The sequence below is a fragment of the Rhinolophus sinicus genome, linkage group LG01, assembly GCF_036562045.2.
Source record: "Rhinolophus sinicus isolate RSC01 linkage group LG01, ASM3656204v1, whole genome shotgun sequence".
Lineage (NCBI taxonomy): Eukaryota > Metazoa > Chordata > Mammalia > Chiroptera > Rhinolophidae > Rhinolophus > Rhinolophus sinicus.
Window position 1 is genome coordinate 80314333 of NC_133751.1, and position 288358 is coordinate 80602690.

Sequence of the window (288358 nt, forward strand, 5' to 3'; positions counted from 1 at the left end):
GTTTGTTCATTTGTTTTGTTTTGCTTTTTTGGATTACACATATAAGTGAAAGCATATGGTATTTGTCTTTCTCTGTCTGACTTATTTCACTTGGGATAATAACCTTTAGATCCACTCATGTTGTCACAAAATGCAAGATTGCATTCTTTTCAAGGCTAAGTAATATTCCATTTTCCACATATATAGATATATACATAGATATATAAAGATATACCTCTTCTTAATTTATTTATCTATTAATAGACACCTAGGTTGCTTCCATATCTTAACTATTATAAATTATGCTGCAATGAACATAGGGGTGCATGTATCTTTCCAAATTAGTGTTTTCGTTTTCTTTACACAAATACCTAGAAGTAAAATTACTGGGGCATATGATAGTTCTATTTTTCATTTTTTGAGAAAACTCCATACTGTTTTTCATAGTGGCTGTACCGATTTGCAATCCCACAGTACACAGCCTTAACTTTTCTCCACATCCTGGCCACACTTGTTATTTGTTGTCTTTTTGATTACAGCCATTCTGACAAGTGTGAGGAGATAATTCATTGTTGTTTTGATTTGCATTTCCCTGATGATTAGTGATGTTGAGTACCTTTTCATAAGCCTGTTGGCCATCTTTGGAGAAATGTCTTTTCAAACCCAAGACAGCTCACTTACTTAGTTAGCAGCTGATAATGTCCATCTACCAAAGCACCTACAGGTGTCTTCCCCAGCAATGTAGACTCGGGGGAGTCAGATTTCCTACCTCTTAGCTGGTTTCCTCCTGAGCAAGCACGCCAGAAGCACCAGGCAGAAACCATATGGCCTTTTCTGACCTAGCTTAGGTCTTCAGCCAGTTGTTAAAAACTAACAAGAACACCACAGACTTAGCTCTTGCTGCTTCGCTTTCTTTGTGTACTACTGAAAAGTGCTTTTAAAAAACTGTGAAGTGTTTCACAAAAGTAAGAAAATTTGAAAAATAATTATTATAGAAAAAATAGGTCTTATCTCTATGACAGGATAACTTACTGAGATCTCAATTTGCATTTTGAGTTGTATTTTTCCTCTCCTTTTCCATGAAGGTAGCTAGTGTTCTTGCCTTTGATTCAGGGACATTCCGGGGCCAAAGCAATAATTCCTAAAAATTTCCCTTTTGTCTTCTATTTTCAAAAGACTTGACTTATTGAGAAAATTATGCTATAGGGTAATGAGATAAACCAAATGTCTTTTGAGGAGCAATTAGAACAGAGGACTGAGAGATGTATGTGGTAAGGTCCTCTTTCTCATTCTCTTGTAGCTTTCCAAGGGGGATTATTGACAGGCTACCGTGCTGTGTGTCAGGAGTTGTTAAACAACAATCTATGGGCCAGTGCATGTTTTTGTAAATAGAATTTGGGGTGACACAGCCATGTCTACTCATTAATTTACTGCCTATAGCTGCAAATATAGTTGCAATTATAGAATTGAGTAGTTATTGCAGAAACCTATGGCCTGTGGCATATTTACTGTCAGAACAACTTTATTCCTGATCTATGTAAATGGCACCCTCTAGAGTTGAGTAGTACAAACCCTGTACAGCAACGCGCAGCCCTGAAAACACAGATCCCTGACAAACATTATCTTCTCTACTGAGGCAGGAAACCACTTCAAATGACATGTAAGTTTCCATGGGATCATATTCATAGGACTGTAACAGAGTACATTTTGAAAGAGGATAAAATCATGACTCATACAAATATAAAATGAACACATCAAGCATTTTATTTAACCCAATAATTAATGGAGGAGTCAGAAAGATATATAAAAACCAGTTCAAATGGAAATTTGAACTTCCAGAGATTTATATTCTCTGACAAAATTAATTTGCATTGCCATTGTACAGGAAACATTTGCATAATTATTAGTGTTCAAATTAGCTTCTAGTTCTGTAAGATAACCTAGTCACAGACAACCAAAAGCAGAAACAACCACATGGGTGAACTAGCCAGGATTCCTACTAAATTACAAAGTATTGCACAATTTTCCCCTACAGGACAAAAGACCACAGAGAAGCCCCATAAATATTTTGCCTTGGACATTCATATCACCCCAGGGAAGCTGTATGATGACTGAGATTAAATTATTTGCCAAGCAGGTGTCTGGGTCTCAGAATTAGAATAAATTTGCTTTACAGAAAATAAAGTATGTTGATATTTATTATACCTTGGAGGTTCTGGAATAAAATTCATATGTGTTGTAGTCAAGTTACTTGAGAACAGAGCCCTTGTCTGATCTACTTCTGTTTTCTTAGACCTGACACCGGATAAGTAGGTGATTGGAAAATATTTGCTAAATGAATAGAACGAATATTAAGGAACAAGAGAAAATTGGATATTTGACACAGTTAAATAAAACTTTAAGGGTGGGGTGGGGAGAATACCTCTAAATATGGACTAAATCACATGTGTACTATGCAAATTCTGCCCTGGTTCACTATGGCCTGTGTGAGAGAAATATCAAGAAGAATCTGATATGGAAACCCAGAAGTTGTAGAGTGAGCCTTGGATCTACCTGTTTTCTAAGAAAACTGATAGAAAAGAGAGCCTCAAGCAGAAAATTGTTTTCTTTTGTAAGAAAAAAATCTGTGCTTCACTGGAAAACTATGCATTGTCTGGGCTCTGGAGAACACTTAAGATTATCTAATTCTAGTAACAATGCAAAATAATTCTTGACTATTGACATGCAAATTGTGTTCTGCCCGGTAGAGTTTCACTTGATTTCCCTTCCCCTCCTGTGGAAAAACAAATTTTACTTCTATTTGCACATTAATTTCAATATTGTTGGTTTATAAATGTGTCTCTTCAGATTCTCTTTTGAGTGTTATAACATCTGCCTGGTATCCTGATTAGTTAATGAGTAGAATAAAATCTTTACACCTGTTCATTTTTATCTCTATGAGAGTCATGATTGTAACTTTTTTTGAAAATTGTCTTTTAACACGCTCCAAAATAGTATTCGTTTTAAGAGAAAGTGAATATTCAGTGCAAATCACAGAAAGGGGGAGGAAAAAAAAAACAGAGTGGAAAGGGGTTACCAAGCTGTCAAAATTAATTGGGAATTGAGTTTGGAATAATTATTAGTGTGCTATAAGGCGCATTTAAACATTTATGCACATAATACATGATGCAAGCCCACTGGGATAGCAGCATTATTCGGGTGCACTCTGAAAACTGCCTATAGATACGTTTTTTTAAATTATTTACCCTATTGTCTTCATCAAAATGTCAAGATAAATGTGGAAAGGAGTCTAATCCAAATGTCAAATTTCTTTTTTTCTCCCTCTATTTACATTTCCTACTTCCTATGTATGTTAAATGTCAGTGCAAAAATCACACTAGTGTTAAAAGGTGTAGATGTTATAGGGCTCAGTTATTCAATTTGAATCTAGTAAGTCATTGCCTCTGGGCTTGAGTCATTAGAACAGCCAACTTCCACCAGTGTCTGACTTAACTTTCCTTAGAAGACAGAAATCAATGGGATAGCCTCAAATTTAGGTCATAAGGATCACAGAGTTTGATACAAGATATCTGTCATTTCTCAACTCTGGAATGCTATTGCACTGTTAATTCTCCAGAGAGACTACGTCTCCAGGGATAAACATTGAAAGGCCTTCCTTCTAAATAATAATTAGTTGGGCTCTGTAGAAAATAAATTCATGCTGGGAGAGAAATGCTCACTTGGTAAATAAATGCAGTCTTTCCCCAGATGCTAGAGCATTGTTTGGGGAAGAAAATTTCAGAATTCAATGTGAGAAATAAAAGAAGTTAACACGTGATTTCCTTGGAGGTTTTGTCAGGCTCTAAAAGCAACACGTTATGTGCAAGAAAACACCAAATGTTCCCGTAGCATACAGAAATAATAATCCTCATTGACTACTCCTTTGGAAAGCTCCATTGTGGGGGGGCGAGGGGGGAGTTACAGGCTTTCACCAGCAGAGGGGAACACTATCCCAGGAAAAAACATGCAATCTCCTTATGCCCGTTTTTTTCACCACAATTTTTCTATGATGTAAGAGACAAATTTTTTTCCTTGTTTTTCTCATTTATAGAATATTTAACAGCAGGGAATTTTGCTGTCTATGCCTAGAGCATACCTGTTTTGCGGGAGGAGGAAGGAGAATGTGGGAAGCTGTGAGAGGAGACGAGTCATCTGGGAGCTGTCAGTGATTTGGAAAGATGAGCTTTCTTTATCGATTCACCACTCACTCCTTCCTCAAATCCCTCACTCCAGCATTTATTCTGGAATCTCCATGGTTCCTCATTGGTCCGCCTCCCCACACCCATGGGAGACTATCAGCTGTGCTCAATCAATAGAAACTTCTGATGGATAGGCATTCATAATTTGTCCTTCGGGAACTATGGATTTTAAAATGTCTAGCTGTTTTTCACTTAATATCACCATAACCCAATGGCTTTTTCCTCCATTTGTTCTAACACTGCAAAAGATTAAGAAACTGACTGCCTAAAGGGAAGATGTATTCTGCAGTGGAATTATACAGAAAGTGTCATGGTGCTACGTGAATGGGAGGGTCCATTTTCTTGTGAGACACCAGACCCGAAAAAGCTCCCTGCCAAACCAGATTTAAAGCTTCTCCCAGTCACCAGCGAGGTTACTGTTAATCATGGGGGGGAAGGCGGAGTCTCTTCAGCAGAATACCAGGATAACACCTCAGTGAGTGAGAGAGAAAGAAGTGACACATTATCCCACTATCTTCAGAGCTGACAGAAAAAAAGAAAAAGAAGAATGGAGGAAGGGAGGGAGGAAAAAAGAGGGAAGAAGAAGGAAAAGAAAAAACAACAAAGGGCTATCCAGTTAAAAACTCTTAAAGAGGAGGAAGGGGTCTGACACCAGAACCCATTGTATATTCCTGATATTTTGTTGCATATAGATATCATGTAGCAATTCAGGTCCAGTCAAGACACAGAAACCACATAGTAATTTAAACAGAGAAAGTTTAATATAAAGGATTATTAAACTATGACCAAAGAGTAGTGGTAAGATATTTTAAAAACTATATATGGAACCTTAGGGCTGAGAGAGAGTACCTAAGGAAGGCCAAATTTGGAAGGGAGACATCTTCTCCAAAACTGAGTTCAGACCTCATTGGAGAAAATGAGATTGCAGCACACTGAATGGCGGAGAAGTTTGCAGCAGTCAGGGGCCAGCATGCTGTCATGCAGAGATAGCCCTCCAGGCACAGGCAGAGAACAGGTGAGGCTCAGCTAGTGGCCTGGGACTTGAGAGTGCTGAGGGAATGGAGGTGCCTCTGTGGGCAGGAGGCCTGGAGTGCACAGTGACTATGTCAAAAAAGATGCAGGAAAATGATCTCCAAGGCTGGCTGGAGCTGCAAAGGTGTGGAGAGGTCACACATCGAGGCTCTTGGCTGGGGCAGAGCTCAGCCCTGTGTTCTCACACGGACACCTCTCACTGACTCCGCAAAAGCTGAAAACAGGAGATCCCCTTCTTCCTATTAGGTCCCTCTAAAGGCCCCTACTCAGAAAGCTGAACATCATGCCCACTATAAAGAAGGGATGTTTCCAGGAAGTTCATCCTTTATAGAGCAGAGCAAATATTGGAGGGTAAATTTGGAGCTGAGAGGCCATACAGTGATAAGTGGTACATATGAATAAGAAGCTGAATGTAATTAAATACAGAATGTAAGGAAGATGCTCCCCCACCACCACAAAAATGCTGTATTCCTAATGCAAATAATTTTTTTTTTATTCCTGAAGTTCTAAAATCAAGGACCCCTCCAGGTATTGATAAATAGATTCTTGGACTGCGTGGACCCTGACTGACCACTAAAACTAAGATTCTGGAATCCAGCGTGCCAAGTAAAACATCCCATCACAGCGATCTACATGAGGGAGCTCTGTTGTGCTTTTATAATAACCCTCTGGTACAGTTATCAAAATCCCTATATTGCACGTAAGGAAGGCTCTTGGGGCTGAGGGAAAGTTAATTCTATGGTGACAGGGCTAGAAAATGTCTCACTGAGGAAAAGTTAAAAAGGCTTCAAAATACTTTTAGCATTTATTTCCGCTTTGGTATAACAATTAAAGACTTTCTAAATATGAGAGGATAACACAATCCCGGTTCAAGTCACAAAGAAAAATAACCGACAGAAGGAAAGCGATAGTGGGTAAGAGTGGGTAAGAGCCCGGTTTTAGAACTAGACTGCTGAGGTTGAAATGAGGTTCCTGCCATTTATCAAGGGTGCGAACTTGAGCAAGGTGCTTAACCGCTCTCTAACTCAGTTTCCTCCCTAAGCTGGGGATTATAATCATGATCCCTCTCTCAGAGAGATGCTGGGAGGCTAAATGAGTGATGTATGTGAAGTGCTGAGAACAGTGCCTGGCAGAGTCTGTGCTATATAAATGTGGCTATTCTTATGATTAATTGTGTTCAGCAGAAGTAGCAGGCAAAATTGAGAGAAGGATTTTGAAGAGTGAAATTAAGACCATCTTAAGAAATTGGAAAGTGGAAGATAGACAAGAATGAAAACATATATTTAGAAAGTCCACATCTCTAGACGGTGTGTAGCATGCGGCCCCTCCCATAACAGGTTTAGTACAGGATTTTGAATGAAGTCACAGCATCCCACACTTCCCACAAAGTAAGAAAGCGCTTCAGCAGATACGAGGATCCTTTTGTTTTCTCAGGAACAGCAGAGGTGGCTAATGGACGCCTACTCAAGGGCACAGCCACATGAAATGGGATGCAGTCAAGTCTGGATAAAAACCTTTACAACGCAGATTATTTATATTTATGGGGGTTTTATGTGTTTGTTTGTTTGGTTGATTGGTTGGTTAGTTGGTAGGTTAGTTTTACTTTCTTGTCTCCTAGTGACTTTTGAAAGCCTCTAGCATTATTGAAGATAAGTGAAGGCCAGGAGGGAGCAGTCCCAGAAAATGGCCAACTGGAGCCTCTAAAGTTTGAGGAATGAAGGGTGAAATTTAACGGGCGTCTAGTAGAGGCAGAGTCTCCTGCTGCACTGGATCGTGGGCATTTCGTAATAAAATGTTATATTTTATGAGGCCTATTAGGCATTTTGTAAAGCCCATCTTTTATTGTTAATATCATTTCCAAGGCTTCTTACTGGGGCTTATATTGTTGGTTTAGAATGTGCAAGTCCTCTGAACTTCTCTCATGTAGGAAAAGACGTCATTTGCAATCTTATCAAATAAGTCAACTCCTTTCTTGGTCTCAATGAGCATATTATTTGTGTTCGTTTCTGCTTATTAAATGAATGACTTATGTTCAAACACTTTGCATCTAGCATTTAGATATTTTTAGGTAAACATACTCATTTCTAAATATTTCCACTCACTTTAACAATCCAGCTGTTTAAATTGGAAATTTCCTGGTGTGTCCCCAGTTATAAGATACTTTCCTACTTAGAACTTCTACTGAATGACAACACAATTGCACATGCTGCTTGTGAAAAATAATTGGAGTGGGTCATGCTTTATTTCTTAGGCAGCCTCATTTTGTAGGAAGCAAATGAATGGAATATAGGTCCTGCCCTTAATTTTCTCAATTCAGTATGCTTGAAATGATTGCATAGTCTTGCATTCTACCAGAACAATTCCATCAGTTGTCTCATTCCTTATTCTGTAAGGATATCAAAAACCAATATATTTTTTCTGGTGCATGTCTGTGCATTTACTTTTGTTCATTTCTGTTTTTCATTTTCCACTAAAATTCCATCCTTTTAAACTTTTTAAAGTTCTGCCCACTTATTTTATATCCTAATAAGATTATATATTAAGAACAATGCATATTATACATATTAAAATAATCTTTTTTCTTTCTGCATTATGAGGAAAATATAAACATATACTTACATTTAATTTTGTGTATTAAAACAGCTCTCCTCAGGGATCATTCTATTAAGTCATTAAAGGATATTACATGTATATAAAACCCCTGATAAATATGTTACAGATCCTAATAGCAAGTCCAGACCCAAACCTATACTATTCATGGATTCAACTGCCCTTTGTTCACCAGAATGATATATTTCAATAAATGGTACCCATTATTATTCCATAGACTCAAAGTGCAGCCAAATACAGGGCTAGGGTGGGTGGTCACACAGGAGGACAGTCACTCTCCCTGAGCACATGCCGCAATGTGAGCACATTTGTAAAGAAAGTATATTGGCATGACAGTTGTTGACATCATAATGAAAAGACATCAGAAGAAAGTGTCTGAACGCAAATAAGTAGAAGAGGAAGTCCAATTGTAGGGGTTTTGTTGTTGTTTTGTTGTTGCTTTTAGAAGCTTGTGACCCATTTAACCACCAATCAATAAAGACTTCAGTTTCCCACTTATCTGTCCTCTCCCCTAGCCTAGGCTGCTTTTTCTGAAGTGAGAACGACACTGTACCTCTGTGTCCAATTTGTCTTGCCTACAATCTCACAACTAATATGTGTCAAAACAGGATGTGAACCCAGTTCCCCTTGGTCTCAATGTTTTCCAACTGGCCTTTACGTCTATCACATAAATGCCCAATATGTGGCTGGCTGGAAAAGAGAACACAAATACCACCTCAACCCCCTACCTGGAATTCCAAAATCCAAAAAACTCTAAAAACCCAAAGTTTTGCATAAATTGATGGTAAATTTATTTCATGGTAAATCTGACCTGAATTGATATCTATAGTCTTGATTTATTCCACTTGCTGTGAATGTTCCTAGTTTTCACTAGAGAAATGTTAATGTGTCTCCGTACTGCTCTCAGGCCCTTGCTGTGGGTGTATATTCATATATTGTGTAAGCAGAGCAGTCACACACCTAGAAAGGTCCTGCCCTTGGCTTAAAGCTCTGCTGTCGCCATCTTGAAATCTTTAATAGTTTTTGAACGACGTCCTACATTTTTTATTATGCATAGATCCCTGCACGTTATATAGCTAGTCCTAGTATAAGTACTGTAGCACCTTTCTAAATTCTGAAAAGTTATGAATTTTAAAACACGTCTGACCCTAAGGGCTTTGGTTAAGGGACCTGGGCTACTTACTGCACTATCAGTATTATTGCTATTAATACTAACACCACGTACTGAATGCCTTCTGTAGACGAGTGATGTTCTATGCACTTTAAACATGTGAAATATAACCCTGTGAGGCCCATATTACTTTCTACATTTTAAAAATTTGGATAAAATAAGGTTCAGAAAGTTACCCTAAAGTTTTTAAGGTCACTGAGCTGGTTAATTACAGAGCTAGAAGTCAAACTCAAGTTTGCCTGATTCTGGAACTCATGAAAGAATATTTACTATTCTTGGAGGCAGGAGCTTTAAAAGTATTAGTATGAACTATAAGAGTGGGCCAATAGTTAATCATTTTGACATAGAAAAACAGCAATTTTATCTGGCCAAACCTGGTAGGTATGTAGGGCTACTTATAAAAGATACGCTCCCTTTATTGCATTTATCTGTTTGTTTTTGTTTTTTTAGTTTAAAAGGAAGGCCAAACTAGTCCTTCTGCTAAAATAAATAAAAAGCTGTAGTGAAGTCAGAAGAAAACTTACAATAAGTTGCATGTCTCATCCAGTCTCACCAGAGATGACATCACTGCTCCTAAATGGGGAGGACCTGTCACATGGGAGACCCTGTTTTTATTGTGATCAGCTGCAGATGATCGGCAAGGATGACTTCATCTGCAGCTGAGGAGGTTTGACCTTTGCCCCGTTAGGCATGTGAAGCAGCAAGAAATGCTTCAGAGGCTGAGGAATGTAAAACAGACAAGCATCCTTCAGCCTGGCAGAGTTTATCAAGCATGTGTTGAGTGCAAACGCTCAGACTTGGACGTGATGTAAAAGTCATTAACAGAAAAAACAGTGAGTAGCCTGGGATTTGGGTGGGTCCTTTGGTATTTCTTGGTAATATTAGGAAAAATATATTTTTCATTTTCTAATAATAAAAGATAAGAAATGAGACTTTAAAAAAAATGGTGCATTTACTAAGTTTCCATAAAGTGATGGTAGAATTTAAATTCTTATTGTAATCAGCTTCTGTGAGAATATGTTAGACCTAATCAAATCAATTCATTCTATCAATGGATAGATTAATTGCCAAGTTTTTAAAAAGAAATCATGACATGCTCCTCAGCTAAAATTTTTAACTGTTGCAGTGATGATGAAGATTCCACAATCAGGCCTGCATTATACACTCACACACGCTAAGGAATGTGTGCAAGGTCAATGGGAAGTTGTTTATTCAGTATTTCCCTGTCCTGCTTACTTCCACTGAACTCACAGATGGAAAAGCTACCACTGTTACAGATTTTCTTCTGTTCAAGAACTTCTTAATAACCAGAAATTGCTTAATACGTTAGGGTTTGTGACACGTATCCTTCAATGTAGCACTCATGATTAGAAGCTCTTAAAGTCAGCTTAAAAGAATGGTGAACTAGTAAAATGAAAAAAAAGACTGTTCCCATCTTCCTTCCAATTGTCTTCCTGGCTGACAATTGTTAAGCAGTATCTTCTAAATTAAACAGCCTGTGGGAAGCAGGTTTTCTGTGTTTCACTTGCAACTGACTGGAGAGTTGGAAGCCTTCCAGAAGGATGCTGAAATCTGAAACATGAGAAATATTTCATCCAGGTAAAAAATGCAGTTCATTATTCTAATTTTAAGCTGGGCAGTTACCCAATTTAGCAGGCCAAATTCGTTATGTTTCCTCAGTGATTTTTATCTTACCTACTGCTTCCCACTCTCCAAGTAAAATGAATCTCATTCCTTCAAACTGAGAGCCTGAGACAACCAATTGCTTTAAAAGATGTGAGAATAACCGCTGATTTAGGCAGTTAGTGTATTTAATCCCTCTACTTTTATTGTTTCTGTGGTGCAGTGCTAATGGTGGTTGTTTCAAAATTTGTCCAATATATTTTTATTTGATAAAATCCTGTTGAAAGTGTGACATCAAATTTCAGAAAAGTATTTACATTCCAGTAATATTTTGGGTAAATAGACATTAGAATTTTAGAGTTCTCTTTGGTTATCCCTCAGTATATCAGAAAAAAGTAGTCACTACAATTTACCATCTGGGTCCCAGGGACCGTTTTAATTTACATATTATAAATTCATTTTGAATGCTCACAGAAGTACGCATAAAGAGATACTATAAAACTTTATTACAGAGAAAGAAGTTCAAAAAGGCACTATACCTTAATGTCCTCCCCCTCCACCGCGTAGTTTATTGGGTTTAGACCTGGATGAAGTGAACGGATAAACAAATTGTGGTTTATCTATACAATGTATAGGGACTGAGTGTAAAACAGACTAAACTATTGATACACTCAATAACATGAATATATCTCAAAATAATTACGCTGAGTGAAAGAAACCAGACAAAGAAAGAGAGCACATTCCATATGACTTCCAGTTATATAAAATTCCTAGAAAATGCAAACTAATATGTACTGACAGAAAGCAGATCAGCAGTTGTTTGAGGATAAAGGGAGGAGGCAGGGAGACACAGGAGGGTGATATTACAAAGGGGCAGAGGAAACTCTCCCGGTGAAGGATACGTTCATTTTCTTGGTTGTGGTGAAGATTTCATAAGTGTATACACATGTTAGAACTTACCAAATTGTGCACTTTAAGTACGTGCAGTTTATTGTATGTCAATTATATCTCAATAAAGTTGCTAAATTTATTAATGAAATTAGGCATGGAAAACAAAAGGGCTAGGTCATGGAGGAACAAGGTCTTGCAATCAGGTCTCTGCCACTAAAGTCAGCAGAGAAAAGGATAACTCTGCTACTGATAGGCTTATAGGCTTGCCGTTGGAGTGGACCCCCTGACTAGGGAGGGCTGCCTGTGGATTAGGAATTCAGTCAGGTGCAGGTCAAAGATATTTCAATAGAGAAGCCTTCTAGGAAAGGATTACTAGTTTGGGGAATTTAATGGGCGGGGGGGGGGGGGGGGGGGGGCCTGTCTTACATTTTGACCAGTTTTCTCCGCCGGGACTCCAAAATCATACTTTAATTCATTAGAGAAAAATAAATATGGATGATTTCATCTGGCTTTCCTCAATCAGTTTATGGCAACTTAGCAAGTAAAGTCTTAACAGGATCAGGAAATAAACAAATCCCACAATCTTGGAAAATTATGGGGAAATCTTAACATTCTGTTTTATAAATGGGGAAACTACTGGAAAAAAACAACACACCAGGATGATTGTTTAAACCAGAGTTTCTCAACTTTAGCATTAATGACATTTGAAGTTAGATAATTCTTTGTTGTTGGGGTACCCTCTGCATTGTAAGCATTCCTGTCTTCTAACTACTAAATGCCTGTAACACTTTCCCCCATTTCTGACTACCAAAAATGTCTCCAGAGATTGCCAAATGTCCCTTGGAGTACAAAATCACCTCTGCATCAGATTCTGTCATGTTTGATACAAATTTAGAAATTATAAACAAGAAAACAATGAACTTAGAAAAATTATTTGCTTACTATCAGAGAAAATTGATATCCTTTATACACAAAGAATTTTTTGCATGCAAATCAGTAAAAATGTACAGCTAAAGAAACATAAAAACAATAATAATTTTAAAAGTTCCAAGTCAGCTTACCACTAATAAAAAGTTTTAAAATTTAGATTACTTCCAAGCTTCGTCCTCTTCACTGTTCAAATTATTAGGCAAACATTCTCCAATCTCATTGCCTGCAGTATACAGCTATCAGCCAATGTTATCAGCTGCTCATTTCTCAATCAATCAACATCTGGTGGCGTGGAATCTTTCCTTAGCATTCAAACAACAGTATCTTTTGACAATATTAAAGCCCCTTGTATAAAATCACTTGTAATAAATTTATATTAAATATTAATACAGAAAAATTGTATCACACTTGAAATGATCTTATATTGCCATTAGTCAAGTGAGATTCAAGTAGTCCTTCCTGATTTAGCCTGAACTGCAAAAAACCCAGAACTAAAAGAAAAGCTCAATCATATACCCATGTGAATAGAATGTTGAGGGTTGTAATGATATTATCTTTTTGGTTTGTTAGCTTGTTTGTTTTATCAACTCAAATTTTAGACTCTTCTTTGGAGTAAAACAGGCTTGTTACTGTTTACAATGTTATTTCTGAGTTGCAAAAATTCTCTCCATGTTTTTTCATTTCCCCTCTATTTCACCATTCAATCTTGGCTGCCATAATCAGGCAGTCAGAAAGTGCCAGGACACTTTGTTCTTGCATCTGTAGCAGAAAACTTAGCAGCAGATAGTAACTGTTCCAGGTTTGTCAAATACATGCAGATATTCTCCTTTTGCGATTGTAATTTTCTACTTAAATCTAAAGCTTTATTGTATACATAGGGATATATCAATGCAGTTATATTCAAACATTTGGGGGAGACATAATGAATAAATTAACTAATTCATAAATCTCCTTTTGTTAACAATGACAGTAGTCATTTTTATGACAATATATAGAAGTTCTAATCCTAAGAAAAAGAAGCACTGTACATGTTTGGAGAAGGCCTCTAAATGTGGATTCTTCAAAGCAACATTTGTATTCAGGGCCATGTATAAAAGATATATTGTATATGTGATAATTTCAGGCTCTTCCACAATGCAGAGAAAGGATTTATTTGCATGCTAATGTATGACCAAGGATAAGTAATTCCTCCCCTTCTTCTCCTGCTAAATACTAATCACAAAGCTTAGATTCAATGTCAAATAAATCTCTGAAAGCTGGTACTCCAAGTCACTGCTGGGAAAGAGAAAAGCTTTATGCCTCTAGCTGGGCCCATGGACAAAGCCAAGGTTTCAGTCAAGTACAAGGCTTACATTCCAGCTGTGCAATCATCTCCTTCTGTGATCTCAGACAATGACTATACTTCCACATTCCTATTTCTTCATCTATAAAAAATGACAAGCAAAGTTTGGTGGGTGGAGCAGGATCTCATATTCAAACTATAGATCAAACTGTTATAATTAAAACCACAACATTACCCAGACCCACAAACCTACAGTAGATGCCATAATATTATATCATTTGTCACTAATTATTTGCTTATATCCATCTGGTACAGACGCAAAGGTGATGTGTTCTGTAACAGGCAAAATGAATCCCACTAGTACTGTTGGCATTGTTCTTTCCCTGCATTCTTTTAACTCCTTCAAAACAGAATGATCTTGCTGGAAGCATGAAAAAAATGACTGAATATACAGGATGTGAAACTCTTATTTAAGAGAAAATAGGTTTGATTTTAATCAAAGTCCCAATTATACTTTTAATATTGTCCTTCATCCAAGAATTTGGATCAAAAAACTTACTCGGAGAGTGACGTCATAGGAATGGCGGCAGCGGGGCACAGCTTTTGAGTTCTCCTCTGGATCTTATCACAAACAGGACATCTATAACCCATCAAAGGACTCTCTGCTCATCACGCAGAACAGCTAAGAGACTCGTGCAAGGATTACTTGAAGGTGGGCAAATTGGGTGAGCAGGGGAAGAGGGAAGGGAGCAGAGTGGAGACGTGGCCCGCATCTGCGGCTGTGGGGACGCGGCCCGGATCTGCGGCGGTGGAAACACCACCAGCATCGGCAGCTGCAGAGACACAGGGGATCCCAGGAGGGAACAGAGAACACAAAAGCCAGGAGGTGGACTCTTTCCCTGCATCCCACAGCTGATCTCTCCTGCCGAGGGGGCAACGAGTTGGGCCCTAGGTCGGACAAAGGACACAAACTCCATACCTGGGCCCCTCCCCCCACTCTTCCAATCCTAACCCCACCCTTCCAGAGATTTAAACTGGCCCCTGAACTGAGGAGTAGTGTCAGATTACAGAGGAGCCTTAGTGCTCAGGCTCTGGGAAGACTGGCGTGCAGATCTGACCCAGGGAAGAAGCTGGGAACAGTGTGATTTTTGCTGGGCTAAGAGAGAAGACTCCTGCATCCCCAGCCACCACCTTTTCTGGCCTTCGGGAAGAGAGTGACATGGCAGGGCTGGGAGACAGAAGACCCCTCCATTCCCAGCCCCCACCCTTTCTGGCCTGCCTAGGGCAAGGCAATTACAACAGGGGAGGCACTCCCAGGGATCAGCAGTAGACGGCAGATGTAGCTCTGGGCTTTCAGCAGCTCAGAAATCTCCATCTGCCACACACACACACACACACACACACACACACACACGGAAGAAGTGCCCTAAGACTCAGGAGAACTGGACACAGGGCTGGTGGTGCTACTCTCAGTGCGCATATGTGCAGGCAAGGGCAGAAACTGCACTGACTTTGTAGAAACTACCATCCAAACCCCTCAGCCCCACGCATTTAAATCTGTAGTCCCAACGTCACTCTAGGCACGAGGTGACCGGCTCTGCCTGCACAATACACAGAGGACTCTTTGATATAGCAGAGGACAACCTGGAGATTACTTGGTGGGCTTAAGCCAAGACTGGTGCTGCTTTTTTCTTTTTCTTTTTCTTTTTCTTTGTTTTGTTTTGTCTTTATATCTTTGATATCTTTGCCTGTGTTGAGTGTGGGTTGTCGGTTGTTTTTACATGTGAATGTATTTGATTTTTTTCTTTGTTGTTGTTGTTGTTGTTGTGCTTGGTGATTTGCTTTGTTCTGAAATTGCCCTACCAGGGCCCAGCTTAAGAGGCACAAGATTCAACACACCCAGAGGCCAACTCCAGACCAAACCAGAGTAGTACTAGGTTTGACCTGCAAGTGACACACCCAGAGGGAATTCTCTACAGGCACAAGAGCCCATAGAGGACAAACCACATTTAAGTGGTCAACATTCATGCAGCAGAACACCCTGTGGTGGGCAGAGCCAAGTCTCACAACTAGTCAGCCTGGGAGTTAACCCCACCTACTCACAAGCAAAAAGCAATTTAAGATCTTCTTTAACAGGACAACATACACAACACAAGAGACACCATTGGAGCACACACAGAGGAGAAGAATGAAGTAATGCAAATCAAATATAAAGGACACATATTACATAAGATAACCCATCAAGAACTAAGAACTCTAGGCAATCTACCTAATACATTGAAGCAAACACAGAGAATCAGCCAGAATCAGGAAACAAAGAAACATGTTCCAAATAAAAGAACAGAAGAAACCTCCAGAAATGGAACCAAATAAAACACAGGTAACCAACCTATCAGAGACAGAGTTCAGAACACTGATGATAAGAATGTTTAAGGAGCTTAGAGACGACATAAAGAAGGATAGAGAAATCATAATGAACAACCAGTTAGAAATAAAGAACACAATTACTGAAATAAAGAACTCACTTGAAGGAATTAACAGCAGGTTAGATGAAGCAGAGGATCGAATCAGCGACTTAGAAGACAAGTTAGCAGAGATCACCCAAACAGAACAACAGAAAGAAAAAAGAATAAAAAACAATGAAGATGGTTTAAGAGACCTCTGGGATAACATCAAGCGCAACAACCTGTGCATCATAGGAATACCAGAAGGTGAAGAGAGGAAGCAAGGGATTGAGAACATATTTGAAGTAATAATGTCCGAAAACTTCCCTAACCTGATGAAGGAAACCAACATACAAGCCCAGGAAGTGCAGAGAGTTCCAACCAGGATAAACCCAAACAGGTCCACACCAAGACACATTATAGTTAAAATGGCAAAGGTTAAAGACAAAGAGAGAATCCTAAAAGCAGCAAGAGAAAGACAGAGGGTTACATACAAGGGAACTCCCATAAGACTATCAAATGACTTTTCTACAGAAACATTGAAGGCCAGGAGGGAGTGGCAGGAGATACTCAAAGTGATGGAAAACAAAGGCCTACAACCTAGATTGCTTTATCCAGCAAGGCTATCATTTAAAGTTGATGGAGAGATAAAGAGCTTCCCAGAAAAGAATAAGCTAAAGGAATTTATTACCACCAAGCCAGCATTGCAAGAAACACTAAAAGGACTTCTGTAAATAGAAGAAAGATGAAAACAATCTAACTACAAATTTAAAAATGGCAATAACTATGTACCAATCAATAATCACTTTAAATGTCAATGGATTAAATGCTCCAGTCAAGAGACATAGGGTGGCTGAGTGGATAAGAAAGCAAGATGCTTGTATATGCTGTATACAAGAGACTCACCTCAGATCAAAAGACACACACAGGCTGAAAGTGAAGGGCTGGAGTAAAATATTTCATGCAAATGGAAATGAGAAAAAATCTGGAGTTGCAATACTTATATCTGACAAAATAGACTTTAAAATGAAGAACATATTAGAAGACAAAGATGGGTACTATATAATAATGAAGGGATCGATCTGACAAGAGGACATAACCCTAGTAGACATCTATGCACCCAACATAGGAGCACCTAAATATATAAAAACAGATATTGACTGACATATACAGAGATCAACAGTAATGTTATCATAGTATGGGACTTCAACACACCTCTGACAACAAGGGACAGGTCTTCCAGACAGAAAATCAATATGGAAACAACAGCCTTAAATGACACATTGGACCACTTGAATTTAATTGATATTTTCAGAGCATTTCACCCCAAAGCTGCAGAATACATGTTCTTCCCAAGCTCACTTGGAACATTTTCCAAGATAGACCATATGTTAGGCCACAAAACAAGTCTTAATAAATTTAAGAAAATTGAAATCATACCAATTGTCTTCTCTGACCATAGTGCTATGGAATTAGAAATGAACTACAGGAAAAAAAATTGGAAGACACACCAATTCATGGAGGCTGAATAACATGTTACTAAATAATGAATGGGTCAATCAGGCGATCAAGGAAGAAATCAAAAGATATCTTGAGACAAACGAAAATGAAAACACGATGACACAAAATCTATGGGATGCCACGAAAGCAGTCCTAAGAGGGAAATTCATAGCATTGCAGGCCTACCTAAAGGAACAAGAAAAATCACTAATCAACAGTTTATCATCACACTTAAGGGATCTGGGAAAAAGAACAGCAAAATAAGCCCAAAGGGAGTACAAGGAAGGAGATAATAAAAATCAGAGCGAAATAAATGAAATAGAAACCAGAAAAACGATACAGAAGATCAATGAATCCAAGAGTTGGTTCTTAGAGAAAATAAATAAAATTGACAAACTTTTAGCCAGACTCATTAAAAAAAAGAGAGAGTGGACCCAAATTAATAAAATCAGAAATGAAAGAGGAGAAGTGACAACAGACACTGCAGAAATACAAAAAAAATTAAGAAATTACTATGAGCAACTATACGCCAACAAATTTGACAATCTGGAAGAAATGGACAATTTTCTAGAGGCATACAACCTTCCAAGGCGAACTCGAGAAGAAACAGAAAACCTCAATAGACTGATTACCACCAGGGAAATTTAATCAGTAATCAACAATCTCCCAACAAACAAAAGCCCTGCACCAGATGGCCTTAGAGGTGAATTTTACAAAATGTTCAAAAAAGAATTATCACCTATTCTTCTCAAGCTCTTCCAAAAAATCCAGAAGGAGGGAAGTCTCCCAAACACATTTTACGAAGCCACTATCACCCTGATCCCAAAATCAGACAAAGACACCACAAAAAAAGAAAACTACAGGCCGATATCTCTAATGAACATAGATGCAAAAATCCTCAACAAAATATTAGTGAACAGAATTCAGCAATACATTAAAAAGATCATACACCATGATCAAGTGGGATTCATCCCTGGTATGCAAGGGTGGTTCAACATCCGCAAATCAATTAATGTGATATACCACATTAACAAAATGAAAAATAAAAATCACATGATCATTTCAACAGATGCAGGAAAAGCATTTGATAAAATCCAGCAGCCATTTATGATAAAAAACCCTTAAGAAAATGGGAATAGAGGGATCATATCTCAACATAATAAAGGCCATATATGATAAACCCACAGCTAACATCATACTCAATGGGGAAAAGCTAAAACCATTCCCCTTAAGATCAGGAACAAGGCAAGGTTGCCCACTTTCTCCACTTCTATTCAACATAGTGCTGGAAGTTCTAGCCACAGCAATCAGACAAGAAAAAGAAATAAAAGGCATCCAAATCGGTAAGGAGGAAGTAAAATTGTCATTATATGCAGATGACATGATACTATATATAGAGAACCCTAAAGACTCCACCAAGAAACTATTAGAGCTGATAGATGAATTTAGTAAAGTAGCAGGATACAAAATTAATATTCAGAAATCAGTTGCATTTGTATATACCAATAATAAAACATCAGAAGGAGAAATTAAAAAACAATCCCATTTACAATTGCTTCAAAGACTATAAAATACCTGGGAATAAATTTAACCAAAGAAGTAAAAGATCTGTACTCAGAAAATTATAAGACACTGAAGAAAGAAATGAAAGAAGATACAAATAGATGGAAACACATACCATGTTCATGGATAGGAAGAATTAATATAGTTAAAATATCCATACTGCCTAAGGCAATATACATATTCAATGCAATTCCTATCAAACTACCAATGACGTTTTTCACAGAAATAGAACATATAATCCTAAAATTTATATGGGACCATAAAAGACCCTGGATAGCCTCAGCAATCTTGAGAAATAAGAACAAAGTGGGAGGTATAACAATACCTGACATCAAATTATACTACAAGGCTACAGTAATCAAAACAGCATGGTACTGGCATAAAAACAGACACATAGATCAATGGAACAGAATAGAGAGTCCAGAAATAAATCCATGCCTATATGGCCATTTAATCTATGACAATGGAAGCAAGAATGTACGGTGGGGTAAAGACAGTCTATTCAATAAATGGTGCTGGGAAACCTGGACAGACACATGCAAAAAAATGAAGCTGGACCACCTCCTTACACCATATACAAAAATAAATTCAAAATGGCTTAAAGACTTAAATGTAAGATCTGAAACCATAAAATTCCTAGAAGAAAATATAGGAAGAAACTTCACAGACATTACCCGGAGTAAGATTTTTACTGATATATCCCCTCGCGCAAGGGAAGTAAGAGAAAAAATAAACATGTGGGATTACATCAAACTAAAAAGTTTTTTCACAGCAAAGGAAACCATCAATAAAACAAAAAGGGACCCTACTGAATGGGAAAAGATATTTGCCAATGATATGTCTGATAAGGGGTTAATATCACAAATTTATAAAAAGCTCACTCAACTCCAAAAAAACAAACAACCCAATTAAAAAATGGGCAGAGGACATGAAGAGACATTTTTCTAAAAAGGACATACAGATGGCAAGCAGACATAAGAAAAAATGTTCAAACTCACTAATCATTAGAGAAATGCAAATAAAACCCACAGTGAGATACCACCTCACCCCAGTCAAAACGGCTATCATCAATAAATCAACAAACAACAAGTGTTGGTATGGATGTGGAGAAAAGGGAACCCTTGTGCACTGCTGGTAGGATTGCAGATTGGTGCAGCCACTATGGAAAGCAGTATGGAGGTATCTCAAAAATCTGAAAATGGAACTACCTTATGATCCAGCAATTCCACTCCTAGGTATCTATCCGGAGAAATCCAAAACTCTAATTCAAAAAACTTTAAGCACTCCTATGTTTATTGCAGCACTATACACAATAGCCAAGACATGGAAACAACCAAAATGCCCATCGGTAGATGACTGGATTAAGAAACAGTGGTACATTTATACAATGGAGTATTATGCAGCCATAAAGAAGAAAGAAATCTTACCATTTGCAACAACATGGATGGACCTAGAGAACATTATGTTAAGTGAAATAAGTCAGACAGACAAAGACAAATACCATATGATCTCACTTATTGTGGAATCTAAAGAAAATAAGTGAATGAACTAATCAGAAACAGTTTTGGAGACATAGAGGAAAAACTGAGGGTTGCTAGATGGGAGGCGGGGTGGGGATAAGAGGGGAGGTGAGGGGATTAGAAAACAGTCAGTAACCATAAGATGGCCACGGGGTTTTGAAAATTAATTTGGGGAATGTAATCAATAATGTTATAAAGATTTTGTAGGGTATCCGATGGACACTTGTCTCATTAGGGAGACCACCTCAGGGATGATGTAAATGCCTGATCACTGCATTGTACACCTGAAGCTGAAGCTGAATAATGAATGTCAATTACAAGTTTGTGTATATATGTGTGTGTGTGTATATGTATGTACTTACAAGAAGCGGCGTACAGTATTAGGAATAGAGACAGTGGAAATGTAATGGCTCTGTGCGATGTCAGAGGGATAGTGGATGGGGGGAGGCGGGTTCACACAGTGTGAGGGATATAAAAGATAAACTCTAGTATTACTTTGTCTGGTGCACCTGAAACTAATATAAATAAATAAATAAATAAATAAATAAATAAATAAATAAATAAATAAATAAATAAATAAATGCCTTCTCACTCACACACACACACACATATGCACATGCATACAGTTGCAATGAACCTACCCCACAATGAACAACCAGTTTAGATTTTCACATGCAGAATCTCCCTCCTACTACTGAAAGTGGTCTTTGATGACTTGCTGATTCAATATATCAAGTCTGGCATCAGCAAGATCAAAACATATTAAAAAAAAAAAAAACTTACTTGGATTATGCTCTTTGTTGAATAAGAGAAAATTGTTTGTACTTCCAGTTCTATGAATAACTAGGTACTATATAAATTTGGACAATTATAGCTGATTTATAGGGAAAAACTATATAATCATTTTATATGTATTTGCAAATGATATAGCTGATATAGATATATATGTATGTATATATGTATATATACATATATATATGAGGCTTTATACAATATTGAAAATAATTGTAACATTAAGTTAAAAAATCCTTTGGAAGATAGTTTACATTTTTAATAACTTAGGAAAGTATTCACAGAATACTAAGCAAAAAGGTAAAAAAGGGGTACAAATTGTGTTTCCTATGATCTCAGCCTCCAAGGCTAAAAATGCCAGGTTAGAAGGAAATTCATCAAAATGTTAGCAATTATTGTGTTATTTATTGTGGTAGAATTAATTGTAAATGATGTTTTCTTTTCACTTTTCTCCACATTATAATATTCTCTAATACCCATACATTCTCTTATAATCAGAAAATAAACTATTTTTATTAAAATATAGTTAACATACAATATTATATTATTTTCAGATGTACAACATAGTTATTCTATTTAAATACCTAATGAAGTGATTACCACAATAGTCTAGTAACCATCTGTTAGTGTGCAAACTTACTACAATATTATTGACTGTATTCTCTATGCTGTACATACATCCCACACTTATTTTGTAACTGGAAATTTGTACCTCTTTTTCACCCTTCCCCCCACCCTCTTCTGCTTTGGCAACCATCAGTTTGTTCTCTGTGTCTATGAATCTGTTTCTGTTTGGGGTTTTTTTGTCCATTTGTTTTATTTTTTAGATTCCACATATGATATCTCATTGTGGTTTTGATTTGCATTTCCCTGATGATTAGTGATGCTGAGTTTCTATTCATGTGTCCATTGTCCCTCTTTATATCTTCTTGGGGAAATATCTATTTAAGTCCTCTGTCCATTTTTTAATTAGATTGTTTGCTCTTTTATGTTGATGTACAAGTTCTTTATATATTTTGGACATTTACCCCTTAACAGGTATATCATTTGCATATATATTCACCCTTTTAGAGAGTTGACTTTTATTTGCTGTGCTAAAGCTTTTTAGTTTGAGGTAACCCCATTTGTTTATTTTTGCTTTTGTTGCCCCTGTCTGGGAGACATATCCAAAGATGTATTTCTAAGACCAATATCAAAGACTTACTGCCTATGTTTTCTTACAGGAGTTTATGGTGTCTGGTCTTACATTTCAGTTTTTAATCCATTTTGATTTTATTTTTATATGGTGTAAGAAAGAAGTCCGATTTAATTTTTTTGCATGTAGCTGTCAGTTGTCCCAATGCCATTTATTGAAAAGACTGTCTTTTTGCCAGTGTATTTTTTTCTTCCTTTGTCATAGATCAATTGAGCGTATAGTGCAGGTTAATTTCTGGGCTTTCTATTATGTTCCATTGATGTGTGTGGTATTGTGCCAATACCATACTATTTTGATTACTTTGTAATGTAGTTTGAAGTCAGGGAATCTGATATCACCAGCTTTGTTCCTCTTTCTCAAGATTCCTTTGGCTATATGGGGTTTTTGTGGTTCCATACAAATTGTACGATTATTTATTCTAGTTCTGTGAAAACTGCCATTGGTATTTTGATAGGAATTACAGTGAATCTGTAGATTGGTTTGGGTAGTACGGACATTTTAATGACATTAATCTTGCCAATCTATGAGCACAATATATCCTTCCAATTATTTGTGTCCTATTCAATTTCTTTCTTCGATGTGTTAAAGTTTTCAGGGTATAAGTCTTTCATCTCCTGGGTTAAATTTATTCCTAGGTATTTTATTATTTTGAATGCAATTATAAATGAAACTGTTTCCTGGATTTCTCTTTTAGATAGTTTGTTAATAGTATATAAAAATGCAATCAATTTCTGTATATTAATTTTGTTTCCTGCAACTTTACTAAATTCATTTATTAGTTCTGATAGGTTTTTTGTTTTTTTTTGTAGATTCTTTAAGGTTTTTGATATGTACTATCGTGTCACCTGTAAATGGTGACAGTTTTACATCCTTCTTCAAAATTTGGATGCTTTTTATTTCTTTTCCTTCTGTGATTTCTGTGGCTAGGACTTCTAATACTTTATTGAATAAAAGTGGTGAGAGTGGGCATCCTTGTCTTCTTTGAGATACTAGAAGAAAAGCTTTCAGCTTTTCACCATTGAGTATGATGTTAGCTGTGGGCTTGTCATATTTGTTATTAGTGTAAGAAGATCTTATTGTGTTGAGATATGTTTCCTCTATGCCCACTTTGTTGAGAGGTTTTTTTTTTAATCATAAATGGAAGTTGAATTTTGTAAAAGCTTTTTCTCCACCTGTTGAGATGATCATGTGATTTTTATCCTTCATTTGTTGATGTGGTATTTCAAATTGATCAATTTGCAGATACTGAACTATTTTTTGCAGCCCTAGGATAAATCCCACTGGGTTATATTGCATGTTTCTTAAATTTATTGTTGAGTTCTGTTTGCTAACATTTTGTTGAGAATTTTTGCATCTATGTCCATCAGGTATATTATTAATCTGTAATTTTCTTTTTTTGTAGAGTCTTTGTTTTGGGTATCACATAGTGCTGGCCTTATAGAATATCTAGAAGCATTCCTTCCTCAATTTTTTGGAACAGTTTTAAAATAATAGGTTTTAATTCTTCTTTAAATATTTGGTAGAATTCTCCTGTGAAGCTGTCTCTTCTTGGATTTTGTTTGTTGGAATGTTAGTGATTGGTGATTCAATTTCATTACTAGTAATTGGCGTGTTCAGATTTTGTGTTTTTTTCAGGACTCAGTCTTGGAAGATTGTGTTTCTAGGAATTTATCCATTAATTTCTATGTTGTCCTATTTGTTCATACATATTGTTCATACTATTCTCTTATGATCCTTTGTATTTTTGTGGTGTTGGTTGTAACTTCTCCTCTTTTATTTCTTATTTTACTTATTTGGGCTCTCTTTTCTTTTTCTTGTTTTCCTTGATGAGTCTGTCTAAAGGTTTATCAATTATGTTTATGATTTTTCTACTTTTGTCTTTTAACCTTCATACTAGGTTTATAAGTGGTTGATCGACTTTATTATATTTTTGCCTTTACCAGTGAGATTTTTTTCTCTTTCATATATTTTATTTCTAGTTTTGGTCTTTTCTGCTTAAACACATCCCTTTAACATTTCTTATAATGCTGGTTTATTGGTTATGGACATTTTAGCTTTTGCTTCTCTGGGAAACTCCTTTAATTCTGAATAACCTTCTTGATAGAGTATTCTTGGTTGTAGATTTCCCTTTTATAATTTTGAATATGTCATGCCACTCCCTTCTGGCCTGCCAATTTTCTGCTGAAAAATCAGCTGATAGGCTTACAGGGGTTCCCTAGTTATTTTTCTCTTGTTGCTTTTAAGATTCTGTCTTTGTCTTTAACTTTAGACATTTTAATTAGATGTGTCTTGGTGTAGATATCTTTGGGTTCATCTTGTTTGGGACTCTCTGTGCTTCCTGGACTTCAACATCTGTTTCCTTCACCAGGTTAGGGAAGTTTTCAGCCATTATTTCTTCAAACAGGTTTTTATGTTTCTCTTCTCCCTCTAGGACCCCTATAATATGAATGTTAGTATTCTTGATGCTGCTTAAGAGGTCCTTCATTTAAAATTTTTCTTTTTCTTTTTGATGTTCCATTTAGGTGATTTTTACTACTTTGTCTTCCATGTCACTGATCCATTCTTCTGTATTACCTAATCTGCTGTTGATTTCCTCTAGTGCATTTTTTTTCATTTAATTTATTGTATTCTTCAGTTTTGATTGATTTTGTTTTAATATTTTCTATCTCTTTGTTGAAGTTCTCACCGTGTTTATCTATACTTCTCCTGAGTTCAGTGAGCACTTTATGACAATTACTTTGAACTCTCTATCTGGTAGGCTGATTATCTCCTTTTTGTTTGTTTGTTTCTTTTTCTGTGGTTTTATCTTGTTTTTTTCATTTGGAACACACTTGCAGTCTCCTCATTTTGCCTACGTCTCTGTGTTTGTTTCTATGTATTAGATATTACCTACCTCTCATGGTATTAAAAGAGTGGCTTTATATAGAAGGTGTCCTGTGGGGTACAGTAGTACAATTCCCCTGGTCACCAGGGTCAGGTGCTCTGGGGATAATCTAGTGTGGGCTGCATACACCCTCCTCTTGTGGTTGGGCCATGACTGTTGTGGGTGCATTGATGCGTGGGGCTTCCCCCAGGCCTGAGCACTATTGCTGAAGGTGCACTGGTGAACTGGTCTGGCCTCCAACCTGGCTAGATGTGACACCTGGCCACTACTGCTATGGGCATACTGGTGTATAGGGCAGACCCCTGGCCCAGCTGTCTGTGGCATTCAGCCTCACTGTTGCTGGTGCATTGGTATGGGGGGTAGATGTCCAGGGTGGGTGGCTGCAAGGCCTGGCTTCTACTGTTGAGAGTGCATTTATGTGCAGGTGTGGTCTGGCTTCTTGACCTTGCTTTGGAGGTCTCTGAAGCCCACCAGAGGAAAAAAAAAAAACCAAGATAAAACCCTGGGGTGAGCTGTCACTTTGGAGGGTGCTTGCTGGCCTGGGTGGGAGATTGGGCTGGGTAGGTCTTCAGGGGAATGCTGGGTGGGGCAAACAGTTAACAGGTAATAGGGAGTGCAGACCTGACACCCCCAGCAGGCCAGCTGGGTAGAAGGAGAGTAAAACAAAGCAAACAATGAAAAAGTGGCCGCTGCCTGTGTCCATTCCTGGAGAGATTTCCAACAGATCTCTGCCCCTTCAGCACATGCTCCCAAATTAGTCAGTATATCTCCACATATGGCCCAGGCACTTTTCAAACTGCTATCTCTGCGCTGGGACTCAGAGTGAGTGAGTTTGTGAGGCCCTTTTAGGGAGGAATCTCGGTTTTCTGGAGCCCTTTAGCTCCCCAGGATGTAAGGCTCACTGGTTTCAAAACAAGATGTTATGAGGAGGCTCCTTTTCCCAGTGCAGGTCCCAAGGCTGAAAGACCTGATGTGAGTCTCAGACTCTTTGCTCTTCTAATGGACACTCCACAGTTGTGATAACCCTCCCACCTGTGGGACACTACACCACTATCACGCTTACCCATCTTGATGTGGCATTTTCTTTATATCCTCAGTTGTATAGAATCTGTTCTGCTAGTCTTCAGGCCATTCTCAAAGATAGTTATCTATATGTTGTATTTTTAATGTGTCTGTTGGAGAAGGTGAGCCCAGGATCTTCCTACACCACCATCTTGCCCACCTCCTGAAAATAACAAACTATAAAAGAAAAAGAAAATACATGACTCCCATACAAGGAGAGTATTTTATCTTCCATCTATTAATTCTGCCAACAGTTATTGGCAGACAATTATTCCTGAGGATGCTCAGATCGTCTTACACACTGCCAACATTTCAAGAGCAAAAGATTAGTGATAACCCATGACTTGCAAACATTGATTGCCAGGTATGACTTATTTCTTCTGCTCATTACTAGAGACAAGTGATGCAGAGATCAGGGTTGGCAGTGAGACAATAATTGCCCTTGCTGCAGATCAGGAAGCCATCAACTCCAGTAGAAGAGATGACAGTAGGCAACAGTGACATGCTGGGAAACACTTATTAATGGAGGCACAAAATAGCTTCCTAAGTGACCAGAAGTAGTATCTAGCAAATGTATAAGCAAATCTTCCTATAGGGAACCACCTCCCTCTCCCACAGAAGAGTCGTGAGTGAAGCCTCCACAACTGCACAAATACTCCAGAACAGCTTCCCTGTGTCTTTCTGAAACGTACACACAAAGCTCTTTTCTAGTCCCACTATAACCCATTTCTTCACTTATTCTACATTTATCCAGCACCAAGTATGTGCCATACCCAAGAGACAAAAACATCTCTTCATTTAAAATTTTAAAACAAACAAGATTTGACTCACTCTAGTAGTAGTATCTCAAAGTTATAACTCGAAGTTTGCCTCAAGGGATTATAAAAAGAGGTTGCATTTTAGAGTCAAGGAGACCTGAGCTTGAATCCTGACCAAATATACATATACCTGGTTAATTCATGTAACCTTTCTGAGCTCTATTGTTTATCTACAATGGGGCTAATAAGATTGATAACACTTAAAATCCCTGTGATTTTCAATAAATATTATATGCCTTTCTTGTTAGTAACATTTGTTAATTAACAACTAATCATAATAACAAGACCGTATTCTGAAAAAAAACTATTACTACTTCAAAAGCACACAGAATGATCAATTTATCTGATCAGAGCAGTGTGCCCCTGAGGAAGTTTGATGGAGGATAGCCCATTAGCCCCTCAATTATTTGTAATAAACTGAAAGTATTGTAGACTTTTAAATTTTATCTATTTCTGACAGAAGCACTAATTTTAGCATACAACCCCCCCAAAAAATAAGTTACTGACTCTATAATAAGTTACCGACTCTATAATAAGTTACCCTACCAGAAACACTGCTTTCTGATCAATCTAAACTACTAGAACAAAAGAAACAAAGTCTCACATACTGTTAAATTTTAGCTAAAGCCAGAAATAGTCAACCAGCTCAAACAGTTTGAACCACCCTCATCAAGCAAAAAGGTAAGAAGAGTCTCCTTATATTCACATACATCGTCTTTTAGATCGTAGAAGATAACCTAAGTGTTATCTAAAGCAGAAGGGATACTTTCTGAAATGGAAGAGGTAAATTCCAGGTCAAACATTATTTGATATTGCTAAAGGTGGAGGTGCACAGAGTGATGATGTAGGAATGAGTCTTGGAGAAGGCTCTAGATCCCAAGCTGAAATATTTGTATTTTTACCATCATCCTTTCATTTAACACTTCTAACATATGCATGACCTAAGCATTTTAGAGATGAGAAAAGCAAAGTAGATAACCATTAAGAGACTTGACCGAAGTTACCCTGCAAGAACGGGGAATGCAGGGTTGATACTCAGTTTCCTAATTCATAGGCCAGGGTTGATTCCCACCATCCTATGCAACCTAACAGACTGTTTGCCAATGGATTAAGCTCAATACTTGGCAAATTGGAATAGAGAAGTTTGCTTATATTTGTTGTGTTGTTTTGTTATAGATTCCTGTAGCATGTGAAATGACAAATTTGGGGTTAGTAGGTGTCAACAAAGTTTCCTGAAGAAATATGCAATGAAATTACATGTGGATATTAATTAATGAATCACTTAGATGATAAAGTGAATCACCAAGATCTCCCTTTCTAGGGAAATGAGCAAATAAAGGAAAAACATGGTTTATCATGTCTGACTTTGCTTGGATGGCTTCCCCTCAACCTCAGATGAATTCTTTTACTTTCTACAATTTTTCCCCCATAAAACTTTTTAATATTCAGATTAACTAAAATGTGTAATGTCCACGGTTTGCTGAGAGTAAAGGAGAACGCCAACTCTGTTCACAGTTCTCATCTGCTCTTTTCAAGCTATGACAGGATCTAGAGCAAGGAAATATTTGCTAAGACATTGAAGATGCCATTGATATGCTGCTGAATACACTGGTTCAGTAGAGTCAGGCCCTGACTCTTCCTGACATCTATAGCTTTCTATTCCTCACAGATAGAATTACTTGATCCCCACCTGAAGACTCCACCCCTAGCCCCCAATTTAAGAGACCCATCCTGACATTTAGCAGAGATGACATAAATAACGTCAGTTTTCTATTCTAGGATTCATCATCCGGTAATACTTGCTCCTCGCTAGTTCATAAACTTATGTTCCAGTCTCTAATTGTGAACAATTAGAGGGCAAGGACTCTGTGTTATTTTCTTATGTACCATCAGACCCTAGTATTTTCATGGCACACTGTAACTGTAGTCATTCAATAGTTGTTGACTGAATGAACTAAGTTTATTGGTGAAACCCAGTTACCACTTTTGATGAATCTATCCCTGTTCATTATCTTCCTAGTATTCTAGCTCTTCTAGGACTCAGGACCTTTTCTTACTCCTGGAAATTCACTCACAGGCTTTAATTTCTGCCCTTGAACATCATACTGACACATTTTTTATAATAGTAGAATTTGCCTAGCTTGTTGGCTCTCCAAAAGTCATCTCCTCCTGGCTTCGCCATCACTCTGATCTTCTGGCTTGCCAGGGCATTCCATTCGCCTGCATAGCATCACATAAGGGCTTCCTTTGCCTAGACTATCACTTTGGTGAGTGTAAAGTATACTGCTAGATGTGTTTTGCTTTACCAATTATGCATGATAATTGATAAGCAGAATTACTTGCTTTTTTAAAAGTGACATGATTTACATCTTACCCCAGGTTCGTTTCATTTACTTATAAAACCTTTAACAATCCAAAGTATACAGAGTTCTGTGCAGTAATCTGTCACATACAGAAAAGAAACAGGCAAAATAAATTTTATTTATCAAAACAGAACAATTAAGTCACCTCAAAACTCCTCATTTCCCTTAATAAAGTTGTTTGTGTGTGCATGTGCATGCATGCATGCATGTTAGTGTGTGCGTGCGTGTGTGTGTGTGTGTGTTTGGTTTTTGCCTGAGTGAATTGAACAACTGTCTCTACATTTCTTTCCAGTTTAAGCAACAGGTCAGTCAACATATTACCTCATGTTGAAAATTTAACCTTAAGCTCTTGCTTCATCTCATTTTCCGTTGAGTCAAACAACCTAATGGGCTGAAGCAAATCACAGTTTAAGGAGCTCCTTTATTTTAATTCACCAGTGGCTCAATTCATCAAGGAATCTGTAAATCCAAGTGTCTAGACCATGACCACTAGAAACTCACCTCTAAGACAAACCAATCCAAAAACAACCTCTGCCTGTTCACTGCCTATAAACAATAAGACGAATACATATAAAAGCTCCCTGGAACTTGGAAAAAATCAGAGAAATTTGTTACCTTCACAAAAATAATGGGCAATATTGTCATCAGTTTTTCAAAATTCTTTCTGAATCATTGAGTAATGAGTTTTTTTTAAGATCATTTTCACTTGCTAAGAGGAAGCTGACTCATGGTTTCACAGACAAGTTGGTGCCAAGGTGGGGCAGGGCAGTGCTTCCATTTTATCTACCTCAATGCTTCAGTTGTTTGGAAAATCGGCTTAATCTCCCTCTAAGGTCCACATGAGCAGAAGGATCACGAGGTCATGTTTGTCCATCTGACACCACATCCTGCTGCTAGCAATGGTGAAGTAGACTATTCCTCGGAGGAAAGGGTGTTGTTCATTTTATAGCATTTCTTGTTAACAGTGAGATGAAACTTTCAAGTGAAAATATTTTTGTAACATTTCTTCATCACATGAGAAAATATAAGAGATTAAATGTAATGCTTAAGGATAAAAGAAGATTACAACAATTTTCTTCTCCTCGAGTTCAAAATCTAAATAGGTCACAAAATGTTAGAACTGGATAATTTTGGCTAGGTTCAGCTTTTGCTGTTATCTTGATTTAAAAAGTCCAGGGAAACTAAACTATTGAATTCACATGATATTATGATAAAATATAATAATTACATTTAAATATATCTCCATAGCTGATTAATATAGTAAGTCATAAGAGGAGAAAGGTGGATAGAGTGCAATAGTCATTTGATTGCTTTGAATTGCCATATGCTTCCTTCTGGAGTAGATCATACCTTTGTCTCAGATGTGGAGGAGAGAAAAGCCTCTTTTGCCCTTTTTCCGTAAACGTGAAGTGTCCATCGCTGGGCTGGGCTGAGGGATTATTCTGAAGCATTTAATTGTGGCTGTCCATGACACACAAAGCACAGGAACTAAGCAACCACAGTCTATAATGCCTTGCACAGATTTGCCAATAGTATTATTAATAGTATTACATCATTACATATTTTTAAATGCCTTTATACTGGTCATTCAGAGAGTGTAGCAAAATTTAAAAATTCATCCACTGATTGATCCTGGGTCTTTACCCTTGAAAATTGTGCTAACATGCACAGTAGCTTCCTGGATGGAGTCATGGAGATCAGAAACAACCCCTTAACAAGTAGGTGATAGTTCCCCTCCAAAGAAAATGATTTGAAAAGCTGAACAAACAAATGACACCAGTATCTCTCAACTTCAACAGGAACAGGAGATGGCTGTGTACCTTGTAGGTTCTCTAAGGACAGAGGCAAAAAGGTAAGGTCAGGGACTTGACTTTTTCTGTATCCCACCTTTTCCCTCATTGTTCCAAAAGAAATGCTCATTAGAACTGAAAGAAATAATTAGGACAAGATCAGAGATGCTTAAAAGACTGGACTTAATGTAAAGAATGAACTTGTGAGAAAATAATAAAAGCACTGGTTCCATGAGAGCAGAATAGCCTTATATATTGAATAGTATATATGGAAAAAAGAAAAAAAAAAGTCAAGCATATGAATGGTATAACAAAAAAGGGTGAGATTTATTAATAATAACAATAATTAAATTAGTGTACTCTGCTAAATGCTGTACAGGCACTGTCAATTTGAATCTTCATAACAACCTGGAGAGATGGGTATTACTATTGGCTCCATTTTATAAATGAGGAAATAAAGATATACAGAGGTAATGTACCCACACAGCTGGTAGTTAGTGTAGCTGGAATGCAAACCCAAGCTGTCTGAATACAGAGCCCATACTTTTAAACCATGTTGCTTCACAGTTTCACGTGTTTTTTTTACAAACAAGTTATGTGATGATATCCGTCTGTCTCAATTTTCTTCAAAAAATGCACAGTACTACATCTTTGTGTTTGTTTATGAGCTTGGACAGGGTAGAGCACTATTCTGAAAGGCAGTATGCGTAGTGGTTAGGGTAAATCTAAAGACAGAATGACAGTTTTCAATTCCCAGGTCTGCTCTGCTCCTCGCTATCTGTGTGACTTTGGGCAAGTTACATAACCTCTCTGTGCTGTATCTTCCTCCATGGTAAAATGAATATGTCAGTAATTCCTACATCTTGGGTTTATTATGAGAATTAAGTGAGCTGTTATCAGTAAAGTGGTTAAAAGAGTGGCTGGCACATAATAAGGACTAAAATGTTTTGGTTAAGTAAATTTTAAAAATCTGAATAGGTTACAGCAAAAAGTGTTTAAACTTCAGTACAAATTGGCTACTTGCTGCTTAACAATCAATACTGACTCTCTATATAGCCCATTTTTGCCTTCTGGTAATTTTTGAACCAGAAATTGAACTCAAACAGCCAACTTCATCTTTAAAAAAATCTTCTGTAAAGAAACTCAAATAAGAATATCAGCACTCAGTCCTTTTCGTCCTTTCAACAGCACTTTTTTCTCTGTTGCCTCTATTCTCTGGCTGGTTCTAGCTGTGTGGTGATTCCCCGTACCTATAGGTCTCCATCATCCTACAGTTAAAAATCCCAGTGAATAAAGATTCTTAGTACCAATATGTGCAAGCAAGTCCCAGAACTGACTCTCATTGGCCTGAATTAGGTCACATGATGATCCTAGAACCAAACACTGTGGCCAAGGGCTAGAACGAGCTGATTGGCCAGGCCTGAGTTATTCAGCCAAGGATAGGTAGAGTCAATCTCACCCCTACCACGTAAATGGAGAGTGGGAAAAGGATTATATCGTAAGGAAGACAAAGGTGCTATGGTATTATGAAAAGAAGAGATAACCAATGCTAGAGAGGTGAGACAATAAATCCCTACCGTAATGACCAATAATATTTTTATGCCACAGAAATACTACATTGGAAAATAGAAAACTTACATATTTTTAAAAATAATGACAAACTCTTATGCCAGGTTAAGAAACTCTGATGATTTTGTTCCCGTGGAGTTCTTACCCTGGGGAGAGGACAGATGCCTTTTATAAACAGAAATTTTAAATCTGTTTTTCACTTTTTAACTTGTGAAACATTTGCAAATCTTATTTTGAAACTCCATTAACCTTGTTCCTTTCAGTTCTCTTATAAAGACAAATGAAAGATAAATTCAACTAAAGCATTGAAGACCATCTGACTTGTTGAAAGTGCAATAAGTTTTTGTTTTGTTTTAATTTTTCCATGATGACTCCAGGAAAAGAACCACTGGGATTTATATTCCTTTCCAATCCTTCCCTCCCCAGAGTGAGATCATAGCTTATTCTGTTTTCGTGAATTTTCTTTACATTAATGTCCTTCTTTCCGATTAAATAAACACATGAAATACATCCAGGAAAATTGGCATTAGGATGAATAGACAAAGAAACTTTAATGTGAAAATTCATATCGGAGAAGTGTTGCTATTTTCTTATCTTCTTAAAATCAAAAGGAACAGTGATTAAAAGGCAGTTTTAGCTCTATGTCATGAAATCTTAGTGTAGTTAAACAGAAGCACAAGATAAAAGTGGTGTTTGCAAACTCTTCCATAATGTGGTTAATGTTGTCATACTATCTTATCTAGGAATTTTTCTGTACTCCTCTAAAATGTCAATCATCACATTTTAAAATGTTTATCTTCTACAGTTGTTTATCTCATCCTTTTCATAAGTCACTGGAATGATATTTCAAAAGAGTTACTTTAGATAAAATTTGGCACTGACCATATTTCAAAAAGCATAGGCCATTTTACAAGTCATGGTGAATTCTTCACAGCACGGAATGGACATGTCATGTTGGCTTTGTGCAATGAGACGCTCAGTGTCTGTGAAGTGCAGTAAATATTAATCTGCTCACATTTGCCTGGCTCCCTACTGAGCCTTCCTATTGAGCACACGTTCCTACATGCACACTCTGGAGGTGGTCCTTCCGACCTCCTCCACGTCTTGCTCTCAAGTGAGGTGTAAGAATTGTTGAGCACAGAAGTATGAGTTCCCCTGGCGCTGTGTGTGTGTGTGTGTGTGTGTGTGTGTGTGTTTTATCTCCACTACCACACATCTCTCCACAGGCAGAGCATAACGAATATGTTGATATGTGTCTATGAATACAGAATAACACATATCCAATTTCCCAAACCTCATGCAATTCTGTGGGTGATTTAACCAAGCCCAACCTCAAATTCCAAATTTTGCACATACACAAAAAAGGTCCATTATCCCTCTTTTTGTTAAAGGGCATAATGGCTTAATAGCTTGCTCAGCCATAATTTTTTACCTCTCATATGTCTGGAACCTCTGTTTCTTAACCTTCAGGAAATCTCTCATGTGGAACATCAACCTTAACTTTCTGGGGAGAGGAAAGAACCAGAGTAGGAAGGATGTTTTGTGCGATTCATCAGCATATAATTTAGAGAAAGTAAATTGTTGGAATAATCATTAATTATGTGTCGGAAATCCTGCCTCGCCTCTAAACATTTCTTTTGCAGAAATTGAAGTCCTTAGGTCAGTAGTAAGCTCTTCAACAGAAACAGAGGAATAATGGTGACTTTTTGAAAGTTCATTGCCGTGTACTCAAAGTACGCATTCTTATTTGAGACAGAAGGCTGAAGTGTGATAAGTCATTCTAATATATGTATTCATTTTTTTTTAAATGAAGCATCAATGGAGGTTTGCTTTTAGCACCACACAATGAATGACCTTAGGGTGCTGTGAGAAAAGCAATCTCTTCAGTGTGCCAATAGATATCAGTAACAAGCTGGAAGCAATGTCAACTTAAAAAAAAAAGGAGAGGATGAAGGCTGTGGGAAGTGAAGAGGAAAGCTAAGCGAAGAGGAAAAAGAGAAGAGAACAAAAGGAAAGGCAAAGAGTGAAAAAAAGGAAGAGGTAAAGGATATAAATGTAGCCTACATAAAAGCATCCTTGGCAGCTTAAACAAGCAACTGTTCACAGAGGGAGGGAGAGCCTGACCCAGATGCACAGGAAATAAGACATAGTTCTTGGACTATGTATAGATGTGGGGAAATTGTTCAGTTTAGACTAAGTCTAGAGGTTTGTTTCTATAGTCCAAATCTAAGCATTATAAATTCTTTCCACTGTCACATTACAATTCACAACAGCAACAATACAAAAAAAAAAAAAAAAAATAGAGTCATGCATACTTATCTTCCTTCCTGAATAGGAAGGAATAACTTCCTGAATAACTCAGTTCCAAAACCATTATGTGGGTTCTTAGCAAGCAAGTAGTTAATGTGGGGTGGGTGGAAGGGGCCTCCTTGGCCTGGCAAAGGGTAAAAGCTCCAATCAGTGATGGGAGCATTTCCACAGGGGGTTGTAGTAGCTGGGCATAAGGCCAGGAGATTGATTACATACAGGGAGTTGATTAAATAGGTAAATATGCTGAGCATATATAAGAATAAGAGAAGTCAGCTTTCTCATTGTCATGGAAAGGCCAAAAACTAGAATGAATCCTGTGGTGTTAGATTGAATTTGGAGATATTGGTATAAACACATAGAGACAATAGATAGATGATGGCTTCTAATTTTCTTGTTTCTAGATATTCATACCTTTGTGAAATCCCCACCCATACTGAATAAGGTTCAGCTATGTAAGCAGTAGGACATTGTGGAAATGACAGTGAAAACTTTGAGGCTAGGTCATAAAAGACATTCTGGCTTCCTCACTCTGGGGGAGACCAGCCACCATGTTATGATGACACTTTAGCAGCTCTGCCCATAAGTCAGTGACATGAGGAAATAAGGCTTCCTGCCAACAGTCAGTCCTGGCTTACCAGATGTGTGAGTGAGCCACCTTAAAGATGGAACCTTCAGCCCCAGTCAGGCCTTTAAGATCACAGTCCTGGCCAACATCATGACTGCAACCTCATGAGAGACACTGAGCCAGAATCACCCAGCTGAACCACTTCTGAATTCTGGACTAAACTGTGAGGTAATAAAAGACCATTCTTTTAAGCAACTAACTTTTATGTAACAATAGATAACTAATATACTTGTGAATATGTGTATGTATTCAGAGCACATACTTACATACATGGGTCTGACAATTAAGTTCGCGAACTCATCCTAGAAAAATTGCACATACCTCATTGTTGAATAACACGATGGTCACCTTCGAAGTACTCCCCTTGGGAAGCTATGCACTGATGCCAGTGCCTAGTCAAAGCAATTTTAAAACTCTTTTTCTGGAATGGCCATCAGAGCTGTCGTTGTATTACCCTTGATGTCCAGAATGTCATCAAAATGTCTTCCTTTCAATATTTCCTTTATCTTCGGGTAAAGAAAGAAGTCATTGGGGGCCAGATCAGGTGAGTAGGGAGTGTGTTTCCATTCAGTTATTTGTTTATTGGCTCAAAACTCCCTCACAGATAGTGCCGTGTGAGCTGGTGCATTGTCGTGATGCAAGAACCATGAATTGTGGGCGAAAAGTTGAGGTTGTCTAACTGTTTCATACAGACTTTTCAGCACTTCATAATAGTAAACTTGGTTAACTGTTTGTCCAGTTGGTACAAATTCATAATGACTAATCCCTCTGATATCAAAAAATGGTTAGCAACATGGTTGTAACAAATTTGCGAATTTAATTGTCAGACTGTATTCCCTAGCTCTATCCATTGACAGAGTCTGGTTGCAATGACATTTCAAAACCAATGCGCATACCAAACGCCAAGATCTTGGTTTCCAAATACAATTCTCCACTAAAAGGAACCAGGGCTCCTTGGAGAAATGGCTGACTACAGGGTTAGAGCAGAAAAAGTTAAAGATCAGCCTGATTATTTTATTCAATATAGCAAGGAAATGGTCAGACAATTATGGAAGTTATCTTAAAAGGGCTCCCACTGGTAAATCTGGGACAATCTGACCATCAGAATGAATAATGTCAGTAAAAGATTATAACCCATTAAATAGAACAGGAATTCATAAATCTACATTGATATAAATAAGAGAAGAAATAAATTTGGAGGAATAAATTCCTTACAATAGAAGGTCAACTAATAAATACAGGAGCAATGGTTAAATTAGAAAATAACCATTTGACAACTATCAAATAATTAATAATTATTTCAGCCAAGGAACATCAATAGATGCTAAAATTAGATGCAAGTTTGATGAGGAAAGGAGTGTTTACATAGTCTCAACTATCCACAAAATGCTTATTAATTGCAAAGAAGAAAAGAACAGTTTTTCAGAGGAGAAATTTAGCAGATGCCACTTAAATAAATCATTAAAATTAACATCACCGGTAAGGGGACAAATTGAAAATATGTACCACCTAATAGGAGGCAATAAAAAACCAATGTCATTACTGTGGTATTCCAGCCCCAGAAGCACAACTTGAATCTAATCATAAGGAAATATTAGATAAACCCAAATTTAACCATATTTTATAAACTAATTTGACAAAATTGTCAAAGTATAAAATTGAAAAGAATCTGTTCCTGATTAAAAGGGTACTATAGAGATACGGCAGCTATATGCATCATGCGATCCAGTATTAAATTCTATTTACTATAAGGAACATTATTGGGACAATTGGCAAAACTTGAATGATATCTGTGATTTAGGTGGTAGCAATGTATTAATGTTAATTTTTTGACTTCGGTGGTGTTACTGCAGTTATGTAGAAGATTTTACTTTTTGTAGAAAATACACACTAAAGTATTTGGAGGTTATGGGGCATCTAATCAACCACTTGCTCAAATGGTTCAGAATGAAAAAGATTTTCAAACTATTTTTTTAGGTTTTTAATTATTTCAAAGTGAAAGTAAAAAACATATTATACTACAGATCTGAAAATTGCAGCCCTCATTTGGCAGAGAATATAAAGGCAGTTTAGAGATACTCAATACTAAACAGAAAAAATACACAAAAAGGGCATGCATAGCAGACATCATACACAGGTAAAGTGCCAACAACAACAGCAACATAAAAGAGAAAGTAGAAACATAGAGAGGATATTCAAACAGAGACATCCACTGAATTACTTAGTGTCCTAAGAGGAAACAGATGGTGTGTCAAAATAGAATAATTTTGTGAGGATTTTTATATACAAAGAGACATTTGCAATGATGTGGATTATGGTAACCATACATCCAAAAGTTAGTAATAGCCCAATACCCAAGATATTAGGAGGGGAGAGAATAGTATAGGAACTCAGAGAAAGAGTCATGCCTGCTGCCTTGAGAGAATCAGTGACTGTTAGAGAGACACAGCCAGCTGGAAGAGACCTTGCAGAAAGGGTGCCAGAGCCTCACTTCCTTCCTACTCTCCAATCTATTGCCAGGGCTTTCCCACTGGCAAAACGCAATCAGAAACTAGGGCGCATGGGAATCCATTGATGTGGTCTACATGAGTCAGCCTGTCTGGGCTGAAAGCCAGATATAGAAGAGTCGAGGATAGATCTGCGGGGTTGGGGGGGTCAATGGAAGAGATCTGGCCGATCTACCTTAAATATATGAAATTAAGAACAGTAACGTTTAGCTCTATAAATATAACTATCAATAAGGAGTCTCTAAAATCATTGAAAAATTTCAGAGAGAATGAAAATTATTTTGCAATTGCAAAAAAAAAATCAACGAATCCAGTACCATTAGGTGGGTCATCAATGTCAAGGGATACAGGAGTCACTGGATAGTTCAAAACTGTGCAAAGAAGTACAGTTGAAAGAGAGAAGAATCTGGAAAGCAACAAGAACTGTTAGCCACATTTCCTTTAAGTACAACTGCCTGCAAATTTTACCAATTCCCTATTGACAAGATTTGAAAGCAAATAACAAAATTATTTGTAAATATAATTTTGCTTAATTTATCTGTTAGATAAACTGCATAGAGTTCTCATAACTTTGTGTAGATTCAATCCTTTCCATGTATAGTTATTCCCTTGTATATGCTTTTTAAAAGTTTGAGTTATACCACTTTGCTCTTATGAAAGATGTACACTAGCACTAGTGTTTGCTAACTGAAAGAAATCTAAAGAGTGTTTTCACTTTTACCAAAAAAAAGACAAAAAGAGAAAACAGATTTCAGCATCAGTTTTGCAGCGAGCCATTACAGAGGCAGCACATACTCCAAACAGCAGGCGTGGCGTCGCTGAGCTCCTTCACAGGAACCACACTCAGAATCTCAGCATCAAGCTGCCACCTTTTGAACTGTGTCTGTGAGCATCTGTGCTTTATCTCAATATATTTTGTGCATCACTTAGCAAAATATGCCCTAAGGTATCAGAAAAGCCTAAAGGTGTTATTCTTAGCATTAAAACTGGATATAATTAAGCGTATTTGGTATGATTTTGTAGGTTATTTTGAGGGTCTGGGAAAGCTCAACCTTTTTCTCATATAAATTAATGGTAATTATTTCTTCACTTTATACCATTTTGGCTTACAAAAGATTTCAAAGGAATGCTCTACATTCAGATAGAGGAAACCCATAATCTTTTTGTTGTAGTATAAAGTTCGAAAGCTAAACCAATCTGAGTATATAAATCTGGATTGAGTAAATCCCACATTTAAATTGCAATCAATAGTTTTACCCCAAATTGGCAGTAAAGGGCTGTTATCAAAAATGTTGCCTTACGTCTAAGTTTTGCTTTGTCTTGTGCACCTGAAACTAAAAAAAAAAAAAAAAAAATGTTGCCTTAATAAGGTTTCTTCCTGGCTGATTGTGCCAAACATTCTTTATAGAGAAGACAAGTATAAAGAACCAATGAAGTTTGCAATCAAATGAATCTGTCTTATAGGTTTCCTCAAACTTAACAACATTTAATGCAAATAAGTAAAAGTTATAGAAAAAAATTGTTCTATGATAATCGTAGAACAATTATCATTTGGTCTCTATGGTGATCTTAAGTGAACCTTTACAACCATTATATTTCATCTTTATTATAATATTTTAATTTTTATAACAACACTGGAAGACCCAGAACATAGTAATCCCATTTTATGGATGAAAAAATTAACTAATACCCCACAGCTAGTAAGAAACAGAGACAGGATTCAAATCCAAATTTCCTGAAGCCAAATCTGTATATTCCACTATATAACTCTACCTATATTTAAACCAAAAGTATAATCAAGCCACTGAAAAGTAGGGGAGTCAATGGAAAAGATCAGTATTTTCTAAGAGTACTTTAAGATTCACTACACTTTATCATAATGAAGAGTTTTCCTCCACAAAAATTGAGACAAGACAAAATTGAGGCAAGGAGGGAGGGGGAAAAGAGTGAGAAAGAAAGGAAAGGAATATATAGTTTTGTGTCTGAAGGACATTCTACCAAAATTCACTTGCAGAGAGAAAGTATTGCTTTCAAAACAAGGCTAAGAATAGCCACTGGTTGTTCTTCTCCATATATTTTACTACAGCTCCAGGCTGTGAATGGCCACTGACTTGAATACTGTTCAGGTAACTATTAGAAAATGTGTTTCTACTGCTTGGGAAAGTCATTGCTAATAAGAGATATGGAGACATTCAAGAGAAACAGTAGTAAAACAAGAAGAGGAGTCACTTAAAAATTCCTTCAAAAGGTATTTGTTGGGTTCCTGGCATTACAGAACCAAAGATGAGAAAACATGATACCAGCCAGCATGGAATGAAATGTATTTCAATAATAAACAACCACCCACTTCCCAGCAACTTAAAACTGGGATTTATTTTATGCTCTCACTATATGTCTATTGTGATTTGGCTGGATCTCTGCTTCGAGTCATCTTCACTGTGGGACCCAGGCTAAGGAAGCAAACTCTGTCTGGAACACTGCTGGTCACTGAGGCAGATGACAAGAGAGTAGACAATAAATTGCATACTGATCTTAAAGAGTCCAACTGGAAGAAACACATATTCTTCTCTTCAATTTTATTGCCCAAAGCTTAATGGCCAAAGCACATGACCATTCTAAATCCAGAGAAATAGAGAAATACAAACATGCTGGGAAGGAGAACTGGAAATATTTGTTGATCAAAACTAATGACTCCTAGACATCTGCATATTGCCACAGTAGCTTCCAGGGGCAGAGATGGTTAGGGCTCAGCAACTATTCTACAACGTTATTGTGTTCCTCAGCCTCCCTTGAAATTAGGTTAGAGCTGGGTGGCTAGTTAAGGCAAGTGGGCCATGAATAGAAGTGCTATTTATAACTTCAGGGCCTAAGAAGTTAAGAATCGGTGTCCCATTCCATCCTTCTATTCCTGTGCCAGGGAAACTTCAAAAGTCAGTGTTCCATGTGAAACAGCCACAAGATCAGTGGAACCTCCATTAGCCTGGTTCCCTGAGTGACTATGTGGAAGAGAACTTCCCTCATCCCCTGTTTACCAACTCTTTCTGGACATAAATGTAAATAAGATTAACCTCTGGTTGTATAAGCACTGAGATTTCAGACTGTCTGTTGTGGCAGCTAGCATTAATTATCCCAATAAAGAAACTAATACCTGAATGTGGGGTGTTGGTGTGACAAAAACTTAAAATACGTGCATTTGTTTAGTGGGTAATGAACAGCAAGAAAACTGATATTAGAAGTTGAAAATGATATGTGTTCTGCAGTGATAAAATATTTGGTATAACTATCACATGCAGTGACTTGGAAGCCAGCCCACTTGGGCATTCAGCCAGGAGTTTCAGAGTAAAATGATGGAAAATAGAGTGTTAGTACTATGCATTGGTGGCTTTTTGTTGCATTTAGCAAGGTAGTATCAAAAAGAAATAAAATCAGAAAAAAATAACCATTTGAAAGCAGGCTTGAAGAGAATTAAAGGGACAGTTCAGAAAATCTGGGGCCTTCCGAGTTGGAAAGTCAACTGTTTCTCCACCTCAAAAGTAAGAAACAGGACTAAAACCACTTTGAGTAACAAATACCGAATAAAAACTCTTAGTTGATTAAAGTGTTCCCGGGAAAAGGCAGATTAAAGGTGTAATCTTCCCATTTCAACTCAGTAGCCCTAAGAGAGCTAGAGGAAGCAAGTCATGGATGGGATAGCAGAAGCACAGAAATAAAGCAGATCTGAGGACCAGGTTTCAAAAAGTGTGAAGTTACTTGAAATTTACTGGAAGTAAATAGATCAGAAGCCTACTTTTAAGAGAATGAATTGCCAACAAAACAGGAACTTAGACTAAAAAAGCATTTGGCTTAAAACAAGTCTTGAACCTCCAAGCTTCCTTGATAAGAGTGGGCTGAGAAAGCTATGTGGCCCCCAAGGAGGGAATATACTCCCAATGCTCATTGCAGATGCACTGAAGAATAAAGAGAAAAGGACATGTCCTTCGAAGACCTATAGACAAATTTCCCTCCAGAGGACAGAGTCATAGCCCAATGAATTAAAGCAGCCTTCTATTACTCATGGTGAACTCAATGGGATTTCAGAACTTCCGAAGCTCAGTGACTACTTGTTGGCTCCATTCTCTCCTTACCAAATCAGTGTATGTGCTGCTGTTATCCTGTCCTTTTTCCCCCATTGTTATCTATTGAGGAGTAGGGCGAGAGGGAGAAAAACTGTTTTCTGATTCTTAAGTCTCCAAACAAGAGGAGTCATACCTGGACCTGATGGGCAGACTTCATTCACTATCAAGGCACACCATCTGTAGTGATATGAAGCAACAGCAAAATTCTTCTCCATGTTTTAAATGTTTTAGTGTTTTTAGCTCTTTTGCTGTTAGAATTTACATTTGTGTTTTGATTTTTTAATAATTTTGTTGAACTTTGAAAAAATTTTAAGATGGTAGGGAACCAGTGTGAACTATCCCTACTTCGTGTCCCTGATCAAGAATGAGGAAAATTTTGTGGAACAATAAGAACTGATATTTCAGATCCGAGCCCACTGCTAGACGCACATTCCCTGTATTATTTTACCTTTAGGTAAGGGATAACTCTCTTGGTTAAGATTCTTTTTGTTACATGTGACCACAACCCAATGAAAATTAACTGAAACAAAAAAGAAAAGGAAGTGAGTTGACTCCTCTGGTTAGAAAGCGTACTGAGATAGGTCATGAACTTGGAAGAGAAGCCACAGAAACCAGTTATTCAGAGACTGGATCAGGGGAGTCAGTGCTACCACGATGTTTGTCTCCATCCGGTTGTTATTTCTATTGGTCCCTACTTCTCTTTATGTATTGGCTTCTTTATTTACTATTCTGTGCACAGTCTCTCCGTGCACCAGAGAGGATGGCCACTGACAATCCAGGTCCATATCTTTATAGTTTCCTAAGTAAAAGAAAGCGATTCCTCTTTATCTCCAACTGTAAAGTTCTGGGGAAGAATTCTGATTGGCCTGATTTGGTTAATATGCACACCCCTGTGAATGACTGTCCAGGTGGATGTGGTACTATGAATGGTTCAGCCTGTGTCTTGTTCAAACACGTGCCGTGGAAGGTAGAGGGTAGGAGGGCAGTGATCAATATGTGTACCAGGACCATATAAAGAGAGAAACTCCCCCAAGGAAAGAAAATTCTGTGGCTGTGAAAAAAAAAAAAAAAAAAAAAGACGGATAAAATAAATGAGCAGCAACAAGAGCTACCAGATTCCTCTGTTATGACCTAGATACCAATAGCAATGCCCACCATGGAATATAACAAGAAAGCATACCTGCAAAAAGAGGCACAGACACTTTCATCCAGGGCATGCCCGACTTTGTTTACCCAGACTCTCTGTCCTGATTTCCCATTTTGATCCAGTCCGACTCTTCTGTAGAATACATAGATCCCCTGGGACAAGTAGTGTGATTATAGTGATGTTATGACTCCTGCTCATTACTCTTCCAGGCTTGGGAGTGACCGCAGATTAAGTTCACATGCTCTCTTCAGGGCTAAAAACCACAATATTTATATAGGCCTCATATACATTATGATTAAATGATTAAGTGCTTTGCAATTACCAAATACTTTCTAATACCTCTACCAGATTAATGTTTCTACAGTGCCACTTTGTGTCACCCTTTGATTAAAAAAACACACATTCTAATTCTAGTTTCTCTAAATCCTCCCAAATAAACCACTAACTCCAGGCCTCTAAAACTATAATCTAAGCCCCAAATATCTTTGTAGTCTGGCCTTTTTCTACTCTTTCACTCATGCCTTCCTTTCCATTCAAAGTAGACTATTCCTTGTTTCTAGCACACATATAATTTTTTCATTGCTCCACATTCATTTACTAAAGCTGCATATATTGGTTTGTTTTTTATCACAGTGCCAGGTACTTATCACAGTGCCAGGTACTGTGATAAGTACCAAAGATACAAAGATGAATGAAAAATGAACTCTGGCTTCAAAGAACTTATTCTAACTGTAGAAGAAACATACATTATAAATAATTATAATTCTCTGTGAAGTATGTTATAGGCGAGGTATGAGGAAATTGCTAGACCAACTGACTGTATGGAGAATTAGGAAAAGTTTTCCCTTGAATATGATATTTAAACTGGGACTTCAAAGATAGGTGTGAGTCTGCCAAGTGAAGGAGTAAGAAAGAAAATTCCAGGCATAGAGAAAAATGTGTGCAAAAGTCTAGCTATAGGAAGATATGTAGTTTGTTTGGGAAAATACAAGCAAAAGTTTCCTTAATTAATGTCCATTATAACAACATTGGAGATTAAACAGTGTCCTATATTGCCTGTGTTACTACTAGCTGATGCATAGCTCATGCTAAATGCTTATAAGCTAATAGGTTTGTATTATATGTATAGTCTCCTATTCACCCATGGAATTCTAAAACTGCTGGTTGAGTTTTACATTTAACAGTGGAATACTACTCAGCCTTGAGAAAAGATGAAATATTGCCATTTGCGACATGGATGGAACTTGAGAACATGATGTTAAGAGAAATAAGTCAGATGCAAAAAGTCAAGAACAATAGGATTTCACTCATATGTGGGATATAAAACTGAAAGCAACGAACAAACAAAAACTCACGGACACAAGAGTATGGAGTATGGTGGTTACGAGAGGGGAAGGGGTAGAAAAGGGTAAAAGGTGTCAAATACATGGTGACAGAAGGGTACTTGACTTTGGTGGTGAACACAGAATGCAACATACAGATGATGTACTATAGAATTATATACTTGAAACCTATATAATTTTATTAACCAATGTCACCCCAATAAATTTAATGACATTTTAAAAAAAGAATAAGTGGTCTCTTTTCCCAAATCTGTCGTACTTGCGATTATAATTACACAATTGAATTAAGTGTTATATAAACTAGTGTTTTCAACCTCAACACTATTGACGTTCTGGGCCAGATAATTCTTTGTTGTGGGAAGCTATCTGCTGCTTTGTAGGATATTTAACAACATCCCTGACTTCTACCACCAGGTACTAGGAGCACCCTCCCTTGAACTGTGATGACCAAAAATGTCTCTATATGTTGTTAAATGTCCCCCTAGGAGGCACAAATTGATGACTGGTAGAATTGGGTCAGATTATACAGGGTCTTGTATATGGACTTTATTGTTTAGATATGCAATGAGAAATATTTAATGGTTTTAGTAGTAGAATAGCATCCGTGGCCATGTATTTCAGAGGATAAATTAGGCAAGACTGGAGACAAGGGGACCTGTTAAAGAGGCAGTTGTCATAAGCAAGAAAGAAGGCCACTTTGCGATATTGTTAATTCAATGCATAGATTATGAACTAGATTTTAATTGTAGATTATAGAATTATTAAACGTAGGACCATATTTTCTTCATATTTGCTTTCTACTCAGTGCCCAATACCATACTTTCCATGCAGCAGACAATGAATATTATTTACTGAGTGAATTATGGGACTTGAGTCTAAATCGCTCAATAGATTTATAAGTGTCCCTTGAATTCTCCTAGCTATAAGAATTGGGAGAGTCTGGGCTTAAATTAACCAGTAGTGCATTCTTCATCAATCTGTTTCCCACAGTTCCTATCTACTCACATCACTGCAGGAAGTTCATATTCATTAATCTTATAGCTTTTTTTTTTTAATAAACTGTTCCTTGGAGAGACTCAACAAAATAGCATCCACATGATCCCTTCAAAAAAAAAATGGTAACTAGAGGCTAGATGGTATCAAAGTAGTGAAAAATGATATTGAACTATGTTAAACAAGATATAAATAAGTGTTAAGCAAAAACACCCATTTAGGTTTTTCTCAAGGTGTTTCTTCCTGCCCATATAGGTCACCAAGACTATTATTCACTCTATTCTTTCAACTATATTCTTATTCAGTGCCTCATAGCTATCTTATTAGTTTCCACCAACAAGTGGCAGGAAATATTAATGGTGAACAAAGCTTTAATTACATATGAGGAAATCAGGTGTCTGAGAGATGTAGGTGACAGAGGTTAGGACAGATATATAAACTCAAACTGACCTTCAGCCACTCTATATATTTGAATCATCTTTCTGCATCAATGAAAATGCCCAAATTGTTCAAATCAATGTTTTTTGGAATATATATTTTGAGCTTCATACTCTATTGCCAAAGCAGGAAGTACAAAAGTCAAGGTCTCAGCTAATAAGGATTTTACAGGGGACACAAAGGAAATAGACATAACATACCAATTGGAGGCTTAGGGGTGGGATAGCTTTCCTGGTTAGATATGCTTCAGGCTTTTTTCCTCCTATTTCAACTTACGGACTACTTTGGGATTTTACATATGTTGTCCCTATTCCACACCAGATAACCCAGACATCACATCTATATGATTTTTACAAAGTTAGCCCACTCACACAATGCATTTGTGCATGTTGTAGAATCTACTAATGAGGTAAAGTGATGCCAATGCTAATAATAATTAATAATAATACCTGAATATCAGATACACTAGTGTTTTGAAGTCTCTTGGCATTTCCATCAACTTTGCTTCAGTCTCTGACCTCTAGCCTTCCCTTCAGCCTCTTGCTTAGTTGCTCTGCCTTTCTCTACCTTTACTCCTTCTTTATCAAAGCCAAAAGAAAAAAGAAAAAAAAAGTCAGGTTTATACTGTTACTGTTTTCTTATGCAAGGTATTTCTGCCTTATTTTTATTCTGTCTTTTCTTCTAGGCTCTGCTCAGGAGCCTCTCTTTTCAAACACATACAATTATATTCAGTGAGTGATGTTCTGGTACCAGATATTAAGATGGTTACTGTTTTTTTATCTGGTTACATCTTAATCAGCAGTACTAAGTACCAAACCACTGATAATCTATTGTAAAATTGTAGAACTGAGAGGACAGAAGAATAGATGGCACATTATTCCAGTCTAGAGGACAGAGATCACCTAAAACAAAGCAAAAAAGGAAAAAATGGCTTGGAGGTGGTGAATATACATGAACAGCAAAGTAAGCAAAGTAAAGACACTAAAGAACCTATGGGTTTAAGACGGAATAGAATAAAGTTGAGACTAAAGACTTTGCATATCAATTTGAAATAATAGTGTTTATTTGTGATCAATTAATATTTACATAGTGATATTAATAATATTAACAATAAAAAAAGTAATAATGAAACAAATAGTGACATGTATTATGCAGTAGGCACTGGGCTAGTTTCTACAGTTAGAGATGAAGGAAGTACCATATGGCCTTGTCTTTAGATGCATGTTTTCCCCCAAATTTTAATATTTCTGAAATTAGAATTTATCTTAACTTGTCAGCTATATCTTTTTTCCCTGAACAAATCTTGTTAAATAATGAGCCCTTAGACTTATGGAAGGGGCTTGCTTATACTCTAAAGGATGTATCACGAAAGGCAATTGAGGAAAAAATAACATAATAAGTGAGCTAAGGAAAATGTAATTGAGGAAACTTAAGACGAGTGGTGTTAGTGGTGGAAGGAACAGAGAGTTAGATAGATATTAATTGGGATAAGCCTGGCCCAGGGTTGTGATATAGCAAAAGAAAGGCAGAAGTGGGCATAATGGGTAGGTGTGTGTTGTTTTAAAGAACGAATAAGTAGCTATCATGTAACTTTGGGGTAAGTTAAATCAAAATAGAGAAAATTGGTCCAAGATATTGGCCAAGTCTTCAAATATGGTTGACCAGGAGGATGATAGTTCATTGAAAACTGCAGAGAATTCTGATTCAGCATATGGAGAATTGACTTTTGCTCAGACGTGTTCATTAACCAAATGGAACAACCCAGAAAGGACCTGAAAATATATTTAGGAACAAAGATTAACAAATCAAAAATATAAAGGTCATGGGTGTTTGTCAAAGTTCCTTTTCACTTTGCGTTATCCGAACATTTAAATGAATTTCTAGAAAATCATTGTTTTCCTTTCCTAATATTCAAAATGACGGTGTTTCTGGTATACTTTACAGTTGGAGAAAATGTCTTTTTCCCAAGTAAAGAAAAAATACATGTAACACTTTCCCCCAATAGTGCTGGACAATAATAATAATAATCACTCAACACCTCTAAGTGACAGGCACGGGGTAGGTGTTTGGGATAAAATCAGAGGCCAAGTCTGTCAAAACCACTGACTGAGACTTAGAAAAAGTAAGAGGGTTTTTTTGTTGTTGTTTTGTAGAAGGATATTATATGCCAAAACCAACCAGGCTAACCACGGGCCATTTGGAACCATAGACTCAGGCAGTTCTATCAGCCTGGCAATAGCAAGCTGTCAGAGAGGGGTTTCTCAGAAGTGCATTAAGATGGGATAAAATTAATTCTATTGGTCATTAATTCTATAATGACCAACACGAGCAGTTTCATCAAGAAACTCATCTTGAAGGAGATTGCAGTTTAGCAGATGAGACCAAGCTAACCAAGCTTAATAACTCAAGTCCTACTATGAAAAGTTTTCTGAACGAAGGGAAGCAAACCTATTCCTCCATCATTTGGCACTGCTTCCTAACCTAATTATAACACTTTGGCTTTGAATTTTTCTGGAAGCCTACAGTGTACATATTGATGTACAAATTCTACCACTCCCCAGTATATTCACACACTAGAGTAATCTTGTCAGGAATTATAACAGCAGGATTCCAGTAAGACTGAACTGAATCAGCTCTAAAGAAAAGGCATGAATCACTCTTTTGGGATGAATTCCATAATTCGTCTTGGCCATTATCCTTCTAAGTCTACCTCAGTTTGGGGGTATCAGAGAATGTTCTTTTCCCTGATATTGATTTATCCAAATTACTACTTGACTAGGACACAAACTTTTACATCACTGAGACAAAAGGAATTGCAATATTGGAGATAAGGCATCCTCCAGAATTTAAACAATAAAAATTGATGTTAATTCACAGGGAATATAAAAACCATTACATTTTTCTTCACTGGCGGTCTTTTGATGGTCATTTAAGGAGCAAATCTTTGGATGGTTTGTATTTGAAAACAAAAATGAATGTTTTTATGGTACTTGAAAACCTAATTGTAGGACTTCCAGTTTATTATATGAAAGTGAGAGTGATGTGATTTAGAGGCTAAGTGCTTTCTATGGTAGTTAGTGATTATTACTCTAAAGGTTGAGCTCTGAGAGAAAAACTCTGATATGTGCAGCTCATTGTAATATTTTCATTCTCATTAATAAGTAATTCTGATAATACTTAGGCATTAATTTAAGTACTTTACATGTATATATAGTTAATCCTTTCAAAGAAGCTTCATAGTAGATACATTATAATTATCCCATCTTACAGATGAAGAAACTAAAAGTTTAACTTGTCCAACCAAGGTCATACAGCTAACAAGGGTCAGAGGCAGGTTTGAACCCAGACAGTGTGGGGCCAGACCCCATACATTTACCTGCCATGCTGGGCTGCCTCTTTAGTGATAATTTTGCTGCTGCTGCTGCTACTATTACCTCAATAATTCGTTGTAGCCATGAATTACCACACTGTTGCTTCAACTCAGTCCATTACTCCAATAATATTTAATCAGAGACTGTCAAGTATGCTGCTTCCCATTTGGTCATGATTATCATAAACTGGTCTCAGTGCTGTCCAAACCGGAAGGTGTCTGTGTTAGTCTTCTTGGGCTGCTATAACAAAATTGCACAGACTTGGTGGCTCAAACAACAGAAATTTATTTTCTCCCAGTTCTGAAGGTTAGAAGTCCAAGATCAAGGTGCTATTAGGGTTGGTTTCTGATGTGGCCACTTTTCCTGGCTTGCAGATGATTGCCTTCTTGTTGTGTGCTCATGTGGTCTTTCTTCTATGCAGGCACGGAGAGAAAGAGCTCTGATGTCTCTTCCTTTCCTTATAAGGAGACCAGTCTTATCAGATTAGGGCCCCACCGTTTTGATTTTATTTAACCTTAATTACCTCCTGAAAATCCCTATCTCCAAATACAGTCACATTAGGGGTTGAGGCTTCAACATATGAATTGGTGGGGGGTGGGGGGGCTCAATTAAGTCCATAATAGCCTCCTTCTACCAAATATACTCTTTTGAAATGAATAAAATCCCTCTATTTCAGGTACTCTTCCTGGTCTGCCCTTCAATATCATCTTCATCATTTTCATCATTTATATCCTCCTGATATTACTCCCATCTTCCAAGTTTTTCACCTGTTGGAGAAATACAGTCAAAGAAGTGTACAAAGAGTTTTCACAATGGTTTAGGGTTTCCAAATCTCAATGCACATATGCACACCCATATCATACACATACACAAGCTCACACACGTATATATTCATAATGAGTTTGGAACACAAAATGGGACCCACTCAGTATTCAAATAAAATGATTCTAAGCTCCCATCCCACTTATTGCAAGAATGTTCCTTTCCTCCACTCAGGGTCTCCCTTCTTGTGATAACTCTTCTGCAATTTAAGAAGTCAAATGACTTGGTTACAGTCAGCTAATAGGGAGAAACCAGAAAATATGATCAGACAACTGAGGAGTTTCACTGTTTTCTGTTATTGCTGTTGGAACACATGTAATTTAGAAGTAGATTCTCCAGGTTTGGGGTAGAAGAAGAAGTCTCGCTTGAGTATTATTTACGATCAAGCCAATGCTAATATAGGTTGGGACTCTGAATGTTTCAGCAATTTAGTTCCTAAAGCTTGTTTAAGTAATACCCACAGACACGTCCCTTAATGCTAATCTATAGTGCCAGTGTGTTCAGCTCCAAGGAATCTTCACTGCATAGGCCCAGCACCATCTCTTCTCTCTCCACCTCTGTACCATAACTCCTTTCGAAAGGAGAGATTCCCTCTCTTTTATGTGTTCCAGTACCATTCCCCTTTTTTCCCCCCTCGGGAGCAGTGACATGTATTTCCTGGGAGAATGCTATGTTATTAATATTCAATCCTACATGGGGTAGGGGAAGCATCTGTTATTATTCATACTTAAGAAATAAGAAAACTTAGGAAGTTTTCTTCAAGGAAGTTAAATGACTCATCTGAGGCCACAACGTCAGTAAGCGACAGCCTAGCCTCAAACTTAGGACTTCTGAGACCACTGCTCTCTTTGCAACTTCATGTTCTCTCTTTTCATTGTGGGGTCCTCATGTCAATCAGTCGTTCGGATAAGCCCTACCTTTTCTCAACTACATCTATCTCTGTTTTTTGCCTTGATATTATCTGACTACTCCCAATAATACTGACTAGTTTATGAAATGCTTCTTGGTTATATCTATTGCTTTAACAACAACCCCTCTACAGGCAGTCACTATTAATCTTGTGAATATAAATAAGTAGTCAAATTAGACATTTCAAGTAGAAATAAACAAAATAAAACTAGCAAGCTACTATGACTATTCTAAAAACACTCCACATTTGGTGTTATAGTATATGGAGGTCTTCTGGTAAAACAGCTCTCAAGCTTAAATTTCCCAAAGAACTAGGTCTATATAGCACCATACAGTATCACTTATTCAAGCACCATTACTTTACTTGTGAAGAGAAAAGATTCTGCATGCCACAGTTTTCATCAGGGAAAGAGCCTTTCCAACATTGCATGTTGGCAATATGAAATGCTTCTGCATATTTCTGCAATATGCTGCCTCTGACTCAAAGGGTCTGTTATCAGCCCTAAGGAGACTCTTACATTCTCTGCAATTACAAAGACCTTTTTTTCCAGAGTCTAAACATGAGCTTTTATGATTTCTAAATTTTTAGGTCAAAAAAGTCTTACAAAGATATAAATACTAGGCAACTTTTGACAAGAATCCTAGATAATTTGGCCACAAATTGTTTTTGCCCAAACAATTTAAGTAAAAGTAAGTTGGTAAACATTATGATTTAATCTTAGTAATAACTTATTATAAAAAATAAATGGATATCTTCAGTGTTTGGTATTGTGTTCATTTTAAATTTTGGCTAATTTGGCCTTCTTTACTCATTTTGGTCTGCTTTTCAGAAATTGCCAGGAGTGGGGCATAGTGGAATTCTCATCTTATCGCTTATTAATTTGACTTTCAGCTAATTGACTTTCAGAAAATTAGTCCTTCTTTGAACTGTTTTTAATAATGGTAAGTTGGAACATTAGTGTCCAAAGATCCCCACTGTATAAATGCAATAAACATTTGTTTAATGTAGAGATAATCCAAGCACCCACATGACCGAAGGCATCCACTATGGAAACTTCCAGAATTTTTTCTACTTATTTTAATTTAATTATACAACATAATATAATAGTACACATACTGCTTAGTAAATTTTCACAATTAAAGTAGTCCACTAATTGTTAAAATAAAGTATTTTCATCAGAGGCTCAGAAAACTTTTAGCAGCTTAACTTCTGTAATTTGTTTCCAGGTTTAAAAAGTTAATGCTTTTCCCATACTATCTTTTTACATGACTTGTTTCTTGTCAAAGCCGTGGTATTCGCTGAACTATTCCAATTTTATATCTGTGTTCCCTTTAGGTTCAAGTGTGGTATCAGCTAAAATTAAAACATAATTCAGACTTTGAAACATTTTTCTTCAACTCTATAAGGTCAACTAGTCCGTATAAAAATTAGTATATTGCCTGATTTAATTCAACTGATTTACATTCAACAGGTATTTATTGAATACTTAATATGTACTTAACTCTGTATTAAGTATTGATACTATAAAGTGAGCATTACTACCATGTTTTAAAAACTGACACAACATAACTGATGCTGGGTTGTATAGAAAATTAATATACTTTAGAAAGAATAGCAACAGCATGAGAATATTTTTTCACGTCTCTGTAAAACATCAGATCCCATTAACTCAGAATTGAGAATAGCCAATCCTAAAATTGCCCAATGGTCTATGTGCAACATCTATGAAAACAACTTTGCCAAGCAAATTAACATAAACAAGAAGCCAATATAGAAAAGCAGCAGTCTCTTGAGAAAGTTGTCTTTAAGCATGCACATGGTGGTATCACTTGTAAAAAACAACTCGTTAAGATTTTATTAATAGACTTCTTGTTGTATCTGAGGAATTTTGTGGGATTCTATTTTTAGCCACTTGCTTGCTGAATCTTCATAAAAGAATAGCATTGCATTCATTTCAAAATCATCTCTATCGAAACCTTTTCAATGCCTTCTCCTTTGCTCTCCTCTCTTCTCGCCTCCTCACCTCTTATCCTTTTCTCACTTTCCAATACTACAAAATCAGGACATTTTTACCATATTTGCTTTACAAGCACCTTACTCTCTACCAGGTATACTTGATCTACTCAGCAAATGCATTTTGAGAATCACTCATTCTATGTGGCCATGGGTTTATACTAGGAATAGTGGATAATCACAGAAAGATAATCTTAGCTTTAACATAAGATAAACTTTCTCATTGTCAGAGCAGTCCAAAAATAGAAACGACAGCACCAGTACAGAGAAGTTTTCCCTATGGGAGGTATCCAAGCACAGGAGAATTAAAACTTCAGAAAAGTTTGAACTAAATGATTGAACTAAATGATTGAACTAAATGATTCTTAAAGCCAAGAATGTGTAATGTTGATGAAGATGATGACATGAGTGTGAGGGAGAAAAAGGATGAGAAAGTGAAGAACAATAAATAATGTCATAATTCTTTTTAATAAGTAACTATACTTGGTGCTGGTATCGTTGAGCAATGACACGGCGGCATTGGCCTGGAATCAAACTTTGCTCAGTTTAAATAATTCTATTGAAGAGATTTGTTTGCTTTCAATAAATAAGGAGTTATATGGCTCCAACTTCTGTAACATTGCACGTATGCACATGTTTTGAAGCTAACAAATACAATTACAAATCATTACTATGTGACTTAAGGCAAGTTACGTAGGCATAGTGTCACTGTGATCATTAAATGAGAAGCATTTAGCACAGAGCCTGGTACATAGCATGTGACATGCATAGCACAGTGCATGATACATAGCCAACACTCCGTAAATGATGTGTATTATTAAATTTTCTAAACTAATAAAAAACTCCTTGTCACATCTGGATTTCCCCAGAAAGCTAATCCTTTCTAATCTTCATCTTCTTTCATTTGGGAATTCTAATAATGAAACCATGGCTTCATGTGGGACCATTTTACTAAACTGTCTCCACTGCAGGATAAATTATTTGTATAATGCTCTGTAGATTCACTAAGGGATGCCTCATTCTTTTCTTCTAGATTTAGCTGCTAGTCCCTGGTTAGTTTTCAAAGGATTTATTAACTTTTTATTTAAAAAAAAACACAGAATCATATTTTCTTCTGAGCAATCTCCATATGGCATTAAATCAAAAATAGAATTTCCATAATTTTTGCACTTGTAGACAGTAAAGGATGGTCAATGCAGTGTGGGATTTCCAGAACATTTAAAGTTGTAGCCAAAAGGATTTTAGAAAAATAATCACTGGAGAAAGTGCCATTCGCTCAGTTATACAGAAGTGTTTCAAATTTACCTTTCCTCTTTTTTCTGCTTTTAAGTTGGTGGTATTTGTGTTTCAGGCACCAATTTTTCTCATTTAAGTCATTATAATCGGGTGGATATACACACAAGTTCAAGGATTTGCAACTAGTTACGTGTGAGCACCACTGATATCAACTAATTCAGTCCACCTTATTAGAGATGGGGAAAAAATTATTTTCAGGCTTCATACACTTTCCTCATAGAGGTTTGACTTACATTGGAAGTAACTTTTACTAATTTTACCACGTTTAATAAAGTACAGAGACAAGAAGACCAAATATCCCCAGTTGTGCCTCTCATTCAATGGAAGACACTCCTTTTTATATCCTTTATTTACCACTAATTTTTAGCCTGGGTCATTTTTTCTCATTCCTACAAATCCAAATGGCCCATAGACATTTCCCACTAGAGTTCATTTTGACCAATTATTGCATGTGACTTAGCCCCCAGGAGTCCAACGCAAGCCTGGGTGTGTAGTTAAATTGTTCAATAAATGAGAATTTCTAATGAGAAAACATTGTAGTGGCAAAACCCCCACTATAATTTGCAGCTCTCACTCTGACCAGCAAGGCACACATGTAAAATCAGCCTTGAATGTTTGCAAGACTAGAGGGATAGGCTCCACTTTTGTAGAAATGATTCACATAATTCCGTCATCTTGGGTATGCATATTACTCATCTGACTTTCTTGGAGCCATTTCCTAAATTAGCTAATTCATCACAACAGACACATCCAGAGTGAGATTTTCTTTTTTTTTTTTTTAGAAAATTTCTTACACCAAATTTGCACCTTACTATCTAACTAGTTGGTCAGTGATGTTAGCACAATTTAAATGTGTCACATTGCTTTGCACACTGAGAAGATGATACATAAATTTACTTCCATATTTTTATTATAACAAAACAAAGAATCCTACTATAAATCTATACTATACGAAGACTTATATTAAAAAGTAATGAACATTTGAAGTTACCCAACAGAATCTAAAAAAAGAAACAAAGAGTGACAATAGCATTGAAAGTATAGTTGGCCACCTCCAAAGGAACCACAAGAATCACGTTTTAAACAAGGAATGACAAACTGACATTTACTGCAGTGTGCTCCAAAGCTGTTTAGTATGATGACAGGGTGCACTGGCATGTAACATTCTTTTCACAGTTCATTATATGACTTAAAGTATAATAAGAACAAGATGTGATGTACAGCTATTTTGTGAGCAGAAAATTTATTCTCCAAGGAAAACAAATTGGTTACGATATGCTGATATTGTTTTATTCTTTTCTCATATAGAGAAAAAACACAATTTTTATTTCACATTATGTCTTTGTGATTGATTCTGTAATATAGTTTTAAGAATATTCATCATGCTCAAATTAATGAGAAAATGAGCAGTGAGGAAAATGAGCCAGGAGGTACTCAACTTGCTCAAGAAAAGTTTGTTACAAATTACCCCACTGTCTTTGGCTCAAAATCCTACTTCTCTCAATTATGGTGATAATAAAATAATGATATTATAATTATATTAATTTATAAACAAATACATATATACAAATGAAAAATAATACTCAATAGGTTTATTTGGCCCTGGTGTTACTGTCATTTTTACTCTAGAGATTTGATGAAAAACTTAGCCATATGTAGCTAAAGAAAATATATCCTGATCCTTCATGGATTTTTCTCTCTATTATTATCTTGACTTTTATGGTTGGTTATTTTCTCATGCTAGACTGAAAATCTAACAGCAGAATATCCTTGTCCTTTTCTGTACATGGTCAATGTTCAGATTTAAGGTAAAAACATTTTTTTCTATGATTCCTGAGCATGTTTCCCAATTGGTGCAGGCATCATTTGGCTCTATATGACTTTCTGCAGCCTGTCAGCTATTCTCCCTGACCACAACAGATGAGATTTTACTCTTCAAGTATCTCATGCCTACTTCCATGTGGGATACAACTGTAGAATAGTATTTTTAACTAGTCTAGAATTTTCAGATTGGAATTCTCAAAGACATAATTTAAAACAATTTTTTGGCAATAGATCTAGATATTTTAAAAATATTATCATCTACATCTAAATATCTCAATTTATTTTGTCCATTAATGAATGAGATCACAGCAATATGGTTTATAATAAAGTGCATAGTAGGTTATTCTTATAAATTTTAAAGTTTGTCTATGAGTCCAGTCTTCTGTTATAAAAAGGGGGGGAGGAGATTTAAATACTTAAAATATATAGAAATATTTTTTAAAGAGTTCAAGATGGCAGAGTAGGTAAACTGTGATTGCCTCCTTTTGTGACCACATCAGAATTACAGAACAACCATCACGAGAATTGTCTGAAGTCTAGTTGAACTGTAATCCTACTTCTATGCATATACAGAAGAAGCCACCTCGAGACTGGTAGAAGGGGCAGAGACGCTGAACAGGTGGGTCCTTCACCAGTGGGTGACCATTAAAAAATGGAGGGATATCTTGGCTGTGGTGGTCGCCCATCAGGAGCTAGGGGGCTCAGTCTCACACTAGGCTCCCCAGACCAGGGTTTCAGTATTGGTGAGAGAAGTCTCCATAAGTTCTGACTGTGAAAACTAGTGGAGATTGTGGCTGAGTGAGACAAGGGCAGCTGTAATCCCTGGCATTCCTCTTAAAAGGCCCGCACATGGACTTACTTGTTGATGGAATCACTTGCTCTGAGTTCAAGCACTGGGGCAGCAGCTTAAAAGGCACAAGGGACATATAAGAAGGAACTGAATTGTCTGGTTTCAGAGCAAGGGCTGGAGGGGCACCTTTCTCCCAGAACAAAGTGCTGGCAGAATCCATTATTTCTTTGTTGAGCCTCTCCGCCCCTCATGTGCAGTCCAGGGTGGCTCTCATATCTGAGTCTCCATCAACCTGGCTAACACCTTTTGTCCACCTGACACTGGTGATTACCTGAGATCTCACCCCATCTAACTTTCAGGCACACCCAAGCCACTTCCAGTGGTTTTTTCCTTACAAACAGCCTGTCTTGGCCCATGCTGTGGACTTTTCTAAAATCTCTCAAAAATTCACAAAACCCAAACAAGCAGCACCTGGCTTTGAACGTCTCATACCACTTGTTGAGCAGTCCCAAGACTGGCACTAGTGTCAGCTGGCCTCAGTTTGTGGCTTGAGGCACCTCCAAAGTGGCAGCCAACTGTGGATTGCTTTGTGGCTCATGCCAGGTGGCCCCAGACAAGGCACAAGCTGCGGCTAAACATGGTCCGAGGCAGGGCCTCTCCCGGTAGGCCCTGGAGCTAGCTCACCCAGTGGCCAGCTTCAAAGAAGCCAGAGCATCACCTGGATGCCCCCAAAGATGACAACACAAAGGGCAGACTGGGTAGGGACTAGTGCTCTGCTAAAGCTAATCCTGCTCTGTAGTTCCAAGTCAACCCCAGCACATCAGCTCCTCCACTGTAGTCACAGCCAGTCTTCACAACCAATCAGCCTGATGGTCAATCCCTTCCTTTGACATGCAGACAGTGACCAAGGCTCAGCTACAACAGGAGGGCACACACAATCCATACAAGGGACACACCTGGAGCATCTGGTTCAGGTGACATGGGAGACTGTATCACTGGGCCCCACAGGACACCTACTACATAAGGCCACTTGACTAAGACCAGGAGACATAGCAGCCTTACTTAATACATAGAAACAAAATCAGCAAGGCAGCCAAAATGGTGCGACAAAGAAATATGTTCCAAATAAAGAACAGAACAAAGCTCCAGAAAAAGAACTAAACAAAATGGAGACATGCAATCTGTCAGATGCAGAGTTCAAAACACTGGTTATAAGGATGCTCAGTGATCTCAGGGGAAATTTCAACAAAGAGGTAGGAAACATAAATATGGAGATAGAAAACATAAAAATAACAAGATAGAAATAAAGAATACAATAACTGAAATGAAGAATACATTAGAGGGAATAAAGAGTAGATTAGATGAAGCAGAAGACTGAATCAGTGATTTAGAAGTTAAGGTAGCAGAAAACACCCAATCAGAACAGCAAAAAGAAAAAAAGTATTTTTAAAAATGAGGATAGTTTAAGGGGCCTCTGGGACAACATCAAACATACCAACATTCACTTGAAGGAGGAGCACCAGAAGGAGAAGAGAGAGAGCAAGGAACTGAAAACATATTTGAACAAATAACGATGGTAAACTTCCCTAACTTGGTTAAAGAAGTAGACATAGAAGCCCAGGAAGCTCAAAGAGTCCCAAACAAGATGAAAGAAAAGAGGCCACACTAAGACACACCCTAATTAAAATGCCAAAGGTTAAAGACAAAGAGAGAATCTTAAAAGCAGCAAGAGAAAAGCAGTTAGTTACCTACAAGGGAGCTTCCATAGACTGTCAGCTGATTTTTCAACAGAAACTTTGCAGGCCAGAAGGGATTGGCATGAAATATTCAAAGTGATGAAAAGCACTTGATTACTCAACCAAGGTTACTCTACCCAGCAAAGCTATCATTTAGAATTGAAAAACAGATAAAGAGCTTCCCAGACAAGAAAAAGATAAAGGTGTTCATCACCACCAAACCAATATTCAAGGAATGTGAGAGGGTCTTATTTAATAAAAATTAAAATATTTTAATAAAAATTAAAATAAAATAATATGACTAATAAAATGGCAATAACTACATACCTATCAATAATTACTTTCAATGTAAATGCATTAAATGCTCCAATTAAAAGATAGGGTGGCTGAATGGATAAGAAAACAAAACCCTTACATAGTGCTGCCTACAAAAGACTCACTTCAGATCGAAAGACAAATGCAGACTGAAAGTAAAAGGATGGAAACAGATATTTCATGAAAATGGAAATTTAAAAAAAGCTAGGGAACTATGGTAGCAATACTTATTATACCAGACAAAATAAACTTTAAAACAAAGGCTATAACAAGAGGCAAATAAGGACCCAGTAATCCCACATCTGGATATTTATATGAAGAAACCCAAATGCTACTTCAAGGGGATGTGTGCATCCATATGTTCATTGTAGCATTGTTTACAATGGCCAAGATGTGGAGACAGCCTGGGTGTTTGTTGATGGGTGAACGGATAAAAAGGAGGTAGTACATATATACAATGGAATGTTGCTCAGCTATGAAAGGGAATGGGTCCTTGCCATCTATGGCAGAATGAATGGAACTGGAGGGTATTGTGCTAAGTGGAGTATATCAAACAGAGAAAGACAGATGCAATATGATTTCACTTATATGTGGAATCTAAAGAACTAAATAAACAAATAAAACAGAAACAAACTCATAGATACAGAGAACATTTTGATGGTTGCCAGATGGGAGGGGGGTTGAAGAGTGAGTGAAAAGGGGGAAAAAATAAGTACAAACTGGTTGTTACAAAGTAGTCATGGGGATGTAGGGTATAGCATAAGGAATATAGTCAATAATATTGTAATAACTATGTATATGGTGTCTGATTGGTACTGGATTTATTGGGTGATAGATGGGAAGGTGGTTGGGGGGCAGAGTGAAAAAGGTGAAGGGATTAAGAAATGCAAATTAGTAGTTACAATATTCTCGTGAGGATATAAAGTATAGGAAATATAGTCAATGATATGGTAATAATATGTATAGTGCCAGGTGTCTACTAGACTAGTCAGGGTGATCATTTCTTAAGTTATATAATGTCTAACCACTATGCTGTACATCTGAAATTAATATAAAATAATATTGAGTGTGAACTGTAATTGAAAATTTTTTAAAAGGGTGGAAAACAGTGAAGGGAATAAGAGGTTGAAATTTCCAGGTATAAAACAAATAAGTCATAGGGATATAATGTACAGTATAACGAATATAGTCAATGATATTGTGATAGCATGGTATGGTGTTAGATGGTTGCTGGACTTATGGTGATCAATTCTTTAGGTATATAAATGTTGAATAACTATGCTGTACAACTGAAACCAATATAATATTGTATGTCAGCTATATTTTAATAAAAATCTTTAAAAAATAAACGTTACTTTAAGCAACAAAATAATGAAGGAAAGATAATAGAGATAATAAATATCTCAGTAAATTTAATGAACTATTTTTAAAAAAGAAATGTTCTTGAAGCTATAAAAACACTTTTTAAAAAATAGTGAATGTTATTTTTGAGAATCTAGCTGAGACCTTTGGTAGGGAACTATATAGAATTTCTTTCTGCTATAAGACTATATGATTCTAATTTTAGGTTTTGCTCCATTTTGAAAAATCTTGATTTAGCTCTGCAAGTTTCTTGAATTCATTTTCATCTTGTCATCCTCTCCGAGGTTCAAAATCGTATCATGAAAAACTTATAGTCATCCAAAGTTTTTCAGAGAAAAGCCAATTCCTGGGAAAGCCTCTAGAACCAATCTAGGTTTCCCACGCTCTTGAAAACTGTGGCTGGTCAATGCCCAACAAGACTACTGTCAACTGTGGTAGACTTCCCAATGTTTCAAAAGCCAGAGTGATGTTTGTCTGTCTTCTACTTAGAATGACTTACTGATAGGCCATGGCACCCCTGAAAAGAGCTTTAGAAAACATAGCCTTTTCTACAGGAAAACTACAGTCCTTCTCACATCATTCCCACTTTGCCCCCATACTATCTCCTTACCTCCTGGTTAGATCTTGCCTTTACCAAGCCCCCTTTTTTTAGCTTTATCTCTAGTTCTCAACCCCTTGCTTGCCCCTATACCCTGAAAATAGATTTGGCTTTTTGAATGTTGAGCTCTGGAATGCTTATCTCTTCTGACACAGTTTATTTGGGCTCTATCTTTTCTTACCATTCCAGGGAATAGTGCTGACATCAGTTAGCTTGACTGACATCCCGTTAAGAGACAGAAACAATCCATCCTGTTTCACATCTCCTGCTCCATTCCAGGATTATGCTTCAGCCTCCTAACCATTCTCCTAAATTAAGGTTGTCCCTTTTCAATCCATTACCCATATGTTTGCTATTATAATCCTAAAACCCTTTAACATCTCCTTAAAGCCTCTCATAATTCTGCATTGCTTTGAGATACAGTCCAAACTCCTAAGCCTAAGAGTACCCCTCTACCCACCTAACTGCTCTCTATAGTCCTTTGTTCCAGCCACAGATGTCTCCTCATTGCCTCCAGAACATACCAAGATGATTCAACTTGGTAAACCTGCTTTGCTACTCTCTTAGTCTTATGCAGGTCCTAGCTCAAGTTCACCTTTTTCAGGAAACTTCTCATAAATGGCCCACATTTTTCTACCCCTGCTTAAATACATCTAGCAAAGTGATTATCAGGGTATGTTGTCTCTAGCATTCACTGTGACACTTAACTAAATAGAATTTCCCTATGTTGTTGTATATGGTTATCTAATGTGTAATGTGAATGACCATTTTCCTTACAGAGGTTCCATTAAGGTAAGAACTATATCTTAAAATTATTTAAACTGTTGGTGATACTAATAAGTAAATACTTGTTGAAAAATAACCCAGAAATTCAGATGATGCTCAAGATTATTGTGCTAGTGATCCTTGGTCTAAGACAAAGAAGGGACTAGATTATCTCATAAAATGTTTCTTCTTCCTGTATTTCTGATACTCTCTGGGTTTTGTTTATGGAAGCTATAATTATAGTTCTTGTTTCCAAACAACCATATGGACTGAAATCTCAATAAATCTGCCAAATTTTTCATTTTGCAAGGGTTTTTAATTTCCAGGAGTAATTTGTTTTGATTCACACAAATCATCTTCTTTTTAAATATTTCTAACCCGAGCTCTGATCAAGAGGGAGAAGAGTGGAATGATTAAGATTTGAGCTTAAATTCCAGCTATACCATTATGAATTACATATGTTAATCAAGTAGCTTCAGCTTGATCTGCCTTTATTTCTTATCTATAAAGTGGAAATATTCAGAATAAGTGGAACTACCTTGCTAAGCAGTGCTAAGGATTAAATAACATACATTAAGCAGCAATTATATATAAGAAACACAAAATACTCGTTAGATCTTACTGTTGTCAATCATTTCACTATAGACTAAGAATCAAACATGGAAGCCACATAGACTTTGATGTAATTCTTTTTCTGGAACAGACAATTGCTATCAATATGTTTCATAATTTGATTTGATTCACAATTTGGGGGCAAACTAAAGATCATAAGCTTGTTCCTTCCTTTAGTCGCAGAAAGGGAAAGAGGCAAATTCCCCTCATCCACATGGTTCCAAAGCACGGAGACAAGGGTGCAAAGTCAAAAGACAGGATGAGAGCAGAGAAGATGGTTTTCCAGCATTTTTTGGAGATTTCCCTCTCAGTGATGTGTTCAAGCCTACACATAAAGCATTGAGTAAATATAACATCAGTATTTCATATTGCAACCATCTGATTTGAGTATGCCTTATCTAACTAAACTGGAATGTTGGTTAACTGGATTTAATGAATTTGGCACAACTGAAGGGTTGCTTTTGCTCTGAGTTCATCAGCTATATACTAGTATGGCTACAGAATTTGTCAAGATGAAAACTGGTCATTTAAAGCCAAATTTCATTTGATATTTCCTTTGTTTCAGCAATCTAATTATTCTTTATACTCACCCCCAAAAAGAAGTTAATATTGTAAATGTTTTGAAATCGTATTCATTATTTTCAATTAAAAGAATGTTAAATTGTCATTAAAATGTATTTTCATCAGTGCTAGCATTTATCAATCTGTATCTTAAGCCACAGTAGAAACAATATAGAGTGAAGAAAAATAAATCTGAACAGTAAATGTAGATTTTGAGATACTGACACCTTGTTAAATGTTGAGAAAGTTATTAAAGAAAAAAGTTTATTCCAAACACATTCCAACTAGGCTATATATTAAGTTGGTGCAAAAGTAATTGTGGTTTCAAAGGTTAAAAATAATTGCAAAAATCACAATTACCTTTGCACCAACCTAATATGTTTCCTATAGCTTCTCTTCAGCATCTTCCTCCCTTCATGCAAGGATCTACCTGTACCATTTACTTATACCTCCTCATAACTCAGCAGGAATACATTATTAATGATCAGTTTTACTTGGTGTACATCAAACATTTTAATAAACTGCTTGGAAGAACTTCAGTATCTAAATCCTACAGTACATTTTTTTTTTTCAAAACGTATCTAAATTGTGAGTTTTTTAAAAGCCTCATCAAATAGACCTAGAAAAATTTATTAATTTATAGATCCTATGAAATTCCAGGATTCCATTCATTTCATTTAATATTGACTTTACAATACCCTAGGAGGCTCATTTCTAGAACTGACTCAGTCACTAGCTTGGTTGTGTGAATTTGAACAAGTTGTCCAATCCCTTTGGATCTCAGATTTCTTTTTTTAATCTGCAAAACATAATGGCTAAATAAAACAATTTTCATATGGCCTTCTAAGTTTATTTCCCTAATTTTTTAAATAAGCTATTTAAGATCACCAACTCATATAATAAAATACATCACACCTGTAGATTGCAATTTTGTCTTAGGTTATCTAAGGATTGCAGAGTTTGAGGTAGGAGAATGAAAACTTTCCACTCAGAAATATTTTATTTAATAGAAATTTACTTAATAGAAATGACAAACAGTGTAACAACTTGATAATTTCAAATAACATAGAATGGATAAACACCAAGTTAGATATTAACAATATGCCATGCCTTCTTTAAAGGAAACTGAACTATTATTGAACGTCATCTAAAAATTTGTCCTGTAGTTGAAAACTTATTTTCAGCCACCTACATTCTAATTCAGAGTTAATGCTACATACTGTAAAGGGAAGTATATTGGTGGAGTTGGGAACAACAGTTAAAGCAATTCACATGTAGCTGAAACACAGCCAAGAATGTAAATTCAGTTGCATCATTTAATCTGTAAGGAGATTAGAGGAGGGCATATGGTTCCACTCCCTAATGCTGAAAGGAGAGAATTCTCTGAATACACTGAAATAAAGACTAGGTCTTACATGATGCTTCTACATGGGAGTAAGCAAACATTTAAATTTGACAGAAATCAGTCTGTTTGGTGAAAATCACTCCAAAGGCCTAAAAAAAAAACCTAAGCAATGTCCTTGATGAAGTACAATGAATTCTGCTTCTTGCCATTCCTGTCCCCTTCTAAATCTTTTTCCTGGTCCCTTGAATTGGCAGACTTACCCACAATGTTTTACACCAGAATTGTTCATTCTGCCGTTCTGTTTGTCCAAAGAGAATGTGATCAGCTAATCTGGAGGTGTGGAGCCCAGGAATCTGTGTTTTAAAGAAGCTTTCACGTGATTATAATGTACACGCAAGTTTGAAAACCACCACATGGAGATTTCATGGTTTCTCCATGCTTCCACCCACCCTCCATCCCACAAGAGTAACAAGGCTTAAATTGACTAGAGATATTAGATCTAGTTTCTAATTTCAGTTGAGTTTCTAATTTCAGTTGGTTCTAGTTTAGTAACAGAATCAGAAAAAGATCTGACATACTGTTTTCTTATCATTATTAAAATCCTCTAAAACATCACTACTAAAATCTAAGCATTCATTCCAATCAATTGAATAGAATAGTTCAAGAAGTATCTGTTGATTTTACAATCTTATCTTCCAGACAATCTTTGAATTAAATGGAAAGGTGAAAATGAATGTATTCTTTCATATTAAGAAGAACCCTTGCAATATGCCATCCCAGATGTGAAAGGAAGAAAAAAATCTGCCTCTGTTATCTCCTTTGCATAACTAAAAGTAGCAATAACTCTCCAGAAATTTTAACTTCCAGTCGACAAAAGAGCTATGTATAACAAAAATAAGATATTAATTTTCACCTATGTGATGAAGACTAAAAAGAATGATGTATCAGTAAAAACAAATTCAGCTTTGAATAGATTAAACAAGTTAGAAATGTATTTGCCTCCCATGCAACAGTCTGGAGGCAGGCAGTCTGGATCTCACAGTGCAGCTCCTGGTGTCAGGGATTCAGGCTCTTTCTATCTTGTTGGTACACCTGTGGCTTTCAAACTGTGGAAATCATGATCCAAAATGGCCACTAAACCATCTGCCACATCTGCATTCTGAGCAGCAGGTATGAAGATGGGGAAAGAAGACGTGCGCCTCATTTAGAAAAAAACATTCTGGAAACTACACATACCATTACTTTTAGATCCCATTATTTTTATTTATACATACCATTATTTTTAGATCCCATTTCTAGAACATCTAGCTGCAAGAGATGCTGGAAGAAGAAATTGTTGTTCCAAGCAGCCTTGTGTCCAACTAAAAGGAAGGAAATGCAGGGCAACTCTCTATTGAGACTGAATTGCAAATAACAACAAGTGTTGGCAAACGTGTAGGGAAATAGGCTTTTTTCTTTTTCCTTTTTTTAACATTGCTGGTAAGAGTGTAAATTGGTACACTGTTCCTATGATAAACTTGGCAATATGCATCAAACACTTTAAACATGACCCCAACACTTTAAGGAAGTTGTCCTAAAAAATAAGATACGTGCACTCATTCACAGCTGTGGCCTGCCTCACTGCCCACAAGCCCTGCCACTGCCCCGCAGAAATGCTTCAATTACACAAAGTCCTTAGCCAGATTAGGCCAGTGTCCAGGATACTGGCTCTTCATCTCACTCAAGCTTATGCCAAAGATGTCAAATTTGATGCAGATTCCAAAGCCTTAATGCTTCAAGGTGTAGACCTTTTAGTTGATGCTAGCCATTACTCTGGGGCCAGGGAAGAACAGTGATTATTGAATAGAGTTGGGGAAGTCCCAAAGTTACAAAAGATAGTGTGACCATTGACTTAAAAGATAAATATAAAAATATTGATGCTAAACTTGTTCAAGATGTTGCCAATAATACAAATGAAGAGGCTGGGGATGTGGCACCACCACTGCTCCTGTACTGGCACGCTCTACTGCCAAGGAAGGCTTTGAGAAGATTAGTAAAGATGCTAATCCAGTGGAAATCGGGAGAGGTGTGATGTTAACTGTTGATGCTGTAATTGCTGAACTTAAGATGCAGTCTAAACCGATGACAACCCCTGAAGAAATTGCTGTTTGCTATGATTTGTGCAAATGGAGACAAAGAAATTGGCAACATCATTTCTGATGTAATGCAAAAGGTTGGAAGGAAGGGCGTCATCACAGTAAAGGATGGAAAAACACTAAATGATGAAATAGAAATTATTGAAGGCATGCAGTTTGATCGAGGTTATATTTCTCTATACTTTATTAATACACCAAAAAGTCAGAAATGTGAATTCCAAGATGCCTATGAATAAAAAGAAAATTTCTGGTGTCCAGTCCATTGTACCTGCTCTTGAAATTGCCAATGCTCGCTGTAAGCTCTTGATCATAACTGATGAGGATATTGATGGAAAAGCTCTAAGTGCACTTGTTTTGAATAGGCTAAAAGTTAGTCTTTGGGCTGTGGCAGTCAAAGCTCCAGGTTTTGGTGACAATAGAAAGAACCAGTTTAAAGACATAGCTATTGCTACTGGTGGTGCAGTGTTTGGAGAAGAAGGATTAACTCTAAATATTAAAGATATACAGCTTCATGACTTAGGAAAAGTTGGAGAGGTCATTGTGTCCAAAGATGATGCCACGTTCTTGAAAGGAAAAGGTGACCATGCTCAAATTGAAAATCACTCAGCAGTTAGATATCACAACTAGTGAATACGAAAAGACAAAACTAAATGAATGTTGGCAAAACTCTCAGATGCAGTAGCTGTGCTAAAGGTTGGTGGGACAAGTGATATTGAAGAGAATGAGAAGAAAGACAGAGTAACAGATGCCCTCAATGATACATGAGCTCCTGTTGAAGAAGCATTGTTCTGGGAGGCGGTTGTGCCCTACTTTGGTGCATTCTGGCCTTGGACTCATTAACTCCAGTTAATAAAGATAAAAAATAAATTGGTATAGAATTTATTTTTAAACCCACTCAAAGTTCCTGTAATGACCATTGCTAAGAATGCAAGTGTTGAGGGATCTTTGATAGTTCAAAAAATTATGCAGATTATCTCAGAAGTTGGTTATGGTGCTGTGCTTGGATATTTTGTGAATATGGTGGCTAAAGGAATCATTGACCCAACTACGGGTGTAAGAATTGCTTTATTGGATGCTGCTGGAGTGACCTGACCTCTCTGTTAACTACAGTAGAACCTGTAGTCACAGAAATTCCTAAAGAAGAGAAAGACCCTGGAATTGGCGGAATGGGTAGAATGGGAGGCGGTAAGGGAGGTGGCATGTTCTAGAACAGTGCTTTACCATTATTAATGAAAACTGTGAAAGGAAGCTCAAGGCTATGCTCCTCACCTAAAACTTCAGAAAAGTTAGTTGAAGGAGATGACTGAAGGAAAGCCTGGCTGATGTTTAAGAAAATCACTATAAACATCAGTTACTGGTTTCAGTTGACAACATATAATGGTTTACTGCTGTCATTACCCATGCCTACAGATAATTCATTTTGTGTGTTTTTAATTAAAGTTTATTGGGTTGCAATTGTTAGTAAAGTTACATAGATTTCAGGTGCACAATTCTGTAATACATCATCTATATATCACGTTGTGTGTTCACCACCCAGAGTCAGTTCTCCCTCTATCACCATATATTTGACCCCGTTTACCCCTTTATTTTGTATTTTTTAAGAAAAAGACATTTGAAGATTCCTGATAACTAAGTGCAAGAGCCATGTACCAAAGTGCTGCTTTCCACTTAAATCTCTGAAGCATTTTTACAACTATTCTGTTAAAATCAGGATTTTAGTGCTTGCCATCACCCGATGAGAAGTGAAGAAGCAGCTGTTCTGATGGCTCAGTTGGTTAGATCACGAGCTCTCAACAACAAGGTTGCTGGTTCAATTCCCACATGGGATGGTGGGCTGCACCCCCTGCAACTAAAGATTGAAAAACTTCAACTGGACTTGAAGCTGAGCTGTGCCCTCCACAACTAGATTGAACTATTACCTGGAGCTGATGGGCCATGGAGAAACACACTGTCCCCCAATATTCCCCAATAAAATTTTTTTTTATAAGCAGCTGTTCCGTGGAGAGTAAAAATAATTGTGTACAAAGTAGAGAAATACCCAATTATGTGACAACCTTTGTGTAATAAAAATTTATTTAAAGAGATATGTATTACTAAAATTACTAGATATGTCTTACTATACTTACTATAGTAAATTTTTTTGGTTATGGTAAAAAGCACAAAATTTACCATCTTAACCATTTCTAACTGTGCAGTTTAGTGGTATTAATTCCACACTGTTCTGCAATCAATCTCCAGAAAGCTTTCATTTTACAAAACTAAAACTCTATACCCATTGAAAAACTACTCATTCCCTGCCTCCACCCCACCATCCCCAGGCCCTGGCAACCACCATTCCACTTTCTGTCTCTGAATTTGATTACTTTAGGTACATGATATAAATGGAATTACACAATATTTGTCCTTTTGTGTCTGGCTTATTTCACCTATAATAATGTTCTTAAGGTTTGTACACGTTGTAGTGTGTGTCAGAATTTCCTTTCTAAGACTGAATAATATTCTATTGTATGTATAGAGCACATTTTGTTTATTTATTCATCTGTTGATGGTCACTTGGGTTGCTTCCACCTTTTGGATTCTTTGTTGAAATGTCTGTTCAAATCTTCTGCCCATTTTTAATTGGATGTTTTCTTATTGTTGAGTTTTGAGATTTGTTTACATATTCTCATGTTGGATGTGATTTGCAAATATATTCTCCCACACTGTAGCTTGTTTTTGATTCTCTTTACAGTGTCTTCATAGAGCAAAAATTTTTAATTTTGTGAATTTTAATATTTAATAAAATATTTATCAATACTTTCTTTTAGGGATGCTACATACTTTTAAAGTAATATCTAAGAATTTTTGTCCTAATTCAGTCACGAAGATTTTCTCTTATGTTTTTTTTCTGAAAGTTTTAAAGTTTTTGTTTTTTTTTACTGTATATTGTTTTTAGGATCCATTTTGAGTTAATTTTTATATAAAGTATGAGATTTAAGTCAAAGTTCAATTCTTTGCCTATAGCTGTCCAATTGTTCCAACACAAATTGTTGAAAATATTACACATACTCCATTAAGTTACTCTTGTACCTTTATCGAAAATCAATCAGCCATAAATATGTGGGTCTATTTCTGGACTCTATTGTTCTTCATTGATCTGTGTGCCTATCCCTTTGTTAGTATGACAGTATCTTTATTACTGTAAATTTATCGTTAAGTCTTTAAAGTAGACAGTGTGAGTCTTCCACTTTATTCTTTTTGAAATTGAGATAGTCTACTTTCTTTGCCTTTTCATATAAATTTTAAAATCGCATTTTTGATATCCACAAAAATCCTACTAGAATTTTTGTTGGAATTGTACTAAATCTATAGGTCAATTTGGGGAGAACAGACATCTTAACTATATTGAGTCTACTAATTTACAAACACAGTGCATCTCCATTTATTTAGTTTAAAAAAGAAAATTTTTTATCATCATTTTATAGGTTTCAATACATAGATCATGCACATCTTCTTAGATTTATACATAAGCAGTTCTTATAGAGCTGTCATATATGGTGCTGTTTTTTAATGTTACTTCCAATTAGTCACAGCTAGTATATAGAAATACAATTGATATCTTTATGTTGTCTTTGTAACCTGTAAACTTGTTAAAGTCACTTATTTATCCCAGGAACTTTTTTTGCAATTTTCTTGAAATTTTCTGTATAGGTAACCATGTCATCTATAAATAGAATTTTTTTTAAATTATTTTTTTCAATTACAGTTGACATTCAATATTGTTTTATATTAGTCTCATGTGCATAGCATAACAGCTAGATATTTATGTAATTTATGCAGTGATCTCCTGGATTAGTCTAGTACCCACCTGGCACTATACATAGTTGTTGTAACATTATTGACTCTATTCTCTATGCGGTACTTTACATCCTTGTGACTATTTTGTAACTACCAATTTGTATTTCTTAATTCCTTTACCTTTTTCACCCAGCTCCCCAAACCTCCTTCCCTCTGGAAACCATCAGTTTGTTCTCTGTATCTATGAGTTTGTTTCTATTTTGGTTGTTCACTTATTTTATTCTTTAGATTCCACATGCAAGTGAGATCATGTGGTATTTGTCATTCTCAGTCTGACTTATGTCACTTAGCATAATATAGTCTACATCCATTCATGTTGTTGCAAATGGTAAGATTTCAGTCTTTTTTATGGCTGAGTAATATTCCATTGTACATATGTACCACTTCGTCTTTATCCAAATGTCTATCGATGAGCACTTGGGCTGTTTCCACATCTTGGCTATTGTTAATAGTACTGCAATGAACATAGGGATGCATTTATCTTTGAATTTGTATTTTGGATTTCGTTGGTTAAATACCCAGAAGTGAAATTGCTGGGTCATAACGCAGTTCTATTTTTAATTTTTTGAGGAAACTCCAAATCTTTTCCATAGTGGCTGCACCAATTTGCAATCCCACCAACAGTGCATGAGGATTCCCTTTTCTCTGCATCCTTGCCAACACTCGTTTGTTGATTTATTGATGAAAGCCATCCTGACAGGTGTGAGCTGATATCTCATTGTGTACTTTAATTTGCATTTCTCTGATGATTAGTGACACTGAGCATCTTTCCATATGTCTATTGGCCATCTGTATGTCCTTTTTGGAAAATGTCTATTCAGGTCCTCTGCCCATTTTTAAATTAGATTGTTTGGGGTTTTTTTGGTTTGACTTGTATGAGTTCTTTATAAATTTTGGATAACATCTTATTGGGTATATCACTGACGAATATCTTCTCCCATTTAGTAGGCTGTCTTTTCATTTTGCTGATGCTTTCCTTTGCTGTGCAAAATTTTTTTAGTTAGATGTAGTCCCATTTGTTCATCTTTTCTTTTGTTACTCTTGCCTGAGGAAATAGATCAGAAAACAATATTACTAAGCGCAATGTCAGAGAGTTTACTGACTATGTTTTCTTCTAGGAGTTTTATGGTTTCAGGTCTTACATTTAAGTCTTTAATCCATTTTCAGTTTATTCTTCTGTATGGTGTAAGAAGGTGGTCCAGTTTCATTTTTTTTTTTTTCATGTATCTGTTAAATAAGGTGATTTTTATTTCCTCATTTCCATCTATATGCTTTTTCTGTCTTTTACTTGTCTTACTGTACTGGCTAAAACTTTCAGTACAATGTTGAATAAGAGTTGACAGTACATTTTTGTTTTTGAAAGGACTTAGTCTTTCACCATTAAGTATTGAGTTAGCTATGGCATTTTTATAGAGGTTTTTTTTAACTGGGTAAGAAAGTTCCCTTCTATTCTGAGTTGAAGTGTTTTTATGATAAATTAGTGTTGAATTTATGAAATGCTTTTTCTGCATCAATTGATATGATGGTGTGATTTTCCTTTCATGTATGAATGTAATGGATTACACTGATTGATTTTCAAAACTTGAACCAACATTGCATGCTTCTAATTAATCCCACTTGGTTGTTATGTATTACCGTCTTCTGAATATCATTGGATTTGCTAATACTTTATCAAGTATTTTTGTGTATATGTGCATGAAGGCTATTGGTCAGTAGTTTGTTTTTTTTATTTTATTATTTTTTTTGTTTTTTTAATCTTGTTATCTCTTTGAAGGTTTTTGGTATCAGGTTAGTTACTAACTACATAAAATGACTTGGAAAGTGTTCCCTCTTCTATTTTCTGGAAGAGACTGTGTAGAATTGGCAGTCATTCTTCTTTAACTGGAAGAATTCACCAGTGAAATCATCTGGGCCTGAAGATTTTTGGGGGGGAAGGAGGAAAGGGAAGGGTTTAAATTATAAGTTCAATTTCTTTAACAGTTATAGGATTATTCAAATATCTATTTTATACTGGGTGAGTTATGGTAGTTTGTGCTTTTTGAGGAATTGATTCATTTCAACTAAGCTGTCAAATATATGTGTATAGAGTTGTTTGTAGTATTTCCTTATCCTTTGATATCTGCAGGGTCTGTAATGATAACTCTTGTTTTAAGTAATTTGTCTTTTATCTCTCTCATTTTTAAATACTATTAGTCTTACTAGATGTTTATCAATTTTACTAATCTTTTCAAGGAAGCAATTCTTTGTTTCACGACTTTCTCTATAGCTTTTCTGTTCTCAAGTTCATTTATTTCTGTTTTTATCTTTATTCTTTCCTTCTCCTGCTTGCTTTGGGATTATCTTGCTATTTCTTTTTCTTTCTTAAGATGGGAGGTTAGATTTTGATGAGAAATTTTTCTCCTCTCTAAGGTATTTGGTGCTATAAATTTCCTCTTAATCCTGCTTTAGCTGCATCCACAAATTATCATCTGCTGTATTTTCATTTTCAATGTATTTTTTAAATTTCTTTTGAGATTTAGCAGCATGGCAGATGCTAACTGTCAGGGCTATGTGGTCTACACTTATAATGATTTATATAAGAAATAAAATTATATAAAACATACTGACAATTATTTCTTGGTAATAAGATAATGTTTTCTTTAAAATTTATTCTTCTGTAATTATTTTCATATAAATTATGAAACTAAAAATGGGGATTACAAAATTCATATGATGTTGACCCACATTAAATTGCAATATTTGACTTATTTAACCTACAAAAACTTTAGTTTCATACAATTCAACCTAATAATTCTTATCGTATGATGCATGTACTTCTCCTTTAATCACTGATTCTCAATATCCCATTTTAGGATTTAGGATAAGAAAGGAAGTAAATAAATGTGTGATTCAGAGCAGAGTCAGCAATATGACTCAGGACCAGGTAAGGTCATAAGTCCCCTAAGTTCCTCAGAGAAGAGAATAAATTCTTGAGAGTGAGTTAAAAGAGAAAGATGAAGCCTCACCTGGCCAGTTCAAGTTCTCTAGAATGTTCCGGAAAACTTGGTATCAGAATGGATAAGAAGATAATACCAAAAATCTTCTTCAGGTAAAAGCTACTCACTCCATTTCCAGTTACAGATAATTAGGTATATAAATGGAACTAGCTAGATAGAATCTGTGTCTGTGGCTTACAGTATAACATTAGGCAAATTTGTGTGGTTTTTTTTTTTTTAATCTTATCTGTAAAGTAGAGATAATAATGCCTTACTTGTAGTGTTGTTTCAGAGATCTCAGCAGATAACATATGTTGACAAAATTAGAGGCCCAGTATATTTTGGTTCCTTCTTCCTTAGTCTCTAAGGAAGTCACTGCTTTGGAAAACCCTAGAGTTAGAGGAGGGGTATATGTCTCGGGTTCAAGCATGGACTTTGGAACCACAGTGCCAATGTTCAGACCTCATTAACCATGAGACCTTTGGAAAATTACATAACCTCTCCATGCCTAAGTTTTCTTTCTGTGAAAACGTGTAACAATACTGTGTACAGCCTAGGGTTGGTGAGAAAATTAAATGAGCCAATATATGTAATGTGCTAAGAACACTACCTGGCATATTGTAAGCTCTATATAAGTGCTATTTTATTAGTAGTATGAGAAAATGGGTTGGGATTAGAGAAAATTTTGTTTTGAAGAGAAACGAAGTCCAGAGGCGGATGAGAAAGGAAGAGGAGGGGGAAGAGGAGCAGGAGGGGAATGAGGGGGGGGAGAAGGGGGGGAGAAGGTATAAGGGATGGAGAAGAGAGAAGAAGAGGAGAGAAAGAAAGAGAAGAGAGGGGAAGGGAGGGGAAGGGAAGGGAGGAGAGAAAAATATTTTAAAATATTCCTTTTCTTTTTCTAAGAAGTTGGGAGGAATAATACTAACACTGTGCCCGACAGGAAGCTTGCTACATGACATGTCTCTGGTAATGACATCTTAGAGTATTTTTAATGTTTGTTTTTGAAGGAAAAAAGTAGCTAATGAGGTAAGTCTAGAGAAAAAGGGTTTCACAATCAATGAGTGAGAATATAGGTGAAATGGAGAGCAAAAGGAGAGGGGAAAGCTGCTATGCAGTAATCTCACAGCCATTGTGGATTCTGTTTCAGAGAAGTGAGATTGTGAGCGACAGATAATCACTTCATTTACTTCTTAGGTCTCTGGAGACAGTCTTTGATGTAAGAGTATCTTTGAGGATCTCCTTAGTGATTTTTCCTCTTAATAGATTGATGTATTCATAGTACACATTGAGAAAATTGGTTTTTCTTTGCCTCCCGCATGCATAACCTTTAGGTTTTCTTTTTAATAATTGTTGGCAACTAGCTCAGCATGACAGTATTGAACACAAATACCACTGATGATGATGAATGGATGGAGGAATGTGGGATACTGAAAGGGTAACACATTATGTCTATGTAATTGCTTCATCTCCCTTAGGATAGACAAAGTTCAAAGAAATGTGAACATAGATGACTCACAAGACATGTTCTTTGGAGTTACCCAGAATTCATTTCTCTAATTACGTTAACCTTTTCTCCCTTCCTCACTCATCACAAGTGCAGTCCCTGTTCAGGGTGTCCTGTCAGGGTGTTCAGCCACTTAACTTTCACACTTTTCTTTATTGCAGCATTTTCCCAAAGACAGAGCACTTAGAAACACTAAAGTGGCTGGAAAACATCCGTTTGAAATTGGGCTTTCAACATTTTTTCAAATATATGATAAGCAGTTTCATTTTAAGTATCATTCCTTTTAAGTATCATTACAATTTCATTGTAATATTTCCCATCGTTATGTTACTAATATGAGTTTTGAGAAGCCCACAGTAATTTGATGTTTTCTTTCTAGTTAACAATTGTGTGGGAAACTGTTTTGGCTAAAAACTACCTTTGAAAAGCCAGATTCCTAAAACAGCCTAGTTGGAATGGTATTCTAATTAATATTATTTCCCAACAAATGACATGTTCAACACATGGTTATCCAGAAACTTCCTGAAACTTATATTGCCTGGGAGCTGACTGCATAATGAGGCAGCCCTCACTATTGTAGAGGACTTTGAACATTTAGATGGTTCTTCTTGGTCTTGAGCTGAAGTATTTACCTGGTAACCTCACAGGGTATACTTCTTCCTTGGACTGTCTGGAAACTGCTGTTACATTGCCCCTTTTGACAAGCTTCTATCCCATTTCATAAGAAGTGGTCACTAGACAGACCATCATTTTGGCTAAACATCCTACACATCTTGAGTCTGATAACATTGCTTGTGAACTCTGACACTAGACTTAGATGAAATATGCCAACACAATCTATTGGTCAGAGCAGTTAGATTTCAGCAGCACATTTACCATTTCTCTGCTGAATCCTGTTTTTCTCTGTCAGAAGTCTGAGGTTGTGGTAACCATTTTAGAAGCAGCTTATTTCTGTTCAAATACAGATTATGACTAAAAACCCTTGTCCATGTTCATATAAACTATTATAAAGCCAGTTCTTTCCCTACCTGTTGTTTTCTGTCCCTTGTTTTAAAAAATCTAAAGGATCTATTCTATTGGCTTAACTCTTATACCATGCGGAGGGCATCAAAACATGTACATACTTGGGTTCAAACTTTAACTTGCTCAACTTATGGTACGGCCCTGGGCAAGTGAATTGATGTCCCTATGCCGCAAGTTCCCCATCTATACAATAAGAATTAAATGAGCTAATAATATATGTAAAGCACAGAGAAGAATGAATAGTTTACAGCTATTATTTTATATTTAGCTGTTTCTGTCAGCATTTAGTCACCTGTAGACTAGAACACCATGATTTCTATTCATTCACCCAAGTCATTAATAAAAACGCAAAGAGGATACTAAGACAGACCCACAAAATTTCCCTCAGATTTCACTTTCAGTTTGAGTTCCAAGAATAGAGTGGATATTTGCCTATCTTTCTATCTGGAATGTTGGAAGCAGCAGCTTCATAAAGTCATGAGTGTCGCGTCCAGAGCAACACAGGCAGTGAGCGAACGAGAAGGGGCGGTGAAGGGTTAAGAAAGTTATGAAACAGGGGCCAAGGGTCTCACAGCCTCAAAGGACTGAGAGCCCCAAATCGGGCCACCTTGTGGCTTTTATTGATGCACACACAAGAAAGCAACATTGTTTTCTCCAAGGTCTGTGAATTTCACACATTATACTAAGAAAGTGATTTGAACTAATTACCCCTGCCTACAAGCAGCTGAACCGTCAATTTCAGGATGTACCTCCCCAAGAGACAAAAACTTTATGCTGAAACTTACTGAAATGGATAGATGAAGAACTGATGTTATTACACCATTGAATCTCTTCCCAAGCAGGTGGCGGGAAGGAATGCAGCCACAAAGGCATAAGCTCTCCTTAACGGGGGAAGGTGGGAGTCTATCCCAGCTCTATCAACCCCATGGGTTCTCCTGCTGGTCCCCACTCGACTGTGCCTGGCTTGAGTTGTTTCCCCCCCCCCCCGTGGGGAATCTTACCCGTCATTGGCTAACCAGCCATCCTCGGGGCCAAACAGGGAGACATAAGGTGCAAGCACAAAGGTGAAGCAAAGTCCCTGAAAGGATCCGACTCACAGACTCTCCTTTCTTTAGGGGTAGGCATGAGGGGACAGATGGGTAGGCTGCTGCGTGACAACACATGAGGAGAGCTATAGAGATAGCAGCACAGCAGATCTAGCAATGAGAAGGCCATCGATTTCCTTCCTCAGCCTCCCAAGTCTTCCATCACCTAACGTGGTATAGAGAGCATTTGAAAGTTCCCCTGTGCTCTGAGCAAAATGTGGGGTTTTGGTGAGAGTACTCTAGAGAGAGCAAGATGATGTGCCTATCCAGAATTCTGCAGTCTAGATAAAGGGTGCAAATTGGACAGATGCAGGGTGGATAGTCTACCACTAAAGTTTGGATTAGGACTTAGCTGTGTCTTTGCAGATTGCAAAGGCAGGGGCAGAGCAGAAGCTGGTTTGATGCCTATAAACCATCCAATTGCCAATGAAGTGTCAATACTATAATCACCCATGCCAAGCACCATACCAGAAGAGTTACCTCTGGAGCAAAAGGCTAGCAAGGAGGACTGTAGATCAAAACCTAAAAGCAGTCAACTCCCTCCCAGTGATGCCTTGCGGCAGTTGTATTATGTGATCAGGTATATGAGAAATGTGATCAGAAGGCAGTTGTATAGACCCTTCTGATCACATTTCTCATATACCTGAATTTTTCTGAACTATTGTAATTTCATGAAATTAATATGCTGCATAATTAAAGACTACACACACACACACTCCCTAATGTTCCCACTACTATCTCTTTTTTTATATAATAGTGCTCTTTTATCCCCTTACCATTATAAAAGGGTTCAAGGGCACTCCTACAATTGTATCAGAGTAAAAAGCACATATTACTTAACTATTGTAGATAAGGTACACAAATACACCACTTATACTGAAATGGCTTTATACCAAATACACTAAAACACAAATATACCAAAATTTTAATACTATTTCAGGGGGTTCACAGGGCTTTCTGAAGCATACTTACAGCTTCTCTAGAAGTCAGTAAACCTCAAGGTTACAAATTTCTCATCTAAACATTGATCCATGGGTTGCAGTCGTTCTAACAGTATGCCTTTCATCTTCTCACTCTAGGGCCAGAAATTGTCACAAGCCTTCTTTTGCTCTCCAGAGAATCAAGGGTACCATGTATATGCCAGGATGCTCTTTGGTCTTAATCTGATATATTTAACATGTTCTAAGATGAGGAAGTCACTGTACAAACAGGTTAGTTAGCAAGGAGTTGGGTTTTGAACCCAGATTTTCATTCAACTCTAGATGATATGCTCTTTCCACAGCCCTACCACATCCCTAGACTTGCTATGCTTCCCTAATGCCTTTCTCAATCTCAGTCCTGGCATGACAAAAAAAGGTGCCAGCTTCCCAAAGAAGTCTTTGTTAAATACCTCTTGGCATTTTAATATTTCAGATCTCACATTTATATAAAGTCATGAAAATATTGGCTCATGATGCAGAGCTCACCCTTGAATTCATAATTACTGTATGGGAGGGAGAAATTTCATCCTATTTAGTATTTGATGGTCTCAAAACAGGGAAAATGTTTTACATCAATCACAAAATTTAAATTTTTCTCTTTTCCTCTCCTGTTTCTGGGCAGGTCTTAATTTGACCCAGTAATCTGAACTATTTGGCATGTGACTTTGAAACAATAGTTTTCTACCCTCTTTTTAGTCATAACTCTTTTTTAAATTCTTTAGTTTTTCTATCCTTATTGAGGCAGACCAGTCTTTTTCTCCACATTCCAGTCAGGGGAGTGGATTCCCAGACAGGAACCATTTCTCTACAGTGCTGTGATTGTGAGACAGTGTTCTCTTCTCAAAGCTGCTTGCTTAATCATAAACTGCAGTTCTGTGATGTTGATAATAGAACCAAATACCTTCCTCTCCTTGAAGCAGAAGGAAAATCTTGCTATTTATGATGCATGTAAATGACATCTACAACATTGTATATGACACATATGCATGTAGGGATGAAGTAGAAAGCTGAAACTTGGGTATCCTCACAGTCCTGGAAGTGGACTCTGACAGAATGACAAAGTAAGAGAAAAAGGGACTTTGCTATGAATAGGAGAAGGGCTGGGGTAATATCAAAGGTACTTAGCAGCTGGTATGGCACAGACCTCTATCAGAATGGCACCCTAGAGGCCTCCAGGGTTACGAGTTTAGAGGCTGGAGAGTAGGGAGGTCTGCAGAGTCCTGGGGGCGGGGCCGTGATGGTGAGGACGCATTCAGGGGCCTTATAGACAATGGCTACTTACTTACTGCATGGAAATAGTTCAGACAAAAGTCTTAACCTGCTGCATATCAGCTTGGTGAAAGAGAAGGGTAGGTGATCAGACATCCCAGGGTGCCAGGACAGTTTACACCTGTTACTCCAGTGTCATTATTGACTGCTCCTTCTTAGAGAATCATGTTAGGTCCTTGTGCCCTTGAATTAGGATGACCATATACTACATCTGAAAGTATCCCTGATTGAACAAGATATGATATAGTTACCCTAATAAAAGGACACAAAGACAAAATATGATTCCCTTTGAAGCAAAAAGTCATAGGCAGGGGAAGACCTTGGCCTCCAGAAGGAGGAAAAAAATGGTAACACAGAGAAAACATTCCTATCAATCACCCAACAAAGACTGTGGGTGTGTGAATACCAGTTTTCAGGGTAATCCAGAGTGTCAAGGACATAGCTGAAGACAGCCCAGGATAACAGAGCTGCCCATAGATCCCATTGCCAAGGCTTCAGAAAACGTCAGAGCTAGAGGAAAGGCAGAACACACAGGGAAATTTGGCGAGGACAGCCCTTCAGCCACAATAAGCAAAAGCTAACCCAAAGGGGCTGGCCCGGTGGTTCAGGCAGTTAGAGCTCCATGCTCCTAACTCTGAAGGCTGCCGGTTTGATTCCCACATGGGCTAGTGGGCTCTCAACCACAAGGTTGCCAGTTCAATTCCTCGAGTCCCGCAAGGGATGGTGGGCAGCGCCCCCTGCAACTAGAAACGGCAACTGGACCTGGAGCTGAGCTGCGCCCTCCACAACTAAGACTGAAAGGACAACAAATTGAAGCTGAACGGCACCCTCCACAACTAAGATTGAAAAGACAACAACTTGACTTGGAAAAAAGGCCTGGAAGTACACACTGTTTCCCAATAATAAATAAATAAATAAATAAAATTTTTTTAAAAAAGAGCTCTTCAGATTTTAAAAAAAAAAAAAGAAAGAAAGAAAAAAGCTAACCCAAAGAATTGCCTGGGCGGTGTTATATAGCCTTGGAGGTTGTGCACTACCAAGCTACAAGGGTGTCATTCCATAGACCATGATGTGAATGCCACTCTGTAGGGTGGAACAGTGCATATTCTACAAGTGGCAGTCTCAAAAGTAGCATTATTCCAGCTTCTCTGTGTCCACACATTGACCTAGTTTTTGATATACACACATTTCATTAAATTTCTTTTCTGAAACCCTTACAGACTGCTCAATCATTTGGATGATTTGTTCAGGTTATGTGCAAACAACTCCATGGTATTAAATAGTTGGCAACCTTGAAAAAGGGTAATCTCTTCATCCCACCATGAAGGAACAAAGTATGTCACAGACTGCATTTATAAAATAGGCAGGTAAGGTGACAAAGACTCATTAGGTATTCTCCCACAGTGTGGAACAATTCACAAAGTATACACTCTTACCAGTTCTCAGGCTCTATCACTTCCTTTGTACAATATTCTTTTACTTGACAAGGAGAGCCGTTAAAGAACATCACACATTATACAGTGGGCAAGGACAATCAAGGAGATTGCATTTATTATAATCCTGAAATCGTTAAAATAGGCATCTTTCAAATCATCATAGAAACTAAAGATGTACTAGTATATTTGAAAATCTCTCACAGATGGCAGGTACAAATGAGGAATTCATTTATGTTAATACGCTCAAATTGCAATGTCTTCAAGTCCCTACTTTCATTGCTAGAACTAAACAGAGAAGTAAAATTTTTCTCTAACAAAAGGGTCAAGGGTGACTGAATTAAAATGTAAATGAGGGATCTCAATGATCTAAATGATATTTTGACAGTTGTCAGGACCTGAAAAAAAAATAGAAGAGTTTATATGGTAGCTAGTAACTCTGAAGATCATACTTTGCATGTTCCCACCTTCATGCCTTTGTCTATACCATTCTCTTCTTCGATAGTGTCCTAACCTTTCAACCTACTGAAATCCTGTCTATTCTTCCAGGCCTTCTCTATGAAGATTTCCAGACTCCACCAACGGAATGCAATGACTACCTCTATTACATTGACACCTATTTCATAGGATGCACCAGACTCCACTTCGTATCATACATATTTGTGTGCTTACCCAGGCATCTCGAACAAGTTTCTTGAGCTTATTAGAAAGTGATTGCTAATTTATATTTATATCTTACTATATAGTATTGCGGGCAATATGTTTGACATGTTAGAAATTACTTAATATTTAATCAGATTAGGGAGTAGGGAATAGCAGTCTCACTATAACTCTATACTCAGGATTCATGAAAGGGGCTGTTGTACCAATTTATAACAAAGTCTTTTCAATAGAAAGTCCTCTTAGAATATGTCCAGTGTGAATATATGTTATATTTTGTTTCAGCAGGATTGTGGTACCTCCCTCCTTCATAAATACACATCAGTTAGGATTGCATTTGGCTCCAAATAACAGAAACCTGAGTATGTAGACTTCACTAAGCAGAGGTTTATTTTTTTTATTTTTATTCTGTCACATGGGTTTTAGAATATAAGCTAGTGGCAAAACCTGGAAATAGAAGGGTGATACCTGGAATTTAAACAACAAAGACTCACAATTCTTTCATCTGTACATTATTTATTCATCAAAGCTTTATTGTAAACATAGTATAGTAGTATCTATGGTCAAGGGACATTAAAATTATGTAAAATAATCCATTCTATCCATAAATAATTTAATAACTTAGGATGTAATCGCGTATGTAGGATGACAGTCACAGTTAAAATAAGCCTGGATCTTTTTTTTTTTTTTTTAATTTTATTTTATTAAATTTATTGGGTGACAATTGTTAGTAAAATTACATAGATTTCAGGTGTACAATTCTGTATTACATCATCTATAAACCCCATTGTGTGTTCATCACCCAGAGTCAGTTCTCCTTCCATCACCATATATTCAATCCCCCTTACCCTCATCTCCCACCCCCCACCCCCCTTACCCTCTGGCCACCACTAAACTATTGTCTGTGTCTATGAGTTTCTGTTTCTCATTTGTTTGTCTTGTTCTTTTGTTGTTTTTGGTTTATATACCACATATCAGTGAAATCACATGGTTCTCTGCTTTTTCTCTGACTTGTTTCGCTCAGCATTACTCTCTCAAGATCCATCCATGTTGTCACAAATGTTCCTATATCATCTTTTCTTACTGCCAAATAGTATTCCATTGTGTATATATACCACAACTTCTTTATCCATTCATCTATCGAAGGACATTTTGGTTGTTTCCATGTCTTGGCCACCGTAAACAAAGCTGCAATGAACATTGGAGCACACGTGTCTTTATCTCTAAATGTTTTCAGATTTTTTGGGTAGATACCCAGGAGAGGGATTGCTGGGTCATATGGCAATTCTATTCGTAATTTTTTGAGGAACCTCCACACTGCCTTCCATAACGGCTGCAGAAATAAGCCTGGATCTTAAGATCCCCATGATCTTAAAGGAATAGTCTATGAATCACTTCACAACAAGATTGAAAAAATAATCAAGCTCCTGGAAGGGATTCTCTAAAATCTCATGCATATGCTAAGAGAATCCAACAGTGTAAAGCGATATTTGTGATTTCCAGTCATTCTTCATAGTGTGTACGATGCCATTCGCTCACACTATGGAGGAAGTGTAGGTAGACTTCATGCAGTGGACATAGCAAACCAAGGTGAGGAGGAAAGGGGATGGGGCAAAATAGAGACACAAGCATGACTTTTGATAGAGAAATTGTCCCTTTTGGGGTATTGGTGGTAAAGGGTTATTCTAAGATGTACCAGTAGTTGAGAAGAATTGCCATCAAAACTCAGCTGATTTTGTCACAAAATTCTTGCATATTCATTAGAAAATTTGATGTTTTTATGTTGCCACCTGGCTCAGTAGAAATGAGCATTAGAAATGAGCATGTGTTTATGTTGCCACCTGGCTCCGGTTAGCTGTGCGCCAAGTCAATATATGCTCTTGGCCTTCTAATCAGTAGCTGTTAAAATGCAAACAGGCCTTTGGGATTCCAGGGACATGGGATGAAAGTATCCACTGACCGTCTGGCACACTGTGACCCACAGTAAGCCTAAGATAAAATCTAAGCAGCATGGGAAGTGTGGCATGGCAGAATGTTCCAGAATCCCAGTGAGGTTAAAGAACATTCCATTTATTTTTTAGGTACATGTTGTGACCTGGTCTTTGGAATTGTGAAAGCTGGATGGTAAAAGGGCCTTGGAGTCCTATTGTTCAATACGTAGACATTCACTTATTCGCATCTCCCAACTCCATTTTCAGCTCCAATTCTTAAATTCCAGCCCTTTCGCCTGGTATTCCCTTAATTTCTAAAACCCTAGCCTTTGTCATTATTGGTACATACCTTCTTAATTCTTCTAATGTCATTTTAACATCATTTTCAGAGTGGAATAAATGTTTGCGGTCAATCCACATATTTTTCACTGAAAATTAATCTCTCAGATTCTTCAAACCTTTGTGGGACTCCATTAAGCAAAGATGAGGAATGCCAATACATTCTCTGTACACTGAATTCGATCCTATACAACTCCAAAACCAGGGCCTGTGCACCTTTCAAAATATTCAAGGCTTGCATTTTTGCATGAAATTTCAGAAAAATGTAAGTGATAAAATGGACATTTACTAGCACAGTTTTAAAAGTAGCCATTAGTACCAAATAAAAATTTCATGACAGAAAAAAATAATGTACTTTTATTAGGTACTTGTTGCCTGCTGGTAGCAGGCTTTGGAAAGAATCCAGGTCACTGAGTGATATAAGCAAAATTCCGAGAATAACGTTGAGGCGGTGTAGTCAAGTGAAAAAAACACAAGCTCTCACATTAGACGTGCCTGGAGTCTCAACCCAGCTGGGTCCTGGCCTAATCACTGAACCGGCGTGCCCATATTTGAATAATTATACTTCCCTCACTGAGATGCCATGAGATGTCCACAATATGACGTATAAAATGCCTCACAGAGGTAGATGCTCACTAAATATGAATCCTCTGCCCTTTCTCTTCTGCCCAGGGTCCAGACACATGAGGATTTTAAATGTAAATCTGAAAAAGCCAAAGACACTAATGACCTCTCAGAGCCTGGTCATCAGAATTAAATCTTCTAACTCAATGGTTCTCAATATTTCCGCTTCTACTACTGAGAGGAGGCCACAGGTTTACTTCCATAAGGGGCCTCTCAAAACTTGTAAAGCTCCATCAGGCAATTCTGTTGGTACTTACCATCTCAATACAGTAGCTCATTTTATTCCATAGTCCATAAAATGATGTGTCATAATTTTTATGCAGCTTGTTTTTAAATCAAGTTGGAAACCTAACGGGGAAAAATTAGCATTCACTGGGTAAGATGTAGATCTCTGAGCTTCTTTGCATTTTTCCCTCCAAAGACATTTTAAATTCTCAAGATACCTTCAGTGACAATTCATGTTGTCTTCTCCTAAACATATTTTTTCTTGTCATTTATTAGCTACATCAAGTCCATGAAGACAATTTTTAAAGAAAGCTATTTAGAGACTACTTGCTCTACATTTCATGAATGTTAGCTATCTCTTATATTCATTTGGGTTGGGAAAATAAAGGTCGGGGTTATTTTATATGATAGAATAGAATGCAACTCAAAATTATGAAAATGATTCCAGGACCAGGACAAATTCTTGATAGGTCAAGAAGAACTTAAATTCTCTACAAGCAGAATATGTAGACATAAAAGTTGGGAAATAACTTTCAGAAGCAAGAATATGATTACAGATGGGATTTGAGTGTAATATTTTAACATATCTTCAAACATAGCTTATTTATTTCATTTTGTTTTCCATTAGGGTACAGATGGTGTTAAAAATTTTATTCTGGGCCATGTATAATTCCTCTAAATGAGTGGCTGCCATAAGCATGCATGAATGGCTGTATGAGTTTGTTCACTTGGAGATAATGTCAATTTACTTATACACACTGTTGTAGTTATTTTTAAAACAAAATCTAGGAGCTGATTCAGCATGGCTCTTCTGGTGGGGATATCATTTTGTAGGTAATATAATTAATTGCATGCATATGTAACTATCAGCATCTAGAGTGAGTGGCTATATTTATGTTGTGATAATGAAGGACTTTCTTAATATTAGTTATTTGTCAATATGAGAATAATAGCAAATGATATAAAGACTAAAGTGAACCCTGAATTACCTTATATCTGGTAATTGATTTTTTTGGGGGGCACCACATTTGCTGTTTCAAATCAAACAGCTAAACAAATAGTTAAATTTTGTAACTAGGAGGGACCTCTGGGTGTCTTCCAAATGTGTCCTAAATAAATAGGAAATCCATGAATTTTTTGACTCAATAATTTATGTCTTTTATCAAGGCCTGTTCTTACCCTCCATTTTAGTCAAGTCAGTAGTATCAAATATACCGATTATATTCACAACAAAATGAATGTAATAGCTTCAGATCTACAAATGGGAACTAAGCATTGACTTAAAGGGATCACCAGTAAATAATGCCAGATAAGTGGTGAGAAAATAGCCCTATTTATTCAAAATTCAATGAGCACTAGGCACGTACAGTCCTTCAAGAATAATAATTAAAAAATAGCTAGGTCAGGGAAATTATATTCTTCTTTGTTTTTCTCCTAGGAGTTATTTTGGTCTGCAATCAATCCTTCAGAAAAATCTCTCACATTTTCACTTTTGTGCAGGCTTTTAACTATGAACAAAATGATAGTGTATGTCAGTCAAAGGTAAGTATTATTTTTATTGACATTAAAACCTGATTATTAATGTGGACGCTCATGGAAAGTCAGATTAATCTGAACAATACGTTATTTCCTTTTAGTCCACAATCTGTCATTTCGCAAACCACGATTAATAGAATGCCAAAAATAAAAAGATCTGTTTAAATGAAAATGTATAATATATTCTGCATCTCATTTATGTCTTATTGTGTTAAAAGGCAGGTTAATATTAGCTAGTCTGTGAATGTGATACAAAGAAGATGGTATTCTTTGTTTTAAAAACCTAAGGTATTTCTTTTAAACACTAAATTTCTAAAGGCTCGCTATAATTTAAAATATTAGTTCCTATTTTATTGACTTATTAAATTTAAAGGCTCTAAATTAACATTTAATTAAAGGATTCAAAAGGAATCATTAAAAGAAGTGATCTGCACATTTAAAAAAATCCCAATTTCTATTTCTATTCTCTTGGTTATTAAAAAATAAAAAGAACTATTGTATTATTGTTTGCTTGTTCTGGTGTAACAGAAGGCAGCTGCCTGGACGATTCCAAATCTGGGGATGGAAGCCTAGTTTCTTGTCAAGAGGATGGGAAGTGACAAGTTTACATTTCTCAAAATCTCTGGCTCTAGGAGTTTCCTGCTTTCTCTGAATTTTTGCTCTCCACTTTCATTTCACTTCTGAGGATGCTGGCCTTCCAGGTAGAATCAATTAGTTGAACACTAACCTGAGTGTTCCCCACTCCCCAAGCCCCCTCCCCCACTCCTACTTAGATGCCTGCTCTTCCCCAAAGTTTTACCCGATCAAGTCTGTGACTACAGTAAACTTAATGCAGAATTTGAGAGGAAGGCAGGGGGGAGGTTACAATATAGCCTATACAGCAAACAACTAGAATTTATTTGTTAGCGATATCTACCTATCAAAGCATCTTTGCATTCCAACCACTGGAGAATTTTCACTATTTCTCACCTCTCTTCAACTCCAGCTTCCGACCACAACTCTGGCCTGGTTTATCTCCTCTGACCTCCCCCATCTCCTTCTTGATAAGGTTACCCTCCCGCTCCAGAGCCCTGTTTGCTTCGCTTGCAAAACAGAACTGGGACTCTTCATCTAGTTCCAGTTCAGAAAGGCATTGCTGGGATCATGGGGGAGAAGCACACCCTTTAAGGCACGTGCTGGTTCAGCACAGCCAATGCTCTCCCAGAGAGGAATTCTGTTGTCGTCAGCTTCTGTCTCCTCTTCCTCCATCATTAGGTACGGATTTAGGAATTAAGGACTTAGAATTTGGCTATGAGATGAAAGGGAGCCGCAGATAATGAGAGTTTGGAAGACTTATTAAACTTGAAATCTACAGTGAGAGCCAACCATCGCCTGTTGTGGACAAAGACACTGGTAACTAGAGGTAGGAAACTTGCTGGAGGTTATACAGCACTTTCAAGTGCAAGTTGGATATAAGAGTCTGGTCTAGGGCTGTTTTCCATGATTTCATGAAACAACTCAATTTCTCAGAAGCCAAACAGCATTTGAAGTCTATATATTTAATTCTCGACAACGTTGCCAGCGTAGGTCCCACAGGAAAGAATACAGGCATATAGCAGGAGAGGCATACAGTCATTGCACGCCTAAATAATATTATTTCAGATACTCTGGTATGCTCACTATTCATTTTTTAGTTCTCTGTTAACCATTCATATATAATTAATTCTCTAATGTGTAGGCATGATGATGTCATGGAGGTCACATTTCATATTTTTACTAAAATCCTTTTCAGCCGCCATCAAAGATAAAATACCAAACTGAAGCCTTCTTGTTCTGACCCACAAGTGAGTGAATTAAATTTCTTATGTTCCTAGAAAAACCAAATGGAGGGTGGCAGAGAGCGGTAGGAAGAGAAAAAGAAATAGGATTGGAGGAAGAGACAAATGGAAAATGATCAAAGTTAGTCATGTTGCTGAAATATGCCAAGAAAAGATTTGTAATGTCATTATCCACTAGTAGAAATGAAATAACTTCTGTAATAAATTTAGGTTCCTAACATTTCTTTCTTAAATTTGCTATAACAAATAGCTAAAGAAATAGTTTATAAATGTTAAGAAAATATGAGTAACAAACTTGAGAGCTAGACTTGATGGAAATGACTAACTGAAAGAAGCTCACAAGATAAAGAGAAAAATGTATCTAAACCACTTCTGTTCGCAGAAAGGAAGAAAGTCTCCTCAGCAGATTTCAGACATTTAACAACAAACTTGGCTGTAAACATTTGTCCAAATAGTCAACAGGACAAAGAAAATGCTCCTGTGAGAACAGTAACCAGATCTTAGGGCCCTGGGCTTTGAAGTTTGAAACACTTCCCCAGAACTGCCACATTCTTCTTTCTCTCCCACCCTGTTGGAAGAACACAAAAGTAAATTCTCGTTTGTTCCCTCTTTCTGTTATCCTGCCAAAAATATACACTCACTGATAAAGCCCACCAGTGATTCATTACATACCATCATCCCAAGGTTTCCAGTATAAATGCCATATTAAATGAGCCTCTTCTGTTTTATTAATGCTTAAGAGACATTTAATAGCAATGATGGTGCCAATGATCCTTACTGTATCACCATTAAAACCCAGATGTTTCTGTATGAAGCAAAGGAACCAGCCCCGAGGTTCTTTTCCTCCACTCTCATTTCCTTATTAGTGGCTTAACTGGAATTCATTTGGAAGCAAAAATAGTGGGATGTAACCATTCTTTTCATATTTCTCTACAGGTCAATTCCATTTTCTCTATTCCTCCATTCTTTATCAATTAAGAGAAAAAGAAAGAAAATGAGAAAAAGGAAGAGAGAGAAGAGGGAAAGGGGAGAAAGTTCTGGTGAATTAAATTTAGGCTGAAAATCGATATGTTGAACGTGAACTAAACAAACATAACTATATCAAAGGTACTGGTACACATTTTAATTCCTGATATTTCATATATAATCCCATGTGTTCCTTTCCTGAAGCCCTAGTCTTCACCAGAGCCTTCATCCAAAGCATTAATTCATTTACCAGTCAATGAAGGGAGTCAAACATGGCTGCTACAAGTCCTCGCACACGTCAATGACCTCATGTGCAATGAAGACACTGCTCAGTTTGTGTTGTCTTTGTTAGTCTTGTTCCCAGGGGAACCTCTAAAGCCCATATCTTATTGAGTCTTTGTAGTAAGGAGCTGGGACCTGGGCTTACTTTGTGGAGGCACTTGAGCTTCTGGGGGCCTCTGGCTGCTATGACGATGGCTTTCTCCAGACCTATCCACTTTGGGTCCTGGTTAGAATCCCTAGTTCTGATCCAGCCCAGCCATCTGGCTCATGTGGATAAAACAGTCCTGGACAAACATTGCTCCCACAGCCTCAGAAGAGCTCAGCCTCCAAACACATCAAGTCACAGAGGCAAGAAAGACGATAGAGTTGGCTACAGCAGTGCACAGTAAGAAAGATAATATAAACTAGAATTCCACTCTATCCAGGTATTGTCCTAAAAATGAATGCCTGTTATGTTCCTTTGGTATAAGGTCTCACAAAAGAGATTTTGGGTATCTCAGAGCAGTCTTCTGTCATCGTTTTTGCAACTCAGTAAAGTGACAATGATCAGAGGTGGGGAGAGAATAGGCGCAGAAACAGCATCAACCCTTTCCCACATCTGTGCCATACCTCGTACATCCATCAGAAGGGACTCCACAGATTTCTCTAGCCAGAGTTCCATACTATGTATTTCCAAAGCAAAACCCAGGAAGCTGAAGCGTAAGAATATAGAAATTGTCTGTCGTGCGGGGCGTCCGGCGGGGTCTCTGCTCCCGCTCCCCACAAGAGAACGCAGGATATGGTGAGGCCAAAAAGAAACACCCACGGAGCCATAGGTAGGGGAGTCATACCACTATATTCTCGCTGGTGGCTGAGTTGGAGAAACAGGAAGCAGGAGCCACACTGTTTGCAACCCTCATTGCACCGCTTGCAGGCTCAGCCACCATCTTCTTGCGAGCCCCGATTTTTTGCTAGTGAAGCCACAGCAGTTATATTAATGGCCAATGGCTCACTGGTTACAGCTGACGGCCAACTAACCACAGCTGATGGCCATCCAATCACAGTTGATGGCCATTTGCTACCTGAGCCAGCACCTTTCTATGTGAGGCCGAGAGCCTGGAAACTGCACTTTGGGGCTCTGTCCCCACATTGTCAAATGGTAACCGTCACCAAGACCTTTTGACTTTACCTTTTTAAATATAACTTCAATTTGCCCCTTCTACCCTCATGCCTTTCCTGCCACTGATCTCATTTAGAACCTCTTTACCTCTCTATTATCTACTTTTAACAACCATTTAAAACACAAGACAGTGAGTAAAACAGGGATAAAAGAAAATGTAAGGGCTCCTATTTCTTGCTTTAGGCATATGTAGTCTGGATCTTTTCATGCTGTATTAACAAGAATTAGAGGGGGTGTGGGGACAGAGTCCCAGAGAGCAGTTTCCAGGCTTTAGGCATCACATGGAAAGGTGTTGGCTTGGTTATTAGATGGCCATCAGCTGTCATCGGATGGCCATCCACTGTGTCTGTGTGGCCATCAGCTGTAACCAGTTAGCCAATTAGCCAGTAATATAACTGCCATGGCTACGCTAAGGGGTTGGTTGGTTAGCAGAGAAGCGGACGTTGGATTCCAGCTCCTGCTTCCTGTGTCTCCAACCCAGCGACCAGTGAGAATATAGTGGTATGACTCCCCTATCTATGGCTCCGTGGGTGTTCCTTTTTGGCCTCACCATATCCTGCGTTCCTGTGCGGGGAGCGGGAGCTGAGACCCTGCATTACAGGGGGCTATATCCCAGGTTTTGCCTGTTTCAGAAAGGCTTCCATACCTTTGCTAGTTCACAAGTGAATTCTCTGCCTTGGTGCAGTTCTATGTAGTCAATAGGTGCCAGCCTGAAATTCATAATACCTTGCTGTGGGGACAGAGCCCCAGAAAGTAGTTTACAGGCTCTCGGCCTCACGTGGAGGAGTGCTGGCTCGGGTAGTAGATGGCCGTCAGCTGTGGCTGATTGGCCATCAGCTGTAGCCAGTTAGCCAATTAGCCGCCAATATAACTGCTGCGGCTACGGAGGAGAGGGGAGGAGAGTGAAAGAGAGTCGCCGGTGGGTTGCAGACAAAACGGACAGCAGGTCGCATGTCCAGTGAACCCAGCCTCCAGTGAGACCGTAGTGGTATGACTCCCCTACCTATGGCTCCGTGGGTGTTCCTTTTTGGCCTCACCATAACCTGCGTTCTTGTATGGGGAGCGGGAGCAGAGACCTCGCAGGGTCTCCCTTGTCATGCGGGGAAGCCTGCGGGGTCTCTGCTCCCGCTCCCCATACAAGAACGCAGGATATGGTGAGGCCAAAAAGGAACACCCACGGAGCCATAGGTAGGGGAGTCATACCACTATATTCTCTTTGGCGGCACTATACTCTCACTGGAGGCTGGATCCACACTGTCCGCAAACCGCCATCCACACTTGCCAGCCCAGCCGCCATCTTCTTGCTAGCCCCATTCTTTTCTCTCTCTCTCTTCTCTCTGCTAGCGTAGCCACGGCAGTTATATTGGCGGCTAATTGGCTAACTGGCTACAGCTGACGGCCAATCAGCCACAGCTGACGGCCATCTACTACCCGAGCCAGCACTCCTCCACGTGAGGCCGAGAGCCTGTAAACTACTTTCTGGGGCTCTGCCCCCACACCCTGCATGACAAATGGCGCAGCGAGCAGGGTCTCCCCTCACGACACTTGCTTTGTCACCACTCTGTGACCTCAGGGTCATCACTCAATGCCCTATGAAAAGAGTTGTCCAACGAATGAGTCGGGTTGTCTCAAAAAGACTATTATGAGAAATCACAGTACAGGACTGACTGCTGGCCGCATTAACACGTCATGATTGATATGCCAATATTGAACGCATTATCTTGTCTTCTACTTCCTCACCCAACCAAACCAGTTCCCCTTCTCATATTCCCTTGCTGTGTAAAAGGCACTGCCTTCTACCTAGAAACCTGAACACTTCCCTTAACTCCTCATTCCTCCCCAGATGTAATCAGTTACTACATGCCTAATATTCTTCCAGGTAGTCTTCCCTTTCCAAGCCTACTGCTACTGCAGTTCAGACTCGCCTCACTTTTTTAACTATACAAATCACTGGACCAGTCACCAGACTGCTGTACTGGCTTAGTCTTGCTCTTACTCCAGTCCATGCCTAACTCTCCTCTCTGGTTGAGTTTTCTCAAATAAAAATCTAATAATGTCACTTTTTCTTAGACCCCTTTAGTTGTTTTTCAATGTTACAAAATAAAATCCTGACTCCGAAGCCTGTCTGAGGTCTTGCCCTTACCGACTTTTCCAGACTAGTCTTCAGTTCCTCACATTAGCAATAGTTAACCACATGTAGCTCCATCAACACCAATCACCTGCTAACCAGCCTATTTTGCCTCTGCCCTGAGATAACCTTCCTTACTTTGTCCTCTTATTCAAGACAGCTGGAGTTTCATACCACAATGGGTTTCTTAAAACCCATCCATTATAGTATTGTGGCACCAGTCCATACTTCCAACATGCCACTGATAGCAAAGGATTTCTTTACATGACCACCTCTGACACAGAATGTAGGCCCCTCTGATAAAACTTCCTATATCCACTACCTACATTAGGCCTAAAGCCTAGTAGGGTTTAATAGGCATCCAATAAATACTTACTGAATAAATTTGATAGAAGGTTTTAATGCACGAGGGATCTGCAGGGGAGTTGTAAAAGATGACCTCCAAAGTCCTTTCCAATTCTCAGATTTTCATTTGAGGATATTAATCCCTTCCATGGTTTTGGATATTACATGTATTCATGACTTGCACCCATAACTTCAGGGTACTCCTCAACCTAAACTTTAGATCAAAATGTCTACCTGCCTGTTATATAGCTTCCCATATTAATTGAGTGGACATCTCAAATTCAGTATGTACTAAACTAACTCACTTTCCCACACAACCTGCTCCACCTTTCCAGTTTCCTGTATTTATTAATGACACCAACCTTCTCTTAAGAGCCCATGTGAAAAACATCCAGGATGGCACCTCTCCCCTCTCTAAAACCAATCACCTCCTAGTCTTGCGGATTCCCCTTTCCCAAAGACCAGTTCTTTTTGTCACTCCATCCCCTGACAGTCTCCATCAAATTGCTTGTGACTCTAATTAGCACTTATTTTATTCTGACTTTCATGATGTAGTTCCATCTCTGTCCCAACACTAGATCCTGGAAGATTTCTGGGTTACGGCTACAACTACAACTCATAGCTCGGGGTTTGCAGGTAGATAGCAGGTGCTCAACAACTCTTGGTAGAATGGCTGAATGAATGTTAGGATGTTAGGTTTAAATTGCTTTGGGGGCATGGATCTTGTTATATCCTTTTTGTTTGTTTGTTTCTCCTCTAATATAGTAAATATAGTGAAAGGCATTGAAAACAGGAAATACATATATTTTAACTGATCTGTTATTATAATTCGCAGTAGCTGCAACAATTGGCTGTAGTTTAAATTTGAAGACAACTGCTCTGCTATTAAAGGGGGGGGGAATGTCCTTCAGACTCAGCTCTCAGCTAAAACCATCCAGGATCCAGGTTTCCCACCCCTTCCAGTGGCCTGATGTGCGGCGGGGGAGGAGCAATGAACAAGCAGGGCCTGAGCGGCAGGGAGAGCCGGATGGGGGGAGTCCCGGAAGTCATTGACCAGAGCAAGCGGCCGCCTCAGCGGAATCAGCTTGGGTTGTGGTCCCAACAATAACAAACTCGCGGGCCGGGCGGGAGCCGCCGAGGGCCCAAGCTTGGGGGTGGAACCCGGATTGGGGGAGGCGGGTGGGACGCTTCCCAAGGCCTCAGGGGATTGGAGGAAAGAGATGAGAGGCGGTGGGGCTCGAGGAGTGGGCCGGGGAGCTAACGGGTCGACCGAGGAGAGAGCGTGTTGATTGGATGGCGCGGGGGGAGACGGACCGGAGCCGACCTCGGATTGGCCGGGTTGGCCGAGGAGGCGTGGCCAGAGCGCGCAAGAGGGAGCGCGAGGGAGCGGGAGACCGGCCTGCCTGCCAGCTAGCCGGAGCGGCGGGCGAGCGCGGCGAGCAGGGCTAGGGTTGAAGAACGCCGTGCGGGAGGCGCGTTGCCCAGCTCCGTCGCTGCCGTCTCCCGCGCCTCAAGCCCCCAGTTCCTTCCCTCCCCTCCCCTGCACTCCGCCGTGGGTCTTGGGCGGGGAGCGGAGGGAAGGGACGAAGAGGAGGAGGCGAAAGCGGAGTGAGGAGCGGAGGAGGTCCCGGCGCGGGGCGAGGCGAGGCGCGCGCTGCTTGTCTCTCTCCCGCCTCATCTGCCGCCTGCTCGCTGGGTGCGGCGGCCCCGGGGCGCGCGGGACACCCGGGGCGCCCGCACTATGCAGGCGGACTGCCGGCCGCCGCGATGGCGAGCCGGGCGGTGGTGAGAGCCGGGCGCAGCCCGCACCGTTCGCGAGTCCGGGCCGCGGCCGCCGCCCCCCCCCGGGCCGCGCTCCTCCACTCGCACTCCTGCCTCCTCCCTCCCCGCTCCAACTCCTCCTCCTCCCCTATGCCTCTGTTCCTTCTGCTCCTTCTTATCCTGCTTCTGCTGCTCGAGGACGTCGGAGCCCAGCAAGGTGAGTAGTCGCCTGGGAATGCGCGGCGCGTGGAGCCCCATGGGCGGCCGGGGCGCGAGGAGAGCCTCGGAGGTGCCAGGTCTGCAGGCCATTAGGGGAATAATCTGCAGATGCGCGGGGGAGACGCGGTGCGCTTCGGTGGGTGGGCAGACCTGGCTGGGCGCGCACAACGTGGAGTAGCAAAGGTGGGATCAGCCTGTTGGCGCGGCTTTACCTTTTTGGCAAGACCATTCATTTTTCTGAAAAGAGGGAAGTGAGACCCTGCTATGAAGTCTTCTGTTTTGGTACTGGATTCTTCTGGGGATAGTCTTTGGGAGGAAAAAGAGAAGTTTTGGAGATGTGAACCTTAAAGTTGAGCTAAAGGGATGGATGGACAGAGTAGAAAGGCAAGGTAATTAAATAGCATCTTAAACCTATTAAGGGCAAGTGTTTATGATTATCTTTTGTGAAAGTGCTCAGGTTCAAAAGCGAATGAAATATATTCTGGTTATCTTTGAGTCTTGGATTCAGAACGTGTCATTTACAGTCCCTACCTATTAGGATGGTGGCCGAGATTGCCCAGATCAGACACTGGGTCTGACCCAGTGCAGCTATGTTGCCTAAATGGAGCGTTGCGTGTTAAAAGTGTAAGGCCCTTCCAGGAAGGGGCAAAACTTGTTTTCTATCTGCAGTTCTTGAAAAACCTATACCAGAAGCAAGCGAAACTGTTTATTGACTAATCGCCATGATGGATAGAGAATGTAGAACTGATTTTTTTTCCACCCTTTTAGTACTGTTTTCAGGCAGCGAACCGCAATTTTTGAAGCAGTCTGCGGTTATTGAACACATTTCCCATTGCATTTCCCATTTTATTGCAGTGAAAAGGATAAGGATTGAACTGTTTCTTATTGCTGGGAAGATTTCTTTTTTAACTGATCTCCACGTTTAAGTCCAGCTTAATGTTGCTCTCATGTGGTTTTTCTGTAAAGTATGGCATCGTGGCCATAAGCCTGACGTTATGAAGATGCTGAAACTTTGACAGGCATGTGGAATTATAATCTAACTATAAGGAAAGAATGTATTTGGTAAACTGACCTCTTTTAGATCTAAGCACATTTCTACACATGTAGATGCATTCAGGTCTTAGTTAGATAATCTTAAATGAGTTTTTTAAACATCAGCAGTTAATAATTGAGTGTGAAATCCTTCCCTAGGTTGAAGTTTTAGAGCCTATGCTTATATTTCCCTCCTGGTAGGAAAAAAAAAAAAGGCTTCTGTATGGCTAAGACTTATTGGGGCTTACTTTGTGGCAGGCACAGTACCAAGTAGTTTACAATGTGTTAAAATCAATCCTCACCACAACCATTTGATATAGGTGTTGTTATCCCATTCCAAACATAAGAAACTGAGACCAAAAAAAAAAATAAGGTACCTTGATACAGAAAGAAATATAATTACATAATCACAATAATCTGTTTTGCTTATTTCTAGTGCTGAAAGTGTTTATATCATGTTTTTTTTTTTAATCTTTGAACAATATAGAATCAGTCTCCCCACCATGAGATGATTGCCTTGTTTTTAGAATTTCTCAAGCCTGATCTAATTAAGCATGTAGCATTACCTTTTTTAAAGATATCATTTCAGTTTTCATCAGAACATTTTAACAAATAAGTTTGTCTTACACAGCGTCATCTTATATAAACACCAATGTAGACTAGCACAGATAGTCTTCTTCTTCTAAGGTGATTGGGTAGTAAGTCATTTAATTTCTTCATACCTCAGTTTTCTACATCAGTGATACAAGAATAGATACCTAGTGCATAACTTAAATTATGATGCACAGGAATTTTGCAAAGGGGAAAGCTTAATATAGCTGTCACTGATGATCATTGTTAATCTTGCACTTAACTAAATTATCTGATAAAGTAAGGACCAGTTAGGTGTATATCACAAAACATTCAGGAATTGTGTATGATTTCAACCCCCTGATTTTTTAAAAATTATATTTTCTTACCCAAAGGACCCGAATGCAGTCTGTGGTGGAATTGCTTTTAAGTCAGTCTTCCTAGTAATATGTGCTTCAGGGTCCACCGGTGTTTCCTCACATAACCTGAAAAGAAGTATAATTTCAAAATGAGAAGCACTGCTTTAAAACATCTATAGAATCTTTAATAATGGGAATGTCTAAATGTTGTAAAGTTATAAGCTGGAGTTTTTCCTTTACAGGAAGTATTAGGAAAAAGACTAAAAGGAAATAGTAAAATAATACCAGTTGTCTTTTGCTGGTAGAGTTGTAATTTCTTCTTTATGCTTTTCTAAATTCTCTGCAATTTACATACAGTCAGAATAAATAATAAACTGCAGAAATGTTTTGTGATAGATTTTTTTTTTTCTCAGCCAGCCTGGGTAGAAATAAATCTAATATATATGTTGATTTAGAACAATGCTTCAGATTTTTGTTTTTTTTTAGTTTTTCAAACATCATTTTGAAATAGTAGGAGATATCACCCTCATTTCAATTAATACCATATATAGCTATTCCTCAACAGGTTTTCTGCTGTAGAGTGATTTTTCTTTTTGTTTGGCTCAGAATAAAATTTATCATTGGTCTGAAAACTTGTCAACCTTTCACAGCAGAGATGTATTTTAACCAATCTCTTGTCATTAATATATTTATAAATAGATTCTGTTTATTCACGTCTATTTTACTATTATGGTTTTAGATATGGCTTATATTTGTATATTTTTGAGTTGTAATTTGATATTAAGTTCATCTTTAAAATATTTTTCTTTATTGAAGGCATTTTTTTCCTGTAAAATGTGCATCTTTCTAAAAAACTTAAATAGGTGAAAATTCCGTTGATTGCATATTAGCTACTGTAATAAATTTATTTAATAGGAATTTGAGGGTCTCCAATAAATGAATTTATGTCTCCAGTTTACATTATGACTAGGAATTTGTGTCACCTCATCTTAGGAGACCAGCTTCCTCATTTGTATCATGGAGGGCTTGCTACCTTCTGGGTTAGAATATATTTGAGTGTGGAGTGAATTTTACAATCCATTAGGACTGACATGTTTATGATTATTAATATGAAATGTTTGTGAAGGTATTGATTTTTGTTTGCTAATTTAATAAACCTAAGAAACCAATCAGGTTCTTTTGTAAAAAGAGTTCAGTTTCACAATGATATTTGGAACTAATTGTGGGGGGAAATTATACTCTGTCAAGTAATGCCTTTATTTGCTAGTGATGCAGGGAAATGTTTTTTGAACAATATTTATGAATTATCAGAATTGAAGAGCACATCTCTCTTTTCAAAGAACGTGTAATTACTTCTAGGATTAACATTAGGTTAATTGAGAATTTTCTATTGCCTTTACTGGTGCGATGATAAAACATTAGAAGTCTTACATGGAGTTTTGTTCAGAGGCAAAAATCAAAGCATCCTTTTTCTGTTGTATTTCTGATTAATTTTGCACAACAGAAATTAGAAATATTGCACATATTCCACATATGCTAATGATCAGATTAAAATCCACATTTTTAAAACTTATAAATGAAAAATTAACTATAATTACAGGTTAATGATTTTTAGGTAATTTCCTAATGTCACAAGCAAAGAGGAAACATTATTTCCCTTTAGTTAATAATTCTGTTTGAACATATGAGCTTCATTCTAGAAGATCAACTTAAAAAAAAAAATCTTAAAATAGTAAAATTGGTATAAGTACCAGCATTAGAATTAATTGACAAATGAATTAATTAATTTCTAGAAAAAAGTAATGGGATTATAGTATAAAGAGGAAAAGCTAGATTTACATAGAGGTAGATTTTCAGTTTAGGACTACATATATTTAATAAAATAAACATGGGGTGTGAAAGCTCAGGTGGTAATATTGGGCATTAATTGAATGCATACAGACAGATAATTTCTATTTCCACTTCTTGATTAGTTGGAATGATGACTTAAAGTTAGGATGATTAGGAAAAGCTTAATAGAGATAGTGATATTTGCTAAGTGTGATTGTTGAAGTATAAAGTGACACAACTTGGCAATTTTTCTTGTGTGCCTCATGAATTTGGTTCATTTTAGAACAACCTTATGGCCTTAGCACTTTATTTTTAAAATATTGTACAGATAACAGTGATTGTTACTCAAAACCAAAAATTTAAATGATAATTATCCACAGTTCTAGCCCTAATCTATCAATCTATAATTTCTACGTTCCTTTTGAATCCATATTCACACACCTACATGATCTTACATGGCTGTAATTTTACTACTCTTCTGTTTTATAGGCTAACACATAAGCATACTTATAAAATACAAGAAGACAAACATTTCAAAATGGAAAAGTTCTTCAAAAACGTTCATTATTTATGATTACTATAATGTTCAGAACTGATATAACATTAGGTTCTTTCCATTGGATTAATGTCCTTATTCCATTGGATTACTTTCTTCAGCATAGGAGCAAGTGGTTGTAGGTGGTTGAGCTTTAATGGATTGCTAGATTTCTAGTCCACAGGGATGGCAGACATTTGAAGAGTGAAGATCAGCACAGCAAGGAAAGCATGGGAGTGTAGAAACGTGCCCTGTGGCGTTGAGCTGCAAGCCTCTGGGCGTGGCCCCCTGCTTTCTCCTGGAGCCCCAGCCCTGCGCCCCTGCCCAATAACTGGAGAAATGTTTGTGGGCCATGGTTTTGCACACTGGGGCGCCACTGTCTTGGAGCTAAATTAATACTACCCGTGTGACTAGCAGCCCCTCTCTCACTTGTAAGGTGCAATCCAAACCCCTTTGCATATTATGCATGTAACTGTTTCACAGTCTGGTCCCTCCCTTCCTCTCTGACTTATTAATCTCATGTTAGCACCCCTCATGCTTTATAGTTTAGGTGTAAGACAGAGTGACTTTTCATTCTAACATATCATTTTATGCTTTTTTGTCTTGTTCTGTATACTGAACTCTATAAATGCCATTTTCTCAACTTGGAATGCCCTTACTTTTCTTTCCCTGTCTGCTTTGTAAACTCCTAATCATCCTTCAGAGCCCTTTTGTGGGGGTCTCATCCGCACTGTGAAGAGTTTTCTAACCATCACCACACACTCATCTCCAGACAGTACTTTCCAGTTATTTCTGTTCACTCATTAATCACACTGTATTTTAAATATTTGTTACCGGTGGAAAGTTTTCATTCATTTTCTTATTTTTGATGTTTATCATGATGTCTGTCATTCAAAAAATGTGAGTTGTGAGCCCTTTTCTAGAGTGAATCTGCTGCCCCAAACACGATTGGTGTTAGTCGCCAGGCACCTACCTACGTGTTCTCCACGCTGTTGTCCTTTGTGTAATCTCGACAGTCGTGGGTCCAAAAGCCTGGGCTTCTCAGTCCCATGCTAGTAGAGCCCTCTCTTGAACCTACTTGCTCAGAGCCTGACGTCCTGCTCGGTGTTTCCCAGCCGCTCTCTTCCCAGAAGCTAGACCCCTCTGCTGCACTTGATTCCTCATCAAGTAAAGGAATCCTTCATCTGGAACTCTGAGCATAGCCATGGCCGCTGCTTAGAAAACACTACTGTGCCCACCTGTCGCATGGATCGTCTTTAAAAACACTGACAGCCTAAATCAGTGTCAGCAGGTTGGGTGTACTCCTTTGCGCTCTCTTTCAGATTCTGATTTGAATAGCCATCTCCGCCATTATAAAAGTCTCCTAGTTTTGGTTCTAACGACTGCCTGCCTCCTTTTTAGTCGCCAGCTGAAATTCCTGGAGAGCACTCAGATAACTTCAGTAACCTTGTGACCTAGGGAAATAATGAGAAACAAAGGCTGTAAAAGTCAGTGGGAACATTATTGTGAAGGACTTTCCATCGAGGGGCAGACAGAGGATTTGTCCCTGAGATTAGGCCTGGCATCCACCTTAGCTTTCTCCACCTTTACCCAATCCTTTTATCCATCATCTCAGTGATGCTCTTCCTCTGGTCCTTGGCAGGTGCCACACTTGGGCTCATGCCAAGCCCCGCTGTCTGCTCTGTCTGGTTCTGGATAGTTTAAGATGACGTGCAAGTCCAGTGGCCGCTGTGATTAGGTCTACATAAATGAGGGCTACACATCAAATCTCCAATGGGAATCACTGCTCGGTGGACACGTTGTGACTGTCCCACTTTGTATAACTGCTCTGCTCCTCATCCCTGCACAGTGTAATTTTGCCTCCTGCCTGACCGGAATTTCCTTCCTGAAACTCGCTCTCGCACTCTGTCCAGAGCACTGCTTCGTCAGGGAATATCAGTTGTTTTAGTATCAGCTTCTGTGGTGCTTCTTCCTCTGTGCCTGGAAATATACTCAAAACACCACTGGCTTTTATACATCTCTCTTTTCAGCTGTTTGCTTGCCAGGTACCTTGTATCTCTGCTTTTTCCAGTGAAAACTTTCTAAAAAGTACACTACATTTGTGCTGTACACTTCTTAGTGTTTGGCACACAGATATTTGTTAAGGGATGATTTTCTTTTTAACCCTGCAGTCTAGCTTCTGCTGTACTGAAACTGTCATGTAAACTGTCAGATTTTTGTTTTGTTTTGGCTTGTTTTTGTTTGTTTTACTCTCCAAAACCTGAGACTTAGTCTGTCTTCACTATTTTTTACTCTGGTGGACTTGAATGAAAGTATGGAGACTTTGGAGGCAGACGTACCTGGATTTAAATACTAACCGTGTTGACTTTGGGGTCCGTTTCCCACTCTCACTGTTTTAAAATATATAACTCATCTTTCTAGAATGTATGAGGGCTGGGATCAGATCTGTTTGGATAGCTGGTAAAATTTTGTTCCATGAGTGAATCGATATTGTGTTCCTCTTTTTTCCTAATCTGCTGTTAAAATCGCCATCTTCACATGTTTGCTTTCTACTTAGAGCCAAAGCCTTCCCATCCTTCTGCCCCTATCCCTGTCCCAGTTATTGTTTAGGGAAGTCCCACCTCTAGCTCAGTGAAAGGGGTCAGAGCATGCAGTAGAGAAAGGTGACAGCAAGGTGTGATTGTTCACGTGAGGTGTCTTTACCAGGCCTCCTCCGACCCGCCCAGACTTTAATGCTGGTTTTGCTCCCTCCTTTTGGCCTCCACTTCCTCTCACCAACTTCTGTTGATGTTTCAACTTTCTTTGATCTGCACCCTCTCAGATCATTTTCAGGGTGGTGGTTTATCTCTTTCCTTCTGGCATGCCCTTCTTTCTAGTTAACTCTTTGGATCCTAGAAACTGACTTTATAGGTCTGGATATGAGATAGATATTCTGTGGCAGGGGTGGAGGAAGAGTGTTTTAGTTCAGACCCTTGAGGTCATAGGGAACAGAAGTCCAAGTTTGCTTACAGTAAAAGGGAAATGTATTAAGATTCTGAGATAACTTGTGGAATCTTGGGAGGAGCCGAACCAACCTAAGCCGAGGAGAAAGCAGGAATGCAGCTGGGCTTCAAGCGCCGAGGACTCAGCTTAATTTTTGTCTCTTGATTTAGTTGGACTTTGAGTGGAAGACGGAATCATGGCTGTTGGCAACCCTTAAGGCTGGTAGCTTCAACACGGGAGAGACTCGGGGATTTTCCCAAATGTACAAGGTTCGGAAACTGGAGGGGACGGTGAGTTGGCCTCCCTCTGGCCCAGTGTGAATCAGTACCCACTCTTGGACCTGTCAACTAACAAAGGAGCATGAGGTCATATAAAAATGGTTGGAAAGTGCAGGGCAGTTCCCAGAAGGATAAGGAAGGTACTAGAGAGAGGCATCATCTTCAAGGAGAAAGAGTGTCCATATTTATAGAGTCTCCACTATATTTTACGTAAGTTCTTAACAAACCCCTCACAAGTAGCTAGGGAGATAGGTGATGGTGTCCCCGTGTACAGGTGAGGTTAAGTGCCCAGTGTTTCAAAAGTTAGCATGGCTAGATTAAATCCAAGTCTCTCTGACTCCAGTGCCTGTGGACCTTCTACTAAATCCCCTGCCTAGTGAGTACCTACTGCTGGCTTGATTGGGTTTATCATTTTCTAAATTCAACAGTGTGAGTGAAGAGCCTATTATGCCCTATTTCTATGTGTATGCCTGCCTAACAGAGTTCTGCAGCTTGGTATGGTAACCTTACATGAAAACGAATAATTAAGTATATTGAGTACAGTAAAGAGATTTTGATATGAAAATGGAGAAAAAGGCCAGGACTTTCAGAATGTTTCACAAAGGAGGTAACATTGAGTTGGTGCTTGCTAGGTGGGTAAGAAGAGGAAGGACGTGCAGTGGCTCAGAGGAGAATGGGGAACGCGCGGGGAGTCACCCAGATGCCACCGCTGGAGCAGAGACGTCATGGGAGAACTCAGGAGATGAGACGAGAGGAATCAGGGAGATCATAGCGGACTTTGTATCCTTCCTGAAGAATTTGAGTTTTATTATATCATCAGTGGAAAATAGTGGAAGGCTTTTGGAATAAGGGACCTACATGACCCAGCTGGTGTTTAAGAAACACTTGCCGGAGTGTGAACCACAGGTTTGAGGAAGGAAAGATGAAGTGGGAGACCTGTTAGAGAACTATTGCAAGGACCTACAATTGTTTAGATGGACTGAATTTAGAGATACAGAGGAGACAAAGTATAAAACTTAAGGACTAATTAACTTTGAGAGAGTGAAGGTTAGCTAATGCTTATTTTTCTCCCTTTCTGGAATCCTCTTCTCCCTGCTCTCCACCTCCCTCATCCACCAGGATTTCTGTCTAGTTAACTGCTATTTATCACAAACACACCATAGACTACCATTCCTTCTGCATAGTACTCCTCATCCATGAAATTCCTTGCTATCTCTGCCTTACTATATTGTAAACTGTAAGCACAGTTTGCCTTCTCTGCCATTTTTACTGTTGTCTGTAGCACCTACTACCGTGCCTGGCAGCTGGAAGATGTTCATTGAATATTTGGGACATACTGAGTTTGAAATGCTGTGGAACTTATTAGCAGACGTGCTGAATATGTAAGTAGGTGATGGCTTTAAGGATCAGCAGAAAGGTTGGAGACCTTGGAATTTTCTCCATTTCAGGGGTAGTTGAAATCCTGGGAGTAGATGAGATTGCTCAGGTAGAATCCAAGAGTGGGGAAAGCAGTCTGCAGAACAGCGAGAATGCCAGATAAGTTGCAGTTAGATAGTTAAAAGAAGAGCTAAGATGGGGAAGGAGAGGTTTAAGAAGGAAGGAAGGAAGGTGGGAGGGCAGGAAGAGCCAGTAATGCCAGATACTGTAGAAAGGTCACAAATAAGGATGGAAAAGTATCCACTGGCTTTTGTTTTGGCAGCTCCAAAACTGGCTGCTTCAGTGAATAGTTTGCTTCGAGAGGGGGGTCTTCATTTCCTAGGGCTGATAACAAATAACCATAAACTTACATGGCTTAAAACAGCAATTTATTGTCTCATAGTTCTGGAGGCTCGAATTCTAAACTTCAGCAGGGTAGCGCTCTCGCTCGCTCTTGCTCTCCAAAGACTCGAGGTGAGGGTCCTTTACTCTTCCTAGCTTCTGGTGGCTGTAGTCTTTGGCATTCCTTTGCATCTCTCCACTCTTCCTCTATAGTTGCATGGTATTCTCCCTGCATCTGTATGTGTCCACATTTCCTCTTATAAGAGGAAACCAGTCATGGAATTAGGATCTACCCTAATCCAATATGGCCTCATCTTAACCTGATTACATTTGCAAAGACCTTGTTTCCAAATAAGATTACATTCACAAGTATCAGAAATTAGGACTTGAACATATCTTTGGGAGACATAATTCAACCTGTAACAGTCTGGAAGCTGAATTTCAGTTCGTAGAGGTTAGAGTGGGAAGCAAAGAAGTAAGATATTAAGTATAGAGAACTGAAGAAATCTGTTTGTAAAAGAAAGGAACAGTGAGAAAGAAGATGGCAGGCGTCGGCAGGCGTCGGGACACTGGGTGGAAAGAAGGTTTTGCTTACTGTTATGCTCCGAGTAGAGTATATGCTTGGTGGGGGTTGAAGAGGATTTATACATCTCACCTCCCTTCGTGTAATTCAATTTTTTAAATTATCACACATGCAAAGATGAATTTGGGCTTTATAAAGAGTGAAGCTGGGAGCTATTTCCTTTCCTAAAATACATCCAGTGACCCGCTAGGCTCTCAATGCATATCCATCTCATCCAATATTAAAAAACAAACAAACAAACAAACAAAAATTAAAGTAGTACCTTGAACTGTGTATTTGAGATTTATAGTGAGGCGGCTTTAAAAATTTTATAGTAATATGACTGATAGGGTACTTCTGGACTAAAACTTTGCAGTGCTAAATAATACATTAAAAAAATCTTCATTGTAGCCAAATGAAGTAAGATTATTAGTTAGGACTTGCAGGTTACTTTTTTGAACACTTTTATATTCTCTAAATGCCTTTTCTTTAGTTGACTGTAAGATCTCACAAATGTATTATAAGATGTGACAGACATGACACTTATTTAGAGGAAGTATACTCAGATTCACCGGTTCACAATGGTAAATTATTGAAAGTTCCTTGGAAAAGTATAAACCTTTCATAGCTTATAATGACTGTAATAAATGTTACATTGCTCCACAGTTTGGGCATTTTGTGTTTTCTGTTTTTAAAGAAAATATTTTTAAAAATTGCAGTGTTCATATTAATATAATTCAATGATGAAGGCAATTTATATTATTTATTAGTGGTAATATGACTAAACTACGAGAGTGGCTGAAGGGTCACATGAAATCAGTATCACAAGAACATATTTATAAAAACAAAAAAACTCCACTTGATTTGAAGTTTAGAGCAGCCTAAAATAACATTTGTTCTTGATTGTATTAATTCAGTGTTATTTAAATATGTTTAATGATCCCTCTCTTTTCTCTAGGGATAAGCAGTTAAAAAAAAAATTTCAGTTATTTTCTTGGAGCAATATCAAAATTTGTATCTGGCTTAACACATCTGACCTTACACTCTTCAGAGGAAGTGAACACATGTTCTATGAGTAATCCCCTAGATAAATCTGCAGCCAAACAGCGGAGCAGTAAGATCAAATTCCAGTATTTTTTCTCCACTGAAATAAAATTCGAAAATTACATTATCAGGCTTCTACCCTTTATGGTCGGTTATGGGCTGGTGGGGACCATCTAGGAGAGGAGTAGGAGGAATTGACAGTGATGGTGGTCATGATGGAGTCAGAGAGAGTTGGTGATACTGGAATTGTAGATGAGAGTGTATGGATTGCTCCCTATGATACCCATTTTGAAAATTATGTTTTCAATAGTAGTTATGCGCCTTTTGTCAATTCTGCCTTATGAAAATGAGTAATAGACGGTGATGCAGGCTGGCCACAGATCATTATTCTTTCCAGTGTATGTAACAAGGTTAAGCAGAAAATTTGGGGAATATTATTTCTGACCCTCTTTTTAACTCTTTTTCCCTTAAGAGCTCTTGACCCAGAAAAAGGACTTTTTTTCCTTTAACTTGAAAAATAAAGCATTCTATTTACTTGTTTTAAAATTTTGCAAATGGGAACATAAAACTCTTTTAGTGTAATTGCTGGCCTTTCAGGGAAAACTATTCCCAGGGTTGTACCCGTAGCGAATAGCACAGCGTTAACCGTTTGGGCTGAATGGAACCTAGCCAAGAGCTAACCCAGATCTTCTGTCTGAGGTAGTGTGTAGCCTTTGCCCTCAGTCAGCGCTTCTCAACCTCGGTGCTACTGACATGGAGGATGGATCAGTCCTGTGCTTTGTAAGGTATTTTAATAACATTCCTGGCCTCTACCCACTAGATGCCAGTAGCACCCCACCCCCTCCGGTTGTGATGACCAAAAATGTCTCGAGACATTACCAAGCGGGAGGTAAAATAATTTCTGTGGGAGCCTTCCCACTACCCCAGTTGAGAACCATTGCTCTACGTGTATTAGATTTGTTGATAAAGAATATTTTCCAGATTTTAATTTTACTTTAAAATGTTTTGTCATGTTTTAAGTATTTTGGTGTAGAATAGGCTTTACTTTTAAGAACTGTAATAATGAACTGGGAGCACATGTTCTAATTTGGGGGTAAAAGTGACGACGTGGTCTTTGATATGAAAATTCAACTTTATGACCTTTGGATTCCCAGTACAGTGTTTCTCAGACTGCAGATGGGGAGGGACCTTTTAGTGAGTCAGAAACACACATGCAAGAGTGTATAGGGTCACAGTGTAGAATGTATTTCTTACTTTGGAATAACAAAGCACAATTGAAAACTACCTGCTGGCCTAGTGAATATGCATAAGCCCAGCGATCCCTTTCGAACTGGAATATTCTAAACATAAACTTCATAGCAGTAGGTGTTGGCAAGGCCAGCTAAACTATTTAGTTAGGTTAAACTTATCAAATAATCCTTGAAATGCGAAACATTCAAACTTGTTCATTGCAGTAGATTTGAGACTTTTTAAACTTTGGTTTCTGGTGCGTATCATCTTGTTTTCGAGAGGAGGAAGCTCTGACCTCCATCACATATTTTAGAACATTCTTGGCACGTTACTTTGTGGACTGTTCGTGACCGCCCCCTACACAAGATACTGAAAAAAGACAGTTCCATTTTAATTGTTTTCTTCATCGACATGCACACAGAAGTCCTGTTTTTTTATCAGTTGGTATTTATTGTGTTAAATTTGTAGAAAATTATGCTTTATGGAAGAAAGGGCAAGAAACGTTTTGTGTATTTATTGAGACCTTAACAAATATAAACATAAAGACATCTAAAAACCTGCTTGTACTCTTTCTGTAAGGTTCATTTGAAAATCATAACCTTAAGTTAAATTATAGCTTGTGGGGAATACGTTAAATGCAACAATCTGCCATCACTAAGTTGTGAATTCAGCTGTTAATAGGAAATTCTTGGCTTTCTGAAATCTATCAACACTTCTGATCCCTAAAAATCTGCCTTAGTTTCTATTTACTAAAGAAAATGCATTTGTAGTTTGAGTTATTTTGTTTATTCAGTGGCTACGTTTAAAATATTGAAACACTTCCAGAAACCAGGTTTTTATCTTTTCAATAGCAAGAAAACATTTCAGATTTGAGTCATAATGTTAGAAACTCTGTCTTAGGATAGTTGTTTTTTTCCTCTAAGGAAAATGTTAATGATCAAAAGTTATTTATATAACAATTCATTTATTTTCACAGTGCAGGTTTTTATATCTCTGTGTTTTCTATTTAGATACTATCCAATAGAGATATTCAAGGTATTTTCATGGTAGTTTCAGGGAAAATTTGTGGTTATTCTTTTTTCCTCTGAGTTGTATCACATTCTAAGGTTTATATTTGCAAAAGATCAGTGGGTGTATCACAGAAGAACTCACATGTTCGAAGTGCTCTTACATATTATTATGTTACTGAGCTGCTATGAAAGCAGGTATAGAAGATAGGTAGAGTTTAGCATTGATTCAAAGCTTTAATGAGAGGTTGGTTTAGGGAGCCAGATTGCTAGCTAGTACTGACCTTTAGAAGTCGACTAAGTAACTGCTAGTTTGGATTTGAGAATAAAATTTCTTTATCAGCTAAGGATATGAAGTAGTGTCCTCAGGAACCTAGATACAGAGTTGTTCCTTCATTAAAGTTAGTTTTGAGACTAGTTAGAAATTATTTTTTCATAGATTAATATACAGCTTCCTTATTCATTCCATTAATAAACATTTATTTTGCAACTACTACTTGCTACATACTATGTTCTTATTCATAGGCCTTTAAAAGCTTTATTCTAATCAATGATATCAGCACTACATTGTTCTTTAATAAATTATTCAAGATAATAGAACATTCCATTATAGTCAGCTGTACCCATATTGAGGTGTAAAAACCCAGCAGTGTCACTTTCAATAGTTTTTTTTGTGTGTAAGTACTGAACTATTCCAAAAGGTGATTATTAATAGCTCTTTTGAAGGAGAAAATACTATCATTTTAAAAGGATGTATTCATCTTCCGGTTAGAAAGAGACTTATTTGAATCGCATCATTAAGGAATGCGAAATGGTGCAGTTGCATTAGCATCTGAGACTTCTTCAGCATTACATTCCTCCTGCTCAGTAAAATAACTTTTATTTTTGCAAACAATATTTTAAATTGCCTGAGTTACTAAAGAAATTTCTGGAGCAAATAATGAAGCTACCAAAATACGAAAATCATTTTTCTTAATCTTTAATAAGCCATTCAACTGTTACTTTTTTCTTATTCTATAGAGAAAAAATGAGGCTTTTGGAGAGGGATTACTAAAAAGTCAATTCAGTAGGATATAAAATTAAAGTTCATTAAATATTTATTTAATATTACTTCATTAAATGTATGCCTTAAAAAGAATGCCTTGCAGCGTGTAATATGGTCACTAATTTAGTAAAAAGTAGTTTTAGAAATCATTTCAGCTTCTCAGATTTTAGAAGGGATTTGTAATATTTGTAAATAAATAGATGAAGCTGATCACATGTTTTATAGTTTATGTTTAAACAATTACTGTTAATTGATAACTCTTTTAAAGATGGGATTTATGACATGTATATATATTTATTGCCAAGTTATGTTTACTTCTATTCCAATTCAGATTGGCAAGTTCTTTGAATTTAGAAATTATAAAGGTAATCATTGATGATTTTGACCTATCTTAGCTTCTCTTGGCTCCTGTGTGGAGGTATACTAAGAACTGTGTCATCTGTCTTTTTGTGTGTATGTCCGGAAAAGTGTTGGTGGTATAAAATATCTGGTATCATCTGTATTTTTAAATCATCACAAAAAATCCTGATTACTTATCAGTGAAAGACATAAGAATAATTTATTGTTCTTTGTAACTTTTTTAAAGGTGATGGATGTGGACACACTGTCCTGGGCCCTGAAAGTGGAACCCTTACATCCATAAACTACCCACAGACCTATCCCAACAGCACCGTCTGCGAATGGGAGATCCGTGTGAAACTGGGAGAGAGAGTGCGCATCAAATTTGGTGACTTTGACATTGAAGATTCTGATTCTTGTCATTTTAATTACTTGAGAATTTATAATGGAATTGGAGTTAGCAGAACTGAAATAGGTAGGAAATTTTCTTATAAATTTATATGTAATACATCATTACCTCGAGTTAAAACAAAAGCAATTTTTGATGCTTAACGTTGTTTAACTGCTGCATAGGATGTTATGTGGGAAGTTATTGAAAATGTGGAAATCTCACATTTGAATCTTCTTTGGGAAAGAGAAGATTCTTGTCCGTTTATTTATTTTTCTAATCAGCCTGTGTTTGGTACCTTTGCAACAAGATGCTACTGTGCTACTCTAAGGAAGAGGAAGTTATCTCATTTGTTTGTTTTTCTTTGATCATTTTATTTGCAGTTGAAGAATACAAGTATAATTCAGGTTTAGGAGGCAGTATATCATGGTGATTAGGGCATGGGTTTTGCATCCAAACTTCGTGGTATTAAATCCTAACTCTGCTGTTAGTTGCTGTGTGACTTTGGGCAAGTTACCTGACCTCTCTGTTTCCTCACTTTAAAATAGGAAATGGACTGGTACATGTAAAGTGCTTAGAAAAATACCTGACACATAATCTATGCTTTGTAAATATTAGCTGCTATTGTTGTTATTCTAAGTCCTCAGTTATGGCTGCATATTAGAATCCCCTTGAAAGACTTGCAAATCATACTATATACCTGGTCTCCATCTTAGACCAGTTGAATCAGAATTGATTGGGTGGGACCCATGCCTCAGTATTCTAAATGCTTAAGAGAAAGGTACGGATCTCCAAGCCAAACGTTCTCAACTTGACTGCAAAGTATAATCTACCTTGTAGTCAAGTTGAAAACGTTTGGCTTGGAGATCAGTACCTTTCTCTTAAGAAAGGTGGAAAATTTGTAAGGCTGTTTTGGTGAACTAATGTCATAAAATAAAGAACTTTTGAATTCTCTTTGAGTTTATTTGGAAACATTTATTGATGCACGTGTGTAAAATGTCTTTTAGAGCTCGCATTAGAACCCAGTCTCCTGTTCTTTAAGCATCGTGTTCATCCTCTGGCCTCCTCTCCATCTCTAGTCAAGTCCGTCATCTCTTCTCTACTTTTGGCTTCTTATCTATAAGAGGAACAGTTCCTGACCTGCCTCTCTGGCTGCTGACTGATAACTTTTGTTGTCTCTCAGTCAGTTCTTGATTAACCTAGTTGTTTGATCACCATGAGCGGATCGCCATGAATACGATCTTGGATAAATTTGTAGGAACTCAAATCACCTAAAGATTTAGAAAACACTATTGTTATAACACTAATAGAAGGCAAGTGGATATTAAATGCCTTCTGAGGAGGTGATGTAGGGAGTAAACAGTACCACCCGAGCAATCTTGCAGCAACAGGGAAAGAAGGTGAATCACGATCTGATCAAGGCTTTAGCAGTTCACAGGAAATAAAGGAGCTAGAGAAACACATTATATGTATCAACTGTAAAGACTGTACAAGTATACCTTGTTTTATTGCACTTCACAGATACTGCATTTTTTACAAACTAAAGGCAAGACCCCACACACACACCAGGAAGAAGATTCCAACTCACTTTAGTGTGCTACTCACTTTGTTGCATTGGTTTGTGTATCTCTGAGGTGTGTCTGTGTATAAATGGCATTTTATAAAAAGAAAGGAAGTATAGGAAACTGTCATACATTAAGAGGTCCATCTTCCAAAAGAAATGTGTAGACCGTATTTGGATCTTGATTCAAGCTAACCAAATGCAAAATGTTTTTAAGATAACTAGAGAAATTTTAAGGAATTGACATTCAGTAGTAGTCAAGAATGATTGTTTTGGGTGTAGTAATATTATTATAATTTTTTTAAAGATCTAATTTATTAGAGACATTCTGAGATTCAAACAAAATGTCTTGTATTTGTTTTTAAATATTTCAAAGGGAAAAAGGTAGGAAGGGGGGGTTCGCTGAAACAAGAATGACACATAGGTGGAGCTGAGCCACAGGCACACAGGCGTTACACTCTCCTCTCCCTACTTTTATATGTTTTTGAAATTTTCCATAGTGAAGAGTTTTCTTTTTAATAAAATTAAGAGGGTTATACATTTGGACACTTAAATAGTGTCCTTGTTGCTAGAGGTTGAGTGACATGGGAATAATTTTGAGCACCGGTTTGAAATGGTTCACTGTTATCTCAATGCAGCTCCAGGGCTCATTTGCTCGGCATCCTTTCTACAGGTCGTGGGCCCTGCTCAGGCCTCGGTCATCATCTGTACTCGAGGAAGATTAAATGGAATGACGCTTTGCAGTGCTTGTGGTAGAGTAGGAGTACAGTAAATCTCAGCTATCCCTTATCTCCATTGTTTTACCTTATTTTCTCTTCACCCATGTGAGTGGAAAGCAGCAGAAAGGTCAACAGGAGGAGTGAGGGATGATGGTTCCTGTTGGATTTTAGTTTGGCTCCCCCATCACTACCGATCGTATACCCTTGGTCCTCCATTTGGGGAGCAGTCTGTGCTTAGTGGCAGAAAGGTAACTATCTTGACATCACAGAGAAGTAAAGCTCATTCAAGAATAGTTGTTTTGATATTCTGGTTAAGGTAGAGAAGCAGAGAATTACAAGGTAGAAACAAATAACGTTGTGGGCATCAAGATTCTAGTGATAATGGTAATCCTCTTTTTCCTGTATCATCCTTTCTTAGCACCCCTTCCAAAATGAGGCAGAATCAAGTGAGCTGCATTTCCCTATAAAAATGCTTACTATTTTGGTATAAAACTTAAGTTCTTTTTGTCTGTAACTGTTAATTTTAGGGATTTTTTCCTTGAAAAATGGTATTACGGAATAAGCAAGAAAAGAATGAAAGGGAGAATTGTTTCTCAAGGAATCATTTTTTTAATAGATAAATTCATTAGAATGTGTTTTAATTGATAAGTTACTTTTGGTTTACTTGGCAGTTAGACAGTTTTTTCTGTTCTCTCAGAAAGGGTCATAATGTGTAAAATCATTTAAATACATGAGTTTATTATAATTTTATGTAACTACATTCTAAATTGCTAAACTTTCCAGAAGTCTTTGAGAAATAAACTCAGTGTAATAGTACTCATTTTCACTGACAGACAGGATGTGTTTAGTGAGAGTTAAGAGTGGCTGTCTAGATCTAAATCCTGTCCCTTTTTTAGGCAGATTAAAATGAGAACATTCCATTGTGCCTTGAATTTTACCTTTTTAAAAAAATTAGTTTCAGGTGTATAAAACAATGTAATAGATTATGCTAAGTAAAATAAGTCTTTTTGATTATTCTTTAATTCCTGGTGTTTGAGACATAGTAGTTGCTCTATAAAGGCGGAAATTGAAGTAAAAAATTCATTTGCAATTAATCTTACCTTTTTTTATCCATTTACAAATATATATCTTTAAACTGTTGCGCAACATGTTTTTTTCTCTCTTAATATTTAGACATCTTTTTATATTCGCCCATAGACAACTACTAGCATCATTTCTCCTGTGGATATTATTGACAATTAGTCCAAAGATGAAACTTAAAAACAAATATTAAAAGGGAAAGCCTCTGCTTATTTGTAAACTTTTCCCGATCTGTATATTTCTTCCTGTATTTTGCTTAAAATTTTTTGTTTTAAATGAACTTTTGGGGGAGGAGGAAGATTGTAGGTGGATATCTGAAAGAGAAGCTAAATATTTTAAAGCCTGGTAAGTATTAAAGGAAAATGCATTCTATAGAAGGAGAAATGTAAAAGTACGTGTGTCTGTGTTCAGGTTTATGTTGAAAGATACGCATCCTGTCTTACTTCGTCACCCAAGGTAACTTTTAAAATGATGTCTCTTAAATCCTCAGATGATATTTGCAAAGAGGAAAACTGAGGTCCTGAGGGCTTATTTCATAGAGGATTCTGTATCTCGTGCATTTTTATTATAATTTCTCTTTCTGTATTCTTTGTCTGGTCTCTATGATATGCTTATGTCTTCATATTTGAAGAGAAAAAAATAAGTTGTCTTTCTCTTTACCACCAAACTTCTTGAAAAAGCTGCAGTGATGATAATGTTCCATACTTAATGATGATAATGATTGCTAACAGTTTTTGAATTCTTAATTCTGTAGAGGCTTCAGCTAATAATGAAAATACCTGCCATGCATGCCGTGCTTGCTAAGTGCCAAGTACTCTTCAAATCCCTTTTATCAGTTAACTTTATTTACTCTTTGCAAGAACTATTGAGATAGATGCTGTTATCACCCCCATTTACTGATGGGAAAATGGAGGCACAGAGAGGTTAAATAACTTGTCCAAGGTCACATAGCTAGTAAATTGCTCATAAGCAGGATTCAGCCTACACAGTCTGGCTCTAGAACTGATGTCTCTTAGTGCAAGCTTTTGACATGCTTGATTTTATGGAATTCTACAAGAATCCTATATATTATTCCCATAAAACTTATAAAGAAACAGAAGATCGGAGAAGAAAAGCAACTTGCCCCGCGTCACCTAGGCAGAGTTGGGACTCGAACTGAGGTCTGACTGATAGCAAAGTCCATAATCTCAACCCCTCAGCTCTAGCCTCTTAGAGTAATAGATACCAGCTGTTACTCCTTCATCTTTTACTATGTGACTGTTGAAACTAGCAACTTTTTAGTGAACATTAACTTTTTTCTTTTAGCTATTTATTTTGACATAATTTCAGACTTAATAGAAAAGTTGCAAGAATGGGATAATTTCCGTAACCTTCCACCCAGATTTTCTAAAACCATTTCCCCACATTTTCTTCTTTATCAACTCCCCCCCACACATACATTTTTTTTTTTCTAAACGGTTTAAAAGTATCAGACACGTTGTCCCTTACAACTGTATGTTAAAATGTTTGTTCTCTAGAAGTTTAGGACATTCTCTTTACATGATCACTGAACAGTTATCAAAATAGAGGAAATTAACACTGATGTAGTACTAACCTACAGACCTTACTCAAATTTCTCTCATTGTCCAAATACTGCCCCTTATAATAAAATAAATGATCAGATTATGTATTGCCTTCAGACAGTTTCTCAGTCTCGCCTTGTATTTCATGATGTTGACATTTTTGAAGTGTTTGGGCCAGTTATTTTGTAGGAATTTCCTAATTTGGTTTGTCTGATGTTTCCTCATGATTAGATTCAGGTTATGGACTTTTGGCAGGAAAGCCCTAGAAGTAATGTTCTCAGTGCATCGTACCAGGAGGTGCACAGTATCAGTTTGTCCCATTACTGGTGACATTAAGTTTGATCTCTTGGCTAAGGTGATATCTCCCAGATTTCTACACTAGCTGTTTCTCTTCATAATCGGCATACGTCTGGTGGGGAGACTCTTTGAAATGGTGTAAGTAAACATCCTGTCACTCATCAAAACAGACCCATTAGTTTTGACATCCGTTAATGATTCTTGAATCTGTTATGATAATGGTCAGTGATTTTCTAATTTCATCATTCCTTCTATGTCTATTAGTTTTTTTCCTACTGAAAGGGTGAGCTTTTCCTTCTCTCCCATTTGTTTGTTTACGTCAGTGTGGACTCATGGATTCTTATGTTAGTCCATGGTTTATAATCCTTATGATTTATTTTGATGCTCAGATTGTCCAAATTTCCCGTGGGAGGCTCTTCAAGCCTGCTCCTATGTTCTTCTGTGACATCCTCATCATTCTTTGAGTTACTCCCTTCTTGTCTGGCACAGGGTATTCTAGATTTATGGTGTGCTTGCCCTCCCCCAGCCCTGAAATCAGCCATTTTTCAAGGAACCCTCATTCTTTTTTAGTCGAAATGGTATTAGAAATCAGTAGCTGATCTTTAAGTTTAGAGCAGTGTGCTGCCATGCCCTGTCAGCAGAGATTTAGTAAATAGATGTATGTATATATATACTTACATATACACATGTACACACATTATCTATTTTTATACTTATCTATTGATATTTATTAGAAAGCATGAGTTCATACTGCTACCTTTAATCCTAATCCAACATCACAGGGTTCATCCTAATCCATCCTTTCCTTTTCGTATTGGTAATCGCTTGGACAGTGAGATACCTAGCTAGCTCCTGTTGTTTATAGATACTTATTTTACTTACTTGTTTAGTGCTATAGTACACAGAAAATAGTTTCAGAATTTCTAACCCGTCTCTAAATCAAAATGCCTGCTACCTAGAATCCGTGTTTTTTTAAGTCTTAACCTGAGGACATATAAGCTAAATACTGTGTTCGAATTTGGCTGGGCTAGTTTCCAACCCCACCACCTCCTACCCTCCGCTGTGGTTGTTACCCATTTGTAATAAAGTTTGGTTCATGTATTTCTGTTCATATTCCATTTTAGGCTTTTTTCTCTATTGTTGGTTTTCTTTTTCTTTGTTGGGTATGTGAAACATTAACGTGGTTCTCAAAGATAGAACTACACAAAAAGAGATGGTGACATTCTTCCTCACTGCACTCCATTTCTTCAATCCTTCTCACCTCCTCCCACCCCTGTAGCTAACCAGTTGCATTAATCTTTGTTTTTTTCTCTTTTACATTTCTTTTTTGTACAAATGATACATTTATATTTTCTTATTTCCCCTCCTTATGCAAAGTCTAACTATTTGCCATTCTTGTCTACCTCCTTCTTCCCCATCTCCCAACAGTGTATCTGTTTGGGAATCATTCCACATCAGTTCCTAGAGATATGCAGTCCTCATTCTTTTCACTGCTACATAGGACTCCATAGCGTAGATGTACTGCAGTTGATTGAACCGTTATTTTATATATGGGTGTATAGATTGCTTCCAGTATTTTACCGTTACCAACAATTCTGCAATAGATAACTTTATATATATATATATATATATGTGTTTTTGTATTTTTGGAGGTGTATCTTCAGAGGAAATTCCTGAAGCAATTACTCGTTCAAAAGGTAAATTACGTATAGCTTTGTCAGATATTGCCAAATTTCCCTATACAAGGGTTATGCCAATTTGCATTTCTACCAGTAATGCATTAAAATGCTTGTTTCCCACAGCCTTGTCAAGAGTATGTTGCCATGTTTTGCCAACTGATAGGTGAGAAATGGTATCTCAGTATAGCTGTATTTCTCTTACTATGAGTCAGGTTGAACGTTTTTTGTTTAATATGTTAAAGGTCTTTTTTTTTTTTTTTAATCTTTTTGTCTGTTCATGTCATTTGCCCATTTTTCTGTCAAGTTTTTTTGGCCTTTGTTTCTCTCATGTGATCTATGCTGCAAACAAATTCTCCTAATTTGTTTCCTAGTGTTTTTACTTTGTTTATGGTGCTTTTTTATAGTGGGTTTTTTTTTTTGCCATGCAAACTTTTCAAAATATAGTAAATTTATTAGTCTTTTATTGCATCTGATTCTGAGTCATAAATGGAAATTGGAAAGCTTATTCCTACGTCCTAGTTGAAGATAAATTTACCCATGTTTTTCTCTAGTACATTTGTCATATATTTAGATTTCTGGTCCATTTGGGGATGTTCTTTTGTACGGTATGAAGTGTAGAACTAATTGTATCTTTTCCAGATGACTAATCACGTATCCTAGCATCATGTATTTAAAAGTCTTATCTTCACCCCGACTGTGAAATACTATCTTTATCATATACTCAAGTTTTGTATGTATTTGGGTCTATTTCTGGGCTTCCTATTTTGTTCTACTGGTCTATCCACATATCAGAACCTCACAGTTTTAATTATAGAGGCTTTATAGTGGTCTGATTGGGCTAGTCTTTCTTCATGGATATTCATTTATAGTCCTGTGTCTTCTTTCCTCTTTAGTTATCCATAGAAGTTTAATACGGAGGTAGAAAAGAGTATCAATAGTTAGATTTTGTATAATGGCAACTTCATAAAAAAGTTTGTTGGTATTTTTACTGGGATTATGTTGCTTATAAATTACCTTTATAATATTGAGTCATCCTGTTCAAGAACAGGGGCTACTTTTTTCCTTTTGTTCAAATCTAATTTTGTTATGTTCCAGGAGTGTTTTAAACATTTTCTCATGTAGGTTTTACACATGATTCTATTTTGCAGACATCACTGCAAATACATTTGAAAAACCTAGGCGGAATGGGTAATTTGCCAGGCAAATACAATTTACTAAAATCAAACAGCTTAGAGATAGAAATGTATTTATCTAGGAATTTAGTTTATTTGTATGTATACTTATTTTTATTGATAAATGTGTCTAACAACTATGGATTTTATTTTGATCACATCTTTAAGATTGACGTATCACAGACTGATTTATAGTTTTATCACAGTTTTTTAGGAATTCTGTAATTTTGGTTTGTATTTCCCTTTTACCCCACGATTGTTTATTATAGAGTACATAATAGATTTATTTCAAGTTGGAAATTACTGTTAATAATTTTTGGTTTTGTTAATAATTTTTAGTTGTATTGCATTGTGATCAGAAAATACTGTTAGTAATATTGCTTTATTGTTTGAACTGTATTTATAATACTCTCAAATTGTATATTACTTAAAATTGAGTTTATTGAATTACAATTACAATGGTCTTCTGGATATTGAGTGCGCTTGTTTTTAACTGTAAACAGTCGACTCTAGGTCAGTCATTTCTTCAAGTCAATGTCCAGATCTTAATGGATAACTGAAGATTTCAGATCACATACGCATACTCATAAGCTGAATAATGTGATTGACACAGTCCCTGCTGCTAAAGCCTGGATCAGTGTCAGAGTTAGTCTCATTACGAAATTTGTTAATGCACTGTGGTTCCCTTTTGTTAAGTACTGTCTTTTAAAACAAAAATGCCCCAATCAGCTTATACCAAAATGCCTTTTCTGTTTCAGAAAACAAGCAGTATAAATATTTCATAGCCTTTTAAATGTCTAATCCTTTACATAGTAAACTGTATTAAATTGCAGGACATTGTGCTTTAAGGCTTTAAGGCTTTATTTACAGACTCTACACTGATATCTGAATGTTGGCAGTAATACTCTTTCCTTGCAGTTTCTCAAGGGACTGACCACTAAATATTTCATTTAAAAAGGTAAAACATAAATGAATCTGCATTTTATTAAATATTAGAATCACAAACATAGCTATAGCTGTAGAGCATTATTGATATGCAGTATATATGCTCATACACTACAGCAATCATTTATATATATATTGGTAACCCACTCATCAGTTCTTGAATTTATCACCCTGATGTTTCCCAGGCTCCCCTAGGATCAGAGGAAATACATTTCGAAAAATGGCATGAAGGGGCAAATGTCTTCTTAGAACACAGTTTCATGTTTTGTTTTGTTTTTTTTATTCCCATCCCCCACCCCTCATTCCCTCTGATTTGGCAACCATCAGCTTGTTCTCTGTATCTATGGGTCTATTTCTGGTTTTTTAATTCATTTGTTTTGTCTTGGTTTAGATTCCACATATAAGTGAAATCATACAGTATTTGTCTTTGACTTATTTCATTTAGCATAATGCACTGTACATCTATCATGTTGCAAATGGCAAGATTTCATTCTTTTTATTGGGGAATAATATCCCATTGTGTGTGTATCTCGTGTGTGTGTGTGTGTGTGTGTGTGTATTTTGTGTATGTCTGTATGTGTGTATGTATCTCGCCTAAATCTTTTTTATCCATCAATTGATGGACATCTAGGTTGTTTCCATATCTTATCTATTACTAGTAACGTTGCAATGAACAAAAGGGGTGCATAGGTCTTTTCAAATTAGTGTTTCTTTCTTCACATAAATGCCCAGAAATGGAATTGGTGGAATGTATGGCAGTTCTATTTTTATTTTATTAAAGATTTTATGGGGGAAGGGGAACAGGACTTTATTGGGGAACAGTGTGTACTTCCAGGCCCTTTTTCCAAGTCAAGTTGTTGTCCTTTCAATCTTAGTTGTGGAGGGTGCCGTTCAGCTTCAAGTTGTTGTCCTTTCAGTCTTAGTTGTGGAGGGCACAGCTCAGTTCCAGGTCCAGTTGCCGTTGCTAGTTGCAGGGGGCACAGCCCACCACCCCTTGCGGGAGTCGAACTGGCAACCTTGTGGTTGAGAGGACGCACTCCAACCAACTGAGCCATCAGGGAGCTCAGCGGCAGCTCAGCTCAAGGTGCTGTGTTCAATCTTAGTTGCAGGGGGCGGAGCTCACCATCCTTTGTGGGACTCGAGGACTCGAACTGGCATCCTTGTGGTCGAGAGCCCACTGGCCCATGTGGGAATCGAACCAGCAGCCTTCGGAGTTAGGAGCATGGAGCTCTAACCGTCTGAGCCACCGGGCTGGCCCCTATTTTTAGTTTTTTGAGGCATCTCCATACTATTTTTCATAGTGGCTGCACTCATTTACAATCCCACCATAGTGTATGAGTATTCCTTTTTCTCCACAGCCTCACCATTTATTTGTTGATTTACTGACGATGGCTATTTGACATAGTCCTATGGTAGGTGTTATCTCATTGTGGTTTTAGTTTGCATTTCTCTGATGATTAGTGATGTTGAGCATCTTTTCATTCATCTGTTAGCTATCTATGTCCTCTTTGGAGAAACGTCTAGTCAGGTCCTCTGCCTGTTTTTTAATTGGATTGTTTGTTTTTTTGCTTATTGTGGGGTTTTTTTTTTGTTTGTTTTTTTGTTTTTTTTTGGTGTTAAGTTGTATGAGTTGCTTATATATTTTGGATATTAACCCCTTATCAGATGTTTCATTGGCAAATATCTGCTTTCAGTCATTAGGTTGTCTTTTCAGTTTGTTGATGGTTTCCTTGCTGTGCAAAATCTTTAGTTTGATGTAGTCCCATTTGTTTATTTTTTTCTTTTGTTGCGCTTGCCCAAGGAGACATATCCAAAAAGATATTTCTAAGAGTAATGTCAAAGAATTTACTGTCTGTGTGTTCTTTTATGTCTTTTATGGTTTCTGGTCTTAACATGTAAGTCTTTAATACATTTTGAGCTTATTTTTTATATATGGTGTAAGAAAAGGATCCAATTTAAATTTTTTGCATGTACCACTATTTTCTAACACCACTATTGAAGAGACTCTCTTTACCTCGCTGTATATCCTTGCCTCCTTTGACCATATAAGTGAGGATTTATTTCTGGGCTCTATTCCATTGATCTATACATTTTTTTTAATACAAGCATTATACTGTTTTGATTATTGTAACTTTATTCTATAGTTTGATATCAAGGAGCATGACAGGTTCCACTTTGTTTTTTCTCAAGATTTCAAGATTTCTTTGGCTATTGGGGGACTTCTGTTTGTGTACATTTTAGGATTAGTTCTAATTCTGAGAAGAATGCCATTAGTATTTTACTGGGGATTGCCTTGAATCTTTGTATTGCTTTAGGTAGTGGGGACATTTTAACAATATTAATCCTTCCAATCCATGAGCAAGGTATATTCTTCCATCTGTTTGTATCTTCTCCAATTTCTTCCTTCAGTGTCATAGTTTTCAGAGTACAGGTCTTTTCACCTCTTTAATTAAATTTTTTTCTAGGTATTTTGTGTTTTTTGATGCAATTGTAATTGGGATCGTTTTCTTAATTTCTCTTTCTGATCATTTGTTATTGGTGTATAGAAACTCAACAGATTTCTGTACGTTGGTTCTGTATCCTGAAACTTTATTGAATTCATTTTTAATAGTTTTTTGGTGGCGTCTTCAGGGTTTTGTATATGTAGTAGCTTGTCATTTACAAATAATGAGAGTTTTACTCCTTATTTCTGATTTGGATGCCTTTTCTTTCTTGTCTGATTGCTGTGGCTAGGACTTCCAATGCTATATTAAATAGAAGTGGTGATAGTGGGGATCCTTATCTTGTTCCTGATCTTAGAGGAAAACCTTTCAGCTTTTCTCCATTGACTATGATGTTAACTGTGAGTTTGTCATATATACCTTTTATTATGTTGAGGTATGTTCCTTTTATACCCCCTTTATTGAGAATTTTTATCAGAAAATGATGTGTTTTATCAAATGCTTTTTCTGCATCTACTGATTATTATATGGTTTTATCCTTTATTTTGTTAATGTGATGTATCACATTGATTGATTTATGGATGTTGAACCATCCTTGCATTCCTGTGATGAATCCCCCTTCTTCATGGTGTATAAGCCTTTTAATGTATTATTAAATCCAGTTTGCTAATGTGTGGGGTTTTTTTGTTTGTTTTGAGAATTTTTGCATTCATGTTCAAGGATATTGACCTATAATTTTCTTTTCTTTTCTTTTTTTTTTTTTTTTTGGTAATGTTTTTGTCTGATTTTGGTATCAGTGTAATGTTGGCTTCATAGAATGAGTTAGGACATGTTTCTTTCTGTTCAATTTTTTTGAAATATTTTGACAAGGATATGTATTAATTCTTATTTGAATGTTTGGTAGATTCATCTCTGAAGCTGTTTGGTCCTGGACTTCTATTTATTGGGAAATTTTTCTATATGGCATTTGCTGATATTCTCTTTATAACCTAATGTATAATCATTTTTGTGAATATCCTATGTGTGTGAGAAGGTTTATTCTCTAAGATGTAAAGTTTTATAAGCATTCAGAAGATCTGTCTTACTTATTAATGCTTTTTAGGTTTTCTATAGCCTTACCTTTATTCACTTAATCTCTTATGATTATGTTTCCTTTTCTTTTTCACTTTTGCTTCTCTCTGGGGTTTTGCTTTTATAAAGGGGGTTGGAGTGTTACAGATACTTATCATTTTAGTATTTTTATTTTGAATTGTGACTTATAGCATTAGAAAGTTCCTCCTTTGTCAAGTTTGGTACTTTTTAGTGTGAGTTCTCCTTTGTCTGGCATCAAGATCACACACACACAGATACACACACCCACACACACACACTCTCACTCTTTATTTCTTACTGTTTTCATTTGCCTCGTATACCTGTCATTGCTCATCCCTTTATTTTTAGCTTTTCTGAATCATTTTGGGTGTGTTTCTTTGTATATTTTGGTGTCTTATTTTTATGAACCAAATAGAAAATATATTTTTTAATATAGCTTAGTTCGTTTTATTTGCATTTTATAAAACTGAAACATTTTGTGTGAAGTTTATATTATTTTTATGTTCATGTGTATATATTTGCTGTATTTATTTGTTTACATTGTTTCTGTCTCTGTTTTAGACTTTTTAGCTTTGTTCTGTTACCTTTAAATTTATGTCTTTTTAAATGCTTGCATTCCCTGTTGTCTCAGTTTTTAATGGTGTCCTTTAACTCCTACCAATTGCCTATAACTCCTACCTATTATTCATACGACATTCAGCAAACTATTCTACATTTTTTCTTTTTCTCTTTCCCCATTGTTACTTGTCAGAATATATATTAATAGTATTTTATAACATCTTATTCTTCAACTCACCCCTTAACTTTTCTAAATCTGCAATGAAACATATGAAATGATCACTGTCATTTTTTTGCTCAAGTTCTTCCAGTCATACCTTGAGTGGATGAAGTTCACTTTGAACACATTTTTTGCGGGAAACGAGTAAACTCGTCATATCGCCTCTAGTTGGAACCTGCAAAAATTTTGCAAAGTAAATAAATAGAGACCTCTTTTTAAACTAAAACACTGAAAGTTTCATAGAAAAATATCAAATAGATCGAAAGATATGAATATTTTACGGAATGTCTAATTTTGGCGAGAAAATGTCAAAAAAGCCCCGCGTTACGACGCGATTTGGCGGGAAAATGCCCGCTTACAAAGTGTGAATAGATTGATTCCTTAGGAAGGGCTTATGAGTGAAGAATTTTTGCATGTTTAAAATAGTTTATTTTTAATGTTTTATGACCTTGAAACTTGAGGGACAGCTTGATTTTATATGTAAGTCCTTGATTCACATGTTTTCTTTGAGTTATGAAAAAATACTCTTCCACTATTGCCTTGCCTTTTTTTTTTTTTTTTGAGAAGTCTGATACCAGTTGAATTCTCTTGCCCGTAAAGATATTTGATCTTTGTATTTGAGGTTGTGAGAATTCTTTATTTACCTTAAAGTCTAATAGTTTCACAAGGACATCATGTTGAAGTTGATTATTGTGGGTTAGTTTCCATTGGTATCCAGTGAGCTCTTTCAATATGTAGATTCATATCTTCTTTTATTAATAGAAAGTTTTCTTGGATTATAGTTTTAATGTTATTCCTGTTCCATTATCTTGTGTATCTTTTTTAGACACTTTAATTATTGAAAAATTGAATCTTCTTTGCCATTTCAGCCATGTTCATTTCAACTACATTCTCACTGATCCCTTTTACATTTTTATTTACATTCTATTTGTTTTTTGTTTTTTTAATTCACATGCTATGCTTTATGTCTTCATTTTGAAACCAGATTAGATAAATGTGGACGTATTTGTAAAAGACAGAAGGCAAAGAGCTGGATAAAAGAGGTGGGCTTTAGGAAATGAACCCAGGGAAAGGGAAAACTGAAATTGGAAAATGAGGATTTAAAAAAAAATTTTCTTATTTTTCAATTACAGTTGATATTCAATATTAGTTTCAGGTGTACTGCATAGTGGTTAGACATTTATATAACTTACAAAGTGATCACCCCATTAAGTCTAGTACCCACCTGGCACAATAGATAAGTTATTACAATATTATCGACTGTATGCCCTCGCTGTACTTTGCATCCACGTGACTATTTTTTATCTGCCAGTTTGTACTTCTTAATCCCTTCACCTTTTTCACCCAGCCCCCCAATCTGCCTCCCGTCTGACAACCATCATTTTGCTCTCTGTATCTATGAGTCTGTTTTTGTTTTGTTTGTTTTTTAGATTCCACATATAAGTGAGATCATATGGTATTTGTCTTTCTTAGTCTAACTTATTTCACTTAGCATAATACCCTCTATGTCCATCCCTCTATGTTGTTGCAAAGGTAATATTTCATTCTTTTTTTATGGTCAAGGAATATTTGTTGTATATATGTATCACACCTTTTTCATCCAATCATCTATTCTTCTTTTCTTCAACGTTCATTATCATGTTTTCATTAGAATCTATTCTTTGTGCACCCTGTAATGTAGTCTTTATTTCTGATATAATTTTGTCATTTTTTATTTCTTTTAGAGATCAAGCAATTCTTTGTCCATTTCTGCTCTTTGTTTTCAGTTTCTGTTTCAAGCTATTTTATCATATTCCCAAGTGCTTATTTGAGGACATTTAATTAAGTTTGGAGTATTGTGTTCCCGGTTCCTTCTGTTTTACCTTTCTTTTTATTTTAAGCCTCTATTTCTATGATCAGGGCTGGTGGTTTGGTTTACAACTATAGTTCATGATAGCCCTCTTCTGTCAGTGTTGTAATTTTTAAAAAATTTTATTTTGGAAAAGAGGATATAGTGGGGAAGGAACTATGTATCTTTTTTTTTTTGGTCTTACAGGATCCCAAATTCCCCTCCCTTGCTTTGTTTTTTTCTCCCTTTACTGTGCAATTTCCAAAGTATGTCTCTGTTACTTTTAACCTACTTCTTCCATCAAAGTATTTCCTTTCCAAAATTGCCCTAGTCAGGATTTCTGCATTCTTAAGTTCCTCTGTGAAGTCTGTGCTCTCAGCTACTGGGGAATTTTTTTTAATTTTTTTTAGTATTTTCTGGCTGTGCAATATAATGTCTTAACCATCTTTGTCTCTTCCCAATGAGTCTTTCATTAACCTTTACCACATAAGTTATTATTGGACTCCATGAAATCTGTTGATATACTTCAGGGACCTATGAACCTAATGAAAACAAAATAATTTTTGTTCTTTAGTTTCTCACTGTTTTTTTTTTGAAAGTTGTCTTTGAAAACTATTTTCTGTCCAATTAAAGAATTAAAAGGTTTCACAATATGATCATTATTAACATTTTACATTTAGAGTGCTTTCCCATCCGCAGGAATTAAAGAAGTGATATCTAGTCTCAGCCATTGGTATCTTGCCTGATAGATGTAAGAACCACAGAGTTTCATGTGCGGTAATGTCATAGCCTATGAAAACATGAAGTCCTGAAGGCTAAAGCCTTCTTGTATCTGTTGATCATGAAAATACAATGATTACTGTGGATGTTTTTCATGAGAAGGCTTGATGGAAACTTAAATTTCTCTTGGATTTGTCCCTAATGGAGAAGCGTTGTATGAGGTTGGTTGTTGAATTGCAAAGTACAGAAGCCATATACAATTCAAAAGACCTTAGTGAATCTTTGTGCCCTGAAACGGTCAAGCTGATTTGTGGCCTGGAACAGAGAAAAAAATATTGAAACTTTGTAAATGATGTCATCACTTCAAAATGTTTCCTCTAATGTTATGAGGCAGGTCAATGAGAAATTGACAGCTGTCTTATGTCTCATCAACATTCAACTGGATGAAACTTAATCTACTATGTGATGCTGACCCCATCCAAGAATTCTTATTTATGAGCTCTTATAGGAAATATTTAAAAAGCCTTTGACATCTCTTAAGTGGTGAAAAGTTTATTTTTTCCAGAAAAACTGAAAGAAATTTCTTGGTATGCTACGTATGTCTCACCTGTGATGCTTGGCCACACATCTGGTTTTGCTGAAGTCTACATATTATTATGACTCATTGTTTTTACATTACTATACTTGGCATGAGAAACTCTGCCAGCTACCCTGAAAGAAGCTGTCAACTTAATAAGAGCCAGGGCCTTGAGTCACCAACTTTTCAAGAGTTTTTATTAAAAAATAGAAACAGAATTTGAAGCTCTCTTCTATCCAGAAGTTTGCTGGGTTTTCAGAAGGTAAGTCTTAAAGCCCTCAATTAAAGAAGTTCCACAAGAAAGAAGGAAAGCCCACTCAGAAAATTTCGATGGATAAGATTGCTATTACTTCATGGATATTTTGGTTTACATGAAGGCTGTAAAATTTTCTATCAAAACTCTTTGGTCACCAGCATGAATAGGATTAAAATTGTATGTGCTCTTTTGTTCAAGCTGCCATTCTTCTGAAAGAGCAACTATGCTTATAATCAAAGACACGCAAATTTTTAAAATTAACAATGTTTCCTCCCCCTCTTTTGGATTAGTAAAAAATACAAAAATTTAATATGTTTGGTGTGTGTGTGGTGAAGTTGACCCTTTTTTTATTGAGGATATATTAGTTGGTATAGTTCATTTGAGTAGTGGTCTGGAAGTATATGTTAAGAATCACTCTAAGGAAAGCCTTCAAAAGACGGAAGAGGTTGTATTAGATGTTTACTGCAATATTCACGATACAAAAAAGCTAGAAACAATCTAAATTTCTAACAGTAAGGAAATTGTAAGAAAATTAAGATCTGTCTACCATATAACCAATTTTTGGCTATGACTAATTGTCTGCAATGAACATTCTATTACCTGTGTTTTGGTGAATGTTAAGTGCACATTTCTATACCTATAGGAGGAATTGCTGGGTCATTGGTTGTGCATATATGTTCAGCTTTAGTAGATGTTGCCACATATTCTTGTGGTTGTACCAGATTATACCTCCCACCAGTGTATAAGAGTTCCGGTTACTGCTCTCGACATTTTTTTTCCATTTTAACCATTCTGGTGTGTGTGTACTGATACCACGTTGTAGCTTTGCTTTGCATTTCCCTGATGGCTAATAATATTGTGCTCTTTTCATGTGTTTATTAACCATTTAAATATCTTCTTTTATAAAAAGTTTAAGTTTTTTATTTTTTCTATTAGGTGATTTTTTTCTTATTTTTTCTGTATATATTATGGTTATGAGTTCTTTTCAGTATATTTATTACAAAAACCTCCCTTTTTGTGAATTCCTTTTTACTTCCTTATTGGTATCTTTTGATAAACAGACATTATTAATTTTAACTTAATGTTCACATTTGTTAATTTTTTTTCTTTTATGGTTATCCTTTTTGTGTTCGCTTTTAAAATCTTTGCCTACTCCTAGTTTATGAAGATATTCTCTAAAAGCTTTATTGTTTTCTTTTCTACACAATTTATCCTCCATCCATCCAAAATTGGTTGTTTTTTATGCTGTGTGAAGTATGAGTTAAAGTGTCAAGGTTCATCTTCCCATGTGGACCTTATTCATTTTAAAATGTGCATATGCCAGATCTGTCATTTACTCATGACAGGAATAACACTGAGGGAGCCACCTTCCCAGAAATCAGAATGGACATGACTTTATGATGTTGTAGGAAAAAATACTTTTAAAGTATTCACCACTACGTTGAGCTTTCTGAGGGCAACACTGTGCACATCTAGTTTCATCACTGAATCCCCAGCACATACCTAGCTCAGTGCCTGAATATTCAGGGGCTTGATAAAATATGTTCAATAATTGAACTCCTTTGAGAATTCCATGTTCTGTTTTTGAGATTAGAAGTGTTTCTGAACATAGGCACTAAAAAACTGTCCCTAAATCAGTTTGTTTGTAAATTAAGAGTGAAGTTCTCTAAGCAAGCTGCATTTCCGTCTATTAGAGGAAGGCAGGGTTAGTATGCTTTTATTGCAGCAGATCACTTCCCACCTTCCGCCGTATGTCTAATATGCAAGTTCCTCAGAGGAGCATTGCCCCATGGCACACCTCTCAGTAGGTTAAATGATCTTCCGTTTAGTGGAGAACGTAACCAGATTTCCTGTTTCATGACAATATTAGCTCCACCTGGTAGTCTATCTGAAATCAGAGGATCTCTCCTTTCTTTTGACTATGATATTTCCATTTAACATCTTCCAGAGATAAATATGTTGCTTTTCATCATCTACCAAAAGCGTGGTTGATGTGGACATTGGAAGAGGCATGATAACCTTAAGATCTCTAAGATCTATGCAAGTAGATGCAGACTCACTGCCAAAAGGGGCTAGACAGGTCAAATCAATGAGTGAAATGGACTAGATGTAATAATAGCATTGTAGTAATGATAAATGATCATTGGGCTTCAGGATCAGGGACATTAGATGTGGCGGCTATGGCAAACTGGAGTGTGACTCTCCTTCAAAGAGGACGGCCATTACTTAGGTACAACCATTTGGGAAACTGGCCCAGATCTCCCCCTTTTCTTTTTATTCCAAGAGAAGTCAGAAATTCAGAATTGATAAGAAGTTTCCAGATTTTTTAAATCTTGGCAACTAATTCAAACATGTTGAAGTAGTGCATGGTCCCAAACTGTACTGGCCAAGAGGCCAAGTAAAATACATCTGCTAACTCAGGCCCTGAGCCATAGACTCCAGCATGCACGGTGTACTTCTCTCTGATCTGATCATCCAAAAGCAGTATAGTCTCACTCTACAGCAAAGTAAATTTCTGGTTGTATTAGTTTTCTGTTGTTTCATAACATTACCACAAACTTAGCAGCCTAAAACAACACAGTTTATTATCTCAGTTTCTGTAGATCAGAAGTCTGGACATGGCATGACTGGACTGGATTGTCTGCCTCTCAAGGTCTCGCCTGGCTGAAATCAAGACACCATCTGGAGATGAGGGTTCTCTTCCAAGTTCACTGGTTGTTGGCAGAATTTACATCTTTGCGATTGTAAAACTGGGGTCCCCATTTTTCTGCTACCTCTTGGCCAGGCACTGCTTTCAGTTCCTAGAGGCCTCCTGGAGTGATAGTTTACAGCTCCTTCTGTTTCCAAAAGATCACGTTGTTCTTTCTTTCAGATGTATCATCACCACTTCTCCGTGCCAGTTTATCCTAGGAACACCAGCATGCTGGTTGGTTGGTTGGTTTGCACATTTTAGCTATTATGAATAATGCTGCTGTGAGCTATCATGTACAACTTTGTGTGGACATATGTTTGCGTTTCTCTTGGGTATATGCTTCGGGGTAGAATTGCTGGGTCATCTGGTAACTATGTTTAACCTTTTGAAGAACTGCCAACCTTGTCTCCAAAGTGACTGCATCATTATACAATCCCACCAGCAGTGTATGAGGGTTCCAATTTTTAGCATCCTTGCCAACATTTGTTATCTGCCTTGATTCTAGCCATCCGAGTGGGTGTGGAGTGGTATCTCATTATGGGTTTGATTTGTGTTTCTTTGATGGCTAATTTTTGTGTGTGAGTGTTACGTGTTCCATGGATTTGAACAAATGTATAATGACACATCTTCATTGTGGTATCATACAGACTGTTTTCATTCCCTAAAAGTCATTCGTATTCAACCTATTCGTCTTTCTCCCAAGTCCTGGCACCCACTGGTCTTTTTACTCTCTCCATAGTTTTGCCTTTCCTGGAATCAAATGATATGTAGCCTTTTCAGATTGCCCTATTTTACTCGGTAATATGCATTTAAAGTTCCTTCTTGTTTTTTCATGGCTTGATAGCTCATTTCTTTTTAGTACTGAATAATACTCCATTGTCTGGCTATACCACAGTTTATCCATTCATCTACTAAAGAGCATCTTGGTTGCTTCCAGGTTTTGGCAATTAGGAATAAAGCTGCTGTAGATATCTGTGTGCAGGTTTTTGTGTGGACATAAATTTTCCACTCCTTTGGGTAAATACCCAGAAGTGTCATTGCTGGATTGTACGGAAGGACTCTTTAGTTTTATAAGAAATCCCCAAACTGTCTGTATTTTGCCTTCCCTCCAGCAGTGAATGAGAATTCCTGTTTCTCCACATTTTTGCCAGTATTTGGTGTTGTCAGTGTTTTAGATTGGCCATTCTAATAGGGGTATACTGATATATCGTCGTTCTAATTTGCATCTCCCTGATGACATATGATGTGGAACATCTTTTCATATGTTTATTTGCCATCTGTATGTGTTCTTTGGTGAAGTGTCTGTTAAGGTCTTTGGCCCATTTTTAAATTAGTTTGCTTTCTTATTGTTGCATTTTAAGAGTTCTTTTCTGTAGTTTGGATAAGAGTGCTTTATCAGATGTGTCTTGTGCAAATCTTTTTTCCCAGTCTGTGGCTTGTCTTATTCTCTTGACATTATCTTTTGCAGAGCAGAAAATTGTAATTTTAGTGAAGTACAACTTATCAATTCTTTCTTTCATGGATCGTGCCTTTGGTGTTGTATCTAAAAAGTCATAACCATCCCCAAAGGTCATCCAGATTTTCTCCTATGTTATCTTCTAGAAGTTTTTTAGTTTTTCATTTTACCTTTAAATCTATGATACATTTTGAGTTAATTTTTTGTGAAGGGTATAAAGTGTGTCTAGATTAATTTTTTTGTATGTGGATATCCAGTTCCAACACTATTTGTTAGAAAGACTATCTGGTCCATTGTATTGCCTTTGCTCCCTGTGAAAAATCAGTTAACTGTATTTATGTGGATCTATTTCTGGGCTATCTATTCTGTTCTGTTGATGTATTTGTCAGTTCTTTTGCCAATACCACGCTGTCTTGATTACTGTAAATTTTGAAGATAGGTAGTGTCAGCCCTGCAACCTTGTTCTTTAATACTGTGTTGGCTATTCTGGCTTTTTTGTCTCTCCACATAAACTTTAAGTTTGTCAGTATCCACCAAATAACTTGCTGGGGCTTTGATTTAGATTGCATGAATCTATATTTCAAGTTGGGAAGACATGATAGTATTTAGTCTTCCTATCCATGAACATGGAACATCTCTCTCCATTTATTTAGTCCTTCTTTGATTTTGTTCTTCAGAGTTTTGTCGTTTTCCTCATTTAGATCTTATGCATATGTTGTTAGATTTATACATAATTATTTTATTTTGGGGAATGCTAATGTAAATGGTATTGTGTTTTAAATGTCAAATTTCACTTATTCGTTGTTCATATGTAGGAAGGCAATTGATTTTTGTATATATTAGCCTTGTATTCTTTATCCTTGCTATAATCATTTATTAGTAACAGGTTTTTTTTTCGTTTGTTTTTTGTCGGTTCTTTTAGATTTTCTCCTAGGTTGATGCAAAAGTAATTGCGGTTTTTGCAATTATTTTTAACTTTTAAACCGCAATTACTTTTGCACCAACCTAATATGTAAGCGATCATCTGTGAACAGTTTTATTTCTTCCTTCCCAATCAGTATACCATTTTCTTTCTTTTTTGTGTGTTGTATGTTAGCTAGTACTTCAGGTAATGTTAAAAAAGAATGGTGAAAGTGGACTTTCTTGTTCCTGATTTTAGTGGGGGGAGCTTTGAATTTCTCACTGTTAAGTATGATGTTAGCTGTAGGGTTTTTGTAAATAATTCTTTATCAAGTTGAAGAAGTTCCCCTTTATTCCTAGTTTACCAAGAGGTTTTATTATGAATGGGTGTTGGTTCTGTCAAATGCTTTTTCTGCATCTATTATTTCATCATGTGATTTTTCTTTCTTATCCGGTTAATGTGATGGATTACATTAGTTGATTTTCAAGTGTTGAACCAACCTTATATACATAGGATGAATTACACTTGATCATGGCGTATAGTTTTTACACATTGTTGGATTCAATTTGCTAATATTTTGTTAAGAGTTTTTTCATCTATTTGTATGAGAAACATTGGTCTGCAGTTTTCTTGTAATGTCTTTGGTTTTGGTGTTAGGGTAATGCTGGTCTCATAGAATTAGTTAGGAAGTATTCGCTCTGCTTCTGTCCTCTGAAAGAGATTGTAAAGAATGGTGTACTTTCTTCCTTAAATGTTTGGTAGAATTTACCAATGAACCCAGCTGTGCCTGGTGTTTTTTCTTTTGAAGTATTATTAATTATTGATTTAATTTCTTAAATAGATAACAGGCCTATTCATATTGTCTATTTCTTCTTGTTTGAGTTTTGGCAAATTGTGTATTTCAATGAACCTGTCCATTTCATTGAGGTTATTAAATTTGTGAACGTAGAGTTGTTCATGGTATATCATTAGAATCCTTTTAATGTCTATGGGATCAGTAGTGATGTGTCCCCACTTTCATTTTTTCTTTTTTCAAAGATTTTATTGGGGAAGGGGAACAGGACTTTATTGGGGAACAGTGTGTACTTCCAGGCCTTTTTTCCAAGTCAAGTTGTTGTCCTTTCAATCTCAGTTGTGGAGGGTGCTGTTCAGCTTCAAGTTGTTTTCCTTTCAGTCTTAGTTGTGGAGGGCACAGCTCAGCTCCAAGTCCAGTTGCCGTTGCTAGTTGCAGGGGGCACAGCCCACCATCCCTTGAGGGAGTTGAACCGGCAACCTTGTGGTTGAGAGGATGCGCTCCAACCAACTGAGCCATCTGGGAGCTCAGCGGCAGCTCAGCTGAAGGTGCTGTGTTCAATTTTAGTTGCAGGGGGTGCTGCCCACCATCCCTTGCGGGAGTTGAGGAATTGAACTGGCAACCTTGTGGTTGAGAGCCCACGCTCCAACTAACTGAGGCATCCCCGAGGCAGCTCAGCTCAAGGTGTCGTGTTCAACCTTAGTTGCAGGGGGCGGAGCCCACCATCCTTTGGGGGACTTGAGGAGTTGAACCGGCAACCTGTGGTTGAGAGCCCACTGGCCCATGTGGGAATCGAACCGGCAGCCTTTGGAGTTAGGAGCATGGAGCTCTAACCGCCTGAGCCACCGGGCCAGCCCCCCACTTTCATTTTTGACATTAGTGACTTGTGTCCTCTCTTTTTCTTATTTAGCCTCACTAGAGGCTTATCAATTTTTCAAAGAACCAGCTTTTGGTTTCATTAATTTTCTCTATTGATTTCCTGTTTTCAAATTCATCTCTACTTATTATTTGTTTTTCTTCTATTTACTTGCTTTGGATTTAATTTACATTTCTTTTTCTAGTTTCCTAAGGGGTAATAATTTTTAAACACTGTTATTTGCCTGGAACATGGATTCTTTTAGACTATAAGCCAGTGTTTCATGGGTGTTGTGATTAATACTTAACTTTTATGTTTGTAATTTTCTATATGTACTCATATACTGTTTTTTGAAATTCCTCTCTTATTTATTCATGAGAAAGTAGAGATTTTGGCTGACTTTGAGAGCCATCAGCAGAGCCTGTAATTGTTGGCAATTAAATGCTTTATGTTGATGTAGGAGTATCTCTGAATGGCCAAACTGGAGAAATGGAATTCAAGAACTAAATAGGATATTGCCCAGATGAGGGATGATTTTTCTTCTTCCTTTCCCCAAGTATTTTGCCAAGTGCTTGCACTACTTGTGTAATAGGTAAAACCTGTGATCAGAAGGGACCCCAGTGAGGAAAGGGAGCGTCATCTTGACTGAGAAGAGCAGGTGAAGGCAGGTGTTTATCTGGTATATTTTGAACTCACTTAAGCAACCTACAGGGTCAGTTATGGTGTTTCCCCTAAAATAAGACCCAGCCGGACCATCAGCTCTAATGTGTCTTTTGGAGCAAAAATTAATATAAGACCTGCTCTTATTTTACTATAATATAAGACCAGGCAACATAACATAACATAACACATAACACATAACACAACACATAACACATAACATAACATATAACATAACATAACATAAATATAATACTGGGTCTTATGTTAATTTTTGCTCCAAGAGGCGCATTAGAGTTGATTGTCTGTCTGGGTCTTATTTTCGGGGAAACAGGGTATTGTACTTTTATTTTGATTCCTTCTGTTTTTTTAAATTGAGATTATCCATTCTTTAGAACTGCCTTTCCAGTTTCATAGTACCAGTGTGGTTTAAAAAAATGTTTTATTTCTACCACATTGAATTTATTCACAGTTTGGAGGACAAGATAACTCCAAATAAACAAAAAGTGAAACTGCCATACTAATAAAAATGTTTTTATGGTTCTATTCATATTAAAAAGGGTTAAAAAAGTTTTTTTAAACATTGTTTCACTTCAATATATTTTTTATAAAGTAAAGACATCTTTGTATGGCGTGATAGGTATTCTTTAAATATGATCTTTTTCGTGTGTACTGAAAGTATCTGAAAAGTCAGTATTTGTATGGAGCATCTTAATCAGCCTTGTAAAAAGACATAGATCGTTAAATGGCTAAGAATAGCTCGTACTGATGGGCCCAGATGGAACTAATGTTCACTTTCACAAGAGTTAACTGGCTTATGTAAAGAGTCTAGTGGGTTAAATTTCTCTTACCTTTACCTATTCCCATTAGGCCTTAAGATTTAATGTGGGTGCTAGCTCTACATGTATTTGGCTTTGCTAACAAATTATGTAGCTTTTGATACTAATATTTCAGATAATATTTGGAATAACATGAAATATACATTACTCTGTTTTTAATATTGGGTTATTAATTTTAAATACTTTGTACTCAAAAGTAATACAGTGTTTAATATTTGTCCTATTTACCAGACTATTTCTGAGTTACTTGGTATTAAAAAACAAGTCTGAAGCTTTAATCATCTTTCTTCTTATATATTCAGATGACCATTGTAGGGTTCTTTGTAATGTGTTTTTTTGCTTGAATTAAAAATATTGATATATTAAATTGCAATCCATATTCAGAAATAGAAAGCTTTTTTGTTTGTTTTCGTTTTTGCACAGTAGGTGTTTCCAAAGAAAGGATGAGCAAGACGTATATGTTATATTGAACACCATAGCACCTAAGACAAGTGTGTGTACCTTGGTGTTTGGTATTTATTTATTAAATGCTAAATAAATGGAGAAGTTACAGACTAAATTGAGTTTTGTTTTTTTGTTTTGTTTTGTTTTTAATTTCACTATAAATGATCACCTAAAGGGATTGACCAGAAGTCCAATAATCCTTGGAAGAAAAATTGAGAGGGTTTGAAAAAGATGTGAGATATTTCATGAGGCCAGGAGTCGAGAAGCACCCTATGTCCCGGGAGCATGTTAAGAATATTACTATCTAGTTCATGCAGCCACCTGCCTGTTTGAAATGCTTTTAATTTCTTAAAAATTCCTCTTTATTTTAAAGAGTATACATGTATTTCACAGGAAATTGAATCTTCATAAGGTCACTGATGTTTGTACTATTTTTTCTTTTGAATCATTTGAGCAGTTATTACTTGGCTCTTTTTGATTCCTACAGAGTAATGTGATTTTTAAGCACTAAACATCCTTGTTATCATTTTATACTATTTGATACCCAGTTTGGTATATTATTCTGATTTTGTTATCTACATTGTAAATATTATTGACTTCATGAGAGCCACCACAAATACCTGCTTTTCTTTCTTTCCTAGGCAAATACTGTGGTCTGGGGTTGCAAATGAACCATTCCATTGAATCAAAAAGCAATGAAATTACAGTGCTATTCATGAGTGGAATCCATATTTCTGGACGAGGATTTTTGGCCTCCTACTCTGTTACAGAGAAACAAGGTAATTGTCACTTTATACCATGGCTCCCACATTTTATAGTTTCTAAAACCAAAAATAAAATGTTTCTTCAAGTACCTGTTATCTAAGTTTATAATAGAGTAGAAAGACTGAACAGTTAATAACACATATATAAATTTAACAAATAAAATTAGATCAGTTTCAGAATTTCAAAAATTAAAAATGTATTAACTTTTATGTAAAATCCATATACTTCCCTTTCCTTAGTAGAAGAAATACTGATACTTTTTTTTTTACTTTTATAATATTGGAACACAAATAATGACTTTTAAAAATATGTCAGTTGTTGAAATGTAGTACATCAATTTAAAGCTTTATTATCCACATTTTACCATTTCATGGTACTGTGTTAAAGACTATTACCATTCTTCTCAAAGAATAGAGTTGTACCACCAGGAGTACCCTGAGTGCTTTCTGAGACATTACAAAATAAGCACATTTTCCACATTGTTAATATTTAGAATCTTAGAATCTGAAGGGGAAAAACTACAATCAAGGCTACTAAGCAGACTAGAATACAAAATTTATCTGAATCTCTAAGATAAAAGGCAAGATTTGAATGACATCTCTCAGGTGTTTTGGCTACTTGGCATATATTCCCCTCTGCTGTTAGGGGTATTGTGGTGAGAATGCTTAAGAAGTGTTGCTAATACAAGGATATATCAAAACAATCTTTTAAATTACTTCAATATTTAACAAAGATGTATCTAAGTTGACCATTTAAAATTAAAAATTAAGTTTTTATTGTATAAACGAGACAATTGTCAAGTACCTCCTAGGTGTGGGCCCTGGGCATGACTGAGGGCAATGCAAACTCTTCCTTCTTAGCAGTGATAGGTTTGGATAAACCCTGGATGGACCATTACAAGTTTCATTTAGAATGTGGTAGAGGAGAGAGCTGTTCTTTGTGAGGAAGTCTACTTTCCCTTAGTTTCTAAGCTATAGAACAAGGTATGAAGGCTAATCTCTCAGAAAAAGTGAGAAAGAAAACTCATTTGGGTGGAATAATGGAAAGAAAATAACGAAACATTATGCTAATGAACAATTAATATTTTTGACAGAACCAGGAACTGAGGCAGTGTAGTGTAGAAAGGGCAGTAGGGGCCACTAGGTAGCCCTGGAATTAAAACCAGGTGCCCTCTGGCCAGTCATTTCACCTCTGTGAACCTCATCTGTAAGTGGGTTAGTTGTGAGGACTAAATCTAATTAATACATGTATCGTATCTGTAGGCATACAACATAGTAGGCATAAAACAAATGTTACTTTAGTTTCTCCTCTTTCCCCACTGTACACATACATACTTATTTCCTCCACCCCTACCATCAAAACAATGAGGTAAAAAAGAGTGAGATATTGATAGATGAGAGGATAGAAAATAAACACATAATTTCCTTCTTATTGTTCAGTTTCTTGGTCTTAATATCAGGTTAAACTATTTATTTCTCTTCACATTTTCCACTTTCTCTCTGTTTATTGAGTTGAAGATTTTTGGAAAATATTCTCTCAAAACAAAGTTTCTTACGTTGGATATTTAAATTGTGGAGCTTTTTGATCCATAGAAACCTGATGTCCTACATTAAAGTTTCTTAAGAATTGACAGTGATTTCAGGTAACAGAATCAGTATGTTGTGGACTTAAATATGTCTTTGCCAAATGTTAAATGGCTATGACATTATTTTAGATGAATCTTAGCTTCCAAAGTTTTTTTAAAATTTGCACTATAATCTAGAAGTTCTTTATAGTAACACTTTCCAAAACTCATAATCATCTTGGGGAATCCTCATTTCAGGGATCTCTCCATTGAGCATTTGTTTTATTTGAAATTGAGTGAATTGGCTAAATTCAAGAGAACACTGGTTGAATTTCTTATTCTTCTTGGGTGGCCTTTTAGTCACAATTTCTTAGAATGACTCATTCACTTGAAGGCTGGTTGGCTTTGGTTGAGCACCTCAGTTTGTTTCCATCTAGGAAACTTAGCTGCCACACTGAATTCCGTGAATATTTTCAAGGAACATCATTACATGTCCCCAGCTTAGCAACTTAGTTGAAGATTTAGAGTATTTGGGAATGAAGATTGTGAAAAATCTTGATTCAATAGCTTCAGTTGAAGATTTAGAGTATTTGGGAATGAAGATTGTGAAAAATCTTGATTCAATAGCTTCTTCGTTTGTTAAACTCTCACAAAGACTTGTTAATGTTATAAAATGTGTTATGATCGAGTCCTGATTTTGTGTGACATAGACTAATTTTCATTACTTTGTACAAGAGCCCATTGCAAAATTACATTCCGTTCAATGCCTCATTTCCTGCTGTATGCCTGGCATTGACAGAATAGCAGTAAATAATTCAGACTCAAGCATTCATCGTCTTACAGTACAGGGTTGGAAAAAGATACCAAACACACGCTTACTTACTTGTAGTTATGAGTACAGTGAAGGAAACAACCAATAGGCCAGAGAGGAACAGGGAGTGGAAAGTTAATCAAGAGCAAAGCTCTCCTGAGGAAGTCATTTTTAAGTTGAGAATTGAATGATAAACTGGAGGTTCTAGACAGACAAGAAAGAACATTCTAGGGAAGAGAGCAGATGCAAAAGTCTCAAGGTAGGAAGGAGGGACCAGAAAAGAAACTGGCATAGCTAGGATAAAGAGAGTGCATGGTGAGTAGGTCATGTTATTCAGGGCTTTGTAGAAAATGTAAGGGTTGGAACTTGACTGGATTTATGTCTTTGTTTATTTGTTTTTATGACCTTCCTGGCTCTGTGAGGAGTTGGTTTGAAGAAAGATACGAATAATTGTAGGGAGGCCAGTTAAGAGGCTGTTAGAGGAGACTGGAGCAGAGATGACTGCATTAAGAGTTCTGGTTATACGTGTGGTGTGACTCTAGAATTAGACCAGCTTTTAAAGAATCAGACATATCTTCTACAACAAAACATTTCAAAGAATTAGGATTCATCCTACCTGAGTTGAAGTTGTAGTAAGAGGCTTTGGACACCACATAGCCGTCTTGGATGAAGCCTTGGACTGCCTAATGCCTCGGTTGTACCTGGTGTCCTCTTTACTTTTGTGTCTAGTTTTTGTAACTTTTATGGTTTCATTTTTCCTTACTATTTTTAATGCTCTTTGAGCAGTAGTTTCTGGTCTTTTCCATTACCAGTTATCTTTGTAATTTTCTTCTGTAAACCTCATTTTGAAAGAGTGTAGATACCAGTGAAAGGAAAAGTTTTCTCACTTCCCCATTGGCAAAGTCAGATATAAAGAGTATTAATCGGCACTTTCAGTAATTTTGAGAGGCCTGAAATTTCTACTTAGAGTGTTATAGTTCCATCAGATTCCAACTAGACTTTCTGAAATTGAAAATTGAAGATATATGAGTATATATGGACCTTAGAGATAGTCTGCACATCATATTAGCAACCACTATTTAAAAGTTTTATAGAGAGAAACTCCTAAGTTACTGCCGGTCTTTCTGTGAGAGAGCCAGAACCAACCGCTCAGAGGTCCTAACTCAGCTCTTTTCATCTACTATACTGATAAGTGCTACTGACATTTTTATTAAACTTAAAAACTTAAAAACATAGCCTTTACCACTGGACTTGAAAAGTAAACAGTTTTATAGGCGAGTGATCTAGTTTTTCCTAGTTTTTAATCTGTTCATCATTGGCCAGTTTCTAGGAAAAGCTCAACATTTCTAGGATGATTCTGGACAATGAATTTGAAGTTATTTTAGTTTTAGGACAGTGAGCTTAGAAGACATATCTGCATTTGCACTGAAAGCTTTTAGTCCTTCAAGGCAGCTTCTGTTTTGTGCTCTAACTGGAAAAGTAGTAGTCTGATAGTCATTTTTAAACCTCATTACTTTAGATTTCACCAACCCAGAATTTTGTAGTGGTCAGTGTAAAGTTTGCCTCTATTTTGATGAGGAAAAAATCGTAAATAGTTTAAAATTTCATGTGAAATAAAATAATTCAGTGTAGCTATTAACTTACTTTCTAATTGGAACATGAACACTGGTCCATTCATTGCCTGGTGACCCGTTCAAATCTGACAACAGTGTGCTTAAGACTTGTGAACAGCTGGACCTGGGAAATATTTCCATTTGACAGTGTTATTGTTGTTATACATTAGATTATTTTTAGAATTAACACCAGTAGTATAATAATTTTCTGATTGCCACATTCTTCAACCACATTACTTTTGCAAATATTTTCCATTTCTTCCATCTTTTATCAGATTATATCAACTTATAAATGAAATATAGGGCAGGATGGAGAACTACTGTCTAATAGAGTCCAGATTTCTGTGACTGTTTGTTTTTTCTTCATGGAATGTTTTTGGTTTTGAAAATAGAGCATGAATTCCTTAGATTGTTTGCTACCATAATCGTACAATAATTTTATAGACTCTTTTCTGTTTTGAATACTACACTTAGCGAGGCTTCTATTTTTTTTTTAGCTTTTCAATTGTGTTCCTAATTTTTGTTATTGTTGTATCTGGCAAACATTTTAAAACTTTTAAACTACTAATAAGATTTTATTAACGAAGTCTCCATTTACATGCATATCTTTAGATTTGTCCTTATTTACACACAAGTGAATACGTATCGTGTTTGTGTGCATAGTATACTACACGTGTAGTAATAGAAAAATATCTGTATTGTTGTATCAGTTTGTAGAATGAAGGTGCTGATGAGCAATGTGGTACTGACTTTGCAGAGCATTTATAAACAGACACTGTTATGATGGTGTTAACCCAGAGGCAGTTCGAATTACCGGAAAGAGTTTATTCCAAGCTGACAGATAACCTGAATATCACCTTAATGACTTGAGTGTGTTTTGTGTGTTTCTTTTTTTTTTTAGTACATTAGGAGTGCTGTGAAGGGACTAGATGTGTGTTTGTGCTACCTCGTGGATACATTCATTCACTGCTGCTCTTATTCATGTATTTGTTAGTGTCCTAGATACTGTATAGGACACAAAAGAATTGTGTGATCTTTTAATATGGCCTATAATTCATTTCTTAGTATATAGGAGCTTAGGTGTAAAAACAGTTTGACCTATCCATATGTAGCTTGTAGTCTATCTGACTACACTGTTGATTGCTTTGAACTGAGCCATGCCTACATCATCCATAAGAAAGCATTGAGTATTTTCATCTGAGAAAATTGTCCTGAGCTCCCACTGTGGACTGAACTCCCATAGATAGCACTGTAATATTTCTAAGAGAAACGTAAGATTTAGTCCTATGCTCAGTATGTAAAAGGAGATAAGACGTAAAATACTTCATATGGTATCTGGCACTTGGTAAATGTTAGTTGACTGAGTCACAATCAATTCTATTATGTGTTTAAATTTCTCTTCACAAAATTGCAGATGGTACAAATCACTGCCAGGTTTCTATCATGAAAATAATTAGGCCCAAGGTCACACAGTTATATTGACAAGAGAACTTAGTAGTTATAGCAAGATGAGCCTTGTCCCGCGTCTTCTAGCACTTGAACAAAGCAGCTGTCTGCACACTACAGTGCAAGATTGTTGACGAGGTATGAATTAGGAAGGCAAGACTTCATGTTCCTTTGGGCTCTGGGAAATGGGTTATTTAAAGATTTTTAGAGCAAATAAAGGAGAATTTGTGGGTATGAATCATCTTGCTTCTTCCTGTTTTCTCCTTTCTGGTAAATAAACACGGTAACTTAGTTGTAGTATTTTACGCTTTCTTGAGTTAGAATACAGGCACTCAGACATCCTTTTCTTCAGAAGTAAATGACTTCAGCTGGACAAATAGTATACCCTGCCCCTAATGTATTAGTTGGTGTTATACTCTTGTAAGTGACGGGTGCTGACACTGCTGAGCGTCTTTTTTTCAATTCAGTCAAGCACGCAAAACTAAGAGTATTAATTGGGGGAAATCTAAATCTGTTTCACAATCCTGCAATCTCAGAAATAGCCAGTGCTGTCAATCAAAAAAATTTCTAGGTCACCAATATGCAGATATTTTTCGATTGATTTGTGAACTTACAAAAGATTTATCACATTTTCATGGTATTAGCTATGGTTTAATATTAGATGTCATGTTTAAATAAATATCTCATGAAGCAATTATAAAGTTCCCAGCCTTTGCAGTTATTACATGTTGGAAAACAATTTTAACTGTACTTAATTAAAAAAAATAAAGCCTGTGTATAGGATATCAATTATGGCTGATAGTAATATTGCTGATTAAGTTTGAAACTGTTTTAGAAAATCCGATGTCAATGTCTTCATTAAGAAAACCCTGGAATCTTTATCCTTTTGTTTATTATTGGCTTGCCTTTGTTTTTGTATTTGCTCATGCTCTTCCTCAAGTCACATTATGCTGCCTTCAAAACCCCACCTGTTTTGAGGCCTGCCTCCTCTAGAAAGTCTTGCAGGGTTAAGGAAGGCAGGTACTAGGGAAGGATAAAAGCTCTTTTAATAGGGATGATGATGACCCTCACCTTGGGTTAGACTCTGCTGCTTAGACTTCGTGTAGAATCTACACTGTAGATGTTAACCATCCTTTGAGCTGCACAAGGAAGCGAGAGCAGAATGCCAGTCTGCTTGAGCAGAAGCCCTGAGGGCATCCTGCCTACTGCTGCTGTCTTGTCCAGAGCACCCAAGTGAAATGCACCCCGTGTTTAGTGTTTTGTGTAGTAACATATGGGTTATAAATGTTTTTGTATGTGTTAAGTGTTTGATTTAAATTATTTTTAAAAAATACCACGTTTCCCCAAAAATAAGACCCAGCCGGACCATCGGCTCTAATGCGTCTTTTGGAGCAAAGATTAATATAAGACCCGGTCTTATTTTACTATAATAGAAGACCGGGTCTTATATAATATAATATAGTATAAGATCGGGTCTTGTACTAATTTTTGCTCTAAAATACGTATTAGAGCTGATTGTCCACCCAGGTCTTATTTTCGGGGAACAGGGTACCTCCCATTGCAGAGGCTCTTAGTTAAGGATAAATTATATGCTGCACTTGGAACGTATCACTGATTTTCTGGTATTGTAGGACATGTTAAAGTGGCTCCAGCATGAAAATTGAGTTGACGAATAAGAGCAATATTGGTATTTGTTGCAATCACGCCCTAAGCACTTTTATGGTCATCTTTTTTTTTAAGGTGCTCCGTCCAGATCCTTTGGAGTTACCTTTGACTCTTTTCTTTCTCTCAAACTTCATACCTATCAGCCTCTTCCTGGAGTACACATGTGTACGTCTGTCAGAATCTGACTACCTCTTAGCACCTCCATGACCACCATTTGTTCAAGTTACCATCAACTCTTACCTCAGTTATAGCAATAGATTCCTTCCTGACCTTTGTTTTCTGCCCTTTCTCCCGTTCAGTCTGCTCTCAACCCAGTGGTTAGTATGGTCCTATTAAAATGAAGGTCTCATCTCGCTCGGCCCAATGTCCTTACCTTCCAAACCCTGTAAGATGTGGCTTCTCTTTACTCATCTGACTTCATCTCTTACTTCTCTTGCCCTTGTTCATACTCGCCTCAGACATGCTGGACGTGCTCCCTCCTCAGACCCTGTGTGGTTCCCTCTGCCTAGTCGCAGTTATCCACGTACCTCAGACCTCACTCCATCACTTAAGGCTTTTAGCAGATGCCACCTTCTCAGTAAGGCCTACCCTGACCACTCTACTTAAAACTGCAACCCCTTCACTTTTCCTAACTGCCTTCCTTTATTTTACTAACGTATTTGTTACCTACTAACACATTTTATAATAGCTTTTATAACAGTTTTTATAATAGCTTTATTGAGATAAAATTTACGTACCATACAATTCACCTATTTAAAATACGCAGTTCACTGATTTTCAGTATATTCAGAGCTGTGCAGTCAGCATCATAGTCAATTGTAGAAGTTTTTCATCACCCCTAAAGAAACCCCATAGTCAGTAGCAGTCAGTCCCCACTCCCTACCCCTTAATCTGCTCCAGTCCTACATAACCACTAATCTTTTCCCTATAGATTTACCTATTCTGGACATTTTATATAAATCATGTAGGATGTGGACGTGTTTCTTTCACTTGGCATGTTTTCAAAGTTCATGCATGTTATTAGCATATATCGGTACTTTTTATGGCCGAATAATGTTCTATTGTATAGATGTAACACATTTTCTTTATCCATTCATCAGTGGATGAATATTTGTGTACAAGTTTTGTGTGGACATATATTTTCAGTTCTCTTGGGTATACACCTAGTAGGAATTGCTGGGTCATATAGTAACTCTGTGTTTACCTGTTAAGGAACTGCCAGACCATTTTGCAAAGCAGCCGCATCATCTTATATTCCCAGTTTCTCCACATCCTTGCCAACACTTAATTATCTGTCTTTTTGATTCTAGCCATCATAATGGGTATAAAGTGGTATCTCATTGTAATTTTGATTTGCATTTCCCTGATAGCTAATGATATTGCATCTTTTTATGTGCTTTTATATATCTGCTCTGGAGAAATCTCTGTTCAGATCCTTTGCTCACTTTTAAATTGGGTTATTTGTCTTTTTAATATTGAGTTATAATTCTTTGTTTTCTGGATACTATATCCTTATCAAATCATTTGATTTGCAGGTATTTTCTCCCATTTTGTGGGTTATCTTTCTCTTTCATGATAGACCTTTGAAGCACAAAAGTTTTTAATTTTGATGAAATTCAATGTATGTATTTTTATGTGGTCACTTAAGCTTTTGGTGTCATATCTTAGAAACCATTGCTTAATCCAAAGCCAAGATTTACACCTTATTTTTTTCTTAGAGTTTTATAGTTTTAGCTTTTCAATTTAGATCCACTTTGAGTGAATTTTTGTATATCATGTGAAGTAGGGGTTCAAGTTCATTCTTTTGCACGTAGATATCCAGTTGTCCCAGCACCGTTTGTTAAAAAAGACTATTCTTGTCCCCACCCTAATGCGTTGTCTTAAAAGCCTTATCAGAATCAATGACTGTAAATTTGAGAATTTATTTCTGGACTCTCAGTTCTATTACATTCCTTATAACTTCTTTTTTTTTTTTTAATTTAATTTTATTTTTTTTATTATTATTATTATTTTTTTTTTTTCCAAGTCAAGTTGTTGTCCTTTCAATCTTAGTTGTGGAGGGTGCTGTTCAGCTTCAAGTTGTTGTACTTTCAGTCTTAGTTGTAGAGGGCGCAGCTCAGCTCCAGGTCCTGTTGCCGTTGCTAGTTGCAGGGGGCACAGCCCACCATCCCTTGTGGGAGTCGAACCAGCAACCTTGTGGTTGAGAGGTCATGCTCCAACCAACTGAGCCATCCAGGAGCTCAGCGGCAGCTCAGCTCAAGGTGTCGTGTTCAATCTTAGTTGCAGGGGGCGCTGCCCACCATCCCTTGCGGGAGTCGAGGAATTGAACTGGCAACCTTGTGGTTGAGAGCCCGTGCTCCAACTAACAACTGAGCCATCCGGGAGCAGCTCAGCTCAAGGTGCTGTGTTCAATCTTAGTTGCAGGGGGCAGAGCCTACCATCCCTTGCGGGACTCGAGGAATTGAACTGGCAACCTTGTGGTTGAGAGCCCATTGGCCATGTGGGAATCGAACCTGCAGCCTTCGGAGTTTCCTAACCGCTCTAACCGCCTGAGCCACCGGGCCAGCCCCTCATTATAACTTCTTACATATTGCTATCAGAAGTCTCTGAGGCAGATGGTTTCCTTTGTGCTGTATTTATCTTGCCTAGACTGTGTTCTTACTAGCTAGGAGCCTCCTAGTAATAATAGTAGTTTTCTGGAAGGCTGTTGACTTGGGAAAAGATTTCAAGAAACACACATTTTAAAGCTTCTGAAATTCCCTGCTTAATTTATGTTTTCTTTGCCTTTGTGAAGTTATATAGGTCAAAATCTGTAATCATGACTTTCTCTCCCTTTTGTCTCTTGGCTCTCCTTGTAGCAGTCCATTTTGAATTCCTATTTTCCTCCAAGGGAGTTCTTTTGAGCCCCCATGGAATTTGAGAGCAAGGCCAAGTGAGTTGCATACATTTGCATGGCATAATCTGGAGTTTCAGCACTGCATGGACTTATAATAAAGCTCTATTCTGATCAAGTACATCCGTAGTCAACCAGCATCCTGGCATGTGGCCTGAACGTAATGGGGCCAGCTGGCAGTCTTCTTGTGGCTTAAATACCATGTTGGACCACACAGGTACCTTTTTATCCCAGGCTATTAATCTTAGAAGTTCAGTTTCTAATCTTAGAAGTTGGAAACTCTTTTGGTAGAGCAGGAAAGTGGAAAATTAATTCTTATTGATGCAATGTAAAGATTGCCAGGAATAATTGGACTATAGGTAATTCAGTTTTTCTGCTTTTCCCAGTCAGTAAACCCAGTAGTAAGCAGTAAACCCCTATCCAGGTATGTATCCTTTTAAACTCCTAAAACAGATTTAACTTAATCATCGTTCAGATGCCTGTGGTATATACACATTCATTAATCCATATTATCGCTTTCAAAATACTGCTGTCCTATTCTGTGTTGTAACAGTTACTGTACCCTCGTTCTTTCAAGACACATTTCAGTTAGGTAATAAACACATGGTTTCTTGAGAATTGTAAACTAGAATAATCAGTTATCCTATTACCTAAGCATGTCCTATCCTATGCTTGCCGTGGTGGCCATTAATTTAACAAATATTTGTGTATCATCAGTGTACTAGGACACATGCGAGGTGCTGTCTTCATCCGGGTATTGGTGGGCACAGTTGTTTGGCCAAGCATTTGTATGTGAAATCACTCTTACATTTGTGATTGCCTAGGGCTTTCTTCCAGATTTTTCTCCCTACAGGATGGTACATGATTGGACTTAGCCAAACATGCTAATAACCAGATACTCATCCAGGTATTCAGTAAATGATAATTAAAACCCTCGTGTTAGGCCATGCACTGTGATTGCTGCTGGCGACACAAAGGTGAGGACGAACGGCCTCAGTCTGTGTGTGTAGGCCAGGCGTTGTCGAAGGATGTTGCTGCTAACTCGGTAATGCATCAGCACATCCTCACATAGCGTATGGTACTGTGAGAACATGTGGTAGTCATCTCATTAAAAACAAACAAAACGAACTTAGGTGATTACTACATTCTAAAGGTGGTTGACTTGAAGATCAGGAGTAGTTTCTGTGAGGAAGCGACAGTTAAACTGAGACCTTAGAGAGGAGTCAGCTGGCCTACGGGGTAGCAGAGAAGCCGTCCAGACCCAGAGAACAGCATGTGCCAGAAGAACCGAAAGAAGACGAGTGCGGCAAGAAACCAAGATGGGTACAAGACGAGACTGAGGTGGGACCAGGCACTTCGGGAGCTTGTGGGCCATTTTGGAGGATTTGCCCTCAGAAGAAGAGAGAAGGAAGCCATTCAAATGTTTGAACCAAAGGCCAACTTTTACACAGTCTGTGAACTAGGTTTTAATTAGACCACTTAGCTCTTACTCCGATTTGTTGATTTCCTGATAGAAAACGTTAAAATTTTAAAGTGTTGTCATTAGTTAGAGCAGGGCTTTCCAACATGGTGTGTTTAAGAATTACCTGGAGTACTTATTAAAACAAATTTTTGGGCCCCACTCCCAGAGATTCTGTAAGGCTGGGTAGTGTTCAAGAACTTGAATTTCTAATAAGTTCCCAGAAGATGCTGATGTTGCTGACCTGATATGGACCAGATTTTGAGTTGCAGTTTTATTTAGAGCCACAGAATTAACTCACCGCACTTTTCTCATTTTCGTTGTTTTCCTGCTATGTAATCAGCAAAGGATCATTTTTAGTCATATAATAACTAAGAAATATTTTTTCTTTATTTTGGGAGCTGTTTTATAGAAGCCATTTAAAGGTTATAAATTATACTTACCTGTGTAACTTCTATGTATAGATACGTGGCTCTCTGAGGTGATGTGGCAATAAATAGCATTAAGGAGAGACATAGCCCAGAAATCAAGATACTTAAAAATCAGAAAAAAATGATTAACAAAAATTTGTAAAAAAATTATTAGTACTACCTTGACGGCTGTTGAGATTTTGAAATTGAGAACAATATGATTTGGGATTTGGACATAGTGTTTCAATAAGAGTAAACCTATGTATTATTGAATCCGTTTTTTATTTTTGTTTTTCTAGATCTAATTACTTGTTTAGACACTGCATCCAGTTTTTTGGAACCTGAGTTCAGGTATGACCATATTTGTGCCTTTGTTTCCTTAAAGGTTGCTCTTCATCTACTTCATTCTCATTCTTTATCCATTTAAGATTAGTGTACATGGTATGACACAGTCTGTTCCAACATCAGTAAATCTGAGTTTATTTAAAGCCATAATGAGATGCCGTGCTGTAATTGTAGCATTTGGATTTTCTCCACAATGAAAATGTTATTTTCACGTACTTTAAAACTAGTTGCTCTTCAAATCTGGAAAAACTGCTAATAAAGGTAGAAGAGCGATTTATCTTTTCTTTAGAAAGAGAAGAGAATGATTTGGGTTGTTATGGAATTCTTCAGTGTTCTTACCCAAGTAGCATTTCTACTACTTATTTGCCTGCCTTATGCCATTGTTTCTTGCCTAGACTGGAATGAACTTTTAATCCATTTCCCATTCTTAACCTTTCCTGGCTTTATTTGGCCAGTCACACTATTGCCAGGTTTTCTAAAATACATGTCTCATCATTCCCCTGCTTACAAATCTTTAGGAGCTCCTAATTAAGACAAAAGTCATCCACATTCCTTAGCCTGGTTTTCGGGATGCTTTCCTGGCTCCTTGGGCCATGTTTCCAGTCTCATCTCGTATACTCATGTTGAAATGGTTCTGGATTATTTACACTGCTCTGGCCTCATAACTTTTGCCTGGAATCACTTTACTTTTCTCTCCTTGGCAAAACCATGCTTATCTTCTAAGACCATCTCACTACCTCCCCTCAACTTGCTACCTCTCCCCAAAGAAACTTCAAAGAAGGATTCTCTCTATATGAGATGGGTGTGCTCTCGTGGGGATCGTGATCAGCAGAGGTAACCCTGGCAACTGTGTGTGGCACACAGCCCTGCAGAGGGTCAGCTGTCCTGTGCCCTGCACTCAACCTCCATTGCCACTGCCCAAATGCAAGCTGCCATCGTCTCTCGCCTGTGCTACTACTCTGTCTGTCTAATGCTGTCCCAGGAGCCACAATACTCTTTTTTAAAACTATGAACCAGGTTATGTATGTACGCTGTCAAAATCCTTTATTGACTTTTTATTTTTACTTGGGAATAGATTCCAGATTCCTCACCCTAGCCCACAAGGCCTCTGCGTGATCTGGCCCCCACCCACTTCTTCAACCTTCTCTCAGACTAACCTTACCTTTGTTCACTGCACGCTACCTGCACTGGTCGTCCTCAGGTCCACACAGACACACACATACAAACAGGCCACCCGCCTCCTGGGCATAATGTTCCTTCCCACGGGGGTACCCATCCCTCCACTTGCTCCAGTGACAGCTGTTAGTTCTCTGCAGAGGCTTCACTTCCTCAGAGTCCCGTCCCCTGATCGAGGTAGAGCACAGACTGGGCACATCTGACACTTAACAGTCCTGGGACCTAGGCACACAGATCCTCAGTTTCCTCATCTGTAAAATGAGGACAGTGATGGCACCTACCACATAGGGTTGTTCTGTGGATGACCTGAGGCACTGGCATGCTTCCTGGCACACGGGAAGTTTACTGAATGTGTGCATTCCTTTTATTCAGTTAGATTCCTCCCAGTCATTTCCTAGAGTCCCTTTTCCCCATAGCAGCATCATAGTCTAATTAATTATTTGTGTAAGTATCAGTGTCTCACCTTACTGAATGTAACTCATGAGGACAGAGGCCATGCTGGTTTGGTTGCCCTTTGTAAACCCAGTGCCTAGTACAGCCCAGCATGACAGACAGCGTAACAGACATTCAAGTAAGTGTTTGAGTGGGTGGGCGAGGGAGCAAGGGAATAAAAGAATGAATGCTGTAAACATTCTTTAGATCAACTTAAATTTCATCAAGATTGAATTGGTAAAGTAAGTTATGGTTTATCCGCAAAACAGAATATCATGTATGTATTAAATATGAATAGGTCTTATAGTAGAAATATGCCTGTATTCATTATAAAGTGAAATAATCAAAACAGTATGTAGAGTATGACGTGGTTTTTGTAAATATGTGGCTGAAGATGTGTATGGATGGACAGAAGAAAGGCTGAAAGGGATTTTTAGGAATGCTAGTTCTCTCAAGGAGGTGAAATGATGGAATTTACATTGAACTGAAAAACGGATATATGATGGTTTTTTGGTCTTTTTCCACAGAAGGTACAGCACTCTATGTCCTTTAACTTGTTTTTATTTCACAGTAAGTATTGCCCAGCTGGTTGTCTGCTTCCTTTTGCTGAGATATCTGGAACAATCCCTCATGGATATAGAGATGTAAGTTGGATATAGGCTTATGTTAAAATTGTGATAAGACTTCTTTTTTTTTTACAACTTCAGAATAGGTAGATGTATACTATTGTGTATCTTTATTTTGATTTTTTTTCTGGGAATTATTTCCTTTTTAGTAATACGTAATGTTTTATTCTTTTTCTTCTCAAAACGTGTTCTGTGTTTATGGCCTCAGTAATCTATCTTACCCATGTTTATTGGGAAAACTGCCCAGATCAACCAATTTCTTGAAGAAGTGTGACTTACTTATGAATTGCCGGAAAAAAATAAAAAACGAATCTTTTCTTTTTCCCTCCCCCAGTCCTCGCCGCTGTGCATGGCTGGAGTGCACGCAGGAGTGGTGTCAAACACTTTGGGTGGGCAAATCAGCGTGGTGATTAGTAAAGGGATCCCGTACTATGAAAGTTCTTTGGCTAACAACGTCACATCGGTCGTGTAAGTATATATGCCGTTTATAATAAGCGTGCCGGGCAGGGGCAGAATAAGGACTCTTTAGACTTCAGTAATATCACAGTCAGTGGTGTTCATAAAGTACCATGAGGGCAGTAAGTCCTCACATTTGTGTGTGCTCAGTGCCTGAGTGCATTGAAGAGGACAGGCAAGGTCATACTCCCGTGGCTTGTTCTTCATCATAAAGGTAGTCATTTGAAAGCATGAATTGTTTGTTTCTTCTTTTCTAAGTGTTGAGAAAGCCTGGAGTGAGTCTAAAAGCCAAATCATTCCTTTACTTTGAAGCTCTGAAGGCATAACTACTCTGTTCCTTACTCTGTCCCTGTCATCCAGGATGCATTGGGGATAATTGGAATACTTTGAATGAAAATTAGATCTTGACATAAATCAAAGGTAGTATTGTTATCAATCCCCTTCTCATCCCAAGAAAATATTTGCAGAATGTGTTTTTGTGGTATCTACGACATTCTGTTATCTTACAAAACTTAGACTGGGCATCAAAAGCAAGAGAAGTTGAAACATTCAGTAGAAATGCAATACTCCTGGTCTGTTTTTGTCAATCTTGCCTGTTGCATATGTTCAGTCCTATGGACAGGACTAAGCCTAATTGAAACCAGCTTTTCTTCAGAGGCCCTAGGCCAGCTTTCATTCAGAACTCGGGAGCATGATCCACACCTAGGGCAGCAGAAAGCAGGACTCGGCGAACTTTTCCCGTAAAGGACCAGCTAGCAAATATTTTAGCCCTTTATGGGTCACATGTCTCTGTCACTTATTCTTTTTCGTTTTATTTACAACTCTTTAACCATTTAAAAACCATTCTTGGCTCACTGACCGTGCCATGCATGGGATATCATTTGCCCATCTCTGGTATAGAGTCAGCTACCTTTCCTTCTTTTGGTCTCTTTTAGATGCTTTTATGCAGGTCCTTTCATTGTTTTCCGCTGTTCTACCTTTAGAAAGATATTTTTTCATGAATTCTTTTTATACTTAAAAAGAAATAAGGAAAGGATATATCCCCTTGTAATGGTTTCAATGTTGTGCTAAAGGCAGGAGATACACTGATGATTTTATCCCGCCAAGTTCCTTAGAGTCTTCTGACCAGATGTACGGTGACCTAGTCACTTGCCCCACCCCTCCATTCTCCCTAGTGCACCTATTCTGTCCGTTACTTTGAAATCCAAATGCAGTTCTGCATCGTAACACTGAAACTTGTTGTCCTTAGATATGTTGGTTTCCTGTAACCAATACAGTCTCTTAGGAGGAGCCAGCTTTCTTTCTGTTTACCCAGGGAACTGGAGCCTCTGTACCTGAGAGTTAAACACCTTGCGGTGTACCTTCACCAGAAGTCATAGCCACAGAAAAGTCTTAGGAGTCCATTTATTTCATGGAAAAGCAATTAGATAAATATATATTAAAGGTTATGTGGACACATTTGCATAATCATGTATTCTTATGAAACTCGGAGCTAGATACTTGTAGAGAAAGTTGTTTATGCTGGTTTCAGAAGTTCTGCTTAGAAATGAGACATTTTTTGCTAATACATAGCCAGATAATATTCTTAGTTCTTTATACAGTAAAATGAAAACAAAAGAAAAAGTTTTACTAAGACATAGGGAGAAGTTATATGTTAATATGAGTGTCACCAAAAACACCTTTCTCTCTTTCAGGGGACACTTGTCTACAAGCCTTTTTACATTTAAGACAAGTGGTAAGCCTTTCATGGACTTCATAATTTATTATAATTTGTACAGTAGTTAAATTTTGAACACTATGTCAGGCATTGTGCCAATTGCTGTTTTTTGCACTTTCTCATTTAGTTGTCACAATAATGCTAAAGTTAGGTGAGAATTTAATATAATGAATGAAATAAACTGAATGTTTATATTAGTAGGGAAATGACCATGTAAGCAAGGAAAGTTTCTTAGAAAACGTGATTTTGGAACTTGTGTGAAGAAGTAATTAATTCATTTGACTGAAACTATTGAGTACCTTCTTTTATTCATCAGGCACTGTTCTGGTGCTCAGAAAACAACAGTGGGCAGAATAAAAATTCTGCTTTCCTGGAGCTTATATTCTGGTAGTGAGAGATTGACAGTAAACAGTGAATAAGTCAATTATTTGTAATGTAGTGTTTACACTGTCATAAAAGATGTAAAATAATAAAGCAAGGAAGGCTAGGCAGTGCAGGAGGGGGGTCAGGGCAAGCCTCATGGAGAACGTGACATCTCTGTAAACACCTGAAGGAGGTGAGGGGGTGGTGAATCACCCTCTGACCTGGGGGTGTGTCCCAGGGAGAGGGTAATGTATCTCCATTAAACTAGTGGTTATTACTTGTGAGTAAATGTGTACAGTTTCTGGCAAGACACCGAAGACATAGACCCAAGAAACAATTGCCTAGTTTTGAAATTTATTACAGTATAGTGTATGTTAACTAAAGGTACAATAGAAAGTTTGCATTTGGCAAGTTTGTATAGATACTGAATTTATATCTGGAAACAAAGTGTGTTTTTTTCTTTTTTTGTGTCAGGTTGTTATGGAACACTGGGGATGGAATCTGGTGTGATTGCCGATCCTCAGATAACAGCATCGTCTGTGCTAGAGTGGACTGACCACACAGGGCAAGAGAACAGTTGGAAACCCGAAAAGGCCAGGCTGAAGAAACTGGGACCTCCTTGGGCTGCGTTTGCCACTGATGAATATCAGTGGTTACAAATAGATCTGAATAAGGAAAAGAAGATAACAGGTCAAGAGACATAATTTTCTAGAGCAATTTATAATACTGAGTTTATTTGGAAACCTGGTGACACCAAGGTTTTTATAGAACATTAAGTCACTGCGAATTTAATTATATGGTTTTAAGTTTTCCTTACTGGCGTTATTATTACTGAAGATGGTTTTATAAAAAACATGATACACGAGAGGAGTTGGTATTTGATTCTTACTAGCTTTTCTTTTTCATTGTAATAAATTCTTTTAATGTTTTAGTAAAGTGATCTTGAGACGTCTGAAACATGCATCTCTTATAGTCATTAAGATAAATTTATGTTCAAGGAGTCAGCTTTAAGTGCTATAAATAATCCACATGTGCTGAGTATAAATTTAATAATTTGAGCAACTTAGCAAATGGTCAGAATAATTGGTTGGGATTGGTTTTATTAAAGATTTATTTTGCTTTGGTACTGAAAATAATATCCATAATCATCTTTAACCTGTCCATTCCCAGGAAGTCATTCTTACTAAGTAGGTGAAATATATTTTACAATGATAAGAACACAACCTGCTAAAATAGAATGGTCCTTTCCTTGTGTCTGTGCATAATTCTTCCTCTCTCTACAAGGGAACAAAGCCAAGGATTTAGTTACTATAAGGAAAGTTTGCAGTTAGATATGGTAATGTGTCATGGGCAGAAAGGTTTGAGTAGTGCATGTTAGGTGTTCATGTTTCAATGGTGAGCAGACTTCAAGTAACAGACTATGTGCAGTAATGAAAGCACCTCTCCATCCCCCAGGCATTGTAACTACTGGCTCCACCATGGTGGAGCATAATTACTATGTGTCGGCTTACAGAATTCTATACAGTGATGATGGACGGAGATGGACTGTGTACAGAGAGCCTGGTGTGGAGCAGGATAAGGTAAAATGATTAACAAGGTATTTTTTTAAAAAGTTTTTAAAATATGCCTTTGCCAAAAGTCACAGAAGCTCTCCTGTGTGCTGTAAAAGTTAGATGTCATTTGGTCTTACTCTGCGCTCTTCTGGTTATTTTAGGTAGTGTTAGTTATTGGCCTTACCCTTCTAACCATGATTAGGAAATTCTCTGGTTCTAGGTCTCTTTTGATAATTTGTTTTTCCACTACATTTTTAACTCTTTATTTCCCCCACTACATTGTTAACTCGATTTTTACATACTTTATTAAGAAATTCCAAAATGGGGAGAGGGGAGTGGTAGACGAGGGCAAAGGGGTCAAATATATAGTGATGGAAGGAGAACTGACTAGGTGGGGAGCACACAATATGATATATAGATGATGTATTACAGAATTTTACACCGGAAACCTATGTAACTTTACTATTATTACCCCAATAAACTTTAAAAAAAGAAAAAAATTCTAAAATGAAACTTATAATTTCTTATCTTTAAAAAGCTTTTCTTATCAATCCACAGAATGATGGAGAAACTGATTTGTTCCCAAATTTTTACACTGCAGGCAAGGGGACAAAAGAGTTAAAGATAGAAGTGTATTAAATTATAGGATATCATAGACTTTAAAGGTTATTTCAACATGACCTCACCAACTTTGCCTTAGAAAACGTCTACATTTTCCTACCTGAAGAATTTCCTTAACTTCTGTGGTCCTTATGAAATTGTTTTAGTTAGCAAAACATGACAGTACTGAAATGTGCCAGATGAGATGATGAGGGAGGGGTTCAGAGTAGGCAAAGGTGACTCATCTAGATGTTGATCACTTCCGCCTGGGCTTCTGGCTCGTGATCCACCAGAAGGATCTTGTAACTGGAAGAGTCCCTGTCCCCAAGGAAGGTAGATTCCTCTCATCTAGAATTGAAATTATGAGCACATGTTTTCAATGAAACTTCCCTATGAGTTTTGTTTCAATTAAATGATGCTATCAGTTCTCTATCATATATAAATAAGATTTGCTAATATATCTTCAGTTACCACTTATCTCTCTGTTCAAAAAACTGCAGGGGTTCCCTATAATCTTTCATATGGATCTAAACTCTTCTGCTGTTATTCAAGGCCTTCTTTCCTCTCTTCTACTTGGTATCACATGAACTTCATCTTTGGTGAGCCTCTACCCATTGAAGCTAATAACAATATTGTCTCCATATCTATCTTTCTTCTGGTTAATGCCCCCAACTCTGACTACTTTTTACATTTAGCACATCCGTATGTATTTGTATAATATATTTATGGAATATAGCTATTTTTTTGAAATTATACGAATTATCCATGCTTATAAAAACATCTAACAACATTTGAATTATATTTCTGAAAAAGACTTTGTTGTTTTATTTGAAAAATAAGTTCACTTGGTTTACAATTCTAGGTCGACAGTTCTTTGTTTTAATACTTTAAATATGCTGGTACATTGTTTTCTGGTTTGCATTGTTTTCAGTGAGAATTCTGCTGTCATCCTTATCATTCCTTAATATCTAATGTCTTTTTTCCTTGGCTGCTTTTAAGATTTTCTTTTTATCATTTGCTTGAAGCGGTTTTATTACGATGTGCTTTGTGCAGTTGTCTTTATGTTTCTTCTGCTGGGGTTTCTTTGAGTTTCTTGGATCTGTGGGTTATAATTTGCATCAAATCTGAAATATTTTAGGTCTTTTTTTTCCTTCAAATATGTCATCTCCTCAGTTCTAATTACATTAATATGATGACTCTTGAAGATTTCCCACAGTTCATTGATGCCCTGCTCTTTTTTTTTTTTTTTTTTTTAATCTTTCTATGTGTTCTTGTTTGGAAAATTTCTATTGTTTTGTCCTCAAGTTCACTAATCTATTCTTCTGAAATGTCTAATCTGCTGTAATCCCAACTTGTGTATTTTTATCTCCAAGATTGTATTATTCATTTCTAGATTTTCAGTTTGGGGCTTTTAAATTTTCTTCTATGTCTCTCTTTAACGTGCTCATGCTTTTCTTTACCTCTGAATCATATGGAGTATGTAATAACTCTTCTAATGCCCTTATCTATCTGTTGATGTGTCATACCTGGATGTTTTTATATTGATTAATATGTGTCATATTTTACATGTTTGGTAATTTTTAATTGGTTGCCAGACATTGTAAACTTTATTTGTTTGGTGCTGGATTTCATTTTTTATTGTTCCTTTAAATGTTCTTGAGCTTTATTCTGGGACACAGTTTACTTGAAAATCATTGTTTTTCCAAGGCTTACATTTTAGCTTTCTTAGGCAGGACTTGAGCTGGCTTTTGTTCTAATTTTCCCCTGCTCCCGAGACAATATTGTTCTAAGTACTCAACTCAACATCTCATGTGTTGTGAGGTACTTCCACTCTAGCTATTGGCAATGTGAGCTGTTCCCAGCCCTGGCTAGTTCTAAGAGTTGTTCTACTGTCACCTTTCTGGTGGTTCTTTTCCCGTCCATATATAGTTTCTTTACATACAGGTGAAGATTTAAGGGGAAGCTCCCTGTAGATCCTAGAGGTCTCTCTGTAGTTCTCTTCTCTCTTACACTGTGCCATGCAAATTCTAGCTACCTTGGCCTCTCCATCTCTGAGCTCTATCTCTTCAATTCAGTGAGACCACCAGACTCTCCCCAGGCAATATTGGGGCAATAGAAGGGCTCACTTCATCTGTTTCCCTTTTCTCAGGGAGTATTGCCTTATGCTCCCTGTAACCCACTGTCTGAAAAACCATTCTTTTCATATATTTTATCCGATTTTTCAAAGGTTTAAGGTGAAAGGATAAATCCAGTCCCTGTTAGTCAATCAATGGATAGAAGTGGAAGTCTTTGCATTAAATTATGTGAAATAACAGTCTTTTGCCTTGCTTACGTTAGTCCGCCTGCTCCCTCATCTACCTCCAACTCAAGGGTAATTGACATATTCATTTTCACACCCTTTCTAAGCATGCACACATGTGTGAGCACATACATACAGATAAGACAGCTTTTGGTTTTGTTTTCAGAAAATGGGAATGTATACACAACTTGTTTTCATAATATATTGCTTTTATAGTATGCCATATTTGTGTGTGGTGACAGTCAATAAAATTTAAGTTCCTGGAGAAGTGGGAACCTTGACTTCCATTTCCATTTTACTCTCGTGACACCTCGCCAACCTCCTTGTACATAAGGGTTCATAATAAATGCTCATAGTTTAAATATAGCAAATCTTTTTTACTTAGTTTTTCTAAAATCTTTCCCCTTTAAGCTTTCTATAAAAATGAGACAGCAGTATGGAGTAAGATCTCAGGGATAGTTTTTATGTCCTAAAATGATGTTTGTTTATTATTCCTGTTCCACTAATGTAATAGACTGTAAATAATTGCTTTCGTTTTATTTCAGAGTAATATTTGAGGAAATAATGGAAGCTTATTAGTGTGGAGATTATTGTAACTTCAAATAAACGCTTTAGAAAAATGAAGGATACTAACACGTCTTAAAAGTTTACAGTCTAATGCCATGTGAATCAGCCAGAAAGAAAATAGCTGTATATTTGGAAATGACTTGATTAAAAAAGTAAACGTTTACTTTCTCTTACCTTAACTGATAAAAACAAACCACTTTGGTTTTAGGCAGGTGTTCATTTTCTAATGGTCTTAAGAAACAACCTAGATGATTTTGCGTGCAGGAACAGGGAGGGAGGGCTCTTTTTTGCTTAGTAGAGCCCTATACGTAAGTCAGAAGACACAGATTCAAATCACTGCTCTACCGATGGCTGGCTGTGCAATCCACTTACACTCTGTAAGCTGCAGTTTTCTGAGTTCTGCCTATTTCGTAGGGTTGTCATGAAAAGCGCCTGAGTTAATTATATGAAAATGCTTTGTAAAGAATTAAGAGCTGTTCCAGTGTAAGGTCTATCATTATTTGCTTGAAATAGTTAAAGGAATGACACAGTCACTTGAAATCATATTTTTACCTAGCAATTATTCATATAATGCATTTGTTGCTGTTTAGTTGTGATCATTAAAGAACAAGTGTCACTTTTCTGGTTCAAAGAGCAACAAAAAAACAGAACATAGGAACTGTGTTTATGTGCTTTATCCAGTAGGGGGAGATATATATCTGTTATGTGTTTGTCAGTATGTGTTCACTTTCAGTCTGTTTATTGAGAGAAAAATTATGAAAACTACAGTAAAGCATTCCTCTAAGACCGCCTATGTTCAATTATGTTTTACTTTGAAAATAAAATTAACATATTTAAATAGTTGGTACATCCACAGGACTAGTTACTAATTTATTAATACAATACACTCTCATTGCAATTGAAACCCTCTTCCCAAATTGCCAAGTTGGCATTTTTGTTGTGTTTATATCATCTTAAAATCATTTTTATATTCCATATTTTCCTTTTATAAATTTTTAATGAAGAATGTACAGCATGTCAATAGTTTTCCTAATTGTGATGAACTTATTTTCCTAAACATTAATTCTTATTGTCATACTTTGCAGATCTCATTTAAGGCCCAGAGCAAAAAAAAAAACAAATATGTTTCAGTGGAGCAATTTAGCCCTGGCCTCTGTTGATGTAAAGTACCAATTTTTTGTTGTTTTTTAAAGATATTTCAAGGAAACAAAGATTATCACCAGGATGTGCGTAATAACTTTTTGCCACCAATTATTGCACGTTTTATTAGAGTGAATCCTACCGAATGGCAGCACAAAATTGCAATGAAAGTGGAACTGCTTGGATGTCAGTCTGTTTCTAAAGGTAAAGCAACAGTATGTTTAAGACATGTTATTTTTCTGAAATTATTAAAAATGCAAAGTGCTGTTCTCAGAGAATGTAATTAATAATAATGTGGGTGTTTGACCTCTAATTATAATACCTTCTTAAAGGGATTTTTAAAAGGAAATAGTTATCCTATTAAAAAGTTAGATATCAAAATAATTTCTAAGATTACAAGTAGGAGAGAGAACATTGTTGATGAGATGATGTAATGAAACTGCTTTCCAAACCTAGTCTCAATCTTAGTAATAATTTTTAATCAGGTCTCATGTTATATAATATTTGTATCACATAAGCACTGATGATTATAATAATAACCTTGGTCTAAGTGACTTTTACTTTAAATAAATTAAAAGTGGGAATAACTTCCTCCAATGTTATATGATATTTGATTTTGGTTTTTGTTGTATCCTTAAGAACTACCTCAGTGCCTGACACATAGTGGGCCCTCATAAATATTTATTAAATGAACTGGGCGGTATATCAAATTGTGTTGACACTTTACAGCTTTAGAGTTCAACATCATTTGCCTCCCCATTATTCTCCTTCCTGAGGTGACTCTCAGACAATGTAATTATTTCAAAATTGAGAAATCCCAGCATATTTGTGCATTTAATGCAAAGTATATTTAGCCTTCTGACATATTTATTTCTAAGATTTAAAATTATTATGTGGAATTAAGTATTCTAGGAAATGTTAAAGACATTGAAAATTACTATTTTCAACTATGGTTTTTATAAGCAAAGTGTGTAAATTTTTCTAAACTATTTTTCAAGGTCGTCCTCCAAAACTTACTCAACCTCCACCTCCTCGAAACAGCAATGACCTCAAAAACACTACAGCCCCTCCAAAAATAGCCAAAGGTATGTCTCCTTTAAATGTGAGAATTTGATATTCCCTGGATTTGTGGTATAATTTTCCATAAATATGTTAAAAGCATTCTACAGTAACTATTTTAATCAAGTTGACGTACATAAAAGAATAAAGAGCTTTTAAAACTTTTTTCAAGGTCGTGCCCCAAAATTTATTCAACCACTACAACCTCGCAGTAGCAATGAATTTCCTGCACAGACAGAACAAACAACTGCCACTCCTGATATCAAAAACACTACTGTAACTCCAAATGTAACCAAAGGTAGGAAAAACTAAACATTCACACCTGTTATGTAGTAGTGTTTTATTTTGTCTTCAATTTAAGTTTCAATAACATTTGTAGCTTTTAAACCCTCAGTTTCTTTTCCTCTACATTATAATTTTTTAAGTATAGCAAAAAAATTGATTCCCTTCCTTAGGGAAAAATAATTCATTGCTCTAAGTTTTATTCTCTGGTGCCATGTAGAATTGTTCTTTAAATATTTAGAGATGGCTTCTGTATACTAGGCCTCCTCTTGCGATTTTTGTCTCTCTACAGCTAAATACGTGGAGTGTCATGCCTAGAAATATTTCTAGAAATAATTAAAGCCATAGCAGGAAACAAACCTTTTTTTCCTGATTACATATTAATTTGCTGGATAGGGAACTTGATGGCAAAAAGAGAAGGGGGAAAAAAACAAGTTTGGGTAAAAACTAATACTTTAAAAAAAAATACTCTGTGTTAACATATTCATTAAAAAACTTCGATCGCTTTAAAAATGTTAACGTTTATAATTTTTCAGATTGTAAGTATAATGTTTTCGTAGAATTTACTTTCAAATTTTGTTGTTAGTGATAAATAAGTATTAACATATACAAAACCTAATAGTTCTTTGATTTATTAGTTGTTGAAAAACAATTTCAGTGGAATACAAGCAGAAAAGCATCAGTGTCCTCGAGGAATTAGTCTCAGTGTTGGCAGATAAATAAAGCACACTCATTTCAAGAGCGAGGAGAAGAGAAAGCAGTTCATTCAGAGTGACTTGTGCCACATAGAACTGTAATCATTCTCATTTTCTGAAAATTTGCCTGGATTCAGATAACTTTCTCCAACTTCCCATGTGTCAGTTTCTTTCCTATCTTCTAAATTATTTCCAAACAGACCAATTTCTTTCTCATGCTGCAGGAGAATCTAGAGAGAAGCAAGAGTTCTCAGAGCCAAGAGATCTTAGCATCCACAGAGAGAGCTTCTTACCAGTTTGCAGAAGGCATGTGTTTAGGCAGAACCCCAGATCACATGCCTGGATGGAGGGCCCGTCATTTAAAAGTATTGCTCATCTTAAAATCTGATTATAGAATCTTAAAATCTCCAAATTAAAAGTATCCTTAAAGCATTTTCTCCCAAAACTAGGATCCTGGTAAGCTTAAAATGAATAAGAAAGAATGACCAGGTCTTTTTAATTGAAGAACTCGTCTTCCTCTCTCTGGGACAGTGATGTATAGACTTTTTATTATTTTTCAAACCTAAGCAGATGTTTTAAAGCCTCTGGTTAAATCAAACTGTAGCCATCTGAACTTGACTATTCTGTCTCCAATTTCACAAATTTTAGGGATAAAAAAGCACATTTACATCTCTGAATTCTTAGTGCTTTCTAGCCTGAGTCATGATTTCTGTTTTATGCACTTCTCCTTTCTCCATTTTTACATCCAGGCTGAGAGTGATGCTGGAGAAAAGCATGTCATAGTCAGATTCGTGCCACTGTAACTTCCAGTTCCTCCCTCACCGGGGCCCTCAGCATCAGCTTTGTTTCCCTGGTTGGCTCTTCTGTCTGTTCTCAATAGTCACTTCTCCATATTTTTTAAACCCTTGACCCAGAGATCTTCAGTCACTTTCAGTACCTCGTCAACTTCGCAAAGAAAGTAGAAGCTATTAGAAGGAAACTCCTTTTTGTGGAAACTACAAACTCACCTGTACCCTCTGTGTACTGCAGTAAAAAAGGGAGGTTCCTTGTACTGCCCAAGGCTGATCACTTCACCACTGCCCTAGTTCTCATCCATCCAGCTCCTCAGAGGCCTCAAGTTATTGCTCATTTTCTTCCTCTCCTGTGTTGTCAGCCTCTTTCTCTCTGTACACTTATAAGGAGTAAATAAGTTCCCCCAGTCAGGCCTAATATAGTGTCTGGCCCTTTGCCCCAAGTAGAAACCAGCAGTTGCTACTATTATCTGTCATCTTTATGGCCAAGAGGGGGTTGACAGATGAAGGAAGAACCTCTGTCCCAAATAACCTTAGGCAGACTATTACCTGGGTCCAGACTGTTACCTGAAGTAACCCCCTATAAGGGGATTAAATGACCTCCTATTCCCTACAGGTTCCTGCATTGTGTCAGTTTCTGCCGTTGATACAGTGGCTTTCTATACTTAATACTCCATGGTTACCTTCCCATATCTATAAATATTGTACCATGATCTTGCAACATCATCTCTATTGGCTGGGTGATATTTTACTACCATTATAAGGAAGCTACCATGAGGTACTTACTCCCTTTCATTGTTGGGTATTTGGATTATTTCCAGTTTTTCACTCTTTTGCAGATACAGAAGCAAACCTCTTTAAAGATACGTCTTTGAATGTCATCTTAATTTTGTCCTAATAATAAATTCTAGATGTGGAATCACCAAGCAATAGGGTTTTATACTTGTTGCTTCAAAATGATACAGAAAGGATCAATTTATATTCCCATAAAAATACCTGTTTCCTAATACCCTCTTTAACAATTAGTTCTTTTAAATATTTTCCAATTTGATAAGCAGAGGTAGCATCTTATTTATTTATTTATTAATTTTATTGGGGAATATTGTGGAACAGTGTGTTTCTCCAGGGCCCATCAGCTCCAAGTAGTTGTTCTTCAGTCTAGTTGTGGAGGGCGCAGCTCACTGGCCCATGTGGGACTCAGACCAGCAACCCTTTTGTTCAGAGCTTGCACTCTAACCAAGTGAGCCATCTGGCCGTCCCATAGCATCTTATTCTTGTTTTAACTTATGTTTCTCTGATTACTAGCGAGGCTAACATGCTGAATGGTCACTTGATTTTTTTAATGTCATTCATCTTGCCAATTTTCCTATCATTTGTTTTTGACTTTTATTATATCTCATGTATTTTAGTAACCCTTTATCACAGATGCAGAAAATACATTTTCTCAATTTGCCATTTGTCTTTCAGTCATTGTCTTGGTGATTTAAAAAGTTACTATGAAAAATGTTAAGGTAATACGAAGATGGAGCAATTAGTATGACAAAGTTTCATGTATCCATGAAAGCTTCTACAGTGGCCAACTCATGCCCAGTTTCATTTTGTAAATACTATTTCTGGTATCTTTTGAGATAGAAACCTTTGAATGCTGCTGTGGTTACTTTTGATTCTTTCCCGTCCTGATTTCTGCATCTGGTCTGTTTCAGACATAGCCTTGGCCGCGGTCCTGGTCCCTGTGCTGGTCATGGTCCTCACCACTCTCATCCTCGTGTTAGTCTGCGCCTGGCATTGGAGAAACAGGTGAGTGCATCACTGACCCGCCTAACTGGTCCTAGAGGGGATGTTGCCCAATGCGAAACAGAAAGCAAGTATAAAAGATGAACTACCAGTCATCTTTTTGGGAGGGAGAGTTAAGATAGTCATTAAAATAAAAATACATATGTTTCTCCTTTATTCACATAAAAAATATGTTCAGTTACACAGTCAGTTACTGAGTACCTTTATTGTATCCAATTCTGCAGTGCATGCTGGAATATACACATTAATAAGAACAGTGTCTGATACATATGAGGTGCTTAGTAATATATACTGAAAGAATGAAACACAATTCCTGTCTCCAAGGTGTTTAGCAGGGTGGACTCGCACAAAAGAAGGAACTATAATATAGTCTGGTAAGCTATGTATGAAGTACTGGGGAACACATATGCAAGAACGATGAGCGTTATCTGAAAACTTTTCTTCAAGAAAGAGGAGTGCATGTTTCAAGATTGGCATGTTTTACCAAAAAGAATGAGTTGAATTTGGCTAGATGGTGGAAGGTAGGGAATGGCCCAGACTGAGGGAATTGCTTGAGTGAAGGCACAGAGGTGTGGGATGTAGGCAGAATAGTGAGTCATCTCGTGTGGGTTTGGCGCAGGAGAGCACTGAGAATTCACCCTAGAAATGCAGACTGGGCCAGGATCCTGGAGGGCTTTCTGGGAGAGAGAAATTTGAATTTCATTCTGTAGATGGGGAAATCATTGAAGTGTGTTAGGCACACAGGTGGTATTAATCAGATGTTTGTAGAAAGATAGTGGCAGGAGTTTTGAAGGATGGATTGAAGAGGAGAGAGTAGAAGAAGCAGCAAGATGAATTAGGAAACTACGAAGGCCATGCAGGAATGTAGCACAGCGAGTCTAGGAAAGGGAGACAGATGGCGAGGGAGAGAGGTCCTAGTGACATTGTTGGGATGCGTGACGAACTGTCATGTGGAAGAAGTAGGAGGGATCTAGGATGATGCGAAGCATCTGGCTTGTGCAGTTGGACCAGTAGAGAGGTCATGAGCTGAATTAACAGAGCAGGAGGCGAGGTTTGGTGGAGCAAGACACTGACTTCATTTGTTCAGACGTTCAACAAATATCTGAGGTCCTTCCTGCGCCAAGTGTTGAGCCGTGTGTGGGGAGTCCAGTAGTGAACCCCAGAGCTTACAGAATGGAAGAGAATACAGTGCAGGAAACTGTCGCCGTGGGACCGACATGCATCCCAGCGCATTCCTGGTTCATGGTGCTGGGAAGGCTGTCTAAGCAGGGACCTGACAAGTTAGTGTGAGGGCAGTAGAAAAGAGGAGGGTGAAAGCATTCGGAAAGGCCAAGAAAGAAAGCTCACAACGCTTTCAGAGGACCAGAAGGCAACAATAGAACGATGAGAACAGCAGCAACAGCTAATTTTTACAGAAAAACAAAATGCTGATTGTACGTGTTACTTTATACATGCTTTCCATGTTTGAACTAATTTAATCCTCAAAACAACCTATGAAAAATGTACTGTTATAAATCCCATTTTACAGAAGAAGAAAATGAGATAGCTTAAATAACTTGCCCAAGGTCGCCTGGCCAGTACCCAACAGAGTGGAGTTTGGGATGTGGCCGAAGAGCCCGTGCTCTTAACCATGGCTGCCTCTGAGCATCTGGTCAGCGGTACAGTCTCATCCACTGCGGTTAGAGCCCAGGGGCCATGGGCTGACTCTTGGGGAGGAGAGTTAATGAGAGGGAGGCAGGAAGCAAGTTTGGGCTTCAGTCTGGGGTGGTGTTTAAGGAACCCTGCGGACATTCAGACTCCCAGGAGGCAGAAGGAATACGTGTCTGTCTGTTCAGGACAAAAGGTCTGAGCTGCAGAATTGAAGTTACTTCTGAGCATGGTAGTTGAAATTGCTGACAGTGGGCTTCATTACAAGGAGTAAAGGAGGAGATGCCATTAAAGGGCTGTGGAAAATAGTGAGGAGGAGAATAATATAATAATAAAAACAGCTGCAACTTACTGAATCCTTAACCCATGCCATGCACTGTTCCAAGCACTATACATGTAATGAATAACTGACATGAAGCTTTGTTACTTGAGATTATAGAAAATCTCTCATAGTACAACCCTTGGCTAATAATCATACTATTCAATGAATTGTCCTAGCCATACAGAGCATCTAACTTCTGTTCAGAAAAGATTATTAGTTTCCTTTTATGTTGAAGTCTTATGGTAATTAGAGGATTTTCAAGGAGAAAAGTACTTAATTATTAAACCAGCATTTTAGTATTTTTTTTACATTACGGTTTTTAACAGCTTCAGCGCCTACCATCTCTTCCACAAATTTTACATTATATTTTACTTTGGAATAATGAAATAATTATATTTTAAATACAGCCAGACTCTCAAATGAGAACGTTTTTAACATGAATATTAAAAACAGTCCAATCCTGGAGAAGAATGTTTCCCAGTAGGAAAAGCACATGGCTCAGGCTCTTGGAGAAAGCCACGTTTATGATCTTGCGCAAATCACATAACCGTCTTGTCCTCATCGTTACACTACAATAATTTCTGCTTTCTCTTTGGCTTGAAAGCACCCGGTTTAATTAGATTTACGTGCTTGAATCAGAAAACGTCCTTTCGTTTGCTTAGTTTTTCCTTTGCAACAGGCTCTTGGTAGACAGTAATTCTTAATGGGGGAAAGGGAGATTTCTCCTGGGAGGATATGTCAGAATTGAGAGGGTCGGATGAGGGAGATTCTTTGTGGTTGTACATGTGGCTCTCACCTCCCAGGCCTGGAGAATCCTCTTTTCCTCTCTCTGCCATTTGTCACTGTTAGTGACACAGTTGACTCATCCTGGGATGGTTGGGGGAATTCAGTCTATGCAACTAAGGGTATATGACATTCAAAACTTCTCTGGGATAAAGGACCGGAGAAGAAAAGCAGGAAGTTGGAAAAAATAGCAATGCAAAAGAAAGTGGGGGGATTTTTGTTCTATGAACTTTGTGAATTTTGTTGATTTGCCGATTTTGTATTTGAAACCAAATCCGAGCTAACGTGATTTCCCCATAAAAACCCACATGTCAGGGCTGGGTCTTTAATTCGATTCAGTCTTTTTACCTACAGACTGAGCCTGTTTTATTCCTTTATTCCTTTTGAAATAGCAGGGTAAGAAGATAACTGTCTCAGGAGACAGTTTAATACTTACTGAGAGTCCAGAATTTATGAGTCTCGACAAAGTCAAATGAAATCAACAAGTGGAAATGTGTGCTCTTGACTAATTATTAACTTTGGTGTTTATCCTGCCATTTCAGAGCTATCTTACAAGTGAATTCACTTTATTTGCTAACTTTTTTTCCTGTATTTTTCCAGAAAGAAAAAAACTGAAGGCACCTATGATTTACCTTACTGGGACCGGGCAGGTAACTCACGACTTTGCATCTCTTTCCATCAGTGAAGTCCCCCACTTCCAGGTTACAGTAGTGAAAGAGGAAAGTTGTTTTCAGGATCACTTAAAATTTCCAGCACTGGTAGAAAAATGGCATTCCTCCTGTTCTGATCATATTTACTTTTCTGTAAAATCTGTTCTAGTCAATAAGTAATAGAATACAAAGTAATTATTTTTTTTCTGGAAAACTTGTCCAGTTTGTCCCATGTATCTGTTTCTCTTCAGGGGACCAGCTTTCTTTAAGTCCTGTGTGAGAAGCAAAGGATTGTGGTCCTGGTAACAGTGTGGTTTGTTACTCTGGTTGGCATATTTACCAAGGGGACTCAGCAGTTTAGGAATTCGTGAAGTCTACCATGATGTGTTGTCACCTTCTGAATAGTCCTCCTCTGTGTGGCAGTGGCAGGTGGCACATTGCTGCAAGTGACACCAGAGGCCCTCTATGTGTCTCCCTCTTCCCAGTCTTGAACAACTGTTAGGAACCAAAAGAGTTCACCCCTGTGACCAGCGTAGGAAAGAGCAGTAGTAGGAGCTAATCACATGCCGCTAACCCCCCAGGGTATATCTTGGAAAGTATTTTTTGAGAAAAATTTATTAAAACCCCCCCTACAACAAACAAACTATACGGCTGCACTGCAGTGATCTGCTTCTGTATATGCTTTTGATAGAGATTTCTACCATGTCTGCTTTGTGCGGGATATTCAATCAAAGCAAAAAATAATCTTGAACAATTTAAGGAAAGAGAAAAAGAAGAACAAACTAAACCCAAAGCTACTATAAGGAAGGGAATAATACAGATTAGAGAGAAACAAAATAGAGAATAGGAAAACAATAAAGAAAAATCAATGAAACGAAACGTCAGTTCTTCAAAAAGATCAACAAAATGGACAAACTGTTAGCTAGATGCATTTAGAAAAAAGAGAAGATTCAACTTACTAAAATCAGAAATGAAATTGGAGACATTACTACCAATTCTACAGAAATGAAAAGAATTATAAGACAATACTATAAACAATCACACACCAAAAAATTGGATAACCTAGATGAAATATACAAATTCTTAGAAACACAAAACCTATCAATACTAAATCACGAAGAAATGGAAAATCTGAATAGACCTATAACTAGTAAGGAGATTGAATCAACAATCAAAAATCTCCCAACAGAGAAAAGTCCTAGACATGACGGCTCACTGGTAAATTCTGCCAAACATTTGAAGAGCTAAACCTTAAAGATTCCACAAAAAAACTGTTAGAACTAATAAATGAATTCAGCAAAGTAGGAGGATACAAAGTCAACACACAAAAATCAGTTGCACTTCTATACACGAACAATCAACACTGAAAAGGAAATTACAAAAACAATTCCATTTACAATAGCATCAAAGAGAATAAAATACTTAGGAATTAACCAAAAAGGGAAAAGACTTAAACAATGAAAACTATAAAAAATTGCTTAAAGAAATCTTAAAAGACATGAATGGAAATACATCCTATGTTCAGGGATTAGAAGATTTAATATTGTTAACATGTCAATACCACCCAAAGCAATCTACAGATTCAGTAGGAATCCTTATCAAAATCCCAGTGAAATTTTTGCAGAAATAGAAAAGTCCATCCTGAAATTCATATGGAATTTTAAGGACACCAAAAAGCCAAAACAATCTTGAAAAAACAAAACTGGAAGACTCACACTTCCTGATTTCAAAAATCACTGCAAAGCTACAGTAATCAAAACTGTGTGGTAGTGGCATAAAGACAGACATAGAGACCAATGGAATAGAATAGACAGTCCAGAAATAAGCCCTCACAAGTGATTTTTTGACAAGGTGCCAAGACATTCATTGGCGAAAGGACAGTCTTTTCAACAAATGGTGTTGGGAAAACTGGATATCCACATGCAAAAGAATGAAGTTGGACCTTAATCGGACACCATATACAAAAAGTAACTTAAAATGGATCTAAGACCAAAATGTAAAACCTAAAACAGTACAACTCTTAGGAAAAAACAGGACAAAAACTTCACAACATTGGATTTGGCAGTGATTTCTTTGACAGGACACCAAATGCTCAGATAACAATAGACAAAATGGACGTCATGAAAATGTTTTAATTTTGTATATCAAAAGACACTATCCACAGAGTACAAAGACAATCCACAGAATGGGAGAAAATATTCACAAATCATATATCTAATTAAAGGTTAATATCAAGAATATATAGGGAACTTTTAAAACTCAAAGCCAGAAAACAAACAACTCGATTAAAAAATGGGCGCAAAGGAATAGACATTTTTCCGAAGAATATATACAAATGGCCAATAAGCACATGAAAAGATGCTCAGCATCACTAATCTTTAGGGAAATGAATATCAAAACTACAATGAGATACCACCTCATACCCATTAGGATGGCACCTATCAAAAACACAAAAGAAGTGTTGGTGAAGATGTGGAGAAATTGGAACCCTTGTGCACCATTGGTGGGAATGTAATATGTTAACAGCTGCTGTGTAAACCAGTATGGCGGTTCCTCAAAAAATTAAAAATAGAATTACCATATGATCCAGCAATTCCACTTCTGGATATATACCCAAAATAATTAAAAGTAGGATCTCAAAGAGGTATTTGTATACCCGTGTTCATAGCAGCATTATTCGCAACAATTAAAATTTGGAAGCAACCCATATGTCCATCAACTGATGGATGCACATGTAACATGTGAGACACACACACATACACACAATGAAATATTTATTATTTAGCCTTGAAAAGGAAGTTCTGCAATATGCTACAACATGGATGAACCTTGAAGACGTTATGCTAAGTGAAATAAACCAGTTCCCAAAAGACAAATACTGTATGACTCCACTCATGAGGTCCTTAGAATAGTCAAAATCATTAAGATAAGAAAGTAGAATGGTGGTTGCCAGGGGCTGGGGGAAGGGGAAACTAGGCAGTTAATGTTTAACAGGTATAGAGTTACAGTTGTACAAGATGAAAAGAGTCAGGGAGATGGATGATGGTGATGGTTGCACAACAGTGTGAATATATTTAGTATCACTGAACCATATGCTTCAAAGTGGTTAAGATGGTAAATTTTACATTACATGTGTATTTTACCACAATAAGGAAAGCTTGCACATAAAGGCTGGTTTGTATACATATCTGTTACGGAAGTGACTTCAATGGGCTTCCTCTCTGTTATCATTTCAGACAGGTTTTTATTTAATGGTCTCTTTTGCTTTCAATCACAATGAAGGTTGGTGGAAAGGAATGAAGCAGTTTCTCCCCGCCAAGTCAGTGGAACACGAGGAAACCCCAGTTCGCTATAGCAGCAGTGAAGTCAATCACCTGAGTCCAAGAGAAGTGACCACAGTGCTGCAAACTGACTCTGCAGGTAACTCCTTGGCAGCCGTCAGCCACGAGGTAGAGGGAGAAACTGCTGTTTGCGGTCAGGTGCTTTGGGGTTTGCGGTATCTTTTATTTTTTTCATGTGTGAGAGAGGAGCTCTTTTCCAAAGGTAGAACAGATGACCTTGAAAAAGTCATTTCCATGCCTCAGATGTTCTGTCCATAAAATTGGAGCATTTGTTTCTAAAAACTCGGGCATTTTGTGTCAGTTTACCTGGAGTTTTGTTTAGTTTCATTGGGGGTATGAGGGTGTTAAAAGAAGAGCAGGAAAGACATGGCAAGTCTTACAGTATTTATCCTATTAACCTAGGTTGCATTTTATTTTAAACATTTCCTCGTACTTGAAAAGAAAAAAAATCTCTGAAATTGTATTCTAAAACGAATATTATTCCAATAATGGAAATTTTCTTTTCTAATGAAAGACTGTCTATAAATCTAAAGGACACAAACACTGTTTGTGCAAAATTACATGAATGAGGCTTTCTGTCATATTGACATTACTAGGAGATACAAGATAACCTCTTTGATTTTGGAAGTTGGTTCTTACAGGGAAATCCATCGGTCTGTTTTAAGAGCGACAGAAGTGCCATGACAAAGTGTTTGCTTTTGGTGTAAGCCTGCTGCTGCCACCCTAAACTGTACAATCCCCATGTGAATGCGGTAACTCTTCTGTTTATCTTTTGCGATATCCAGAGTATGCACAGCCGCTTGTGGGAGGAATTGTTGGCACACTTCATCAGAGGTCTACCTTTAAACCCGAAGAAGGAAAAGAAACAGGCTATGCTGATCTAGACCCTTACAACTCCCCAGTGCAAGAAGTTTATCATGCCTATGCTGAACCACTCCCAATTACTGGGCCTGAGTATGCAACCCCAATCTTCATGGATATATCGGGGCACCCCGCAGCTTCAGTTGGTCTGCCCTCGACGTCCACTTTCAAAGCTGCAGGGAACCAACCTCCTCCTTTAGTGGGAACGTACAACACCTTTCTGTCCAGGACTGACAGCTGCTCCTCAGCCCGGGCCCAGTATGACACCCCAAAAGGTGGAAAGCCGGGTCCAAGTACCCCAGATGAATTGGTGTACCAGGTGCCACAGAGCACGCAGGAGGTATCAGGAGCAGGGAGGGATGGTGACAGTGATGTTTTTCAAGAAATCCTTTGAAGGTGATGCTGCTTTTTACCAAGCATCGTTTGAAAGCACATGGCCTTTTTTTTTCTATTAGTGGTAGTATTATATAGAATGTATTACATATCTGTCACGGATGTGGTTGGGGGAAATGTGATGACCGAGGTACAGGAAACTACTAATCTTGCCATCTTGCTTTGCAAGTGTTATTGTGGCACAATTACTGCTTGCCTGTTAGATTTCGAACATCCTGTTTGTTACTACTGTAAAACACTATTTTTAATACAGAAAAAGCTCCCTACTGTGCACTTCAAAGAAATTGAAAATCACTGAGAGTAAGTATTTATTACCAATGCTGCAGGTACATTGATGAACTCAAGAGATGGCTCTGTAAGCCTGACTGGCAATAACTCATGGTACTGTTCTTGAAATGTCTAATGGCTTGAAATTCTGCTCTCTTTGTGAAAGGTGGGTACTATCTTCTGTTCCTATATTGCTTTCTGGGTTTAAAAAAAAAGCAATTCGTGATACAATCATTGTTTTCATTGCAGTCATACACTCTTGTCCATTTTTCCTTAGGAAGAGCTAAAGGTGGGAAACTCTGACTTGTAATGAGCAGGGTAATTTAGTTTTCATTTTTTCACACTCTTAAGTAAGTGCTTTGAACACTCATGGTACATGACCCGGTCTCATCGCTGCTTGTTCCACCTGGGGCCGTTGGTGGCCAGCCCCACTCTTGTGTTTATAAAATGTCTGAGTTTTTTCAGTGGGTGATACTTGTTTTCATCAACCTCATGAATTCAGATCCTCTAATGTCTAAGTTTGTTTCTCTGCATGGAAACATGAACTTGACAATTCAAAAAAAGACTATACAAGAGATCCTCTCTCTCTCATCCAAGTTTATTTGCAATGGGATTTTTCCTAGGAGAGCTGTGAAAAGTTGAGGTCTTCTAAGTGGACACTGTAAATGGGACCCACTTATATTTGCCACAGTGAAAGGCAAAAATCATTCCTCAGAAGTAATATACAAGTAAATTATCTTTAAAAAATAACCAGAATTGGCCCTCTTTGATTATACTCTTATATCTATAGATTTTCCTTTGAATCAAGATATTTTTTTTAATTTTTAGTCAAATACTTACGAATTTCCATTTTCCACAGTAACCTATTACAAGAACTATAAACACAATATGTATTCTTCAGCTCTGCGTGACTATGCCCTCGTCTGTTTGGTGAGAGGTATAAGTAGTTCTTTCTATCATTCCTAAAGAAGAGACGTGACAGCATCCTAGCACACGAATAGTCATGTCTAGTTTTTGATACCTCTGGGCAACTTCTTTGTCATCACTTGCCCAGAACTAGTTTCAGATGGGCGAAATAGAAATCATCTGCAATTTATTAATGTATAATTTAAAAACCATGTTGCAAAGTCTTTAGACTGGCAACACAACATGAGAAACTGACCATAGGATTATAATTTGACATCCCTTCTATAAACCTTAGTTTGTAGACTTAATATTGAAATGTACTTTTCCATTAGGCTCTAGTCATTTCTGTTGGCCTGGGCCACCAGATTATGATGTTGCCAGAATTTACTAAATTTGACTAAAGATGAACAGTCTTCATTTTGCTGCTTCCATGAGTAGATCAGTAATCCAAAACACTGCTTCAAAATATAACTGTTTATTTCTACAGCTGCCCTCTAAGTTGTATGATTTTGTTGGTTTTATTTTCATCTGCTTTTCCTTTTCCAGATACACTTGGAGGCATATTTTATTCATTGAAAAAAAAATACATATTTTGTTTCAAAATATTTGAAACAAAAAGCACAGATGTTGAATTTTCATTAAAACATGAATGTGTAAAGCACATGTATTAATGCAGTCATCCCCTTTCAGGTGGGAAGAGAGTAAACCAATTGCTTTATTTTTTTATTCATCCTTTATACACAGAAAATACACTTTTCCTCAAATCATACGCCTGTTTGAAGCTTTAAGAGAAATGTTTTCAGTAACTATTTCATTTTCCCAAAAGATGCTTGCTATTTTTGTCTAATTGCGTGCACCTATTTCTCCCATGGAACTTTTTTTTCTTTGAAAAGCAAATGTTTTCTTAAGTGATGCGTGTTTTAAGACTTGATTCATATCTCACTGTGCTGTCCTTTAATTACCAATAATCTTTACAGAGACCTAGTTTTTACTTATATATTTTACTTTCCAAGTGAGAGCTGAGCCTGATACAAAGGGTTGTTCTGGTTTTGTACTTTTCCTTTTAGTTGTTTGTTTCATATTAGAGTTTTGGGTTTGTTTGTTTTTTGTTTTTTTACTACATTTATATGTCAGATATATATGTACAGCTTTGGAGACAATCAAGTAACTGAAAATGTGAAGTAAGTAACCATTTTTTTTACAAAATTTCCTTGAATTTCTATTCTTTGCTTGAAACATGTAAAAGACTTAAGTCACTGTGGTTTATTGGATTAAATTTTTTCCTGTTAATAGTTTTAAAAGTAGAATCAGACAGTGGTGCAATAAGTGTGGCCACTACACGTTTCATAAAATTACACTGACTTCACTGTTACTTGATCTTAGGAACCAGCACAATTAAAGATAAGATATTGTGAATGCTGATTTATATTTTATTAAAAGCTATAAATCTAAATAGATCCTATTATATTTGCAGGGTCTAGTCCAGTTATTTAAGTTCATGTTTCACTATTTGCACTTTGCATTGAAAAATGGGTTTATTTGCTGATGAAAAGGTTCAAGTAGAGAGTTTATACAGTAATTGAAATTATGACACGTATACACTTGTCCTTCCCCCCAATCAGGGTGCAGAAAGTGAGCTCATCTAAATATGAATATGGCTGTAATTCAGTGGAAAGTGGCTGTAATTACTTGCTTTGGCTCCATATTGTCACCTGGAGAGCAAGAGGGTTATGGAAACACCAGGTCAGATGGTACAATTAGAAAGAATAGATTATGCTTTTCACATATTCTTAAGAGAAATTTTAAAAAAAGTACCTGAAAAAAAAGTACCTATTAGCTCTACCGTATGGTTCTGAACTTGAAGTCCCTAAACTGCATAATCTAAATCATAGTTGGATGGTTATTAAAATACTTTTTAGGTCAACTCTGGCACCAATTCTCACTTAATCCAACTTGTGACTAGTTTCTTCTTCATCTCTCTTTTTTTTTTTTTTTTTGGCACTGGGAAAGGTAGAAACAAAACACATATTGAAATACATATTAGAAATAAAAATGGCTTGAGTGCCAGTGATATTCTCCCAGAATGTACTTTTCTTACCTCGGCATGTACTGTAGTCACTCAGTATTTGTATATGTTGCTAGAATTTAGATTGTATAAATAGTGAGATTTTAATGTGTTCATGTGTTTTTAATAAACTGTATATATGTGTCTTGCTCAGATTTTTTTTCTGTCTTAACTAAGACCACCTTGAAGCTTGTAGCCTTTTCTTATACTACACAAAATGCCAGATTCCTCAATTTTGACATCAGTCAGAAATTTTTTGGCCGCCATTAAAGTACTCAGAATAACATTTGGAAATACCACCACTGGTTTTGACTTTTTCTGTAGCCAGCCGCATCCTTTTTGAAGCTAGAATTACTTCACATCAAAAAACTTCAGCAGTCAAGCTGCAGCCGACGGCTGTGTGCTGGGAGGAAAAGGCACACTGCGTGCGTGGGCTCCAGTCTAGGACCTGCTCTTTCCACCTGAAAGTTATTAGAAGAACCAAATGGAACTGGGGTACTATGGAAACATGCTAGGAACAGAATGTAAATCCTATTTAATGTCTAGGGTCAGGACAACTATTATACTAGTTTTCTAAGTGCTTTATTTCTGTTTCTGCTCTAATATTTCACCCTTTACACACTCTCTTCCAAGGCAAGTTGGTTGTCAGTAACAACATCACTGTCTCCCCGTGCTAATTATTGTTCAGAAGATATTCTCTCAACTCATACGGTAAGGGTGAAATTCAGGGAATCATTAACATAGTCCAACTTAACTAGTTTGCAGTTTAACTCACCGCATAGCTCACTATCTCGCCACCTATAATTAGACTTGGTTTGTGTGCAGTTTGAGCCATCCTGATACTCATCTGTTTTCTCTGATTAACTGAAGAACTCTGTTCCCTTTCTCAAGGCTATCCATACCTCGTTAATTTAACAACATCCTAACTTAGAAAGGGCAATTTCTTATCCTCAGGTATCCAGACACCGAAATCCGATTTACAACTTCTTGCAGCTTTTACTGTTGACACATAAGCACAGGCCACGGTGGCCGAGTCCAGAGTCCGGAAATAATATTGTCTTCAAACAGACCAGACCCCAGGAAGCAATGTCAGCTCTCAGACCTGCCTAACTAATTCCCCCTTTCCTTTGTTCTTCCTGTGTCCCTATAAAACCTTCTGCCTGTTCTAGCAACGGGGAGATGGCCTTTGGACGGGTCCGCCATCCTCCCAGAATGCCGGCATTCTGAATAAACCTTTTTTCTCCACCAACTTGTCTCTCGATATTTAACTTTTTCAGGCAGCAGGCAGCCGGACCTTAGCACACTATCAGTACCTCCTCTCACAGCTTCTAATTCCATCATTCTTGTAACTTCTGTTCTCTTCCTTTCTCAATCACCCCACCAAAGCCTTATATGCAGTAAAATGGGAAGGAGGACGGCTCACCACATTTGTAGGTCTGGCTTGTTCGCATCCCGTCGGATTCTCCTCTGGTGCACCCGAGGTAGCAGCCAGGAAAGCTTTTCATTTAAAGATGAGATTTTTCATGAAAATACCATTTAAATCCAAAAACAGTTTGACTTGTTAAGTGTTTACTTACTCATGTCTTCTTCATATTATAGTAAACTTTTAAAATATGAAGAATTAAACCAGGGAAAACCAGTGTTCAAGAATTTCCTCCTTGAGCTTGCCTAACTCAGCTTATTTGTATAAGCTTTTTATTTCTTTAAAATAATCCAGTCGCCAGACTTTATTTAGTAATTGCATTCTTTGGTTAGGTACTCATCCAGAATTTCATGGTTTGCCTATTTCCTTCAACTTAAGAACAAAAAATACCATCTTCAGTCTACCTAATTACTCATCAGAATCATGGGTGACTTAATTGCAAGGGGAAAAGTCTGATTAATCCAGTATGATCCCGTGTTTCCCTGAAAATAAGACCTTGTTGGACCATCAGCTCTAAATGCGTTTTTTGGAGCAAAACTTAATATAAGACCGGGTCTTACAGTATAAAGACCCGGTCTTATAAATTTTTGCTCCAAAAGACGCATTAGAGCTGATTGGCTATGTCTTATTTGGGGGGAAACACGGTCTTAGATTTCCATAACCATCCATGCTCCTGTGAATTAAAACCAGGTTCCTCAAATAGAAAAGGAAGAAACTAAACAATCATCCAGATGTAGGCCTGAAGTGCTTCCAGTTTGTACATCAAGGCACAAGCACATGCAAATTCTCCATCAATTTATAGGAGCCAAATTATACCTCTCAAAATGTCATCTTCTATTCAAATTGGTTGCAGTGAATTTAAATCCCCTTACTGAGCAGGAAGTCGAACACCTCAGAAAATTACCTTATTTTTAAAATAAGACAATCAAAACTTATTTCCCTGATAGCTAGCTTAGTTTTCATAAATTAAATATATTCACAGAAATTAAGCTGGTGGTTATGAATCACCAGGCAGCAATAAACAATACTCGTATATATAATTTCATGACAAGTGTATCTGACATTTAAAAATAAACTAAAAATTTCAGTATAAAAATAAAAATACTGAGTTAGCTGAGTCTGTAGAGTCAATCTTGAGTCATGTTGATTGCTCAGTCTGTAGAGTCAATCTTGAGTCAAGTTGATTACAAAGTTTTTTTCTATAATGTCCTTCAAAAAGAGCTGCTCTGCAGTCACATTGTGATATGCATTCTAAAAAATAAAAATAAAACCGTCATCTCTCCCAATCTCAAAATATTAACAGCAGCAGCAATAGAATATGCTGTTATCTAAAAAGCTTCTGAACGGAAATCAAGTAGCATGTGGCATGGACTTTTAACTTCTGTTACCTTTCTAATGTTTTCATCTTGACTAATTCAGGTCCCAGCACTTTCCCTAACGCCCACTATTTCTACTTAAACCATCATATAAGTAAAAGGCTCCCTCACATCCCTTTGTCCCCTAGTCTACTGAATCATGGTGGAAATCTAGAGACCAAGATTATAAATCCAAATGGTTGATCACTTTAATAAAAGCAGCACCTAGAACTCAGAAATCAGCCTGGAGATAATTGCTATAAAGCACTGTTCCGTTTAAGATGTGTCTTAAAAAAATAATTCTGTTCTATTGATGGATATCCAAATTTTTGTCAGGAAGGTGATTTACTGTTCTGTTCTTTAGGTGACTGCAGAAATACCAAGTGTGCTGCAGGAATGATTAGGGCTGAGGAGAAATGAGCCTGAAATCTGTTTCAAGCATCTTAACTCGTGAACTACTCAACTGTTTGTCTTACATTGTCAGGGAGGGCACCAAAGGACTGGATTAAGATCGAACCTGAATTATATCACTTCGTCAGTTTACGTAGCATTTGGGGATGATGACTTAAAAGGACTGATTTCATGGGATATACTGATACCCTTTACAGCAAATCCTCCATATTTCAATATTAAAAATGTACAGATAACATTTTAATCCTATCACGTGTGATATGCCACTAATCTAAATTAGAATTAGGAAAATAGAAAACTTCATGTTCAGTCAATTAAAATAAACATCTTAAGGAGCAAATCTACCATTGATCCCTAATTCAAGAGAAGCATGATCTAGTATAAAGGTTTACAAGCTTTCTGAGCTTTCTGACCCTGACAATTCTTTCATGGGGTTAAAATATGGACCTTCTGTCTACTTAACAAAAAATACATGAAGATAATTACTGTGAGCATGGCAATACGTTAAAGTGAATTAATATCTCGAACAGTAGGTTATATGTATATTTAAATAATACAAATATGATGCAGTATCTAAGCTAAGGCTTGGTCCCTATGTGGGTTTGATGATACTTGACCATAAGAGATTCTCCCAAGGGAGAATTGGGAATTGGTGCTGTAATAAAAAGAACTCTGGACTCGAGTCCTAATTTCAGCACTTGGTAGCTCTATCAAGCTCTCAACCTCTCTAAAGCTCTTCCCTCAATAAAATGACATGGTAAGAAGAGAGAAAATAGGCTTACCAACTCGAAAGATCAAAGGTAATACCACAGGATGTATGTGTATTTACCTTACTCATCAAAGACATGGTGGCATTCCCATAGTAGTGCAAAGGGCTCTTGAGGTCAGAGAAGTTATATTTAAAACCAGCAAGGTGAACTTCATGACATATGTGAAATGCCAATGTGATGGCAATAATCCCCGTCGTTGGGTGTTTGGGTTTCTGGGGGAGGAGATAAACGCTTTTTTAAAAAATCCAAATGAGATACTTGTTCCCAAAGCATATGTGGGTGGCCTAGTCTGATAAACATGGACTTCTAAACATTTACTCGGGAGAGAAATACTTATTAAACCTTCATTGTACACAGCCTCAAGCCCCAAACAGTTAATACCTTAATTGAAAAGAATATACAGTGTGATTGAAATCTTAGAAAAACCTGTCAAATAAAACTTAACTACAGCTCTAGTCCAGAGGACAACTATCAAATGAAACATTAGGAGGCTTAAGCAAAGGATTCTGCTGCCTTGTAGAAGAAGCAAAGGCTGAACCCACCATGTCTGAAATGTAAGGACAGCTTAATTCGCTGTCCTAGAATCACCGTAAAAGGCCTCATATAACTTAGCCTTAAAATGGCTCTATTTTATACCCCTGATAATTTAGTTCTCAGGAAAGACTAACTTTAACCAAGTAACATCAGTGATAAATTGTGCTAGTAAATCTCTGACTAGAAAACAAAGATTCCAGATGTTTACATAGTAGTGTCACCATCTCAACTGGATCATTGTCAATTAAAAAAAAAAAGAAATCCTGCATCCCTTTCACATACACATATACTCGAAAATGCTATAACAATATAAGCATCTTGGCGTTCCAAGTTTTAATTCTGAGTAGGATGGCCTTCAAAGGCAAACGAAATATATCTTAAACTTTGACCACAACGAGTCAAGATTTCCTTTCAATTAAATGTTTCTTACAGATCCCATGGAAATTACATATTATGATGTTGAGGAAAAGAAAAAAAAAAAAATCAAGCAAACACGAGGAGGCAAGCTTGTCTGGAAGCCTAAGAGGCTTTTGCATACGTTGTACCTCATGCACTACTGTGACTCCGCCACAAGCCTCAGCCATCTGCTGGAGAAGGAAGTTAACGGTTGGGTTAAAAACCTAAGAGTCATCCAGCCTTACTGATCCTGGCACTTTTCCCCCTCTCCTGGACCTCTTCATGTCCTGTACTCCCTTTCATCACACCTTAAAGTACGTCATCGTCATTATCCAGGTATGGAGACCTTTGATGCTCTTCTGCACCCATCCCCCACAGAACCTGTTAGCACCCAACAGCATCCTAAAGCTGGTTAAACCCGCACCCAAGCAGGACAGGCAAGAGAAAAAACCACACTTGCTTGCTCACACATTACATTTATGACCAAAGTCTCAAGTGGGCACTCAGTGGGTCCAGAAATCCAATTACATTCCCCTAGTAAACTTGCATTCCTGCTCTCCAAGATGACGATTTTATACTGCTCCATCCTCCGGCAGCCCGAGCGTCCTTCCCGCTTTAACAATTTAATCTGTATTTTTGTAAGAAACCTGAAGCAATTGCATCTTCGCAACTCCAAATTTACCTTTATCTTTACCCATATTTTCAGTGCTTCTCTTGCACGGATATGTCCCTGTTTCTACCTACAGCCAATCTTCATTCGTACACTATATCCCATCTCTTCTCTCAATTATCCACTTTCTCCCCTCATCATCAATATTTCTCTTTAATCATTCCCTTCAGCTTACAAACATCTATCTTTAAAAAAAAAAACTCTGATCCTAGGTTCTCTTCCAACTATGTCTCTGCTCCCTTTTCTAGCAAAACTCCATGAAAGATTTGCCCCCTCTTGCTCATGTCCCATGTTCTCCTTAATCCAATTCAAATAGGCTTTCTTCCTTTCTTACTCTTGTCCGTATCACCAGTGTGACCTCCATGTTTCCAGAACCAGGGTTTATTATTTGTGCTCAGCCTCTGGACAGCATCTGACATGGCTGACCTCTCTGAACTACAGCTCTGTCCTCATTTGGCTTTTAGGACACCATGTCTTCCTACTGGAACTTTCATCTAGTTACAACTAGTTCTAGCATCCTGTCTAAGGAAAATCAGGGTCATCCTGTGCTTCTGGAGTTGACACTACCTAAAAAAAAAAGCAAGGGATAAATCTGATCTTACCCACTTAGGAAAACAGCTGAAAAGTCACAAAACATTCAGAAGTTGTCCTTTTCACCTCAGAATTACTATTCTTTCCCCTCAAGATTACTAACAAGTAGGTTTAAATCTAAAATATTTATATTTTTTTGACTTGAGAATTCCATTTTCAGGCGTCCATCCTACAGCAATCGCACAAGTGTGCAGAAAATCCCTATAAGCACATGCATTTCTATGTTGTTTATAGCGGGAAGCTGGATATAAACCTAAATATCTCTAAATAGAGGAATCATTAATTGAATGACGGAAATAGCAGAACAATGCTGATGGTATAATCGCAATTATACTGAATGAAGTATACATAGGCATTTGTAAATGTATAGAAAACAGTCTAGAAGGATATAAAAGGCAAAAAGGCTTGGGAGATAATGTGAGTTATTGAAGGAAGAGAAGGTTTACTTTTTAGTATTCCTTTGCAAGTTGTTTGATTTTAAGCATGTAATTCTTTAGAATTTTTTATCATGCTAAAGAAAATATGCATGATGTGTGTTTCTTGGGGTTTTCCCTGACCACACAAAGGGGGGCGGGGAACAAACACCTTCATTTCAGCTGAGCTACCGTGTTATACAGTTACTCAATCCTCAAATGAAAAACATAACTCTACTACTGTACAGATCTAGACATTGTTTTCTAGGGAATGTAGACAAACAAGGCTACAAAAGTCAGTCAATAAGATTTTAACTAAAGAATCTGGAGTTCCCAGAATTATCAATATTGCTGTAACTACCATTTTCTGAGAATTTAGTGCCAGTGTCTCTTCTGTGACCGCAGAAATATTTCTAGACAACCTTACTGTCCTTCCTCTCCTTTTCCCTGTTTTTCCTGTAATATGGCTATCACAGATTGCTTCAGACCATTTTTTTTTTTAGCCTGAAAAGCCATGCACTTGTGCTGAAACCAGCCTTGCTATACTCTGAACACAACCTGTCCCTCAACCCTGCCCCTCGCCGCAGAACACTGAAGACGAAGTTATGAGAGATGAGCCATTTGGACATGGAGAAGACCCCAGAAGGGCCCCGCAAGGGCGGCGAAAAACCTCCACTTAAGATTCTTTCTTGCAACTTGAAAAACAACTATCCACCGATACCTCATTTCACTGACTGAGGCGAGGCCCTCAGAAGCTACCTCATGAGTTGTGGTTCTGTTTTCCAAGACCCCCAGGGTCCCTCTGTGCCACTCCAGCCAGATCTTTAGTTTGAACGAGTACAAAGAAAAATACGTACCTGATTTTTGGGGAACACTTTGGGGAAATTAAGCAGTTCATAAGCTGCCATTCTAATAATGTAAGGATCTAATATTCTGATTTGATATGGTTTATAGATCAGGTTTAAGCCTGGTTTCTTCCAAAAACCATTTGTATTCTGAAATAAAGGATACAGAAAGTAAAACATTGTGGTTGTCTTTTTTTATGGAAAAAAACCGTGAAGGTAGTAATTGGAAGGCAGATCGATTTTGTAAACTTACTATTTTGCCACCCGTCAGCAGTTCCCACAGCCACTTTAAATCATGCGGCTTGAAAGCAGTGAGAATCGCCGTGGTATTAGGATCACTGTGTTTGGGATCTGAAAAAACAGATTCCGGATAAAAAAGTCGGAAGGTAGTCCTTCTTCCCACTTCCTCTTCATGTCCTAAAACAGGACCATTATTCATTCTGTGGGTAGTAAAACACACAAGATATGTAGACCAAGTGCAGTATGAGCCATTTCCATCACAGTTTTCAGAGGTTTCAGAGGTGGATAAACATTGTCAGCCATGTATCCAGTGCTCTAAAGGTACGAGGCATTCCACCAGTCTTCCCAACACATAACAACCAAGGAAATAATCCCTTTCGTGGAACAGCTACTTGATTAAAGGCAGAAACTTATATTTCTATTTGAAAATTAATTGTGAGGTCACTGGTAATTCAGCCTTCCCTCCAGGAAAACAAGCCTAAATAAAACAAATGGGAACATAAGAAACACCAAATACTAGAGGTAAAAGAGAACTTGGAAGACATCCCAACAAAACCTTGGATTTATAATACAAGTAAGGGCCCAGAGGGATAAAGCTACTTGCCCAAGGTTACATGGATGTGTGTCTTAAGTGACTGACAGGCAAGAATTACTTTTAAGGGGAAGACCCAGCAAAACCGTTATGTTCTGAAAGTAACAATAAAAAATTGCTATGTTATACCCAGCCACAACCAAATAAGTGTCTATTGCTCGAGTGAACTGAAGACCACAAGGGATCTGTTGGGTTTGTAGATGCTCAAAGCCAAGGTTAGAGGTGCACTATTTACACATACACTCTGAATGTGTGCTGTTAAAAGAAATGTTCTGTTTCCAAAACAGTGTCCTCCAGGAGAATATTGTTCTACCCTTTGCCACTGAGTTGTATAATCTAAGACAGTCTTAACACTTAAAATGACTTTCATAATGTGCCCATGGCATGTTCTCAAAAGGGCTTGCTGTCATTCTAGGTGATCAGATTTTAGACAATTATAGATAAAGAGATTTGTGTTTCAAATTTTTTTTTTTTTTTTGTAGATAAATTTTCACAGCTTCCTAAAAATGGATAATAAACAGAAAATAAATTGACCTCACTATGTAGAAACACTCAGTAGTTCGTAACCCAGCAAAACCCCCAGCACTGCCAGCTCATCCTAATCCACTGCCCAGTGGGAAGTGTTTCCACTTTGCTAAAGATTATTCATAGCCATCCCAGCACACACAGACTTACCCCAGATAAAGACCTATCATCAACCTTTCAATGAGAAAAACAATGTCCTCATTTTCCCCCACTCCATCTGTGGGGCTCTTACCTGTCACCACAATCCCTGTTTTCCTTTCTGTTCTAGATCACCAGCAACACCTGTGCTCTGCACCCCGCTCCCCTCTTTCTCCACCACATCAATCTCTGTATTCATTTCCATCAGTATACCAACATGCTCTAGAATCTCCTATCTTCTAACACAAAACCGAAAATCCTCCTTTGATACATAGCCATCTCCTGCAACCATCTCATTTCTCAACTGCCCAGCAAAATCCCTTGAGTTGCCTAAACTGGTTTCTCTACTTTCTCAACCTGTCATAGTCTCCCCTGAACCCACTCCAGTTGGGCTTCCCCCCACATCATGCCTCCAAGTCTGCTTTTGTCAAGAAGGCCAAGGAACTTGTCATTGCCAACCCAGTGGTGAATTCGTTCTTACCTTGCGTGACCTCTCACCAGCACTGGACATGTTCGATTCCTCCCTCTGTCTTAAAACACTGTGCTTTCTAGGTTTCTGTGGTCGCCTCCTGACTCTCCCTACGTCCCTGGTGAATCTTCTCCATCTCTTTTACTCCTTTTTCTTTGTACAACCTCTTACGTGTTGAATACTCTAAGGCTCAGTCCTGGGCCTCTTTTTCCTCAGTCTCTCCCTGGGAAATCTCACCCAGTCCATGGTTTATAAGCTGTTCCCATCAAGACTTTAACCTGTTTATCCAACTGCCCACTTGACTTATCCACTGCAAGTCTAGTAAGCATCTCAAACCTAACATGTTCATACAGAAATCTTGATTCTTCCCTAAACCTGCTCCTATCCTAGTCCCCAACTCAATAAACGGTACCACGATCCAGTCAATCTCTTAAACTGAAAACCAAGGAGAAGGTATCCCATCTCTGCTCACATCTAGTACACCAACAAATAACTGATAACACTGCCTCTAACACGTCTCAGTCTATCCACTGCCCTCCTCAGCCATGACAACCCTATTCCACGCCACCAGCGTCTCCCTGATGCCAGCAACCTAACTGGCCTCATTTCCACTCTTGTCCCTCACATTCCGTTGTCCATGCCACAGCCAGAATATGTTTAAAATAGCAAGATCGAATTGCTCTCTTGCTTAAACAATCTCAAGTTCCCTGCTGTATTTAAAATCCAAGCTCTGGTCTGAGCTTACAAAGCCTGATCCCAGTTTCCACAACCTGCTTCTTGCCCACCTCTTCTGCTTCCGATTGCACCCTCTCCGCCAACCTGTTGCCGTTCTATCTTGCATCACAGCGTCCTGAAGACCTGCAGTCAACTCTCTCCACCTCCATGGCTCTTCCCTAAGCTTCATATGGCTCACATTGTATGGTCACTTAGTCCAGCTTAGATGTCCCCTCCTCAAAGCGGTCATCCATCCTAAAGTAGCCAGTCAATCATTCTCTATCGCATATTTTTTCATTGTAGGGCACTTATTATATTTCCTTATTTAATGATTGGGTTCTTCCCCTCGTTAGCATGTAAGTTCCACAGAGAACAATAACATTGTTCTTATTTACTGCTGTATCCCCTGTAGCTAGAACTGTGCCTGGCATGTTACGAGGACTTCACAAATATTTGCTAAGTGAGGCTTACTCTAGCCACTTGAGAGACAGGTTTGTGTAATGTACTTAAAAATATCAAAGCAACTCCTCTTCCTTTTAAAACATAGCCGTACCAAAGTAGCAAACCACACTGTTTTGAAACAATTCCAGGTTAGCAAATGAGAAATATATTTACCTTATTATTACATCATAGGAGTCAATTGTTTCTCCTAATGTCTTATTCTTCAAAACTCCTCCATTACCAACCACCACACACTTTTTACATGGCACGCTGTTGGGCAAACAGATAAGTGAGAGATTGAGTCACCCATTACAAAATTCAGTGATTCCAAGAACCCGTTCATAGTTTTGGGGACCCAAAGCCAAATTTTACTTGTTGCACAAGTAGAAAAAAATAACCCGAAAGATACAAGATTCAAGAAATAATATTCCATAGGAAGTGGATCACCATTAGCACTGTTAACTATATCAGCCCATATACACTCCTCATTACATTCTCATAACGTCCCACTGAGATAAGTTAAGCCTGGTAGTCTCCTTTTACAAATGAAGAAAGAGGCTCGGAAAACTGTTAGGTAACATTTCAAAGTCATCCTCCAAAGGGAGAGAACTTTGGATACTATTTGGATCCAGATCTTTGGGCAACAAAAACACCCCTCGACATTGGATTTTGCATGTTTATTTTACATTAACCGGTGCGTATACTTTTTAACAGTCTTACCCATTTCCCCAAGAGTCTAGCTCTGGGTTACCGCTGTATCTTACTTGTATAAGTGCAGAGACGGGCAGTTTAGCATCAGGTGGGGAAAGTGCAGCTTCCCTGTACCTGCCTAATGCTCACTTCAATTTCCCAGACCTGCACTGGCCCTCGGAGCTTAACCAATACTGCTGGGATCAGACTAGGACCACGGATTGTGCACCATCAGCATTCAGCCAGCGCCACCTGGCCCGGCTGTCTCCCAGTTCTCACCAACACCCGGCCAGGCCCACAGAATTGACAGAACAGTTTGTGTCCTTCTCTGTAGGACAAAACTACAGAAGGCCACGGAGACTGCCCTTCCAGGGCCCACAGGACATGGAAATAAGAAAAACAAATGATTATCTGAGCACCAGGAAATCAGCAGACCAGATGAACTCCAGACTATAAAGCGCTTAGAAATAAATGAGTAGCAAAATTGCACAAACACTGTAGAATATTTAAACATAGAGAATGCACAAGTACACGAACCCTTGAAAGGAGCCAAGCATTGGCCCTGTCGGGTTAAAGAAAAACAATGTACACATTCCTATATGCATAAGTTTACCTTTTTTACCTAGAATTTGTTTAGTTCACCTATTTATTTGATCAAAGTTTTTAACACCTCAAACTTTTTAAGAATACTTTTTTACATGTGGTAATATGGGACTCTTGGCTCCCAAAATTAAAGAGTCATGTCTAAATCAGTGTCTACTTTGCTGCAAAAACAAGAATATCCAGAGTTTCACAGGGGGCAGGGACTGGGGGAAGGGGCTGGAGTGGGGGCATCGCCCGACAGACACTCAAGGATGTGCTCACAAACCTGTTATCACGGCTATGTCACAATGTGTTCTACGGATGTTTCTTTTTAAAATCTGCTTGTCTTCCTCTTCGCTGGGTGGGGGGAAGCTTTGTTCATATTGGGGAGTGGAGGGGGGCTGTAAATGATGTCCCGAGAAAGCTCTGCCTATCCCGCAGGGGGACAGTGGCTCAGCTGTCATTTCCCATTTGAAGAGAGAAGCCTTGCAACGCACCTTTGGGAAGATTTGCTACTGACCCTTGGCTGTGCACGCCTGTGCCACTGCTGAGTGCCACCTTCTCAGACACACCCAGTGGATCGTTTCCACTTATGCCACCAAGCAGCCCTAGACATGGGTGATCTCCACCCCTTCGGTGGGGTCTTTGTAGATTTCACAGCCACTTGGGACCCAAAGGGCTTTCAGACATCCCCCAGTTTCAGAGGACATCCTCTGAGCAAAGCCTGGTGAAAAGCATGACGTGTTAGAAAAATCTCTATGAAGCTGTAACTCATCAGTTCCTCAGCTAAGGGTGTAAGAATCCCACAGAAGGGGTTAGCAAGAGGCCTGAGCTCTGGGACCTGCCCTCAGAGCACCAGCAGGCAGGGAAGTCCCCCTTTCTTACTATAAACTTCTGAATTCTGCAAACCATGTTACACATATTCCAAAAACAAAACAAAGGAAAAATAGAAACTTAAAGCCTGAAAACAAACTAACAAAAATCTTAGCTATATATCAAGTTGGTACGATAATCAGAGAGAAAAGAACCTCCTTAGGTAACATTTGAACACAATTGGCCTGTATTTAGTAGGATAGGAACAAAAAGAACTGAAAAATCTTATATTTAATTCTGTACTTCTAGTATAGCATTTAATATTACAGCTGTTTTATGTATGTTGCAAGATAAATTTATGAAACAGTTTTCAGTGTAAAAGATGCAAACAAATAAAAACTATAATAAATTTTAATAGTAAATATCAATATAAACTCAGAACTTTAAAAGAAGAAAAAATAAAACGTTTGTCTTCAACTATGAAAGTAACATCTCTGGGAGCAAGTCTGACGGTGATCCTTATGCCAGGAAGGCCACTTCACCTAAGGTGCACCAGTCTGAGGCCAGGTGGCGTGGAGATGGGAACCCTGGGAAACATTCACAACACTTTCCTCTCCGGGAATGTTGCCATCAGCTGAACCAGACCCATCCTGTGCACGCTCTGTAGCAGGCGCAATTCCCACACACACCGCTGGCTTGACCCTTCCTTCCATAACTTCAGTGTCAGCTTAATGCACATTACAGGCTGAACTTGAAGCTGGCTCCATCACCCCAACGGAATGCTAAACAAGCTGGACACTGGGGAGGAAGTGGCTAGGAATGAACAGGATAGAAATAATAGCGAGCCGGGTTCATGTGAGGTAACCTGCATGAGGGTGGAGGATGGATATCTATAATTATGGTGGCTAGACTAACCCTCTCCTTGAATGAAGGCTGGAGGCCACTTCCCTGTCAAGGGAAAGGGCTCAGATGCCCTCGGGTCTACAGCATCCATCCCGGCTTGGGATCCCCAACCTGACCCCAGGCTGCCTAACTCCAACACCACCCAACTTGCGAGGGCAAGGCCAGGATCGCAGGCCACCACTGCAGCTGGTAGTCAGGTAGCAACCTGAGGGAAACAATCTTAGGCCATATCCCTTGGCCAATAAGAAACAGCAAGCAGTTAGAGCCATACTCACAGAAGAAATAACCTGGCCCAAGAAAAGTTCATAAAGTCACGCATGTGCATTAGTTAAAAGAGCCCTCCTGCAGTAAAAATTTCCTCATTATCATAATAAAAAACACACCTCACGGTGGAGATTTAAAATGCTAACGAGACATGACACACATGAAATAACAGGTAGGTACACTGCAGGTTCAGGGAAGGAGCCCCCTCGATATATTTTGGGGAGGAAAAAGGAAAGAGGAAGGGGCGACCCCTAACCCCAAGAGCCCATAACACCGCTGTGCCTGCAAGCCTCAGGGAGCCACGTCCATTCCCTTCCAGAGTGTGCACCCTTGGTGCATCATGCTTTCATTTTAATAAACCTTTCTCTCTGCAAACCTGTTCATCACACTCTTGATGTCCATCCTGAGAGGAGCAAGGACCCATGCACCGGTGACACTGCCACATCTAGGATTTTTATCCTGGGGTCTCAACAAAAGACGCCTGACGCACAAACCTAACTTCTGAAGTTGACACAAGTAAGAGGTTAACTCAGCTCAGTTCCAGGCACAGCCAGTTACATAATCACTGCTCAGCAATGAACTGCCGGGATGAACCTTTTAGTCTTCAGCGGGGTTCCTCCTCAGTGTTACCTGGATCAGGCTGGATTGCAGTTGGTCATCACGCACTAGGTCATGAGTGGCCAAAACAGCATAAGATGAGCTACCATCTGCTGTACTGATACGTCCCATCCCTGCTCCTCACTCAGACTCAAGGCCCTTGACCTTCTCTCACAGACCCTACCACGCCTTCCAGCCAAGAGAAAAGGGGGAGTCAAGGGCTGCAGGCAGGTCTCTTCCTCAGGAGCCCCAAGGATTAGCCACAGAGAGAGGGCCGTTCCTTGTATCCAGCCTCTCTAGCCTTCTCCTGCTTGTGGTCCCAGCAGGTTCAAGGACTTGGGAAAAATAGAAAACTTACAGATGCTGCCTCACTCAAAAGAACTCCGATTCTAAAGATGCTCTGCAGTTCAATAGTCACCATATTTTTTAGGAATTTCACTTTCTATTTTCTTCTCTGTCAGCTTTGTGGGAAGCAGATGGAAGGAGCGAAGGGCCTTCCTTTACCTTACGAAAAGTTTGCCAGTGCCTCTGAAAGGAAATCTTGCCAGTGGAATCTCACTTTTCCTCCATGTAAGGGATATTGCAAAGACCTACACATTTTCCTGAGGATCACACTAGAAACGGTTCGGGGAGTATCCCTAGGACTACTCTTTGGCAATAGCATCTTATCTACAGCTAGTGTTCACAGTGCCGCCATGACTCTGGGAAATAAGTAATGGTACGATACAGGGTCTGAACCACACCCCTCATAACTCACTGCTTCCCTTTCTCCCCAGCAGGTACCCACTTATTCACAGAGGAGTGATTCATCCTCTCCTTGGCGTCATCCTCCTGGTCTGGCTCCTGGCTTTCCCTGCTTCCTTAGGTGTGAAACAGTAACTCCAGTGTCCTTAGGGTGACTGTGTAACTTCATATTTAATTAACGCAGTGTTCATGCACAAATAGGTGCAGTGAACTGAGTCCCTAGAGGGCAAGAGTCACATCATTTATATTTCTGATCGTATCCTCCAATCCAAAACTTCCTGATTCCTGGGCTATGCATTTTAGAAATCAGTTTGGTTGTTCGATTAAGTACGGTGGTCATTTTCCTGCATTGTGTCTGGAGAAGCAAGTGTCTGTTCTTCCTTCCCCCACCCTGGAAACAGGGAGGGAAATGCACATGCGCCAAACTGCTCACCCAGAAAACAAAATCATTCCAGTATGCCTGAACCTGTTAATGGAAAATCTGGAAAGCTGCTGAAACCATAATGGTAAGAGATTACACTTCCCCCAGGTGAAAGGCATGTTTCTCATCAAATCAGGCAACCTCAGAAGAGTAACTACCTTATGCGGAGGGAAACATCAACACCACCAATACAAAGAAAGTAAACTTAAATCGCCCATTTCAAACGATCTATGATCTATCTTCTTTTCTGAATTCTTTCTGACATTCATTTTTCCACATCATTTCAGCCACATCATATGCATTAAAATACATCACTCCATCTTCAGTGTAACAATCTATGGCAGATCCCATCAGTCATATTCCCAACACCCATGACCCCTTGTGACTTGCTAGCGGAGCCCTGCTTTCATAAGTCTAACAATGGTGACCACATTCTTCTGCCAATAGTTGGTCTAGAGGTGGCCACGTGACCCATCCTTGAGCAGTAAGATATTAGGGAAGCCTATTAGATGTTCTAGAAAAGACTTTATGCCCAGCAAGAAAATGATTTGAGCAGAACACTTTCTTTTTATCCATCCCTTCCTTTCTGTTTGAATGTCCACATGTGCTGATATAAGGTTAGAGCAGCTGCAGTCATCTTGCAACTAATAGTTTCCTATGAGTTCTCTGTGGCAGAGAGAACCACAGAGAAGCTGCTCTGACATCACTGAGCCGCGAATTCAGTCTCATAACTAGAGCTACTCCATACAGATGTGCAGGCTGTCTACAGTTCAACTACAGTTTGTACCATTCAGGTAACCACATGTGTGAACTGGTACTCCCTGGAGTTGTGCAACCCAGTCTGTGTAGCCATGCACAGCCCACCCTGCAAGCTGGAACCACAAACCTGCAGACCTGCAGCTCACAGGAAGCCACATACCTATGAGCTATGGGAGATAAAGGTCTACTTTGTTTAAATCACTTTTAGTTAGAACGATTGTTGCTTGCAGCCCGAAGATTCTAAAACACTGTGCAATGGACGGAGGGTGGAGACCTGACTGCTCGTTCTGGCTCCCCCTTTCAGCACCTCTGGGACCCTGGCCTAGGGATCTAATCTCTCAGACCTCAGTTTGTCCTTTTGTGAAGGTGAGGGGATCACAGAGGTCCTGAATGTTGTTATTCTGTGCTGCATGGGACCATTTCCTCCAGCGAGTACCACGGTTTCTGTAGCTCTACCCAACATCATAGCTGCTATAAATCACTTAGAGCTGCCCCTGCCTCTTCACCACACATGACTCACTCTGTTGCTATAGAATCACAACTTCCCCTCACCCGCAAGTTCTCCTCCTGCCTGAAAATCCTGCCGTGAGAAAGAGCTCTGCAAATCAGCACGATGTCCAGAGTAGTGACACAGACGTTGACATCCCTAATAGAGCTCAGGCTTTTTAATAAATACACTGCTAGCGCCTAAACCTTTTTCTTCTTTTTACTTTACCGAAGACTGTGCTCCCACCCTGGCTGGTTGCTCATCTACCCCAGCTCTGCTGATGCCAACATAATGGATTCCGCCTGGGTGAGCAACTAGGCAGTTTTCACAATTCCCCACACCTTCAGCAGGCAACTGACTTAGCACAGGTGCTTCTATTAGTTACGCTGTTTGTGTCTAGTTACTCTATAACCAGCTATACAGGACCCAGGCATTCTTCACAGAATCTGGCCTGTGATGTTGGCGGTTGGCGAGCTGGTTCGTGTTGTCGAAGTGGGAGCTGAGATTTTGTAATTCAGGGTTCCTGCTACACTGGATGTGCTCCCACTGAGGAAAGCGCAGCAATCCCCAGCTGGGGCTCAGGACCTACACGATAACCCGGAGCAGTCAAGCCTGGCAACCTGGGCACATTCTAAGAACTGCTTTTCTGTGATGCAGTTCCCTTACAGTATCCTCAGTCGTTAGTGATGGGTGTAAAACATGGCCACCTGGTATGAGCTGTGCTTTGGAGAAGAAAGAGTGGAACCCGAGTCCTGAGAAATCCACAGCAGCAGCATAGATGAAATGACAAGAGAACTAGAGTTGTGTCACTCCAAACGGTTTGTTCTCGGCATGGCCTCACAGTGCCCTCCAAACCAAGTACCACAGAAGCTAGAAAGGAAACTAGAGGTTTCCTTTAGGAGGTTTCCTAAGGAAACCACCCTCCTCTTTTTTAAAAAATTTCTTTTTTAATTGAAGTATAATTCACGTGCCATAAAATTCACCATTATAAATAATAGAATTGAGTGGATTTTAGCATAGTCACAAAACTGTGCAACAAATCACCGCTATCGAATTCAGAGCATTTCAACACTCCACAAACACACCCTATAGTTAGTAGCAGGCACTCCCCTCTTTCCCCTCAGCCCATTCTCGGGAATCTCCTTTCTATCTCTACAGATTTGTCTATTCTGGCTATCTCATATAAATGGAATCATACATTACGTGGTCTTTTGTGACTGGCTTCTTTCATATAGCATAATGTTTTCAAGGTTTATCCGTGTTGTAACGTACATTAATACTTCGTTTCTTTTTATGACTGAATAATATTGCATTGTTTGGATATACATTGAATTTATCCAGCACTTGTTAGACATTTAGGTTGTTTCCATTTTGGGACTATTATGAATAATTCTGTTATGTATGAATATTCATGTATAAGTTTTGTGTGGTCATATGTTTTCAACTTAAACTTTCTATTTTCAAATAATTCTGCACTCACAGGAAGTTGCAAAATAGTACTGAGAAGTCCTGTGTACCCTTGATCCAGTTTCCCTGGTTACATTGACTTAACTATTAACTATTAAAATTGACATTGGTATAATGCACATATGGTTCCACCCCCTCTTTTACATGACACCAAGATTCGGAAACTCAAAAACTTGCCCAAGGTCACAGAGCAGTTAGGGCTTTTTTCACAAGTGCTGGACCCACCTATTTAAATAGCCCATGCTCACCTACCTCCTCAGCCTTTCCTCCACCAAAAAAGACCACCTGTTTTTCAAGCTACCCTGTTCTAGCAAGTTTGTTACTACTCCTCTACTGCCAACGCCTTGGTCTGACAGCCAGTCTGAGTATTTCCATAAAAGGAAGAACATGAAAAGAAAAAAACAAAGATACAAAGAGGAAAAGAATTCCTCTAATAATTGTTTAAAAACCATTTTTTTTTAACAAGCTAGAGACGGTGGTAGTATAACATTGTGAATGTACAAAATGCCACTGAATTGTTCACTTTAAAATGGTTCGTCTTACATTACATGAATTTCACCTGAATTAAAAAAGAAAATGGTTTCTCAACATTTCTTTGAGACTTTTTCTACTTCCCATACTTAGGATCAGCCGGCTCAGAGGCAGAATCAGAAAGAAGGCCAGCGGACACATTTACTATGCATCATCCTCTGGGTGAGAGTTGAGGAAAGAAAGTGTTTTTCTGTAGTATCTGTTCAGAGAAGATTCCATTGGGATCATGTATCTTTAAAAGGAAAAAAAAAAAAACCTATTTAACGTATATGTGTTTTCGATGAACTTACAAAGGTATCCTGGAAATATTTTAGTTTAACCCTGTGAAAGTACTAAAGATCATCTGGTTAAAAAGTGGTTTGAGGTTAAGGATAAAAGTATAAACTACATTAAATAATTGGGGGGGGGTACTTATAGCCCTGGAAATCCTATAGATCATAACCAAAAGAATTCACAATTCCAGAATTCTCTTCCCCTTACCTCTTTAGATGATGCTATTTAAGAGATTCAGTTGTGCAGTCTTTCCTTTCTTTTCTCTGCTTGCTGAAATGTGAAGGAGGGAACTTGAGAACAGTGGAAATCTGTAGGCCTCGTAACTCTGGCTTCTGCATAACCTCTCTGTACCTTAGTTTTCTCTTCTCTAAAATAAGGAGATTGGACTAGGTGATCTCCATTCTTCCTGCCTCTGACCAGCTCTATGTCTTCATCACTTTGCTTTGGGGTCTGACAACACAAGCACAGGTTAGCTTAAGTAATTAAAACTTTTTAAGGGCTGGCCCGGTGGCTCAGGCGGTTGGAGCTCCGTGCTCCTAATGCCAAAGGCTGCCGGTTCGATTCCCACATGAGCCAGTGGGCTCTTAACCACAAGGTTGCCGGTTCAACTCCCGCAAGGCTCCGCTCCCTGCAACTAAGATTGAACACGGCATCTTGAGCTGAGCTGAGCTGCCGCTGAGCTCCCAGATGGCTCAGTTGGTTGGAGCACGTCCTCTCAACCACAAGGTTGCTGGTTCGACTCCCACAAGGGATGGTGGGCTGCGACCCGTGCAACTAGCAACAGCAACTGGACCTGGAGCTGAATTGCACCCTCCACAACTAAGATTGAAAGGACAACAACTTGACTTGGAAAAAGTCCTGGAAGTACACACTGTTCCCCAATAAAGTCCTGTTCCCTTTCCCCAATTAAAAAAAGAATTAGGGAACAATTCAGGAGCCTCAATATTTACCCTACTCTACACTGCTGGGCCATTGTTCAGGAGTGAAACACAAAAAGAATATAAAGGAAAAGCCCAAGATTACACCCTCTGTTAAAAACACATACCAAAAAGATAAATAAATAAAATAAAATAATACAATGGGAAATGCACATGTCCTAATGTACGGTATCATTTTTTCACAGAGAACAGACAGAACTCCTGCCACAAAATCAGAGGGACAGGCAATTTTCTATAATGTGAATGTTTTTCTAATAGATATGATTACAAGAATGGAGGCAAATTATTATAATTATTACCAGGTGACCAAAAACTTTGAAAAAGAACAGATGTGGGTTGTTGGGGTTTTGCTTGTCTGTTTGTTTGTTTGTTTATTTTGGAGAGGAAGTAGGTAGAGCCAAGAACAAGCATGGAATTGTTACAACTCCAGGGCTCTTTCACATAGAGTGTTACAGCTAAACACATACACTCCTGTTCCCTTCCCTCTTAATTTCTGGCCCAAATTTTTCACGGTATTAACTTTAGAAAAAGGCTCTCTCTGCCTCAGAGTTACTTTACTAACATTACCTTACAAATGTGGCATAAATAAACCTCCATAAGAAATGCTGCTTCAAAATGATTTACAACAGCAATAGCTTGCACAGGGTATCAAGTCTCCAAGAGAGAGATCACAGTTGGCTGCTTCAAGCACCCAGCTAGGTTGCTGTCGAGTGACATGGTAACTAGCTTCAGGATCTTGACTGTTACCAGGCACAGAAACAGGTGGGCACCAGGAGAATGGTGGAGAATACTGATGAGGACTGCTAGTTGTCCCTCAGTGATCATGCTTCCTTTGTCCATTAAAATAGGACTCGTGTTTTTTTCAAAGATGAGCACACAGCCGCATGGAATAAGGCTACACTTTCCAACCCACTTTACAGCCAGGTGTGGCCTTCTGATTATATTCCTAGCCAACAGTGTCAGGACAGACAGAAAGAATGGGGCCTCCAGGAGGGAGAGGCAGGGAAGGAGGAGGCAAGGGGAGACAAAGGAAACAGGAGATGAGATCATCATCCTGAAGAAAAAATTTAGCTACCAGACCAGCCAGAACTAGATTTCGGTGGCTGAGAGCAGACCCAGGACTCCATCTTGCCTCTCAAGGTGAACTGTAGCTAATTATACTAGATTATAATATTATTAGCATTGCTATTAGGGAAAATCTACACCCCCTGTGCCACTATGATAGTTCTGGTAAAAGCCAAATAAGGACAAAAATCCCTCCTCACAATGGGAAGGAGTGGTCAGCGTGGACCTGCCTAGGAATGCCTATAACAGCAGCCCTAAGTCTTAAATATTTTGCACCTTCATTTTAGAAATAATAAATTCCTAAGCCTCTTTGTTCTTCGGAGCAGTTGCTCTTCTCACCTCCCTTCTTGAGAGTGTACTGTCCTTCTCTACTAAATGCACCACTTGCTTGGCTTATTTGGTGCACCCTTGAACTTTTTCCTGCCACAACACCAAGAACCCATTTTTTGGCAACAACAGGATATAATCAGAGGTTGCTAACAAATGTTTAACAACCAGTTCTCTTTGGGAGGTAGGAGGGTGATGAGGGAAGCTCTGGTTTGTAGTGTTTGCCAATTTCCATGGTGTAAATCATCCCACCAAGGGTAATTTCAAGCTTCCACCCTGATGGCACTAAACACGGAGTTCGGAAGAGCTACAGCTCTGACAAGTTGGTACCAACTGGCTCAAGCACATCACTGAATGTTATATCAGGAAATGTCTTGAAAGAGGGAGGCAAGTCTTAATAGATGGGGACGTGCCCTTCCCCCACTCTCCTCCCTGTTGTCAGACTGTAGAAGTGATTGGTCCAACCATCAGAGTGGACCATAAGGAGGAAGCTGTGTATGTAGGAATGGCAGAGTCACAATAGAGAAGCCTTTGTCCCTGGTGCTCACAGCTGCTGGGCTGGCCCTGGAATGATCTCACCTGCAGACTTCATGTACATGACAACCGTGAGAAAAACTTCTACCTGTTAAATGCAACCAATATTTGGAGTGTTGCCATTCACAGTGGAATCTACCCAACTGAAGGCATCATGCATGCTGAATAAGATAACTAAACAAAACTAGAATTACACCTAGTAGGCTCATAAAGGATTAAGATTTGACAGAACAACAACAGAAAATGTCATTCTGGAAGGAAAAAAGAGGACAGAGGGAGAATAAAATATTGGTGAAGACAGCAGCCAAAAGAAAAAGGGACATGAAAGGGCGGAGCTCACGTCTCATCACCTCAGCCCCTCCTCTCTAACCTACGGACCCACAACAAAGAGTGAGCCAGCCTATGACAACAAGGCTGCCGCTCGTACGTGGGGCCAGCTTCCACATCCACAGTGGGGCCTCGGGGACGACTCTTGCACTAAGGGCAATCCAAATCCTCTGCCTGAGAAAGGACTGTTTTCAGACCTGTTTCTTCTAGAGCATTTTTCCCAGGCCGAGAGGAAAAATGGGAGAGGTAGACGGTCGCTCGGGAGACAATCTGCGTTGGCTTAGGGTTAGCAATAAGGCAGGTTAGTATATCTGCCTTTCTTTTTTTTTTTTTTTTTTTTTTTTTGCCTTTCTTGAATATATTTAAAATGCTTGTTCAGGCATAGGCTGGCCTGTTGTTGTCTTTGTGTTGTGCAGTGGGTTCCAGACAAATGTAGAATGACCTACTTAAAATATAGGTAAAATTTATTACATGTGAACCCCTCCCAAAGGTTAATATGCAAAGAGAAGATAATAGTGTCACAGTACATTCTTATTGTGAATGAAAAAGGAGTGAGCAGTAAACCTAACATGCTCAGGAGGGCCACATGGCGGGCCTGACAAGCTCAGTAGCCAAAAGAACGACACCGCATGGTCTGATCACAAATTGCTAATTGGGCAGGTCATAGCGGGTAGTCCCGTCCCAGGCCTATAACTTCCTTAGCAAAGGTCAGTCTTTACCTGAAGTTAGATTTGTCCATTTTTCTTATGCATCTAAGATAACATACCTTTGAAATGTCAGAATTATTTTCTTTCCTACCCCTCAAAGGCACAACTGCTGGCACCAGAGCACGAGACCTTAGAGCACGAGACCATAGAACCCCTAGTTATCTTGCTCCCTGAATACCATCTCTATGTGCTGTAAAGTGTTAGTCATTAACTGTCCTGTACCCACCAACGTAAAAGAAGTGTGTTCTCCATTTTGCCTTTTATCCCCTTCTAGAGATTTCCCCAATTTGATTTCTCCCACCTCAATCTACCACCAGTGGATTTCCTGCACGTTCCTACATCTCCTCCCTTAATTCTAACATATAAAATAAGCTGCAAAACTGCCATTGTCTGAAGCATTTGAAATCTTGCTCCTGCCATATGTCGTCAGTTTGTTTCAAATAAACCCATAAAAAGTCTCCACGGGTTTGGACGTTTCTTATGTCAACATTATCTACTTTCAAAATACTCTTTGTGAAGTCTCTAGGAAACAGGTTTGCACACGTCAAATAAGCAGTTCAGCACTGCTGACTGAGTAGCTGAGTGCATCACCCTGCTCACTGCCTGCAATCCTACAAGGATGTCTTCCATTCTCTCTACACCTGAATAGTCTCTGGCTGCACATTAACTCTACCTCTGTCTCTTAAGAACTTCAGACTAAAGGACTCTTGTGCAATCAGCATGATTTTCAATCTCTCCTCACCACCCACACCCACTTCCCTCCCAATAGGGGAGATGCTAAGAACATGACATGGGTTGACGGGGGATGGGAGGAGGGAGCCCTCTCAGTGACAAAGGGGGAAGGGCAGGAACAGCAAGACCAAGTCAGCAAAGAGGAAAGAGTCTGGCCCAGGCACACACAGATAATGAACACTTGTGCCAAAAGAGGTTCTGAAAGCAACTAAATAAAGCACAGTCTAGTTCTAAAGATAAAAAACAAGCAAAAGCAAAACCTCCAGCCACGTACCCTCAAGAATCCTGACAGCAGCTCACATTTACAGAGCCAAGGATCTTTTCAAATATTTGCAGATACGTGCTACAAATATTTAAGGCATAACCATTGTCACTCTTAAGTCAGACATGCAGGCACTAGAGAAATCTATCTAGCTTCACCTCCTGGCTCTAGCACAGACCAGCTGTAACAAACTATATATGTTTGCCCAGTCTCTGTTTCGCCATTCAAAAAAAGGGATATCATCGAGTATACTTTGCAGGTTGGTTGTAAAAATTAGAAAGAATTAACATAGAGCACAGATGCCAAAGGTCTACACAGAACAATAGTCTATAAATGAGAGCTACATAAATTTTAGAAAACAATATATATGGTTGTTGTTGATATGCAATCAAAAATTGAAATTGAGATAAGGTTGATGGCATAGTTTTAAACTAAAACAAGTACAAATTGTAATGAATCAACATATATTACATAATCCACACTTCAATAATCTGGGCCCCTGACAGAGAGAAGTGAGATAAACTCAAACAAAATCTAGCATTGTTCCCCGCATTCTGTTCTGGAAACTCTAGCTTCATTTTCAAACCTCTGCCCACTAGCCCATTTCCGCACCCACCAAATAGCACCTCTGTTCTCTTGAATAAGAAGGCAAATTCTGTATTTTTCTTTACAGTGGAGGCCTGACATCGACTGACTACCCCTATCATCCCACTGGACCACTGGACCACTGGCCAAATTCTGAAGTGTAACGTAAAAGGGTGTGAAATCAGTCTACCTCGGTAAAATAAATCTACTTGCAAAGAAGTCGATCTTTGGCAATTCAGTTCCTAGGGGGTTTAACCTGACACCAAAACTTTCTAAAAGCTAAATTACCTTTTGTTGTCAGAAAACTATATATCTAAGTAAGCTGTTTGCTTCCCTCAAATATAAAAGTAACAGGAGGACAGGTACTTCTGAAATCCAATATTCAAGTGAAACAGAAAGGATCCTCACGAGCAGTTTAGAAGATGTGTGGGAAGTGCAGGAAACAGCCCAGGGAGGGAGCCTGTGAGCTGATTAACAGGGGTGTGACTTAATTCTGTAGTAACAACAACTTGAAAAGATGAATATGGGTTAAAAACAGCCTGACTTTGCATAAGTATTACTCGTCATAAGACTCCCTGCAAACTCTTGAGCCAACCACTTATGCAGCTTCTAAATTAATTTCGTAGTTTGTCTATTTCAAATGTCAGAGAAATAACTACTAGATGTTTTAGTTATGCACAAACACTATGGAATTTTCCTGAGTGACTAATTTTACATCGGGGTGCATGTTTTGAACCACGTTAGCTAAAACTGAAAGTTAAACAGAAGCAAGGAAATAAACTCACTTGTCAAACTCATCAAATAGGTCACAGCTCTGCAGTTTTGAAAGAGCAAGTCGAAAATAGTCCGCTGGAAAACAAATGGAGTATTGTGAATAAAAGGAATCATGGTTTCTTAGGTACATAGTAAGCCACCTTACCCCCATCCTCCCCCAAACCCATTTCCAACTAGTATGGCCACATTTGATTTCTTCTGTGGTGAAAATTCATGACACCACTGCAATTAGCCAGCACTACTTAATAGGCACACTCAAAATGGTAAACGCTCTAAGGACACATTCCAAAAACTCCAGAAAAATAAGAGGCTTAATCTGAAAACAATCATAAAAAAGTGACCCCAAAATTAGCAATATCAGAGTATTCTGAAACTGACATCAGTGTAGAAATCAATTATTCAGAGAGCATAACCTTATTGAATTATCAAATTCTCTGCAATATATTTTTAAAACACACAGAGACACACACACAATCAATTAAATAAGCAAAATCTAAGTTCATAAAATGGTAGGCTTGTCACCTCCTGAGCTTTTAGAATCTCTCAAAAATTGAGAACGTAAAGCTGTGTAAGGTCAATCAGTTGTCAAGCAGAGGAAAAAGTGTTTCATCATTAGTATATGGAATAATTCTAAGTTCAGCAAAACTAAAATATCCATTGATTAAACTTTTAAAATTGGTCAAGGAGCTAGAACTTGCTGATGAAATAAAATAAAACTCACAAGTGAAGAGATGAAATGGGAGATTGGAAGGAAGGCAACCTACAGGGTTATCCTGCTAATTCTGAATTGAAATAAGGCAAGGCATTAGAACTCATTAATAATATGGTGGCAAAACTAAAGTAAAAAGCAATGTCTCGAAAACAACAAAGAATCTACCATTTTTATTCACTGCCTCGAAAGGAGTTATGTACTAAAATCAATTCCCTTCAACCCATCCTAAAGGCATATTCTTTAAGAATCACTTATAAAGCAGAATGATTAAAAGGCCTTAAAATTATATAAACATACGGTTCACATCAAACACACTCATGTTTAATAGAGCAGGGCAAGAATAACATTACTGACCTGATGTTCTTGTCCCATAGGGCAAATCAAACTTGTCATTATCATAAAAGGAAGCAACCTTTTTAAAATCAGCTGCACAAAGAAAAGGGTGAACCTGTTGAAATCTGGAAGAAAAGGATAAAAAAAAATGTGTTTCCCAAATGCCTACAACACTTGCAGGCTTTTAAAGTCACAATTGAAACTGACTGTAGCATATCATTCATACTGTTATGTTGACTATATGAATGTATAAGTATTTAAAAATTCTTTAAAATCATCTTAAACAGTATTTAAATATTACATAGAATAGAATATGCAATGGAACTATAAACCAGAACAGAAACACTTTCCAGGTAGTGGAACCAAAACTATGTAACAATTTTGGGGAGAGGGGCTGAGAGAACAAAATTTAAAAACAAGCCAACAACAAGTGATAAAATGCTGGCCATATACAGGAAAAAACAAAGGAAGAGGGGGAAATAAAAGTATTGATGCTAAGCCACTCCTAAATGAAAAGATGACTATGTATGAAGTTGTCAGCTGTAAAAATAAAAAGTACATTAAAATTAGATGTAGCTAGAACCCTAGTGTCATTAAATTAAGATTTCCTCAAGAACAGAACCACGGGCATTTATCTTCCTACTGCCTGCTCTGTCCTGAAGGTACCCCCCACCCCCACCCCTGCAGGTACTCTATCAGACGAGAGAGAAAGTTTGATGGGGGTAGGGTGTGCCTCCGGTTCTTCTCCATTTTAGTGCCTGGCACAGAGTAGGCAGGCAACATGTGTTTAAATGATTGAATGAATTTCAACTGCAAATTAATTCTTTATGCAACCCTTATGAAATAGAAAAATATAAAATGTTTTTTCATTAAAGAGAAGGATCGGGTAAAGCTCATATTAAAATATTATTTTTATCTACCAGGACTGGATGCTACAGAGCAAATTAAGCTAATCTTTAACCCAAACCCCACATAGGGCCCCATCTTTCTGGCCTTATCAGTTTTGCCTTTTCCTTAGTCTGAAAACTGCGGAGTGTCCCTGAGGTTTCAGAGGCTGCATGACAGAATGGAAATAAACAGCAGTAGAGTAAGCGTGCGCTAGCTTCAGTTGTATCCTGACTTTGCCACTCAGGAGCCAGGGCAAGGAGCCAGGACTTAACCCGTGGGCAAGTCACAGGAGCTTAAGCTCGTCAGAGCTGAGCTAAAAACTTACACATATTCAGACTAAGGAAACAGGTGAGGGACCAGCACTTCCTGCTTGAGACGTGTTTCCCAGATATAGTTGTTACAGTGATAGCAGCCTCAGGAATCCAGTCAATTTTGAAAGGTCATTTGTATGTTAGGGTTGATGCCCAAGTTCAGAAACTGCTCTGGGAAGAGGAAGTGTCCGGTCACCTGAATTAAGATTGAGAGAAGACTCAAGATCTTCCCATCTTCCTTGGGAAGGTGAACCATAGATGACTTTGCACTAGGAGGGAAAGACAATAAAGGACTCTGTGCATTGGAGATGGTGGGGGTGATGACAGTGACCAATCACTAATGTCTATTGCCAGTCCAACCTTGTGCTAGATGACTTACATTTTATTCCTAAATGAAATAATTCTTTAGCACCATGTCTCACACACAGTAGGGGCTCAATAAGTACCAGTCTTGTATATGACATTGTATTCTATTGCCATGTATTATATTACATTATAATGTATTACATCACATTTCTGCTGTTGTTACACCTACAAAAGCCTGGAAAGGCAGGTAAAGTCTGTTAATCAATTTAGACAAAGCAACTGAAGCTATGAGAAGTGAAGTAAGTATTCAGTATTACGTATGTGAGGTCACTAACACTTACCTGAAACCCACACTGAAGTTTTACTCTAAGGAAAGGTGTCCTCTTTACAGGACTGCAGGTAACACCCCCAAGTTTCCCAGGAGAGCATCTTCTGATTGTTACTGGCAGAAAAGATAGCTCTGCCCCGAGAGAATACTATTCACATGATAAATGTGAATCTACCTGTCACGTAAATTTCTATACCTGCTGAGCAATGTTGCATAACTACTTTAACCCTTTTGGGTTTTCACAAAAGGAAATACCTTTTTTCACTAAAGTTGAAAAGTACCCTGATTCTAGAGTAGCATTTTAAGCCTGCAGTCTGCAACCCATAGTTGGTTCATGAAATCAATTTTGTGAGTCGTGATCAGCCTATTTTTAGAAAGTAAATAGAACACAATACAGGTCATATGAAGTAAAAAGCGTAAAAATTCTTTATTTTCTTACTATAAATATGTATGCATACTAAGTTACAAAGTTAAATGTATTTCTCACTATAGGCCATGGTCAAAAAGTATAAAATCACTCTTCCAGTTTTGCAGTGGCCCTAACTGGGCACACACCCCCATGGATAGACTACAAATAGTCATGGCTCACCTATAAACATATGCAGAAGTATTTTATATTGGTTGTTTAAGAGGATCTGTAGCCCTCAAAAGCTAAAGAACCAGTAATCGAAAGGTGTGGTAATATAGTAGAAGAAAATAAGAATGTGTGAATTTTTTATCCTTAATGGATAAAATGCTGAAAAACTTGTACATGTTTTACACAATTAAACATGCCCAGACCAGACTGTCATTTACTTTTATTTATCTAGAATCATTTTGACCAGCAAACTATCAAAGTTGAGGTGACAGAGGTAAAAGTGTATATATATGGAAGGAAGAGTAAATTCCCTAACGGTCCGGACAATAATAAACAATCATTTATTATTTATTATAAACAACCATAATAAACAATCATTATATGTAGATGACTATGTAGTTCATTAAAATTCAGGGAATTTTTCTAACTGTAAAGTTTAACTTAGAGGCAAGGGAGAAGAAGTCACAAAATAATAGGGATGGAAAATAAAATGGGAACACAAGGTGGGGGGAAAAAAAACCCTGAAAAACAGTTTACTTTTTATGTTCAAACACAAACAGACCTCTCTAATCTCACCTGTGTGAAAAGAACACTAGTCTGATTGAGTTCTTCAATGTCTTTTCCTAAAAATATATGCAGAGCTCTGATTACCAGCACAAAAAGAAACATGATATTTAAGCTCTTCCTTAAATATAAGGAGTCCACTTTCTACTGCTAAGATTTGTATGGGAAAAAAAAAGTAAACAAGTGTGGAAAATGATCACAAACACATTCTGAACGTTTTGTGTGCCACAGTTTCTTTTATGTTTTTACCTCAGGAGAGAAGCAAAAGCGGGCTTTGATAAACAAGTCTGGATCTTATGTCTCCGTTTCATTTCCACAGGTGGCACCCTATGAGACAAAAATAGTGTCAGTCAGAAAGTAGAACCAGGCAGCCAGCCCAAAGGGAAGCAAATGCCCTGGGAACCCACTCGGTGCCACCACTGACAAGCCTCTTACACAGGAAATAAAAATGCTCACAGCAGGCCCTGCAGTGTGACAGAATCTTCTCCAAGTCCTGCGCACATGTGAGGATTCGTGCATGCAAGGCAAGAGAGATGGAAAGGGCTGAGGTGATGAGCGAGCCGCAAGTGATTCAAAGAGCAGTGAATCAAAGAGCAGTGAATCAAAGAGCAGTGAATCAAAGAGCAGTGAATCAAAGAGCAGTGAATCAAAGGGCAGTGAAAGGACCCTCAAAGAAGGGCTCAGATTACCGCACTGTGGAAGCCACAACCTGACTGGCTTTTTAGAAGTCCCCAAAAGCCTCAGAAACCCAGCTCACCCCACCCACTTGCACACAACTATCTAGGTCCTTTACGCCACACCTGGGGACACCTACCAGCTGCACATATGGCAGAAACACTGACCTGCGCAGGTTCTGCAGACCCTGCCATGTGATCTGGTGACTCACAAATCACACTGTTGAGCGTCATCCCTAACTCTCCTTGGTTTTTGGCACAGATTAGGCCCTGTGTGTCTCCTGAATGGAGCAGTTGTCTCCACAGTTTAAAAAGAGGATTGTGTAACAAGACAATAAATGAAGGGAGTAGGGTGACAGGATCCAGACTTAGCCCGGAAAGAGGACGGCAGCTTGTCATAAGAACATATGTATGATCATCAATTATGTGAAAAATTAATAAAAATTAAAAAAAAAAACAATTTTCTTCTATAATTCATAGGACTTAGAGAGAAAGAGTCTGAACTCTTCATGGATAAACTCAATTTTCAATTTGAGGGGATTCCAAATCCTCATAGTTAGAACTGCTAGGTTTCTGAACTATGAGGCTAGTAACGCCCTTATGCTGAGAAACATCTTTTGGGAATGGCAAGAATTCCTTGACTTATATGTAAGAAAGATACATGTATAATGGACCAGCACATCAGGTCAAAAAAAGTAAGCTGATGCAAAATTAGAATTTGGTTCCCTTTCTCTCTGTTAAAAAGCCAAAATTTTCTTGAATGATGGTCTGCTCCTGATAAGATATTGTTACAAGTTTTCTGCCTAAAAAACAAAGATTCTATATTTTATCAAAATAACTTTCGGTGTTTTATGTTGTCTTAATCGGGTCTTTGACTACTTAAGAAAACTGCATCTTCTCAATAGTAAAAGTCAACCTTCTGTTGTGAAGTTGAAATGCCCTACCTGACTTTCGTCAAAAGGCAGCAGCAACAAAATCTATAAAGATTGTAGCACATGTGGACGAAGTTCATTCTGCTTCTGCAAAAATGACCTCTCAGTGCCAGACTTTTGCTACCCTAATGTCCTTATTATACGGCAACAATCTGCTCCTGAATCAGGTAAATTAAGATGGGTAAACAATGGTTGTAAATTAAATGAATACTTGGGGCTGACGGCAACCCGAGACAGCCATTTAGTTCTCCCAGGCTCAGTGGCAAACCCCATTTTTCAGCTTTTGCATTTCTTCATTCACCATAGTGGATTTAAGCTGGACTTCATTCAATGGCCACTTAGTATGGGTTGTCAATATGTTCTTGTTGTATGTATATCTTCTGGATAAACATGTAGCCTTCCCCTACTATAAGGCTGATGCCCTCTCAGTGACAAAGAAACTGTTAGAAAATGTGTTTCCCACTTGGGGTATACCATCCAAGCGCTTCTTCAATGCAATTTACCCAAACCCACCATATGCCATGGGATGATGGCTTGGGACGTGTCACTGATTTCCTGCCTGACCTCTGTGAAATGGGCTCATTATATTGATGACATAATGATAACTTATGAAGATTCACCTCTACTACAGAAATCCTTGCAGTCTTTACTGGACCACCCACAACAGAAAGATCGGGCAGTGAATCTGCAGAGAATTCAAGGTCCAGTCACCTCAATAAAGTTCTTGGGAGTCATGTGACAGGGTATGACACACAATGTCACAAAGTACTAGCATACTCCATCCAAAAAAACTATGAAAGAAGTATAGGATTTTGTGGGATTCTGGGGTACTGGTGAATATTTACACCCCACCTAGCACAGTGCCTTCACTCATTATATCACCTAGTTAAGAAGGGACATATATGGGACTGGGGAGATAAAACTACTGGTCAAACAGATTGAAGTTTTTGGAATCTCCTAGGCAGGATTGCCGTTTGAATGAGAGGTTTCAGTCACCCCAGAAGGCATGGGCTGACAGTCTGGCAAAAAAGGCAAAGCAACAAGTGCCCCTTGGATTTTGGTCCCAATTATAGAATGGGTCAGATATCAGATATACCCTAGTAGAACAGCAATTATGGACAATGAATACAGAGCCCCTGCAGGTGGAGCCTCTTACCACAGAGCAGCCAGTTACAGTAAGAACTTGCCCTCCCATCAAGGGGTGGACATGTGCTGCCTACCTGACTGTGACAGGGCTCAGACTCCTACATTGACTCAATGGCATGCCTACTTACAACAGAGGAGTGCCCTGTCAAACAGTCCTCTGTCTTTAGAGATACAGCAATTATCAGGCTCCGTTGAATATACAGGCCCTCCAAATGCTCCTGCTCCCATCCCTGTGTCAGCCCCTGCAACTTGCAAAGAAGGAACAGGGGAAGTTCCAGCAGGAGCTTGGTACACTGAAGGCTCTAGCCAGGATAATCCACCTACCTGGATGGCAGCTGCCATCTAACCATTCACTGACACTATCTGGATGGAAATGGGGTAAAAACTACAGTAATCACTGGGCTGAATTAAGAGCTGTCTGGTTGGCAGTCATGCATGAACTCTGACCACTGATCCTATATACTGACAATTGGACTGTTTTAAAGAGGATTGGCTTTATGGATTGGACAATGGAAATGGAGGGGTGGATAATTATGAACAAAACTTTATGGAGACAAGAGATGTGGAAAGATAACATGGGCTTGCTTACAAGAGCATGAGGCAGATCTTATCTTCCATGTCCACGCTCATAAGGCATCTACACCTCCAGGGAATCAGGAAGTAGACACCATGGCAAATATACACACTTCAGCAACTGACCCATCAGTTGACACTGCAGTTTGGGGACACCAGGAAAGTGGGCACTGTAGTGCCCAAACAAGATGACGTATGAGTATAGCAAAGGAGGCAGGGCTGCCTCGAGAATACGGTGAGCTGGTCTATACAGTTATTGAATGGAGGTTCCATCTCCCAGTCAGTAACCCACAGGCAGCTCAGTTGGTGGAACAGAAAAATGGTGACCTTAAACAACAGATAGAGTTATTACCTGGAAAACCTACTTTGGCTGGGTGGACGAAGGTGCTTTCCCAAGCATTGATATATTTAAATGACCAACCTGTAGGGCCTGTTGATTTACATGCCATTATATGCCAGACTGGGAATGCAGGCTGAGGTACCCAATACCGTAAAGGTGTAGGAAACAAAGGACACAGCAATAGTCCCAACGCTTGCCATGGACCAACAAGCTCTGGCAAAAAGGGCACCAAGCCCTATTGTCCCTGGAATGGGGACCATTTCTGCAATAGGCATCCTGCCAGAATGAGTCGGTTAATTCCCACCCACGGGTGGGAAGGAATTGCTGTCTCCAGTGGGATCCTGTTATCCAAATGCATAGAAACACGCCACGCATGGACTGGGACACACACTGTTCAAAGAGGGGAGATGGTACGGGTCCTAGTCTAGCATATTCCTCCCTGTATTCACCTCCTCACACCAGGAAGCACCACCTCCCTGGCCAACATGTATGGTGTACACAGCCTGGTCATGTTCCAAAGACATGGCCACACCGAAAAATCAAGCTACAAGTGTAATTCTCGTAGAAAGAGATCTCCCAGTTCAAGTCCCTACTAAATATTTGTCTTTGATCTTAGACTTCTGCTGTTTCAGTGGCATCCAGTTTATCTTGCAGTTGCCCAAGATATTGCCCGTATGTAAGTATCCATTAATAAACTCTCTTAATTACCAGACTGGAGTGGCCAACCTGTTTTTTCAGTCTTTCCCTGCCCACTGCTTATGAAGGTAGATTTGCCATCTTGGGGCTTTTCCCTGGGTCTGTGTGTACAAACATCAAGTCAGGTGTTCTCTTTTGCTACACAATAAATTCATGGGTTTTGAGAAAGCTAAATTGAGACTTGGCATATCCTTAATGCAGCCTGTGCTATATTCTTATTGGCCTGACAGGAAAATGTGACTGGGTGTTGCTTTGGCAGAAAGCTCAGCATCTTCTGATGGTAAAGGGAGCAAATCATGAAGGGATATGTCGACCTGCTGCTTCCAGCCCCCTTTCCACTTTGCTCTGTCTTCCTCACCCATTATAATGTATGCTATCTTGATGTATTGTGGGTCATTTTAAAAATCACCTTAAATTTGTCTTGGAAAAAGAAATAAGTTGCACGATATTTAGTGGGTTAAAAAAAAATAGTATGGTTCTGTGTTTCTTAAGAAATCATTGGTAAAATCCAAGTGATGGAAAGAATTAAGGTTTGGAATTATCAGACTAACAGTTGAAGACAGTGAGGTGTTTGGGATATAAGATGCATCACTGAAGTGGTTAACTGAAGACTCAAAGACAGACAAGATAGGTAGCCCAGAACTTGGCCCTTACTACGTGTTCAACAAATGCTAGCTTTCCTTCCTTCTCTCATGCTGGGTAAATATTGAGAAGGTCCAGGAACTGGACTCCAGCTTGGTTCTAAAGGGCAATTCATTGCATATGTGAGAGGTATTAGGCCATGAGCCAAGCTTCAAGATGACCAGATAGAAGGCTGACAGGAAGCTGATATGCACTTGGCTTGTCTCATTCCTTTGATTGAATTGACCTCAGCAAAATGCTTTTTTTTCCCATATAAGTATCAGTCAAACATGAATATTGGGTATGTTTAAGACTGTGCTGGAAGGTATTTTACTATGGTCCAAAACAGTCACCTAACAACCTATGTAAATACTCAAATTAAATATTTAAGGCTCCACCCAGAATAATATCATTTATGCAAACACCCAACAAGGATGATACCAGTATCCGCAATTTTTTAAAAACATTTACATCCGGCCCGGTGGCTCAGGTGATTAGAGCTCCATGCTCCTAACTCCGAAGGCTGCCGGTTCGATTCCCACATGGGCCAGTGGGCTCTCAATCACAAGGTTGCCAGTTCAACTCTCACGCAAGGGATGTTGGGCTCTGCCCCTGCAACTAAGATTGAACATGGCACCGTGAGCTGAGCTGCCACTGAGCTCCTGGATGGCTCAGTTGGTTGGAATGCGTGTCCTCTCAACCACAAGGTCCCGCAAGGGGTAGTGGGCTGTGCCCCCTGCAACTAGCAACGGCAACTGGACCTGGAGCTGAGCTGCGCCCTCCACAACTAAGACTGAAAGGACAACACCTTGAAGCTGAACGGCACCTTCCACAACTAAGATTAAAAGGACAACAACTTGACTTGGAAAAAAGTCCTGGAAGTACACACTGTTCCCCAATAAAGTCCAGTTCCCCTTCCCCAATAAAATCTTTAAAAAAAACAAACAAACAAACAAAAAAATTTACATCTAAGACAAGACAGCAGATGACCTAGAGAAAAAAACTCAATATTTACAATTGTTTGCTCACTTGTTCCCCAAAACACATTTTTTGGGGAAAATTTATGTATTATTTCACAGATCACGGAAGTATGGGTAACTGAGATTTTTACTGTTCTTCATTCAGTAATATGTGGTTTAGCTGAAAACAAAGTGTGAGAGAACATTCTTTTTTCCTTCAAAAAGTAAAAGGAAACTACTCTAGAAGAGCAGTTGCATACACCACCTGAAAAAAATGTAGGAAGCTTAGCCTCTCTGGTATTTCATGGGCAATTCAAAACGTCCATGTTCAAGCTGCAAAGTAGACTGGGACCAGTCAGGATATAATTGTGATAAACACGTTTAGTTCCCCTGCTTGCTCACAGGAAAAGCTTCCACAGATAAACAAATTCTCTAACTATAATTTTACAAATGGAATAACCATTGTATTCTGAACAAAAGCGATCAAAGGAAAACCAGTTACAATTTAATATAGCATGCCTGCTTTAAGGAAAACAAAACAAAATAAAACAAAACAAAACCATAAGCCCTTCTATATAGCTTCATTTACCAAAACAAACAAGTTTTCCAGATTTTGACGTTAAACATTAACAGATGCTGGCTTCTAGGCTGCAGCTGTCCCTAAGAGCAGGTTCCCTAAGACATCCTTTACAAAGTTTGCATTATAACAGCAATTATTCATCTAAAGTGTGAGTACAGGACATCAGGGAAGAGTGGGACTCATTAGTAGAAATCAAATGTTTATTTCTTCTTAAATTCTGATATGTAACCCAATACACGAATAATCTATATATGCCAAAGTGAGCTTAGCCTTGGCAAAAGTTTTCCTTCTCTTTAAAAGTAAAAGTTGGGGTGGATGGGTGGCTCAGTTGGTTGGAGTACGAGCTCTGGGCAGCGGGGCTGCTGGTTCGATTCCCACATGGGCCAGCGAGCTGCACCCTCTGCAACTAGAATGAAGTCAATGAGCTGCTGCTCAGCTCCCAGGTGGCCAGATGGCTCAGTTGGTTGGAACGTAGGCTCTCGACCACAACGTTGCCGGTTCGACTCCCACAGGGGATGGTAGGCTGTGCCCCTTGCAACTAACAACAGCAACTGGACCTGGAGCTGAGCTGTGCCCTCCACAATTAAGATTGAAAGGACAACAACTTGACTTGGAAAAGTCCCGGAAATACACACGGTTCCCCAATAAAGTCCTGTTCCTCTTAAAAAAAAAAAAAGAGAGAGAAAGAAAGAAAGTAAAAGTATATTTTATTTGTGTGGTGCTTTAAAGTTCATAAAATGCTTGTATATCTATCACTTCACTTAGGGATCAAAACAAGCTTACGTGGGTGTGCACATACGCTCTTGATGAGTGAGGGAATGGAAAGTTTCTGAAGTTAAGTGAGTTGTCCCAGGTCACACAGCTTGAGAGACAAAAACTTAAGGTCTGACCACTTCTTTCTCAGGGTTTTATTCCTGGTGTCACCCTGTCTCTCAAATCAAATGGCATGAGAGGAACTTTCTGCTCTATTGGCAACTAGAGTTCCAAAAAAGTAAATTCAGATATTGGTGAAAGGGAGGTGGTTCTAGGACAGCGTTCTCCAAAGTGACATGGCAGGTGTGAGGGTCAGCACTAGCTAGGGGCTTGTTGACTTGCACATTCCTGAGCCCTCACCTAGCTCTGAATCTCTGAGACTTGGGAAAGGGAGTTGAAACAAACCCCCTCCAATTAGACTCTTATGCACACTAAAATTTGATAATCACTGCTCTGGGACACTCATGAGAACCATAGAGGGGGTGTAAAAAGGATTTACTGAAACCCAGAGACCATAACAGATATTACAGTGGTTATCCTTCTAGACTGAAAGCTCCATTAGGGCAGGACTGTCTGTCTTGTCTATCATTTTACTTCTAGCATTTCTAACAATACCTGTCGCATAAAAGATGCTAAGTGGAGAGTTGTAGAATATAGTTACAGACCCCATAGTTAGATGCTTTGCATTAATTTCTTTTACCCAAAATGCCTAGCCATCAGTATAATGGCTGATTAGACTGCTTATTAGAGATATATGAGTGCTTAGCATGTGCCAAGGCCTGTGATAATTGCTTCTGGTGTACGATCTCACGTAATCCTCACAACCACCCGGTGAGGGGAGTGGTAAACTTCCAATTCCCACTTTATAGATAAGGAAACTGAAGCTCTGAGAGGAGCAGTATCTTTGTTGAGCTGATATGCAGCAGAACCAGGACTGAAGCCTTTACCTAGCAGACCAAGCCTGTGCAGTAGACTGCCTGTCTCCTGATGTGAGCTTTTACAAAGGTACGCAGGCCCATCCCTTTAACACCAGGCTAAACATTACAGAACGTTTCTCTACCTTGTCTCTCCCACCAGCTCCTTAAGCAGTATCAATTCTAGGGATTGCCGAAATGGAAAGGTTATACTCACAAACAGTGCTGAAATAAAACCCTATAACTCCCAACCTTGTTCTTCCCAACCCCGTTCCTCTGGATTTCAGTAAATCCATTATTTTTATCTCCAGGGTCCTGTATCTCTGTTGCGTGTCCTAGAGCAGTGATTCTCAAACTTTAGTGTGCATAAGAATCATATAGAGGACACTAGGTTTATTCAACGCACACTCCGAATCCCAGAGCAACCATGATAGCATTGCTTACAAAAACAAACACAAAAAAACACTATGTTCTGTACACCTGAAACTAATAAAACACACACACACACAATAACCTATGGAATGACACGTGAATATAGTCATATTTTTACTTTTAGACTCTACTAATGCTTTCTCAAACTGAAAGGAACTTGTTTTTCCAACAATTTCCTATTAATAGAAAAAAGTTTGTTTGGCAATAATTTTGGAAGCATTGTTCTATTCACCAAGTACAAAAGCCCTGTGGGTATCTCAGTCAGTATCCTACAACACCAAGGAAGAAAGACAATTCAAGTTCACTTTTCCAGAAGCTGAGGAAGCACGACCCCTCCTGCCTCACCTCTCTGTACCTAGTTTCCTCCGGACCTGGCTACAGGCACTTCCTAATGACCGTTTGTAGGCACAGACCCCGAGCTCTGGACCTGACCCTGGCCCAAGGAAAGGGAGTCTGCAAAGCCCTCGAGTAGCAGATCAACAGTTTGGTCAGGTCCCTGCCCATTCCATGCCGACCTTGGACATCTCATCTGCCAAACCTGGGTTCCTGCTGCCAAGGGCCTGAATTATATCCAAGATTTCCAATGTCTATATTCTTCTCTCTCAGTCACCCCAGCAGCTCTGTAGCCGAACTTCCAATTCTTTAGTACCTAGGATCTTAAACCCTGTCCTCTTCTGCTCTCTGCTTCCTCAGTGACAGATGTCCTGCTCTTCTGCTGCTCTGTCTCCTCTCACACCCAGCACACTGTTGCTCAGCAGTAATACCCAATAACTTGCATCTTTGTGCAAATTAGAAAAGGAACCCCTGCACCCCTGGCTCCACACAACCCTACGGACACATATCTTGGCATGAGCAGGATTTGAGCCACAACTTTCCCCTTAGCCAGGTGCCCCTGTTGACGGCTCATCTCCACAACCTTCCCAGGGGGCTCTGCTGACAGGCTGTGTCCGTTCAGGCCTCGGAGAGGCCTTCCTCCATTCAGATCTCCACCAGCCCTAAGCTCACACTCAAGACAGTGTGAATTTGGCCAACAGACTTACATCCTGCCTTCCTTCCTGTTTGTATTTATGGCTCAGTTTGTGACTATTCACACACGCAAGTGAGCATTAGCTCCAGCTCTAGCTGTGCACTAATGTCTAGATTTTCTGGTCTAGCCCTATGTGTTCCCTAAGCCTCCTAGACTTAGCCATCTCCACATAACCCAAACCTTAATGGAGACACAAAGGACCCCTCCCCGCCGCCCCGTGACAGATGTAAAGGCCTCAGTCCTCTTGAATGCATTTACTACCCCACTTTTAAGTGTGGTCCTTATTACCAAGTGGATGACCCAATGTGTCCCTAACCTCATTTACGCCTCAAGGACCTCCACCCTCTGGTGTTGATGAGCCTGCAAATAACAGTACAGGCTAGTAAGTATGTACCAAATGCCCAGCACTGCACTGAGCCCTTTGCACACATGAGGATGAAAGCAGGGACATTATCATCCCCATGCTGGAGACACTTAATTCCCAGAGCAGTGGCCAGAATTAAAACTCATTTTTTTTATTAGTTTCAGGTGCACAAAACAAAGTAATAGTTAGACATTTATCATTTGTATCCCTCACACTGTGTGAACCCCCCTCCCCCATCCACTATCCCTCTGACATCGCACACAGCCATTACATTTCCACTGTCTCTATTCCTAATACTGTACTCCGCTTCTTGTAAGTATATACATATACACATATATATACATATATATACATATGTATACGTATATATATACATATATATATATATATGCATATATATAAACTTGTAGTTGACATTCATTATTGTTCAGCTTGTCTGGATTTTTTAATTTGTACATTATAGAAAACTACCATTACTGTATTTTTAAACTGTAACATCGTGAAGTTAATATATTCACTTAATAGTTTTTTTTAAGTAAAGCAAGGAATGATGCACATTAAATGTATGCATTTATTTAAATATGCTTACTTAGAAACATTATCATATGAAAACTATTCATGTCACAATTAAAGAGATAAATCTTAAGCAATTAGTAGTCTAGTTAATGGTTTGTTGATAGAAGGACTTGAAAATGCTCAATAGGCCATAATTAGAGAACAAAATAGCATATACAAAATTAAGTAATATGCACTATTATACCTGAAAAAGCTACATTTAAATCTGAAGGATTGAGCTACTGCTATTTGATACATATTAAGGAAAAATCTGATATTAATGAGTAAATTAATACAAAATTTTAGATTGGGTTATGCACCTTTCCCCCAAAAAAATCTATTTATATAGTTTCAACAAATTGAACCAACTGTGCACATTCTGGCTGATTTCTAAATACATCATTTTTTTTTCTTTCTTTAAGGCAGAAAGAGAACATGTATAATTACCCTTCTTCCTGTTTTCTTTCCCAATTCTTCTGTTAATACAATGATATGCAGCTAGTTCCTACACACATACTTTTTCAGTCTTTCAAGAAAGACAGTGCTGTTGCCAGATTTCATTTTGAACATTTGTAGACATTTTCACCTAATTAAAAGTTAAGCCCTCTCTGCCAAAGCAGATGAGCAAATCCTCCCCTGAAAATTGGATGTGCTCACTGCAAAGAATATAAAAAGGAGGAAAATGACTTTTCAGCAGAATTTGGTTTTCTAATAGCACAGCAGGACACACTAAAATCATTCAGCTAATGGCACACTCTACTGGATGCTAAAAATAAATGAGCTGAAGTACCTGTTTTCAAGATTTCTCCCTTCGGATTCAGCTACATTGAAAACATACAAAGAAGCTTTTAAGGGAACTTCTTATGTTCCTACTGCTTATTCATATTTTCTCTTAGAGACCCAGTTCTTTTCCCAGAGTGGATATTTTCTCTATTTCCTTATATTAATATCTGACTGACAAGATAGCCTCCCAGGAGTATTAGATATTGTTCACAAGTTAATGATTGTGACCAACTTTTTAATTTACTGAGATAAAAAATTTTACATGATAAAATTTGCCACTTTTAAGTACAATTTGATGGGTTTTGACAAATACATACCATCATGTAACAAGCACCAAAATCATAATAAAAGTTTCTGTCAGCCCCCAAAATTCCCGTGTTCCTCTTTGCAATTAACTCCCCTCCCCCCTGTTCCTGATTCCTGATCTGTTTATCACTGTAATTTTGCTTTTTCTAAAAGTTCATATAAATGGAATCATATAGTATGTATCTCGTTTCTGGCTTATTTCAATTAGTATAAGCTTTTGAAAAACAATGTCCATCTTGTTGCTTGTACCCGGAATTCATTCCTTTTTATTGCTAAGTTATATTCCACTGCATGGCTATTCCATAATTTTTATCAATTCACCAGACATTTGGTTTCCTTTCAGTTTTCGGTTATTGTATGTGAAGCTACATTGACCATTCAAGTACAAGTCTTTGGGTGGGCATTTGTCCTCATGGGTCATACAGTAGATACATGTTTAAATTTATATGAAAATTTTATATTGCATTCTAGTGCCTATTTCTGTACAACAGATTTGCTTCAATCTCTCGGTTAAGAGGAAAACACCTCTATCTATAACAATTCAAACTATTGACATCATTGAATAACACAAACCACTGACAGAGGTAAGTATTCATTAATTTATTAATATCTAGCACTCATTATGCACATGTACTCATCTACTTCAGGATAAGGGGAACAGAATTCACAGTTTGGGGAGGGAGTTAAATTACACTCTTTCAAAGTGAGGATGATTATCTGTTGTGAGAAGAAAAGCTAAGTGGTTGAGACCCCTGTTGCTCAAAGTGTGGTCCATGGACCAGCACGACTGACTGGTGTCACCTGAGCACTTGATAGAAATGCAGAATCTCAGCTCCACACCCTGATCCACTGAGTCAAATCTGCATTTTAAGAGGTGATCTGTGTGTTTGAGAAGCAGTGCTAGAGGTCAAAGGAAAAAAGGAATTATGTGGAACTGAGAGGGTCAGGGCTTCACACAAAAAATAGTTCTTGAGAGGAACGAAAGCTCATTCTAAATTCCATGCTATCTCTTTTAAAAGTCTTTTGGGCTTGACCTTTAAAATTTCTAATGAACAGAATTTTCTCTAAAGAAGCTACTCAGGCTCTCTTCAAAAATAAGCGGCTTGGGGCGGCCGATTGGCTCAGTGGTTAGAGCGCAGTCCGATAACACCAAGGTCATCGGTTGGATTCCCACATTGGCCAGTGAGCTGCACCCTCCACAGCTACATTGAAAACAATGACTTGAGCTTGGAGCTGAGCCACCGGTGGGCAGCAGGTTGGCGAGTGGATAGAGCGCAGTGCTCATAACACCAAGATCGCCAGTTTGGTTACTGCATAGGCTGGTGAGCTGCGCCCTCCACAACTAGACTGAAAACAATGACTTGACATGGAGCTGATGGGTCCTGGAAAAACAAACTGTTCCCTAATTATTCCCCAATTTAAAAAAAAGAAAGAGGTGGGGGGTGGAGGGGGTGGGAGATGAGGGTAAGGGAGATCGAATATATGGTGATGGAAGGAGAACTGACTCTGGGTGATGAACACACAATGGGATTTATAGATGATGTAATACAGAATTGTACACCTGAAATCTATGTAATTTTGCTAACAATTGTCACCCCAATAAATTTAATAAAATAAAATTTAAAAAAAAACAAAACCTTGAAGCACACCAAAAAAAAAAGAAAGAAAGAAAAGAAAAAGGAAATACGTGGCTTTGAGAAAACTTTCCCTGACCATTGTAGGGGACGTTTGTGGTTTCTTTGTAAATTCCCTAGAAATTTTCATTCCCATACTGTTTTCAGTCTTATCCTTCATGTACTACCAATATCACTATGATACTCCTCTCAGATTACACCTATAGGACACACACTTAATTCTACAGGACACACACTTCGTTCTGCATCACCTTCTGATTCACCTAAAAGTGCCAGCTGAACCACCAGCCAAGCCTTTACAAGAACATTTCCAATTACTGCTATTCACAATTTGGGCCCAAGAATTACAGATCTTACAGCTAGAAAGACCGCAAGAGTTCAGGGCATTTGAACAGAGTAAGGTCTTATGTCACCATATTACAGAAGAGGCAACCAAGATTTAGAAGAACTTTAAAAACATGTCAAACGTTACCTCACTTATAAGCGGCAGCATCAGTAGCACAGGGGGACATTTTTGTGTGGATTCCCCTTCAGAATGATTCCGGTCTCATCATGGGTGTGCAATAATAACCTACTAGTCTTTGTTTCATTACATTGCTCTCTGTGGTTTTCAATTCCTGAACCACCTCCGTTGGGTGGTACAGCACGGGCCTGGGTTTCGCTCTAACTTCTCTGCCTGTGCTCTGCCTCCACGTCACACCTAAATACAGGTCGGAGGTAGGTGTTTTCAAGCTATTAATCCAGTTTCCTAAGCCCACGTTTTCATTACTTCTCAGCTACCAGCAATAATCTCTAATCTTTCTTCCCTTTAAACCAGCCCATAGGCTGCACCTGTGGTAAAATCCTGAGCCCAGCTCTCATTTTGTTACCCACCCCATAGGAAAGCCTTCAGTGTCTTCCCATTGTCTGCCAAATAAACATAAAGTCACTTAGCCTGGCAGTTAAGACTTCTATAATTTGGTCCTTCCATCTTTTCATCTTCTCCATTCAATTCATTCTTGTAGGTAGCAGCATAATTAGGTATTAAGGTTGCCTGCTTGCTCATCAGTCATCCTGGGGTTCAGTCTCTGTTCTACCTCTAACTAGTTGTATGACCCTGGGAAGTTGCTTAATTTTTTTATACCTCAGTTTCCTCAGCTGTAAAATGAGAATCATCGTGCTACCTGATAGAGCCATTGTAAGTAGTAAATAGAAAGCACTTAGATAAATGTCTGGCACATGGTAAGGACTCTCCTAATCTTGTTTTAATTCTTATTTTTAAATGAATAAAGTTTTAGCTGCCCATACACCAAATCCTCACTAAAAAAACTAATTTCATAACATCCTGGTAAAAAGCCTAAAGAACTCATGACATCATGTGAATAATAGCCTCAACAAATTAAGCTTCTATTACTATGCTAGCTATTATTTCTGCAGATTCATTTCAACATTTCAAAGTATCGTGTGATAGGAAGCCTTGCTCATCTGCTTCTGAATATAAAATAAAAGGCATTCAAGATAGTTCATTAGCAAAACTCATATAAAATTAGGCCCTATTTCTGGCTATAGAAGCCAACACCTTTTTATGCTTTTCATAATAAAACTGCTCTGTGTCATAATAAAAGCAAACAAATAACCCTGATTTGTAATCAGCATATCCAATTTATGTCTTGAAGCAAGAAATAAAATCAAGAACTCTACTTATAACCTGAGTTGGCAAACTGGCTTCATTTCACACTCTGATTTGGATCCATTATAGTGCTGAGAAAGATTCACATATTGTGTTCAGGGATCAGAAGTAAATACCAAGTTCAACCAGCAATGGCAACAAGGCAGGAATGAAGAGTTGAGTATTTGTCAGCCCTGGAGTAGAGAATGGAGGCAGAGGAATAATCACTGCAACAGATGGCAATAAAGAGTTTAAATTTTCTGAACACTTAGGTGACAACTATTTTAAATGCTTTAGATGTATAATTCTGTCAATCCTCAGAACCACCGTTTAAGAAAGGTACTACTGTCATCCCTATCTTACTAATGAAGGCACTAAAGCCCAGAGAAGTTATAACGTACCCAAGGATACCCAAGTAGTAAGTGGTAGAGCTGAGATTTGAACCCATGCTCACAAAAGAACCTATGCCCATCACCATTATGCTATAAAGACTCAAAATATTTCCACGTTCTCGATGCCAGGCGATATAAATATTGACAGGAATAGCAGTTGCGCAAATCACCAAGAGGATTACAACCCAGATTCCATTAAATTGTTTCTGGCAGTAAGAAACCTGAAGATCCAGCCCTACTTCCAGCCTAGGGACATGCATCGTCTCAGTTCTGCAAGCCCAGTGGTTCAAGGCACCAGAGAAGGGCTTTGAAACCACGAGTGAATGATCTCAGTTTCAATAATGAGGAGCTCAAGAGATTCCCAAGGACTACATCCCAAAACCATCGTCAATGTCCACATTTGCTAGTACCACCAAAGCACAAGGTTCTCAGTCAGTAAGCGTCCTTCACTAAAGGATTTCCAAATGAAACAGTCGTGTAACAAATCCACTATTAGAATAATTGTTCTTTGATAAACCTTAAGTCAGAAAGACTATAAGGATTCATGGGTAAAACATGGAGCTAATTCCTGGTGGACATTTGTACTCCAGAGCTTTTTCAGAATAAATTTATAAATTGGTGTCCTAAACTTGCAGAGGAATACTACTAAGAATATGCCTAAAAATTGTATTAAGGTACTTTAATGAAATTATTATTAATTGTAGGATTTAAAGACAGAGAGGGAACTAGAGTTCATTCCATTGCGAAAATAGGCCCAGAGAGGGCAAGCATCTTGCCCAAAGTTACACAGTTTGTTTATAGCAGTTTTTATAATAATTGTGATGCATGTAATGTTCTAGTTTCAACTTAAGAATCTTCTTCCTCTTTCACTTCTACCTTGGTTTAAAATAATTCCCAAGAAGACCCATTCAGATTTAGAATAAAAATAATACTTAAAACTTCCATCACTCTACCTGCAGCTAATGAAAAAAAAATAGTGAAAAAATATCCATAGCTCAGCTTTGAGGTATGCTGAAGAGTCACTGGTTACATTAAGAGTCCCAAAGGTCCTCTGGCCACATAGTAAAGTAGTAAGAGATAAATTAACAGAGCCTTTATACAAAGAAGAGGGTATTTTAACGTCATCCGCTAGAGGTAGAAACATTGTTTCAGTAAAAGAACATTTCAAGTGTTCAAACTCATACCTAAGAAGTCAGAGACCATGGCAGCGGTGCCTTTGCTTACCTGCACTTTGAAGGAATGTGTTTCCCCAAGGCCTCTGTTCCTGAAGGTGAAAGACGTCGTGACGCTTGGGCCGTCTGCTAAACTGTCGGAGCCTCTCCACTAGAAACCATCTAAGACGGCAGAGGTTGCGCTGCTGCTTCTTCACTTGCAAGTGCTGAAAGAAAACACAAAGATAGCATGCTTATAAGAATGGCCCAGCTACCCGAGAACAATTTTAATTATTACAAACATTTAAATGAAAACACTATTTTAGTAAACTCACTCCTGACCCCTCCCAAAATGCTTCACAGGATGATGAAATGACCAAAAACAAAAACAAAAAACTCCAACAACAAAAACAGCAGCATATATTACATTGCTGTAGTCCATGACTGGTTATCCACCAGCTTCAGCTCAGTCTCCTTGAAAAAAATAACATATCCAGCTCAATTAATCCAAAGCAACCTGGTAATGAAAGAACCATCTGTCTTATTTTTCAGCTTCTCTCCACTCATACACACAGCTTTATTGTTAAGTGCGGAGGTGAGAGAAGGAGCTGCTGCTCCGAAGGAAGGAAAGGGAGGGAGACAGGAGAATGAGGAGGAGGTCAAGGAGAATAAAAATATCTAGAAGAAAATGAGGGGAGAGGAAGCGTGGAGAAATTAGTCAGAAGAACAACTAGTTTAAGAATGTGCTGTGGCCACTTTCTCAAAAAATTTTTGAAAAAAACACCTCAAAACGTTCCTGTTACAGCTTTTCTTACAGAAGACTAACCCTGATATAAAAACAAAAGCAAAACCAAAAAGCGGCATGCTCTGTATTTCTTATGTTAGCAGAAAATATGTTATTTTTTTAAAAATTCTTTGGAAACAAAAACAAAACCCACAAAAATATGGCAGTATTTTGTTTCAGAAGCTACTTGTGGTCACTAATGACCTACAATAAGGAAACACTTATGCTTTATAATGAAAATCATGCAGTAGTGTGAAAAAAAATTTAGATTCTACCAAGTAAAGAAAGAAAACTTTTAAAAGCTGAGTACACGGAGAGTATTGCTGTGTGTTCGATGTATGTGTGTGCAACACATTACTGAAAGCCGTTAGAGAAAAACAAAATCAATTGATGTGCTGAGTTGTGGACTATAGGGATGTTTTTGCTTAAAAGTTTAAAATCTTAAGATTAAAATCTTAAATCTTACAATTTACAGAGAAACAGAAAATGCTTGTTTTCGTATATTTCTATATGCATTTCACGTTTGAAGTGCTAAGTGACCCATATAGAAATTAGAAGCCAGGCACTGGCTCGTTAGTAGCTATTTCTATAACAGAAGTATCCACCAGGAGATAGAATTTTGAACCTAAGGAAATTATGGATAAACTTGTGCCTCAGCATAATTCTCTGTACATGTATAAAAAGTACAGCTCCTGGGTTTCTATCATCTTCCACCCACTACTACTTAGCTGGAGTAAAGGCGCAATCACAATTCTAAAGTTGGAAGGGCTCTTTAAAAGATTATCTACTCTGAATAGATGGGTAAAGAAAGAAACCTCACTGTCATACCAGGAACAACTGGGGTAATGAGGATTTAGTTACACCTGAAGAAGCTTAAATCAAAGGAGGAAACAATATAGCCCATTCTCACGTTTGGAGGACCTTCATGAAGAAGAGACAGTTAGTGAGATTCTGAAGGCTACCAGGCGGTTAAGCCATGGCCAGTGAATGCAATATACAAGGAGCTGGGTTTGAGCTCCTGCGGAAAAACCCGCTAACATTTAGGTTGCCTGAAAATACTACGCGTTGCATTGTTGGATAATGAGTCACATGTTTCGAAAGATGGTCTGTTCTAAAAACCACTTGGGAAGGATTTGGACAGCAGTGCTTAATAAACTTTAATGTCCATTGGCACAGCCTGAGCATCTTGCTAAAGTGTCAATTCTGATTCAGTAGGGGTGGGTGGGGCCTGAGAATCTGCATTTCTAGCAAGTTCCCAAGTGGTGCCAATACTATGGGTCAAGACTGTGGGTCTTGGGTGTCAAGGATATAGCTTGATTACAAATATCAGAATGTTATTTAAACCAGTTTCCCAAAGTGCACAGCGTCTCCTAACCATATGACTTCAAAAGTCCCCTCCACCTGATTTGGGTGCAGATGATTAATAAATAGGTTAAGTGGTTATTAGCGGGATTTTATGAGTCCACACATTCAACTTTCCAAAAAAGTGTGTATCCTGGTATCTTGCAGTACCAAGGTCATACGTAGTATCTCCAGGTCATACTTTTGAGCAATAACTAATTTTGCACTAATTCTAAGAAAGAGATAGTTCACTTCCATTAAAAATTAAAAAATGATGCTTTTACTATAAGCTTGGCAAATAACTGAAACCAAATAAATGTGTTCTGATGAATGAATGAATGAATGAATGAATGATTATGTATTCAAAAATGCAATTACTTATGATTTCAGTATACTACAGTTAACAAAAAAGATGGCTACTCAGTAATGTTTCCCGGTGATTTGTGTTATAAAATTGTGGGTCTCTAAAGTTGGGGAGGAGACAGGTCTCTCCCATTATTTTCCCAGTCCTGGAATTTCACCTTCCTTCCAGCCATCTCAGTCATAAAAATTCCTTCAATGCTCTGAAAGTCCCCGTTTCTTGCTTACTTATATTTTTGCTCTGCTCCCCTACTTATCTAATAAATTGGGTCTTGCATCAGTTCAAAATCCTCTGTGATGTCTTTCCTGGAGAAATATGCTAATATCTGAACACACAGGTCTGCCTCAAATTTTAAAGAATTCTTAGGTTTCTCTCCCAGACTAAATAAACCCACAACTAAGTGGGAACCAGTTTCCTGCCTTTCCTCCTGACTCTGAAAGTCCCCCTTCCAATGGGTTTACTGTTTTAGTTTGCTTAAAAGTTATGTTACATTCCATCTGACTTACAAAAGCCCTTTTTTCAAATCACTTATTACATCAGTTTATTCTGAATGAGCCCAGCTTATTCTGCTCCCTGGGAAATACCGTATCTCCTGTTTGTTAATGCCTCTTTTGCTATTTTTAAAAGAAAAACGTGAGTTAACTTGAGGGTAAACAATCAGATAAACAAATCAAATCTTAAGATTAAAGTGTTGGAAATTTTCCTGCATTTCATAGCAAAGGAAAATAAAATTATATTAGCATTCATCAGATGATCCTCTAAAACCAAATTACAAATATGGTACAAATCTTCATTTGGGGTACCTTATGATTTTGTATTACAAATAAACCAATACATGCGATATATATTTTTTATAAAATTATATAATCCTAGATTTATTTCCTAATATACTAGTAGGTTAATTCTTTAGTCAAATTCATTTTCTGAAAAAAATTAGCTGAAAGTTTTCATCCTCCAGGGTAACTTTGTTGACTTAGCCAATAAATAATTTCCCGATGCCACTCTATGCCAGAAATTGTTCTAGGCACTCAAGATACAGCCTTGAAGAAGAAAAACAGTTTATAATCCAGGAGAGAGGTAGAAATCAGCTAGTAGTTCACAAATAATGTTTAAAGTACAATTGTGGTTTGACCTGGAACTCACCCAGGTAGGAAAGGACAGGGAGCTTCTCTGAAGAGTTTGAGAGCATTCGCAGAGAACTCCTCTGAGAAAGAGTGAACAAGATGAAATTAGGGTGGAAATGGAAAACATTCTGGGCAGAGGAAAGAGCATTTGCAAAGATTCTAAGATGAGAATAAAAATAGTATACTGAAAGAATTAAGCCTGCTGATAGCAAGAATGATGATGAAAATAATAATAATAATAGTTAATCTTTGTTGAATGCCTGCTGCATGCACGAACTCATATACGCCTGACAACAATGCTGAGACCGGCACTGTTACCCTCACTCTATGGATAAGGAAACAGGCTTACAGAAGTCAACTTGTCCAAGATCTCAAAGCTAAAAGGTCTCAAAGCCAGGGTCAGGTCTAGGCAGTCTGCTTCATTCTCAATCTGTAAGCTATAATATCTTCCAGGAGCCAGGTGAACTTGGAACTTTCCTCGTGCTCAAGATTCATTCTGTCAACTTTCATTTTTCACAGAATATCATCGTGAAATATAGATGTATTACAACAGCTTCAGTCTCGTTCCTAGAGTCTTGATAAACGTATGGTTCCTTGTGAGAACTTATTTCCTTAGGAAATATTACGTGGACATTTTATTACAAAAATGTTAATAGAGGTAGGTATGTTAATATAACAAATGCCCATGAACCCAAAAACCAAAATAATGTCATCTTCTCAGGGATTTTTTTCAAATGTAGATTTATGTTCCTCCTTATCCCTATTCCTCTTCTCCCAGAAGCAACCACTGTAGTGAATTTGATATCCAGTCCATTTTTAATTCATACAAACACCCACACACATTCATAAACATTATATGGTATACAGTGTTGTTTTCAGTGATATCTAACATTTATATAATAAAAGTATAATATTCTGAAATTTGTGTTTTCCACTGTACACTTTTGGTTTTGAGGTCCATCCACATTGATACATAAAGGTCTAGTTCATTCTGAGTTCTGTATTCTTATTAACTAAATATATTACAAAATTAACCATTCCCTACCAGTAGACATTTAGGTTGTTTTCAGAGAACTGCTTACCTAAATGTCATTTTGGAGCCAAATCTCTTTTTACCAATCTAGAAAAACCAGTTTACAAAGCCACTAAATCTTACAAATTGCTAGAAATACTTTCAAATAGAAATTTCTTTTTTTTTCAGTTTCTTTTTTTTAATTAAATTTATTGAGATGACATTGGTTAATAGAAATTTCACTTAAAATAGAGGGGTTTTTTTCCTAAAACATAAAACTTTAATAATTCAAGTAACATAAAAAGATCTAAATATATAAAACACTATGAATCTCTGAATAGGGAAAAAGTAAACAGTATTTTAAATGAAAAAATAAATTTCTAGTTAAAGTAAATCTATAATAATCCTGTTGAAAACAAAACATATTGAAAAGATAGTAGATGTAGAAAGTCTTTATACAACTACTTTACTTCCTGATAACCGTGCAAGAAAAAAAATCAGTGTTTGAGCAGGTAGATAAACCAAAGTTTTCTCTGGAATGCTTTGCTTTGTGTTCTGACCAGAAAACAGTCCAAGGCACAACACGATGGAAAGATAAGCAAAATTTTCTTTAGAATCACTGGATGACACGTACAAATCAACAAAGCAATAAAATGCTGAATTTTGATTTCAAGTGGTTACAGCTATAAACAGTGTGACTATAAGTAATATCCTTATTTTCATTAATGAAACATTTTAATTCAAGGCCATCCTAACAAGGTTTATTATCAGTTGAAAACCGAAATCAAGTCTACAAATATGTGAAGACCCATCTATGGGATTCCTATTACCTTCAATGTTATTTTTTTAGGAAAAAGAATCTGGGAAAACCTCACAAGGCAGATGTTTTAAAATATGGATAACTGTTTACTAGTAGCTGCCTTCTTCCCACTATAAAATAACCTTGTCTAGAAAATGCAAAAGAAAATTTGAAGAGGGCATTTCTCTTTGGAAGGAAGTGAAAAGAGGTCTCTTCTAATAGATTTATTTCCAAAGAGGTGCACACCATCCTCAAGAAGGAAAGTAAAAAAAACCATCCGGGTTTCCAATGAAAGAAGTAACTCTAGGCCACTGGGGGGTCACAATGGAGCCAGACTCTTCGGCTTCATTTTCAAATACAACTAGCCAAATGTTTTTGCACATTCCATAGGCCAGCCAAGGAAATATCACTTCTTCTAGGTCCCTGACCTCCAGCCCAAAAAACCTTCCTGGGCTTATGAAAACCCTCCCAGGCTTCAGAAGGCAACAGTGAACTCAACTGAAATTTATCCTACCCGTGATTCCGTGAAATAAGTGGCCAAGCAGATGGGGCAGCACCATCATCCATTTATCCATCAGTTCATCCATCCATCCATCCATCCATCCATCCATCCATCCATCCAACAGATACTTATTACCCATCTGTCACATGGTGCAAGATCTCAGGGTGCAAGGACTCTGAGCTGAAAACGCACAGTGTACTAAAGGTAAGTCCACACAGCCACACATTTAAACAGACAATTGAATATACCCAACAACTTCTTAACTACAGGTTGAAAGTACACTATTTTATTATTTCCAATTACATAATATGTACATTATACAGTACACACGATTAACTAAAACATGCACCTGTTTGCACTTCCCCCTCAGAGGGCAAATATAAATACTAATATGTAGTATAAGCAGCAGGAAGTAGATGTTGAAAGAGGCTTACTTCGCAAGAGAATAAGGAACCACAAATAGACCAGAAATGAAAACCAGGATTACTTAAAATTTTGAAATGTCCCCATGTTTGTGATTTTTTAAAGTTTCCTGAAGACTTCCTCATAGTTACTATCAGTAAGCGAAGGCTTCTGAACCGAAAGGAAGGGGCAATTTAGAAGTGCACACCTACACTGCAATTGCGCTCGGCTTTGGACACGTCAGGCTATGGACATGAGTCTGCGCTGAGAGCATTGCAGACAAAAGGCTGACCAGCGATTCCCTAGGCAAAGAAGGAATGGCACAAAGGAAGAGCGCAGGAAGTGCCGTGAGTCTGTGCAGTAACCCTGGGGAGTTCACCACAGTACAATCCTTGCATTCCCCTAACACCGGAAACTCTGCCGGGCATACGACTGGCAAATTGTAAGGCAGTGTAAAACCAGTCCTCCGAAGAGAGTGCTCGCCGTCCGGCATGCTCTGCATAGTTCCTTACTACTAACTAAAGCCGAATTGTTGGGCTGCTTTTTGATCTGAGGGCTTTCTTATTTTCTCAAATGAGAACTGGTCTTTGATATGCTTAAGTCGACCAAAATGAAACCTTTATTTACAACATGCCAAACTATTTGAAAATAGGAACTTCCTTTACAAAATAAAATCTGATTGATTTTCCTATTAAAGATGATTCTGGAGCAGAGGAACTGGGGAAAACTAGATGAGGTTGTGGCCCCAGTCTGGGTCCGGGAAGCTGGGTAAGGACTCCTGAGCAGAGACCCAGATAGACAATGATAGAAGGCACAGAGGGCTGATTTGCAAGGCTTGCTCTGGGGCGTGTCAGGAAACCAAAGGGTACAGGTCTCAAAATGCTAGTGAAGGGCAGAGTGAAGAAATAAAGAAAACGCCATAGAATGAAAATGAAACCTCTGTCTTCCTACAGGGCACATCACAGACAGGAAGCAACCAGGGGCAAGAGAGGGCACTCTGAGCCAGTGCAGACAGAAGAAGCCTCTTGGACCAGGGTATAGCCTGGGCAATTCCAGGACCGAGGGCCAGGCGCACTCTGGAGGATGTAGAGAGAAGGGGTCAGGAAAGGAGGCCCACCGCAACCTTCTGTATTCATTTCCTAGGGCTACAAGAACAAAGTGCCAGAAACGGGGAAGTACAACAACGGAAGTGCATTGCCTTACAATATGCTTGTCACACAGTACACTCTCCGGAGGCTAAAAGTCCAAAACCAAGACGTCGGCAGGGCCTCTGAAACCTGTATGGAGAATCCTTTCCTTACCTCTTCCTAGCTTCTGGTGGCTTGCTGGCAGTCCTTGGTGTCCCCTGGCTTATAGATGCATTACTCCAACCCACCGTCTTCATACAACGTTCTCCCTATGTCTGTCTTCACATGGAAGCTGCCTATAAGGACACCGGTGATGCTGCCCTAGGGGCCCACCCTACTCCAGCAATGACCTCATCTTCACTAATGACATACATCTGCAATGACCCTATTTCCAAATGAGGTCACATTCGGAGGTATTGGGAGTGAGGACTTCAACATGTCTTTGGAGAGGACACAATTCAACCTATACACCCTTCTTGGGGTGCCCAGGCCTCACTCTCAGCCAGAAGGACTCTGATACTCTACAGCCATCCAGAACGCCTGGGAGGAAATTCAAGTTAAAGAGACACGGTGAAAAATTACCCGATGGTGGTGAGTCTGACTGGAGATTACACTTAAGGAGGGAAGCTGTGACGGGAAGAGCATGTGGTATATTTCCGGAGGGCAGACAATGTCAGGAGACCGGCTACATGGGTATGTTCACTGGGAGGAAATGGAGGACATACATGGGTTGTGTACTCCTCTGTACGCCTGCTATATTTCCATTACACCTTTACTTTAGAAAACATTAGAGAAGATGAGATGCCTGAGAAATAGGGGTTTTGGCAGCCTAGGTAGACCCTCAAGAGCGGCATTATCTGGGAGGTAACCCAAGAGCTATCTGCTCAGCCCTGCTGGTTCAGGCTGGTGTGTAACTAGAAAAATATAAGTGCCAAGGAGTCGATATATTTGAACTGGCAGATTGGCAGCTTCTATAGGTAAATACATGGGTGATGAGTAAAAAATTGTTTGATAAGCTCAGACCCATATTTAGGGCATATTCTCCCCTCAATAGTGCAGGAAACGGGCTAAGACACTTCTTGCTTTGCCCTCTGTTTTCCTAGCATCCTTGCAGACCTCTCCCACACATTCCACTTTCACACTAATTACAGTTCGAGTAAGTTCCAGTGTTTTTCTTTCACATCTAATTCTTCTCTGGGAATTTTAAGCTCTTGAGGTTAGGATATTTTGGGTCCTATTGCTTAATTTCCTAGCAAGAGAAATCAACACCAAAAGACAAAGTTAAAATATATTGGACACCACTTAGACTTAGTAGGGAACATATTTTTGGAGTAAAAACATGTAAGATTTTCTAGAATTAAATATAAGTCAGACATTTAACACCAGATATTGCCTATACTCTGAATAATATACTGATATATTAAGAACTGAATGATGTCTTCAAAACGAGAGGGGAGAGGGGAAGGAAGCCAAAACTTAATTACAATGCAAACAAAAAACTGAAAATAAAATACTTATCCAAACTTTACATGCAAATTATCAAGCACCTAATTATAAAAAATGAAGCTGTGACTGGGAGCACTTGGCTCTGTATAAAGTATTACAGAGGCACTGAAAGAAGGCCATGAATTTGTAGTGAACCTCCATAGTGCTCTTCTTGGATGTCTCTGTCCTGCCAAAACTCATTTCTAGTCTAAAATTTCATAGAGAATCCCATGCTTCTTAAGTCTCAAATTATATTTAGCTTTAAACACTTGGGTTATTAAAAGTGAGAGCTCTAACATCTATGATACATTACCATAACCAATGTTTCCATCATTTTCTTATGAAAACAGCAAATGGAAGAGATGTATTCCATGCCACATGTAAATCCAAGTCCAGCTTCAGAAGCAATGTACACAATTTGCCTGTTATAAATTGCCTATATAGACCTATGTAGACATATTGCCTTATAAGGAGATATAAACATATAGGCCTTAGGTGTCTGAGTCTGATTGAGCAGACTCCTACTCTCTCCTGCATCATCTCCTAAAATGCTTGACTTTGAATGTTATGCTCTAAGAGCACCAAACTTCGCACGATTCTGTCATACTCTCTGTTTCATGCCTCAGTGCCTTTGATCACGTTGTTCCTGCTGCCACCAAACTTTGCACAATTCTGCATACTCTCTGTTTCATGCCTCAGTGCCTTTGATCACGTTGTTCCTGCTGCCGCTCCCTCCCCCACTCCCTCACCTCCCAGCCTCTCCATCCCTGCCATGAATTAGAGTCATATATTGGGATTCTGTTCTTCAAGGAGGACTTCCCTTTCTACCTCCACCTTGCAGTTGGATGAGGATAGAAGAGCGTCTGAGAAAAAGCCTACACTGTTTCAAGAATAGGGATAATTGTAACTATCACGTTTTTTTAAACTATTAAAAAAACTCAAACTAAAAGATGTTAAGTTTTTAATGGACATCTGAATAAAGTCGTTTTTGCTTCTTAACCCTTGTTTATTCTGAAGTACTCATAATGCTATTCAACAAACAGATTTCATCCCCAATTCCACAATCTCATGTACACATGCACACACACACACACACACACACACACACACACTCTGCATCCCTCCACTGTGTGTCCACCGATCTGTATATTATAAATAGCACAATGCCTGGCACATGATAGGTGCCCAAATATTTGCTGCTGCTTACTTTAGAATAATTTAAAAAATACAACATGAAAAGATTCATAGAGCCCAAAGGGAAGTCAGGTGCTAAAAGGAAACAAACTTGAGAAAAAAATAGAGCTAGATAAGGTCAAACAGAAAAACTGTCTAGGGCTAGCTAGGTGGCTCAGGCATTTGGAGCACCCTGCTCCCAATGCTAAAGGCCGTCGGTTTGATTCCCAGATGGGGCAGGGAGCTGTGCCCTCCACAGCTAAGATTGTGAACAACAGCTCTCTCTGGAGCTGGGCTGCCATGAGCAACTGGAAGTTGGCATGAACTGCCATGGGCTGCTGTAGGCTACCAGGTGCCGCCATGAGTGGCTGTTGGCCAGCGGTGGGCAGCTGCCGTGAGCAGCTGACCCAAGGGTAGTGCAAGGCTCATAATACCAGCATCAGCCAGGGAGCTGTGTCCTACACAGCTAGACTGAGAAACAACGGCTTGAGAAGAAAGGCGGGGCGGGGGGGAAGACCGTCTAGAGAAAGTTAATTTTTAACATTTTAAGAATTAAATTATAATAATAGCTATAATGATAGGGTTATCGTAATAATGGCAAATAACTTTGATTCAATGCTTGATATTTGGCAGAAGCTATGCTGAACTATTTATATGTGTTTACTTTTTAATTATCTTACTAACTGTAATGTGGATATTATTTCAAATTTACAGATAAGAAACGTGATTCAGAAGTTAGAGTCATGCAGTTAAAAGCCATAAAGCTGGAAAACAAACACAGGTTATATTCTGGCTCAATGAGGGAGTGTGGAGTGGAAGGAGAGAGGTACTGAGTGTCAAAAGAACATCCCAAGCTGAAACTCTGGAAGACTTACAGTGACTACAGGTTCAAATAGAACAGTACAAAGAAAGTTAGCAACATGAAATGGCAGAAGATGTCAAAGACCAGTGGGAGAAATTCTCTGAATTTTTGAGCAGAAAAAGAATTCCGTAATGAAAACCATGCTAGAGACATGTTACTATAAAAGAGGCATAAACAGGAATATTAGTGGTCATAGGTGGAGAGCGTGGGTAGAAAAATTTTATAAGAATATGATTATATTATTGTATGGTTAAAGCAGATGAGCCCTACCCACCAAATCTGTAAGAACCGTGTTTGTACTATAGATGGACCACGTTTGTCCTCCAACAAACTCAGTGCCTGGAAAACATTTATAGGTACTTCATGATCAGCAAGTACACAAAACTCCTAACATCCTGCTTATATCCAATTATTTCTCATTTATTTGTAGCATACCTGGGATCAAACAAGAGTGATTAGCTAACTTACTTTGACATTTACCTAAAATATTGGTTCCAAATACCCAAAGTATTTTGACAGCAGGGTCCTTTATCTTACAAAGATCATTTACATTTACAAGAGAGTTCCTTTAACTTTTAGAGTCTGCCCATTAAGTTAAATTATAAATTAAATTAATTGCTGTTGCTGAAAAGCAGTTGAAAATTCATTCATACCCTAAATAAATGCCTGGATTATCATGTCATTTCTCTATTTCAAATGCAACTGGATAACCCATTTTCCAATGTTTAAGTGCAGTTTTATAACTTTATATTTTCTCTATTATAGTATAATTATTATTACATATTATCTATATTTTATATTAACTTTATATTGTCCAGAACAAAGAGTCTGGAAATTTAAAAGGAAATCTCTAATCTCTTTTTATTCTTTAGCTTTTTGCTAAACATATAAAATGTACATACTCTCTTATCCCTGCCTCTTCCATCCCTTAATGGGTGAAAGACTCATAGATACTAAAGGGTTGCACAGATTTGAATAAAAACATTTAATGTTATTTTATTTCACTTATTATATTTTTTATACAATTTATTTTTTTATTTTAATAGAAGCAGCACCTTCATGGCACTGGCCTAAATATTTCCAATAGGCTCCGTCCTAAGAGGAAAACTCCACCAAGCTGCTAGAAACTGTGGGCTGATAACCTCTCTGAGAACTCAAATCAGGTGGGGGATGGGGGAGGACTTGTCATGTGCTTGTGGGACAGGAAATAACAAATCTAAAAGGCGGAACCTTTAAGCACATAGAACTTAAGAAATATGAATACAGAATGTCTCTATTAATCAAGAGGATGCCCTCTGACGACATTCCTTGGGAGAAACTTTGTCACTAGGAGTCTCACCAACAGCCCACAGCTGGGCCCCCCCTCTTGCATGACCACCTCTCTCAGTTCCCTCTGCCAGGCACTCCTCCCCACCTCCTCCCAGCTCTGGCAATCTTGATGAGGAATGCTTTTCACTCCCAAGGCATTTGTTTGTGTCTCAAACTAGGTTAAATGACAACTATTAGAACCTAAGGCATATCGTAATAAGCACTGGAAGTTACACAATACAAACCTCTGCCTAGTGAAGTGCACGAGACTGTGGATGTAAATATGTTTGTGGTACTTATTAAAGAGGGAGGTGATTTCGTTATTCACATGCTTGGCACACATTTCTTCAGTAATGTGACCACAAACCGGACTAACCCAACTCAAATGATCATAAATTATCAATCATAAAAATGTACTGAAAGTTTGCTGTATATGAAAACAAACTTGAGAGTATCCATCTGATGATATTTAGTACCTTCTCTTAGTTGTTGTCATAAATACAGTATAACATTTTCAAAAAGAAAGAAGACTCAAAACCAAAAGGGTTTGAATTAATATATGCAAATCCACAGGGATGACCTGTTCTCTCCAATGGGTAAAGATTTGGAGATGACAAATTGATAATCCTAATAGTTCGTTATAAAGACGGCCATAATCATTATAAAGATGTTATAACTGAGCTAATACATTAAGATTATTGACACTGAATGAGTCATTTGGCAAATGTTTGCTCAATCTATAATGTTCTGGACACTAGACCAGATACAGGGTACAGGGCGTGTACAAGAGAAGACATAATCGCTGCCCTCTCAAATTGAAATGTGTTCTAGAGTTTAGGCCACTGCATTAATTAGAAAGAAGCAGACACAAAAAGCTGAAATTTGTCATGTACTCATATATTAGTGATGTTGAGAATGTAAGTTAATAGATGAGCAGGCCATCTGGCTAAAGAATCTTCACAACCATTTTTTTCTCTAAAGAGGGTACCAAGCTTCCCCAGAGAGTAATACACCGGTGATGGTGAGCTATTCTGGAATCAAAGGATAAATGATAAAACCTGGGACTTTCTGTTCATTTCTGATAAACTGGTGCTGCTAGGATTTATCAACTTGGACATAAACTTTCATGATTCAAGAGCTACCCTAAGACTCCCAAGATCATCTCCAAAAATGAACAGAAATGAAAATTCTCAGGCATAGTACATTCCCATGAGAAGTATTATGAGTCTTGCACATTTTCACTGAAATTATACTCTAAAAAGAGCATAAACCTCCCATAACAGACTGCATAGAGGGCAGCCTACGAGAGAAGGAGCAGGAGTTCAGGAAAAAGCAAGTATTTTGGATTATTTAGATTATCACCTCTTGCAAAAGATATCAATTGTGATTTATTTGACTAAATAATTAATTTTTAATATTTAGCTTCCGATGTCACCAGCCAACCGAGAGACTTCTTAGAAACAAACAGCTATTACTCAGTGTGGGAGAGGTTGAGATACCAGAGCTAGTGATGGAGACCTTTATGCATGAAGGTGAAACTGCGTATATGGATTTATTCCAGAAGATAAGAGGACCGCTGTCCAGGATCCTCTGAGCCCTGCTCTATAGGGGTATGTCTAAGCCCCGGCCTAGGGCAAGGAGGGTAAATGAGTGATGGCCAATTAACAGGTAGAAGAAAAACCTACTGAGAAAGAAAGAGAGAGAGAGAGAGAGAGAGAGAGAGACAGGAAAGCCATTGCCAACGGATGAAGACTGAGTCAGTCTCTAATTAAAAATCCCCAGTGGCATCCCATTCTAATTAAAACACAGTTCACACTCCTTTCTAAGATTTGAAGGCTTCACACTAGCTATCTCCCACCTTCCTCACTGACTTCATCTCCTCCAGCTTCCCCTTTTGCACTCTTTTTCATATAGTTCTCCAAACATCCCAAATTCGATCATGCCCCTCAGCCTTTACAGTTGCTGTTCCCTCTGCCTAGAATGCTCTTCCTTCTGCTTTTCACTGGACTGACTACCTCTCACCATTCACATCTCAGGTCAAATATCACCTCCTCAGAAAAGCATTCAGATTGCTCTAAAGTAGCTTCCCCCACCTCTTCTCTAGCACAGCCCCCTGCTGTATTGTCATAACACTCCTCCTATCTAAAAGACGTTTTTCATTTATTTGTATCTTGTTTGATGACTCCATTTCCCACAAAAACAGAAGCTCTGTAAGAGCAGGGGCTTTGCTTTGCTCAACACTGCACACCCTATCCCCACTCTCAACATCTAAAACATCTCCTGTCACATGGTGGATACTCAGTAAATATTGGCTGAATGTCAAATCCCACTGTATAGATGACCATGCAGAAAGTCACCCAGGATCCACTGAAGAACCACTCTCTGCTCCCGTCACCCCTCCTGCCCAGCACAATGACTGTGACCCACAGACATGCATCTCCAGCTTCATTGCCATCTCCTAGTCTGGAGACCTTATTCTCCTCACCTCCTGTGGGCCTTTGTATTCCCCATCAGATAATAAATAAATCATTGTTTCAAAGAACACTTCAAAGACCATCATTACATGCTACTGAACAAAATGCCTTTTGCACATGTGTCGGAAGTATAAGGAGGAGAATGAAAGAATGGGGAAGAGAAACTTTTCAGTCAGCTTTTCAGTGCTTCTGGCCAGAAAATTTCCTCCAGGTTGACTGCTCTCCTTCCCCTCTTTCCCAGTGGTTCATGAAGAGGAAAGTCCCTGGCCAGATGCAGAAGTTTGTGGCAGTAAACAGTAAGCGGGCTGCTCCCCACTGGAGACCAAAAGCTCTCCAAGAAAAAGAAATGCGGACATGGGGAAGAGACTCAGATCCTACTGATCCTTACTCTCTTTTACTCTCATAGCCTCACCTTCAGAATTTCATCCCTTCTTCGCCCAACATTAGCGTAGCAGCCAAGTTCCTTGTCAAGTCTGAGACACTACTGAGTCCCACGGTGAGGGAACTGGCTTCTGACAACCTGATACGGAACCACATAGACAGTATCCTACTGAAACCCTGTAATGTCCAATGCATACATTGGATTCCACACATCAAGCTTGCTGCAAATCAAATACATTTTTATTTTTAACCCATAAGGGTTCACTTGGAGATTGCCATGTGTACTGCTATCCACTGTAGTTTGAATAAACAGGAGAGAGAGATTAATTTCATCTATGAGGATGGGGATGTAGCCCTGGGAAGATGTCTTCCAAGCAAGAAGAATGAGTTGGAACTGCAGTGAAACTATATTCAGAATGAAAAGAACGTTTGGAACACAACCTATTGGAAATGACCTCCTGAATTTGGCCAGACACAGCACACCTAAGTGGCATATCAAAAATGTGGAGAAGATAGACTAATTGGTGAAAGTCTGAAGCTATCAGAAGGAAAGGGATAGTAAGCAGACCACCTGATTTCAAGAAGCCCAGCCTAAGGGGTAACTTCGAAAGTTGGTTCAGATCAGGGGATACATAACTTGAGAGCAAGGCAAAGGAGAAAGATTCCCCAAAGAATGGAAGAATGTGTGAACATGTGTGCCGTGGAGGCTTCCTGGAATGATGGAGGGCAGAGAGGAAGCACACCTTCATGTGATCCATTCCACGTCACTTAACCTAGGGGCAGTTTCAGGTTGTTTTAACTATACAATGGGGCTGAACATTCTGTGTCATAGTGTTGTTGGGAAGATTTAATAAAATAGCAGATGGGAACACACCGGGGATCACAGTGGGTGCCACCTGAATTTCTTGCTTTTTCTCTTCTTGACAAGCATCACCTAGAATATATGTTGAACAGATCTCTGGTCCCAAACCCTGGTTGGAATTGGAATTTCCATGGAAGCCAAGTGGTAATCGGCATGGTTAGTAGATGAAGCTTGTCAGAGAAATATGGGAAATAGAGCATTATTTCACTTCCTTCCCATAATATTACACATGATGTGGAACACACAAATATCTCCATCAGAAGAAAACAGCTGCCACTAAGTTCTAGAATGAAAAAACCAGAGAATTACAATTTTCACAAAAGACAGGCTGATGTTTTTTAATGGTATGTCTCTTAATGGCATGATTTGGCCAGTGGTGTCTATTTCTCTCTGAGCTTCAAAGATTTTCATTGATTTAGGCATAAGAACAAATTGAATATTTCCAACAATTCTACTGAAACGTAGTCAAATAGCAGTGTCACTTTATTGCACCATTAGAAGGAAATATGGTACAACCTGGGACTGTGACACAGCGACTATTGCTCAAGGGAAGTCCCAACAAGTGAAGACCTCATCTTCCCCCTCCACTTGAACGATTAAGGACAGCTTATGAAGTCCCATCAGGGTAATACAGAGTTTCCAGAAAAGTTCCCCATTATAAACCATTATCTAAAGTGTCCAAGGTACTTAGCCTTATTTGGACACAACAAAGGAGACAGTCTAAGAGTGTCTCTTTTGCAGGTCTTAGTATGAAAAGCAGTCCTTGGTAATACAAAAGGCAGCATCACAAACCAATTTCCAAACGTCCAATCAGCAAGCTCTGAACCGGAAAATAACCTGGCAGCCTGACCAGATCTTCACAAATATTTAACATCTCCATGTAAACAAAAAGATAGTTTCATGGTCTGCAGCTCAGGGAGGAAATGTGGACATCAGAAAGTTAAATATCTAGGCCAGATTAGTAGGGGACCCATTGGAGACCTAAAGATCAGCGTGAACATGGGGCCATATAGCCACGGAGGGCGAGGAGCGTCCGGCTGATCCGCAGTTTCCTTAACTATCTACTTAATCATAGCACGCAGAGGACGTTCCTCTTTAGGGCACATTTGACTTTGAGTTGAGAATCTGTGGCTTGTGTGGTTTCTGACACACTGACATTCACGATGTTATTCTCATCCCCACTCTCACTCGGTTTTTAAAGAGTGCCTTGGAAGAGCGAACACCTACGCTTGCCCACAACCTCTCTCCCCGCCCTTTCTGCTGAAGATCATAAAAGGTGTTTTGCGTTTTAGTTTCTGGAAATCACTTTTTATAAATTTTCTTTTAAGCAGAAATAACAGCACACAAAAAGGGGGCTGAGATAGCCAGGGAGCTCCGGAACAAGCGGCCTCAAAATGACAAGTTTCTTTTCCCTATCTTGAAAACTAACGGCAGCCCAAACACTGCAATTTTCTCACCGCCGCCTTTTCCCCCAAACTGCCTAGCGGCTCGCTTTGTTAGGTCTAGTTCTACTGTGGCGGGAAGAAGGGTTTCTCGGACATTTTTTCCTAAGGTCAAAGATTGGAACCTTGCAGACCCTCGGCCCTGCTAGCGTACAGACTCTCTCACAAGAAAATAGAGGGCGAGGAGCCGGTAACCCCGTCGACCGCTCGAGCGCCAAGCTCCCCTGCGATCAGAGAAAATGGGGTCATAGAGCAAGGTCTTCTCGGCTCCACGCGCCCCTCCAACCACCCGCGGGCTCCTCGCCCCTCCCACCCTTCCTGGGCTGGCACGGGGATCCGAGCGCCCCTCGGGTGCCCCCAAACCCCAAATCTGGCGGAGGGGGTGCGAATGCACGCCACCTCTTGGGATGGGAGGGTGCTCGCAGGGGCAGTCTACTCAGCGCGCCCCCACCCCCGACACTCAGCCTCAGAGGCTGCAAAACCCGAAGATCTGGGCAGCACCGACCCAGACCTCCCCGACCCAGGTCGGGCACTCGGTCTCCTCGCACCCCCAACCTCCCTCACCCCATCATGCAAACCTGCCGCGAGCCGGCGGGGGACAGTTACCCAACGAGGCCCAGGCGCGAAGACCGCAGGAGCGTACCCGGCTCCGCGGCGGGGGCCCCGCTGCGATCCGCCCGCCGCCGCCACCGCTCACTCCAAGCCGGCTGCTGCCTCTCCCGCGGCGCCTGCAGCATCGGGCCGCCGAAGCCCACGGCCGGCGGAAACCGGAGGAAGGTGGCGCGGGTCAGGGGCGGCGCGGGCACGATTCCGTCTCCCCAGACCCAGCGGGGGAGCAGGGGAGGGCGCAGCGCCGCCTGCGGTCTCGGGCGCCCGCCAGCCGGTGCGCTGCCCGCGGCGCCCAGGTCCGGTTGACAGGCGGCTGTGCGGAGCGCCTTCGAGCCGCGGGGAAGCTCCTCCTGCTGGGCTGCTGGAGCCAGATGGGCGGTGGCCGCAAGCCGCCCCCAAGTTCACAGAGAAAGGTGCAATGCGGAGAGGGAGGCTGCGGAGCTCCTGGTCCCCAGAGTGGCGAGTCAGGAGCGCAGCCGAGCCCCTACCTTTCGGGCTGGGGGGACACCAGCCGCGCGCCCTCGCAGGGCGTCCGGGAGAGGAAAATCACCGCGAAGGGAGGGCTGGGGAAAAGCAGCGGGTGGCTTCAGGACAAGGTAGGAGGATCAAGTTCCACAGCCAAGAAGACACTCCCATACCGCCCTGGTTTTATTGGAAAACTGCCGGGGCGAAAGTGAGGGGCGACCCGGGTACTCCCCTTCCTCGCCCGGCTGGAGGACGGCAGAAGTAAAAACATTTGTTTGGCGCACCGGGGACTTCTGTGACACTGGACAGGCGGCTTGGTCCCTAGGAGGAAGGAAGGGGTGTTGAGAGCTCCAGAATTCCTGAACTCTGCCTTTCAAGGACGAATGTGTTAGTGCTTTGTTAGTGCTTTTTATCTTTTGGAGATTTTTTTTTTTTTTTTTTTTTTAGGGAGAAGAATGAAGGTGGGAAGTAAATTTTTTTTCTTTTCTTGTTAAAGTAGCTCTCCCTTAAGAAAAGCGTATGTTAGTAATGTCCTCATACTTGGATAGCTCTGAATATGTCTTCAATTTCAGTGTTTGTGAAATAATTCATTGTCTAGCAACATTCAATTAATCGCTCCAGCCTTTGGGCAGGGAGCATCATAACCACATGCCATCAAATGACCCGAGAGAGAAGAACCACAGCCTTGGGTGTAATTCAAGCGGGCAATGTGTCATGCACTGAAACAAAGTCCTTCTTCTGTGAGGGACCTTCTGGTATTTGTCTTAATTTTAACAACTGCCTTAGGAGGCAGTACTTGTGATGTTCCCAATTTTGCTAATCAAAAACGACGAGAGGGTTCAGAAAATTCCTATCCCATTCTCTTTCTTCAAATTTCCTTTGAAGTAACACACACAGATTTTGTCATTTTAAAGGTGGCTCTGGAGACATCAGGGTAGTGGAAAATGTTTGGGGAATTTGTCCAGATGGGCCAATTTTTTTTCTTGAGGGTACTTTGCTGTTTTAGTTTATCCCGAGTCCTGTATTAATCCATCTCTTGCTGGTGGTCTTCGGAATTAAACCAGTGCTATCATTCATTCTCTAGCCATCCTAAGATTTTTGATCTGCAAGTCATGTGCTAAAGGGAGATCCACTGTTCTTACGTGATGTTTGTGCTTCTTCAGTCTGTGGTGGCCGAGGGCACTGTTCACCCTGGCCTAGTTCAAAGTCCACCTCCTCCACTAGCCTGCTGTGTGACCTTGGGCAAATGTCCTAACCTCAATATACTTCCTTTTTGTCATGTGAAGTGAGGTAGTATAATTTATATTCAGGGGTTGTCAGGAGGATTAAAATAGAGGATGAAATAAAAAATTCTCGGTGCAGTGCTTGTCACAAAAACCATCAAATTCAGGAAGAATATTAACAATCAGTCATTGCCATATCTGTCCCTCTCATCCATCCCACAAGCCAGAATAAAATTTTACAATGAAGAAATCAGAAAGTCAAGGTCTTATCGCCTGCATTGGAGCTATGATTCAAATGAAAGTGCCTGGGGCCAAAATCAGGTTTTTTTCCAGGATATTGATGTAAATGATGTTGGATCTGCCAACAGTTTCTGGGTGTGGGCCAGGATCGTGTCTCGAGAAGCCGAACAATGGATACATGGACCAGGGAGAGGCAAAAGTTGTAAAGGAAGATAGTTTATTAGAGGCAGGAGAAGAGGTTGCAACTCCCGAGCTGGAGTGGGTACCCGAAACTGGGAAGCCCAGTGACTGAGGTGAAAGTTCTTATTTTTATACCTTCCCTTGCCTGTTTGGGGAAGGGGGCTGGAGCCTTCTAATGGAATTCATCTATCAGGTTTGTCCTGTTTGCCCATCCTGAAGGGATTAATGAACTAACCCATTCCTATCTATCAGATCTGCTTCTTTGTCCAGCCAAAAGGGATTTGAGATTATTTATTAACCTCAAGGCGCAGTCTCATATCTTTGTTCCAGAGTGAAGAAGACATTCCAGCACCTGGAGTTTCAGGATATGGCTGTTATTTTTGTTTATTCCACCAGGGACATACATACAATCCTTCCTCCAACTCTAGGTGAAGATCCTGCCAGCCCATCACCTAACTGTCTTGGGGTTTTATGTCCTGTAAACAATTGTTTAAAGAATATATGCATCTCAAAAGGAATAAGCCACAGTGTCTCAACAGTCCAAATCCAAACTTAGAGCTCTGACTCTGCCTAGGGCAGAAAAACTATTGCTTTAGTAGAAGGCAGTTCTTTCAAGCAGAGCCATAACTTCTCCAACATCTCCATTTCCGATCAGGGTCTCAGCTATAGATTTGTATATGTAAATAGCCATCCTGTTGATTTTCCCCAGTGAGTTCATGAAAAAGGAACTCAAGTCTCCCAGAAAGCTTATATGCAACTTCATAAATGATACTGTCCCCATATTCTACTAGACCTGTTGGTTGCAAAAGTCTTATCGTATTTCCCCGAAAATAAGACTGGGTCTTATATCAATTTTTGCTCCAAAAGACGCATTAGGACTTATTTTCAGGGGATGTCTTATTTTCTCATGTACGACAATCTACATTTATTCATTTACTCATGTACAAAAATCTACATTTGTTCAAATACAGTCACGTCATCTTCTTCTGGAATATCGTCATTCTGGCTTGAATTTCTTGCGACTCCATTTCCTGTAGACCCATTTGCCCCAATCTCTGGTGTCCAGTAATAGAGCTCTCCTTAAATGAGCCCTTCTTGTCCATGTAGCCTGTTCGTAGTGCACTGGCAACACGGCTGTCAGTGATTTTATCCCATGAATTCTTCACCCAAGTCACAGGCTAGGCTTCACAAAGTTTCCACGCTGATTTCTCTCCATTCTATTTTCAATGTAGTCATTGATGTCCGTGCGCAAATGGTCCTTGAATGGCTTATCAAGAGTCTGAAGATGGGCAGTCATTCCTGTGGGAATCATTATTTGATCTATTCTTTTCTCTGCAACGAAGTTCTTCGTGTCTTTAGCGCTGTGAGTGCTGGCAGAATCCCAGACTAACAGACCTCTTTGGCCACCTCGCAAAACAGGTGTCAGCATTAAATCGACCCACTTCCTTAGAACTGCTGGTGTACACCAGTCTCTTTCATCTTCAAGATCATAAATGCCTGAAACACGTTGAACCTTATCTTTCTTGCCCTTAGTGATGATTAGAGGTGCAGCTTTCTTTCCATCCAGACGAATTGCCAAAACACAGGGAACGTGCATGTCCATAACCAGTGGAGGGACTAATTTCCTACATTATATTTTCATGTTCAGAAATTACGATTAAAAGAAACAAACTATGTTCCACAGCACTCCTGAAGCAGAGTGCAAGGTAGAGCCGTTACCAAGAGCTGTGCGTGGTACAAAGGCTTCTCTGCATTTTCCAAACTCCAGTCTGCTAGGGATGCACAGGATGGATAGGCCAAAAGAAGTTATCTCTGATCATCTCTCACAGGCAAGACCTCTAATTCAAATTCGGGGCGGCAAGGGTAGGGGGTGGGGGGTGGGGGGCAGAAGTTTCTCTTGAGCCTGCCGCCAAAGTTGCCTTTAGCGCTAAACAATCTGCGTACCACAGAAGCACGTTCATTCTGGATTCCCACACTTGTAATGTTTAAAAACAGGAAAATAGTGGCCAGGAAGAAAGAGTGACTAATTAGATTATGGTATATCCTACTATTGAATACAGCTATTGCAAAGCTGTTATAAATGTACATATACATACAACTAATGTGATGACAGCTACAGTGTATTGGCTTTAGAAGTTCTACATTCAGAAAAATTTTACTGTGTGATTCATTTAGATCAAGCAGAAAAATAAAGGATCACTGATATGTGTGAATATATTTGTGAATACATAGGAAAATGTCCTGAAGTCTACACACCAAAATGTTAACAGATATTTCTTCTAGAGAGGGGCAGAGAGACTAAGTGAGGGAGGATTTTTGCTTTTTATTCTAAATATTTCTAATAACTTGAATTTTTTATAATGCACATGAGTAACTTTTGTAATTTTTTAAAAAGATGCAAACAAAGTTATATTTATATGTTTGGGAAAAGAAAGCTAAAAGCCCAAAATGAAAATGCATGCGTTTTGGCACAAATTTGAACTCTCTAACTTGGTGATTTCCTACCTGTATGCTCTTCATCCTATATAATACATTTTTCCAACCCATAGAGATCAAAATAGAAATATCAGGTGAAAACAAAAAATAAAACTCTTATAGCAACATTGAAAGAATAAGAAGAAAAACCTATGTGAATCTTGTTTTTATTTTGCAGTGGGTAAAAACTAGGCATGAAACACGCTTGAAGAAAAAGATTAATGCATTTGACTTCATAAAAATGTGGAGTTTCTAAGTGGCAAAACACACCAAGAAATAAAAAGACAAGCTGGAAAAAAACATATTTGCAACACATAGCAAATATTTAATTTTATATTACACCAAGAGATCTTTGGGGGGTGGGGAGAAGAATTTAAAAGAAAAATAGGCAAATTACATGGACTAGCAGTTCTCTGAAGAAATAATAAAGCAAACATAATTAAACAAATATGCTTGCCTACTACGTTCCAGGCACTGTTCTAAGCACATACATAGCAGTGAAGGAAACATAATAATTCCTGCGCCATGGAGCTTACATTCTAGTGTATTTGAAGAGTCTTGACTTCACTAATCAAATTTAGTTATGTATAATTCTCACTAACTGGTAAAAATTATGATTATTAAAACTCACTGTGGATATACAAGTACTCTCCTGTGCTATTTGTGGAAGTACAAATTGGTACGGCGTTTTTGGAGGACATTTTAGCAAAAAACATTACAATTTTAAACATGTATGTACTTTGATACAGAAATGCCACTGATAGAAACTTCGCTTACAGATTTCTTTGCACAGTTCTACAAAGTTGTATGTAAGAATTGCCTTTTAGATATTGCTTATAATCTAAATGTAAGCTAAATCTAAATGTAGTCGATAAGGGGTTGGAATTACAGGGTACATGTATACATACTATAGAATTCTGTATAGTCCTTAAGTCATAAGTTAGTCCTATATCGAATGAGCTGGAATAATGTCCAAGGTACTACTAAAGTTAAGCAGTACATTGCAAAGCGGGCTGCCTAGTAGGATCCTGTTATTGTTAAATATAAAAAACAATAGAAACAATAATAGTACTTGTAATACAACTTACGTTAGCGCCCAAACCAAAAGTAGCTGAAAGAATACACAAAAGCTGTGACATAAGCCACCTCTGGAGGATGCATTCACGGGAGGACTTTCTAAATTATACATTTGTGACTGATTTGCACAATAAGCACCTATTTATTTGTAACTAGAAAAAAAAAGAATTTTCAAAACATTTTTCATTTCAGAAATTTTCACAAGTAATTGCTTAGAGAAATATCAAATTGAGCTTTACTTGTTGGGGAGTGGAGGTCAATGGTTTTTCTGAGACATAATGACAAAAGTGACGTTTTAAAGGGGTGCTTGTGCAGCATTTTCATCAGAACCTTCATAATGACAGTGGTTTTGGTTTCTCAACCTCGAAATTAAAAGGACTCATTTACTCCCAAAGCTGCAGGGAATTCTCACATCACCAAAGGATATTTAGAAGAAAGTGACTTGTCAAGCCAAGAGACACTGGGGTACAAAATTGGTTCTAGAGAGTCTTCCAGGAACCACTGCCTATATATATACCAAGGAGCCGCTCCCAGCATTTTGCCATTATACTTGAAGATAAACAGAGGGGCACCAAAGAGATGAGGGAGAAAAAGAAGGGCAAGGTGGAGGCCACTGGATACACTCAAATGTGAGTTCATATTTACTAGACTCCTGCCAGATGCTAACTGATTTTATATAGATTATGTTGTTTATTACATAGCAACCCTTTGAGCTAAATATCATTATCTCCAATTTCTAGTTGTGGAATTGAAGACTCAGAGAAATTACATAATTTGTCCAAGGGCCCAGAACTATTAGGCGTCAAAGCTGGGATTAGAACCCAGATTAAACTCCAAAGCCCTGTTTTCACACCTAGGACACAGTCCCTTCCCATTCAAAAGATGAAAGATGTGAGAGCATTAATGACTAATATGCTAGTGTGTGCCATTTCGGGAAAACACAACCATGATAACTTGAACGGGATTCCTTTGAATCCGTAATTATCTTTTGGTGTGTGGGTATCAACCTGTTGACTGAAATGGAATTGCATTCATTTCCAGTTCCCATTGTTCCCATTGTTCCCATTCCAGTTCTCCCCAAACCAGAATGGTTTCTCCAGGGACTATACAGAATGTAGATTGAAGAAACCTTTCTTCGGGACACTAGTCATAATTTCTCCAGTTCTCCTTGCTGTTTCAGCTCTCTGTCTCAAATGTGAACTCACTTTGAGGGATAGATCCCATTTTTAAGGTAATTATGGTAGCAGAAGCAGTAACTATACTGGCATCAGAGTCATCATGGAGCAAACATGTTCAGCAGCTTCCTAAGAGCATGCCAATCCAGTAGTTCAATTCTTTATTTCTATTCCTCACTAGGAACAGTGTAATACTCTACAGGACATTGTGAATGCAGGAGAACCAGTATCAGTAATAAAGAGCCATAGGTACAGGAACAATTTATGAACAGCTGAAGTAGAAATAAAATGAAGGATTAAAACTGACAACTGTTTCCCAATAATTTAAACTCATAATCTGTTTTACTACAATTTTTGTTGTTAGGAATCTTCTTGTAAACTTTTATATTTGTGGTCAGAATGCCACGTTGGCAGCCGTTTTTCCAAATCCTGCACGTGACTGTTAATTGTTACAAGTATATGAACCACATGGTGATATACTGACCACCCAAGCAGCTATCTGCAATGCTTCAAAGGTGGTGAATATGATAACTTTCATCTTCATCATCATTTTAGTATTATTCCATAAAGTCAAGGGTCTTCTGAATTCCTGCCTAAGGGACTAAAACAAAGCTTGTATAATTTTATTTTTGCTTGGAGAGAGAAATGGGAGTACCATGTTTCCCCAAAAACAAGACCAGGTCTTATATTAATTTTTGCTCCAAAAGACGCATTAGGGCTTATGTTCAGGGGATGTCATCCTGAAAAATCATGCTAGGGCTTATTTTCCGGTTAGGTCTTATTTTCGGGGAAACACAGTAGGCAAGATTTAATTGTATGCCTCTGTGGTTATCACATGACAAGTTAGTTTAACCAAGTCAAATAGGTCCTAGACTCGGGATCTACAAAATTTTGTGTAACTGATAAAAAGTTTTATTGGCTACAGATTAAAAGGCTGACTATCATTCCATTTTCCTGGGCCCCTTAGAGCTAAGAGTTCTGTCGCTGAGAATCTCCCAGACAAAATTTTAATCCATAGGTTGGGAAATAATAAATCTCCAAAACTAAATATTTGGAAGTTGTCCCTAAAATTTGCTTAACTCCAAGATGATCCATAAATTCATTTGTACATTGCTTCAGAAAATGCACATATCCCTTGCAGTTCAGCCCCCCAACACACACACACACATACACACACACACACAGTCGATATCTGAAATTTCTCAGGCATTCACTCACCACCTCTCTTGGAGTCTTCTATTTCTTGCTCTACTTTCTGAATTCTCAGGGGTTTTTTGTTGTTGTTTTTTAATGGCAATAAGCTTATTTTTCATACAAGATGCCATTGCAGGTAACCATCAGAGACCACACTGCTGTTCTCAGATACACAGAACTGAACAAATGCATGTTAGCATGCTGTCTTACTGTACACAGAAAACTGGTGAACATCTTCAGACACTACTACCAGGAAATAAAATGAAGTAATGCCATTTGTTGGTATGTTTATGAATCACTCAGCACTGTTGTTATAAGCTGTCTTTACCTGAAATCAGAATTACAATCACTCTGGCAGGCTCTGGGCCATTCTAAATACAGGTCTGGTAAAGGGTACAATGAGCAGGTAAGACAGATACCATGTCCCGTTCTGAAGGGAGGCTGATTTGGCACCTGGCTCAGCACATTTTAAGAGTTGATGTAACCATCTTAATAGCTTAAGACTGAGTTTCCCTTACCACATAGGTTGGCAACCAGCATAACTGGGACTGAATAAGCCTAGGGTTAAATAAACAAAACAAAAAAACTGTTCATATATGTTCATATAACAAAATTGCCATTTCACAACTTTTGCCCAACTGTCCTGCAAAAACACCTCATCTGATGAATTTTAGTGACAATTTCTAACAACTGTAACAGATTTTTCTGAACTCAGCCCTAGATACTAAGTATCAGAAATAAGAACCTGTGAAGCGGATGCGTCCATGGGAAAATGGCAGTCTTTCTGAGCTTGCTGAGAAAGACTGCTTGCTGAACATTTAGGACAACATGTATTTTCAGCACTCTACCTGTATGCAAAGTACCTTACGAAAAGCAGAGGCAACAAATCCAAAACCCAATGTTTAGTCTTCCACCCCAATCAGCCTTTTCTCTTAACTTACTCGTTTGTGTAACTGATAATGCTCTTCTCCCACTTTGAAACCTCAGAATCATCCTTGACCTCTCCTTTTCCCCATCTTACCAGAACCTCAGTTCTTCTATCATTAACACACTCTGCATTCAGTTATTAAATACATATTTATAAAGTGCTCCACCTTCTGTTCTTCCATCAGTATAGGCTTTTGAAAATGTAAGCAGCATAAGTTGAGTTGTCTCCTAGGGGTCTGGTCAATTTGTGCTTGACTCTGTAACAGAAAAGTTACGAGTCAAGAGGACACCAAGACTTGAGTTCCTTCTTGAGATGGAAGAAGGATAAATATTTACTGCAGGGGTACGTGGGGGAACATAAAGAGGTATAAGACAAATTCTTATTAACACTGTGCCATCTTAACAACACAAGGCAGAGTATGGCAATCCCAAATGAATAAAAGCCCTGGACAGACAGGGGAGGTCTGGTGAAGCATAAAGTAAAGTTTATGGAACACTGAGAAAGGGCTTTGCGTTCATTATCACATTTAATAGTAACAAACCTGGAAGTTAAATGTTATCAAGATAATATGAAGATTAAAAAAGAGCATGAAACCAGATTTAAACCCAGGCTTAGGTAGATCCAAAACCCTGGCACATGCATTCATTTGGTAGAGGGAGAGGGATATAACACTTTTGTTAGGAAATCCTTCAAATGACTCTCACATACACAGAAAACATTTAGCTGAAGAGAACAGATATTGTTTAATTGAAAAGTTTCTGAATTTTGATAAAGTGGTGATCCATTTATCTCTGTAATCTTATTTTAATTTTCAAATTAAACTTCAAATTTTAATTACACTGGCACTTCTTTTTTATCTTCTAGTAGAAATTAGGCTCTTCTTACTGTTAAAAACTTTATTCAGCAGTTGCCTAACAAGTTAACAAGGAAAAACAGTCTGTTGCAGTGTCCTGAGGGCCTTCTTAGTTCTTCTCCTTATAAATTGTACTTCATAATGGATTAAATACTGGCTTTAGGGATTGAGTAGGCTTTTCCCAAACTATACCTTGGGAGACACTAATCTGAGTTCCAAGAACAAAAACTTCCTAGGCAAATAAAATTGAAATCTACCCTTCCAAGCTGTGTTTAATATGCTGTGTACCAGCATATTAAAGAATCAGATAAAAACAGCAATAAAGAAAGGTGTTTAAGGTTACTTAATGGTTAAACAAATTTAAACAAGCTTGTTTTTGTGGGGAAAGACTCTTCTCAGTGTTCTATTATAATCTACTCTTTTATCTCCCAAAACCAGTTAAAACAAGAAACAAAATTACTGTAGATTTGATTCTCTATATATCCACTTAAAAAGTGAAGAACTGGAATCCTTTCATGAAATCAACTATGAATATAAAAGATTGGACATAGGGGTGGCTTATGTCATGAGCAATATAATTAGAAAAATTACATGGCAAATTTACAATGACAGATTTAATATGCAATATTGTTCTTAGAACCATACAGCTATTGGCATTTCTTAGTATTTTATTATGTAAATACTTAATATGCTTAGTCACTATTTTAAACTGTGTTTTTTGATTCTGTGGATGAAAAAAGGGTGCTGTAATAAGTCATAAATTCCTAACTGGGCAGGACATGGTGGATAGTCATGCCCCAGGCTTAACTTCTTTAGTGAAAGGTTTTTAAGCTAACACACTTTGAAATGCCAGAAATAACACCCCTCAAAGGCACAACCACCCTCAAGAAAGCACATGATCTTGTAATCCAATCCCCACCTCCTTTATCACACCTCCAGGTAATCTTCCTTACCTTCCCTCCTTCATTTCAAATATATAAAAGAAGCTGTAGAACTGTTGTTCTCATGAGCATTTGAGACCTTTTTCCCCAGCATGTCAGCAGTTCGGCTCAAATAAACTCATAAAAATTCTCTACAGGTTTGGGTGTTTCTTAGGTCGACAGTTCAGACATAATCAAATGGATTCTGGTCAAAATTCAGGCTTAATTTCTGAAATAATTTTCTGTCTTTCTCCTACCTGGCTTTTTTCATCTCTACAGAAGGAGCTTATGCAATCTAAATGCTCTAACATCAGATATTTTTTTGCAATCTTAAATGCAACAGAAATTCCATTAATACCAACCCATGTCTACCTATTTCCAGCAAAACTTTATAGTACATCAGAATATGAATCGATCATGTAAATAATGGGAATGGAATTTAATATTTACATGATTTCATTCATTTATTTATATGTTTATTGAGAACCTACTGTATAAGAATGTCCAAATCTGTAGAAAACTTTTATAACAGTTTATTGGGGTTTATTGGAGACAAACAGAGGACACACCTGGAAAAATAAGATCTCAATACATTGAGAAAAGTGCTTCCCAAAATGACAGTTTTGTAGTTTCTTCTCTACATTGGGAAATAAGGAGGAAACATAAGGAAGATTACTGTGAAGGTGAGAGAACCAATGGAAGTGGGAATTGAATCACAGGATAGCTAACAAGATTATGTGCTCTCTTAAGAATGGTTATGTTTCTACTTCCAGGGTTCTGAAAAGAGGCATTTCAAAGGTATGCTAACCTAGATGCACAGAAACAATGGACAGGGCTTGCTTAAGGCCAAGATAAACCTTTTACTAAAGAACTTATACACCTGGAACGTGACTAGCATCAGGAGCTGCCCCGTCAGGAATTTAAGATCATATCACCCTGTGAGGTTACTTTTGGTCACTGAACTTGTCAGATTTATTATATATAAAGCCCCCTTTTTGGCCACACTACTATATGCTTAGCACAGTGGCATCAGTGACATAGGACATACAGATTTCTAGACTGGAGTTCCTGGCTTGAAAAGGGATATGGGGGAAATAGGCATTCAAACTAAAAATACTGCAGTTCTGTATGTGTTGCGCATTGGGCTACGTTCAGAGAATACAGTGGTGAACAGACAGGATTCCTCCCTCGATGCTTCCAAACTAGTGGACATGTAGATAAATACTATTTATCAGGGTATTGTAACTGTTAGAAATAAACAGAGTGGGGGAAACTAGAGGAAACACTTTCCTAGGAGCACCTGGAAAGGTGACATTTGTGATTTGCTTTATGCAGAAACTACCTTCCTTGTTTATTTTCTTTTCTTAAGGATTTTCCTTGACTCGTGCTGTTTTTACTTAAAATAAAGCATGCACGTACACAGAATTTGCCTGAAGGAAATTTCTACCCGGAAATTCTGAGTCACTGATTTGTGAATCTTCTCCAAAAATGTCTTCAGGGGTCTAATAGTCTGACCCAGAGCACCCAACATAGCTAGCTCCAAACCCTAATAGAGATTATTGGGCCCTACCCAAGGGTGTCTGGTTCTGTAGGACTAAGGTGGCCTGATAACTTTTATTTCTAACAGGCTCCAAAGGTTGCTGACTCTGCCAGTCCAGACACCACACTTTAAGAAGCATAGTTTAGGGGATTAAATATAACAACTTCCAAAGTTAAAATTATTATTAAAGGACTATAAGACTATTTCTGTATCCCAGGAAGACGAACAAGGCATACGTTAGTTATAAAATGCAAAGTTTTAAGTAATTTGTGAAAACTAAATAAAACAATAAATATTTCATATTCTAAATGCAATGATCCACTAACTTGAAATCAGAAACCTTCCATCACTGACTGTCAGGATTCAAAATACCTTGAAATTGGGGCGGCCGGTTGGCTCAGTGGTTAGAGCGCGGTGCTCATAACATCAAGGTCGCCAGTTCGATTCCCATGTGGGCCAGTGAGCTGCGCCCTCCACAACTGGACTGAAAACAACAACTTGACCTGGAGCTGATGAGTCCTAGAAAAACACACTGTTCCCCAATATTCCCTAATAAAAATTTAAAAACTAAACAAAACAAAAAAACCCAAAATACTTTGAAGTTAAGCTGCTTTATAATTTGACTTGAGTTGGTTAGAGTGTGGTACTAATAACACGAAGGCTGCCGTTTCAATCCCCGCATGGGCCAGTGTGAGCTGTGCACTCCTCAAAAATAAACAAACAAACAAACATACAAATAATACTATGACTTGAAATAACTTTTCTTTTTCTCTCCCATAGACAGATGTCTTAGAAATTTACATTAAAAAATATTATTACCGCATCCAAATGAGTAATATAATGTTGGACTTTATGCAGAGCAGGCAGTCGCAAAGTCATAGGGGAATTTGTTATTTCTTGCAAATGGGTCTCTTGGAAACAAACTTCTTCTAAGGCAGCATCAGTGAGAGCAGATAATAGGATGGTGGTAACAATCCAAAGGTCTGGGCAACATGAGGAGACAGTTGCCAACTGAGACTTTAAAGAAGATAAAATAAAAAGGAAGAGAATCTGTGTTTTCAGGTTAGTCTACCTGCAGTCTGAAAACTCAACGTGCCTAATATCAAAAGACCTACACGGACTGGCTGAGTTATTAATTGAAACATAGTAACCACATCTAGAAAAGTATGCTGTATTTTTTCCTCCTGCTGCTATACTTTGTTATAACAAATGATAATTTATTGGCTTAAAACAATATATAAATTTATTCTTACAATTCCGGATGTCAGAAGTTCAAAATCAAGCTTTTTCAGCAAGGCTTCATGCCTTCTGGAGGTCTTAGGGGAGAATTATTTTCTTGCCTTTTCTAGCCTCTAGAGGCTACCTGCATTCCTTGGCTCATGGCCCTTCCTCCATCTTCAAGGCCAGCAGCATAGCATCTTCAGTTCTCTCTCTGTGACACCTGCTCCCCTCATCACTTGTCTTTTTCTGACTCTGACCCTCCTGCCTTCTGCCTCCGTCTCATGAGGACCTTGTGATTATATTGGCCCCCCAATGGATAATCCAGGGACCACACTTAAAGAAGCATGGATAATTTCCCCATATCAAGATTCTTAACTTCATCATATCTGTGAAGTTTCTTTTGCCATGTAAAATAACATGAGGTCTGACAATTAAGTTCACAAACTCATCCTAGAAAAAGGGCTACATACCTCATTGCTGAATATCACTAAGCTCACCTTCAAAGTACTCCCCTTGGGAAGCTATGCACTGATGCCAGCACCTAGTCCACCCTTCAAAGCAATTTTGGAACTCTTTTTCTGGAATGGCCATCAGAGTTATCATCGTATTACCCTGATGTCCTGAATGTCATCAAAATGTCTTCCTTTCAATATTTCCTTTGTCTTCAGGTAAAGAAAGAAGTCACTGGGGCCAGATCAGGTGAATAGGGAGTGTGTTCCAATACAGTTATTTGTTTACTGGCTAAAAACTCCCTCACAGACAGTGCCGTGTGAGCTGGTGCATTGTCGTGATGCAAGGGCCATGAATTGTTGGTGAAAAGTTCAGGTCGTCTAATTTTTCCACACAGCTTTTTCAGCACTTCCAAATAGTAAACTTGGTTAACTGTTTGCCCTGTTGGTACAAATTCATAATGAATAATCCCTCTGATATCATAAAGGTTAGCAACATCGTTGCAACAAGTTCACGAACTTAATTGTCACACCTTACAGTGACAGTTTCTGGGGATTAGGATGTGGACATCTTTGTGTAGGGTACGGGGGTGCATTATCTGGCTTACCACATATGCCATTTATTTTGTTCTGGTCAAAAAGCACTTGCACTAGTGTTTTCAGTACTGAGCATCACCTTTTCATGAGGAAATTGATAACTAGTGTTATACAGAAGAGAATAACCAAGAGATATTCATTCACTTAAACATTTGTGAAGTGGGCACTATGTGCCAGGCACTGGGCGAGGAGAACTCTGGGGATACAGAGAAAAGCATGTGAGGCTGTAGCGTGTAGTGTTTATGAGCCAGGACTCTGGAATCTAAAGGTCTGGTTTTGAATCCTGGCCTCAATCATTTATATGCTGTGTGACCTAAGCAAATTGCTTATGAAATTGAGATAAAATTATAACTGCTCCCAAGGATTCTTGTAAAGATTAAATGAGACTCTTGGTAAAGCCTTCAGCACACTGACTGGCATACAGAGCTCAATAAGTGTTGGCACTGAGGGGAGTGAGACAACTGCAGACAAAGCATGCAGTACACATGGCCATTGGGAATTTGGAAAGGCTTTTCTGAGCTAGGCCTGGAAAACTGAGTTTCTTTTAGTTGAGGAGAAATAAGGGATGCGCAGTGAGAAGACATAGTAAAGGATTTAGAAACCATGAGGAATGGCTGAGGAGACTGGGAGAATTTGGGGGATAAAAAGGCTTAGGAGTCACATGACAGATGTATTTAAATACTGTGCTTTGGCATTTGATGCAAATATATATACACACATACACTAGGGTGCGAAAAAAAATGTATACACATTTTAAGAGATGTTAACACTTTGGTCAACGTTGCTCAAGCAGTAGTTCACCATAATCAGAAGTGTCTGGACGCTGACGGTAACCACTTTGAGCTCCTCTTGTAATTGCAGAAGTCAAACGTGACTTGTATTCATCTTTTCTTATCGCTATATATTAATATGGTTTTCTCTTTTCTTAAAATGTCTATACATCTTTTTGGCACCCTCTGTGTGTGTGTACATATATATCGCCACAGGTTGTAAAGTATGGAATAAGGAATACAGTCAATGGTATTGTAATAGCTATGTACAATGTCAGAGGGGTAGTAGACTTGGGGGGGTTATCACTTGGTGAGGGGTGTAAATGTCTGATCATTATGTTGTTTTGTACACCTGAAACAAACAAACAAACAAAAATGTACTTATTCTGCTTTTGGATAATCCAGTTCTAATTGAGCACCCACTGTGCTTCATGCTGAATGATACAATAAGGTGACATGGCAGTGAATGAATGGTTGGCTTCTTAATTAGGTCATCATAAAAGGTTTCTCTGAGGTGGGGCCTTTCAAATCAAGGCCCAAATAATGAGAACCAAGCTAAGGATGTAAAGATGAGTGAAAAGAGCTGTTCAGTGAAACTACAGAACCAGATCGAAACGGTCCTATCCTGTTTTTAACAAGATATTGAGTTGCTTTTTAGAGATAACAGGCCCAAACCCCAAGACTTGCAGCTGAAGGATGAGCTAAGGAGAGAACTTTGACCTCCAGCCCCACCCGCAGCTAAAGGCTCCCCACCCCCCGACCCCACCCCCACAGAACCAAAGGACCAGGACATGACCAGAACTTGAACACTGGAACCCCTTCAGCACTGAATGGTCCATTCTTCAGTAAGATCAGTGCTGAAGCCTCTAACCATATCTTATCATAAATGTTCCAATTCCAAAGCTTTCTAACCCAAACCTGCCCTGTCAGCACTTTCACATACCATCCTGCTCCTTCTAACCCCTTAAAATGCTCCCCAAACCCCATATTAGAGAGATAGATTTGAGAGGCATCTCCTGTCTCCTCATGAGTCAACCCATGAATAACAAAGGATCTTTCGTTTTCTCAAAGAAAGATCCATAATTTTGGGTTCTCTGCGCATTGGGCAGTGGGCCCAGGAAGAGGAAGTCAAAAAGAAAGAGGACCCTGGACATCAAATAGCTCCCAGTTTAGACAGGGAGACAGACCTAACACAGTGGGGTTCCTGCTGTACTAGCCATGAGACAACGCTCAGAGAACCCAGAGGAAGGAGTGATTAAACAAAACTGAGAGTTGTGAAAGGGCTGTGTCAAGGAGGGTATATGAAAATGTATGGTAGCACTGTGAGGATTTGAATCCTGCTTTCATCAGAGACTGCTGTTGGAAATGGATTGCTGAGCTCCCCTCCACACTTAATCAGGATCTCTGAGTTGGCTGCCTGGAAATCTGTGTTTAACAAGAACTCTACTGAGGGAAAGACATTTTGGAATCGTCTGGTTTAGAGAATAGGCCTTGGAATCAGAAAAATGACTTGGACCCGTGGCTTACGTCTCACTTTGCTCGTCTGTGAAATGAGGGTAACAATACAGTCTTCCTTACTGAGGAACTACGAGGATTAAATTACACGAGTTAATATTTGTAAAGTGTTATTTCTTATGGCCATTGTAAGAAAAATATAGCTTGATCATAACTGAGTAAAGAACTCACCAAGGGTCCCAGAGCTCACTTAACAGATCTCAGAATTTAACCTTATAGGGAAAATGACAGTGGCAAAGTTACAGCTTTTTGGATAAGAGGGAGGCTGAAAACGCAGCAGTCAAGGCTGGACAGAAGCCAGTTTCCATTGGGGTGAAAAGACAGTGAACAGCTGCGAAGTTGTCAAAGGTTTGTAGGAAACAGCTGGCTTCGCCTTTTCATTGTTTTTCTTTGCTGTTTTTTCACTTCCTCCTTTCCAGTGCAACTTGGTTAATATCTTTCCCTTCTTAAGACCAAAGTCCTTGGCTAAATTGAAAGAAAGACATCTTGTTTAAAAAAAGTTAACCCCATATAATATTGAATGGCAACTATAACTGAAAAATAAATTTTAAAAAAATAATTAGAAAAAAAGACAACATGGGTGTGAACAATAATATAAGCGGAGCCACTATAAAATGGAGCTGGAGCTGTCATGCCAGAGGAACTGCCTTGCACGTCATATACCTCAAACCTTGGAATGTTGAAAACAGGACGGAATCACCTTTGGAATGGGCCTATGCAACATTGCTTCTCAAAGAACTGTTTGCAAAGATAACAAGCAGTTATTATGACTATTGGACTGATGACCATTGGACTGAAAATTTAAAACACTGTCTAGAATTCACATCACTTTGTTATGTGCATGAATAGAAATACCTTCCTTCTAATGATGTAATTGATTGTCCCTATTCCCCTTCTCATAAATACCCATTGCCTTTGTCTTTTAATCGGAACACTAATTTTGGCTTCTGCCTGAATTAATGATTCCTGAATAGTTATTCTTACTGATCTCGGATAAACACTTGATTGCCTCTCACTTTGAAAGGTCCTTTTATTTTTAGGTTAGCACTGGGAAGTTAGTTGGCAGAGAAAGGTCAGGACTGGGAAATACTGAATCCACTCAAACCCCTTCTACAGTTTACACAGCCTGAAAATTGCTGCCAGCAACTCACAAGCTCATTGCCTTCCAACCGGTCTGACAAGCCTTGAAAAAGGAGAGAGGCAGTGGTGTCACCCCATTCGCCCAACCTCCCTTTTAACTACTGTCGCACACCACCTGATGTCAAGTATGCACTGCATATAAGACAGTGGTCCCATAAGATTATAATGGAGCTGAAAAGTTCCAATCACCTAGTGACATGGTAGCTGTCACCGTAAGTCATAGCACAATGCACGTGTGGTGTTGCTGGTATAAACAAACCTACAGTGCTGCCAGTCATATAAAAGTATACCACATACAATTATGTACAGCACACAATGCATGATAATGATAACAAATGACTAGGTTACTGGTTTATGAATTTATTATACTGTACATTTGATCGTTTTTTAGTGTACTCTTTCTACTGACATACAAACAAAAGTTTGCTGTAAAACTATGCTCCGTGTTACACCAGCAGCAGCCTCCTACATCTGGTGTTTACTGTGTCTCTTGATTGCATCATCTTCTTATGTGCTTGATTTAATCTTGTGTTGTTTTGTACAGTCATGTGCTGTACAGGCTTGTAGCCCAGGAGCAATGGGCGATATCACGCAGCCTAGGTGTGTCATAGGTTGTACCATTTAGGTTTGGTAAGCGCACTCTGTGATGTTCACACAATGACGAAATCATCTAACTATGCGTTTCTCAGAATGTGTCTCCATCGTTAAGCAGTGTGTGACTGTATAAAATTGTGCATCCCATCCTTAACGAACTACCCACAAACCAACATGTGACCAAACAAAGCCACTCATTTTGAGATTGGCATCAAAAGACTTGTTTTCAGGAGATGGTTTACAGGGTCAGTGTTATTTGTAGATGTACGAGAAACCACCTGTCTTTCTAGTCTTTAGTTAGCTCCAAATATATATATATGAGAAATCATCCTTTTCGGAGATGATTTATTTTAAGTTCTGCCTTCCTTCTATAGTTCTGGTAGAGTTTCAAATTAGCTTCCCACTGTTGAAGTGAGAAGGGGAATGGGTTTCAGATTTTGTACTTTGTGAGATAAGGGGTGGCAGAAGGTTGACATGTAAGAAGCAACCACTCACATGCTTCATGCTGCTTTCCAGAGACAGTTAGGGACAAGAGTAAGAGACCCGTGGGCTTTCGGGTCAGCCAGGCCCAGGCCCCAATTCCTGTTGGGCATGGTACCAGAGCAAGAAGCCTTCGCTCTTAGAGTTTTCTTGTTACATACGTGGCACTCTTTCCTGATCTGGTAGCTGTGACAAATCGTCATTTCCTTGCCCTTGAGATCTAGCCTGTGATCAGTTATCTTATCATCTAACCTCCTAAAGGCCCAGATGTGTTCTTTGTATGGTGAAAGTAGGTACGGTTTATTAACAACTGAAACTTTATTTTTATTTGACCCCCTTTACCCTCTTCTACCTTTTCTACAACTGAAACTTTTTAACTGAGGTATCTCTCAGTTCAAAGAAACCCACCTACCTATTTATCTTTATGACTGATACACATATAATGTATATTACTGTATTTGTTTTAATAGTAAGAAAATTTAAGTTTCCGCATTTATTGAGTGTTTACTATAAGTATTGGTTCTGAAAAGAAATTTCTTAAATTGTGCAGTTTGATTCTTTCATACATTATAGAATAACTTCACTGTAAAATAGTAAGCATGTCTGAACAAGTAATCTCTGGACAAAGAAAGAAAACTATAACCTCTGTAGTTTTTTATTATCACTGACATAAGGGCACACGGGATTATGGCAGTATTAAACAGTGGCCTTCATTAGTGAAATGATCCTAATGGGACGTTTGGGCCAGGAAATTTTCTAAAGAACATGTTGTGTTGACCAGGTGATCACTAACTGAACTACTGTCCTCTTAGGGTAGGTGTGTAATATGCACACAACCTTTAGTAGGGGTAACACCATCAGGGGCCACAGGGATATAATAAGTTATAATAAAAGCCATCCTTCATTGAATACCTACAATGTTAGGTACTTTATATATTTTCAATATACGATTTATTATTTTTCCAAAACTCTTGCAGAAAACAGATGCTGAAAGGTTAAATAATTTACCTAAGGTATATTGAGCCGACCAGAGATTGGACCCCAGGCTTCACTCTTTCTATTATACTAAGATGCTTCACTTTGGAGAGAATGTATCATTATCAAGTTGATGGGCTTACAAACAGTGTTCACCAAACAGTTCTTAAAGACCTGTCTACTTCATGTCAGGCCCTGATCTTAGTGCAGGGGAAGTAAAGATGAATAAAACGATGTCCGTCATTGCAGAGCTCATGCTCCAGACACACAGCAAATAATAATAGAGATAAATGCTATGAAAGAGGCATGGCTATCCTTCTCTATCAATGCAGGAAAGTGAGCAGTGGGTTGTTGGGGAGAGAGTTGTGGGCAGGTTTCTGACGTCATGGTACACTAAGGTGAGCATTATTCACCAGGTGGACAATACTGGCTGGGAGTGGAGTGAGAGAAGAGAAGAACAAAGCAGTGTGTCATTGTAAGACCATTCGAGAAAATGGCGAACCAACTTGGATGGCCCATGAAAATGGAGGAAGGGAGATGAAGGCAGACTGTTAGTTTTCCAGAATATTGCAGATCGTGACTCACATGTAGAGAATTTGGAGGTTCTTGGCAATGTGGTACCTTTGTGAAGGAAGGGTTGAAGTGAAGGAAGTGGCTGACTGTGATCTATATTTTCAATAAATTCATAAATTGGCTTTTAATCCTTGCTCATCAGGGGAAGGCTAGATGGTTTGAAAATATAAAAGAGTCTCAATAAGGACTCTGGAAACTCAATATGAGGCTCTGTCCAAGGGGTTATGTGGTCAAAAGCTCAGAATAGAACCAGATTGTATTTAGACACTGACTGAAATGCTGACTTTACCAATGAAAGCAAATTGCAAAGATCTGACTGTAGCGCATATATGAAACTTCTAGTTGTTTTAGGTTTTGCATATTTTGATTAATTAACAAAGAAACATTGGAGTGGGAGAGATTTCTTTTTTCTTCCTGTTATTAAATCCTTTAAATAAAAAATTTCTGAGGATTAAAGTGCCAGTTTCTATGTGTATGTTTATGTATGCAAGTGTGTGCTTTTTAAACTACAAATTTTTATCCAATGACTTTAGACCAAAACAGTTAACAAAAAATGCTATTGGTCTATGTATTTATTGGCAGAAAATGAAAACCTTTCCTATTTATACAAGCCACTTTATTCCTAAAATAGATGAACAAAGAAGTTGTATTTTCCTTTTTATGTGGCCATTGTGTTGTGGATTTCTTGAGTTGTAGAACATTAAAGTCAAACAATCCTCTAACTTGAGCCTCTAACAACCTAGATAACTCACTTAGCTTGTCTAAATGTCAGTTTCCTTACATGCGAAATGGAGGTGATGGTAGATGTACTTGGTACATGTACTTGGTAGAACCACTCACTTTCTAATATTTACTGTGTCCATAGTAAGGGAGTTGGGAGTGTACTGGATTCCTATTCTGGGTCTAACACCTACTTGTTATATGACCTTGGAAACTCTGAGGGGAGATTTTAGTTTCCTAGCCTCAGTTTCTCCATTTACAAAATGGTGATATGGATGCCTACTTTTATAAGGCTGTTATGAGAATCTGATCAGATGATACCTGTAAGGAGCTTAGGGAGCGCCAGCTACATGTGTGTGTGTATGATAGACAGATGGATAGATAGATGGATAGATGATAGATAGATAGATAGATAGATAGATAGATAGATAGATAGATAGATAGATAGACAGATAGACAGATAGATGAGGGGTTATAAAAATATAAGGTTGGGACGAAAAGATTCCAAAATATGAGTTATAGCACATATGAACTTGATTGGTTATTTCAGATTCCACATGCAACTACTCTTTAAAATGAGTCAAGTTTTGGTGTAGTAGCAAAGAATAATATCCACAATTGTCTGAAAAGGGTATTAAAATACCTTTTTTTTCCCAATTACTCATCTGTGTGAGGCTAGAGTTTCTTCATTTATTTCAACCAAAACAATATACAATGACAGATTGAATGCAAGTGCAGATGTGAGCATCCGTTTGTCTATTAAGTTAAACATAGAAGAGATTTGCAAAAATGTAAAACAATAGCACTCTTTTTATAGACTTTTTTGTTGTTTTGGAAAGGATAGTACCGTGTTTCCCCAAAAATAAGACCTAGCCGAACAATCAGCTCTAATGCGTCTTTTGGAGCAAAAATTAATATAGTAAAATAAGACTGGGTCTTATAATATAATACAATACAATATAATACAGGGTCTTATATTAATTTTTGCTCCAAAAGATGCATTAGAGCTGATTGTCTGGCTAGGTCTTGTTTTCAGGGAAACGTGGCATAGGGGTTTAGAACAAGTCACCCCAAGATGTACTTCTATGATATGTGGATTATTTTGAGCTAAAGGCAACTGAGACCGAGTTGTCTCAAGAGAAACTTCAGCCCCCCAACCCCCCCACTTAACCACCTACAAGAATTAGAATTATGCATTAATAAAAGATAATTAGAAACAAACTTTTATTGAGCTATCTATATGGCAGGGCAAATGACTAAATATTGAATATCTGCTCTTCTTATCATCCTATAAGACCCTCTGAAGCTCCAAGGTGCTTTACCTCATCCTTAGCACAGAATATCAATATACCTCATTTTTCCTTTCTGACTGTGAACCTCTCATGTATGTGGGTTCCCGTGTGTCTGTATATAATCAAATTTGGTTATTTTCTCCTGCTAATCTGCGTCACATAGATTGAATTATTAGACCAGCCAAAAGAACAGAGGAGGGTAGAGGGAAGTTTCTTCCTTCCCCACAATAATTATTTTTCTTAACTTTATATTATGATAACATGTACTGGGCTTATTTTTGTTGTTTTAAATAAGTTAATAAATAAATATATGTAAATATTTAAAATTTTTGTTTTCTAATATGGTAAGTATTAAATTCATAAAGAGTACATCAGTCTTAACTTCAATTAGAGTGACTAATTGGAAAACTTTTATATTCTTTAGAAAAGTTCACTTTTTGAAAGTGACTTTGGGAAAGTTATTTAAACTCTAGAACTTCAGCAAAAAGGTAAATGTTTATTAATTCAGAAACCATTTAATAAATGGTTTCTGAGTTAAACTCAATGTTGTAGAAGCCATATGGGCTATTTTTCATGGATGGGTCAAGGCGTGGGAATTCAAGTTGTTGCTTTATAAAATTTGAAGTGTCATAAAGAAAGACCTTTGACCTTGAAGACTTCCCTGTAGTAATTTGCATATCCTTGCCTGTGCTTGATTAGACTTCAGGCAATAATGACAAGCTTCCTGGTTTTAAAAATCAGGATGCATAAAATTATTGCCTGAATTCTGAGGTCACTGAAATTGTTTTTGAAGAGAAGTCTAACTATCTCTGGATGCTTGCACCTCCTACCCCTTTCCAGAATAAAAAAAAAAAAAAAAAAAAAAAAAAGTCTGTGATTTCTATGCTTGGGGCAATGGTTTTTGTTTTTAATTTTTATTCAATTTATTTAAACTAAAAAAGAAAACAGTTCACCCATTTCTTCTACCCACCCCCCACCTCTTGCAACCACCAATCAGTTCTCCGTATCTTTGAACTTCCATTTTGTTTTATTTAGATTTCGTATATAAGAGAGATTGTACATATTTGTTTTTCTCTGTCTGATTTATTTTACTTACTGTAATACTCTCCATGTTGTCACTTTAAATGGCAATGCTTCATTTGTTTTTGTGGCTGAATAATGTTTCATTATTATATATATATTTATATATATATCTCACAATTATATATACACATATGTATACATGCATACATATACATATGTATTATGTATGTTTGTATGTATACACATGTATAGCAGAATTTCTTTATCCATTCATCCATCTATGGGCACTTAGTTTGTTTCCATATCTTGGCTATTGTAAATGATGCTGCAATGAATATGGGGGTTTATATATCTTTTTGAATTAGTGTTTTTGATTTCTTTAGATAAATATTTAGAAGTGGAATTGCTGGATCATATGGTAGTTTTATTTTTACTTTCTTGAGGAACCTCCATACTATTTTCCATAGTGGTTGTATCAATTTATATTTTTACCAACAGGGCACAAGTGTTCTCTTTTCTCCACATCCTCTTGTTATTTCTTGTCTTTTTTGATAATGCCCATTCTGACAGGTATAAGGTGATATCTCATTGTGGTTTTAATTTGCATTTTCCTAATGATTAGTGATGTTGAGCACCTTTCAGTGTTGGCCATGTGTATGTCATTTTTGGAAAAATGCCTATTTAGATCTGCCCATTTTTTAATTGGATTGTTTGTGTTTTTGCTATTGAGTTGCATTAGTTCTTCATACATGAGTATTTTGGATATGATCCCTTTATCAGATATGTGTTTTGAAAATATCTTCTCCCATTCAGTAGGTTGCCTGTTTATTTTATTGACGGTTTTCTTTGCTGTGCAGAAGTTTTTTAGTTTGATGTAGTCCCACTTGTTTTTTTGTTTTTCTTTTTTCCTTTTGTTGCTTTTACTCTTGGTGTCAGATTAAAAAAATCATTGCCAAGACCTATGTCAAGGAGTTTATTATCTATGTTTTCATCTAGGAGTTTTATGGTTTCAGGTCTTACATTCAAGTCTTTAATCCATTTTGAGTTAATTTTTGTGTATGATGTAAGATAGTGTCCCATTTTCATTTTTTTGCGTGTGGCTGTCCAATTTTCCCAACTTGGGGGAAAGCTGCTTTTGTGGTGTTACTCTATATATGGTGTGATTTAAGAACAGATGGGAAGGTTGCATTCTCAACTATCTTTCTATACACTTTTCTGGTGTGTATTAATCCATTATTAACAATGCATTCTTTTAGGTCAAGATTTCTCAACCTCACCACTATTGACATTTGGGGCTGGATAATTCTTTGTTATGGAGGGCTGTCCTATATATTGTAGGATGTTTAGCACCTTCTTTGCCCTCTACTCACTAGACGCCAGTAGATGTCTTGTGACAAACAAAACTATCTTCAGACATTGCCAAATAGAAGCATACCTGGTTGAAAACTATTGCTTAAAGCCAAGACCTCCTTCTTTATAAACACACACACACACACACACACACACACACACTTTATTTTATTCTTTCTCTACCTCTTCCTCTTCTCTCTTCTTCCTCTTCCTTTTCTCAGTACATGTTCTCATACTTTCCTTTTTATCCTCAGCAACCATTCGCAGGAAAAATGAGAGTTTACTATGCTCTCAGAAAACATAACACATAAAGCCATTATTCGTCACTAAAAATGACTTAGGGTAACCAACCATCTAAGTTTGGCAAAGAGTGAAGAAGTTCACAGGATATGAAAATTTCAGTGGTGAAATTGGGGAAATCATGGTAAAACCAGGATGTTTGTTACCTCAGCTTAGTGGGTAACCCTTTTAACCTTTGACCCATATGGTCCAGTCTGTGTATAAACTCTCATTTATAGAAGCCCAGACCAAATATCCACTAGTAATAAAAATGGAATTACATTCTAATTTTTGTGCTTTAAAAAAATGTATTAAAGTTGATTGTTGAACCACCCCCAGCAACAACTCTTTTACTTTTTTTCCTCTTCCCCAATTATCTTATACCCACATTACTTCAGAACCTTTCATTTGCCCTAAATTGCCAAAATTCTCTTATCTCCTTATTTTGAACTAACCTCTTTCCTTTCTCCTCCCACCTCTCAGGTTTTACCTTTATTGCCACCTTTCAACATAAACTCTGGGAACTGGCTTGGCAGCAAAAAAGAAGGCACTTCCTGAGTGAATGGATGTGTATTGAAGAAGAGAAACTAAGCAGTGTGAGTCACCATTTACTTCTGGGACGGAAGGAAAAATCCCCAAATCATTTACATGTAATGTCACACAGATATTAGTCTGTGAGCTCCTTCCTGATGAGAATAGCTGGACGTGGAAGCAGGAGAGTGAGAAAATCTTAACAGTTGAGTTTTGATGGAATGTAAGGATGGAAAAGAGAAGATATATCCATAGGGTCTGCTCAGAGTAGCTGTGGGGAGCATACAAGGCTGCCAGTGCTCAGTATTAGGGGCAGAGGTCAAGGGCAAGGGCATTAAAGGAAATAAAATTTGCTGTGTCATAGCATTGGATAAAGCCAATGTTTCGTTCTCCTGGTTGCACCCTTATTTTCAGCTCCTTTCCCCCCAATACTGAGTCCTTTTAAACCTAGTTACCATTTGGCCAATTTATTTGCTTTTCTTTCAAATGTTTTCAAGTCACTACACCACCCACCACAAAATCTTTTCTTCAGCAAGTGTTCTAAAACACAAGATGTAGGAAAATATTTAAAAACTATGAAGTCACTTCTATAGTATCAAATGCCCATTGAGTTAAAAGAAGATGAAAACACTTCTCTTGTATGAGGGCAGTAGCACTTTAGAAAAAGAGGCATAAGGAGTACTGGACTCTCACCCTGGAACGTAAGTGGTTTGTTGCATTTCCTACATGTAAAATGTTCCCCAAATAATCCTCATGATTCATATTTTAAATGTCATGAATTTGGAATCACCTACTGCACTTTAAACATCACTTTTTCCACTTGGGGCAAAAGATCAAAGCATCTGAAAGACAAAGGAGGAACTGATTACAGACAGGGGCATCTATTTCTATATATGAGATTCTGAATTCTGCAGAATTACTGAAGTTATTCTTATGCTTCAGGTTTATAGTGACTCAGCTCTTTCTTTTATGTAAATGTCATTATTGAGGAACCTTGCTCTGCCTTTCCTAGAGGCAGATGATGCTTTTCATTTGATTAAATCCAATTCAATAAGTAAGAGTTTGTTGAACTCCTGAGTAGGTTGAGTAGGTTTCTGTGTTTCATCTTAACATTTATTAGAGAAATTATTCTATCATCTCCATAGCCATGATTTTCCTATACAATCCTATCTTGAAAATGTTCTGGAAATGTATTATCCCTTGGATAATGACTGCCCAATATCTTCTGATGAAAGAAGATAAAGTTCAGGGACCACCAAGTTTGGGAGTCTAGTAGCACCACCCCCTGCACAGTCATGAAACAAATTCAAAGCCTCCAGGGGTCTGCAGATGACAAATGATGGCTTTGGTTCTTGCTTACCTCTTAGGTGTCCTGCTTTACTTTGATGTTGGTTTTTATGGATACCTTCGTTTCCTTGCCATCTCAAAGAAACATTAAACATATGTTATAGTTTTTTTCATAAAGCTTAAATTGTTTTTATTCATTGGAACATTTAAGGTAGCAAGAGTTCTGTTATGCCAAAGATCCTACAGTTACTTTTAGAAAATAAAAGTTTGGTCTGGTCTAATAATAATTTACCTCCATTCCCTGAACATGTAATATCAAAACTACAAATTCTTATCTAAGTAGCTACTGTGTTTCCCCAAAAATAAGACTGGGTCTTATACTGTATTTCCCCTAAAATAAGACCAGGTCTTATATTAATTTTTGCTCCAAAAGATGAATGAGGGTGTATTTTCAGGGGATAACTTGTTTTTTTATGTACGACAATCTACATTTATTCACATACAGTCACGTCATCTTTTGGAACATCGTCATAACATACTAAATGTGTCCCTCTGGCTGATGATCTTAACTGGGGCTTATTTTCGGGGTAGGTCTTATTTTCAGGGAAGCATGGTATTTCTTTTCCCTCACTCAATCTGCTTCAAACTTGCAAACTTATAATGGAAAAAGGGTGCATTTTTGGCTTTTTTCTATTTCTTTCTTCTTATATTTGCAGCTGTTGCTTTGGACTCATCTACCGTCAAGCATAAGAGGGAGAGAGAGAGAGCTATTTTCTCTAGATTATTGTCAAGTATAAAATATTCTAATATGAACAGACAAATTATTATAACTAATAAGAGTCATTTGCACTTTGATATGGTCAGTTGGGAAATTTTTTTAAATTTAATTTATATTAACAATAAAAATATAAAGTACTTAAATCTAAAAAAGATGTACAAAATATTTATGTAGGAAATTATAAAACATTATTAGAAGAGAACAAAGAACATTTAAATAACAAAGAGATGTTTATAGTTGGGAAGAGTCAATATCAAAAAATGTTATTAACTCTTCCAAATTTATCTGTAGATTTAATAAAATCTCAATAAAAAATCCCAACAGGGAGGGTTTATTTTTCCAGTTGCACTTGATAAAGCTCAAAATTTAAAGAGTTGAACAAAAGGTCAAGAATAGCCAAGATTGTCCTGAAGAAGACAACAGGTGTGTCAGGGAGACACTTGCCCCCTCAGATAGCAAGCTACATTGAATAGCATAGTGTTGAACTGGTGCAGACACAAATAGACTACTAGAATAGACTACAATGCCCCAAACAGACCCACCACTATATGGACATTTGATTTATGGCAGGGAGAGAATTAAAGACCAAAGGAGGAAGGATGGGATATATCACTTACCTACTGCTATGTGACAACCTTCCCCGTCTCCAATTTATGTAGTTAAAATAACAACCATTTGTTTATTTCACAATTCTTAAGTCAACGATCTGGACTGGGATCAATTAGGTGCTTTTCTCAACTGGCTCATTTAGCTCACTCAAGTGTCTCTGAGCAGCTGAAAAATCAAGCAGATCTGCTTCTGTGTTGGTTGGCTGTTGGCTGGAGTGACACGTGTGACTGGGCCACACACCTCTCACCATGAGACAAGTAGCCCATGTGTGTTCACATGGTAGTGGTCGACATGATCAGAGAGAACAAACGTAGTCTAGGCCTGCAAGTGGTACAACTTCACTTCTCCTGCACACTAATGATGAAATAAGTCATAAGACTAGTCTAAATTCAAGGGTTAGAGAAATAGACATCTCTTTATAAAAGAAGCTACAAAGCATTACAGCCATCTAGTACAGTCTATCCTTTGGACAGAATAATTACCATTCCTTCCACATGTAAGACCTCCCCAAATCTCATCTAATTATGACATCAGGCTAGTATGGGATCTTGTGATCTAAATCAGATCAGTTGAATCTCCTCAGATGGGTGTCTCTTGTTCTAGAGACCTATGAACTATAAAACACTAATTATTTTCCCCCAACACACACATAATATACAATGATGGGCTAGGGACAGGTTCATGAGAGTAGACACTGTCATCAGAAAGGGGAAGAATGTGAATCATTGGGCTATAACAATTCTAAAATCCATGTCTTGCCAGATGTCCCCATTCTGTGGGCAGGAACAATTTTTTTGATTGGGTCTAGTTTCATGTCTCTGCTCTATTGTTCTCCAAGTCTCTTAGCTCCATTTCCTGAGCTCTTATTCCTCTTCCATAAGAGAACACCAATATTTACAGCTAAATAGTTTTCTCGGATTGCTTCCTACTGGTAAAAAGTAAGGGTTGCAGAGGCTATTTTGAAATTTGAGCAATCTCAATTTCTTCAATTTAAGTGTGTGGTGATTTCACAACTCTCTTAAAACTTTGTGATTTTTCTCATGAGTCTAATTTGAGCCTCCTTGATTCAAGAAAAGCCACACCCACAATTCTTTCAAGAGAGAATTTTGTGGGTCAGGATGTTGTGGGATAACACCCTTAAAATTCTTTGACTCCCCCTTCCTGATTTTTAGTTAAAAGGGTCTACTAGATACCATATTAATTATTTCAACTGCCTTAATAAAATTTTAATACCATACCTTGATATCATCTTTGGCCTCAGACCTCTTTCACTTGGAGGATTTTTACTGATTAAAGGGATTAGGGATGAGAAACATTTTTACTGTCTGTATATTTCCTCTAAATTCTTTCTAGGCAGCTAAATGAAATCAATCGACACTTTCAAGATTTTGCCAGGAAATCATCTTGGTCCCTAAATTCAATAGAAATATATGTATTTTTAATCTTCCATGTTACTGCAGACAACCATTTCACCAATTGTTTTTAACTCCATGATACACATTTTCATTTTTCTGGCCTGCTATAGAAATTTCCTCAACAGCTACCACCAATAGTTTGCTCATCCTTTTTCTAGTTTTTGCCACTGGGTTCTCAATGTTTTTTCAGTCTTTGCCCAATTCAGAGACCTAGGGCCACATATTTTAGGTTTTTGTTACAACAACACCTCACTTCTAGGTACTAACTTCTGTATCAGTTTTTAACTGTGTAACCGGCCACTCCAAAACTTAGTTACTTAAAACAATAATCATTTATTTAACAGCTCCTGCATTCTGAGGGTTGGCATTTTGACTGGACTCAACTGCAAAGTCCTTCTGTTGGTTTCAGGTGGTCTACTTATGCTTTCCCGATCAGGTGGCTATCAACGGCCTCACTCACAGATCTGGCAGTTGACTGGCTCCCATATGAGTGCAGGCAATATATCATCATCCAGCAGGCGAACTCAGGCTTAATTCCATGGCAGTGGCTGCAGAGTTCCCAAAAGCCTCAAGGGAGGAAACCCCAATGTACAACCATTTTTCAAGTGTCTGTTTGTGTAATTATTTCTACTATCCCTTTGTCCTTATGGTCAAGTCCAGATTCAAGGGACAGAAGAACAGACTTTACCTCTTCATGGCAGTAACTGCAAAATCAAATTGCAAAGGGCCATGCACACAGATATGGATACGACTTGTGGACATTTTTGCAACCTATCAATAAAATGAAATATGTAAAAATAGTATTTATTTTGTATATTAACTACACATCATAATGATAATGTACATAAATAGATATTTCAATAATCTTGATAATTTGTAATGTGTCTGACAAGAGCTTGTCTGAAGAATAGGAATGTCAGCTCTGCAGTTTTCTTGTTGTTTACTTGTATATGCATTATTAGCATCTTCAATCAGTTGCCAGATTGTTTTTTAGTCACCTGTTCATTTCATGAAGATCAGTTAGATTGAAATCAGAACTATTAGGTTGGTGCAAAAGTCATTGCGGTTTAGAAGGTTAAAAATAATTGCAAAAACCGCAATGACTTTTGCACCAACCTAATAGAATATGTAAATCCAGTTAACCAGGCACATGTGATCTGAAATACACAGCAAACCAATGAGGAAATGTGCCATTGTCAACCCCTCAGCATCGTGTACCTTCCACCTAGGCCCTCTTTCATAGCACATATGACAAATGATTGGTAGACAACCACAACAGCAAGAGTCACTACGAACATCTATTTTTTATATTTTATTTTAAACTAAAACTACATATACATACACATATTCATTCTCATAAGAGAATTAATATATTCTAGTATTTTCTACTTTCTTGCCAATGGATTGTCTGGTATAATCCCCTCTGGAGAGTGTTTGCACTGGTGCTGGGAAGTACCTGTAACATTCTGGGAGAAATCACACCACTTTAATTTAATCACTGATGCATAATTTGTTGGGGGCAGGGGGAGCTCTGGTTATCATCCTTTTGGAAAGCAAAGAAATCTGAATGTTTTGTTTAGTCTGCCTTACTTCCTGCTCACCCTTGAGTAGAATGTAGACCTACTTCTGAGTCTCTCAGGTAGGTAGGAAGGTAGGTAGATAGGTAGATAGACAGATAAATAGACAGATGGATAGTATTTAAGTGCAGGAATGTATTATTTTATTTGAAAGTCTTGATTAATCTGATTTTTGTTTCGTTTACCCTGAAGCTTTAGGGGAAAGAGGCCAATCACAAGTAAAGATAATAGTCAGGATTTATTTATTCATGAAGCCAAATTCCTGGTTGTGTCCAGTGGTCAGTAAAGAATTTGCCCAATGCATTCTGTATCTCATATATATACATATAACACAATAAACATACATATAACAAACATAATAAACATACATATATATAACATACATATATATATACAATAAACATGCATATAATATTTATGAGAAATAGAAGTAGACTAATTTTTTTAAAGAGAGGTTTACAGGAATGTATTAACTTTGAAAGAGATTTTTGGCTTGACAGAATACTTGATTCTTTAATTATACTAGCTAAAGATTCTACAATGCTTGCCCAAAATTCAATATGCTTATGAAATTCTGGTTTGGGAACACTCAGTTTGAATACTAATTTACTAGCTCTGTGACCATGGGTAAGTGACTTCATCTCTCGCACTAAACTTTCCTCATCTACAAAATAGAACATTTATACCTACCCCATAGGACTGTTGTATTAAATGAGTTAATTATAAAATGTCTTGAGCAGTATCTGGCACACAGTAGGCAGAGTACATGTAAGTTCTCTTCTTCTCCTCTTTAATTTTGACTGAGCTTATCTGGTTATTGTCCAGATGATATTTTTTGTCTTTCTGCCACACCTACTACTTTGATTGTTGACAGGAAAAGCATCACAATCCCTTAGTACGTGACAAAAGCATTAGTCAGAGACATATGAAAGAATAGTTTCTACAGAGGTGATAAATAACATCCTGGTTTTTGTATTAGATGGCTAAAAAGGAACATAATTCATGAATCATATGAAAATAGTTAAAAATATATAAATTTTTTAATTAACTGCTTCAAAGCTAAGAGTCAAAGATGAAAAGTCTAACAGGTTTGTATGTGTTTCCCATAGAGTTTCAATCCCATGAGGAATTCCAAAGGGGGATTTGCATGTTTTTATTATTCTTGGCATTTGAAAGAGTATCTGCTTCTTTGGTGAGTGGAAGTAAGAGGGAGCTTCGGAATTCTTACTTATTTCATAAATTTTGATGGATTCTTTCACTGAATGTGAATAAGTGTGGGAAAACTGGCCTCTGTAAAATACATTTATAATCATCATGATAGGCACAAAGTGGGAGAAAAGTGTTAAGAATTTATAAGAAAATTGGAAGGAGAGGTTAATTTTAACACGGACTCTTAAGAAAATTTTGTTAGTTTGTTTTTAAAAGAGAGTTTGGGCTAGTCCTCAGAGGGTTAGTAGGCCTTTGTCTGCAGAACCCCTAAAAATGTCATCAAGTATATTTGTTAGTCTATTTTTATGTAGGGAAATATAAATTAATATTTTATGTAATTAACCTTAACCCAGACTTATTTCTTACTCCAGAGAATACCTAGAAGATTCTAGAAAAGCGTTGCCTGATAGAAAACCCTTGTCTATTTTTATTTCATATTTTAACAATTATAATTCAATAACCAGAATTAAACATTACGCTCTTGATTACTTACTTAAACTGTAAAATTGATTGTTCCATGTGATAATGTTTTCATGCTTAAATATATTTGTTGATTAATTCAAACACTTTTAAAAATTTTAGATTAAAAAAAATCTATATTCTCTTGGGCTGATGGGTTAAAGAGAGAGGAAAAGGAACTAATAGTTCTATTCAATAACTCTATGCCTTACCCTTGATAGACATCCTTTCTCATAATTCTTAACATTCCTCTGAGGTAGATGTCATCACCTTCATTTTAGTGAAAGAAATTAAGTGATCCTTGAAGTTCACTAACTTGTCCTAAGTCACTCTGTTAGTACATGTGGGAGCCAGAATAAAAACCAGATTTGTATCTATTCAAAGTCTATTATTCTATTATTTTTCTTTTTCTATAAATTTATAAAATTTACTTATTAATGTTTATATATATCAGGGGTCCAACAAAAGGTACACATTTTAAGAGATGTTATCCATATATTACTTTTCAAAGTTGAATTGAATTACAGTAGCAATGTGTAGTACTCAAAAGCTCAAAAGGTGGCATTAATCAAATGAATGGAGCATCAGTCATTGTATTACAATTGTAATAGTGTTTTTTCCTTTCTTAAAATGTTATACATTTTTTTTGGCACCCTCTGTATATACATATTCCAGTAAGATTCATTTTGCACATTTTCATTTACTCATCATCTTTCTCCTTTCTCAAATAAACCCAAAATTTATATAGAATTGTATTATTAATGAGGTGCTAAGAGAGAATATTAGTAATCTAGAAAGGAGAAAAGGTAAAACCTCCCCTGCTCCCTAAGGGACAGCTTTCCCAGACTGTCAGCACTTTTTAATACATGTTTGGCCTCATAAAGAAAGCTGCCATCATTGTTTCCTATTTGGCTCTGCTACGCGGAGTCCAGAGGAAACCTGTTTATGTCACTTTACTCCTGGAACCACCCACACCATAGGCAGGAATGGCATGGGGTGGGGGAAGGGGAAGCAAGAGCTGAGGACTGAACATTGAAAGGAGGTGGTATTTGGGAAAGCTCTTTGGAGTAGGACCTGGTAGGGGGTAGGAAAATAAGTTAGACCATGCCCAAAATGCCTGAAACTGGGCAGGCAGTTTGTTGTAATGCACACAAGCCCTGGGCAGGAGGCCAGGAGAAGGATGTGTCCTCAGAGAAGGTAAACTGTGGTGATGCAATCAGTGACAGCAGTTGAGTTTAGCTCAGTCTCTGCTAGTCCTATTGGCTGGCCAAAAACATTTACCCTGTGTTTTCCAGTCTGCTCTAGAATTGATTCTGTCACAGCAGAAGCGACAATCATTACAGCACTCTCCACTTTTCCCTTCCCTTGCCCTATATATACATTTCTTTCTTCTTTCCTCCTCCCTCTTATTTTTCCTTTTTTTATTCATGCATTGCATTTAACTGCTTACACCTACAGATAGTGTATGGCTTTCTTAATATCTTCAGAAAAAGACTGATTGTCACTTGTTTGAGGATATGGATCAAGCCTATTGTAGAAAGTAATACACACACACACACACACACATAGACAAACACACACACACACACACACACACACACACACACACACACACACACGGTTCACAGAAGTTTCCAGTGGCTAAAGGAATTTATTTTGCTATATTAGAGTTAAATCAGCAGTTTTAATTTTTGATGCTATGAGAAACTGAGCTTAATCTAACCCTCCTGAAAAATGTTGAAGAATATGACTAATTGCACGTGCTAGATACATGGTCGGGGCAACTGTAGGAAGTACTGATAAAGAATTGTGCAGAACAAACTATGAGAGTAATGGAACCACCCAAAACATGAATTATGATCAAGAATTATGAAAAACAGGATGTCAGAATAAGTTCTATGTATAAGTACTGATACAAATTGAATAACAGCTGAAGGTTTACTAAGAAGTAAGATGATGAATTGTAGCTTCAATTCCATGTAAGTAGAGTTGAAATGTCCATTATAGCTTTGCAGCCATTTGCTGGCTACCTGCATGAATTCAGGTTTTTGTTTTGTTTTAGTTGGTTGGTTTTGCTCAATAATAAACTTAGCTCATTTATAGTTGTGAACTGGCCCATTCATTTGGGTTTAAATTTATTTTCATCCCATAACAATGTTGAATAAATATCATTATGTTTGCTGGTTTGGGAATCAGATGGGCCTGGGATCAAATATTCTGTTTTGCAATTTACCAGCAGGAATATCTGGTAAGTTTTAACCTCTCTGAGTTTCAGTTTCCTCATTTGTAAAATCAGAATAATAACAGCTTACATTGCAGCATTGTTCTAACGTTTGGAGGTATTTGTGTAAGGCCTCTGGCACATAGTACTTAATACTCAGTAGGTATTCCAGAAATGAAAGGAACGCTGTTTATTATAAGTTAAGTAAATTATGATGGTTGTTATATTTTTTTTCATAGAATATTATGTCACCATTTAAAATAAAATTTCCAAAGACTATTATTATGGAACAAATGTCTATGGTAAAATATTAAGTATAACAGCAAGTTACAAAAGTGGCTACGCAGTGTGATTTAAACAATGCAGATAAAACCTTTGTAAGAAAGAAATGTTCGTATGGACATAGACCAACATGTAAAAGTGAGTGTGTTGGCTGCGCCTCTCCGTTTCCTCGTTGGCAAGACTTGGCTTCTATCACACAGGCTGGAAATAGCAGGTACTGTTGCAGCTGGGGTGCTGGTAGGATATTCAGTTTGGTCAGTAGAAAATAAGAAGTCTGGGAAAGGGCTTTCTCTCTAACAAAAAGTGACACATAGGAAGAAACATCCATTTGGGGGGCCCCAAATATTGTCATATTTATTAGGTTGGTGCAAAAGTAATTGTGGTTTCTACAATTATTTTTAACCTTTTAAACTGCAATTACTTTTGCACCAACCTAATACATGTGGTGCCTGGAGCAGGGGGAGCCATCTTGCAAGCATGAGGGTATCAAGCCAATGTACCAAGTGTGGTGGATGGAAAGTCCTGACACCTAATGAAATCGTTGAACTGCTCTAACAAACCTGGAAACATTTCCTCCAGACTTCGTGGATGAAAAGTAACAACAAACCTTTATTTTTTAAGCCACTTTTATTAGGGTATTCTGTTACTTGAAGCTGAATGCATACTAACTGATGTATATAATACAGCAATTATAAATTTCAATTCCTTTTTTTCCTTCAAGTTTTCCACTTTTAAAGATTTTCATATCTTTATATTGGGAAAAACTATCTTTAATAATAAGCTATTGAATTTTAACATAGTAAATTATTGGTGTGATTTGACTTTAATTGAAGGATGGTTTCCAAGACCTACTAAGTAATTATTTCCTCTCTTCCCACCATACTCTCCTGATCCTCCAAAAGTATTTTAACTGTGTGTCACCACAGGGATTGCTATCAGGGGGAGCAATAAAATGCATGCAACTATCTTGATTATTTCAACTTTGACCAAATTATTGGCTGTGGCATATCTTACACAAAAATATTACAACATAATAAAGATGAATAATATTCATTAACTTAGTATTTATGGATGGCTATTTTGTTTTCTTTCGCTCAATGTAATCACCTATCATTAATGTAACCTGTCATTTATAGCATCACATAAAAGTCAGTCATGATTAACATGTGAAATTCTTTTCTAGCAAAGTATTAGAAACCTTAAAATATCATTAATTTTAAAGTTCCTTATGATCTAATTCTTATCACAAGAGCTCCCTGCCTTATTTTTTTATAAGCTACACCGTCATAACATCTTTGCAAACATATTACCCAAACCCTCATTTCATGGATCTGAAAGCTAAGACCCAGTGAAGTTAGGGGCTGGGGCTCAGATTATTGATAGAGAAGGAGCTATAACCCAGACCCACTGACTGCCAACCATAAACTGTTTTAACCAAATATTGAGGAAATTATAAAACCTCACAGCAGCCACTTTTCCTATTTATCTTTTTTTGGAAAATGTTTCTTCTAAAATGTGGGGTGACACAGATGTCAGGTACTTACGGTGACAATATTAAGATTCTGGGGCCAAACAGATTTTATTTTATACTTTTCAAAAAAGTGCTTTGTGATTTCGTTTTTATACCTTGGGAAAATTTTATATATAATAAATTTGCAAATATAATTATCTTGAAATTAATGATTTAATTTTTAGTTGGGAAAATACGGACATGACATTAATGTTGCACGCCAGCACTTCTCTTCATATTAAGTTATTCTAAGTGTTATTAAATCTGTTTGCTTCACAGGATAGTAGAAAATAAGGAGTATATAAGGTGACATCACACAAGGGGCAGATATTCTGCTCATTTATTTTAGAGCCTGGAAAGATCTGACATCACACTCCCAAAAATACAAATCAGGCCAAAGTGAGGCTCAAGGAGATTTGGGCTTTCCGGAACATATCTCATTAAAGAGAAGCAACACATAATTTGGGGAAAATCACTTAATCCCTGAGAAACTTATTTTTCTCATGTGTTAAACAGGGACAACAAAAATACCATTTTCAGAGGGCTGTTCTAAAAATTAAATGAGACAATTATAAAACACTTAGCAAAATGCTTGGCACATGTAAGTAACATTAATTGGTCCTTGTACATGCCACTCTTCCAATTGTCACTTTCATTGTATCTTCCCCTTTTCTCTTTCCTCCAATTAATTTTTATATCCTCTCCAACTTTTTCTCTCCTTTACATTTCTGCCTTCTTTTCCCTCTCCCACTCTTCCTTTGCTTATGCTTTCCCTCCTCAGATATTTTTTCATTCTTCTCTGCCCAGACTATAACCTTAGCCAGCCTGGGGCGGCATTCACAGCTGAAGAGAGATTTCAAATCTCTCATATTCTTCTGCCTAAGAGTTAGCATGGATTTTTTTTTCCTGTTTCAATTATTTGATTTAAAAAAAGGAGGTAGGCATCCTTAGTAGATCTTTTGGTGCCTTTGTAGATCTGTATATTCTTTAAGACCCATGCCTTTATATACAGGTATTTTAAATTTTAAACTCATGAAAAACATGAATTTAATTTTCTATGCAGTAAACATAATAGCTAACTTTTTTTAAAAAACACACTATATACCAGGTCTTGTTCTATACCTTTCATGCTTATTAACTCACTTAAGTACCTAGAAGAGCACAATACCTGACAAAAGTTTTTTTAAAAGTTTTTTTGGGAAAAAATTACATGCCCATTAGATAAAATTATGAAAATTCAATTAAGTGCATAGAAATTAGCTTGCACTCATAATTCCATGATTCTGGTATAATCAGTTAACATTTCAGTATATCCTTACATATGCATCATGTTTTATAGATATGTACATAATATAATTGAGATCATATGGCAAATATTTTTTATTCTATATATAATTTTGTGTTAAAATATTTTTTGATGTTGAGACGGAGGCTGTAGATTAGGTTCTAGCGAAGAACCACAGCCATGCATATCCCTTTTACTGAAGAAACGTCCTCTTCCCTTTGGAAAGGTCATTGTTTCCCATTGGCCCCACATATTTAAATTACAATGGTGGGGATGACCTGTGATGGTGACAAATGACTGGGAGGAAGTAGACAAAAGTTACCATCCTAAAATCTCTGTGAACTTACTGTTATTTTCAATGAAGCTAGTGAAACATCTCGAATTTCTGTTTCATTAAGCATGCATCTATTACCTATTAAAAGGGTCATCTCAGGTGCTCTGAGAAGTGGAAGAGCAAGTGGAAGAGAGGACCCTTCTTTAGAGCTCCTAATATTGATACTTTCTGTTTCATATTACATAAAAATATAGTGCACATGCAATGGTAAACTTCTCTAAGGTGGTTTCATTAAGAACTAACATCTTTGACAATAGGTGGGGAGGTTCTGAAAGTTTTGGAGTCTGTCCCAAAAGTTGAATCAGACTATAAATTAGACCAGAGGTAGATTTAGTGCTGGTTATAAAGGAGAGATAATGATCAGTCAGAGTTGAGTTTTTGCAGTAATCAGGAGTAAACACATAGTAAACACGTAGCAAACCAGTTGTAAACCGTGTGGGGTGTGACGTAATTGGTAAATTTTGGCCCTTCTTGTAATGCCCCACCCATGATTAGTGCTTTAGTCAGGATGGGCATTTCCATTAGAGGAGTAACATAGTCAGTGATTAGCCTGAGGCAATTAAGGGCAACTAGACCCTGAAAATGTTGGCTGAACTTATCTGAAAACTCAATATAAAGGTGAGGGGTGATTTCTATGGATAGGTGACAGCCCGATACCTTGGTGTCCCATTAATTTTATCGTGAAGCTGTCAGCTAATTTTTAGCTATGTTGAGTGTGGTACATGGGGTTAACATTTTATATTTCTGTAGTAAAATCTTTAAAAGATAGCAGTTTTTATTTCTTTTCCAGTAACGTGGACTGGTTTATTATAGATCAAATCATCCTTTAAGAATTAGAAATGCTGGACAATATATACAACCATTAATTTGAAGACATTAGGGAACTGTAAAGTCACCAAGGGGTTTGAGGTGTCAAACTTCCTGGGAGAATGTGCACTGGACACATTTAGAAACCTCCTCAAATCGTCAAGGTCCTATCTGCCTCCCAGGTCCTCAAACTTACTATGGACATGAGCTCACCACCATTTCATCAATAAGCTTGGCAGGCTGCCTTAGCCTCCCAGACGCTAAGTGCTAGTCTCCAGGACTCATCTGTACCTGAGGTATATAGTATGAACTGCTGCAGCCATGGCACCAGCCCATCAAGAGATTTGTACTAAAACCAGAGGCCAAACCAGTCTGCGGCTCGTGCTGCCTGTGCCACTCAGCCAATAGACCAACACAGCAGTTGGGTCGTAGTGTAAGCGTTTATTATCAGAGGACGGTGGTCTGAGAAGGCAGCGTGTTAACACCTCCAAAAGCTGCCTTAACATTCTCAGACTGGCTTGGGGTTTTTAAGGGAAAGTCTGGGCATTCCACCAGAGGGTTTGGAGGTCTGCATGGAGGCTTCCCTCTGGCCACGTGATTCTATGGTGGAGTCAGCAACCCAGGAACAATGAAGGGAGTAGCCTGGAAAGAATGCTAGACCATAGAGATCGGGACCAATAAGCCTGAAGGTATTAATCATAAGTTTCAGGGTAATTTTCTAAAACAGGGAACTGGGTGGGATGGAACATTCCAAGCTTAAGCCACAGGGGGATGATCTATTGTTAAACTATAGGTAGGTAAGTAAAGCTGAGGGGGCGGGGAGGACGCAGAGACACCTCCACTGTGGGGATGCCAACCAGGCTCTGCTTCACTACCAGTTCTGGAATTGGATGATGCAACATGCTTCAGAGTGTTCTGAAGAGGCCAGTTGAAAAATTTAGAAATGAATATAGATTAATGTCTTGTAAGGTAAGTTTTGACCAATAAAATTTAAGCCAGCAGGGAGACATTGCATAAATTCTTCTCCATTTTCTCCCTCTAGTAGACTATCACAAGACAGGATGTTTCTATACAGAGAGCATGTCTCTTCATGAAGCTATGGTCATCTGCAGTAATACAGTAGCTGGTATTTGCTTCTCGTTCTTTTTGGTACCACTCCCTTCTTTTTCCTTTATTTTTACTATCTCAGGTTATACCGCACCAAGTATTATACTTGAGCTCTGCAGAGCTGGGCTTTCTTCCAGGAGACTCTATACCCCGTCTCGGCTAAGTGGGACTGGAGTGCCCATGTCGCAGTTTGGCACTCGGTCTCGGTGGCACAGGCTAGGAGCAGATCATCCACATATTGCAATAGAGTGCAGGGTATTCCTCTTGAGGGAAGGTGCTAAATCTGAGGCTAGAGCTTCCCCAAAGAGCGTTGGGGAGTTTTTGAAGCCCTGTGGGAGCTGAGTCCATATCAGCTGGAGCTGCTGGCCCATATAAGGTTCAGTCCCTTAAAAGGCGAGCAGTGATTGGCTCTGGGGTGCCGACGGAATGCAGAAAAATGCATCTTTCAGGTCCAGGCAGGTGCACCATCTGGCCTCCAGGGGAGCTGACTGAGGAGAGTATACGGATTTGGGACTACGGGGTGTAGGGAGACTGTGGCTTGGTTTACTGCTCTCAAATCTTGTACTGGCCGGTATTCTCCATTAGGCTTCCTTACTGGCAGGAGGGGCATATTCCATGGTGACTGGCACTCTTCGAGTATCCCTGCTGCTCTGAGACGGGTGAGGTGTTTTTGAATCCCTGCCCGAGCTTCCCTGGAGATGGGGTATTGGCGTAGCCGTTGGTGTTGAGCTCCGGGTCTCAATTCCACCAAACTGGGGCCTTATGTTTTGCTAGCCCAGGCGGGTTATCTTCAGCCCAAACCTCTGGAAAATTGGCCCTGTATGCTTCCGGGTTCTGTTTTACACTGCTGGTCCCGTAAAGCCTCCATTCTTCTTCCCTCAGGGTGGTGATAGACAGAATAAGTCCCTCTGATGGTGGCTGCAGTGACATGGTGGCCTGAGCTGATGGTTCGAAGGAGATCTGCGCCCCTAACTTGGTAAGGAGGTTGCATCCCAGGAGCAGGATTGGGCAGTCTGGTAAGTAGAGGAACTCGTGCGACACAGTGTGGCCTCCCAATTTACAAGTCTAAGCCTGGCAGAACTGTTGGCTCTTAGCTTGATCCCCGGTGGCTCCTATTATGGTGACTCTGCAGTCCCTGAGCGGTGACACCAGCATGGTGACTACCGAGTGTTCTGCTCCGGTATCTACCATAAAAGTCACTGTTTGGCCCCCTACATCTAAATCAACCATGGGCTCCTGGGGGCCAAGTTCAAACGAGCCCTGTCCCCCTCAGTCCAACTTGATTCCCGCTAATCCTATGAACTCGGGCTCTGGGCTGGTTGGGTTGGGACCATGGGGAGGCCTGGACTTCCCTGGGGAGGGCTTGGGAGGTCGGGTGTCGGCTGGGTGGGGAGGTCAGACTGAGGCGAAGTGTCTGGAAGTGGCAGGGCCGTGCCGACAGTTGGCCGTGGTGTGTAGGGAAGTGGTGGCAGCTCTTCGGTCAGGGTCCCCTGGTAAATGGTCTTAGTCATGTCTTTCTGGGCACGGCCTCGTGGGTCCATGCAACAAAGATCCTGGACTGTCCCTTACTATTGGAGTAGAACCGTACCCAAGAAGGAAGGGTTCGGGCTATTTCCAACCATGAGTCAATGTAAGGGAACTGGTCTGGATGTTCTAGGGTCCCAGTGACAACTATGTAGACTTGGCCAATTGTGGGGAGGTCAAGAGTGCCTTCTGGGGGCCATCCCACGTCAAAACTTGGCCACTCCAGCTCACATAAAGCACGAAGACGTCCAGGGGTCATTTTGACCCCGTAGTTGCCTCCGAAACCTTCCCTGAAATTCTTTAACATGCAGTCTAGAACCGTGGGCTTCCTGTGACTCCTTCCCATGATGTTCAGTGTCGCATAGACAAGGGAAGGGTCTCAATCAGGCACCCACCTGGCCGCGTCCCTCGCGGGAACCTTAGGTATGTCTTGGCTGAGGTGTCCCCTTATAAGTCCCGGGCCAGTTCGCACCCCAAGAGTGTGATCACCGTTATGCCATGCGACGCTACCACGGAACACAGGTTGGGGCTCACTCGGGCTCCGTAGCCGACAGGCCATGGAACCACACAGAATCCCATTCTGGACCAAACACACACACATTCATTCAGGGAGGAAAGATGCCCTCCCCCAGAACGGCCCTAACTGGAGTCCAAAGTGGGACTCAGCGGGAGGTGATCAGGCTGCCCTTCTGCCCTTAGGCAGGCCTAACTGGGTCCAGGCCCTGGGGTCTTACCATGTCTGATGTCCTGGTTGACTGTCCCTCCTTTCTCTCTACTGGGGTCCAGCAGGGAGTCAAGGGCCTGAGCGGGTGGGAGGTCGCTGGTCCCGGGCCTGCCGAAATCAGCAGGGCGCGCCTAGCCCCATCTCAGCTCTCCTGCCACTCTATGGCCTGCTCTCGCCCAAACCAGTAGCTCAAGGGGCCTGCGCAGTTGGGTTTCCCGGTCAGGGAACCAAGAATATTATGGATACCAGGACTGGAAAGAACCCAAGCGGCACTCAGAGAGTTAGGAGAATCAGCTTTATTACGCCGGCGGGCTCAGCGGGATCCTTCCCAAAAGACTGAGCCCCTAGCAAGGTTTTGAGCAGGTTTTTATGGGTTGGGGACTTCCTTGAGTTGGGGAAGGGGTAGGTATCGTCTGGTGATTGGCTCAGGGGTATGGTTTGGAGGGGGCTATGTGGAAGTGGGCTGGGGCTTAGGCTGGGGACTTCTCTCTCCGCTCTCGCCACCATTTTAAGTCAGTTCCACGTGGCAGGGAACAATCTTAGGTCAGTTTCTCCATCACAAGTAGCATTTAACTTTTACCTCAGGTTTCTTTTCTAGCGAAATTAGGCTAAGACAGAATGAAAGTACAGAGAAACAGCCCAATTTGGTTCTATTTTCTCCCTTTGGGCATTAGTCTGATTGTAGGTAGAAGCCAAGAGGCTGAGAAGCTGAGTAAAGTTTCCAAAAGTCTTACAGCGCTGGTAGGTAAAAATTGGACTTCATGCCTACTAAGAAGGAGAGGCCCAGGCAAATGCTCCAGTCTTAGCTTGAAAGTCTAGAATGGTAAGTAAGACATGTTCTCAAAAATAATGAAGACTGGCATCAAATCAACTAAATATTTGATTGAATTTAATCTTCCTCTTATCTAATTGCCAAACACAAATGAATTCTCTCTGAAAGATAACATTATTTACAGTCTTAAAATAGCTCTGCAATTTATCATATCTAGCTGCCAATAAAAAATTACTAGGCATACCAGGAGATGAGACTACAGGACTGAAAAACAAGAATAAAAACAGATTATAAAAATACCCTCGGGCCGGCCCGGTGGCTCAGGCGGTTGGAGCTCCGTGCTCCTAACATCGAAGGCTGCCGGTTCAATTCCCACATGGGCCAGTGGGCTCTCAACCACAGGGTTGCCGGTTCAATTCCTCGAGTCCCGCAAGGGATGGTGGGCTCTGCCCCCTGCAACTAAAATTGAACACGGCACCTTGAGCTGAGCTGCCTCCCGGATGGCTCAGTTGTTGGTTGGAGCGCGGGCTCTCAACCACAAGGTTGCCAGTTCAATTCCTCGACTCCCATAAGGGATGGTGGGCAGCACCCCCTGCAACTAAAAAATTGAACACAGCACCTTGAGCTGAGCTGCCGCTGAGCTCCCGGATGGCTCAGTTGGTTGGAGCCTGTCCTCTCAACCACAAGGTTGCCGGTTCGACTCCCGCAAGGGATGGTGGGCTGTGCCCCCTGCAACTAGCAACGGCAACTGGACCTGGAGCTGAGCTGCGCCCTCCACAACTAAGACTGAAAGAACAACAACTTGAAGCTGAACAGAACCCCCCACAACTAAGATTGAAAGAACAACAATTTGACCATTGTTCCCCAATAAAGTCCTGTTCCCCTTCCCCAATAAAATCTTTAAAAAAAAAAAAAAATACCCTCACTGGAGATCCAAATATTAAGATTCTTTTACATGGACTTTAGAATGACATATTAATATGTGCCAGAACTTGGATGAAAAAATGGAAAAATCTAAGCATAAAATTGGAAAATTCTTCAAATGGAAATTCTAGAACTGAAAAAATATAATAACTAAAATTAAACAGTTAATGGAGGCAGATTAAAAAGAGGAAGTATAAGAGGGAAATGGTAAATATATTTAACAGATATGTAATTGAAATCCTACCCAAAAAAATGAGACAGATGAAGCAGAGACAAAATTTGAGGATCAAAATAATCGAAACAAAATATCAAGAGATAAAGTCAGGAAGCCATAAACCTCACGCAAGTTAAATATAGAGAAAACAACATATAGGTGTGCTATACTAAAATTGCTAAAAACTAAAGACAAAGAGAAAATATTAATACAAGCTAGAGGAAAAGGATGTAAGATTGTTTGGGATCTGTCTTAGCCTATCGGTAGATGCTATCGCTAGAAATGCCTGGGGGCACTCACCTAGGCCAATACTACCTGTGGTGAACCCCACAGACATGGCCCACCCTTGGACTCAATGCTGTGGCTGAACTGATACAGGCCAAATGAAAGGGCTTCTCGCTACAGAAACTCTAAGTTTTCTTTCTTTAGTATTTCAACTCCATTAAGTGTCCTAATCATAAATAATTGTTTTTCACCTGAATCATAAAAATCTCCTACCTCTGCTTTAGATAATTACCCTAAAACTTGTGATTCAGACTGGTTGATTGTAATCATTGAAGTCTAATGTTCTCTCCTACCCATTCCAGGCCTAACTCCTGGACAATTAAGAACATGTCAATGACACAGGCTCTATAGAGCTAATGAATTTATTAATTAAACTCTATTTTTCCTCATTGAGGGGCCTTGAGGATACAGAGGATACCTCAGCAAAATTGCCAGTCACAACCAAAGAAGCCAACATGGTCGTCCAGGCAGATCTTGAGACCACTTTCTATCATCTAGCATCAGATAGGCCAAGAGTTCTGTGAATCCCCAATAGGTAGGGACAGCTCTAAGCCCCTGCCCAGCAGGAGGCAGGTACAGAAAAACAAACCTCTGTCCCTCAACTTCTCATGGAGATTTTATGGGGATCACGTCTCTCAAAGAGAAAGCAAGACAGGCAGTTTGAGATAGGCATTGGGTCTCTGCATTCCTATATAACCCACAGCATGCAACTGCCTAAAAGACCTCCCCTCTCTGCCCCAAACTTCCCCTTTCATTGTAATTATCTACCCCTATGAGGAACAAATGGGTACAAAATACCCAACTAGATGAAACTGGCCACTCACATGTGCATAGTAAAGGCCACAACAACCTTCATTTCACCTGGGCCTAATTATACCATCTCTAGAATATCATACATATGCCTGGAAGTTCATTAATATCATTATAACAGACTGAATTCTGGGAAGGAACTATAATATCATTATAACAGACTGAATTCTGCCATCTAACAAGATGAGATAATAGCCTCTTGTCAATCACAGACGTCAATCAAGTGGCCCCACACCCGGAAAGGAACAGTCCATTCTAGAGAAAACAAGGATAAAAACTCCAAGTCTTCACCAGTCTGAGCCCTTTGAGCCTTTTGAGTCTCACTTTTGCTCAGGGGCCCGCTCCAAAAGTTCACTTTGGAGTGTAGTTCTTCTTTTAATGATGGGCCCTTGAGTCATTCTCTGTTGCTTGGGTCCGCTCCTATTTCTTTGGAGTGTACTATCTCTTCTAATAAACTATTCTTTCACCACTTTATTCCTGTCTCTCATTCATTTCTTTGCTCCAGATGCCAAGAACCTGGACACTGCACCAAGAATAGCCCACTCTCCGGTAACAGAACCAGCCTTTACGGTTCTTTTGATTGCAAGACACACCTCAGCAACGACCATCAGGGAACTTGGGAAAAACAAGGTTCGTTACTCACAGGTCCTGGAAGGTACATGTTATTCCCATGGCCACATAGCCACATCTCCAGTAGAGAGAGAGAGCATGGACCTGGGGGTTCTGCTTTTATTGAGGTTGAAGGTGGGGTGCTTAGGGTTTACTGGTTCACTCTTTATTGGTGAATTTAAAACATAAGAGCGGAAATTAAAGTGTAGGAAAGGAAAAGCAGAGTCACACAAAAGGTCAGTGAATTAAGTCAACCAACCCTTCCTAAAAGGGGAACTTAATGGGTGGGGTTTTTTTTATCTAGCTGTGTATCTGACAATGTTTATTCCAATGGATGCCTTTGAAGTAGATACCTCAGCGATCAAAAGCTTACTGTCAGGCAGTTGCATTACAACTAAAAAAAGCTAACTGTCAGGCACTTAAATTACAGTGATCTTCAAAATAACAGCAATAAGACTGATGCTCATTTCTCAACAAAAGGAAGAATCCACAAACATCAAAATGATATAAAATGTCAAAGCTAGAAGAAAATTACTAGAATTCTACACGCACTGAAAATATCTTTCCAAAGTGAAAGTGAAATTGTTACGATGACCTTATATTTTCTATTTTTGAAATCTAAACCTCTGATGTAATTTGATTTCACAATGGTTTGGCACAACTTTTTGAAAGTTTATTTTTTCCTTTTTTTGCTTCCCTCTCCTCCCCCCAAACCTTGATGACTCTGTTTACTTCGGACCAGTGTGCACACCTGACCTGGTAATTTGGGAGGGGCTTTTTGCATGTATGAGATTCACTCCTGACCCTGGGGCAGACCAGCCTCTGGGAAGCGCTTTTTCCTGGAGTTGCCTGGCCAATTTCTTCCTTTGCTCTGCCTCCCCTTGCGTGTCTATAAAACCTTTTAGCGGTATTTGTGACTGGGAGTCCACTGTCTTCCTTTAATGCTGGCTTTTTGGAATAAACCTGCTTTTCTTTCCACCAACCTTGCCTCTCGAGTTTTGGCTTACGTGCAGCAAGCAGCCAAACCTTTTTCATGGTAGCAAAATAAAGATTTAAAGAAGCCAATTGTGGTTATGATAGAGGATAACATGAGCATTTATTGAAAGCCTTGTGCCTATAACTAATTCATTTTCTTCTTCACTGTAGCCTGATGGAAAATATACTCAATATCTCTATTTTACAAATGAAAATAACAAGCCTAAGAGGTAGTAAGGAACTTGTCCAAGGTTTCACAACTTATTTTTCTGTCTCTAAAGCTTTTGTTTCCTGCACTATATTTATATCGTCTCTTGTAGTTTGCTTCAGAGTTCACAAATTTCCTTGTCAGACAATCTCATTTGAACAATGTAGATGGTTAAATCGCATCGTGTAAACCCCAAGGAAAGATAATTTGTTTTAGATAAATCTGTCTTTGCTTTTCAGATAATCCCTTGAGAATCCAACTTTTCAAGGTAACAGAAGTTACTAGAATGTCTCAGTAATGTACCTGGGAATATTTGCCAGAGCCCTGCAAGTTGAATGTCACTGAAATAGGAAAGTAACCAACTTGACTTACTATAGTCACTCAAAGTGGGCACAATGTAGCTTTTTTAATTTTTATTTTTATAAATCAAATCAATCTGTTCTCCCCACACACCTCTATCAAGTTTGTAAGTGTGGGCGAAAAAGGTGCCAAATACTAAACCTGACAAGTCAGCATGACAGGCCATGCAAACTCAGAGACCAAAATTTACCACATAGGATGGTCTGAACATAAAAATTCCTCACTAAAAGTGGATCATGGCAGGTGACATCCTGAGCCTGCAGCTTTCTTGACAAAGGTCAATCTTTATCTTAAGTGACCCTGTCTACTGTCTTTTTGCATCTAAGATAACAAACCCTTGGAATGTCAGAGTAATCCCTTTTCCAGACCCCTCATGGCACAACCACTGCATTAGAGCAGGAGATTACAGAACCCCTCATTGTTATCTATTCCCCCGAATACTATCTCTGTGTGCTGTAAATGTTAATTGTTAGCTATCCTATGCCCACTAATGTAAAAGAAGTATCTTTTCCTTTTACTGTCTATCCAATCCCACTTTGCTTTCTCCCACCCCCTTAATCTAACACCAGTGGATTTCATGTAACCCTCCTTACACCTCATCCTTTGATTCTAATGTATAAAATAAGCTGCAAAACTGCCATTCTCAGAACATTTTCTTAATCCTATTAGATTTTGCTTCCCAGTAATTGTCGCCAGTTTGGTTCAAATAAACTCATTAAAATTCTCTACAAGTTCAGATGTCTCTTACATCAACAGAAGAAAATCCAATTTTATTTGGCAGAAAATCTAACTTTATTTGTGGAGTGGGTGGGTGGGACCCCTTTCCGATATCAGGATTCTGTAAGAAATCCTGCATCTTACTGGAAATTTGAGATGGACATTTGAGCTTGACTCTCATTGTTACTGTCAAAATGTTCATTGTCCAAGCTGAATGGTATGTTCCACACCGAAGTTCACAGTTGTAGCCACAAAACCAGCTCAAAAGGGTCCTATCTTGTTTAAACAGGATACTGAGTTGCTTTTCAGAGACAACAGGCCAAAACTGCAAGTCATGCAGCCAAAGCATGAGCAGAGAACTGTGACTTCCA

The 288358-nt window shown here is 38.4% G+C and overlaps 2 protein-coding genes, 2 long non-coding RNA genes and 1 pseudogene across 7 annotated transcripts; 3 read left to right on the plus strand and 2 right to left on the minus strand.

Moving 5' to 3' along the window:
- The first annotated feature begins 66706 nt into the window (after positions 1–66706).
- Positions 66707–68397, plus strand: LOC109460787 (60 kDa heat shock protein, mitochondrial; annotated as a pseudogene).
- A 26274-nt stretch (positions 68398–94671) lies between these two features.
- Positions 94672–175503, plus strand: DCBLD2 (discoidin, CUB and LCCL domain containing 2). 3 transcript variants are annotated; one of them, XM_019756505.2, is made up of 16 exons: positions 94672–95285; positions 110106–110333; positions 136236–136373; positions 148520–148571; positions 150745–150817; positions 151134–151267; positions 152950–152990; positions 153810–154025; positions 154791–154915; positions 159548–159698; positions 160493–160579; positions 160726–160851; positions 164025–164118; positions 167468–167517; positions 170800–170937; positions 171644–175503. In XM_019756505.2, the coding sequence occupies exons 1-16, from the start codon at positions 95075–95077 to the stop codon at positions 172111–172113; spliced, it is 2334 nt and encodes a 777-aa protein (XP_019612064.2). In that variant the 5' UTR covers positions 94672–95074; the 3' UTR covers positions 172114–175503. The 3 variants fall into 3 exon arrangements, with proteins under 3 accessions (XP_019612064.2, XP_074189123.1, XP_074189119.1); XM_074333018.1 differs by lacking the exon at positions 94672–95285 and adding an exon at positions 95640–95676; XM_074333022.1 differs by lacking the exon at positions 110106–110333.
- LOC141571661 (uncharacterized) lies at positions 153774–159551 on the minus strand. Its single transcript, XR_012496627.1, has 2 exons — positions 155610–159551; positions 153774–154000 (listed from the first exon to the last, which is right to left on the minus strand). It is a non-coding gene; the product is annotated as an uncharacterized LOC141571661 (long non-coding RNA).
- Positions 175260–205092, minus strand: ST3GAL6 (ST3 beta-galactoside alpha-2,3-sialyltransferase 6). Of its 2 annotated transcripts, XR_012496624.1 has the most exons (9): positions 204928–205028; positions 201726–201829; positions 200671–200734; positions 186052–186147; positions 183012–183198; positions 182771–182908; positions 179369–179521; positions 176774–178024; positions 175260–175811 (listed from the first exon to the last, which is right to left on the minus strand). XR_012496624.1 is itself a non-coding variant. In XM_074333031.1 (8 exons), the coding sequence occupies exons 1-8, from the start codon at positions 204987–204989 to the stop codon at positions 177938–177940; spliced, it is 891 nt and encodes a 296-aa protein (XP_074189132.1). In that variant the 5' UTR covers positions 204990–205092; the 3' UTR covers positions 175260–177937. The 2 variants fall into 2 exon arrangements, 1 of the variants encoding a protein (XP_074189132.1); XM_074333031.1 differs by having other exon boundaries at positions 175260–178024; positions 204928–205092.
- Positions 205093–264935: 59843 nt separating this feature from the next.
- LOC141572934 (uncharacterized) lies at positions 264936–286709 on the plus strand. The gene is made up of 4 exons (XR_012498507.1): positions 264936–265050; positions 280748–280881; positions 285624–285748; positions 286470–286709. It is a non-coding gene; the product is annotated as an uncharacterized LOC141572934 (long non-coding RNA).
- The last annotated feature ends 1649 nt before the right edge of the window (positions 286710–288358 follow it).

Coding starts and splice junctions, on each gene's coding strand:
- DCBLD2 (XM_019756505.2), top strand. CDS start 95,075: ATGGCGAGCCGGGCGGTGGTGAGAGCCGGGCGCAGCCCGCACCGTTCG. Junction 160,580..160,725: donor CCCTCCAAAAATAGCCAAAG/GTATGTCTCCTT, acceptor ACTTTTTTCAAG/GTCGTGCCCCAAAATTTATT. Junction 170,938..171,643: donor GCTGCAAACTGACTCTGCAG/GTAACTCCTTGG, acceptor TGCGATATCCAG/AGTATGCACAGCCGCTTGTG.
- ST3GAL6 (XM_074333031.1), bottom strand. CDS start 204,989: ATGAAACGGAGACATAAGATCCAGACTTGTTTATCAAAGCCCGCTTTT. Junction 186,148..200,670: donor CTATTTGATGAGTTTGACAA/GTGAGTTTATTT, acceptor TTTGCCCAACAG/CGTGCCATGTAAAAAGTGTG. Junction 178,025..179,368: donor CCATGTCTTTGATGAGTAAG/GTAAATACACAT, acceptor TTTATTTTTTAG/AATGCATATCACAATGTGAC.